Below are 288,358 nucleotides of genomic sequence, written 5' to 3'. Positions count from 1 at the left end.
ACCCAGAAAATGATGAGAGCAGATAAAAACTTTGGAGAGGGGGATTGTGGGGAGGAGCTGGCCTTTAATGCATCCTCTGGTAAGAAACGACCACCTAAAAGCAAGTTCCCACACAAATGTAAATGACTTGAGAACTGTCAGGCACAGATAGAAACCTACTCTGATTCCTGTATAATTTTCTAAGTTTAAGAAACAGAAGTGGTCATTTTGTAAAGGTAGAAACCAACCCTTTTCATTTCCCCAGTTTCCTCAGTCTCTGGGCACTGTGGTATCAGAGTTGGTGCAGGCCTCTGTCACTGGCTAGGATATCAGGTGGCCTTCCTTCAGGAGAGGTGCCAGCACCTCGCAGCAGCCTCCAGGGTGCAACATGTCCCTGGGAAAGGGGCTGATGGACAAGGATCCCTAGAGATGAACAAGTGGCTCAGCCAAGCCCTCGAGCTGTTCAGTCAGGGTGTAAGTGAGATCCTGGTAATATTAACACTCTTCTCTAATGTCTAACCTTTCTGGAATTCCACAGGCTCATCCAGAGTGACTGAATAACAGCCAGGAACTGGGTCAAACTCTGAGAGGAAAATTCCATGCCGGTGCCCACAGAAGTTCCCCTGTGGGTCTGGGCTTGGCTCTGCTCTGCACGGCGGAGGCAGCCAGGGCCCAGCTTGGAGTGTGAGCCTTCTGTCCCACAGCCCCGGGCCCTGCAGGAGCTGTGGGCCACTTCAGACCAGCAGACAGCTCACCCTCCAGCAGCTGTGGCCTGCTCTGCTGCAGAGCCCACAGAAGGCAAACAAAATGCAGACCTGCCAGCTTTTACCCAGAGCTTTCAGAGCATATGACCTCCAGACCGAGTCCCCCCTCACTCCCACCCTACAAAGCCTCAATGTCTCCCTATGGCCTAGGGTCACTCTTTCCTGGCTTGCAATGACCCACATGCTCTCCCTTGCACTTTCTCTGGACGGCCTCTCACAGCTGACACTCTGGGAAGGTTAACAGCCTGTCATTCCCTTAAGGGGCCAGCCTTTTTCCTCCACTGGGCCTCTTCTGGTCCCCTCTGCCTGGAGTGCTTCCCAGGCCTGGCTTGCAGCCTGGCAGTGTCCCCATGGCCACCCCCAGGTGGATGATGGCCCCTCACCTTCTGTGTACTTGGTATCTCCCCATCACAGCACTCCTCACACTGTTCTCCAAGTGTCACTGACTTATCTGTCAGGAAGGACAGACAACAGAGGTGGGGGTGGGATTAGCAATCACAATCAGGGCAGTGAATGCAGGGCTGTGTGGGTGGTTTGCCTCTGAGACCCCAGCACCTGCGAGCGCTTCGCCCAGAGTAGACCTTCCATAAACACATCAATTGAATCAGTGAATGGATGGATGGATGAGTAAATGAATGAATGAATAAATGAATTTTGGACGTGAAAAAGGAAGAGCGTCTGAACTGAAAGAGTCCTGGTGCCTGCAGTTCAGGTTTCCTGGAGTGACAGGAAGGCTCCAGATTCCCCAGGGACAGCAACCCAGGGCAGCTGGCCCTGGTGCCTCCAGAAGCTGTCTACCTACAAATGCCCCCTCTGTCTGCCATTCAGCCTCATCTCACTGCCACAGCCCCTCCACAGCAGCTGCTTCCATGGAGCCAAGATTACCAAGGTGCTCACCAGCCTGGTTATTTCAGATGGCAACTCTCCAAGTCAGAGTTATGGTCCATGTAGCCCAAGACGACCCTAACAGTGGGCAGAGAATGGCTCCAAAACTACCAGACTTTCCTTCTGTTTCTACTTGGGGATGCCTCGACAAGTCCATGGACTTTTGATTTTCCCCACCACAAAGGCTGCACCACTGATCATCCCTAAGTTGGTTACAAAGAGCTACTCAAATTGGTCACCATCGTCATTATTAATGCCTTTCTAATTCTTTCCTGTCACAAACTTCTTCCTCCATAGCAAGGTGAACAGATTGGAATGATGATGGGCTTTGGGCCTTGCACTCTGTCTCTGCGAGCCACAGTCAAGAATGCTTGGGGAGGGGTGCTCCATTCAGCCAGAGCCCAAGCCAGCTGGGAACTGGAGCCACCCCTGGGGCACTGGAGGAATCCTCTCTACCTTCTCCTTCTGCGGCTGCCAGAAAACTGCCTTTGAGACAACCTGATTGTTTTAGATGGTGTGATTATTTTTGTTTATGTTACTATTTATGTTCATAAGTAAACAGTCACATATACAAGCATACATAGATATGTACATACACATATATTCTTTTATACACTGTAAATGTTTTTGAAATGTATCACAAGAAACTTTACGGTAATTGCCTTTGAGCGAGGACAGGGACCACAGGCAGGGCATCGAGACAGTATATCCTCATGTAGTTTTGGAAGCTTCCTATGTTCATACATTACCAATTTTTGACTGATTAATACAAATTTTAAACAATTAACCTTGAACCGTCTGATCATGCAGCGGTTACTCAAGCTGAGTATTATTATCTTGACTTAAAACCTGTCTCTGAACCAACAGTGAGGACCAAACGCTATCGAGATTAAGAAACCAATCGTCTGACCTCAGCTGACTTCCAGGACTTCATTTTTTTAAAAGAGCACAGTAATTTTCAGAGGAAATAATATCAGCAATATATTTTGCCTCTACAGACTTTTTACGAATTATGACACATTAATATTTGGGGAAGTAGACAAAAACATCTCAAATAAAAATGAATCATCCACTTGAAACACTTTTATATCCCTCTATACTCATTGGCTGAATCACAAACTGTATTTCTGCTAAAAAAAAAAAAAAAAAAAAAAAGAAGAAAAAAAAGATACAAAAGACAATTGAGGCCGCACCAGGGCTGGGCTTCACCCTTCTGTCAGAGCAGCTCTTGTTAAAAATTTAAAAAAGGAATTTAAAATAATGAGAATAGGAAAGCTTTGAGTTTATCCATCCTTAAAACATAAAGACAGAACTCAAGTTTCCTCCGTATCACATCTTCTTATACTAACCAGGATCCAGCTTCTCCCCACATGCTATGATATCCTGCTCTTCATTCCCAGGGCACCACTAGGGTCTTGCTTAATGGGTAGTGACCAAAGGTGGATGCAACATTCCAGCTGTAATCTGGTCAGGGCAGAGGCCTCCACCTCCCTTATTCTACCCACTATACTTCTATTAATGCAAACTTCGGACAGGTCTCACTGTTCGCTCACTGCCAACATTAGCTGATCAGAGCATGGGCTTTTTCTCTTTTGTTTACTGCTCTGTCCCCAGCTCCTAGAACTGTGCCTACCACATACTAGGTGCTCTAAAAATAAGCATTTGAAAACTAAAGCCCTTAGGCATTTTTCCCTAGAAGCCTTATCAAATCGGATTGCCCCATCCTCTACAGAGATGATTGATCCATGATTGAATACTAAGGGCTGGACTTCACAGTGACTTCTGGTAGTTCTGTCTTTTAGATGTGGCCCTCTGATCTAGCTTTTGGATCTTGTCCCTCTCATGTGGCATGTTAGTTATTTACCTCAACACTGGGTCATCCAACTCTGGATCTTTCCCAAGTTGGGGGAGAGAGTAAAACAGGACCTCAGAAAACTTGGTGTAAGAGGCAGAGAAGGGGCAGTATAGAAATAGCTGTTGCCCGTGGTGGTGTGTGAGAAGCGCCTTGAGAGAGGTACAGGAGAAGCAAGCCAAGGACATGGATCCTGGGAATGGCAGCGGACTGCACTGGGCCTGGAAGGATGCGGCGGATTCATCTGGCAGGGCCTGGGGTGGGGCAGCCATGTGAGAAAAGACTCAGAGCTCCAAGGTAATACCGGTGCTAAAAAAGTCAACACTGATAATACTAATGCAAATGAGAAATGGTTAACTCTTCCCTATGGGTTACATATTGAATGGAGTGCTTTTTGTATTAACCCACAAATGCCCCGCCCTTCATGGAAGGGATGATCATTCTGGGAGAAACTGAGGCCCTGAGACATGAAGCTGCTTGCTTGGATCCTGCCAGCTCACAGTAGCTACATCTGACTTTGAACCTATGTCTGCTGACTCTAAGAGCCACACCAAGAAAGCAAGGAGCCCATGCAAGCAAGAGCCAGCAGGATAGTTCCTGCTGAGGGTGATGAATCTGTTTATTACCTTGGACATCAGACATGGAAGTCTGGTCTATCCTGGGGCAGCACCTTTTCAGGTGGTGGGAAGGGGTGTGTGTTAGGTTAAGCTCTTGAGCTGTAGGAAGAACAGAGGAGACACAGCCCAGGTAAATGTGTCGGAGGCTGCCTCCTCAGCCGCGACCAGAGGTCTCGGGTCAGGGCTCAGGTGGGAGAGCAGAAGACAGTTCACAGGGCCTGGAGCTGGTGAGATGAGCTGACTGAGGACAGGAAGGAGGCAAGGCAGCTCTGGCACTTCCCACTGGGAGGAGGAGTGGGGAAGGCACTGAGCCATGAGTGAGGAAGGGCTGCCCAACCTATCTTGATGAGAAGGCAAAATGCGGAGACAGACAGACATGGACCAGGCCCAGGCGCCACCATGGACCAGCTGTGTGGCTGCGGCAGCTTACCAGCCCTCTCTGAACCTCTGTCAGGTCACATACCTATCTCCTCCACTGGCCATGTGAAAAGACCACCCAGGTGAAGTGCTTGACAAAGCACCCACTTGTGGCACCTGATACATAATCACCAGCAGCCCCCTGGTCTCCTGATTCCCTTCTCTATAGTCCCACATCCCCCTAAATGTGTGAACCACCTTCCAGGGACTGACACTGACCCCGCAGGCCTGCTGTGGGCTTACTTTAAGACCTTCCTTCTGGTAACTCTGGGAGATACAGTCCAGGACACCTTTATATTTGTTTAAATAAACCCCATCAGCTTGGAGTCGACTTTTCACGACATCCATAGGAGTCGCTGTCCCCCAAGAAATTGCTCCTGCAAAGAGAAAGAAACAGATGTCAGGGGCTAGCTCCTTAGGATCTGGAGGGGCCTGGTTCCTTGCGGATTTCTACCATTTAGAGATTCATTAAGCTGGGAGAAGGGACAGAGCTCAGGCTTAGAACCTGCAAAGTTTGTTTCTGATTCTCCCTCGCCACTTGCTGTGAGACTTGGCAGAAGTTTCCTCCCTTCTCTAAGCCTTGGGCTTCTCATCTGTAAAATGGAGTGGCAGTACCTATCTTTATGGGGCTGTTTTGAGGACCAAATGAATTGATGAACGTGAAGCATTGAGCACAGTGCCAGTCCACAGCCAGTGCTCGAGATGTGGCAGTATTTATTAGCAGTTTTTATTGGAGAAAGAGTAACAGGCTCCACAGGTACTGGGCAGCACCTTCCCAGGGCACCAGAAGAGAGCCCAGGGTGAGGCATGAGGCTGAAGGTTTGCAGCTCACTGAGGGCAGGATTTACTCTAAACACAGAGAAGCTAAACAAACACAGGCAGACAGGCTGCTCACAAAGGAAGGGCCAGCCTGGGGGTTGCAAAAAGAGAGCAGGGACAGCTTTTTGAAAAATCTCTTTTCTTTTTCAAGTATGTGGAATAGAAGCCTTGGGATCACGTGCCACTAGGTCATCCTCATGGGATATGCTCAGGTAAGGAACTCTAGGAAAACAATGCCAGGTTATTATAGAAACACAGAAATTGGTACATTCCTAGATGGGGAGAGAAAAACAAATTGATGTTAAAGTCCAGGGCAACTGGTTTGCATGGTTTTGTAATTGCTGCCCAGTAGCTCTCAAAGGAGACCTTAGACTGCCCTTGGCCCTCGGCCTATCCTGGCCTCTGGTCCCCTCAGCCTCCTGCCCTTGGTCCTCCAGAAGCCTCTCTAAACCTGTGCCTTCTGCCAGGACAATGGGGCCACTTCCCCAGGTGCTGCCCTGGTGCACTCCCTTGTCCCTCAGCCCATGGGTGAGGGCATCACAAAGCGGGATTTGCCTGCCAGGCCATTCACACCTGCTCTCCGCAAAAGTGAGAGCAAATGGGGCCTTGCCGTCCTCTCTGCCAGTCGGTACTGACTGAGCTCTTACTAGGAGCTTGGCATGAGCACAGGCACCTGGGGGCCAGAATGTGAAACTGTAGTTAGGTGGCTAAGCCATGAGCTTCGTTATATGTTTGCTATGAGCTGACAGCATGGCAAACTGTGATGATGAGGAGGAGAAAGAGAGGGAGGAGGAGCAGGAGGAGGAGGAGGATGATTCATGATTTTCTTCTTTCTGTTAGATCTTTCCCATCACATCAAACATGTCATGATGTCAGCCTTCTTAAAAAGTATCCTCTCTTGGCTTCCAAAGGCCCTTCTGGCTATGGCTCTGTTTCTCTGTTCCTCATTACAGCATAGCAGAACCCTCAGAAGACTTGTGTATACTTGGGTGCACCAATATCCTTCATCCCATTCTTTCTTTATCCCACTTCATCAGGTTTTTACACCCTTCTCTCCATCAAATGGCCCTTGCCAAAATCCCCAATGGCCTCCACGTTGTTAAATTCAGGAGGTGGTGAGTAGCAGGTACAAAGGCCCTGTGGTCAGGGAAGGACCAGGCATGGTCAAGTTGCAGCAGAGACCAGTGTGACTGGAGAAAGTGAGGAAGGGGAGAGGAGTAGAAGTGAGGTGGGTGGGGAACAGGGAGCTAGATCACTGAGGGCCTGGAAAACCATTGCAAAGATATCAACTTTTACCTTAAATGAAAGAGGGATGTGGTGCAGGATTCTGAGCAGGGAGGTTAAGCAACAAGTCCATGGTCACAAAATGATGAAGTGTGGATTTGAACTTAAATCTTTCTGGCTGCAGAGTCCCTGCTATACTGTCAGCTCCAGCTGTATGACCTGGGATTGGCTACTTAACATTTCTGGACCTGAGTTTTCTCATCTGTGAAATGGGGAAACCGATTCCTACCTTGTAGAACTAATGGCATCCTTACATTACAAAGATTGCATTTAATAAACTGAACCATGATAATGGATTTCCTTTCCAAAGCTTAGTAATGCCTGACACAGAGTATGTGTTCAAAATATATCTGTTGCCTGAAAGTCAAATGGGAACTGCCATTCTCATAGCTGCACAGGGAAGGGATGAGACTGAGGTGGGAGAGGGCCGGGGACAGAGTAGGTACCTAACAAAGAATTGTTGGGTGAGTACCTAAATGTGTCCTGCCCTCCCCCTGGGCTGAGAAGGGCACGGCAGTTCCCCAGCTGTCCCACTGCTGTGGCCTGCACAGGGGTGCGGCTCCAGCTGCTGCTGCCCTTACCTGCCATGCCGCCCGCCAGCCACACGGCACAGGGGCTGGGGCCTGTGCAGGCCTCAGGTGTGATCCACTCACTCAGGAACACGTAGGGGATGAAGTAGAGGCAATAGCCTGGGACATCCCTCAGCAGCATGGCACTGGCCCCCCGGTACAGCCCCACCAGGCCCTCATTCCTCACAATGGTTGTAATGCAGTGCACTGGCCCCTGGTATGCTGGCTGCTCCGCAGGAGCCACTGCCCTGGACTTCAAACCGAGGTTGGCTGCAAAGACAGGGGAGAGAAGGTGGCAAGTGACCCAGGGTGTAAGAGACTGGACATTCCGTGACACTGGAGCCAGCCCAGCCCTTTGACAGTTCCCTCTCATGTAGCCCATCAGCTTTTACCAAATCTGACCTTCTTGGCAGCTCAAACCAGGATACTGAGGTCCCAACAAGAGCCCCTGCCAATATACACAGCCAGACTGGGGACAATCTCAGCCACGTGATAGAACACCAGTTACTTTACGTCAATACCACTACTTCTTTCGAAGCAAATGTGACTTCAGAATGTCTAGAATCAATTATGACAAGCCACACTAAGCTCTTCTTTGAAGCTAGAAAATCCAACATGCTGTGTGTGTGTGTGTGTGTGTGTGTGTGTGTGTGTGTGTGTGTGTATGTGTCTGTGTACACATTTATTTATGCACAGTGTGGCGGAGCAAAATGTATATGAGATTTGGAGCCAGACTGTCCTGGCTGCAAATCCTAGCTCTACCGCTTATTGAAAATAATTTATAAATTATACATAAAATTTAAAATCTATAATTTAATATTTATAATTTTATAAAAATAAAATAAATAATTTTATTAAAATTATTTGGAAATAATTCGAAATTTACCTTGGCAAGGCAGCATTTTCAGCCCATTTCCTTATGTTAAAAGAGGGGGAGCTTGTCATGAGTGCAAATAAGGTAATACATGTACAGTGTTCAGCATGGTGATTTGAACATTGTAGGGGCTTAAAACGTTATCAACTGAGACCAAGGTTGCTGACATGAATTGGTGGCAGGACCCACAGGTTGGAGAGCTGGGTATATTCTCAGTGACTCACTCCAGCCCTGGCCAGGCTGTGCCCTAAACAGTTGTAGGGCAGCACTGGGGCTCTTGGCCCCTCAAAGTCCTGGGACCCAGGGCTGCTATCTTCTTGTCTAACCTCAGTAGTCTATGCTGGCAGCTCAGGGGTTGTTTGTCTCCAGCTTCTTCTATGTGCTTCCAGCTATGGCTGGTGCACATAGCCAGCTGAGACTCTGCCTCTCTCTCATTTGCTACCCATCTCCCACTCTGATGCTTGTCTTCTCTGCTACAGACCCTTCTCTGCTATGGATCCTTCTCTACTATGAGGCTTTGACTCATGACCAGACAGACCTTCCAGACCCAGTGCAGATAAAGTAGGCTCTTGTTCTTGACTTTCCCTTCTCCAGGAAATAACATAATGTGACATGACCAGGAAAGAAATAGAATAAAGTGTGTCTGCGACCACAAGCCTATTTTGCCACCTGAGTTTAATTCTCTGTACAGTGTTCCAATTTGATTTTACACATGCTGGTAAACAGGCAGACAGCTTTCATCATATAGGTCAATGTCCAAGTCCCCCAAACAGTCCATCTTTATCAGAGGAAAGGTTAGAAGCATTTGGCTTCATGACTCCACAGTCTAGAGATTGGAGAATAAAGTGTAATCTGTACTTTAACTCATCCCAGAAGCAGGTGAGGTTGAGGGGGTGGTTTCTGCGTGCCTGGGAAGTATGCTTGAACAAACCCATGCTGTATTTTCCATCTTCCAGTGGGGAAGGGAGTAAATCCCTGCCATATCCATTAGGCCAACTTCAGTGTGGGCAGGAGATGGAGCCAACTTCTTCCACAGTGGAACCCATAGGAGGTGAGCCGGGGTGGTAGCCACCTTTGGGGGCACAAGACCCCTCTGAGCAAGATCAGACATGATGGACTTTGAAAGCCCACTGAGAGATCACTAGGCACCCCTTCCTCTTCCAGACCCATCGTGCTACTGCCTGGTTCATCTGGAGAAATTCTGCCGTTAGACAGAATAGATGTCATTGTCCCAATGTATAAATTTTGCCTGAACTGCTTTCATCTCCAGGCAAAACTGACTTGACCCAGGAGTCAAGGTTTTCATGAAGCAACTATGGGTAGTGGCTTTCAGGAGTTACTGATTGAGGGAGAGGATCTTGATAACATTCTGCTTGTTTGAAAGTACAGATGGGAAAACACTCACCAAACCTCCAACTGGCCTTGTCAACAAAAATCCTGTACTGTTTTCCTTTTCCCTGCAGAGTAAGCAATAAGGAAATTCTCTCTCATTCTCCCAGGTTTGCCACATAACCAATCTAGATTTTATTGCTTTGGAATTACCCATTTATGGCTGTTAGTGCAATATAATTCTCATGGTGACTCCCATCACCAGGATACTGACACAGCTCCAAACTGACCCAAGTTTATACTGTGAAGCTCTTGGAATTCTTTCTAGCTCCTTCATTCCCAACATTTTTTTTTTGAAAAAACTTTTTATTTGGAAATAATTCCAAATTTGCAAAAGAAGTATAAAAAGCAAAATAGTATAAAGAATGCCCATACATACAATTTACCCAGATTTATCTATTGCTAACAATAAGCAAATAAGCTCATTTGCTTATTGTTTGTGGGTTCTCTCTCCCACTCTCTTCACTTCCCTCCCTTCTCACTCGTGTGTGTTCAATTCAACTGAATCAATGTAATTGTCCCAGTGTCTAAACTTTGCCGAAGCCCCATTCATTTCCAGGTAAGAGTGACCTGACCAGGAGTCAAGGTTTTCATGAATCAGCTATGGGTATGATGTGGCTTTCAGGAGTTATTGATTGAAAGAGGGGATTCTGGTAACATTGTGTCTGCTTGGAGGTGCAGATGTTGCAAAAACACCTGTCAAACCTTGAACTGACTTTGGCAACAAGACCCAAACTTATCCTTTTTCTTCTTTTCTTCCCAAGGTAAGCAATAGGGAATGTGTGTGTGTGTGTATACACATAGATGTATTTTTACACATTCATACATAACTTCATTTTCTAAACTATTTCTGGGTGAGTTACATACTTGAAGAGTCTTTACCCCTAAATATGTTGAAAAATATTTCCTAAGAATGGAGATATTGTCTTACATAACTATAGCACAATTACCAGTTTCATATAGCTACTTTGACAATACTTTAATCTACCATCTATAATCAAATTGTCATTTGATCTTCATGCATGCCCTTTATAGCATTTTCCCCTCCAGGACAGGATCCAGTGCTTCAATCTGGAACATTTCCATAGCCTTTCTTTGTTTCTTGTGACACTGACATTTTTTAAGAGTACACAACCCCTCTGCTTGTTAATAGAGCTTTCCTGATTTGGGGTTTGTCTGACATTTCCTTATTACATTGTGGTCATGCATTCTTGCCTGGACCTCCTCCCCATTCTTAAGTCTCATTCTCAAAAGCCCCTGTTCTCCTCCTCTGGCCTCTTATTTTTGTTTTTTGTCAGTTTGTCTTTTAATTGAGCTATACTTTGTATTCAATAAAAGGTAAAGCTTTCAAGTGCATGATTGATGAGTTTTTACAATTGCATTCACCTATGTCATCACACTCTACAATGGAAGTGACTTCTTATATTTGAAATAAACTGTTTTGTTTACAGCCCAGTTAGGGAGAGCAGTGATTCCACAGCCTAACTATCCTCTCCTGATTTTCAAGGTAAAAGAACTCTGTGATATCATGAGGTGTCACTCATTGAGAAGCAACCTTTCTCTGGGGCAGTGGTTGTAACTTACAAGTCCATCAGCACTAGCACTACCAATAGTGGTATGGATGATTCATATTGGGTCCACAGAGCAGAATGTCATCAAAGGTAGTTATTATAATTCTAAGCATAAATATAACTGAGATAAAAATGCACGGCACCACACCACCACCATTGGTGAGGCCCAAAGTCCGACAAACCTAACATGATGATGCACTTATAGTAATACTGATTTTCAATTCAACAGCAAGAGTAGGAGCCATAGAAAACTATGACCAGTATAAGATAGCCCTGCTGATGAATAAACAGAAGAGCCTTCTTCTGGAAAACAGCAGAAATCTCCGGCAGTGGCCCATGTGGTGCTAAGTGCTCTCTGGCTTGTGGGGGTGGCAGAGCCGGGGGGTTGCCAGGAGCCTCAGCAGATAGCCTCAGGAAAACACTGGATCGGAGTTCTTGGTACTCTGATACCATGGGACCAATTTTAGTTTGTGAAAACCCAATTTTGATGACTCTTAAAAGCTGATTTGAAAAGTTACTGGAAAGTCAGTCTTGGAAATATGCACAACTGAGATCTCTGGACTTGCACGTCCTTTGTCCAAGGAACCTGAGGAAGACTACGAGGTGCCAGATCAGGACACAGCTCACAGGAAACAGCCAACTCCCAGCCCATTGTTTCTGAACCTTCAGGGTGTACATGTATATGAGAAAGGATTGGCATTAGATATATTTCCTTCTCAAGCGAAGTGTACCTAATTTCTCTAATTAGAATTTTTTATTCTATAATGAGGATTAAAACATTAATCAAATTTTGATCTTTTTAAAATCATGAATGCTTTGCATTTGAGACCAACTTTTGCTGCCTCTCTAGATCAAGGGCATACTACCTTTTATTAGGATAGATATGGATTATGTACCTCAAAAACTGCTGCCTCTCTAGATCAAGGGCATACTACCTTTTATTAGGATAGATATAGATTATGTACCTCAAAAACTCAGGATGCATGTGGTTTCCTTCATTTCCCCAACTTCAGTTAGGGCTATCTCAGGCCCCCTGCACCTATGTAACCAAGACTAGCAAGATGTTCAAAGTCAATGAAAATAGCAACCCACTGCCCTAGGAAGTGGAGGAGGGCCCAGGCCTCCTGCCTTGTCCAGCTCAGTCCCGGCCACACCTAAAGCCACAGGCCATGGCTATCTGGCTCTGCAGCTCTCTGTGAAGTGCTAGTGCCTTACTGCTGGCCTCCTGTTTGGCCTGGGAGGTCCCTTAGAGGTAGATGCCTCTTCAGGGAGTTTTATTTTGGGGAGTGGTGGTTGTAGGTCCAGGTTTGGCCAATCCTAACAGGTACCAATACAGCCATCTCTTAGGGGACATCCAACTTCAGAAGGGCTGAGCTGGGCTGGACACAGACTGGAGACACCAGCTCTACCACTATTGCCCCTTTTCCAGAACCCAGGGACCCAGCCACAGAAAGTCACTGTGCCTTCCTCAGACACAAACACAAAGATGTTCCATTTATTTTCCTTTCTCAGTCAATGCTATTCAGTGTCTTCAATGGGCCATGACCTTGGAAACAGTAAGGCCAGCAGAAACACAATGGCTGACCACTGAGGGGAGCAGTGCTGGCCCTCAGGAGCACAAAGGCCTGGCCACTCTCTGGAAGGGAAAGTGCTCCCAGCCTCCTCTGCTGTGTGGGTATGTGGGTATGTGGGTGGTGGGACAGGGAACACAGCATAATTTCTCAAGAGGCCACTTTCTACAGAAAATCCTTGACAAATCAGCCATCCACAAATGAGGCCCTATGGGTCACTAGTCAGGGATGTGCAGGTTTTCATGAGGGTTCTATGTCCAGTAAGGCTCAGCCAGTGGGAGTCATTTCAAGGCACCCCACAATCCATGAGCATTATGCATTGACAGAATTCCTACAATGTCTCACACATACATATGTGCCCATTTTTCTCATATGTGTGGGTACTATCACAGGTAACACAACAAGATTTTACTTAAACATATTAGTAATCCATAGTAGCTTCTTGACATATTTGTTTTCTTAGTCCACGAACTCTTAAAAGTACAGCTGCTGTTCGATGGGTTGGACCACATTTTCCATATTAACAAGGCGCTCTTAGAAAAAGGTCCCCACAGCCCATGCCTGAGGCTGTGCCCCCTAGTATGGCTTGCCTCTCTTGCTACTGTTTTCTGAGTGTGTTGTTTTGCCCTTAGTGTGGCGGTGAGTTTCCTGATGACAGGAATCATACACTATGGCCCGAGTCCCATATATATCTCAGCATCTACTCCATGGACAATGGAGCGCCTGACTTAGGCAGGTCTCAGCACTCCCAAGACTCAGACCCTTGGCATTCATCAAAAGTCTGGCCCTGACTGATCCTTGGGTCAGAGGCTTTAGATATTAAAGGAAATTCCAAAATCAGGGTCCCACCTACAGCACTGCTTAGATTTGATGGAAGCATCAGTAACATGGCTGTACATCCTCCAGCAGACAGGCTGGCTGTAACATCCTCAGTTTGGGTTTGAGCTTGAGCAGGCTGGTGGACCCCTCAGATCACTTCCCAGGATATTACCAGCTGGGAAGCTCCTACCTAGTTCCTGTTTCTAAGAGTCCAGCAGTTTCCTCATGACGTGAGAGGCCCAAGATAGGCAGATGCTTTCATAGAAAGAGCCCTGGATTTGCATTCCTGTTCAGTTGCTACTTAATGTACAACCCCATGCAAGAGATTCAATCTCACTGGGTCTTAGTTTCCTCATGATCTGTGAAAGGCAGAGAATAAGTGGCCTGTCCACCTCATTTGATTTTATGAACATGAAAAGGGAATATTGACAAATGTGCTTTACTGAAATGCATGCCATGAAAATGTCCCTTACTCAAGGCAAATAGTTCTTATTCCTATTTTTATCACCATGTCCTTATATGACTCTGGATTCTGGAAGTGCCGGACCTGCCAACTGCAGGCAGCTGTGACCTGCAGCCAAGTCTACTGTGGGAGATCACTGTTGCCCACATGGGGCCAAGAATGACCAATACTGGTGTTAAGTCCAGAAATCAGGACAATACTTGCTGTTGTCAATTGCTTTAAATAAACCATGTGTCACCAATGTACGTAATTTGTACAATGGTGTATTATGCACTATCATTAATGTCTGGTAACTATGTGGGACAACTGTTTGAAAAGGACAAACTGTTCAGAGGGTTCAAACTAGCCAAACCGTTCAGAACAAGGACTTCTTTGGAACTGCATGGCCATATGCTTGGCCTCTCCACAAACCTCCTCCCTTCACTCCTGGGCTGCCATTGCTCCAGCTCTCACTTGCTATTGGCAACCCACAGCCTACTTGAGAAGGCCCAGGCTATACAGGCCTGGGTTGTCTTCAGGATTTTGGGTCCCTTTTCATGCTCCAAGGGTTCCTGCCTTTCTACATAAGGTTTCATCTTTAAGGGTTGTGTGTCCCTTCAGGGATCTTAACATCAATAACCCCTACCCTGTACTGGGAAAGTCTTGGAAAATCTGCTGTTCCTTCCCAAGGTCAACCTGCCTGGAGAAGAATATTTTCCTTGGTTGCCACACATCTTCAAAGTAGCAATAAAATATTGCTAAAGAGACAAACGGATGCACTCAGGGCCTCAGAGGTACAGCTGATGACCTCCCAGCCAGGCAACTCTGAGGATTCAGGGAAACTAGAGAAATGTTTTTGCCTTATTTTGTCACCATGCAGATTCTTGGGCTCAGATGGCTTTATGGCTGAGACCCACCTCTCGGCTGACCCTCTCTGCTGTTACCATCCAGCCCAGCTTGTCTGCTCTTGGCATGTCCAGAAATTAGAACCTTCTTCACCTCAAATCCTGGCCCCACTCTGATTCCTTTCTATCCAGATGGTCTTCAGTATGATGGAGCCAGGGCTTCTGACATCAATTCCCTCAACTTCCTCCCACTTGCCCTCAAGAATCTCTCTGCATTTTTACTTTCTTTCTTCTTCTCTCCCAACTTGGAAATGAACGCCTTTTCCTTCTCCATTGCCCTCTGTCTCTGTCCCCATCATCACCCCAACTTTAGCATTTTTCCCCTCCACATGCTCCTTCCTCCTACTTCAGTAACACCAGTTTCTCAGGACTCAGTTTCTAGGGGTCATAGAGTTGCACAGCCTGGGGTAATTCCCCACCTCCCCAAGGGATAGCTATGTGAGCATGGACAAATTATGTAATTCAGCCTTGGTTTTCTCACCTGTAAAATAAAGATGATAAGTGGGCCTATTTCATAGGGTTGCTGTGATGATAATGGAATGGGTATTAATGTGGTATAGCTCAATACACGGTATGAGCTCGATAATTTTAACTGCAGTTATTAGTGTTACTGTAACTCTCTGCTTCTTCCCAAATTCCTTCACTAAGTCTTCTCTTTGCTGCCATCCTCTGCCTTATTTGCAGCTCGCTTGGTGTTTGCATCTAATGTTATGACCTCAACTGTCACTTCTATGCCTATTGCACTTGTGCCTCTACCTGCAGCCCTGATGCTTCCAGGTGTAATCTCACAGGCACCTCACACTACACAGACCAGGCAAAACTCATCCTCTTCTCACTCAAGTCTGCCCCTCCAGCAGCAGCCACAGTAAGCATTGATTGATTACCTGCTCCATGCCAAGAACCATCTTAGATGTTTCATTTGCTACTTAATTCCCTGTGTGGGGGGTTCCACTTGTCTCATTGTCATCCAACTTTGGGGTCTTTGGTCATTTTTGACACTTTCCTCTCTCCTGATTATACCTAATGCTCGGCCTGCTGCTTCTATATCATCAGGGCCTCTGCATCTGCCACCTGTCTCTGTTCCCAAGCCCAGGGCCCCAGGTCTGTGGCTACAGCCTTCAAATCAATCTACCCACTTCTACAATTCCCACCACTCTTCTGCCCCTTCCAGAGGCCAGTTTTCTCTTCTCCAACACCACTCTGATTGCATCATTCTGGTGTCCAAAGTGCTTCACTGCCTGCTGAATATAATCTAAGCCTATCCTCAGCGAAGAAATCCAAGCGCTTCCCAACTTACTCTGCATCTTCCAAAACCCCCACCATCCCTGCATTGCTTGTCTGTGCTAACCAAAGGCTCCCTTGTCCCACCATGTGCCTACATTTTCCTGCCACTAAATCTTCCCCTACGTTGTTCCCACAGTATTAAAACACTTCGCCATCCCATGTCCCCATCTCTAAATGCTACGTAGAACTAAAAAACCCGATCAACAGCCTCTTCCTTTCTGGAGGCTTCCTGATCCACCAAGCCAGAGTCAGGGGTTCCAAAGACTTTCATGAGGCCTTTCTCATTGAAGCACACATCTGGCTCCCCACCAGACTGTGGACACCCTGAAGGCTGTGGCTTCCAGCGCTTCTTTACCCACTGTGTCTGCCTCAAAGCAGGGGCTCAGGAAATGCTTGTGAATGAACAATTCACAGTGAATTCAAACAGGTGTAACACTCATCTCCTTGCCTCCAGTTGGGCCTGGTGCAATGATTAGGATAGTCAGCACAGAGTTAATGTTCAGTCCTTCCCTGATCCTCCCAACTCCAACCTCCTGTTATGTGGAGGGCTTTGTGATCTGCACATTAATTAGTCTTTTAATGGAAAAACAGATCTAAACACTCCCAGATGGGGGAGGAGTGAGTGTCATTAGCCATGAACTTCTAGGAAGGCCATAGCTCAGGCAGCAAAGGGACTACTGGTCTGCAGGGTCACAGCCCTGACTTCTAGCTCAGGCTCAACAGGCCACCTAGTTAGGCTCATGCCCAACAGGCCACCTAGTTAGGCTCATGCCCATGCAAAGGGCAGTGTTTTTAAAAGGAAGGGTTTTTTCACAGGTGCCTTACTGTCACAGGCACATCCAACTGAACACAGGCCAATGTCTCCTTGCTTGCCAAGTGGCAGAGGCCCCAGAAGAATACCTCTGTTAATTTGGAAGCATTTACATCGGGCATAACTACTGGCTATTGTGCAATGGTAGTCAGTGTCAAATGGAAATTCCCTTTAAATGTAAGCAACTGCTTATATGATTTGGTAAAGCTCTTCTGGATAACAATTTCACAATATGTACCAAGAATGTTAAAAATGGCCACACCCCTTAACCCACTCATGAATCAAAGAGCCCACACATTTAGGGAAATAGCCCTAAATAAAGAGAACTCTTTATGAATATATTTGCTGATCATACCACTATTTTTAAAAGAGGAAAAACTGTAAACAACCTAAATATTCACCATTAGGAAGATTGTTAAATAATACATTTACTGATAACTAACATTTATTTCACATTTTCTGTATGCCAGACATTGTGCTGAGGTCTTCATGTATAATACATTTCATTGCATCCCAGCTATAAAGTAGCTACTATAGTTATGCCTGCTTTGCAGATGAGTTAACTGAGGCTCGGTGACATTAGGTGAGTTGTCTAATCTTTTTTGGGTTCAGTGGAAGTAGAATTACAAGCAGGTAGTCTAATTCTGGAAGCTTAATTTTTACCATACTACATAGACTCTTTCAGTGTGTGTGTCTGTGTGTGTGCATGCATGTGTATTTGATGGACTAGTGCACATCCATTTTAAATATTGCCCATCTACTTAAAAAAATTTTACATGCTATTTTAATAACATGGTTAGTGTTTCTATTATAATGCTGAGTTAAAAACAGGACATGAAATTGTCCATATAGCATGATCACAGCTTCTTAAAATCTTTAATCTATGTATACAGAATGGAAAAATAAACACATTAATGTGTTACCAGTGGTTGTAATTGCATGAATGGGCACTTTCTACCTCTACTTTCAATGTTCTGTAGCTTGTAGATTTTCAACCATGGATCACCACTAAGAGACAATCAGGAGGGGCTGGCTGAATATACACTGGCTGTATATTTGCCAGTCCCCCAACCACCTGAGCTGGGCTCTCACCTCAATGTGGCCCCCAGTCCACCTGTCATATGTACCAGAGCAAAGAAGCCAGAGGCCTCTTGGCACCTGGCTTCCGTATGTGAGTGCTGTCTCTCATATCACATAGGATCACCCTGGAAGTGGACTGGCAATCCTGAGGCAGAACCACAAAACCCGATCAGTCTCACAAGCCCTGCCCAAGGCTGCCTAGAAATGCCCACATGAGCATAGTCAACACATGGATTGGGCCTGACCCAGGGCGCAGACCACAGGACTGCAGCCAGCTCCAGCCCCATTCTATGCAATTCACACAGCCTTGGGCTCTATGGTGTTCTGTTTGGTTTTCATTGAATTACATGATCATTCCAACCAAAATATCTCACGAAAAAATCTACCTTTTTGCCTTCTCTTAAAAATCGGAGGATCCAAGCACATCAGGTCACAGGGCAACAGTCCGTTAAAGTGGGGTTGTGACCACTCCCTTGGACAGGATGTGGGCCCAGCTTGCCACAGTCCCCACCACTCCCAGCGGCCTCTCAGACACTGAAGCTTACACATTAGGCTTGAACTACTGCTTTTCTAATAGCAGAATGAGGCAGAAGATAAAATATGTTCTGTGTCCAGGTTTCAATCGAAAGAGGAAAAATGAAACATAGATTAGGAGAGCTGTGGTCTCAAGAAAAATGGGAGAGGATTCACTTCCCCAGACAACTCTTCCCACTTATGAAACTACCTTTGCAAAAATTAGATCAGTGAGAAAATTATGGCAGTGGGGGCAACCTAATCCAGCCAATCCCCCTTTTGACTTTATCCTTCAAGCTGCCTTGATTATTTCTTGGCTTAGGCTGAGCTAACTTTGCCAGACATTTAGTTTATACTTTAAATGATAATTGCCCTTCCCTAAAAGTAATGAGAGGTCAACAGGCTAGAGGGAGGAGAGGAGCCTGAATTCTGCTAAGGTATAGACATAAAGGATTGCCAGCCATTATTTAGGAGGTCACAAGATACGCAAACTTCCCCAATTACTCCCGCCGATAACATCACTGCAGGAGTAATCAGTATTGTGAAACCTAAGATTGGCCCTTTGAGGTATCTTTTCAGGCTTTTTGCATGTCTGACACCAGTGGCACCAACTCACCAGCCCTGCTCCTGGACCCACAAACCCTGCTCCTGTGGCCTCACCCAGAAGCAACAATGTGCATAGGAGGATCATTTTCCACACCTCTATGATTGCATGCCAACCAATCAGCAGCAAGCACCCATTGCCTAGCCATCTCCATCCCTTCCCACAAACTGCCTTTGAAAAAGCCCTAACCTATAAGCCTCCTATGAGATTGATTTGAGGAATAACTCTGTCTCCCACGTGGTGTAGCTGGCCTTGTGTCAAATAAACTCTGTATTTACTGCAATGCCAGGGGAGGCGATATGATTTGGCTGTGTCTCTACCCAAATCTCATCTTGAATTGTAGCTCCCATAATCCCCATGTGTCATGGGAGGGATCTGGTAGGAGGTAATTGAATCATGGGGGTGGGGTCTTTCCCATGCTGTTCTCATGATAGTGAGTAAGTCTCATGAGATCTGATGGTTTTATAAATGAGAGTTCTCTGGCACACACTCTCTTGCCTGCTGCCATGTAAGACGTGACTTTGCTCCTCCTTCACCTTCTGCCATGCTTGTGAGGCCTCCCCAGCCATGTGGAACTGTGAGTCAATTAAACCTCTTTTCTTTATGAATTACCCAGTCTCAGGCATGTCTTTATTAGCGGCAAGAGATTGGACTAATATAGGAGGTTACATGTATGTTAGCTCCCTGTCGTGATGAGTCTCTGAGTTTTCTGTCTCTAGCCTAGAGGGTTCCTGAGGAGCAATTGAAAAAAAACCACATTCCTTCTCATTTTCTGGAGGGATTTCTGGCAGAAAACACTGCCTGGTGACTTTTTGTCAGCCTCCCCTCCCTTCCCCAGTAGTTGATCCTGTCTAGCACCTGCTGTCACCAAAGTCCTTCCCCCAAGCAACTGAGGGCAAGGGAGATCAGAGGGGGCAGCCCGATCCCACAGAATTCACACCCAACCCTTGGAACCCACAAGCTGTGCCCATTACTTGGACAACGTCATTTTGGAGACATGCTCCCAGCTCACTTCTCCCTAAAGTTTGAAGCTATTTGTGTGCATGACAATTTTGCGCAAAGGCCCAGGTGGCCCAATGTTATCAACATTGTCATAACCTCAGCTTCTACAAATCCTGGGGCAAAAGCAGAGAAAGCATCAGTGCCTCTGAATCAGACCTCCTCCACCTCCCACTAAGGAAGGGACCTCGGGGTATGAAACCTCTCTGTTCCTCAGTCTCCCCATAGTAAATCCCCAGGAATTGGGTTGTTGTGAAGATTAAACATATGCCAAGCTCCTAGCATAGTGTTTGGCACACAATTAGGGTTCAGTAAACACTGGCCACTCAGCCACTACTGCCAAGACCATTCTTATTCAGTCCAGATCACAGAAACTTGTGGGGGCATGGCAGAGGTGGGTCCTCCAATCTTGGCTTTTACTCTCCCTCCATGCACTTGGTGAACCATCTTTGGCTTTGGCTTTGCTCTTTGTGCTAAGCCGATGAGCCCAGGTTCTAATGGCTCAAAGCTTTGCAGGGTTGAGAAATATTTGCCTGCAGAAACCTCCCATGCCTCTTACTAAGAGCCTTCTTCAAGCTCCCAAAAGGCTGGTCTCCTGGCACACAGGGAAGAACAGAACAAACACATGTTCATTTTCTGTTGCTGCCTCGGGGGTTTATTTAAGAGAACTGGTTTCCTTCTGGCACCACAGACGAATAAACAACCTGAAGGCACAGGCCATGGGCAGATTGCCATACAGGAGGCTCAGGGAATCTTACCTATCCTGAGACATGTCAGCACCTCCCCATGGTGGAAGGACAGGGTCCCTGTGTTCTCACTGCTCAGAGGCTTACCCAAAAGACAGGGCCCTTTAAGGACAGGTGCCAGGTGGTAAAGGGCCCTTTAAGGCCCTTTAAGGATCCCTTTAAGGACTTCCCTGATGGGAGATCTGAAGGTCCCCAGGTAGGCCATATCTCAGGCTCCCATACCTAGGCAAGGCAGACCTGAGTGGCCCTCAGCACTACCTGGGCAGGTGCACAGCCCTGACCTCCAGGCTTTCCTCCCAGCCCTTCTCCCACCCTGCTCCCAAGCCCTCCTTGACTCCAGCCTGACAGCCCATTGTATTTCCCTACCACCATGGTTTGTAGGCACCCAGTTCCTCTCTGGCTCTCAGCTGGATGCCGCACTGTAACAGAGACAGGATGCAGTCTTTTGTTCACCACTGCATTCTCAGCACATAGCCCTGTGCCTGGCATCCAGTAGGTGCATAACTATCATCTTGGAGATACGTGAACAGAGATGGCAATCATATCTGCCTCATGCTGTAATGGTGGATATTAAAGAAGGTGATGGGTGGACAGTACCTTATGTGGTGTCTGGTATAGAGTGAGCATGTCACATTGGCAGCTGCTAATGGTGGCTGCTCAGCTCCCTAACACTGGCCAGGAGCTGTGCACCCTGCTTGGAGGCCATGCTTGGATTCAGCCACTCCCTTGGCTGCCTCCCATTCTTCCTCTAGTCTCCAAATGCTTCTAGCCTAGCTTCAGGATCCCCTATCACTCAGGGCCTGGTATGACACCATTCTAGCATACTGTACAGGGAAAAGCTGGAGTGGAGGTGGGCAGGACAGAGGATAGAACAAAAAGTTGTCAAGAAACCTTCAAATGTCCCAGACCTTCTTAAGGAAAGTATTTATTGGGAAACACCTCCCTTGGTGTCCCAGCTGGGTGAGGGCCCCCAACAGATACTTGCAAACAGATATTCGCAAAGCTACCCCCATTTCCTCCCCTTCCAGGGACAAGGTGCCAGGTGGTAAAGGAGGCGGGGCTGCTTCCAGCAGCCAAAAAGCCTCATTGCTGAGCCTTTTCCAACAACCAAACCCCAAACAGTTTTAAGACGTATGGAGATTTCCTTTCCCCTAAGGCAAGCTTTTCTGAAGCAGTCAGGATAGAGCAAAGAGCCAGCACAGGGGCCTGGATGCCTGGGTTCTCAGCCTGCTCATGACAGCCTTCATTCCTCTACATCTTTGCTTATGCCTCTGGGATGGGACAGATCAGCAAAGTTCAAACATTCCTCAGAGGTGCCACCCTTGAATCAAATTGAATTGTGCCAAGACATGACCCAATATGCTGAAGATGAAGGTGAAGAACTGCCGGCCCTGTATCTCCCTGATGGCCCCATTTGTTTTCCTGCGTCTCCCCACGTGCTGCAGTGGCCATGAGCCTTGGGGCATGTGACACACAGCCTTGGGGCAGCCAGGCCTCAGGCCCCCCATGCACCCCAGCAAGGAGCAGCAGCACCATGCTTAGGGCATGTGCAGACCCTGTCCTGGGCAGCTCCGGGGCTGGGGCAGGAGATGCTAGGCTGGGATGCTCCTGAGTGAGCTGCTGGGGCTCTGACCATGATACATGCTGAAACCCAGCCTCCCTGGGCAGAGGGGTCACACAGGGGCTACTCAGAAGGCTGCCAGGGAGAGGAGTCTTCTCCACAAGGGCCAAGATCAAGCTGGAGACTGTCAGCCCCATCAGATGTCTGAGGTGACAGGAAAGGACTCTGGGTCCATTTCTTCCATTACACAGGAAAGGACTATGGGTCCAGCCTTTCCATTACACAGAAAAGGAGCATGAGCCTCAGGAAGGGCAGTATCTAACCTGAGGAGACAGGGAACTGAGTGGTAGAGCTGAGAATCAAAGTACCTCAAGGTACTGAAATCCGTCTCCTACCACTGCAAGCCTATCCTTCCTCCAAAGCCGGCACTCTCTCTGCTCTGCACAGCAAGTGCCTTCCTGTTTTTTCTAGCCTCCTTTGGGAAAGCCACTGCCAGGAAAGATGCAAAAAACTCTTTCCCAGCAAGGAGGAACGAGAGATGAGGGTTTGTGGTGCAGAAATTGCTACATCGCACAACAAGAAGTGAAGCTCTAACAGGAAAGGCAAGGGCTGAAGGACAGGCAAGGGCGGGTAAGGGCAGGAGACAGGTGGTCAGGAGCAAGGCCTCGCCGGCTGCACTTCCTGGCATGTGGGCCAGGTGAGGTCGGGACTCTGGGCTTTTGGATGAGACATAGATGCGTATGAGTCCCAGCTCAGCTGGGGCTAGCTTCGTGCGGATGAGACCAGTGTGTTCACACAAGCACCATGCTTGGCTTAGTGCTTTGCTGTTGCCATTGTAAAATATGGCATAATTTTTGAACAAGGGTCCTTAGCATTTTGCACTGGGTACTGCAATATTTGCCTGCAGAAACCTCCCATGCCTCACTCTCACTGGTGGCTCTCACTCACCAGTGGCTAATCGTGTGTTCTTGAGTAACTACCTTAACCTCTGGGAGCCTGTTTTCTCATCTGTAAAATGGAGATAGCAGCATCTGCCTCACAGAATTGTTACAAGATGAATTATGAGAACATATGCAAAGGTCCTAGAGAGTACCTGCCACATACCAAATACTTAATCAATGACAGTTACTGCATCAGATTAAATAGTAATAAAACCACACCTTGTTTGATTGTACTTCACTTCATTTCACTTCCCAGATATTTCATTTTTTACAAATTGAAGGTTTGTGGTCAGCTTGAGTCCAGCAAGGCTATCGGCACCATTTGTCTAACAGTATGTGCTCACTTCCTATCTCCATGTCACATTTTCATAATTCTCACAATATTTTCAACCTTGTCATAATCATTATATCTGTTATGATGATCTGTGATCTTTGATGCTACTAATATTATTGTTTGGGGGTACAACAAGCTGTGTCCATATAAGAGAGTCAGCTTAATCATGGTTGCTCTGACTGCTCCACTGACAAGCCAGCCATTCCCTATCTCTCTCCCTCTCCTCAGGCTGCCCTGTTTCCTGAGACACAACAACTTGAAATTAGGCCAGTTTGTAATTCTACAATGACCTCTAAGTGTTCAAGTCAAAGGAAGACTCATAGATGTCTCACTTTAAATCAAAAGCTAGAGATAATTAAACTTAGTGAGGAAGTCATGTTGAAAGTGGAGACAGGTCAAAAGCTAAGCCTCTTTTGCCCAAGAGTTAGCCAGGTTGTGAATGCAAAGGAAAAATGCTTGAAGAAAATTAAAAGCACTACTCCAATGAACACACAAATAATAAGATAGTGAAATATCCTTATTGCTGGTATGAAGAAAGTTTGAGTAGTCTGGATAGAACATTAAATCAGCCACAACTTTCCCTTAAGCCAAAGCCTAACTCAGAGCAAGGACATAACTCTCCTCAATTCTCTGAAGGTGGAGAGAGGTGAGGAAGCTGCAGAAGAAAAGTTTGAAGCTGGCAGTGGTTGGTTCATGAGGTTTGAGGAGAGAAGCCATCTCCACAACATAAAAGTGCAAGGTGAAGCAGCAAGTGCTGATGTAGAGCCTGCAGCAAGTTATCCAGAAGATCTAGCTAAGAGAATTGATGAACATGACTATACCCAACAACAGGTTTTCAATGTAGACAAAACAGCCTTCTATTGGAAAAAGATGACTTCAGAACTTCATAGCTAGAGAGGAGACGTCAATGCCTGGCTTCGAAGTTTCAAAGGACAGGCTGACTCTCTTGTTAGGGACTAATGCAGCTGGTGACTTTAAGTTGAACCCAGTGCTCACTTACCATTCTGAAAATCCTAGGGCCTTTAAGAATGACAATCAATCTGCTCTGTGTGTTCTAGAAAAGGAACAACAAGGCCTGGATGACAGCACATCTGTTTACAGCATGGTTTCCTGAGTATTTTAGGTCCGCTGTTGAGACCTACTGCTCAGAAAAGAATATTCCTTTCAAAATATTACTGCTCATTGACAATGCACCTGGTCACCCAAGAGTTCTGGTGGAGATACACAAGGAGATGAATGTTGTTTCCAGGCCTGCTAACACAGCATCCATTCGGCAGCCCGTGAATCAAGGAGTGATTTTGACTTCCAAGTCTTGTTACTTAAGAAGTATATTTCTTAAGGCTATAGTTGCCATAGATAGTTATTTTTCTGATGTATTTGAACCAAGCAAATTGAAAAACCTTCTGGAAAAAATTCACCATTCTAGATGCTCTTAAGAGCATTTGGGGTTCATGGGAGGAGGTCAAAATAGCAATGTTAACAAGAGTTTGGAAGTAGTTAACCCCAACCCTCACAGATAATTTCAAGAGCTTCAAGGCTTCCATGGAGGAAGGAACTGTAGATGTGATGGAAAAAGCAAGAGAACTAGAATGAGAAGTAGAGGCTGAAGATGGGGCTGAATGGTGCAATCTCATGATAATATTTAACAGATGAAGAGTTACTTCTTATGGATGAGAAAGACAGTTTTTCTTCAGATGAAATCTACTAGTGGTGAAGATTCTGTGAATGTTGTTAAAATGACAGCAAAGGATTTAGAATATCCATAAACTTAGCTGATAAAGCAGCGTCAGGGTTTGAGAGGACTGACTCCAATTTTGAAAGAAGTTCTACTGTGGGTAAAATGCCATCAAACAGCGTCTCATGCTATAGAGAAAACTTTTGTGAAAGGAAGTCAATGGATATGGCAAACTTCATTGTTGTCTTATTTTAAGAAATTGCCACAGCCCACCCAACCTTCATCAACAACAACCCTGATCAGTCAGCAGCCATCAACATCGAGGCAAGACCCTCCTCTGGCAGAAAGATTACGACTCGCTGAAGACTCAGATAATTGTCAATAATTTTTAGTACTAAAGTATTTTTAAATTAAGGTATATATACTTATTTAAAACATAATGCCATTGCACACTTAGACTACAGTATAGTCTAAACATAACTTTAAATGCACTGGGAAACCAAAAAGTTCATGTGACTTTTATTGTGATATTTGCATTATTGCAGTGGTCTGGAACCGAACCCATGTCTCCCAGGTATGCCTGTAATTACGGACTACTAGGTGACAAGGTAGATGCCTTGCTCAATAAAAGGATTTTAACAACCATGTCCCAGATCCCACAAACCAGGAAAGGGACACAAGTCCCAGACACCAGCCTCCGCTCCCCTGGCCTCTTACCGTCCCGAAACGGTTGTGTCTGCATCTGCAACCGGATCTTGATGAGGTCCACGGGCGCTCCCAGCCCGACAGAGACCACGCCGGCCACCATGCTGGCCAGGAGCAGGTCTGACAGCGTGCGGGGAGGACTGGCCTCTGGCTCCCCGCAGCGGTGCTGGCTGAGGAACCGCTGCGTGTTACTGAAGACCCCAAACACCACGGAGTTGTAGACGGCAATGCTGGCGAGGGGGAAGGACATGCCCTTGAAGAAGCCGAACACCTGCAGTGAAAACCAGAAGGAAGAGGCGTGAGGACCCGGGGCTGCCGTCGCAGAGCCTGCAGGCTGACGGGGTACACCACCGGACACATCTGCCCATGTGTCCATGAAGAGAGGGGAAGAGGGTGCTGATGCGACAGGAGGTAGGGGGTGGGGAACCACTCAGGGGCAGGCATTCTTGCTCCGAGGACAGCCCGGCTTCTGCAGGCCGCTTTGTTTCCTGTGGGTTGTGTCCTGGCCTGGAACCCACACATGCCATGCATGCGCCGGGAGGGGCAGTGATCTTGGGCTGGAAAGAAGTCAGGCTGTGGCCAAGGCGGATCCTGAGGAGACCTTAGGAGCAGTGAGCTGGCCAAGCACCACACGCCCCCACCTCATATACCACAACAGAAACATTCTCCAGGCACTGGCCAGGGGCCAGGCCCTGGGGAGCAACCATAAAGAAGAAACGGCCTCCGCCCTCACTGAGCTCATAATCTGGGGAAAGTGAGGTGTGGAACAGACAAATTGACAGGCAGTTACAACATAGGCAGTCTACTAAGCCTGTGGTGTAAGACAGGGGTTCCCTAGACCCCCGAGGGGTGCCTGGGCCAGCCTCTAGATGAGTGCCCATGAGCATGGGTGTCTTCTGACAGAAGTGGCTGAAGGGGCCACATAAGGACACAGGATGCGCACACACAGGCTGCAGGAGGCTGAGGAGGGGGTGCTGCAGGCCAGGTTCGGTCCCTTCCACACGGCATTCTTGATGAACACCACAGATGTGCTGAGGAAAACCGGAAAATTCCACAGGCCCTTGGAGGAGTCAGGGCAGCACATGCGTGCCAAATCAAATGTGAGAAAGTACTGGGAAGCTATTGTGCAGACTCCAGGCTGCGCACAAACCCACTAGTCCTCACTGCGCACACTGTACCCTGGCTGCCAGAGGCAGGATGCCTCACACACACCTGCACACGCACACACACATGCATATATACACATGTATGCACACACACACACGTGAACACACCCTGCTTCATGCTCTTCTTCCATCACAAGATCCTTCAGATAACTTGGGATGTGGCTTAGCCATGGGCTGCTATGTCTCAGAGAAACCGTCTGCAGTCCCCACCAAAACCCCAGAGCTGGGACACAGGCTGGCAGACACTGTCGGGAACATGTGCCAAAAGGAGAATCAACAGCCGCTTTCAGGGGACTGTGGACTCCCACAGCATCACCCGGGAATACCAAGTGCTAGGCTTGCAGCGCTCGCCCCAATTTTAAAGCAGCCGATCAAGGGAGTTACACCACCACCCTGACGCAAGACACACTTCATCCATGGGAAAACTCTAGGTGCCTGCAGGAGGCTTCCGAGCCCCAGGACACTTGTTAGGATGGAGTCCGGTGGAGACAATGGCTACAATGGGACCACATTTCCAGTGACTCAGGGAAAAGTCATAGGGCTGCGACAGGGTTCCACCTGATGGTTTCTTTAAATCAGGTCATTTCATTCAAAATTTTAAAATTTATTCTAAATTCCACAAAGAGGGGCCTCAGAAAGTTTTCCTGAAGCACATGCTGATTCTCAAGAAGGAAGCCTGATACATCTTCTACAAAGCATCATTCGGTTTTCCCTTTGGAAAAGGAATACCTCAGGTCGCATGGTCTAAAGTGACCTGGGCGCAGGTAAACTCTGGTGTCTAGGCTCAGACACATCTGGCTCCGGCCGGGCCAGATAAAGGGAGGTCTATCAGCACACGGTTTGCCAGTCACTCATTCCTTTGTGAAAAACTGAGCCATCACCTTGTTTTTGCAGGAATTTTCCACACTGCAGCTCCAGATTCTTCAGGATTTCTCCACAGAGGTTACACAAAACTGGAGTTTTTCCTCAGTTATGCTGTGGTAGTGGCAGGGGTGAGTTTAGGTAACACATAATATTTGAGGTGTGGTGTGAGATGAAGTAGGGAAAATCAAGCTGAGTGTGAAGAGCAGGATGAGAGGCCCCCACCTGCATGCTGGTGTGGGGCTGTGGCCCTGGTCCCCAGCCTGTGGGGTCCCAGGCAGGCATCACTCCACCCGCCCAAGGGGCACTTACACTCTCCCTCCTGTACACCATGCGGATGCAGCTGAGGGTGTTTCCGTAGCCAATGCCAGCCTGCAGGCGAGTCTATGGAGAGAGGCAAGGGCATGGGTCAGCTCAGAGGTCATTCATAGCCCCACTGCTCCAAAGATGCCCAGAGGGAAAGGCCCTGCTCATAGTGACCCCCGCCAGCAAAGGGTCTGGGTTTCAGTCCTGGCCAGGCTGGTGCCCTGTCTCCAGCTTGCACTGCCTCCCTCTAATGTCCCATTCAGACTCATTCAATGCAGAGAAGCCTGCTTTGCTGAGAGAATGGCAAAGGCCAGCTAGTTGTGCAGAATGATTGTATGATCCCCGCCTCTTGAGTACAAAAACCTAAACTGGGACTCTATCCTATCTGCTGTCTGTCGCTCCACCCTCCAAAATATCTTTGGGGGAGACCTGCTCTTCTTGTCCCTAGAACCACCACCCTAGGCCTCACCCCTCATCCTCACCAGAAACATGGCCTGAAGCCCTCCCTGGTCTCCTGCTTCTCCCTCACTTCCTCCATTTCTCTTTACACAACAGGCAGACTGATCATTTTCAAAGGTCAATGAAGCCTCCAGTGGCCTCCCATCAAATGTAGGATAAATTCCGCACTCTCCCTGAGCCTGGGAGGCACCTGTCTCTCACCCCATGTGCCATCTCCTCTCCCTGAGCCCTGCATGAGTTGCATGTTCCCAGACCCTAGAGCAGCAATTCTTTCCTGCCTCCAGCCAGCTGCCCCTGCTGTTCCCCACTTCTGGAAGGCTCTTCCTCCAGCTCCTGCTCATCTTTTAGGTCTGAGTCGAAATGTCGCAGTGGCCCTATGTGTTTGATTATATAGAGTTTATGTAGGACCGCCCAACTAGGGTAGGACCACCTGTGTTACTTTCCTTCCATCTCCAGAGCTGGGCACAACCCTGGCATAGCAGCCCCTTTGCACTGACTGAACAAGGACTGTATGGCTAATGTGTGGTGGCCTCTGATGGAAGCTGGCTTTGGTGACCAGGGGCAGGAGCTGACAGGCCTAGAGGGTCTGAGTAAGCGCACCGAAGAGTACCCCTGCCCTAGTCTTAGAGGGTTCCACTTCTTTTAAGACATGCAGCCTATAATTCTCCATCAAAACACTTTGTCAGCACACACAGCATGTCATGCCTGTGCATGAAGGAGCCATGAGACCACCAAAGAGGAGATACTGGCCCATCCCCATGGAACCCAGTGTGCAGTGAAGGGCTGAGACCCAGAAAAGCAGGCTAGCTCTTCACATGAACTGCCTGAGATCAGCTCTGTAGACAAGTGGAGGAGGCCCTGGAAAGAGTACATATAGTTAAAATGGTGATCTCAGAGGTGAAGATCACAGGCGATGTTTTCCTGCATGGGACTTTTCTGCATTTTCCAACTTTCCTACGATAAGCAGATGTTACTTTCATTATTTTTAGTTTATGTAGTTTAAAACTAATGTTAAGTACACAACTCATATGGAAATAAATTCTCTCAAAAACAACAACAACAACAAATTAATGTCACACGTAAGGCTAAAGCTTCATTGGACCCACCTTCGCTCTCACCCTACTCCTCTCCTGAGTTTATGACCATGGCTAATAACGTGGCCAAGAGTTTGAGAAGCATCCATTTGAATAGTTTTATAAACATATGTAGCCATAGGAAAAATATAGGAAATAGTATCACCCTGTTCATAATTATTACTTTCATAATCAGAGAAGTGTGTTTATTGACTCACTCAACCAATATTTGTTCGGGGCCTATTTTATTGGAGGCACTATTCCAATCTCAGGGAATTCAGCAGTAAAGAAACCAGAGTCTGCCTTCATGGACCTTACAGCCTAGTGGAGTCAGGAAAGATGGTCAATAAAAAATAATTCCCAAGTAAATATATATTTTAGATGAAGACAAGTACTACGGAGGAAAATAAACCAAGGATAAGAAGAGCTGGGTGATAAGAAGGAAAAGGTAATTTTAAATTCAGTGGGGGAGACTCCCTGGAAGATGCAGCAAGATGAGAACTGGGCCTTCAAGTTCTTCTTGTTAAGCAGAACCACAGAGGCCTACTTCGGAGTGGGATGTCCACAACCAGGACAATGACTTGGGCCAGGTGGTGGAGGGGTGCAGGTCTCTCTCTGTGCCCCATGTAAGGCTGTCATGAGGTCCAACACTCTCCCAGGGCTGTCCCTGGAAAGTGAATCCACAAATGGCTGACTGCCACCCACCCCCTGCAACAAGTAATCAATTCCTGCTAAGAAAATTGAGTGGTTGAGTCACTCAAGCCAATAATACATGAAGTGACTCAACCTGAGAGCCAAACCTGGATCACAGAATAATTTCAAAGCCATGGAGCAAAGGTCTGTCAGGCATGCTGAGCACTCGGGTAGGCTGGCACTGAGGCCAGCAGCAAAGCCCAAGTCTCTAGGGCCCCCAGTGATAGCAGGAGAAGGCATTTATTATGCACCAACTGCATACTGACCATCATATAAAACTGACCTCACTAAATCCCACAGATGCTCTAAGGCACGGATACTGGTCCCATCTTACAGATGAACACAACTGACTACTTATATTAGTTTCCTGTTGCTGCTGTAACAAATTACCCCAAACTTCATGGCTTAAAACAGCATGAATGCATTATCTCACAGTTCTAAGACCAGAAATCTGAAATGAGTCTCAGTAGGGTAAGATCAGAATGCTGGCAAGGCAGCACTCCCTCAGGAGGCTCTTGAGGAGAATCTGTTTCCTTGTCTCCCCCAGCTTTTGGGGTTCACCCTCTTTCCCGGAGCCCCAGCATCACGGCTCCTCTTCTCTCCCTGCTTCTGTTGTCACATTGTTTTCTTCCTCTTCTGTAGGAAGAAATCTAAATCTCTCTCCACCTCCCTCTTATAAGGACACTTGTAATTACATCTAAGAACCTCCCTGATAATCCAGGATCATCCTCCCATCTCAAGATCCTTAACATAATCATACCTGCAAAGTTTTCTTTTGCCGTATAAGATGACATTCACAGGTTCCACAGATGAGGACACAGGCACGTCTGGGGACCATTATTCAGTCAACCACACTGCCTCACATGGTTTCCCCAGGAACCTAGCCCCCTCATTTGGTTCATCCCCAAGGACTTTCCACTCCACAGGACCCCAGAGGCTGCTATTCCCACGAATCTCTAGCCTACTGAGACCAAAACAAGTCCAGTCCAAGCTCTTGACCAGGTGTGACTGCCCTCAGGGTTGGGTTCTGACCTATACATAGTGTTAGGTATATAATAGATACTCAGTGAACACCTATGAAAGGCAAGAGAGAAGAGAGCTTGGTTCCCTAGCCCAGCTTCAGTGCTTTTAGTTATTATGGAAAAATCTCCAAATCTGAGGTGTCCAGAGCACTCATTTTGGGCCTACAGAATTGATGGCCTTGCCATTATCTTTCTCGTCTCTCCTGGTTATGTAGAATCAAGGCCATTTTAAGACTTGCTTAGATTTTGTACTCTCGCTTTTGCAAACCTGCTCATATTGTATCAAGTAAGATAAAATTAAGTATAATTGTATATATTTAATGTACATCCCATATTAATATCATCCACATAGACCTCCATGAAAGCTGAGTTGCATTTGACTATTTAACATGAGGTTATATTTTGTAAATATTTAGTGCAGCATTAATTTTGATTCTGTACTTTTCTTCTTATATACAATACTATTTTCTCAGGTCTCTGACACTTTCTTTGGTCCTTATAGAGAATGGGAGCCCTGGATTCTGTGAATGCAGTGGATACATCTTGAAGATCATGGCCCTTCATGCAATATTTAGCCCAAAACTATGAGCTTCATGTCAGGGGTGCTATGAATCTCATGCTACTCCAGTTCATGGTTTCTCTCCCATTGGAAGCTCTCAGCATCCCAGAGCTGAAAACCCAAGGAGAAGAGGATGAGTGCTCAGTGTCAGAGGTGAGGTGGCTGAAGCCTCAGAGCTCAGAGCTGAGCCACTGCCTGGCCTGCCCCTGACCTGGCAGAGCAAGCCATGCCCTGGCTGTCCTGGGCCAAGATGCATGCCCCAGACTGGACTGGGTAGTGAGGGGGCAGCCTAGAATGGTGGGGAGCATGTTGAAGCAAAACAAGAACCCCCACTGGGATGTTCATGAGAAGGAGGCAGACACCCCCTCCCAAAGCCTGTCCATTGCAGTCCAGTCCCAGTGGTCTACAAGAGTGATCCCCAACATTTTTGGCACCAGGAACCAGTTTTGTGGAAGACAATTTTTCCAAAGACCAGGGTGGGGTGATGGTTTTGAGGTGAAACCATCAGATCATCAGGCATCAGATTCTCATAAACAGCGGGCAACCTAGATCCCTCGCATGCACAGTTCATAATAGGGTTTGTGCTCTTACGAGAATCTAATGCTGCCACTGATCTGAGAGGAAGCAGAGCTCAGGCAGTAATGCTCACTTACCCACTGCTCACCTCCTGCTGTGCAGCCCCGTTCCTAACAGGCCACAGGCTGGTACTGGTACGGTATGGGAGTTGGGGACTCCTGGTCTAGAGGCAGCCAAGCCCTGACTAGAAAACCTAGCCACGCTGCATCAGACATAGGCACCAGCCAGGCCTCCTCAACCTAAGACCACGCAGCCAAGGGCACAGGAATAAGCCTTTCACCTGGGTCAGCAGCACAGGCCCTTGTAGCCGGCTTCTTCCACAGGTGAGTCCCGGGACCCTAGACAAGTGACTGTCTGTCTCCCTGCACCCCAGCCTGTCTATTCTTGATAGTAGCATCATCTCGCTCATTGCTGTATCCTCAGTACCTCCATGAACAATCTTCACGACAGCCCCACCAGGGAGGTGCTACTTGCCCACTTTACAGACAAGGAAATCAAGGCTCAGGAAGGTTAAGTGCTGTGCCCAGGTCACTGGAGAGTAGGTGATAAGGCCAGGACTAGATTTCCAGTTATTCAGACTTGCCTGGCCCTTTCATGGTGGACAGGGTCTGTTGAGAAAACATCAGCCAGAAGGAAGGAAAGAAGGTGTGCTGGAGTGCAACAGGGGCACTCAGGATGAACAAAGACTGGATGTCATGTTTCAGGAGGGCTTCCCTCCAGAGCTTCAGGGCAGAGTGCAGAGAAGGGAGAAAGCCCAGCCTTTTCAGGCAACTGTGGCCAGGGAGCTCCACTCCTGTAAGTTGTGCTAAATCCAATGGCTAGTGTCCTTAGGAAGGATGGGGAGATCTGACACACAGAGACTCAGAGGGGAGGCCATATGAAGACAGGCAGGGCCTGGAGTTACGGAGCCACTGCCCAAGGAATGCCGAGCACTGCAGCAGGCACTGGAAGCTGGTAGAGGACCATGTGGCAGTTTCTCCCTCGGAGCCTCCAGAAGGCATCAACACCTTGGTTTTGGACTTCCTACTTCCTGACTTGTGAGTAAATAAATTTCTATTGTTTTAAGCCACCCAGTTTGTGGTTATTTGTTACAGCAGCCCAAGGAAACTAATCCATACCCTCAAATTTTTACCATTAAATCTCTCACACCCAACAGTGACTTGTTACCAACTCACTTATAGTAAGTCAGCCTGGGTTTTACAGAAACAACAGCCCTTTTCCTTGCCGAGATGCTGGGCCTCTGGTAGGCAGTTCCATGGTCAGTGACTGAGCATGCCACTTGGAGAATGCTTGTTCATCTTTTGAGGTGTCCCACTGACCCCCAAAGAGAAATTTATAAATACCATTTAAATCAGAGAATTGAAACACATTCTCCAATTTTGGTTAAAATCTTGCTGGACATTGTCACATGATGTGGTAACTGAGCAAAACTTAATACATATCGAATGATGTTGATAAAAATAGCAGCTACCGATTTTGAATCCCTACTAGGTACCAGAAACAATGCTTATAATCTTACACTGACCCTGTAAGCCAAGGAGTTGTATCGTGTTTAACAGAAGGCTATGAAATCAGGAAATGGCAAAAACAGGATTCACACCTAGAGCCTGCGTGGTTCCAAAGCCCATGCTTTCTGGCTTGGCCATGCTGCCTCCCCACTAATTCATTCTTGTGAACTGGTTTGTTGAATGAACCCTGGAGAAGACAGACTGGGAATGACTTAGGTGAGTTTGGGAGGGTGAGAATTGCCAGGAACAACCAGCACTCTCATGGAGACATTAGGGAGTGCATCTGAGTCTTCCAAGTCTCCCCAAGGCCCAGCCCTGGAGAGGTATGCAGCAGGCACCTTGAACTTGGCTGAGGTCCCAGATGGCCATTCATTCAGCAGGTACTCACCCAGGGAGGCTGTGCCCAGCTCCGTGCTGAGGTGCACTCTGAACAGGAGAGAGTCAGAGGCCACAGGCTAGGGAAGCCAGGCCTGGGCACGGCAACTAGCCAGCTCTTATGGAGGGTGGAGAGGGCTCAGTGGGCAGCTACCACAGAGGTGGAAAAGTTTCTAAGGACCTGGCTTAGCTCTGGACAGCCCTGGGGAGTGCCAGACATGGGCCCTAACTCTGGGCAGCAATGGCTCAGCCGTGATATGTTAGTAAGTCTACTTCAGACATGAACTTGCTGCACAGCCCTCCTTGGTGGGCTCTGGGACCCAGGGCCTGGGTGTGCAGGGCTGGCAGGAGGCACGCAGCAAGGCCCCTAGCACACTCTGCAATCCCATTCTCCCTGGGCCTCTCCCAGCACCTGCACCACACCACTTGCTCAGCTCACTGTGTGCACCACACACACACTGGCCTTCTTCGTTTTCCTGGAGAATGTACATCGCAGCCTGTTCCCACCCTTGGGGCTTTGCACTAGCTTGTCCCTCTGTGAATAGCACTCTGACCTCAGTTCTGTGTGTCTGGCTCTTTATGTCATCTGAGTCTCAACTTAGCTGCCTCCCTGGCAGAGAGGCCATCCCTGACTCTTCAAAATACAGAAGGCTCTCATCACTGTCTTTGCCATCACCTTGTGTTATTGTCCCCCAGCACCTACCACTGTCCATGACTGCTTTGTGCATCTGTTGTGTTCCCTAATTATTGTCCATCAGTGTCCTAAAAATATCTGTCTCCTTGCCTGCCTCCCTCACTCCTGAGTCCTCAAAGCCTAGGTCAGCCCAGAAGTAAAGTTTACTTTGGAGCTTTGAACCCAGCACTACAATGCCCGGCTCTGAGGTCTGGGGCAGGTTCCTAAACTCTGCACCTTACCCCCCTCCTATATAAAATGGGAAGATTATACCATTTCAGGAGGGTAGACTAAGCCTGCTTCACTTACCACTTTGTGTGCCCATCTCCCAGCACTGGGTCCTGCCTGCCATCCCCGGGTCCTGCCTGCCATCCCCCTGCATTGGGATGTCCCCTGGGGAGCCTAAACGCCCCCCTTTACTACTTAAAGTGTTTCTTCAAATATTTAAAACAGGTAGGCTGATCTTCCCATCAAGAGGGTGAGCATGGGCCCTGACCTAGGAGAGGGTCCATTTTCATACAGGGAGCAAGATGGGGAGAAAGGACATTGCAGCAGCCATTTGAAAACAGTCTGTGAGGCTCCTCTCTGTGCACAATCCAGGCAGAGCTTTAGAAACGGATCTGGAAGCCAGTCAGCAGTGAGGAGGCACAATTTATGGCTCCGTTCCCAGAGCATAGCTCTAAATTCTGCTCACCACTGGGGACGGGTGCAGGGGTGGGGATGGGGTGAAAGACTGCTCCTTTGCAGCATCTCGCACCTCAGTTTTTAACTTGTTGTATGATCTGAGATGAGCCCCTTCCCCTTTCTAGGGAACATCCCAGAACAAGAGGCTTGGATAATCCCAATGCCAGGAAGGTCCCAACAGCTCCAGAGTCCTCACACCCATGTGCATCATCAGGTAATGATAGGTTCCCATCTCCAATCTACTTCTAAAGTTCTACCTGGACCTCTGAGGGTTCTGAGTCTAAACCAGACCTCCTGGCACCCAACACCCCCTGGACTGGCAACAGAGAGTCTGCCCTGGGCAGAAGAGTCTCTGAGAGATTAGAAACAGCAGGCATAGTCCCAGAGGCAGGTCAGCTCCATGCCTCTTTTTAAGAGGTAATGGGAAACATGGCTACTGTACCTTGACCGTGTCCAGAGGGTGGCCAACGATGACACTGGCTGCACCTGTGGATCAAAAAAGAATGCCTGGTAACTCAGCCCTTGGACTCCTGGCTTAACACCAGCCAGCTCTTGGGACAAAACAGGCACTTGTTTAGTCAACGGTCAGTTGCTGGGGTAGGGGGAGTGGGTGGGCTCCAATGTGCTAGGCACTGGCCCACGCACCAAGGAAGGCAGAGAAAATAGAGTAAAACAAGAAATCACTCCATAAAAGGAAGGCAAAGGGACTGGGACAAGTGGATATTCACAGGCAAAAGGGTGAAAGAGTGGAGATAGACCCCCTACCTCATACCATATACAAAATTAAATCAAAATAAATCAAAGACCTAAATGGGAGAGCAAAACTATAAGATTCTTAAACTAAAACATAGAAAAAAAATCTTGACCTGTGATTTGCAATGGACTCTTAGATATGATACCAAGTGTACAACCAACTGAAGGAGTGAAGGACATGCCATACCAAAATATAGCAGATGGGTGCATTGATTATTTCAAGTTGAAAAGATTGAGAAATCATAACTTCTGAAAGGCTGAACTGACCTGCCTCTTCCTGCATGCAGCAAGCAATAAAGATTCCTCTGGGAGGGGTACCCTCTCCATACCAGGGTAAGAAAATAGCCCTTATTAGCTGGGATTCAGAACTGAAGGCTGCAGTGGCCCTGAATTCATACTTAATGAAGTAATCCTTATCTTCCACCTGTTTTATACCCCCCACCCACACATCTCCTAGTGACTCCTCTAGCAAAATTCCACCACCCTAGCCAGATTTTCTTTGTCCTGTCATTTCTTCTCAAATTGATCACTGTTTGTCTAAAAAGTATGAAAAGATCTTGCTTTGGCCACCTCTCCCAACTTCACTCTCTTGTGAAGATCCCTATGTTATGAAAACTAATAAAATCTGTATTATTTTTCTCTTGTTAATCAGTCTGGTGTCAATTTGGTTTTTATATTCAGCTGAAGAGCCCAGTAGGAGCTAAACAGGGGGTTGGAGGTTATCTCTAACTCCCCTACACAACACAAGAAATAATAACATTCATAAAAATTGAAAACTTTTGCACACAAAAGTGAAGACATCCTACAGAATGGAAGAAAATGTGTGGAAATCACGTATTTGATAAGGATTTAGTATTCATATATAGGAAGAACTCTTACAACTGACTAAAATAATTTTAATGGGCAAAGGATTTGCACACACATTTCTCCAAAGATGATATACAGATGACCAACAGACACATGAATAGATGCTCAACATCTGTAGTCATTTGGGAAATGCAAATTGAAAGCACAATGAGATATGTCTTCACATGCACTAGGATAGCTACAATTGAAAAAAAGTGGAAAAGAACTGTTGGCAAGGATGTAGAGAAATTGGAACTCTTGTACATTGCTGGTAGAAATGTAAAATGGTACAGCCGTGGTGGAAACAGTTTGGCAATTCCTCAAAAAAGCTAAACATAGAGTTACAACCTAACCCAACAATTCAATTCCTACATATATACCCAATAACAGAAAACAGATACTAAAACAAGTACAAGTACACACACAACACGGCAACATTGTTCACAATAGCCAAAAATGCCCATCACCTGGTGTATGAATGCCCATCAACTGGTGTATGAATAAACAAAATGTGGGATATTTATACAGAGGAATACTGTTTGGCAATAAAAATAAATGAACTATTGATGCATGCTACAGCATAGATGCACCTCCAAAACATTATGCTAAATTAAAAAGGCCAGACACAAAAGGCAACGTATTGTATGACTCTACCTATATGAATTACCCAGAATAGGCAAATCCATAAAGACAGAAACTAAGTTAGTGGTTGCCAGGACTGGGAAGAGGTGGAAATGGGAGTGACTCTTGAAGTGTACAGCATCTTCTTTGGTCATGAGAAAAATGTTTTGGAACTAGATAGAAGTGATGGTTGCACAGTGTTGTGAATGTAATACATGCCACTGAATTATACACTTTCAAATGGTTTTCTATTATATTAATTTCAGCTCAAAAAGCGGGGTAGGGTATGTGTAAAGAAAAAACCTGAAAACTTTTCAGTTACCTGCAGGTTACTTAACTTCTCTATGTCTCACTTTTAGCATGCATAGAGTGGGAATAATAACAGCACCTACCTCCTGCTTCCATGGTAAGAATGAAATTCAGTAATGCATATAAAATACCTAGCAGAGAGCCTGACACCTATAGGATGCTCAAATGTGAGTGATGTCACCATAGAATTTTTTTAAAAGAAGACCTCTTTGGAAAAGTGATGAATACACTGTACCTTTTCACAGAAAAAAATACCTACACACACACACACTCACAAGAACTGTACAATTTGAAGAGAACCAAGGCTGCCCCAAGGCCACTTAGATTAAGAAGCCCTTTGTATTAGTTTGTTCTCATGCTGCTATCAAAGACATGCCCAAGCCTGGGTAATTTATAAAGGAAAGAAGTTTAATCAACTTACAGTTCCACATAGCTGGGGAGGCCACACAATCATGGTGGAAGGTGAAGGAGGAGCAAGTCATGTCTTACATGGCAGAAGGCAAAAACAGAGCTTGGGGAACACCCCTTTATAAAGCCATCAAGTCTCATAAGACTCATTCACTACCACAAGAACAGCACAGGAAAACTCGCCCCCATGATTCAATTACCTCCCACTGGGTCTTTCCCATGACACATGGGTCTCTCCCATGACACATTATGGGAGCTATAATTCAAGACGAGATTTGGGTGAGGACACAGCCAAACTATATCATTCCACTCCTGGCCCCTCCCAAATCTCATGTCCTCACATTTCAAAACAAATCATGCCTTCCCAACAGCGCCCCAAAGTCTTAACTCATTTCAGCATTAACTCAAAAGTCCACAGTCCAAAGTCTCATCTGAGACAAGGCAAGTCCCTTCCACTTATAAGCCTGTAAAATCAAAAGCAAGTTAGTTACTTCCTAGAAACAATGGGGGTACAAGCATTGGGTAAATACACCTGTTCCAAAAGGGAAAAATTGGCCAAAACAAAGGGGCTACAGGCTCCATGCAAGCCCAAAATCCAGTGGGGCAACCAAATCTTAAAGCTCTGAAATGATCTCCTTTGTTCCATGTTTCATATCCAGGTCACAGTAACGCAAGAGGTGGGTTCTCATGGTCTTGGGCAGCTCCATCCTGTGATTTTGCAGAGTACAGCCTTCCTCCCAGCTGCTGGCATGAGTGTCTCCCAGGAGTTAGCAAATGCTATCAACATAGCTCATCTGCATGCCCCACTGCAAAGGAAAGTGCTCTGAGAGGTCACCATCGGGGAAGGAACTGAGAGAGAAAGGAAATGGGGTTTCTTTTTTTAAAAATAATTTTATAAAAAATTATAATGCCCATGAGGCTGGCAATGAGTGTCTGTGGCTTTTCCAGGTGCATGGTGCAAGCTGTAAGTGGATCTACCATTCTGTGGTCTGGAGGATGGTGGCTGTCTTCTCACAGCTCTACTAGGCATTGCCCCAGTGGGGACTCTGTGTGGGACTCCCACCCTACATTTCCCATCCACACTGCCCTAGCAGAGGTTCTCCATGAGGGCCCCACTCCTGCAGCCAACTGCAGCATACTTCTGCCTGGACATCCAGGCATTTTCATACATCCTCTTAAATCTAGATGGCGGTTCCCAAAGCTCAATTCTTGACTTCTATCCACTCGCAGGCTCAACACCATGTGTAAGCTGCCAAGGCCTGGGGCTTGCACCCTCTGAAGCCACAGCCCAAGCTGTACCTTGGCCCCTTTCAGCCATGGCTGGAGTGGCTAGGACACAGAGCACCAAGTCCCTAGGCTGCACAGAGCAGAGGTCCCTGGGCCCAGCCCAGGAAACCATTTTTTCCTCCTAGGCCTCTGGGTCTGTGATGGGAGGGGCTGTCGCCAAGGTCTCTGACATGCCCTGCAGATATTTACCCCACTGTCTTGGTGATAAACATTTATCTCCTTGTTACTTATGCAAATTTCTGCAGCAGGCTTGAATTTCTCCCCAGATAATGGGTTTTTATTTTCTATTGCATCGTTAGGCTGCAAATTTTCCAAGCTTTTATGATCTGCTTCGCTTTTAAACATAAGTTCCAATTCCAAACCATATCTTTGTGAATACATAAAACTGAATGCTTTTAGCAGCACCAAAATCACATCTTGAATGCTTTGCTGCTTAGTAATTTCTTCCACCAGATACCCTAAAACATCTCTCTCAAGTTCAAAGTTCCACAGATCTCTAAGGCAGGGGCAAAATGTCACCAGTCTCTTTGCTAAAACATAGTAAGAGTCACCTTTATTCCAGTTCCCAACAAGTTCCTCATCTCCATCTGAGACCATCACAACCAGGACTTCATTGTCCATATCACTACCAGCATTTTGGTCAAAACCATTCAACAAGTCTCTAGGAAGTTCCAAACTTTTCCACATTTTTCTGTCTTCTTCTGAGCCCTTCAAACTGTTCCAACATCTGCCTGTTACCCAGTTCCAAAGTTGCTTCCACATTTTCAGGTATCTTTACCATAACATCCCACTCTACTGGTACCAACTTACTGTATTAGTCCATTCTTATTCTGCTAATAAAGACATTACTGAGACTGGGTAATTTACAAAGGAAAGAGGTTTAATTGACTCACTGTTCTACATGGCTGGGGAGGCCACACAATAATGGTAGAATGTTAAAGAGGAGCAAAGTCACATCTTACATGGTGCCAGGGAAAAAGAGAGCTTGTGTAGGGAACTCCCCTTTATAAAGCCATTGGATCTCATGAGACTTATTCACTACCATGAGAACAGCATGGGAAAGCCTGTACCCATGATTCAATTACCTCCCACAGGGGTCCCTCCCATGACACATGGAATTATGGGAGCTACAATTCAAGATGAGATTTGGGTGGGGAAACAGCCAAACCATATTAGCCTTGTTGTAGCAGTTAGTGACTGAAATTGAAAGGGAAACTGTTCTTCAAAGACAAATTCCTGAGAACACTGAGGAGGAAGGAAATATCTGTGTTAGAAGAGGTGATTTAACCAGGTAGCTAAGGGCTCCTGGAATATTAGATATTTATAGGGACAAAGAAACCAGCTAATCCCAGAACAATGATTCCCTGGGTCCAGAACCACCTGTCCCCTCTTATCCCCTCCTACCTACTAAACTGGGCAGAGGCAGAGAGGTGATGGCAGTAATTAACCCTTCCTAGTAGTGGGGGGAGGAGCACTGGTCCTCAGGCTCCATGGCTTCCCCCATAGTGAGTGCACACATCCTTCAGCTCAGGGCAGGCTTAGATCCAGCCTTGGGCCAACATCTCTCTGCCACTTATTAGCCCACCCATCTGAAAGCAGGGGATTTGAGATTTAAAAAATGGGATTATAAGGTCAGTGATTTCCAGACCTTGGCACTTCACAAACCAGTAAAATCTCAAACAAAATGTGTGTGTGTGGGGGGGGGGATAATATCAAAAAAAGGGCAAAATTTTGTTATGCAAGGTTGTTCAGAAAGAGTTAAGATGAAATTAAGATGGCAGATTCTGGTGCCAGGCAGCCTGGGTTGGAATCCTGGTGCCAATGCTAGATGCATGGTCTTAGGCAAGTCAGTGAATTTCTCTGTATCCCAGTTTCCTCATCTGTAAAATAAGGATGCAACGGTACCTACCTCTTTGGGGTTGTTATAATAATTAAAGAACTATACATAAACTGACACAAGAGATCACATATTGAAAGATTCAATTGACATAACATATACAGGAAAGGCAAATTTACAGAAAGGAGATTAAGGAGAGGGAACAGCATTCAACTTCAAATGAGGGATCTTACTGGGGGATGAAAATGTTCTAAAACAAATTTATGGTGATGGTTGCACCTCTTTGTAAAATTACTAAAAGACATTGAATTGTACATTTGAAATGGGTGAATTTTATAATACATAAAATAAACCTTGATAAAACTGTTTTAAAAGAACACATATAGCACTTAAACTATACTTGGCACCTAGTAAGTATTCAAGTGTAGTAAACACTTACCATCATTTCAAGGAAGCCAAAAAAAAAAAAGGCATGTTATTAGTTCGGTGCAAAAGTAATTGCGATTTTTGCCATTACTTTCAATAACATCACCAAAGTAAGGACCAGAATAAAGCACAAAAATCCCCTACTTGCTGTGAGTTGGGGAGGGTTCACATGTTATCACGTTTGGGGATGGGGAGGGGTATCAGAGTCTTGGAACTACTCTGACTCAGCCCTACCTTCCATGGCATTTTTCAAACCAAGCCATTTGCATCCCTACTGAAGGTGGTCTGCTTATTTAAGGGGCAGTCCACGGAAGTGTCTCCTCTCTCTGCCTGCCCCGCTGAATGGTGGAATAATTGTCCAGTCAAAAAGGGCCTGGATATGCCCAGCGGGCCTCAGGCTGCAGCCCCCTAACTGGGAAAGTTAGGAGAGGCGGGTCTCAGCCCCACCCAAGGGCATCTGTACCAACAGACTTACTCAAGGTGAAAGGAGCCACCTCTGCTCAGGAAGGTGTGAAGCAGGGCCCTGCAGCCACCGGTCTCGGGAGAGAGGAGGTCTCCTGCTAGGTAGGAGGGGAGGAGTTGGGATCCAATCTGGTTTGTTGTTCTTTTCATCTTATTTTTCCCCCCCTTTGGTGAGGGGCTACATTTGCCAACATCCTTTTTAGGATAACCCTTTTAGATGGGTCCAAAGAAATACTTTTTTTTTTTTTTACAATTAGCAAAGTCCCTCAAACTTCCCCCTTTCCTAATAGCTGAGAAAAGAGGGATAGACCAATTGGAAAGAAAAATGGAGAAGCAAGGAAATGAATGCAACTCTCGCCCAGGCAACCCATCCCAGGCCCAGTAAAAGAGTGGCTTCGGGAGCTGTGGCGAAGGGATCAGCAGACCCAACAGTGCCCGGAGAAGGGGCCTTGGAGGTAGGCGATGGCCGACGGTTGGCGGCGGCTGAAGGCAGTAAGTGCTCCTCGCAGCCTGGCAATGGGCACCTGCAGCCGGCACTCCGCTCCCTGCTGTGAGAGCTCTGCTCCCTCCAGTCGGGACGCCCCGTTGGGCCGGCCTAATCTCGAAGCCTGGCTCCCCACCACCCTGCGCCCCGGGGTCAGCAGCCAAGCGCTACCCTCATACATAAGTTCCCGTGAGCCACGTCCGCAATTCAGGTGTGCACCAGGTCACTGAAGGGTGTGTGCGCCGCCAGGAGCCTCCATTGGCTGTGGGCTTTGACGAGCTGTTTAATCATTACCTCATCAAGTCCCACGGATCCTAACTTAATGAGCAAATCAGAAGCTCAGCCCGAAACGCTGTGAAGCTCTCAGAATTTAGCCCTGGCAACTGCAAGACCACCAGGGGGATCTCGGTGCCAGGCACTCCCCAAAGCAGGCTGCGCGCACAACGGGGAGCGGGATGGCAGCGCACAGAGGCAAAGTTTCCTCAGAGCATAGAGGCAAACTCCGCCAGGCTCGCTCTCTCTGACCGGGGGTCCCCGGTAAGCACACTCACCTCCGATCCAGCCCGCCGCAAAGTCTTCCAGCTGGAAGCTTCCCATGGCCGGTGCTCGGTCTCGCCCTCCCGGAGCCGGGGCAGTGCCCACTTAGAGTCAGTGGGGCATGGCCCGCGGGCGCGGGCGCGAGCGCGCCGCAAGACCAAAGTCGGAGTCTCGAGCACGCCGCAGGTCCTACTCCAAACCCAGTCCCCCAGTCACCGGCTGCGCGGGCTGCCGCGCTCACCTCTCCAAGTGCCGGAGGGTGGCTGACATCACGCCCCCAGTGGACCTTAAAGGCACAACACTCTGGGTGGATAAGGGTGCGCTCCGCGCGGCTCATCCCCGACACAAAGAGGCAAGGGTCATCAAGTGAAATTCTTTTAGTCCTCCCTTCTCCGGGTTATCCTCTTCCTTGCCAACTTCAGAGCCTCAGCGCCTTTGAACTGAAAGTGCCAGCCGCCCATCCAGAGACGGCAATGCGCATATCTCCCTGTGCTGTGCTGTGCTGTGCTGACAATGCTGATTCCAATCAGCTGTGGACTCTCTCCCATCCCAACTCTGGGCAGTGATGCCTTTTTGTTCATCTCAGCCATGTCCCACTCAGTACCCCGTGCCTAGAGCAAGCACCTGGTGGTTCGGGGTCACGTCTAACTTTCAGCTACAGCTCTCTAGGGGCCCAGCTCCCTGCCTGGCCCTGGCTCAGCCTACACTGTCCGCCCTGGGCCAACAGAAGGCAGAGGTGGTGCTCTGTACCTCAAACTCCCTCTCTGTAGGCAGACCCTACATTCAGCCAGGCCCCAGGCCGGGGGTCCGTGCTCACTGGAGAAGTGGCCTGCTGTGCGGAGAGGCTTTTGATTTCAATGAGAGTGTCTTTCCTCCCTTCCTAAGAAGACTCGAAGCCCCCCAGCGTTCTGCTAGTTTCCAGCAGGGACTCAGCTGTGGGTCTCAGCCAAGACACCCCAAGGTTGACAAGAATGGTGAAGGGTATGGTCAGGAGGAAGGGGCCTCTGCTGGGCCTGCTGTTGTCCCACTGGGCATATTCATGTCACGTCATCCAGGTTAATATGCAGCGACAGCCAGCCAGACCTCCTTCTTCCAAAGCAAGACAGAGCCTGACCACCGAAGCTTGATCCTACAAAGGCCTGTCCACTGAGGAGTGGGGACTTGGAGGTGAAGGGACCTTCCTGCAGCATCACTCCCTCCCCTGCCCCAGCACACAGAGAGTGGACCTGTATCGGGAGAGGACAGCCCAGGATGGAGTCGCCGGCCTGGCTAGGGAAGTATTGCAAAGTTCCAGGGAGGAGTGGAAGCATCACACCCCATCCCGGCACCTCAACTTCCTGCTGCTTATGGTGACCCACTCAGTCTTGAGGCTTCAGAGTTGCCATCAGCATCAACCCCAAGCTGTGCCCTGTCATGCCCGGGATATATGCCTAGGGCTGCTATGAGAAATGCAGGTCTCTGAAGAGTGGCCTTTTAGTGAATTCACCATTGGAATGCATCCACAAGTGGAAAGTCTGACAATTCTCAAAACCCACTCCTCTGGAAGACCACCTAAGGGGTACCAGGCAGATTGTCATCCCCTCAGTCCTGTGTCAGCACCAATTGAGGAGGTCTTAAGTTGGCAGGCAGTGTCCCTGGCAGCCCAGGATGGCCTCCCAGGCCCAGAAAGCTGCTGCTTGAACTACTAACAAGCTGGAGCAGAGCAGGAGTGGGTTGCTTTCCAAAATAAATTACTGTGCTCCATTCCCATATGCATGCTACAAACCTGCCCATGGGGCGCATCACCCAGGAAAGTGAGGGGAGGACCCTAGGTTTACCAGCAACCATGGCCAGGCCTGGAGAATCCCAGACCACAGGGCTATGAGCCCAGGCAGAATGCTGGCTCTGTGGCCAGGATCTAGGGCATCCCTTCTTCCTGGCCTTCGCACTTCAGAGCACCATTTACAGTGTGCTGCCATTCACATTTGCATTCTACACTCGGGAGAGGGCAGGGCAGCTACTGGCCATTACACAGAGAAAGAAACTCCACAGAGATCCACTCCCTGCATGACTAGGGCCAGAAAGCAACCCCATTTTCTTTCTCCCTCAGTTCCTTCCCCAATGATGACCTCTCAGAGCACTTTCCTCAGTAGCAGGACATGCAGATGGGCTATGCTGATAGCATTTGTTAACTAGTGGCCCACTCCCCATTTCTTATTTACCCTTTCAGGCCACAGCAATTTCCTGAGCATCAGTCTGTGCTAGTGCCTTGCTTTGGGGAAAGTCTCTGAGAGGAGACAATCCATCTGAGATGTTACACAGAGGTGGCTGTAAGAGCACTGGAGAGGGAGTCCATCATTCTACAGGAAGCAATCAGGGAAGGCTCTCCAAACTTGGAGTCTCCTGGCTGCACCTTTAGTCTACACAGCCCCACAGCTCCCACCTCCCCAACCACTCTCTCAGGCAAGCCAACAATCCCCTCCCCGTGTCCACCTGCCACACTCGGGCAGCAAAGGCCTGGGTCAGCTGTCCATGCCTGACCTGCTGCAGTGAAGGTGCTGCCCATGCCACCTGCTCCCCTCTGCTTCCAGATTCCTGCCCTCACCCAGCTTTCCTCCTGCTTCTCCAGCTGTTCTCATCTTCTTCCCTGGTGCCATGGCCCCTTCTCATGCTTAGGTGTGAATTCCTCAGGGCCCCATCTGGACCCTCACCCACCCGTACCTCCCATCTCTCAGTGTATAACCCCCACACCTTGCTTCAGAGTCCAGACATCCCTCTACTCAACATCTCCACCTGGGTGGCTCGGGTCATCTTAGCGCATCCCTCGATGAAATCTCTCTTCCTCCTCCAGTGCTTCTTCAACTTAGAGAAACACACCTCCACCCAGTGGCCACCCAAAACAGAACCTTGGATGCCATCCTCCATTTCTCTCTCCCAAGGTCTTATCCCACCAGCCACAAAGTCCTGAGTGTCCATTCCCTCAATGACACCCAGCCCTCATTGCTGTCTCCGAATGTGGCTCAGCCCAGCCCTGTGCCACTGCCCTGCCTGGATCACAGTGGACACGGGTTCCTGGGTCCCTCTGCCCCAGTCCTGCTGCCCCAGTGAGCTTCTGAAACTTTGAATCTGCTCAGTTTAATGAACTTTGATGACTTTCTGTGATCTTGAGCATAAATTCCAATTCCCCAGTGTGTTGTGTGTAGCTCAGTAGGACTGGGTCTGGCTGCTTTTCCACTTTGCACCTCAATGTCTCACATTCTGTGTATGTGTGTGACTGCGCACGTGCGCAGTTCCCCTTGTGGGGAACACCCTCTCCCTCCTCCCCTGGCTAATCCCTGCCCCCTTCTTCTTTAAGACTCAGTTCAGCTGTCACCTCCTGACAGGCCTTTCTTGAAGGCCTTCCTCATCACCCTATGCCACATGGGATCTTCTAGTTCTCATCTGTGTTTCCTGAATATTCTGAGCATATCTGTATCTCTGCTGTCAGACTCAATGGTTGATTGTCTTCCCACCCAGACTGTGAGCCCACTGAGAAGAGGGTACTGCCTCATTCTGCATTGGACCTGCAGAGCCTGGCGCAGGCCTGATGGGCAGTCAGTCACTGCTTAGTCAGCTGGGCCTTAAATGAGGAGACATGGGGAAAAGTCTGAAGGTCCTGCTGGTGGCTGGCAGACAAGGAGGGTGTCTGGATACAAGACAGAGCTGAAGAGGTGGCCACATCACTCCCAGGTGTGAGGACTCCCCCTGGCCTTTCCTGGAGCATCACAGAAGTCCAGCTTCTTTCAGGCCCTCAAAGGTACCAGCCACATTTCCCCCACAGAGCTTTTGCACTAATCACTCCCTCCACCTGCAGCTCCCTCTCCCTGCCCTCCTCATAGCCGACTCCTACCTCCTTCAGATCTATGCCAAAGCATCTTCTGCATGAGGAGGCCTCCCCAGGCCCCTCACGGGAGGTCACGACCTCGTTGCCCTCTCTCAAGGCACCCCTGCTTCTTTTTCCAACTCTCACCATGCCGCTCAGTCCTTGTGCAATGCTTGGTTGCTCCAGGAAGATAGGTAGGACCCGTCTGACCTATCTGCCACCGTGACATTTTCGGGCTCTGCCACAGAGCAGGCAGACATGCCTTTGAACTCAGGACCGAGTTCAAAGGATTAATGAAACCGGACCACGGGCTTGTGCTGTCTTTCTTCTTTGAGTGTTTGCCCCAGCTGCATCATTCCTGCACTGGCCTCTGACAACGGGAGCTCTGAGCTCCCTCCTTGACTCCGATGAGAAGGAAAAGGAGCACATGATTTTCGAGCTTCTCATTGGGAGCAGGATTTCTTCCTTTGTTGATGGCACTTTGGGAAGGTATGTGCAGAGCATGTGCAGACTGAATCTGGCCCATCACCTATTCAGCTTGAGGCTGACAGTCAAGAAACAGAGGTAAGTGGCTGTGAAGTGAGGGGGTGAAGCAGCTGGCGGGAAGGCTGGGCTGCCTGGGCTCTGGTCCTAGTGCTGCTGCTGCCTCTCTGGGCATCTTGGGAAAGTCCAGGCCTTAATTCTTCCTCTATTTTTTGGAAGGTAAGGACGATCTCCTCTTAGGTGGTGTCTGCAGAAGTCTGAAATTCTTGGCCACGGGGATATCAGCTGCGGAGGTCTCATCAAGATGCGCCAGGAGAGGGCGCTGCTGCGCAGCACTTGAGGCTCTCGGGCGGAAAAGACAAGCGTGGCTGCGCATTCTGGATAGTTAGTTTCCTGGCCCGGTTTGCCTGGCACTGGCTGGCAGACAGCCACACTCAGTATATGTGTGGGCCGTGGAGGAGATGCTGGCCCAGGAGGCTCAGAGGGGAGTCTGAGGTGCCAGAGCAAACCTCGGAGAAGCTTGATGAGATCCCATCTGAGGTGTTTGAGTACTGTGTGCTTGGATGGGAGGCGACACCCCAATCTCTGTACCTGTGTAGATCTATCAAAGCCTTGAATGTCCCAGGCTTTCTTCCACCTCAGGGCTCCGAGCTGGCCCAGTGCTGCATGCTCCGTTTACACCGTCTTGTTGAATTCTCTGATGCAAGTCCTCCTTGGGTAGGTGAGAAGAATGAAGTCCAGAGAGGTCAAGCAGTTTCTCTAAAGCCACACAGCAGTCAGTGGAGGATGATGAAGTCACACCTGCTGTTTGACTCCAGGGTCCATGCTATTAAAAAAAGTGCTGCCTCCTAGCCAAGACTCGGGAAGTAGAAGTGACTTTCCCAAAGACCCTTGCCCCCACCCCCAACCCTCTGCATAAATGCCCTAACTTTTCTGCCTCAGTTTCTCCACTATCAGTGTGATGGTACTAACACTGTCCAACTGTGCCATATTCATAGGACTCCTGCAACAGTTTAATCAGGGGGAAAACATCCCTTCCCCAATACCATCCCAGTGCCCTGGGCTGCCCTCTATCCTTTCTTCCCTGACAAGGTCCTGTGGGTCCACAGAAGTCTGAAATTCTGGGCCGCGGTGATATCAGCTTGAAAATCATATGTGCTTCTTTCCATCAGAGTCAACCTGCGGGTTGAGGCTGGCTCTGTGGACATCTGAGAATAGGAAATGCTGCTGTCCGCCTGACTGAAGGCCAGGCAGGTCAGTGGACCAGGCAGCCCAGGTTGGAGAGGTTTGGAATCAAGGGGTTTCTGTAGGAGTGTAGGAGGAGACCCTGCTGCCTGCTGCTGTCAAGGTCCCATCTGAAAGCCTGGCTGAGCACCTGCTATATGCTAAACTCCCTGGGACTCAGAGGAGTTTGAGTGCTGACAGTGACAGAAGAGCCAGTGTTTGGGGACAGCCTACTCCATCTTCTGCCATGTGGCGGTCTCCTCTGTCATGCACTCATCAAACATCAGCTGCTGGGCTGGGGGAGACCCATAAACCTCACATCAGGCCTGACCTCAAATAGAGGCCAAGAAGGACCATAGGAAATTTGGAGGGCAGAACCCAGAAGTCTTGGGAAGGAGCAGCATTTGAGCTGGAACTAAAAAGACAAGCTAAGTTGTGAGCAGTGGAGAAGGGTGCAGAGGCAGAGGGAACTGCCTGAGTAGTGCCAGGTGGGAGAATGCAAGGGGAGTCGGGAAGAGTTTTGCTCACCCAAAGCCCCCATGGCTGTAGGAGGGGCAGCTGGAAGGCTTGGAGTTTGGCTCCTGAGGACCCTGAATGCCAAGGAAAGGGGCTAGGCCATGATTCTGTGGGCAGTGGCGTCTACAGGCTAGAGGCAGTCCTCAGTCCTGCTGCTGCTGCTCTGCGAGTGGATGAAAGGCCCATCTCTGGGGCTAGCTGTATCTCACCTGGATGAACCTCCATAGCCCATGCTGAGGCTGGCTCAGGCTCCTTGCAACCAGCATTTTTCTCTGCAGGGAACTGGTGGGCTTGCCCTTGGGAAGTTGAGGCCTGTGCCTGTCCAGCTCCTCAGAAGGGCTATGATCCTCCTCAGCACCTGAGAGCAGGCAGTTCAGCCTCCCCCAGCAGGAGCTCACTAGGCCATTTAATCCACTGCACCTGGACATCCTCCTCTGTAAGATGGGGGTGATAACTGTACCTCACTCAAGCTGCACTTAACTCACACTCAGTGAGTCAATGCATGTCAAGTGCTCTGCACCATGACTGGCACGCGGTAACACACCCAGCAAGTCAAATCTCTCCATCGTTATGGCCTGTGTGTCCTGAGGGTTCACGTCTGTGTTAGCACATGGACAGCTCCCAGCCAAGGCCGGCAGGTGGGCCAGAAGCAAACTGCCCTTCCAGCTGAGCCAGCCCCTTATCTGGGATCTCTTTTGCACCAAATCTTTCCTGCAAACTACTCCCTTAAGAGAGCTCTGCAGCATGGGAAACCTCTGGCGGGTCTCTTCAGCCCCATGAGCAGGGGAGGTACCTCCAGCTCGCCAAGGGGTTGCTGACAGGCTACTGCAGGGCTCTCGGACTTCCTTGGGTTTTGGATGGCACACACACGGGAAGAGAGGAGGGGACATGGCTCAGACCCTGCTTGGGCTGCACAAGGAGTGGCCCCAGTTTGTACCACAGACATAGATACCTCCCAACCTGTCTGTTCCTTTGGGGGCAGTGAGGGCCCACAGAGGCCAGCTCCTTGATGAGGCCCCAAACTAAAATGACAAGCTAAGTTGTGAGCAGTGGAGAAGGGCACAGAGGCAGAGAGAACCTCCTGAGCAGCACCAGGTGGGAGAATGCAAGGGGAGTCGGGAAGAGTTTTCCAGCCTTATGGAAAATAAAGGGAACAGTCCAATTGCCTCACCCCAAGAACAAAGCCGAGTTTTCCTGGCAAGGGTACCTTTATTTCTTCATACTCCCATCATACTCCAAATCCCAAATCCCCAAACCCAGTGGGAAGTCGTAGGAGTGCCTTGGAAATAGTAAAAAATAGATTTTCTAAAAAGAATTTCTTTGATGTAACTCTAGTGTTACCGATTGATTTCTCTCTTTCTTAAAGTCCTCACCCTCAGGAAGGATGTGAGCAGGCGAGGGCATTCCAGACAAGCAGCCATTGGGTGGAGGAGCAGGGATCCAGTGGTCAGAGGTGTGTGAGTGTCAAAGCAAACAAAGAACCTACACCCGGGGAGGAGACACAAAACCAGCGCCACGGGACAGAGAGGCTGTGAACGTGGGACATGCCAGTGTGGCTGGCACTAAAGGATTTTCAAACAGGAATCAGCATCTAAGTGCCTGGTCCCGGAGTAGGTGGGATGAGCACATACTCTCAAAATCCCAGTGTGCTTCAGCCATGCACCAGGTGAGCCTGGGGTTGGAAGTTGGGCTGGAGCACCAGAAAACAGGTCCACAAGGTCCAAGGAGGTAGGGCCTAGCAGACACATGCAGAGTCACCATCCTTACCTGCTCTACCCAAGGGCAGGGGCAGGGGAAGGAAAGGTGCAGAGGCAATGAGGAAAAAGAGAGAGCGAGATGGGTCTAGGAGAGGCCTGGGTCTAGGGGAGCACATGGCTCATTTCTTGCTATGCATAGACCCACTGAGGAAGAATGTAGTGAGGAGGTGCTTAAATACTTGGCCTGAGGTCAGACAGAGCTGGTGTGAATCCCAGCTCCACTGTTCCCGGCTGTCTGCTAGCTGTGTGAGCTCGGGCACCCTATGTAACATCTCTTAGCCTGTTTACTCAGCTGTAGAATGGAGATGACACCAGTGCCTACAACCAATGATTATGGAGATGATCTCTGTAAAGTGCCTAGTACAAAGTAAATGCTTAATAAATGGAAGCTGCAAGTATTACTCCAAAGCATCCAATTAGTGCACCAGCTCCAAGGTGCACGATTTATTTACAAAACCAGTTTCTGGGTGTCTGCACCCTTCAGTTGTTCAGGTGGCTCCTGCTTCCTCTGTCTGAGCTTGGGTCAGGCTACAAAAGGAATGGTCTGAGGTCAGAGTGCTGGACAAGATGGACACCTCTCTCCAAAGCCACTTTTGGTGTGGCTGTTCAATTCTCATGTGGCAGTTTTTCCAGCTAGGAGAACAGGAAGGTGGCAGCGTGGGGCGGGATGGGTCTCTTCCTGGGGGTGGAGTGGCTGAACATGGGACACAGGCTGAGTTTCTCCCCTCTGCTGCTTGAGGAGAAAGGCAAACCCTAGGCCTGCGGAGTGGGACACCTCATGCTGGCAGGGAGCAGCCTGGTGGGCTGAGAGGGGCTGGGAGAATCTGCCAAGGGTTGGGTTCTTCCTGCTGGCTCTGCTGGGTAAGGGGGGTAGGATACCCCTCATCCATGGTCATGGGCACTGAGACAGAGAGAATACAGGCCTGAGTGCCAGGGTCCCAGGCCAGCTCTGGTCCCAGGGCAAACTGACTGACCTCTGGGAGCCTCCCCCCAATCACCTTCATCCCTCGACAGTCAGTGGGTGCTGGGGGCCTGCTCTCCAGTGGTTTCTGCTGCAGTCAGCTCCGGCTTCCCCGTGGTGTGACTGCACCAGCCCTGGGCAGCACCTGAGGGCCCCTGGCTCCCAGATGGAAAGGCAGGAGGCCCAGGGCTAGTGTGTAACCCCTCCTCAGGGGTTCTGTAGTAATGCACAAATCCTGAGGCATAAAGACCATGGTCCCTGGAGAGAGGGGCATCCCGGTCACTGTCACGGGGGAACCCTGCCGAGACCTGCAGGACGGGGCAGCAGGCCAGTGAGTGTGGGGACCCAGAGATGAGGTCCTAGTGTGCCGAGGCAGCCTGGGTATGAAGGAACAGGAGGGTCAGCCCGATGCAAGCCCACCTCCCAGGTTCAGGCCCAGATACCCAGGACCAGCCTGTGCCTGCAACACCACAGTGGCAGTCCCAGAAGAGGACAGGCCCATGTCTGCTCTACAGCCCAGGAAGCACTCAGCAATGTCACTCACCCATCCAAGGGCACCCTGCTGGGATGGGTGTGTCTGGGATTAAAACCCACCCGCCTTGCCTCCTCTGTCTCTGCAGTCATGGGCCACACTGCCCAGCTGCATGGTGGTGATTAGGAATGTTATAGACCACAAGCTTCGGGTCAAATCCCAGGTTTGCTACTTGCTAGCTATGTGCCCTTGGCCAAGTCACTTAACTTCTCTGAGACTCGTTTTCTCATTCATAAAATGGGAATAATAGTACGGCTTGTTTTATAGGATTACTATTAGGATTAAATGAGATGATGCTAATGAAACATTTGTCTGAGAGCCTAGCAAGTCATAAGGACCAAATAAATGTTTCTGTGAGCTCACCATCCCGCTGAGCACTTTAGGTACGTGGTTGAATGTAATTCTCACAATGGCTCTATTGTTGCAGCTGCTGTTCTCTCTTTTATAAGGAAACCACATTCCCCAGGCCGCTCTCCTAGCAGGTGGTCAAGCTGGGCTTGAACAGGACAGTCTTCCTGCAGTGTCTGTGCTCCCAACCAGTGACACCTTGCTCCAAGGGCCGCAGCAGCCCTGAGAGGGGCCTGTCCAGGGGCCTGTTAGAGTCTGGGCCCCAGGACAGAGAGGTTTGAAGGATGCGGGGGCCTAGTGCTGCTCCCCCCACCTTCTATGGCCTCCTCAACTCACAGAGCGTTCGTCCCTGACTGTTGTCCTGCAGAAGCAGCCAGCCCGTGCCTCCTTCTCAGTGGGCAGATCTTGGGAGCCCCTGTGTGACCAGCCAGGAAGGGCCAGGCTGGGCAAACTCTCCTCCTCAGAGCGGTAGTAAGGGAAGAACCCACTGAGCAGTTCTGAGTCCTCCTGGAGCGGTGTCTCGGGCTGCAGGACCAACCCCTCCTCTTCCAGGAGGCACCCATAGGTGCAGAAGAAAGGCAGGTACTCCAAGGCCACCTGGGCCCTATGTGAAAGGTGGAGGGAGCTTAGGGGCTTCTTGTCCCTTGAACTGGTGGCCTGCTGTTGGGAGGACAAGGGTCCTGGGTCATCCTCCTCCAGGAGGCTAGAAGAGGTTGGGGCTCCGGATTCAGCGTCACAGTTCTGACACATCTGAGAAAAGAAGGACGTTCCATCTGTTACTGCACCCTGAATTCCTAACGACACCAGCTCTGTCCCCAGTCCCTGCCTACATTGGAGGCCAGAGGGGTCTTACAAAGCCCAAACCTGACTGTGGTTCTCCTCTGTGAAAAGCCAGCAATGGGCCTCAACCATGGCTAGATTGCTCAAGCACTCAGGCCTTCTTGCCATTCCTAAGTCACACCAAACTTGTCCTTCCCTTAGAGCCTGTGCCAAGATCTGCTCCTGGACTCTCAGCTCAGAAGAGCCTTCCCAGCCCCAGCCTCCCTGCAGGGTGACTCCAGATCATTTCATCACTGGCATGCTCTTCCTGGGCTGTGTGGTCTGCCTGCTTCATGTGTGGGGTGGTCTTATCTGTCTTATCTGTCTGGTGCCTCTCCTTCACAATAGGAACTCAACTGACACTTTTTCAACTAGTCTGCTGGCTCTCAGTCCAACTTATATTCCCTTCACTCTGTCCAGTCCAGCCACACAGGCCTTCTCTTGATCCATCTCACTTGCCAAGCATCCTCCTGCCACAGGGGCTCTGCATGGGCTAATGCTTCTGCCCAGAGTCTCTTCCTTCTCCTTTCTCCTAGGTGGTGACTTCCTCAGTGCTTGGTTAAGGTCACTTCCCTAATGTCCCTGGCTTAGTGGCATCACCTTCTTCATGACTGCCACCACCCTCATACCCCTCATTCAGAGCACCCGCTCCTCTGCTGTGAAATATTTGACTGTATGGTTTCTTGATTAATATCTCTCATCCTGTTAGTTACAAATTCCACCAAGGCAAGGCCCATCTGTCTAGATCACTTCTGTGTCCCGAAGGCCTAGAAAAACCCTGGCATATGGTAGACACCAAGTATTGGAAGAAAGGAAAGAAGGGTGGGAGGGAAGGAAAGAGGCAGACAAAAAGAGAACACCTTGGCCAGGAACGAAGTCTTTATCAGACTCCATGGTGATAGGACGGAGAAGTCACGTCTTGGGGAGAGGGTGGAGAAGCGGAATGAGGAATTACTTCCCAGGCCCAGAGGGGACACATGGCCCGGAGTGCCAGGTAGTGAAAAGCCAGCTCATTCCCACGTTGACTGTGCCAGACCCAGAGCCCATCAGGAACATGGCAGGGGGCCCCTTTGATCCTGAGCAAGCCCCCAGGCTGTTCCACTTGTGGACTCCTGTCCCATGGAAGAACCAATGGTGGCTTAGCCCCCAGCCTTCCTGACTCCCACCCTGGCCTTCCCAACTCCCACCCTAGCCCCTGGGCCTTGAGTCCCCGCCTCTGACACATGCTCCTGTGGTCCATGCTCTACCCCAACTCCCTGCAGGCAGCCTGACCACTGAGGTCCCTGTCCTAAGCCAGACTCCTTGGTAAGTGGCTACTGGCCCATAGACTGCCAGCTTCTGATGAGCAGGAACCAGGCCCCCTCCTCCAAGTCCCAGAGACCCAGCTAGGGGCCATCTTTGCTGAGTTTCTACCACTCCTAGACACTCCGCAGAGCTCTGTGGTCCTCTCTTTCAGGTAATCCTTAGGAAGCCCACCGGGATAGACTTGCCTTTCCAACCTCACTGTGCCAAGGAGAAGGGACAGGCTAAATGGCAGCGCCCAGGTCTGACCCACTCTGAAGCCTGTGCTCTGTTCGCTGTGAATTATATGTTGTTGTGTGTCCCCCATAGGACATGTTCAAGTCTTAAGCCCTGGCACTTGTGGATATGACCTTATTTGGAAATGGGATCTTTGCAGATGCAATCAAGTTAAGATGAGGTCACACTGGGTCAGGGTGGGCCCTAAATCCAATGGCTTGTCCCTATAAGATGAGGGAAGTTTTGACACAGACACACAGGGAGAATGTCATGTGATGATGGAGGAAGCTATTGGAATGATGCTGCCACAAACCAAGGCACATCAAGAATTTCATCATCACAGGAAGCTAGGAGGGAGGCATGAAGGAACAGATTCCCTGCTGAGCCCCCAAGAAGAAAACAACTCTGCCGACACCTTGAGATTGAAATTTTGGACTTCAGAACTGTGAAAGAATAAACGTGTGTTGTTTTAAGCTACTAAGTTTGTGTTAATTTGTTCTGGCAGCCCTAGGACACTAATTCATGTAGGTTTGCTGGATGGCTTATTTGTCGGGATAAAGGGATTTGGCACAGGCTTGAGGGCTCTCCCAGCACCACCCTGTGAGCAGCTTGGGGAGAGAGGCCCATTGCCATGGCCAAGGTTCACTCTGTGGGCGGGGGCGGGGGGGCTCACCTAAGGCCCTACTCTTCCTGCCATTCAGTGGGCACTGGACAGCACAGACTCCCTGTGGTGGACCAGTGGCCCTCCCACAGCTCATTCTTTCCTGCCAGGGCCCCGGCTCCACTTCAACAGTGAGTCCTGGATTGAAGGAGGCCAGGTGTCCTCTGAGCTCCCCTGGGTGGCCTCAGCAAGATGGCAGGTGCATAATGCCACTCACAGTCTCTAGTGAGCGCCACTTCCGGCATCCTGTTTTGGGATCAGCAGTAGCACCACATCGTGACATGAGGAAGCCTAATTGTCAAACTCTGGCTGAAAAGACAAAGCCTCCCTCGGCAGGCCTCTTCCTCCCAGCCTCCTCTTTACCCTGGCAAACCCCCCTCTGCCTGCTGAGAGAAGATTCCATTATGAAGTCATAAGGCCTGGTGCCAGGCAAGAAAGCCAGATGGCTCTGTTACCATGGAGACTCCACCCAAGCACCCAACACCTGTGATCATCACCTGTCTCTTAATTCAGCTTAATCCACATCTCCCCAGGAGACTCAGGGGAAACAAAGAGAATGCAAACATCTTCTGGAATCTGATCAGTTCTTCATGACTGGGGGCCAGTGAGCTCACCTGGGACTTCTGCCCAGAGACTGTGAGAGTGACTCAGCACCTCCAGTAGATGGTCAGGAAGGGCCCCAAGGATCTGTTCCCCCAAGTCCAGGGAACTGGAGTGAGCTACATGGGCCGCTGCTCTCTGGGGTGCCTCAGTCCGCTCAGGGTGGGGCTGAGACACCAGTCTCTGCCCTTGTCACTTGCTTTCAGCTGCCTCTCCTCTGTGGCTCCTCCCCAGTCACTTGCTGGCAGGACACAAGACAAGTGGAGCAGTCATGGGAGGGCTGATGATGTAGGACATCTGCTTTCTCCCACAGACCCACCGTCCCCAGCTCCTCTCCCAGGCCTGGTGCTCCTAAGTGTTAACTACTGCCCAGGGCAGTTCCCATGTGGTGTGTCATGTAGTCCTCTCCACAAATCTTCAAGTAAGAAAGTGCACCACTGTCATGCCATTTTGCAGATTGGAGAGTTGAGCCTCAGTGCCAGGACAGGAAGGTGAACCAGCCTGAAAAGGGGGCTCTAGTTAGTTTCTAGCCTTAGGGCTTGAGGCAAGAAAGCCTTGGAATGCCATTGATGGTCATAAGGCTGAGACATCTCCAGGACCTCACACTTCCCCAGGGCTGGTGTCCAAGTCAGGAGTGACCCAGCCGGGTTCTCCAGGCTCAGGCATGGCTACCACATCTCTCTACTCTGTGCCCTCAGACCCTGGTCCCCATCTACTGCTGGGCCATTTTCTTTTGTATAGACTTAACTCTTTATGTCAAATTTAGTTGTTGTAAATGGTAATAGATAAGCCTCTTATTTTATGTTTTGAATAGTCACTCGACTCAACGTCACTTAAGAATAAATTATTTTTCCCTAACCTGATGTGAAATACCAAAATAGACGCATTCTAAATTCTTAATTATTGCAAACTTGTCCATTTTTATGATTTTTTATCCATCTCTTTGTCTCTCTTTGTACCAATACCATATTATTTTGATCTCTTTAGTTTTATATAAATTTAATTCATGTTATGTCATCAACTTTTAAAAATTCAATTTCATTGAGGTCTAATTTATACACACCGTAAAGTGTGCTGTTCATGAATTTATACACCAAATAACAACCTCGGAATTAATATATAGAAATGCCTCTTTTCAGGTAATCTGCTCTCTTGCTTCCCAACTCCAAGCAACCACTGATGTGCTTTTTGATACTATAGATTCATTTTACCTATTCTAGAATACACGGAATCACACAGTGCATGTTCTTTTGTGCCTAGTGAGCATCTAATATTCAGCACTATGTTTTTAAGATTCATCTTTTTTGTGGTACAGTTCGCTCCTTTTTATTGAGGAGTAGTATGCTGTTATGTGGCGTAACACAATTTGCTTATCTAGCCTTCTGTGTATACAGTCTAGTTGTTTCCATTGTGAATAGTGCTGCTAAAAATGGTTACGTACAAGTCTTTGAGTGGGTATAGTTTTCATTCCTCTTAGGTAAATAGCTAGGATTTGAGTAGTTTGATCACATGGTAAGTGTATGTTTAACTAATAAGAAACTGCCAAACTGTTTCCATTTTATGGAATATAAAATGATCCATTCATTTTACATTCCCAACAGTAATGTGTAAAAGTTCCAGTTTCTTCACATTCTTACCACCGCTTTTTAACTTCTGCCATTCTCGTGGGTGTATAGATACCACGCTGGTTTTAATTTGCATTTTCTTGATGACTAATGATGTTGAGCATTTCTTTTATGTGCATACTGCCAATTTGTATATTTTCATTTAAGGGTTCACATCTTTTCCCATTTTAATAACTTTATTGTTATAATTAAAGTACAATTAGCTACATAGATTTAAAGTGTACAATTTGATCAATTTTCACATATGTACACACCTCAGAAACTATCACCCTGGTCAGGATAACAAATATTTATATCAACCCCCAAAATTTTCTCATTCAGTTTTATAATCCATTTTCCCTCCATTCCCATCCACAGACAACCATTGATCTGCTCTCTGTCACTCTAGATTATTTTACATTTTCTAGAATTTTATATAAATGGAACCTAAAGTGTATGCTTTTGTATGATTTCTCTTAGCATAATGCTATTGAGATTAATCTATGCTGTTGCACGAATCAATAGTTTGTTCCTGTTTTGTTGAGCACTATTCCACTGCATGGATATATCCCTGTTGTTATTCTACTGTATGTAGTGTGCCATTCTTCTCTAGCTGTTTTGAAGATGTTTTTCTTTAAGCTTTGTACGTGGTGATAGATAAGGTTTTATAATGTGTCTAGGCATGGTTTTCATTGACCTTATCCTTTCTGGGGTTTACAGAGCCTCTTAAGTACATTGATTTACATTTTTCACCACATTTAGGAAGCTTTAGATCTTTATTTTGTCAAATTTTTTTTTTTAGCCTATTTCTTCTCGCCTTCTGGGACTCCAATGTCATGTATGTTAGATTTTTTTTTAATGTTTTTCCATGGATCCCTGAGGCTCTGCTCATTTGTTTCTTAACCTTTTCTCTGTGTCCTTCAGATTGTGTAAATCATATGGAACTATCTTTAAGCTCACAGACTCTTTCCTCTTGACATCACCATTCTGCTGCTGAAATCATCCAGTGAAAATTTTTTTTCAGATTTCGTATTTTTCAGTTCTAACATTTTCATTTGGTTATTTTTTTATAGTTGCTATTTCTCTATTGAGAACTTTTTTATTTGTGCCAAATGTGTTTTTCTTAACCTCACAGAACGTAGTTGTAATAGCATTTTGAAGTCTTTGATGATAATTCCAACACATGGCCCACCTTGGGGTTGACATTAGTTGTCTTTTCCCTTGAGAATTGTTCACATTTTTCTGGTCATTTGTATGCTGGGTAATTTTAGATTGTCCTAGACATTTTGAATATCATTTTGTGTAGACTTTGGGTCAGGTACATAATCCTCTGTAGAGAGCTGATGTTTTAGCTTTATCAGGAAATCAATTTAGTTAGGTTTGAGCTGCAAGTTCTGTCTTGTCTTTTGTCTACAGTGGTGCAAATTTCAGTTCTCTAAGCATTTGCTGTATTCATTTGGGTCTGTTTTTTGCATGCATTATTTAGCAATTAGGATAAAAAGATGTGTGCACACGGTTTAAATCTTAGTTGGGTTCTTTCTGAAGGCTTTTCTATTCTGGTTTAGATCTATCCCACTCATGCATAACTCAGGAGTTAGGCTGAGACTTGTAGGCATTTATTCACAGAATTAGAGGACTGCTTTTCTGGCTACCTTCCCTCCTGAATGTCCTCATGCTTTGTTTCCTTCCAGGGTCTCTGTCCTGGTTCATTTGACCAGAAATACTGGATTTCTTCTAGAGTAGCCATCCTTTTGCCACCACTGCATTGCTGTTGTGTAATTAGAATGTGCCTTCTGGGCAAAGCTGAGAGAGAAAGAAACAGAAACAGAGAGGGGGAGGGGGAGAGAGAGAGAGAGAGAGAGAGAGAGAGAGAGAGAGAGAGAAACAGAGAGAACAAACCTGGGAAACTCTCCCCTGCATGGATCACTGTCTTAAGTCCAAGTAATTTTGCCTCTCCTCCACAATGTTTTTGTTTACTTTTTAGAGTTCTCGGGTAGCTAGTTTTTGCATTTTGTATAGAGTTTTTGGTATAGTAAGTGGGAAGAATGGGCCATAGTGAGCTTAGGCTATCATGCTATGACCTTCATTTTGCCCACTTCTTATAAGATTGTTTGTCTTACTGTTGAGTTGTAAGAGCTTTTTGTGTATGCTGGATACAAGTTCTTTGTCAGAAATAGGTATTGTGAATGTTTTCTCCCAGGTTGTGCCTTGACTTTTTATTTTATTAACAAAGTCTTTCCAGGAAATGGAAATTTTAAATTTTGATGGAATCTAATTTATTATTTTTTATTTGTGTTTTTTGTATGCTATCTAAGAAATCTCTGCCTACCATAAGATTGTGAACATTTCTTCCTGCCTTATTTTTCAAGTTCTATAGCCTCAGCTTTTATATTTAGGCCTGTGATTCCACTTGAGTTCATTGATGCTATTTGAGTTTGGGAGCAAGATTTATCTATATTTTCCATTTGGATAGCTATTGTGCCTCACTGGCTGAAAAGACTTTTCTTTCCCTCATTGACATACATTGGCATATTTGTCAAAAATCAGTAATATACATGTGGATTCATACCTGGATTCTTTGTTCTGTTCCATTGATCTCTACTCACTGCCTTATTGTGGATCACAGTTTCTCAGCCTTGGCACTATTGATACTTTGAGCCAGATAATTCTTTGTTTCGGGCCATTGTCCTGTGCACTGTTGGATGTTTAGCAGCATCTCTGGCCTCTACCCACTAGATGCCAATATCATACTGCTCTCCTCCCTCCAGAGTAATGACAATAAAGAATGTCTCCCAACTTTGCCAAATGTTCCCTGGGGGGAAAATTGGCCCCATTGAGCACTGCTGCTATAAATTTACTATATTCCTTGATAGCTAGGATAGTCTGCCAACTTCGCTCTTTCTAAAATACATTTTTATATTTTTACAATATAAACAAAAATACATTCTAGGTCCTCTGCAGTTTCATATAAATTTATATTAAATTTGTCTCTAAATATTTTGGGGTTTTTATGTCTTTTTTTTTTAGCTGGTTTTATTGAGATCTAATTGTGTACAGTGAAATTGTCAAATACACTGTTACATTCTAAAGAATGCCTTCAGGTTGAAAGCTGAGGTAATTTTAGGGCTCACCTCATTTGTTCTCTTTCTCTTTGGATCATTGTCCTGTGTTTTCTGTTTTCCATCATCTTTAAATAGTGGTTTCTTATTTTATTCAGTTTTCTTGTTGTTTATAGTGGGAGGGCAAATCTAGTATCAGTTACCTCACCATGACTATAAGCAGAAGTCCCTAATAACCAACTTTTAACAGTCTCATTTATTTGAGTGGTTACTCTGTGCCAGAAACTACACTAGTCATTCTTCATTGATTATTTTATTTCTTATGAATAATCTTATCAGGTAGTTACCAATGATCATCCCTATGTAAAGATAAGAAAATGAGGTTTAGAGAGGGTAAGAATTTATTGAGTAATAGACAGTAGCAAATGGCAGGGCTGGAATTCAAATTTTGGTAGTTGGATTCTGAAGCGAAGTGTTTAATCACTTTGCCAGTTGTACAAAAGCACTATATGAAAAATGATTTTAGATGACACACAGGTTAACTGTTTTTATTTTAGTAGCAAATTAATGTAATATATTTTATGTAATATATGTTAGAAAAAATATAGTTACCACATCTGATATGGTTTGGTTCTGTGTCCCCACCCAAATCTAATCTCGAATTGTAATCCCCACATGTTGAGGGAGGAACCTGGTGGGAGGTAATTGGATGATGGGGGTGGTTTCCCCCATGCTGTTCTTGTGATAGTGAGGGAGTTCTTACGAGATCTGATGGTTTTTAAAATAGCAGCTTTCCCTGCACACTCTCTCTCTCCTGCCACCATGTGAAGAAGGTACCTAATTCCCTTCACCTTCCGCCATGACTGTAAGTTTCCTGAGGCCTCCCCAGCCATGTGGAACTGTGAGTCAATTAAACCTCTTTTGTTCATAAATTACCCAGTCGCAGGTAGTATCTTCACAGCAGTGTGAAAATAGACTAATACAACATCTAAGCCATGATTTTTCAGATATTTTTGCTTGGGACAAGAGTGAGTAGATTTTTTTTAAATAAAAAGATGAGTCTGTTTAAATATCTGTATTACAGGTCATAATCAGATATGGCAAGAACATGCAGGTGACAGAGAATATCTGCACTCTGGGAAGGTGCACTGACTATACGTATCCCTTCTGGCTTGGTGAACGTGGCTCCAGGCCTGCCCCTGTGTCCATGTGCATCTGTAGACATGGATGGATAGAACTAATTTTACATAAGGGAAACTCTCACTGCAACTTGCTTTCTTCATTCCACAATATGTGCTAGCCTTTGCCCTTACCCATACATAGAGAGAGTTCAAAGGCAGCCCCTCAGGGCTTTCTGTGGGGTTGATGCTCTTCCTTACCTGCAAGCAGCTTTTGGTGCCTTTATAGCAGGGGTCCCCAACCCCTAGGCCATGGACTGGTACTGATTCGTGGCCTTTTAGGAACCAGGCCACACAGCAGGAGGTGAGCAGCTGGCAAGAGAACATTACCACCTGAGCTCCACCTCCTGTCAGATCAGTGAGGGGCATTAGATTCTCATAGGAGCGCAAACCCTGTTGTGAATTGTGCATGTGAGGGATCTAGGTTTCATGCTCCTTATGAGACTCTAACTAATGCCTGATGATTTGAAGTGGAACTGTTTCATCCCATAACCATGCCTTCCCCCTCTCTGTGGAAAACTGGTCTTCCACCAAACTGGTTGGGGACCGCTGCTTTAGAGTACGTCCACCTCACAGCCGCTGTGAAAGTCAGGGTTCCAGGATCTCCATAGCAGGCCCTCAGTTATCCCAGCCAGCACAGAGCCCAAGAGGAAATGCACATAATTCACTGTGTAAGATGAAACTTAATCAAACTGGGAGGTAACAAAAGGCCCACAGCTCCAGCATCTGGTCTAGCAGAACCCACAGTACTCTGTAGGCCCACACAGTAAGGCCCTGCCAGTTCACAAGGCAGTGGCCTCCCATGGCCTCACTGAATCCTCACTAGGCCTTCATGCCCAGGGACCAGCCTGGATGATCCAGCTGAGACAAACGATGACTTGTCCAGGGCTGTAGAATGATGGAGGTGGGAATCAGCACCAGGAACTGTGCCAAGGAAACAGTTTAAGCATACTCTCACATGTAACTGTCATCACACACCAGGGCTGGGGATTCAGAGCACCATCCTGGAGATGCAGCACTTGAGGTCAGTGTGTCTGGGTGCCTGGTCCCCAGTCCCTCTGACTCCGGAGCCTGTGCTTCTAGCCCCTACTCTGCAGGAAAAGTATGCTTGCTGCCCAGACAGACTACACCATCTAGAAGGAGAGGGACACTAGCCCTTCTGATGACTCATACTTTGTCTGTATAACAGGGACCATCTGACCCATCCTGGAAGAAGCAGGTGAGGACAGCACAGGCAGGATGTTTGACATTCCTACTGTCCTGGGACACATGATCCCAGGAACACATGATGCCCACGCTGCTGCGTGCAGTTGGAGTTCTCAGAAAGCAGAGGTTAGCAAAGGCTGGAGTGATCACAGTAGGCTGTCTGCAAGAGGCAGAAGGGCTGGACTGTGACCAAACTGAGCGAATCTTCAGGGAATGGATCTGAGGGACAAGTGCCCAAGTAGAGGCAGCCAAATGATGGAGCATGGAAAAGGCCCAGGGTGCAGAAGCCCAGTCAGGGACACCCATGGCAATGGTGCTCATGGGCATGGACCCTCAGCTCAGTGAGAAGTCACTCTCAACACCTGGCTCAACTGCAGCGCAGATTCCATTTCATCTGCAACTTCATTTTCCATGATGGGGGGAACATATCCCCAAACCCGCCACATGGGTGCCTCTGATCAAAGCAGCCCTTCATGTTTCCTTTCCTGGAGTGACAGGAATAACACACTCTGTGTCACCTATGTGCTTTTCTTTCTCGGGGATTCACTTCTGACCTTGTCTCCAACCACTCATCACCCAGAACCGGCTTGGGGGTTGGTGCAGTTGCTCTGTGGGGCACATCAAGTGCCTTTGTTCCTGAGTGCCTGCACTCAGCGCAGCACCCTCCTCTTGCCCTCTGGGAAAGTTCTCCTCTCTCCCCTTGTTCCCAACATTGCTCTTCCTCCCGCCCAGGATTTCTGCCTGAAAGGATTGATGTTGTGTTTAATTTTCCCTCTCTGCCTGACTACCAGATGAGCTGGTTGCCAACTCTCTTCTCCAATTCAAATAAGTTTGTCGTCTCCGAAGGACAAACTTTCAGAGTAATGTCCCCTTTTCAACACTGACAAATCAAAGCCATGGCTGTATATAATAGATCCTGGTCATAGTAACAACACCAATGTTACTCAAGGGTCTTATAGCTCTCCTTCCCTCTCCCCCCATCTATGGCCCTGACATCTCTCACCTATCAGACAGTGTCATCTGGATACCCCATGCACAGTCTCTGTGTCACTGTGTGCTATTCCTTCTCTGGGGTCCACTTCTGGCCCTGTCTTCAACCACTCTCATTCCCACCCTCACTCTGACTGTGGACAACTACCGCATTTCTCAGCTGGTCCCAACTTTCAACACTCCCCCAACCCACGCTGCTACCAGGCTTCTTTCTCTAAAATTCTGACTTCATCCCATCACTCCTGAGGCCCCTCTTAGCCTGTGGCTTCCCCATTTGAGTTATGAACCTTGGGAGATGGCAGAGGGTGAGTGGTATTAGGTAGCAAGGCCAGGCGCTGGGCACCTCCAGAAGGGAGCTGGTGGATGCATTGAGCCAGGAGTCTTCAAAATAAATCAGCTTTATGTTCTAACAAGATTAGGTAAGAGGTATCCCAACAACCCCGGGGGCCCCTCTCATAATTAAAGGCAGGCTTGAGTTTTACGGGGCTTGGGGCTCGTAGCTAAGCCCTTGGATCCAGCTCCCCCGGAAGCAGCCGCCTCTTCTCCACCTGCAGCTGGCACTCACCTTTAACTTTTTCACAGCACACTGCTCTCCTGGTTTTATCACTTCATTCACTCTTGACACAGACACAGACAGCAAAGGACAGGCTGGCAGCCTGGCAGTGGCTGTCCCTCCTGCTGCCTGGTGCACATGGGCAGCTGGGGTGAATGCAGAGGGGCCGGACAGCTTCCAAGTCAGCTCTGGGGAGCACACATCTTGGTTTGCTGTGCCCCAGAAGTCATCTCCTCCTCCAGGAGCCCTTGGACCCCGCAAAGGGGTTGGAACTGGATGTTAGGGAGAAAGACATCGCAGATAAGCCACACTTAGAGCAAAAAGCTTGGTCAGGGCCAGACACATTGGAGAGTCCTAGGAAGACATCACAGGTGGAGGTGTGCAGAGAAGATGCAAATATAACAGGAGGGATGATAGCTGAAAGGAGAAAAACAGAGTTGAAATTCAATAATTTGTGTGCCCCTGTCCTAATTTCTCACAATCCCACCTATCACCAGGACTATTGTTGTCTACAGTTTGTCTATAAATTAATTCACTTAAAAAAACCTTAAGCACAGCAGGGTGACTACAGTCAACAATAATTCATTGCACATTTAAAAATAACTAAAAAAGTATAAATGGGAGTGTTTGTAACACAAAGAAATGATAAATGCTGGAGGGGATGGATACCCCAGTTACCCTGATGTGATTGTTACAAATTGCATGCCTGTATCAAAATATCTCATGTACCCCATAAATATATACACCTACTATGTACCCATAGAAGCTTAAAAAATAAAATAAAATAAATAAAAATCAATTCAGTAAATAAAATCCCTTAAATATTCATATTTATTTGTTTATTTATTTATTTTTTTGAGACAGAGTCTCACTCTGCCACCCAGGCTGGAATGCAGTGGTGTGGGCTCAGCTCACTGCAACCTCTGCCTCCCAGATTCATGAAATTCTCCTGCCTCAGCTTCCTGAGTAGCTGGGATTACAGGCCCATGCCACCACACCCAGCTAGTTTTTGTATTTTTAGTAGAGACAAAGTTTCACCATGTTGGCCAGGCTGGTCTCAAACTCCTGACCTCAGGTGATCTGCCCACCTCGGCCTCCCAAAGTGCTGAGCTTATAGGCATGAGCCACTGCACCTAGCCTAAATACTCATATTTAAACAGGCAAATTTTACCAAAGGAAGAATTGGGACAGGACGGTGTCTTTCTTTTATTGCATTTTTCCTGCACTTATTTTTTTTTAATTACTTACTCATTTTTAATTGACAAGAATGGTATATGCTGTATTATGTAAAACCTGATCTTTTGAAATTACGTGTATATTTTAAAACATTGAACTATTAACATTTGTATTTCCTCACATACTTATTTTTTGTGGTGAGAACACTTAAAATCTCAGTGATTTTCAATAACACAATACATTGTTACTAACTATGGTCACCATGTTGTACAACAGATCTCTGGAACTTATTCCTCCTGACGAACTGAAATTTTGTACCCTTCGACCAATATCTCCTCAATCCCCCACCCCCAGCCTCTGGTAACCACCATTCTACTCGGTGCTTTTATGAATTCAATTGTTTTAGATTCCACATATATGTGAGATCATGAGATATTTGTCTTTCTGGGCCTGACTTATTTCACTTTATAAAATGTCCTGTAGGCTCATCCATGTCACAAATGACAGGATTTCCTGCTCTGAGAAGCAGCCCTGCCCATCCTCCTTCCCAGGGAGAATCTAGGGATGGGGATAGGGAAACAGAGGAACCCTCCTTCCGCTCCTTGCATTTCATGGGTTTGGAAATCCCAGAGTGGTGGAAACCTATGCCATGTCTCCCAGGGGGATCCAGAGGCAGGATCCCTCCTACAGAAGCCCCTGTAGCTGCAGAAGGCTTCCAGGCAAGAAGTCCCGAGTTCCCCTACACACTCCAGGGAGCAGCCGATCATCGTCCTGTGTGGCCAAAGTCAGTTCCGGTAGGTGCTGCTGGTTCCTTACCCAGTGTCCACTCAACCCCTCCCATGATTTTCTCCTGGATTCAGTGAGAAACATTCGCTTATCCAGACCCCTTTGCAGCCAGAGAACCCTTGCAAGTGCTGGCAAATGGGCTAAAAATGGAAACACATGATGGGCTTTCTGGAAAAGATGTTCCCTAATAAAAAGCGAAGGCGTTCAGTGATGTGTCTGCTCTTTGTTCTACCCTTGCCTTCCTGCCTCGAATGAGAATATCAAGAGGCCCCTGGCACACAGGAACTTGCAATATAAAATACAAAACCTCCTTGGGAAGAGTAGGACAAAAACCACATGCTGTGCGTGGCAGAGCAGAAAGAGAGGAGCCAGTCATCTCCCTGCTCAGTTAGGATTGCTTTTGGCTGCATGTAATAGATACTTGACAACAGTGGCTTAGCCAAGCAGGAATTTATTTTTCTGTCATAAGGAAAATTCCAGAGGGAGACAGATCAGGCAGCTGCAGCCTCAACTGGTGGCATAAAGCCTGGGGAGAGGGACTTTTAGTGGGGCCTTTGCTCATTTACAGGCCAGCTGGGGCCATATTACCCAAAACAAAAAGACAAAAACAGTAATTGGCAAGTGAATGTGAGTTTCACAATCCACAGATTAGGTTGCAGGAAGTGACATTTTTATCTTCCTATTACAACTAAATTATGTCCCCAGACCTAACTGGGCCCCATGGGAGGAAAACTAATGTAGTTTAGCCAGTGAATTCAATCAGCTCAGGGCCAATTTGGTCAAAGTGAGTTGTTCTCTTTCTTTCTTTGTCCCCAGCATGGCATCAAAGTGGTCCATCTGAGGCAAAGCACAGTGGCTCATGACTGTAATCTCAGCACTTTGGGAGGCTGCGACTCGAGGATCACTCGAGTACAGGAGTTTGAGACTAGCCTGGACAATGTATTGAGACCCCATCTCTACACAAAATTTTAAAACGAGCTGGGCACAGTGGCTTGCGCCTGTGGTCCCAGGTACATAGGAGGCTGAGGCAGGAGGATCGCTTGAGTCCAGGAGGTGGAGGCTGCAGTGAGCTGTGATTGTACCACTGCAACTCCACCCTGGGCAACAGAGCAAGACTCTTTCTCCAAGAAAAAAGAAGGTCCATTGGTACCGTGGAGTACCACTCACCAGTACTACTCAAAACAGCACAAATGAATCTCAAATGTTAAACTATGTGGAAGCAGCTAGGCGCAAAAGATGATATTGTGTATTAGTCCATTTATATGATATTCTGGAAAAGACAAATCCACATGGACAGAGGACAGATCAGTGGTTGCCAGGGGCCAGAGGTTGGGGGAGAGTTGTTGACTCCAAAGGAGCACAAGAAAATTGGGAGGGGAGAGACAGTATGTTCTAGATCTTAATTGTGTTGGTTACACATTTGCCAAAACCCACAGAAGTTTCCACTAAAAAGAGTAAATTTTACTGTACATCAATTATACTTCAATAAACCTGATTTTTAAAAATAGAGGGAGGATCTTGAGCTTCAGAAGGCAGAGATCATGTCTATTTTCCTCACCATTAAATTCCTGGCATCCAGCACACTATTGAATGAATGAATGAATGAATGGATATCTAAAATGAGAGCTTTCTCATTCCAGAAAAGTTATTCAACTCTATATTCTATAACAATTTTTGGTTTTCAGAGAGACAGTCTTGCTCTATTGCCCAGGCTGGAGTGTAGTGGCATGATCATAGCTTCCTGCAGCCTGAAACCCTCGGGCTCAAGTGATCCTCCTGCCTCAGCCTCCCAAGTAGCTGGGACTACAGATGGATGCCATCATGCCTGGCTATCTTTTTTTTTTGTAGAGATGGGTCTCACTATGTTGCCCAGCCTGGTCTTGAACTCCTAGCCTCAAGCGATCCTCCCGTCTTAGCCTCCCAAAGTGCTGGGATGACAGGCATGAGCCCCCCTGACCCAGCCTATAACATTTTAATTATACCAAGAAACTTTCCTCCCTCTTTGGCTGGTGGGAGTAGCAACAAAATGACAAGGTATAGAACAAGGGAAATACTTGATTTGTGGGGCTTCTTCCTGTTGTTGAAACGGGAAAGAGATTAATCTAACTCTCAAATGGTCTTTGTTAGTAGAGTATGATGTTCAATGGCCATTTCCACCCAATCACCTAAAATCAGGAGTGGGTATGAGAGGACCAAGGCAGAGAAAGTAAAGATAAGTAACATTTAGTAAGCACCTTCCATGTTCTTGTGCTTTACGTGTACAAATTTATTTCATTTCCACAGCAAACCTTTAAGGAAGACTTGACACCGACATCTTACAGGACAGGATCAGAAAAGCAAGCGGGCTCTCGTCCTCTCGATGTCCACAACACTTATCCCTCAGGATTTTCTAAGATGGGATGTCACATACAGGAGGGCCTACACGCAGAAGGCAGCCAAGAGATGGATGAAAAAGATTTGGGTATTTTTTTAAGCACTAAATGGTTATGGTAAAGTATTCTTTGGAGGGAGGTGAGGGGGGAGGTGAGGGAAAAAAAGTTTTTTTGTGTAACATCAACAAGTATAAAGTGAAATTTAGGGTTTCTTATCATCCTTGGCTTCTTGTAGCCTCCCCAGATATAATTAATATTATCAGATATCCTTTCCAGAGATAATTCATAGATATATAGCATATATATAGATAATATCATATATAATACACTATGTTAATAAAATATCTAAAATATTTATAATAATATCAAGTGTTAATACAGTGTTACTATGTTAATAAAATATCTATAATATTTATAATATCTAGTGTTAACACAATGTGATATTAATAAAATATCTAAGACATTTAAAATATCTAGTTTTAACACACTGTGATATTAATAAAATATCTATGATATTTATAATATCTAGTGTTAACACACTATGATATTGAGAAAATATCTTTATATTTGTCATAGGTAGTGATAACATACTATGAATATTAAGAAAATATGTATGATATTTACATGACCTTGTGTTAACATACAGTGTAAACACACTATGATATTTAAAAAAAACTAAGATATTTATAATATACAGTGTTAACACACAGGGTTAACACATTATGATACTAAGAAAATATCTATGATATTTATAATATCTGAAGTTAACACACAGTGTTAACACACTATGATATCCATAAAATACCTATGATATTTATAAATGTAAACACACAATGATATTAATAAAATATCTATGATATTTATAATATCTAGTGTTTATACACAGTGTTAACACACAATGATATTAATAAAATTTCCACATTTATAATATCTAGTGTTAACAAACTATGATATTAATAAAATTTCCATATTTATAATATCTAGGGTTAACACACTATGATACTAATAAAATATTCAGTTTTAACACTCTATACTATTAATAAAATATCCATTATATTTATAATATCTTGTGTTAACACCTGTGATACTAATAATAAATCCATAATAATCATATGTAATGTATCACATAGTGTTAACACACTATGACATTAATAAAGTATCCATGATATTTATAATATCAAGTGTTAACACACTAGGATATTAATGAAATATCCATAATATTTTAAATATCTAGTGTTAACACACTAAGATATTAACAAGATATGATGATATTTATATCTAGTGATAACATGCTATGATATTAAGAAAATATACATGATAATTACTATATCCAGAGTTAACACAGAGTGTTAACATACTATGACATTCATGAAATAGCCATGATATTTATAATATCTAGTGGTGACACACTATGATATGAATAAAATATCCATGATATTTAAAATATCTGATGTAAACACACTATGATATTCATAAGATATCTTTGATATTTGTAATATCTAGAGTTAAAACACAGTGTTAAACCCACTATGATATTAATAAAATATTTGATATTTATAATATCTAGTGTTAACACATTATGATACTAACAAAATATCTCTGATATTTATAATATCTAGTGTTAATCCTGTGTTTTAACACAGTTATTATGATATTCAAAATATCTAGTGTTAACACACTACGATATTAATAAAATATCAATGACATTCATAATATCTAGTGTTAACACACTGTGATATTATTGAAATATCCATGATTTTATAATACCTAATGTTAACACACTGAGATATTACTAATAATAATAAAATATAATGATATTTATAATGTCTAGTTTTAACACACTATGATATTAAGAAAATATCTGTGATAATTATATCTAGTATTAACACACAGTGTTAACACAGTATATTAATGAAATATCCATATTTATAATATCTAGTATTAACACACAGTGCTGTTATTTATAAAATATCTGCAATATTTATAATATCTAGTGAAAACACTATGATATTAAAAAATCAATGATATTTATAACATCTAGTGTTAACACACGATATTAATAAAATATCTTGATATTTATGATATCCAGTGTTAAAACACTATGATATTAATAAAATATCTTTGATATTTATAATATGTAGTGTTAACACAGTGTGAACACATTATGGTATTAATAAAATATACATGATATTTATAATAACAAATGTTAATACTCAGTATTAACACACTAAGATATTAATGAAATATCCATGATATTTATAATACCTAGTTTTAACATACTATGATATTAATAAAATATTGATGATATTTTGCATGATATCCATGATATCCGTTATAGCCACATCAGAGTACATACCCACAGGGTGTATATCCACTGGAATATTAGGAATAATATCTTTCTAGATATTATGAATCATATCACGGGTTGTACATCCAGTGTGTACACCCACTGAAATACTAGGAGTGATATCTATTTAAGATGATAAAAATGACAACAAAGGCTGAATGCAAAGGGTGTACAATAACTGAGGTATTAGGGATAATATCTCCCTAAGCTATTACAAATAACATGACAGAGTGTACACACAGGGTGAACACCCACTGGGATATTAGGAGTAATATCTCCCTAAGATATTACAAATAATATCACAGGATGTACACACAGGGTGTGCACCCACTGGAATATTATGAGTAATATCTCCCTAAGATATTACAAATAACATCACAGGGTATACACACAGGGTATACACCCACAGGGATATTAGGAGTAATATCTCCCTAAAATATTACAAATAATAACACACCATGTACACACAGGGTATACACCCACTGGGATATTAAAAGTAATATCTGCCTAAAATATTACAGATATCACAGGGTGTACACCCACTGGGATATTAGAAGTAATATCCCCTTAAGATATTATGAATAATATCACAGGGTGTACATCCACTGTGATATTAGGAGCAATATCTGCTTAACATATTAGAAATATTATCACAGTGTGTACACATACTGCGATATTAAAAGTAATATCTCCCTATGATGTTATAACTAATATCACAGGGTGAACGCATGTCGTGTACACCCACTGTGATATTAGGAGTAATATCTCCTTGGGTTGTTACGAATAATTTTCCAGGGTGTATGCACAGCGTGTATACCCACTGTGATGTTAGGAGTAATATCTTCATATGACATTATAAATAATATTTCAGGGTGTACACAAAGGGTGTATGCCCATGTTGATATTAGGAATTATGTCTTCCTATGACATTACAAATAATATCTCAGGGTGTACACACAATGTGTACATACACTGATATTAAAAATAATATCTGCCTAGGACATTACAAATAATATCCCGGGTGTACACACAGGGTGTACACTGACTGTGATGTTAGGATTAATATCTCCCTAGGAGATTACAAAGAATATCCCAGGGTGCACACACAGGTGTACACCCATTGTGATATTATATTAGGAGTAATATCTCCCTATAATATTATGAATTATTTCACAGGCTGTACACCAATTGTGATATTAGGAGTAATATCTTCCTAGGATACTATGAATAATATTTCAGGGTGCACACTAACTGTGATATTAGGAGTAATATCTACCTAGGATATTACAAATACTATCCCAGGGTGTACACTTACTGTGAAACTAAGAGAAAAATCTCCCTGGGATATTATAGATAATATCCCAGGGTGTACAGTCACATTAACATTAAAAGCAATATCTCACTAGGATATTACAAATAATATGTCAGGGTGTACACCCACTGTGACATTAAAAGTAATATATCTCTAAAATATTATGAATATTTTCACAGGGTGTACACTTATGATGTACACTCACTGTGATATTAAGAGTAATATATTTCTATGATATGAATAATATCACAGACTGTACACACACTGTGATATTAGAAGGAATATCTCCCTATGATATTAAGAATAATATCACAGGGTGTAAACACATGATGTAAACCCACTGTGATATTAAGGGTAATATCTCTACACCCACTGTGATATTAGGAGTAATATCTCTCTAGGATATAACAAATAATATCACAATTGGTGCACACACAGGGTGTACACCCTCTATGATATTAGATGTATTACATCCATAGCATATTATGAATAATATCACAGTGGGTGTACACACACACAGTGAGATCTTACTCCTAATGTCACAGGGGGTGTATATTATGCGTGGAAACCCTGTGACATTATTCATAATATTCTAGGAAGATATTACTCTTAATGTCGCTGGGGGTGTACACCATGTGTGGAAACCCTGTGACATTATTTGTAATATCTTAGGGAGATATTACACTTAATGTCACGGGGGTGATCAATGTTTGTGGACACCTCGTGACATTATTCATAATATCCTAGGGAGATATTACTTCTATGTCACAGAAGGTGTACCCTGTCTGTGGACACCTTCTGTGACATCATTCATAATATCGTAGGGAGATAGTACTCTTAATGTCAAAGGGGGTGTACATCATGTGTGGAGATCATGTGACATTATTTGTAATACTTTAGGGAGATATGATTCCTAATATCACAGAAAATGTACAGCATGTGTAGACATCCTGTGACATCTTCCTAAGAGTAGTATCTTCCTAGAATATTAAGAACACAGTGGGTGTACACACAGCGTGTGCACTCACTGTGATGTTATTCATAATATCCTATGAAGATAATACTCCTAATATCACAGAGGGTGTAGACAGTGAGTGTACAAGGTATACACAAGATGTGCACTCACTGTTATATGAGGAGTAATATCTCCTTAGAATATTACATATAATATCGGAGTGGGTATACACACAGGGCGATATCCTATTACAGTGCCTGTACACCCTTCGATATGATTCATAATATCCTAGGGAGATATTACACTTAATATCACACACACTTTGATATTAGGTGTAATATCTCCCTAGGATATTACAAATAATATCACAGGGTGTACACCCACTGTAATATTAGGAGTAATATCTCCCTAGAATATTACAAATAATATCACAGGGTGTACACTGACTGTGATATTAAAAAATATTATCACTAAAATATTATGAATATTATCACAGGGTGCACACCAACTGTGATATTAGGAGTAATATCTCCTTAGAATATTAAAAATAATATCACAGGGTGTACACCCACAGTGATATTAGGAGTAATATATCCCTAGAATATTACGAATAGTATCATAGAGTGTACACTTACTGTGATATTAGGATTAATATATCCCTGGAATATTACGAATAATATCACAGATTGTACTCACAAGGTGTACACCCACTGTGATATTAGGAATAATATCTGCCAAGAATATTATAAATAACATCTGCCAAGTATATTATAAATAACATCATACAGAGTGCACCCACTGTGATATTACACGTAATATCTCCCTAGAATATTATGAATAACATCAATGGATGTACACACAAGGTGTACACCCACTGTGATATTAAGAGTAATACCTCTGTAGGATATTACTAATTATATAACATTGTATATACCCACTGTGATATTAAGAGTAATAGCTCTCTAGGTTATTATGAATAATATCACAGTAGGTGTACACAATGTTGTACACCTACTGTGATATTAGAAGTAATATCTTTCTAGGATATTATGAATATCACAAGGTGCACACTCACTGTGATATTAGGAGTAATATCTCCCCAGAATATTACAAATAATATCACAGGGTGTACAAACATGGTGTACCCCTACTGTGATACTAGGAGTAATATTTCCCTAGGATATTAGAAATAATATCACAGGGTGTACTTACATTGTGTACCTTCCCTGTGATACTAGGATTAATATCTCCCTGGGATATTATAAATAACTTCACTGAATGTACACAGATTCTGTATTCTCACTGTGATACTAGGAGTAGTATCTCTCTAGGATATTATGAATAATATCACAGGGTGAACACACATGGTGTACCCCTACTGTGATATTCACAATATCTCCCTAGGATATTGTGAATAATATCACTGGGTGTACACACATGGTGTACCCCCCACTGTCATACTAAGAGTGATATCTTCCAAGGATACTAGAAATAATGTCAAAAAGTGTACATATATGGTGTACACCCACTGTGATAGTAGGAGTAATACCTCCCTAGGATATTATAAATAATATCACAAGGTATATGCACATGGTGTACATTCACAGTGTTAATAGGAATAATATTTTTCCAGGATATTACAAATAATATCATAGGGTCTACACACATGGTGTATACCCACTGTGATAGTAGGAGTAATATCTTCCTAGGATATTACAGATAATATCACAGGGTATACATGCATGGTGTACACCCATTGTGATACTAGGAGAAATATCTCCCTATGATATAATGAATAGTATAACAGGGTGTAGTCATATGATGTAAACCCACTGTGATATTAGGAGTAATATCTCCGTAGGATATGAGGGTATTGGGAGTAATATGTTCTCTTCCCCTGGATATTATGAACAGGGGAGTGTACAACCCTTGCAATGTAACAGGGGTTTGTACCTTCCCTGCAATACTGGGAGTAATAGCATCTTATCTCCTTCTGGATATTATGAACAATATAACATTGGGGTGTACACCCACTGCAATATTGGGAGTAATATCATCCCCTCTTTCCCTAAATATTATGAAAAGTATCAGAGAGGGTGTACACTTCCTGCAATATTGCGAGTGATATCATCCCCGCCCCCCCGGATAATACGAACAATATGATAGAGGAATGTACACCCTCTGCAGTATTGGGACTAATATTATTCCCTTTCTCCCTGCATATTACGTACAATATCACTGCGGGGTGCACACACCCTGTGATATTGGATGTAATATCATCCCCTCTCCTTCTAATATTACAAACCATATTATAGGGAGTGTATTCCCACTGTGATATTGAGGGTAATATCATCTGCTCCCCTCCTGGATATTATGAAAAATGTAACAGAGGGTGTACACCTTCTGCGATATTGGAGGTAATATCATCCCTTTGTCTAATAAGAAGAAGTAATATCATCTTCTTCCCCCACTGAATATTATTAACAACATCACAGGGGGTTTACACACCCTGTGATATTGGGAGTAATATCATCCTCTCGCCCCCTAGATATTACCAACAATATCACAAGCAGACGTACACCTCCTATGAACAATATCACAGGAAGGAGTACACCCCCTACGATATTGAGAGTGATATCATCCCCTTTTTTTTCTAGATATTTTGAAGAATATCACAGGGGAGTATACACCCCCTGTGATATTGGAAGTAATATCATCCCCTACCCTTCCGGATATTACAAACAATATCACAGGGGGTGTACACCCCTTGTGATATTGGGAGTAATATCATCCCCTACCACCCTGGATATTACAAACAATATCACAGAGGGTATACACCTTCTGTGATATTGGGAGTAATATCATCGTCTTCCTTCCCTGGATATTACAAACAACATCACAGGGGGGTTTACAACCCCTGAGATATTGGGAGTAATATCGTCCTCTTCCCGCCTAGATATTATGAAAAATATCACAGAAGGGTGTACACACCCTGCGATATTGGGAGTTGTACAACCCCAAAGATATGGGGAGTGTTATAACCCTCTCCTCCCCTGAGTGTTATGAACCATATCACAGGGGGGTGTACATGCCCCTGCGATATGGGGAGTGATATCATCCTCTCCCCCTCTGGATGTTACGAACCATATCACAGGCGAGTGTACACTCCCCAGCGATATGGGGTGTATTATCATCCACTCCCCAACGGATCTTACAAACCATTTCACAGCAGAGTGAACACACCCCGTGATATCAGGAGTAGTATCACCCTCTCCTCTCCTAAATATTACAAACCCTATCCCAGGGGGGTGTACACTCAAGGTGTTTACGATATTGGAAGTAATATATTCTCCCCTCTGGATATTAGAAACAACATCACCCGGGAGGGTGGGTGTACAGCCACTGCGATATTGGGCATAACTTCATCTTCCCTCTTCCTCTGGATATAGGAATTATACTACAGGCGGGGTGTACACCCCCTGCGATGTTGAGACTCACGTCATCCTCTCTTCCCCTGCATATTAGGAACAATATCACAAGGGGGTGTGGACATTTTCTGTGATATTGAAAGTAATATCATCTGCTTAGCTTCTGGATATTAGGAACAATATTACAGAAGTGGTGAACACCCCCTTCGATATTGGGAATATTATCTTCTGCTCCCTAAATATTAAGAACAATACCACAAGCGGGCTGTACACCCTTTGCTATATTTGGACTAACATCAAACTCTCCTTTTCTGGATATTAGGAAGAATATCACTGGACGGGGTGTACTCTCCCAGTGATATTGATAGTAATAGAGTTCTATCCCCCACTGGACATTAAAAGCAATATCACAGGCGGGTTGTACAGCCCCTGGGATATTGGGAGTAATATAATCGTCTTTCCACCTGGGTATTAGAAACAATATCACCAGGGGGGTGTACAGTTCCTGCAATATTGGGAGTAATATCATCCTGTCCCCCCTGGATATCAGGAACTATATTACACTTGGAGTGCACACCTTCTGCGATTTTGGGAGTGATATTCTCTTCTTATCTAGATGTTAGGAACAATATCGCAGAGGCAGTGTAAACTCCCTGAGATATTGGGAGTAATATCATCCTCTTTTCGCCTGGATATTAGGAACAATGTCACAAGAGGGTTGTACACTCTTTGCGATATTGTAAGTAATGCCATCCTCTCCACTACTGAATATTAGGAACAATATTAAAGTGGGGATGAACACTCCCTGCGACATTGAGAGTATATCATCCTCTCTCTGCAGCGGATATTAGGAACAAATTTACAGGAAAGATGTCCACCCTTTGCAATACCGGGAGTAATATTATTTTCCCCTTAGGTATTAGGAACAATATTACATGGTGGGTGACCAGCCCCTGCAATATTTGGAGTAATATTAACATATCCCCACCTGGATATTAGGAATAATACAACAGGGGGGTGTACACATCCTTCGATAATGGGAATAATATGATTCTCTTTCCCCTGGATATTGGGAACAATATCATCGAGAACGTGTACACTTCCTGCAATATTGGGAGTCATATTATCTTCTCCCCCCACCGGGCATTAGAAACAATATCACGGGGGGGGGGGCGGGGGGGGCATTGTGTACACTTTCTGCAATATTGGGAGTAATATCATCTTCTTTTCCCTGGATATAGAGAACAATATCACAGGGAGGGAGTACATCTGCCCTTCAATATTGGTAGTAATATTATCCTCTCCCTCCCTGGATACTGGAAACAATATCACAGCAGGGGTTTACACACCCTGCAATATTGGGAGTAATGGCATTCTCTTTCCTTCTGGATATTAGGAAGAATATCACAGGGTGCTGTACGTCCCCTGCGATATTGGGAGTAAAATCATCCTCTCCCGCCCTGTACATTAGGAAAAATATCACCAAAGTGGTGTACATTCTTTGCGATATTGGGAGTAATATCATCCTCTCTTCTCTTAGATATTAAAAACAATATCACAGGCGAAGTGTACACCCTCTGCGATATTGGAAGTTATATCTTCCTCTCCCCCCCGGATATTAGAAACAGTATCTTATTACAGGTGTACACTCTTTAGGATATTGACAGTAATATCATCGTCATCCCCATGGATATTAGAAACAATATCACAAGCGAAGTGTACAACTCCTACAATATCGGGAGTAGTATCATCCTCTCTCCCACGGGAATTAGAAGCAATATCATGCGTGAGGGATGTACACCTTCTGCGATATTTGGAGTAATAACATCCTCTTTCCCCATAGATATTAGGGACCGTATCACAGGGAGAGTGTACACCCCCTGCGATTTAGGGAGTAATATTATCCTCTCACCTTCTGATATTAGGAAATATATCACAGCAGGGAGTGCAAAATTTTGGGGATATTAATCATAGTACCTTCGTCTGCCCACCTGGATAATAGGAACAATATCACAAGGGGGGTGTACAACCTCCACGATATTGAGAGTAATAGCATCCTCTCCTCCCCGGTTATTAGTAAATATATCACAGGGGGGAATGTACACAACCTGCGATATTGGGAGTAATATCATTTTCTCCCCTTCTGGATATTACAAACAATATCACAAGAGGGTTGTACAATCTCTGTGATATTGGGAGTAAGAACATTCTCTCCCTCTCTGGATATTAGGAACAATATCAGGGGTGCTGTACACCACCTGCGATATTGGGAGTAATATCATCCTCTTTCCCCCTGGATATTAGAAACAATATCACAGGGATGGTGTACACCATCTGAGTAATTAGGAGTAATGTTATCTTCTCCCCACCCTAGATATTAGGAACAATATGACAGGAGAGGTGTACAGCCCCTGTGATATTTGGAATAATTTTATTATCTCCTCCCTGGATATTAGGAACAATATCACAGGGGTGGTGCACACACCCTTTGATATTGGGAGTAATATCATTCTCTTTTCCCTTGATATTAAAAAGAATATCATGGGAGGGCGTACACCCTCTGTAATATTGGGTGTAATATCATCCTTTCTTCCTCTGGATATTAAAAACAATACCATAGAGGGGGTGTACACCCCATGCGGTATTGGGAGTAATATCATCCTCTTTCTCATGGATATTAGGAACCATATCACAGAAGGGGTGTACACCTTTTGCGATATTGGAAGTAATGTCATCCTCCCCCCTGCTTGATTTTAGAAACAATATCACAGGGCTGGTGTACATCCCCTGAGATATTGAGAGTTATATCATCCTCTCTTCCCCTGGAAATTATGAACAATATCACAGGGGGGGTTTACACTTTCTGCAATATTTGTAATAATATCATCTTCTGCCTGCCCTGGATATTGGGAACAATATCACAAGGGGGGTGTACACTCCCTGTGATACTGGAAGTCATATCACCCTCTCTCCCCCTGGATACTGACAGCAATATCACAGAAAATGTGTATACCATCTGCAATATTGAAAGTAATATTATTCTTTTCTAAACTTTAGGAAGTATATCAAAGGGTGAGTGTACACTTCCTGTGATATTGAAATAATATCAGTCTCTAACCCTTTGGATATAAAAGCAATTTCACAGCAAGGGTGTACACCCCCTGAAATACTGGAATTACTAACATCCTCTCTCCCTCACGATATTAGAAACAATATCACAGTGGGTGTGTAAACCCCCTGCAATATCCTTCTGTGGATATTAGAAACAATATAACAGAAACAATATAACAATGTCACAGCCCCTGCGATATTGGGAGTAATATCATGCTCTCCACTTCTGGATATTAGAAACGATATCAAATGGGGGTGTACACCCACTGCGATATTGGGAGTATTATCATCTTCTTCACCCCCGGATATTAGGAAGAATATCACAGAAATGGTGCACACCCCTGTGATTTTGGAAGTAATATCCTTCCCCTTCGCATATTAGGAACAATATCACAGAAGGGATGTAGACCCCTCTCGATATTGGGAGTAATATTAGTCCTTTTCTCCCCTGGATATTAGAAACAATATCATGGGGGGGTGAAAACCACCCTTGAAATTGGGAGAAATATCATTCTTTTCCTCCCCTGGATATTAAAAGCAATATCGCAGGAGGGGTGTACATTCACTGCACTATAGGAAGTCATATCATCCTCTCCTTCCCTAGATATTAGGAACAGTATCACAGCGGTGGCACACACCTGTGCAATATTAGGAGTAATATCATCCTTTTCCCCCCTGGATATTAGGAACAATATCACAAGTGGGTGGTTACACACCCCGCAATACTATGAGTAATATCACGATCTCCACAATGGATATTACAAACCATATCACAGAAAAATGTACACCCCCCGGGATATGGGGAGTAATATCACCATCTCCCCCTCTGGATATTACGAACCATAACACACTTCTTGCAATATGGGGAGTAATATTACCCTCTCCCCCTGTGGATATTATGAACCATATCAAACCCTCAATGATATGGGGAGTAATATCATCCTCTCACCCCCAGGATATTGCAAATGATATCACAAGGGTGTGTACACTCCCCGGGATATGGGGAGTAATATCACCCTCTCCACCCCTGGATATTGTGAACCATATCACAGGGGGCTGTATGCCTCCTGCGATAAAAGGCGTGATATCACACTCTCCCCCACTGGATATTACAAACCATATCACAGGGGGGTGCACACCCCCCGCAATATGGGGAGTTAGATATCACCGTCTCCCCCACTTAATATTGTGAACCACATCGCGGGGCGATGTACTCCCCCGTGATATGGAGAGTAATATTACCTTCTCTTCCATGGATATTGCGAACCATATCACAAGGGGCTGAACACACCACACGATATAAAAAGTAATATCACCCTCTCCCACCATGGATATTGTGAAACATATCAGGGGGGCTGTACACCCCCTGTGATAAGTGGTGTAATATCATCCTCTCCGACACTGGATATTAGGAACAATATCACAAGTGGGCAGTTACACCCACCCCCCCTCGCGATATTGGGAGTAATATTATCCCCTCCACCCCTGAATATTATGAACCATATCACTGTGGGTGTACACCCCCCACGATATGGGGAGTAATATCACCCTCACCCCCACCCCCGCCACGGATATTACGAACCATATCATTGGGGATGTACAACTCCAGCGATATGGGGAGTAATATCACCCTCTCCCCCCGGATATTATGAACCATGTAACAGGGGAGTCTACAACACCAGTGATATGGAGAGCAGTCACACTCTCTCCCCCACCGGATGTTATGAACCATATCACCTGAAAGTGTAGACTTCCCGCATTATGGGGAGTAATATCACCCTCTACCCCCCTGAATATTATGAACCATATCACAGGGAAGTGTACAACCCCTGTGATGTTGGCAGTAATGTAATTCTCTTTCACCCTGGATGTTAGGAACAGTATCACGTGGGAGGGGAGTGTACATGCATGGCAATATTGAGCGTAATATCAATCTCTTTCCTCTAAATATTGGGAACAATATGACAGGAGGGGTGCACACCCCATGGGACATTGAGAGTAATACCATCCCCTCTCTCCCTGGATATTAGGAACAATATCACAGGAAGAGTGTACACCCCCTGCGTTATTGGGATTAATATTATTTTCTCCCCCAATGGATATTAGGAATAATATCATGGGGGGTGTAAACCCTTTGTGATATTGAGAGTAATATCATCCTCTCCCCACTGGATATTAAGAACAATATCACAAGGTGGGGTGTACACCTTCTGCGATATTGGGAGTAATATCTTCCTCTCCCCCATGAAATATGAGAAACAATACCACATGGTGGGTGGACACCCCTTGCGATATTGGGAGTAATAACATCCTCTCCCACCCAGGGTGTTAGGAACAATATCACAGGAGTGGTGTACAGCCCCTGTGATGCTAAGAGTAATATCCTCTTCTCTCCTGGAGATTACAAACAATATCAATGTGGGGGTGTATAACCCCTGGGAAATTGAGTGTAATATCATCCTCTCCTCACCTGGATATTCGGAACCATATCACAGAATGGTGTATGCCCCATGTGAATTTGGTAGTAATACCACTTTCTTTCCCACAGGATATGAGAAACAATATCAAAAGGGTTGTGTTCACCCCCTGATATACTGGGAATGATATTATACTTCCCCCCCGAATATTAGGAACATTATTATGTGGGGAGTGTCTACCCCCTGCAATATTGGGAGTATTTTTATCTCTTCACTTGGATATTTGGAACAATATCACAGGAGGGGTGTATACGCCCTGTGATATTTTAAGAAATATCACCCTCTCCCCCCGGCTATTAGATACAATATCACAGGGGTTGTACACCCCCTGCGATCTTGGGAGTAAATTTATTCTCTCTCCACCTAAATATAAGGAACAATTTCACACGGGGAGTGTACACCTTCTGCAATATTGACAGTAATATCATCTTCTTTTCCCCTGGATATTAGGAACAATATCACAAGGAAGGTGTACACCCACTGCGATGCTGAAAGTAATATTATCCTCTTCCCTCAAAGATATTAGGAACAATATCACAGAAGAGGTGTACACCAACTGCGATATTGGCAGTGATATCATCATCTCCTCTCGTGGATATTAAGAACAATATCACAAAGGGGTGTACAACTCCTGTGATATTGAGAGTAATACTATCCTCTCACCCCCTGGATATTTGGAACAATATCACAAAGGATATCCCCTGCAATATTGGGAGTAACATCATCCACTCCCCCCCAGATATTAAAAACAATATCACAGAAGGGGTGTACACCACCTGCGATAATGAGAGTCATGCCATCCTCTCCTTCATGGATATTAGGAACAATCTCACTGGGGAATGTGCATCCCCTGGGATATCTTGAGTAATATCATTCTCTCTTTCCCTAGATATTTGGAACAATATTACAAGGGAGGTGTACAAATCCTGTGATATTAGGAGTAATATAATTTCCCCCCTGAATATCAGGAACAATATCAAAGAAATAGTATACACCCTCTGCGATACTGGGTGTAATATTACAAACTGTGTTATCTCTCCAGAATATTACGAATAATATCCCAGGTTGTACACACATGGTGTACACTCACTGTGATATTAGGAGAGTAATATCTCCACATGATATTACAAATAATATCCCAGAGTGTACACACATGGTGTAAACCTACTGTGATATTAGGAGAGTAATATCTCCCAAGGATATTACAAATAATATTCCAGGGTATACAAAAATGGTGAACACCTATTGCGATATTAGGAGAGTAATATCTCCCCAGGATATTACAAATAATAAACCCAGGATGTACAAACAAGATGGAAATGCACTGTGACATTAGGAGAGTAATATCTCCCCAAAATGTTATGAATAATATCCAAAAGTATACACACATGGTGTAAACCCAATGTGACATTAGGAGAGAAATATCTCCCAAGGATATGACAAATAATATTCCAGGGTATACAAACATGGTGAACACCTACTGCGATATTAGGACAGTAATATCTCTCAGGATGTTATGGATAATATCCCAGAATGTACAAATATGGTGTAAACGAACTGTAACATTAAGAGAGTAATATCTCCCCAAAATACTATGAATAATATCCCAGGGTGTACACACATGATGTACACCCTCTGTGACATCAGGAGGGTATCATCTCTCAAGGATATTAAGAATAATGTTCCAGGTGGTACACAAATATTGTATACCCACTGTGGTATTAGGAAAGTAATTCCCAAGGATATTATAAATAACATCCAGGGTGTACACACATGGTGTACACCCAGTGTAATATTAGGAGAATAATATCTCCCCCGGATATTACGAGCGATATCCCAGAGTGTACGCACATGGTGTACACTTACTGTGATATTAGGAGACTAATATCTTCCGTGGATAATACGAATAATATCCCAGGGTGTACCCACCTGGTGTACACCCACTGTGATATTAGGAATAATATCTCCCCAGGATATTATGCATAATATCCCAGGGTGTACATACATGGTGTATATCCACTGTGACATAATGAATAATATCTTTCCAGGATATTATGAACCATATCCCAGGGTGTACACCCACTGTGATATTAGAAGTAATATCTCCCCTGGATATTATGAATAATATATTTGAGTGTACACTGACTGTAATATTAGGAATAATATCTTCCCAGTATATTAGGAATAATATCCCAGAGTGTACACACATGGTGTAAACCCACTGTGATATTAGGAGGTAATATCTCGCAAGGATATTACAAATAGTATTCCAGGGAGTACAAATATGGTGAACACTTACTGTGATATTAGCAGAGGAATATCTCCCGGGGTTGTTACGAATAATATCCAAAGATGTACAAACAAGGTGTAAACGCACAGTGACATTAGGAGAGTAATATCTCCAAAACTATTACAAATAATATCCCAGAGAGTGTATACACATAATGGTTACATTAAGATTAACAACCCCCTAAGATATTACAAATAATATAACCGGGATTGTACACATGGTGTACAAGCACTGTGACATTAGTAGCAGCATCCCCTTAGGATAATAGAAATGATATCACCCCCTGTGGTGTACACACATGGCGTACAACCACTGTTTTATAGGAGTAACATCCACCAAAATATTAGAGATAATATCCCCCTAGCTTACTACGAATAATATCACAGGGGTTGTACACACATGCTATAGAACCCGTGAGATATTAAAGTTAAAATCACCAAAGGTTATTACGAATAACATAACGCATTGGTGAACACACATAGTGTACAACCCAAGTTACATTAGGAGTAACATGCTCCTTGGATGTTATGAATAATATTACAGGGTGTGTACACACTTGGCATACACCCACTGTGACATTAGGAGTAATATCCCCTTAGAATATTACGAATGTTAACATAGGAGGTGAACACCCACGGTGATATTAGGAGTTATATCTTCCTAAAGTAATTCAAATAATATCACAGTGTGTACACCATGTGTGTACATGCACTGTGATGTTTGCGGTAATATCTTCTTAGGATATTACATATATTATCACAGAATGTACATACCCTGTGACATTAAAAGTAACAAACCTCTAGAAAATTGTGAATAATATCACAAGGTGCACACCCCCTGTGGCATTATAAGTAATATCATCCTAGGGTATTACAAATAATATCACAGGAAAGACAACCCCTGTGACATTAGAAGTAACATCACCCTAGGATGTTACCAATAATATCACAGTGTGTACCCCCATTATGAATTTAGTAACATCCCCCTATAATATTACCAGTAATATCACAGGATGTACACCCTCTGTGACATTAGGAGTAACAACCACCTAGGATATTAAGAATAATATCACAGTATGTACACCAGTTCTGACATTAGGAGTAACATACCCCTAGGATATTATGAATAATATCACTGGGTGTACACCCCCTGTAACATTAGGAGTAACATCTCCCTAGGACGTAACGCATAATATCACAGGGTGTACACTCCCTGTGAAATCAAAAGTAACATCCCCCAAAGAAATTACGATAAATATCACAGGGTTTACACCCGCTGTGACATTAGGAGTAACATCATCCTAGAATATAACGAATAATATCACAAGTTATAGATCACCTGTGACATCAGAAGTAACATTCGCCTAAGATATTATGAATAATATCACAGAGTGTACACAAACTGTGACATAAGACATAATATCACCTAGGATATTATTGCTAATATCACAGGTTGTACACCCACTGTGATACAGGGTGTACCCTCAGTGTGATATTAGAAGTCATGTCTCCCTAGGATATTACAAGCAGTATCACAGGTTGTACACACAGGCTGTACAACCACTGTGATATTAGAAGTAAAATCTCCCTAAAATATTACAAAGAGTATCACAGGGTGAACACATATGTTGTACACACACTGTGACATTAGAAGTAACACCCCCCGTAATTATACAAATAATATCAAAGGGTATTCACACATAATGTACACTTACTGTGAAATTAGGAGCAACATCCCCCGAACACCAACTGTGACATTAGGAGTAACATCCCCCTAGGATATTATGAATAATATCACACAGTGTATACACATAGTCTACACCCACTGTGACATTAGGAGTAACATCCACCAAGGATTTTACAAATAATATCACAGGGTGTACATACATGGTGTACAGCATTTTCCTAGAATATTATGAATAATATCACACAGTGTATACACATAGTGTACACCCACTGTGGCATTAGGAGTAGCATCACCAGAGGATATTACAAATAATAACACAGGATGTACACCCACTGTGACATTAAATGTAACATCTCGCCAGGATATTACAAATAACATCACATATGGTGTACACCCACTGTGACATTAGGAGAAATATCCCCCTAGGAAATTACAGTTAGTATCACTGGGAGTACCCACACACTATGTACACTCACTGTGACATTAGAAGTAACATCCCCCTATAGTATTATAAATAATAAAACAGGATGTACACAAATCGTGTACACCCACTGTGACATTAAGAGTAACAACTTCTAGGACAATACAGGTAATTTCACAGAATGTACACCCACATATTTCCCTAGGACATTATGAAAAATATAACAGAGTATACACACATGGCGTAACCCACTGTGACATTAGAAGTAATATTTTTCTATGATAGTACGTAAAACCCCACAGGGTGTACACACATGGTGTAAACACACTGTGACATTAGGAAAAACATCCCCCTAGATTATTATGAATAATATCATATTGAGAATTAAAATAACTATTATGAAAAATAATTAATAATTATAATAATAATAGATATAATTCATCATATCCAAGAAAGATGTTACTCCTAATATCACACGTGGTGTACTCCCAGTTATATTATTACTAATATCCTACTGAGATGTTACACTTAATTTCACAGGGAGTGTACACCCAGTGGTATTGTTCATAGTATTATACTGAAATGTTACTCCTAATGTCACAGTGAGTGTACACCTTGAGAAATTATTTGTAATATTGTAGGGAGATCTTACTCCTAATGTCTCAAGAGGTGTACACCCTGTGAAATTATTCCAAATATTCTAGGAAACTGTTATACCTTATTCCAATGTAGATATTACAAAGGATTGTACACCCAGAGATTTTACTCCCCATATCGCAAGGTACAATCGAGAAGTAATATCAGGCTATCCCCCCTTAATATTAAGAACCATATCACAGAAGGGTGTACACACCCCTGCCACATGGGGAGTAATAGTGCTCCCTGTATATTACAAACCATATCGCAAAAGGCTGTACACCCCCCGCCACATGGGGAATAATACCACCCTCTTCCCCACTAGATATTACAAACCATATCGCACGGGGTTGTACACTCCCAGCAACATGGGGAGTAATACCACCCTCTCCCCTCCTGGATATTACAAACCATACCGCAGGCGGGTGTACACCTGGGGAGTAATACCACCTTCTCCCTGGCTAGATATTACAAACCATATTGCAGTGGGGTATACACCCCGGCCACCTGGGGAGTAATAACACCCTCTCTTCACTGGATATTACAAATCATATGGCAGGAAGTTGTACACCCCCCGCCACATGGGGAGTAATACCACCCTTTTCTCCCTTGGATATTACGAAACATATGGCAGGGGGTGTACACCCACCGCAACATGGGGACTAATATCACCCTCCCCACCCTGGATATTACGAACCATATCGCAGGGATGTGTACACCCCCTGCCACATAGGAAGTAATACCTCTCTCTCTCTTCTCGGATATTACGGACCATATGGCATGGGGGTGTACATCCCCCAACACATGGGGAATAATACCACCCTCTCCTACTCATGGATATTACCGACCATATCACAGGGATGTGGACACCCTCCACACATGGGAAGTAATACCACCCTCTCCCCCCCGGATATTACGCACCATATGGCGTGGGGGTGTACACCCCCCGACACATGGGGAGTAATATCACCATCTCTCCCTCCTAGATATTACAGACCATATGGCAGGGAGGGGGGTGTACATCCCCCACCACCACACGGCGAGTAATATTACCTTCTCCCCAACCCCCGGATATTACGGATCATATGGCAGGGGGGTGTACACCTCCCGCCACATGGGGAATAATGTCACCCTCTTCCCCCCCTGGATATTAGAGACCATATGGTGGAGGGGTGTACACTCCCTGCCACATGGGGAGGAATATCACCCTCTCCCTGCCCTGGATATTACGAAGCATAGGGCGGGGGTGTGTACACCACCCTCCACAGGGGAGTAATATCACTCTCTTTCCCACCCTGGATATTACAGACCATATGGCGGGAGGTGTACACCCCCACCCCATGGGAAGTAATATCACCCTCTCCCCCCACGAATATAATGGACCATATGGCGGGAGGGGGTACACCCGCCGCCACATGGGGAGTAATATCACCCTCTCAATTCCCTGGATACTACGGACCATATGGCGGGGGCGTGTACACCCCCCAACCCATGGGGAGTAATATCACCTCCCTCCCCCCGGATATTACGGACCATATGGCAAGGGGCTGTACATCCCCCACCCCATGGTGAATAATATCTCCCTCTCCCCCTTCTGGATATTACTGACCATACAGCAGGGAGGTGCTACGACCCTCGCTACAAGGGAAGTAATAACACCCTTCCCCCCACCCCGGACATTACGGACCACATGCCGGGGGAATGTACACCCCTCGCCACATGGGGAGCAATATCACCGTCTCCCCTCAGATATTACTAACCATATAGCGGGGGTGTGACATTATAAGTAATATCACCCTAAGATATTACAAATAATATACAGAAATTACAACCCCTGTGACATTTGGAGTAACATCACCCTAGAATATTATGAATAATATCACAGGGTATACCACCATTGTGACTTTAGGAGTAACATCCCCCAAGCCTATTAGCAGTAATATCACAAGGTGTACACCCTTTGTGACATTAGGAGTAAAATCCACCTAGGATATTAAGAATAATATCAAAAAATGTACACCAGCTGTGACATTAGGAGTAACATCCCCCTAGTATATTATGAACAATATCACAGCGTGTACACCTCCTGTGACATTAGGAGTAACATATCCCTAAAATGTTACGAATAATATCACAGTGTACACCCCCAGTGACATTAGGAGTAACATCCCCCCTAGGATATTACGAATAATATCACAGAGTATACACTCCCTGTGAAACAGGGATGCCCTCTCTCACCACTCCTATTCAACATAGTGTTGGAAGTTCTGGCCAGGGCAATCAGGCAGGAGAAGGAAATAAAGGGTATTCAATTAGGAAAAGAGGAAGTCAAATTGTCCCTGTTTGCAGATGACATGATTGTTTATCTAGAAAACCCCATTGTCTCAGCCCAAAATCTCGTGAAGCTGATAAGCAACTTCAGCAAAGTCTCAGGATACAAAATCAATGTACAAAAATCACAAGCATTCTTATACACCAACAACAGACAAACAGAGAGCCAAATCATGAGTGAAATCCCATTCACAATTGCTTCAAAGAGAATAAAATACCTAGGAATCCAACTTACAAGGGATGTGAAGGACCTCTTCAAGGAGAACTACAAACCACTGCTCAAGGAAATAAAAGAGGATACAAACAAATGGAAGAACATTCCATGCTCATGGGTAGGAAGAATCAATATCGTGAAAATGGCCATACTGCCCAAGGTAATTTACAGATTCAATGCCATCCCCATCAAGCTACCAATGACTTTCTTCACAGAATTGGAAAAAACTACTTTAAAGTTCATATGGAACCAAAAAAGAGCCCACAACGCCAAGTCAATCCTAAGCCAAAAGAACAAAGCTGGAGGCATCACACTACCTGACTTCAAACTATACTACAAGGCTACAGTAACCAAAACAGCATGGTACTGGTACCAAAACAGAGATATAGATCAATGGAACAGAACAGAGCCCTCAGAAATAACGCCGCTTACCTACAACTATCTGATCTTTGACAAACCTGAGAAAAACAAGCAATGGGGAAAGGATTCCCTATTTAATAAATGGTGCTGGGGAAACTGGCTAGCCATATGTAGAAAGCTGAAACTGGATCCCTTCCTTACACCTTATACAAAAATCAATTCAAGATGGATTAAAGATTTAAACGTTAGACCTAAAACCATAAAAACCCTAGAAGAAAACCTAGGCATTACCATTCAGGACATAGGCGTGGGCAAGGACTTCATGTCCAAAACACCAAAAGCAATGGCAACAAAAGACAAAATTGACAAATGGGATCTAATTAAACTAAAGAGCTTCTGCACAGCAAAAGAAACTACCATCAGAGTGAACAGGCAACCTACAAAATGGGAGAAAATTTTTGCAACCTACTCATCTGACAAAGGGCTAATATCCAGAATCTACAATGAACTCAAACAAATTTACAAGAAAAAAACAAACAACCCCATCAAAAAGTGGGCGAAGGACATGAACAGACACTTCTCAAAAGAAGACATTTATGCAGCCAAAAAACACATGAAAAAATGCTCATCATCACTGGCCATCAGAGAAATGCAAATCAAAACCACTATGAGATATCATCTCACACCAGTTAGAATGGCAATCATTCAAAAGTCAGGAAACAACAGGTGCTGGAGAGGATGTGGAGAAATAGGAACACTTTTACACTGTTGGTGGGACTGTAAACTAGTTCAACCATTGTGGAAGTCAGTGTGGCGATTCCTCAGGGATCTAGAACTAGAAATACCATTTGACCCAGCCATCCCATTACTGGGTATATACCCAAATGACTATAAATCATGCTGCTATAAAGACACATGCACACGTATGTTTATTGCGGCATTATTCACAATAGCAAAGACTTGGAACCAACCCAAATGTCCAACAATGATAGACTGGATTAAGAAAATGTGGCACATATACACCATGGAATACTATGCAGCCATAAAAAATGATGAGTTCATGTCCTTTGTAGAGACATGGATGAAATTGGAAACCATCATTCTCAGTAAACTATCGCAAGAACAAAAAACCAAACACCACATATTCTCACTCATAGGTGGGAATTGAACAATGAGATCACATGGACACAGGAAGGGGAATATCACACTCTGGGGACTGTGGTGGGGAGGGGGGAGGGGGGAGGGATAGCATTGGGAGATATACCTAATGCTAGATGACGAGTTAGTGGGTGCAGCGCACCAGCATGGCACATGTATACATATGTAACTAACCTGCACATTGTGCACATGTACCCTAAAACTTAAAGTATAATTTTAAAAAATAATAATAATAAAAAAAGAAAAAATAAAAAAATAAATAAAAAAGAAAATTACAATTAATATTACAGGGTGTACACCTCCTGTGAAAATAGGAGCAACATCACCCAAGAATATAACAAATAATATAACAGGTTATACATCTCCTGTGATATTAGGAGTAACATTCCTCTAAGATATTATGAATAATAACACAGGGTGTACACACACTGTGATATTAGGTGTAATATCCCCCTAAAATATTACTGCTAATATCACAGGTTGTAAATCGACTGTGATAAAGGGTCTACACCCAGTGAGATATTAGAAGTCGTGTCTCCCTAAAATATTATGAATAATATCACAGATTGTACACACAGGCTGTATAAGCATGGCGATATTAGGAGTAAAATCCCCCTAAAATATTACGAATAGTATCACAGGGTGAACACATTTGTTGTACACCCACTGTGATTTTGGAAGTAACATCCTTCTGTAATTATATGAATAATATCACAGGGTGCACACCCATGGTGTACACTTACTGAGAAATTAGGAGTAACATCCCCCTAGGATTCTACGAATAATACCACAGGGTGAACACACATGGGTTACACCCACTGTCACATTAAAAGTAACATCCCCCTAGGAGAGTACAAATAATATCACAGAGTGTATACACATAGTGTACACACACTGTGACATTAGGAGTAACATCCACCTAGAATTTTACAAATAATATCACAGGGTGTACACACATGGTGTACACCTACTGTGACATTAAGAGTAGCATTTTCTTAGACTATTACCAATAATATCACAGGGCATAAACACATGGTATACACCCACTGTGACATTAGGTATAAAATCCCCAGAGGATATTACAAATAATGGCACAGGGTGTACACCCACTGCGACATTAAATATAACATCTCGCCAGGATATTACAAACAGTGTCACAGAGGGTGTACGCACATGGTGAACACCCACTGTGACATTAGGAGAAATATCCCCCTAAGAAATTACAATTAGTATCACTAGGGGTAACCGTACATTGTGTACAATCACTGTGACATTAGAAGTAACATCCCCCTATAGTATCATAAACAATAAAACAGGATGTAAAAACATCAGGTACAGCCACGGTGACATTAAGACAAACAACCCCTAGAATATTACAGATAATTTCACACAATGTACACCCATGTAATATCCCCTTATGACATTACAAACAATATCACAGAGTATACACACATGGCGTAGACCCACTGTGACATTAGGAGTAACATTTTTCAAAGATACTGCGTAAAACCCCACAAGGTGTACACACATGGTGTACACACACGGAGACATTAGAAAAAACATCACCCTAAAATATTACGAATAGTATCATGTTTAGAATTGGGAGTAATATCACCCTCTCCCCTCTGAATATACGATCCATGGTGCAAGGAGGGTTTTACACCCCTGCCCCATGGGGAGTAATAGTACCGTCTTGGATATGATCCATGGAGCAAGGGGTGTGTTCCACCCTCTGCTCCATGGGGAGTAATATCACCCTCCCCCACCCCCGGATATTAGGATCCATGGGACAAAGAAGGTGTTCCACCCCCAGCCCCACGGGGAGAAATACCACCGTCTCCCCCGCTGGATCCATGGAGCAAGGGGCGTGTTTCAACCCCCACCCCATGGGCTGTAATATCACCCCCTTTCCCCATTGATTTACGATGTATGGGACAAGAAGGATGCTCTACACCCCGCCCCATGGTGAGTAATGTCACCACCTCCCCACCTGGTTATTACAATTTATGAGGCAAAAGAGGTGTTCCACCCCCGCCCTATGGGGAGTAATGTTACCCTCTCGCCCTCTGGATATTACGATCCATGGGGCAAGGGGGATGTTTCACCCCTGCCCCATGGAGAGTAACATCACCCTCTCCCTCTCCCCTCTGGATATTATGATCCACTGGGCAAGGGGTGTTCCACCCCCCTCTCCCCATGGGGAGCATTATCACCCTCTCTTTTCCTGGATATTACAATCCATGGGGCAAGGGGGGTGTTCCACCCCTCGCCCCATGGGGAGCATTATCACCCTCTCCCCCCCTGGATATTATGATCCATGGGGCAAGGGGGTGTTCCACACCCTGCCCCATGGTGAGTAATATCACCCCCTCCCGCCTGGATATTACCATCCATGGGGCAAGGGGGGTGTTCCACCTCCCGCCGCATAGGGAGTAATATCACCCTTTCCCCCACTGGATATTACAATCCATAGGGCAAGCGGCGGGGAGGGTTCCACCTCCCGCCCCCAGGGGAGTAAATCAGCCCCTCCCTCCCTGGAGATTACGATCCATGGAGCAAGGGAGGTGTTCCATCCCCCGTTCCATGGGGAATAATATCACCATCTCCCCACCCGGACATTACGATCTATGGGACAAGGGGGGGTGTACACACAGTGTATTTACTTTTTTGGCAATGATATTATCTCCCTTCCTACATATTACGAACAATCTGATAAGGGGTTGTACACCTTCTATGATATTCGGAGTAATATCTTCCTCTCAATCTCTGTATAACACAAACCTTATTAGAGTGCGTGTGTACATCTCCTATTATATTGGGAGTAATATCATCCTGTCTACCTTATGATATTAAGAAAAATATTTGTATACAACTACTGTTATTTTTGGAGTAATATCCTCTTTCCCCCTGGATTTTGGAAATAATGTCACATGGGGGTGTGTACATTCCTTGTAATATTGCTTGTAATATCATCCTCTTTCTAACTGGATATTACAGTCAATATCACAGGGGAGGTATACATTTCTTACGATATTGGGAGTAATATCATGCTTTCACTTTTATGATGTTAATAACAATATCACAGAGTGGGTGTACACTGGGTCTTCCACTGGGTATTAGGAAAAATACTATGGAGGGAATGTACACTTCCTGCGATATTGGTAGTAACATCATCTTCTCCCATCCTGGATATTAGGGACAATATCACAGGGTGGGTATACCCCCATGCGATATTGAGAGTAATAATAACCTCTCCTTCTCTGGATGTTAGAAACAATATCACGTGGTGGGTGTACACTTTCTGCAATATTGGGGGTAATATCATCAACTCCCTTTTTTGATATTAGGACAATATCACACAGGGAATGTGCACTTTCTGTGATATTGGGAGTAACAGCCTCTCCCACTGTGGATATTAGGAACAATATCACAGGGTGGGTGTATACTTGCTGGGATATTGGGAGTAATATCAACCTCTCTTCTACTGGATATTAAAAACTATATCACGGGGGGGTGGAAACTTCCTGGGGTATCGGGAGTAATATCATTCTCTCATTTCTTTATATTAGGAACATATCACAGGTGGGGTATACACTCTCTGCGCTATTGGGAGTAATATCATCCTCTTTCTCCTCGGATAGAAGAAAACAAAGCAGTGTTAGGGTGTACGCTTATTGCAATATTGAAAGTAATGTCGTCCCCTTTTTCCCTGGATATTGGGAGTAATATCATCCTCTCCCTTTCTTGATATTAGGAACAACATCACAGGTGGGGTGTACACCTCCTGCGATATTGACAGTAATATCACCCTCTCTTTACCTGGATATTAGAAACAATATCACAGGATAAGTGTACACGTCCTGCGATATTGGGAGCAATATCATCCTTTTCCCCCCTGATTATTAGCAACAATATCACATGGGGAGTGTACACTCCTTGCAATATTGGGAATAATATCGTTTTCTCCCCACCTGAATACCAAGAAGAATATTACAGGGAAAGTGTTCGCTCCCAGCGATATTGGAATTAATATATTCTTCTCCTGTATATTAGGAATGATATTACAGGGTGGATGTACACCAGCTGCGATATTGAAAGCAATATTATCCTCCTTCCCTCTGGAAATTAAGAACAGTATCACATGGGGTGGGTACACGCCCTTCGATATTGGGAGTAATATCTGCCTCTCTTTTTAGTGGATATTAGGAACAATATCACTGGGAAGTACAACCCATTTGATATTGGGATTAATATTATCCTCTCCCCCACTGGATATTAGTCACAAAATCACACCGGGGTTGTACACCCCCTGCCATACTGGGAGTAATATCAGCCTCTTCCTTTTTGGATATAAGAAAGAATATCACAGCAGTATGTAAAGCCCCTGCAATAGTGCCAATAATATCATGCTCTTTTCCCCTGGACATCAGAAACAATCACACGGGGGGATGGTGTACACCCCATGCGATACTGAAAGTAATATCATTCTTTCCCCTTCTGGATATTAGAAACAATGTCACAGTGGGGGTTGTACACCCCCTGCAATATTGGGAGTAGTATGATCCTCTGTCTTCCTTGGATATTAGGGACTATACCACAGTGGATATGTATGCCTCATGCGATATTGAGAGTAATATCATCCTTTCCCTCACTAAATATTAGGAACAATATCACAAGGAAAGTGTACGCCCTGTGCGATATTGGGGGTAATATCATCTTCTGACCCCCTGGATTGAGAAACAATATTATATGGGGGTTGTAACTGTGCTGCGGTATTGGAAGTAATATCATCCTCTCCCCACCTTGAAATTAGGAACAATATCACAGTGGGGGTGTAAACACCCTGTGATATTGGAAATAATATCATTCTCCCCCCCCCCGGATGTTAGGAACAATATCACAGTGGGGGTGCACACCCCCTGCGATATTGGGAGTAATATCATCTTCTCACCCCCTGGATTTTGAACCAATGTCACAGGGGGTTGTACAGCTGGTATGATATTGGGAATAATATCATCCTCTTCCCCTCTGGATATTAGGAATAATATCACAGGGGAGGCATACACGCCCAGGGATATTGGGAGTACTATCATCCTCTCTCACCATGGATACTAGAAATAATATCATAGCGGGAGTGTACATCTCCTGCATTATTGGGAGTAATATCCTCTCCCTTCCTGGTTATTAGGAACGATATCACGGGAGGGGTATACAGCCTTTACGATAGTGGGAGTAATATCTTCCCCTCACACCTGGATATTAGGAACACTCTCACAGGGTGGGTTAACCACCCTCTCTACCATATTAAAAGTAATATCATCCTCTCCTTCCCTGGATATTAGGAATAAAATCTCAGGGATGTTGTACACACCCTGCAATATTAGGAGTAATATCACCTTCCCCCTACTCGGATATCTGAAACAATATCACAGAAGCGATGTGCACCTGCTGCGGTATTGGGGGTGATATCATCCTCTCACATCCTGGGTATTAGGAACGAGAAAGGGGGGTGTACACACCCTGCAATATTAAAAGTAATATTATCTTCTCCCCACCTAGATATTGAAAACAACACCATAGTGGGGTGTATACCCTCTGCAATATTGGGAGTAATGTCATCCTCTCCCTCCCTGGATATTAGGAACAATATCACAAGAAGGGTGGAGACTCCCTGCGATATTGGGAATAATATCGTCTCCCCTCCTTGATATTAGGAACAATATCACAGGGGAGATGTTCAACCCCTGTTATATTGGGTCTAGTATCCTAATCTCTGCCCTGGGTATTAAAAACAATATCACAGAAAAGGTGTAGACCCCCTGTGATATTGGGAATAAAAGCATCCTCTTCTTCTCTGGATATTAGAAACAATATCACAGGGAAGTTGTACAACCCCTGTGATATTGGGAGTATTATCATTCTCCTCCACCCCTCCCCCCAACCACTGATTATTAGGAACAATATCACATGGGAAGTGAACACCCCCTGCAATAATAGAATTAGATTATATTCTCCCCCTGTAAATATTGGGAACAATATCACAGAAAGGGTGTACACTTCCTGTGATATTGACAGTAATATCATCCTCTTTCCCATGGATGTTAGGTACTACAACACAAAGGTAGTGTACAGCACCTGCAATATTGAGAGTAATATCATTCTCTTTTCCCCTGGCTATTAGGAACAATATCACAGGGGAGGTGTACACCCACTGCGATATTGAATGTAATATCATCCTCTACCCACGGGGATATTAGGAATAATATATCAGGGAGTTATACACCCACTGCGATATTGGGAATAGTATCATACTTCCGCCTTTTGATATTAGGAACAATATCACAGGGTGGTTGTACCCTTTCTGCAATATTGGGAAAAATATCATCCTCTCCCTTCCTGGATATTACAAACAATATCACAAAAGGGTTGTGCACCTCTTGTGATGTTCGGTGTAATATCATCCTCTACCCCCTGTATATTATGAACCAGATCACAGAGAGGCGTACACATCCGCGATATGGAGAGTAATGTCATCCTTACCCCTTCTGCATATTACGATTTAGATAACAGTGGGGAGTACACTTTCTGCAATATGGGGAGTAATATCACCCACTCCCCCCGCCTGGATATTAGAAACAATATCACAGCGGGGGTGTACATCGCCTGTGATATTGGGAACAATATCATCCTCTTCCCCACTGAATATTAGGAACAATATCACAGGGGGATGTACACCCCCTGCAATGTTGCAAGTATTAACATTCTCTCCATTCCTGAATATTAGGAACAATATCAGAGGTGGTGTACGCCCCCTGCAATATTGGAAGTAGTATCATCCTCTCCCCCCTGGATATTAGGAACAATATATAGGGGTAGTGTACACTCCCTGAGATATTTGGAGTAATATCCGCTCTTACCCTGAATATTAAAAACAATATTACGGGGGGATGTACACTCCCTGGAATATTGGGAGTAATATTATCCTCTCCCCACCTTGGATATTAGAAACAATGTCACAGGGGAGGTCTACACCGCCTGCGATATTGGGAGTAATATCATCCTCTCCCCACCTCCCCGGATATTAGGAAAATATCACAGAGGGTGTATTCACCCCCTGCAATTTTGGGTATAATATCATCCTCTCCCAACCCTGGATATAAGGAAAAATAACACCGAGTGAATATATACCCTTTATGACATTGGGAATAATATCATCTCCTCCCCCCCCAAAATATTAGAAAGAATATCACAGAGGGGTTATATGCCACCTGCGATATTGAGAGTAATATCATCCTCTTCCTTTTGCATACTAGGAACAATATAACAGGGGAGGTGTACACCCCTTGGAACATTGGGAGTGACGTCTTTCTCTCCTCTCCTAAATATTAGGAACAATATCACAGTGTGGGTGTACACCCCCTATGATACTGACAGTAATAACAACCTCTCCCTGCCTGCATATAAGAAACAATATCTGACCAGGCACGGTGGCTCACGCCTGTAATCCCAGCACTTTGGGAGGCCGAGGCGGGCGGATCACGAGGTTAGGAGATCAAGACCATCCTGGCTAACACGGTGAAACCCTGTCTCTACTAAAAATACAAAAAATTAACCGGCCGTGGTGGCGGGCGCCTGTAGTCCCAGCTACTTGAGAGGCTGAGGCAGGAGAATGTCTCAAAAAAAAAAAAACGAAGAAACAATAACACAGGCACGGTTTACACCACCTGCGATATTGGGAATAATATCATCCTTTTTTCCCCTGTATATTAAGAACAATATCACAGGGAGTTTTGTACACCCTATCAGATATTTGGAGCAATATCATTCTCTACCTAACAGGATATTAAAAACAATATTACGGGGTATTGGGTGTATGCCCCTGCGAACTTGGGAGTAATATTATTCTTTACCCCACCTATTGGGATCAATATCTCGTGGGTGTGTACATCCCTGAAATACTAAGAGCAATATCACTCTCTCCTCCCCCTTCCTGGATATTAGGAACAATATCACAGGGAAGGTGTACACCCCTTGCGATATTGAGATCAATATTATCCTCTCCCCAGTTGGATATTAAGACCAGTATTACAAAGGGGGTGTAGAACCCCTGAGATATTGGGATTAATATTACTCTTTCCAGCCCTGAATATTAAAAACAATATTACCGGGTGGTTGTACATCCCCTTCGATATTGGGAGTAATATCATCCTCTCCACTTCTGGATATTAAAAACAATATTATGTAGGGCGTGTACATCCCTTAGATACTTGGAGTTATATCATCCTCTCCCCGCCTGAATGTTAGAAACAATATCACAGGGGGGCATGTACACCCCCTGCAATATTGGGAGTAATATCATCCTCTCTCCCCTTGGATATTAGGAAAAATATCACAGGTGGGGTGTACAGTCCCTGTGATATTGGGAGTAATGTCATCCTGACCTCCCTGAATATTAGGAACAATATCACACTGGGGTATCCACCCCCTGCAATATTGACTGTAACAAAATCCTTCCCCTCCCTGCATATTAGGAGCAATATCTCAGGGGGAGTGTTCACCTCTGCAACATTGGGAGTAATATCAGCCTCTCTCCCCTTAGATATCAGGAACAATATCACAGGGGTGTGCACACCCCATGCAATATTGGGGGTAATATCATCCTCTCATGCTCTGGATATTAGGAACAATATCACAGAGGGGGTGGGTGTACGCTTCCAGCAATGTTGGGATTAATATAATCCTCTTTCTCCTTAAATATTAGAAAAATATCACAGGGGGTTGTACACCTACTGTGATATTGGAAGTAATATCATCTTTTGACTCTCTGGATATTAAGAACTATATCACTGGGGGATGTATATTATGTGATATTTGGGGAAATATTCTCTCCCCCCTTGAGAACTAAAACATATATGAGTGGAGGTGTACACCTCCTGCAATATTGGGAGTAATACCAGCCTGCAACCACCTGGATATAAGGAACAATGTCACGGCGGGGCGGGGGGCAGTGTATGTACACCACTGCCGATGTTGGGTGTGATATTATCCTCTTTACCCCTGAATATTAGGAACAATATCACAGGGTGGATGTATGTTCCATGCGATATTGGGAGTAATAGTCTCTTCCACAGTGAATATTAGGAACAATATCACAGGGTGGGTGTACACCCTGTGCAATAATGAAAGTAATATTATCCTCTTCCCTCTGGAGATTAGGAACAATACTCCCAATATCACAATATCACTGTGGGGGTGTTTCACTTTCTGTGAAATGGGTTGTAATAGCATCTTCTCCCCACCCCGGCGGATATTAGAAACAATATCACAGGGGAGGTGTACACCCCATGCGATATTGGGAGTAATATAACTTTCTTTCCCCCAAGATATTAGGAGAAATACCAAATGGGAGGGGTGTACACTCCCTGATATATTGGGAGTAATATCATCTTCTCTTCCCTGGGATATTAGGAACAATATCACGGGGAGGGGGGTGTCTCCTCAGTGTGATATTGGGAATAATATCATCTTCTCTCAACCTGGATATTAAGAACAATATTACAGGAGGGGTGTACACCACCTGTGATATTTTGAGTAATATCATTCTCTCCCCACCTGAATATTAGAAATAATATTACAGTGGTTATACACCCCCTGTAATATTGGGACTAATATCATCCTCTCCACCCCTGAATATTAGAAAAATATCACAGAGGGGTGCACACCCCCTGCAGTATTGGGAGTAGTATCATCCTCTCCATCTTTGAATATTAAGAAAAATATTACAGAAGGGTGTACAGCCCCTGTGATACTGGGAGCAATGTCACCCTCTCTCACACTGAAAGTTAAGAACAGTATCTTGGAAGGGGTGTACACCGCCTGAAATATTGGGAGTTATATTATCCTGTCTCCTTCTAAATATTAAAAACAATATTACAGGATGGTGTACACCCTCTGCGACATTGGGAGTAATATCATCCTCTTCCTCCCTGGACATTAGGAAACATATCACAGCAGGGGGACGGGGTGGGGTGGCGGTGTACACCACCTGCTGTATAGGGAGTAATATCATCTTCTCATTTCAGAATATTAGGAACGATATCACATCGGGGGTGTACATCTTCTGCGATATTGGGAGTAATATCACCTTCTCCCTTCCTGGATATTAGGAACAATATCACAGAGGGGTGTACACCTCCTGCAACACTGAGAGCAATATCATCCTTTTTCTCCGTGAATATTAGGAAAAACATCACACAGGGGGTGTACACGACCTGTGATATTGGAAGGAATATTATCCTCTCCCCCCCTTAATATTAGAAACAATACCACGGGGCGCATGTACACCCCCTGCTATATTGGGAGTAATATTATCCTCTTTTTTCCTAAATATTAGGAATAATATCACAGGGGTGGTGTACAACTCCTGCAATATTAAGACTTATATCAGCCTCTCCCCGTTTGGATATTAGAAACAATATCACAGGGGACTGTGTACACCATTTGTGATATTGGCAGTAATATCCATCCTGTCCCTCAGCCCAGGATACTAGGAACAATATCACAGGTGGGATGTACACCCCTTGTGATATTGGGAGTAATATTATTTTTCTTCCTTAAGCATTAGGAACAATATCACCGTGTGGGTGTACAGTCCCCGCAATATTTGGAGTAATATTAACATTCCCCCCCCGGATATTAGGAATAATATCACAGGGGGTTGTACACATCATTCGGTATTGGGAGTAATATAATTCTATTTTACCTGGATATTAGGAACAATATTACACAGGTGGTGTACACCTGTGAGATATTGGGAGTAATAATATCCTCTCTCCTCCTCATTATTAGGAACAATATCACAAGGGGGCGGTTACATGCCCTGCAATATTGGGAGTAATATTATCCTCCTTTTTTCTAAATATTAAAAAAAATCACAGGGAGTGTGTATACCTTCTGTGATATTGGAGTAATATTATCCTCTCCCCCCTGGATATTAGAAACAATATCACAGGGGGGATGTACACTTACTGCGATATTGGGAGTAATATCATTCTCTCTCCCTCTGGATATAATAAAAAATCACACTGGGGCTGTACTCCCCCTACAATATTGGGAGTAATATCCTCTCTTTTTGGATATTGGGAACAATACCGGGGGGTGGGGCTGTAAACCTTTTACGATATTGGAAGTTAATATCATCTACTACCCCTCTAGGTATTAGAAACAATATGACAGGAGGAGAGTACACTCCCTGCGATATTGGAGGTAATTTCATTTTCTCCCCGCCTGGATATTATAAACAATATTACGGGGGGTGTGTACAGTTCCTGCGATATTTGAAATAATATCGTCCTCTCCCTGCCTGGATATTAAAAACAATATCACAGGGAGAATGTACAACCCCTGCGATATTGGGAGTAATATAATCCTCTCTTCCCCTGGATATTAGGAAAAACATCATAAAAGGGGGGTACTCTCCCTGCCATATTGGCAGTAATATCATGCTCTTCCTCCTGAATATTAGGAACAATATCACAGGGAGCCTGTGCAGCCCCTGCAATATTTGCAGTAACATTATCATATCTTTTTTTTTTTTCCCAAGTCTATAATTTATTTATTTTTTTTTTGTTTTTATTAATTTATTTATTTTTATTGATCATTCTTGGGTGTTTCTCACAGAGGGGGATTTGGCAGGGTCATAGGACAATAGTGGAGGGAGGGTCAGCAGATAAACAAGTGAACAAAGGTCTCTGGTTTTCCTATGCAGAGGACCCTGCGGCCTTCCGTAGTGTTTGTGTCCCTGGGTATTTGAGATTAGGGAGTGGTGATGACTCTTAACGAGCATGCTGCCTTCAAGCATCTGTATAACAAAGCACATCTTGCACCACCATTAATCCATTTAACCCTGAGTGGACACAGCACATGTTTCAGAGAGCACAGAGTTGGGGGTAAGGTCACCGATCAACAGGATCACAAGGCAGAAGAATTTTTCCTAGTACAGAACAAAATGAAAAGTCTCCCGTGTCTACCTCCCTCTACACAGACATGGCAACCATCCGATCTCTCAATCCCTTCCCCGCCTTTCCCCCGCTTCTATTCCACAAAACCGCCATTGTCATCATGGCCCATTCCCAATGAGCTGCCGGGTACACCTCCCAGACGGGGCGGTGGCCGGGCAGAGGGGCTCCTCACTTCCCAGTAGGGGCGGCCGGGCAGAGGCGCCCCTCATCTCCCGGACCGGGCGGCTGGCCGGGCGGGGGGCTGACCCCCCACCTACCTCCCAGACGGGGTGGCTGGCCAGGCAGAGGGGCTCCTCACTTCCCAGTAGGGGCGGCCGGGCAGAGGCGCCCCTCACCTCCCGGACGGGGCGGCTGGCCGGGCGGGGGGCTGACCCCCCCACCTCCCTCCTGGACCGGGTGGCTGGCCGGGCAGAGGGGCTCCTCACTTCCCAGTAGGGACGGCCGGGCAGAGGCGCCCCTCACCTCCCGGATGGGGTGGCTGGCCGGGCAGGGGGGCTGACCCCCCCACCTCCCTCCCGGATGCGGCGGCTGGCCTGGCGGGGGGCTGAACCCCCCACCTCCTTCCCAGACCGGGCGGCTGGCCGGGCAGAGGGGCTCCTCACTTCCCAGTAGGGGCGGCCAGGCAGAGGCGCCCCTCACCTCCTGGACGGGGCGGCTGGCCGGGAAGGGGGCTGACCCCCCCACCTCCCTCCCAATCGGGGCGGTTGGCCTGGCGGGGGGCTGACGCCCCCACCTCCCTCCCAGACGGGGCGGCTGGCCGGGCAGAGGGGCTCCTCACTTCCCAGTAGGGGCGGCCGGGCAGAGGCGCCCCTCACCTCCCGGACGGGGCGGCCGGCCGGGCGGGGGGCTGACCCCCCCACCTCCCTCCTGGATGGGGCGGCTGGCCGGGCGGGGGGCTGACCCCCCCACCTCCTTCCCGGATGGGGCAGCTGGCCGGGCAGAGGGGCTCCTCACTTCCCAGTAGGGGCGGCCGGGCAGAGGCGCCCCTCACCTCCCGGACGGGGCGGCTGGCCGGGCAGGGGGCTGACCCCCCCACCTCCCTCCCGGATGGGGCGGCTGGCCGGGCAGAGGGGCTCCTCACTTCCCAGTAGGGGCGGCCGGGCAGAGGCGCCCCTCACCTCCCGGACGGGGCGGCTGGCCGGGCGGGGGGCTGACCCCCCCACCTCCCTCCCGGTCGGGGCGGCTGGCCTGGCAGGGGGCTGACCCCCCCACCTCCCTCCCGGATGGGGTGGCTGGCCGGGCGGGGGGCTGAACCCCCCCACCTCCTTCCCGGACGGGGCGGCTGGCTGGGCAGAGGGGCTCCTCACTTCCCAGTAGGGGCGGCCAGGCAGAGGCGCCCCTCACCTCCCAGACGGGGCGGCTGGCCAGGCAGGGGGCTGACCCCCCCCACCTCCCTCCCAGACGGGGTGGCTGGCCAGGCGGGGGGCTGACCCCCCCACCTCCCTCCCGGACGGGGCGGCTGGCCGGGTGGGGGGCTGACCCCCCCACCTCCCTCCCGGACGGGGCGGCTGGCCGGGCGGGGGGCTGACCCCCCACCTCCCTCCCGGACGGGGCGGCTGGCCTGGTGGGGGCTGACCCCCACCTCCCTCCTGGATGGGGTGGCTGCCGGGCAGAGATGCTCCTCACTTCCCAGACGGGGTGGCTGCTGGGCGGAGGGGCTCCTCACTTCTCATATGGGGTGGTTGCCAGGCGGAGGGTCTCCTCACTTCTCAGACGGGGCGGCCGGGCAGAGACGCTCCTCACCTCCCAGACGGGGTCGCGGCCAGGTAGAGGTGCTCCTCACTTCCCAGACGGGGTGGCGGGGCAGAGGCGCTCCCCACATCTCAGACGATGGGCGGCTGGGCAGAGACGCTCCTCACTTCCTAGATGGGATGGTGGCCGGGAAGAGGCGCTCCTCACTTCCTAGATGGGATGGCGGCCGGGCAGAGACGCTCCTCACTTTCCAGACTGGGTAGGCAGGCAGAGGGGCTCCTCACGTCCCAGATGATGGGCGGCCAGGCAGAGACACTCCTCACTTCCCAGACGGGGTGGCGGCCCGGCAGAGGCTGCAATCTCGGCACTTTGGGAGGCCAAGGCAGGCGGCATGCTTCGCTGGGTGGTCAGAGCTATTCGCCCATAGACCGTAGCCCAGAGCCGGGGCTGCTCGGCTCTCCGTCCCGGGGGGCCGGGGCCGGGCTGGAGGCGTGCGAGCCTCTCATCGCCGCCTCCCAGCGCAGCCACCCGAGCCGCCGCCGCCGCCGCCGCCTCCCTCACATTATCATATCTTTATCTGGATATTAGAAACAACATTACAGGGGTTTGTATATACCTTTTGATATTGGGAGTAGTATGATTCTCTTTCCCCTGGACATTAGGAACATTATTGCCAGAAATGTGTACAACCCCTGCAATATTGGGAGTAATATCATTTTCTTTCCCCACCCCCCGGGTTTTAGGAACAATATCACAGGGGGTGTGTACACCCTCTGTGATATTGGGAGAAATATCACTCTCCCTCCCCCTGGATGTAAAAAACAATATCATGGGCTGGTGTATATCCCCTGCGATATTAGGTGTAATATCATCCTCTCCCTCACTGAATATTAAGAACAATATCACAGAAGGGGTGTACATACCTTGCAATATTGAAAGTAATGTTATCTTCTTCCCCCCTGGATATTAGGAAAAATATCACAAAGGGCTGTACACCTCCTGCGGTATTAGAAGTAATGTCATCCTCTCCTACCTTTTATATTTGGAACAATATCACAGAAGGTGTGTACATTCCCCACGATATTGGGAGTAATATTATCTTCTCTTCCCCTTTATATTAAAAACAATATCACAGGTGAGGTGTATACCCCGTGTGATATTGGAAGTAATATTATTCTCTCTGCCCCCCCCCCTCGGATATGAGGAACAATATCCTCTGGTAGGTTTACACCCTTTGGGATATTGACAGTAATATCATCATCACTCGCTTGGATATTACAATCAATATTATAAGTGAGGTGTACAATCCCTACGATATTGGTAGTAGTATCATGGTCTCCTTTCCTGGAATTAGGAACAATATCACAGGGGACGTGTACACCTTCTGCGATATTTGGAGTAATAACCTTCTTTCCTCTTCTTGATATTAGGGACAATATATGGAACCATGTCACAAAGAGGGTGTAAAACCCTGTGATATTGGGAGTAATATCACCCTCTCACCTTCTTATATGAGGAACAATATCACAGTGGGGGTGTACACTTTTGGGGATATTGATCGTAATACCATCATCTCCCCCCCCCCGGTTAATAGAAACAATATCACAAAAGGGGCGTACAACCCCCGCGATATTGGGCATAATAGCATCCTCTCCCTTCCTAAATTTTAGAAAACATATCGCAGGAGGGGTGTACATGCCCTGTGATACTGGGAGAAATATTATCCCTTCCCCCCTGGATATTAAGAACAATATCACAAAGGGTTGTATACCCTCTGTGATGTTGGGAGTAATAGCATCCTCTCCCCTTCTGGATATAAGAAGCAATATCACAGGCATGGGGTACACCTCCTGCGTTATTAAGATTACTATTATTTCCCCCCCACCAGATATTAGGAACAATATCACATGAGGGGTGTACAGTCCCTGCGATATTTGGAGTAATTTTATCATCTTCCTCTCTGGATATAAAAAAACAATAGCACAGGGGGGTGTACATCCTTTTCAATATAGGGAGTCATATTATTCTCTTTCCCCTGAACATTAGAAACAATATAGGGAGTAATATCATCCTCTCCCCCACTTGATATTAGAAACAATATCACAGAAGGGGTGTACCTATTCTACGATATTGGGAGTAATGTCATCTTCTTCCCCCTGTATGTTAGAAAGAATATCACAAGGGGCTGTACACTCCCTGCGATATTGGGAGTAATATCATTCTCTCCCACCCTATATGTTAGAAACAATATCACAAGAGGGTTGTACATTCCTTGTGATATTGGGAGTAATATCATCCTCTTTTCCACTGGATATTAAAAACAATATCACAAATGGGGTGTACACCCCATGCAATTTTGGAAGTAATATCATCTTCTCCTTCACTATATATTGGGAACAGTATCATAGGGTGTGTGTACCTCCTTTGGGATACAGACAGTAATATCATTGTCACCCCCTGGATATTAGGAACAATATCACAAGTGGGGTGTACAACCTCTATGATACTGGGAGTAGTATCATCCTCTTCCCATCTGGAATTAGAAACAATATCACGGGGGTGTGTACACCTTCTGCAATATTGGGAGTAATAATTTCCTCCCCTTACCTCAATATTAGGGACAATATCACAGGGGGGTGTACACCCCTTTCAATATTTAGAGTAATATCATCTTCTTCTCCTCTGGATATTATGATCAATATCACGGGGGGGTGTACACTGGCTGTGGTATTGGGAGTAATATTATCCTCTTACCCCCTTATATTGGGAACAATAGTACAGGATCAATATCCCAAAATACACTTTTTGGGATATTGATCATAATGCCATCATCTTTCCCTCTGGATAATAGGAACAATATCAGAAGAGGGGTGTATAACCGCTGTGATATTCAGAGTAATATCATTCTCTCCCTCCCTGGATATTAGAAAATATATCACAGGGGGCGTGTGCATGCCCTGCAATATGGGGAGTAATATTATCCTCTCCCCTTCTGGATATTAAGAACAATATCACAAGCGGGTTGTACACCCTCTGCGATATTGGGAGTAATAGAATCCTCTCCCACCCTGGATATTAGGAACAGTATCATTGAAGGAGTGTACACCACCCAACATATTGGGAGTAATATTATCCTCTTTCATCCTGGATATTAGGAACAATATCACAGGGGTGGTGTACACCTCTGGCGTTATTAGGACTAATGTTATTTTCTTCCTCCCTGGATATGAGAAACAATATCACAGAAGGGGTGTACAGCCCCTGCGATATTTGGAGTAATTTTATTATCTCCTTCCCTGGATATTAGGAACAATATCACAGGGGGGTGTACACCCCCTTCGATATAGGGAGTAATATCATTCTCATTCCCCTGGATATTTGGAAAAATAACATGGGAGAGTGTATACCCCCTGCTATTTTGGGAGGTGTACACTGCCTGCGATATTGGGAGTAATATCATCCTCTTTCCCCTTGGATATTAGAAACAATATCTCAGGGGAAGTTTACATCCTCTGGGTTATTGGGAGTAATATCTTCTTCTTTCCTTATAGATATTAAGACCAATATCACATTGGTGGTGTACAGTCCCTGCGATATTGGGAGCAATATCCTACCCTCCCCCCTCTGGATATTAGAAACAAAATCACAAGGAGGGTGTACACCCCCTGCGATATTGGGAGTAATATCATACTCTCCCTTCATGGATATTAGAAACAATGTCACAGCAGTGGTGAACAACCCTGCGATATTAGGAGTAATATAATCTTCTCCCTTCCTGGATATTAGAAGCAACATCACAAAGTGGGTGTACACATTCTGGGATATTGGGAGTAATATCAATCTTCTCGCATTATATCTAAAAGGGTGTACTCTTCCCTGATATATGGTTCGTAATACCCAGGGTGGGGGGATCGCACAGTATCATAGGGGAATGTACACCCCCTGTGATGTTGGGAGTAATATAATTTTCTCCCTTTCTGGATATTTTGAACAATATCACAGGAGGGTGTACACCCCCTGCGTTATTGCGAGTAATATCATCCTCTGCCCTCTGGATTTTATGATATTATCACAGGGGGTGTACACCCCGCTATGATATTGTTCATAATATCCAAGGTGTGTACACCCCTTCTATGATATTTTTCTTAATATCCACAGGAAAAGAAGATGATAGTAATACCAACATTCCAGGAAGTGTACACATTCTGAGATATTGGGCGTAATATCATACTCTCCTTCCAATAATATTAAGAACAATATCACAGGGAGGGTGTATACCCCCTGCGATATTCAGAGTAATATTATCCTCTACCACCCTGGATATTACAAAACAATATCACAGGGGATTGTACACCCCCTGCGATTTTGAGAGTAATATTATCCTCTCTTTCCTAAATATTACAAACAATATTACCGGGAAGTGTACACCCCCTACGATATTGGGAGTAATACCATCCTCTTTTCTTCTTGATACTATGAACAATATCACAGAGGGTTGTACACCTTCTGCAATATTGGGAGTAATATCATTGTCTCCTTTTCTGGATATTACAAACAATATCACAAGGGAGTGTACACCCCCTGCAATATTGAAAGTAATATTATCCTCTTTTTTCTTCGTTATTCTGAACAATATCACAGAGGGTTGTACAACCCCTGAGACATTGGGAGTAATATTATCTTCTCCTCTCTTGGATATTACGAAAAATATCACACCATCTGCGATATTGAGAGTAATATTATCCTCTCCTTTCCTGAATATTACAAACAATATTACAGGGAGGTGTACACCCTTGGCGATTTGGGATTAATATCATTTTCTCCCCCCCTCCAGTTATTACCAACAATATCACAGGTTCTGTACACCCCCTGCGATATTGGGAGTAATATTATCATCTCACCCCTTGATGTTGCAAACAATATCATAGGGGGCGTACACTCGCTGCAATATTGGGAGTAGTATTATTCTCTTTCTTCGTGAATATTATAAACAATAACACAGAAGGCTGTGCACCCACAACAATATAGGGAGTAATATCATCCTCTCCCCCTCTGGAAATTATGAAGAATATCATAGGGGACTGTACACACCCTGCATATTGGGAGTAATATGATCATCTCTTTAGGTGGTATTAAGAACAATATTACATTGGGGTGTACATTACCTGTGACAGTGGGAGTAATATCCTCTCTCCCCCCTTGATATTACAAACAATATCTCAGAAAGGTGTACACCTCCCTGCGATATTGGGAGTAAAGTCATCCTCTCACACCCTGGGTATTACGAACAATATCACAAGCGAGTTTACACACCCTGTGATACAGGGAGTAATATTATTTTTTCTCCCTCTGGATATTATGAATAATATCACAGCGTGATGTACACCTTCTGTGATATTGGGAGTAATACCATCCTCTCCCATTATGAATATTATGAACAATATCATAGGGGAGTGTACAGCCCCCATGATATTGGGAGTGATATCACCCTCTTTGCCCCTGTATATTACATACAATATTACAGAATGTTGTACACTACCTGTGGTATTGGAAGTAATAGCATCCTTTCCCACCCTGGATATTACTAATATCACAGGGTTGTGTACAACCCGAGATATTGAGAGTAATATTATGTTCTCCCCACCCTAAATATTACAAACAATATTACAAGAAAATGTACACCCACTGCCATATTGGAAGTAATATCATCCTCTCTCCCCTTGGATATTACAAACAATATCACATGAGGATGTACACCCCCAGCAATATTGGGAGTAATATCACCCTCTTCCTCCTGTAATATTGCAAACAATATCATAGGGAAGTGTACACCCCCTGTGATACAAAGAGTAATATCATTCTCTTCCCCCCTAGATATTAGGAACCATATCACAGGAGGGTGTACACCCCCCACGAAAATGAGAGTAATATCACCGTCTCCCCACTTCCCGGATATTACGAACCATATCACAGGGGAGTGTACATTCCCATGATGTGGAAAATTATATCACCCTGCACCTTCTGAATAATACGAACCATATCACAAGGTGGTGAACACCCCCCGTGATATATGAAGTAATACACTCTATCCCCCACTGGATGTTACAAACCATATCACAGGGGGATGAACAACCTCCGCGATATGGAGAGTGTTATCACCCTCTACCTCCCTGGATATTATGAACCATATCGCGGAGGGGTGTTCAATTCCCGTGATATGGGGAGTAATATCACCTTCTCCCCCCCGGATATTACAAACCTTATCACAGGGGGGTGTACACCACCCGCGATATTGAAATTAATATCATTTTCTTCTCCACTGAATATTAGGAGAAACATCACCGGGGGGGTGTACACCCCCCACGATATTGAAAGTAATATCATTCTCTCCCCTCCCTAAATATTAAGAACAATATCGCAGGGGGTATTTACTCTGTCTGCAATATTAGGAGTAATATCATCTTCTTTTCTTCTAGATATTAGGAACAATATAACAGAGGGTTGAACACCTCTTGAGATATTGGAAGTAATATAATTATCTTTTTCTCTGGATATTAAGAACAATATCAGAGAGGGGGTGTAAACCCCCTTCAATATTGGGAGTAATATACACTCCTTCCCTAGATATTAGGAACAATATCACAGGGAGGGTATACACCCTTTGCGATATTGGGAGTAATATCAACCTCTCACATTATGGATATTAGGAACAATGCCACAGGGGTGGTATACACCTCTTTGATATTTGGAGCAATATTATTCTCTCATTTTCTGGATATTAGAAACAATATCGCCGGGGGGGTGTACACTTTCTGGGATATTGGAAGTAATATCATCCTCTCCCACTGGCATATTAGGAACAATATCACAGGGGTGTGTACACCCCCTGCCATATTGGGGTAACATCATTCTCTCCCCACCTGGATATTACAAACAATATCACAGGTGGTTTGTACAACCTCGGCGATATTGAAAGTAATATCACCCTTCCCGCCTATGGATTTGAGAAACAATATCACAGGAGAGGTGTCCACCCCCTGCGATACTGGGAGTAATATCATCCTCCCCTCCAGAATATTATGAACAATATCACAGGGGGAATGTACTACCTCCGCGATATTGGGAGTAATATTATCCTCTCCCCCTGCATATTAGGAACAATATCATAGAGGGGGTTTACCCCCCTGCAATATTGGGAGTAATATCATCCTCTCCTCCTCTTAAATATTAGGAACAATATCTCAGGGGGAGTGTACACCCCCTGCGATATTGGGAATAATATCATCCACTTCTTTTCTGAATATTAGGAAAATGTTACAGGGTGGGTGAACAATCCCTTGCAATATTGGGAATAATATCGTTGTCTCCCCCCCGGCTATTAGGAAAAATATCACGTGGGGGGTTTTTACACTCCTTTCGATATTGGGAGTAATATCATTCTTTCCCCACCTAGACATTACCAACAATATCACAGGGTGGTTTACACCTCCTGCGAAATTGGGAGTAATACTATACTTTCTCCCCCCTGGATATTACGAACAATATCACAGGGGTGTGTACACCCCCTGCGATATTGGGAGTAATATTATCCTTTCCCCTCATGGATATTACGAACAATATCACAGGGGGTGTAAACTCCCTGCGATGTTGGGAGTAATATCATCCTCTCTTTTTCTGGATCTAACAAAAAGTATCACAGGAGGGTGTACACGTCCTGCGATATTGGGAGTAACATCATCCTCTCCCACGCTGGATATGACAAACAATTATCACATGGGGGTGTACAACCCCTGCGATATTCGGAGTAATAACATCCTCTACCCAACTGGATATTATGAACAATATCACAGGGGGTTGTACATCCCCTGTCATATTCAGAGTAAGATCATTCTCTCCTCACCTGAATATTACAAACAATACCCCAGTAGGGTGTACACCACCTGCAATATTAGGAGTAATACCTTCCTCTTTTTGTCTGAATATTACAAACTGTATCACAGTGGGGTGTACACTCCTGGGAGTAATATCATTCTCTCCCCCACTGGATATTGCAAACAAAATCACTGAGTGGTGTTCACTCCTTGGGATATTTGGAGTAATATCATCCTCTTTCTTTCTGGAAATTACCAACAATACCACAATATCACAAAGGAATGTACACCACCCGTGATGCTGTCAGTAATATCATTCTCCCCCCCCACCCCCAATATTGCAAACAAAATTACAGAGGGCTGCATACCCCCTACAATATTAGGAGTAATATTTTCCTTTCCCCCCATAAATATTATGAACAATATCACAGGGGGGTGTACACCCTTGCGATATTGGTAGTAATAGCATTTTCCCCCTGCCTGAATATTACAAACAATATCTCAGAGGTGTTTACACCCCCTGCAATACTGGGAGTAATATTATCCTCTTCCCCCTGGATATTACAAACAAGATCGCAGAGGTGTGTACACCCCCTGAAATATTGGAATTAGCATCATCCTCTCCCCCTATGAATATTACGAACAATATCAAAGTGGTATCTACAACCCCTGCGATATTGCGAGTAATGTCATCATCACTTTCTCTGGATCTTACAAGCAATATCACAGGAAGGTGTACACAAAGGGTGTTTACAATATTGCGAGTAATATCATCCTCTTTTACCTGGATATTATGAAAAATATCACAAGGGGTTGTACAAGCCCAGCGATATTGAGAGTAATATCATCCTCTCCCTCCCTGGATATTATGAAAAATATAACAAGGGTGTGCACATTCCTGCGATATTCAGAGTAATACCATCCTATTTCCCCCTGGATACTATGAACAATATAACAGGGGGGTCAACAATCCCTGCAACATTGGGAGTATCATCATCCGCTCCTCTTCTGGATATTATGAACTATGTCACAGAGGGGTGTATACCCCCTGCGATATTAACAGTAATATTATCCTCCCCTCCCCCAGACATTATGAAACGTATCACAGAAAGGTGTACACTCCCTGGGATATTAGAAGTAACATCCTTCTCTCACCTACTTAATTTTACGAACAATATCTCAAGGGTGTTTACATTTATATCATTCTCTCTCTCCCTGGATATTGTGAACAGTATCACAAGGGAGTGTGTACACTCGCTGGAAATTGGGAGTAATATCATCCTTCTTTCATTGCATATTACAAACAATATCACAGAGGGATGTACACCGTTTTCAATACTGGGACTAATATCATCCTCTTTCCCGCTGAATATTATGAAAAATATCACAGTGGGGTGTACACTCCACTGCGACATTACTCCCAATATCGCAGTGGGTGTACACCCCACTGTGATATTTGGAGTAATATCATTCTCTCACCACTTGGATATTAAAAACAATATCACAGGGGGGTGTACACCCGCTGCGATATTGGGAGTAATATCATCCTTTCTCCCCCCTTGATATTATGAACATTATCACAAGGGTGTGTACACCCGCTGTGATATTGGGAGTAATATTATCCTCTCCCCCACCCCGGATATTACAAACAATATCACAGGGGTGTGTACACACCAGCGATATTGGAAGTAGTATCCTCTTCTTTGCCCATGGATATTATAAACAACATCACAAGGGGGTGTACAACCTCTGCGATATTGGGAGTAATATCATCTTTCTCTGTGGATATTATGAACAATATCACAGAAGGGAGTACACACAGGGTGTTTACGATATTAGAAGTAATATCATCCACTCCCCCCACTAGATATTATGGACAATATCACAGGTGGGTGTACACCCCCTGCAATAATAGGAGTAATATCATCCTTTTTCCCCCTGGATATTGTGAACAATATTACTGGCGGGTGTACACCCCCTGCGATATTGGGAGTAATCACATCCTCTTCCTCCCCTAAATATTACAAAAAATATCACAGAGGGTGTACACAGAGTGTTTACGATATTGAAAGTAATATCATTTTCTTTCTGGATATTATGAACAATATCACCAGGGGGTGTACACTCCCCACGATATCAGAAGCAATATTACCCTTTTTTCCCAGGATATTATGAACCATATCACAGGGGTGTGTGCACCGCCCGCAATATGGGGAGTAATATTATCCTCTTCTCCCAGATATTCCGAAGCATGTAACAGGCGAGTGTACACCTTCCACGATATGGAAAGTAATATCATCCTCTCGCCCTCTGGACATTACGAACCATATGAAGACCACCCCAATATAGATAGTAATATCACCCTCTCCCACTTTGGATATTACAAACCATATCACGGGGGGGGTGTACCTGTCCTGAAATATTGGGAGCAATATAACCCTCTGCCCCCCTAAATATTACAAAACATGTCACAGGGAATGTACACCCCCAGCGCTATTAGGAGTAACATCACTCTCTTTCCCCTTGGATATTATGAACAATATCACAGGGGGATGCACACACCATGCTATATGGGAAGTAATATCACCCTCTTTTCCCCCGTATATTACGAACCATATCACACTTCCCGTGGTATGAAGAGTAATATCACCCTCTCACCACCTGGATATTATGAACCACATCATAGGAGAGTGTACACACCCCCTGATATTGGGAACAATATTACCCTCTCCTTCCTTAGATATTACAAAATATATCGCAAGATGGTGTACACTTTCGGCAGTATGGGAAGTAATATCACCCTCTCCCACCCCGTATATTATGAACCATATCACAGGGGTGTATACACTCCTGGGGATATGAGGAGTAATAGCACCCACTCTCCCCCAGGATATTACAAACCATATCACATCACTCGTGATATGGGGAATAATATCACCCTCTCCCCCATGGATATTATGAACCATATCACAGAGAGGTGTACCACCTTCCGTGGGATGGGAAGTAATATCACCCTTTCCTTCTTTAAATATTATGAACCATATAACAGGGGTGTGTACACCCCCCACGATATGAGTAGTAATGTTACCCTCTCCCCCCTGGATATTATGAACCATATCACACCACTTGTGATATGAGGAGTAATATCACCCTCTCCCTCCCTGGATATTATGAACCATATCACAGGAGGGTGTACAATACACTGACATGGGGAGTAATATCATTCTTCCTCCCCCTTGATATTACAAACCATATTACAGGGGGGCGTACACCACCGCAATATGAAGATTAATATCATCCTTTCACCCACTCCCCAGATATTACAAACCATATCACAGGAGGATGTACACCCACTGCGATATGGGGAGTAATATCACCCTCTTCCCCCTGAATATTACAAACCATACTACACCAACCGCGTTATTGGGAGTATCACCCTCTCCCCTTCTAGATATTATGAATCATATCACAGGGGGCTGTACATCCCCCGCGATATGGGGAGAAATATTACTCTCTCCCGCTGGATACTATAAACCATATCCTTGGGGGAGGTGCACACCCCCTGTGATATGGAGAGTAATATCACCCTCTCCCGCCTTGGATACTAGAAACCATATCACAGGGGGATGTATGCAATCCACGATATGAAAAGTAATATGACCCTCTCACCCCTGGGATATTTTGAACCATAACACAGGGGGGTGTATGCCCCCTGCAATGTGGGGAATAGTATCCCCCTCTCCTTTCTGGGATATTATGAACCATATCACAGGAAGGTGTATGCCCCCTGCAATATGGGGAGTAATATCCTCCTCTCCCACCCAAGATATTACAAACCATATCACAGGTGGGTGTACACCCTCTGTGATATAGAAACTAATATCACCCTCTTCCCCTTAAGATATTACAGGGTGGTGTACGCCCCCAGAGACATGGGGAGAAATATCATTTTTTCCCACCGAGATATTATGAATCACATCACAGGGGGGTGTATAGTCCTTGTGATACAGGAAGTAATATCACCCTTTTCCCCCTGGATATTAAAAATTATATTACACCCCAGCAATATGGGGTGTAATATCACCCCCTCACCCTCTGGATATTACCAACAATTTCACAAGGGGGTGTACACGCCCTGCGATATGGTGAGTAATATCACCCCCCTCGATATTACAAACCATATCACAAGTGGGTGTACACCACCAGCGATATGAAGAGTAGTATCACCCTTTTTTCCCCTGGATATTACGAACCATATCACACCCCCCACGATATGGAAAGTAACATTACCCTCTTACCCCTGAATATCACAAATCATATCACAGGGGGGTGTACACACCCTGCGATATGGGGAGTAATATCACCATCTCTCATCCTGGATATTACAAACCATAAAACAGAGGGGTGTACACCCCGCGATATGGGGATTAATATCACCATCTCCCCTTTGGATATTAGGAACCATATCACAAAGGGGTGTATGCCCCTCTGTGATATAGGGAGTAATATCACCCTCTCTCCCCCTGGATATTACCAACCATATCATGGGTGGGTGTACACTACCCCCATATGAGGAGTAATGTCACCCTCTTTCTTCTGGATATTATGAACCATATCACAGGGAGATGTACACATCCCGTGATATGGGGAGTACTATCATTCTCTCTTCTCCTAGATATTAGGAAACACATCACAGTGTGATATACACCCCCTGCGATATGGGAAGTAATATTACCCTCTCCCTCCCTGGATATTGCGAACCATCTCACACCCCCCGTGATATGGGGAGGAATATCACCCTCTCTCGCCCTTGATATTATGAACCATATCACAGGTGGGGTGTGCACCCCCCGTGATATGGAGACAAAAATCACTCTCCCCCCCCCCAGATATTATGAATTGTATCACAGGGTGGTGTACACCCTCTGCGATATGGGAAGTAATATCACCCTCTCCCCCCCTGGATATTACGAACCACATCACAGGGGAGTGTACACTCCCCGAGATATGGGGATTAATATCATCCTCTTTCTCCCTGGATATTACGAACAATATCACACTCCCCGTGATATTAGGAGTAATATCACCCTCTCACTTGCTGGAGAATCATGAACCATATCACAGTGGGGTGTACAACCCCCACGATATGGAAGTTATATCACCCTCCTGGATATTACGAACCATATCACAGGAGGCTGTACACCCTTTGCAATATGGGGAGTAATACGACCCTATCCTGCCCTGGATATTATGAACCATATCACAGGGGGTGTACACCCTCCACGATATTGGGAGTAATATTACTATGTTTTTCTGTGGTTAATACGAACCATGTTAAATCCCCACGATATGGGGAGTAACATCACCCTCTTCTGCTCTGGATATTAGGAACCATATCACTGGGGGATGTACACCCCCTGCCACATGGAAAGAAATATCATCCTCTACCTCCCTGGATATTACAAACCATATCACAGAGGGGTGTACACCCCTTGCGATATGGGGAGTAATATCACGCTCTTTCTTCCTGGATATTATGAACCATATCACATCCCCCAAAATATGGGGAGTAATATCACCCTGTCCCCCGCACTCGGGAGGCTGAGGCAGGAGAATTGCTTGAACCCGGCAGACGGAAGTTGCAGTGAACTGAGATCGCGCCACTGCACTCAGCCTGGGCGGCAGAGCGAGAATCTGTCTCAAAAAAATAAATAAGTAAATAGAATTGAGTGACACAAATTGAGACGGATGCTGAATTGTAAGCAGAGCAGGTTCTTTCTGGGTTTTCTCTGTCTCTCTCTCGTGTGTGTGTGTGTGTGTGTATGTGTGTGTGTTCCTATTTCTCCGGTTTCCTAAGCACTGCTTGGAGCCACCTCCAGTCACAAATTTTGGCTTTGAGAAAGACAAAGTTTAGACAAGTTTCCTGCCTGCCATAAGGTGGGCCAGTGGAACACCTGTTGGCTTGAGTGGTGCTGAGGGCTCATTTGATCTGAGGGATTCCCTCTTTCTTCCCCTCCTCGAGGGATTCCCTCTTTCTTCCCCTCCTCCTCCTCCATAGAATATCACGTTGCCTCCAGCGCTTGCGGGATCTGGGGCTGGGTAAACAGGGACAAGTGAGGCTGTGTAGCTGCTCCTGGGCTGGCTGGAGGGTGCTGGGTGCCCACTACGGGCAGGTCCTGAGCTGGGGCTGTGGGTAGACATGGCAGGGGGATGACACCATGAAGTTCTCAACTCAGGAGGCTCTGCCATGGCAGGGGCTCAAAACCTAACAGATGCCATTGCTGCTGCTACCACCTTGTATGCCAGGCCCTTAGGAAGCATTTCTCCAAGGACAGCCAGCCCCCTGAGTCAAATGCCAGCAAATTAAATTTCCACCATCCTATTGTGTGGTTCTCACTGAGGGATTTCCCGTCCTCCTCCCATGCCAGGCTGTGAGCTCTCCACGGTCAGGGTTTGTGTTTCAACTGTCTTTTTCTTCCTGGATGACTCCCATGCCTGATCTCACACACAATGCACACACATATTCACCCACACTGACACACAGCCTCACGCCCCTCCAGGTTCACTCTCTCACACACAGAACTCAAACTCTCTCACGTTCACATATACACATGCACACACATACTCTTACACTGTCACACACACACACTTACCCCTACTCACACCCATACTCAGCCACACACACATTCACACACTCACATTTGCTGTTTCTCACACTCACACACTGCAGTTCTCCCACTGATTCTTTTACAAACTCACACATCCACACTCACATTTATACACATTCACACTATGCTCTCACACACCCATCCTCTAACCTACACACATGCTCAATTTGTATTTGCATATGCACACACTCATATTCAACTTACACACGCACACACTCCTTCTCACTCCCGTTCTTATATACTCAACACTCCTGCACTCACATTCACACTCCCATTCTTTCATAGTTACCCGCACACTCACTGTGGACACATCCCCTGACCCAAGACACATATTATATACTATAATATACCCATATAGCATATAATATACCCATATGCTATAATAATACCCAGCAATGTTCTGCTCCTCCCCTGCAGCCATTTAGCAATATCTTTCAATAGATCAATATTTGGAATTAGTAATACATTAGCGTGGTTCAAAATACAAAATGTACACAAGAGCACACCTGGAAAATCTCCCTCTTGCCCTCTGCCAGCTCCTCTCCCGTCCTCAGTCCTTCCAGCGTGATGTGTGCCTCTGCAAACACCACCCTTCACCCCCATTTTCAGCAAATAACAGCAGATTGGGCCCTTGCCTCTCCCTGCACCTCATGCATCCATCTGCATGGTTATTCCACATTAGCACACATAGATTTCCTAGCCCTGTGCTGTTCAACACGATAGCCACTGGCCACGTGCAGCCATTTAAATTTCAATTAAGAGTTGGCTAACCACATTTCAAGTGCTCAGTAGCCACATGTGGCTGCACAGAACAGTACATTTCTACAGAACAGCACATTTCTACAGAAACTTCTGTCGGACAGTGCTGTGCCAGCTGTCACCTAAGACGGTCTCCAATGCGTTCCTTCGGCAGACAGATGGGTTTCATATCAGGTTCACAGATGCAGCACGGTCCCTTTCCAGCCCACGGAGCTCAAGCAGCTGTCTTAAAACAATCTGGGCAGGTTCCAGGCAGTGATGGCAGGAAAATGGCCCAGCAACCTTGGCCTGGAGCATCCAAAGTGTGGGAGGCCAAGTGGGGGGCGCAGGATCTGGAATCCTGCTCCTGGGGACAGTGAGGTCTCACCTCTTCCATCTCACCAACCCTCCTCCTCCACTGCCCACACAGGGTAGGATTCTGCCAGCCATCTGGCATTTCAGAAAGAGAATGTGTTTCCCATGAATACGGTTTAAGAGAGATTGAAAACAATCTTCTGGTGATGGACGAGAGGCCTCTAAGCAGTGGTGTGGTGGAGCCAGGGTATTTGCATTGGAGTAGATCATTTTTTTAAACACTTTCCTCTACTGTACAACATTTTCAGTAACAGTTACATTTTTGGTTAGTTTTATGGTTTTGTAACAATTAACAAATAAAAGGAGAATAGAATTCAGTTTTCTTTTTCTTTCTTTATATATATATATATATTTAATTATACTTTAAGTTCTAGGGTACATGTGCACAACATGCAGGTTTGTTACATATGTATACATGTGCCATGTTGGTGTGCTGCACCCATTAACTCGTGCTTTACATTAGGTATATCTCCTAATGCTATCCCTCCCTCATCCTGTTGGGTCTTGGTCTGTCATCCAGGCTGGGGTTCAGTGGTGAGATAATGGCTCATTGCAGCCTCAACCTCCTGGGCTCAAGTGATCCTCTCACCTCAGCCTCCTGAATATCTGGGACTACAGGCGCACCACCATGCCCGGCTAATTAACTTTTATTTTTATTTTTAGAGATGGGGGGTCTCACCATGTTGCTCAGGCTGGTCTGGAACTCCTGGGCTCAAGCGATCCTCCACTCCTTGGTCTCCCAAAGTGTTGGAATTACAGGAATGAGCCACCATACCTGGTCAATGTTAAATACATTATTTGGAATCAGTAAAAGATTTCATGGAGGAACTAAAAATGTCACTTTCCAAACAAAAATACTACACCTTGCAGACTGCACTCTGCTTTACTGTTGTACTCTTGACATAGGTTCTTATTTTTCTTTACACCAGGGAAAAATGCACATGGGTTATACACACGTACACACATGGAAGTAGAGATCATATTTTATCTACATATGTTAAATATCCAAAGTCAAATATCAGAAATTCGAGATTAATTCTTTCCTTCAAGAAGCCCCACCTTGCTTAGGAAAATCAGGCAAAAGCCCCAAGTGGCCGACAATCGGCTCAATTTCCCAGGTGACTTAGTTTCGCTCTGTGGATGGCAGACTTTCATGGCATCTATCCTCACTCAACTCGCCAAATCACTCCAGCAGCTGACCTGGAGCCCAGCTGAGCGAGGTCCCAGACACTTCCAGCCTGCAGAGAGCAGTCCACTCTGAAAATCACCAAGGGGCATTTTTTTGGCCTCTTGCTGTGTTTTGCTAAGGCTCTGCCTTCCCCTCCACAGCAGCCCTGTAACTGGCATCAATTTGGGGGAATCTTGGGGAGCCCCTTTCTGGCCTTGGTGTTCACGCCTGAGCTCCCCAACACCCAGACCACCGGGATCCCAACGAAGTCAAACAGGCAGAAGCTGCCACACCTGAGTGGGATCTGTTGGCATCTGAGCCAGGGCTCAAGGAAAACCCTGTGTGCTCCCCACAGAGACCCTTAGAACAGGAATATATGCACTATGTAACTATAACAGGAATATATGCACTATGTAAAAAGTACATAGTAATAAAGTGTATAACAAGAGGTCTGTAGGAGTGAGAAATCATCAAGATGATATAATAACAGGGGCCGGGCGCGGTGGCTCACAGCTGTAATCCCAGCACTTTGGAAGCCTGAGGGTGGTGGATCACTTGAGGCCAAGATTTTGACACAAGCCTGGCCAACGTGGTGATATCCCCATCTCTACAAAAAATACAAAAATTAGCTGGACGTGGTGGTGTATGCCTATAGTCCCAGCTACTCAGGAGGCTGAGGCAGGAGAATCACTTGAACCTGGGAGGCGGAGGTTGCAGTGAGCCGAGATCGTGCCATTGCACTCCAGCCTGGGTGACAGAGTGAGACTCTGTCTCAAAAAAAAAAAAAAAAAAAAAGATGATATATAACAAGTAAAAAATACACATGCTCTTCAATCCCACAGCTTCTTCTGAAGTTCTCACATATGCCCAGATGCGTATATGGAAGGATATTTGCTTTTAGCATTATGCTAAGTGAGAGTACTAGATTCAAAGGACTGCATCTTATATGATTCCTTTTATGTGGCATTTGTGAGGACCAAGGGCCCTATTGGTGGCAACGGGAAGGGACAAGAAGACTCCCTGGGGTGATGGAAATGCTCTAATCTTGGCTGTGAGTAGGGGCATGCCTGTATGACTTATTCAGGACTCAGTAACTGTGTGCTGAAGAAGAATTTCACTGCATGAACATTGTACCTCAATAAACTTGACTTAAAGAAATTGCACGAGAAAAGATATTTATTGCACCAATGCTTGTAGTAGAAGTCAGGGAACAACTCAAATGTTCAGCCATAGAGAATGGTCAAATAAATAATGGTACATCCGTACCATGGAGTACTACACAGCTACCAAAAAGGAAGAGATGTTTATAACTCGAAGTGGTATGGTCTCCAAGAGCATTTGTTATGTGGAAAATGGTTTGTATGGTATTAATGATTTATTTCATATATATATACATACATAGATATCATAAATGATATTCTTCATATCATAGTGTGTTAACACTAGATGATATGTTCATATCATAGATGATATATTCATATCATGGATGTGTTAACACAAAATGATATTATCCATATCATAGATGATATTTTATTAATATTATTGTGTGTTAACACTAGATATTATTCATAGCATAGATGATATTCTATTAATATTATAGTGTGTCAACACTTGATATTATTCATACCATAGATGATATTCTATTAATATCACAATGCATTAATGCTTGATATTATTTATAGCATAAATATTCTATTAATATCATAATGTGTTAACACTTAATATTATTTATAGCATAGATAATATTCTATTAATATCATAATGTGTTAACACTAGACATTATTCATAGCACAGATGATATATTAACGTCAATGTGTTAACGCTTGGTATTATTTATAGCATAGAAAATATTCTATTAATATCATAGTGTGTTAACACTAGATATTATTCATAGCATAGATGATATTCTATTAATATCATAGTGTGTTAACACTACATATTATTCATAGCATAGATGATATCATATTAATATAATAGTGTGTTAACACTAGATATTATTCAAATACATGATATTCTATTAATATAGTGTGTTAACACTAGAGGTATTATAGATATCACAAAGATCATATTCTATTAATATCATAGTGTGTTAACACTAGAGATAATAAAGATATCATAGAGATCATATTCTATTAATATCTCAGTATATTAAAACTAGAGATGTTATAGATGTCATAGATAATATTCTATTAATATCACAGTATGTTAACACTAGAGATATTGTAGATATCATAGAGATGATATTCTATTAATACCACAGTGTGTTAACACTGGAGATATTACAGGTATCATAGAGATGATATCCTATTAATATCATAATGTGTTAAAAACACTAGGGATATTATAAATATCATAGAGATATTCTATTAATATCATTATTGTGTATTAACAACTCTAGTGATATTATAAATATCATAGAGATGATATTCTACTAATATCATCATTGTGTGCTAACAACACTGGAAATATTACAAATATTATAGAGATGATATTCTATTAATATCATCATGTGTTAACAATACCAGAGATTTTCTAAATACACAGATGATATTCTATTAATATCATCGTGTGTTAACACTAGAGATATTATAAATATCATAGAGATGATATTCTATAAATATCATTGTGTTACACTAGACAGTATAAGCATTATCTAGATGATATTCTATTAATATCATAGTGTGTTAAAACTAGACAGTATAAATATCATGTAGATATTTTATTAATATAGTGTAACACTGTGTAACCCTACACATTATAAATATCATCTAGATAATATTTTATTAATAGCATAGTGAGTTAACACTAGATATTATAAATTTCATACAGATATTTTATTGATAGCTTACTGTGTTAATACTGTGTAATAACACATTATAAATATAATCTAGATATACTTTATTAATATTGTAGTGAATTAACACTAGACAGTATAAATATCATCTAGATGATATTTTATTAATATCATAGTGTGATAACACTAGACATTATAAATATCATCTAGATGATTTTATTAATATCTAGATATTTTATTAATATCATCTAGATGATATTTTATTAATATAGTAATAACACTGTGTGTTAACACTAGACATTATAAATATATAGATATTTTATCAATATCATAGTGTGTTAACAGTAGACATTATAAATATCATATAGATGATATTTTATTAATATTGTGTGTTAACACTAGACATTATAAATACCATAAAGATGATATTTTATTAATATCATAGTGTGTTAACACTAGACATTATAAATATCATATAGGTGATATTTTATTAATATTATAGTGTGTTAACACAAGACATTTTGAATATAATATAGATGACATTAATATAATGTGTTAACACTAGACATAAATTCTATAAAGATATTTTATTCATATCATTCATATCATGGTGTGTTAACACTGTGTTAAAATTAGATATTATAAATATCTCATGATATTTTATAAATATCATAGTGTTAACACTAGATATCATAAATATCATATAGATATTTTATTAATATTATAGTGTTAATACTAGATATTGTAAATATTATATAGATGATATTTTATTAACATCATAGTGTGTTAACACTAGATATTATAAATATCATCTACATGATATTTTATTACTATCACAGTGTGTTAACACTACATATTATAAATATCATTTAGATATTTTATTAATATAGTGTGCTAACAATGTGTTACCACTAGATATTATAAATATCATCTAGATGATATTTTATTAATGTCATAGTGTGTTAACACTAGATATTATAAATAATCATCTAGATGATATTCTATTAATATTATGGTGTGTTAACACTACATATTATAGGTATCATACAGATAATTTTTTGTTTTGAGACGGAGTTTCACTCTTTTTGCCCAGGCTGGAGTGCAATGGCATAATCTCAGCTCACTGCAACCTTCACCTCCTGGGTTCAAGTGATTCTCATGCCTCAGCCTCCCGAGTAGCTGGGATTACAGGCACGCACCACCACGCCCAGATAATTGTTGTATTTTTAGTAGAGATGGGGTTTCACCATGTTGGCCAGGCTGGTCTCAAATTCCTGACCCCAGGTGATCCACCCACCTTGGCCTGGGATCACAGGCATGAGCCACCACACCAGGTCGATATTTTGCTAATATTATAGTGTGTTATCACTAGGTATTGTAAATATCATATAGATGATATTTTATTAATATCATAGTGTGTCAACACTAGATATTATAAATATCACAAAGATGATATTTTTCTTAATATCATAGTGTTAACACTAGATGTTATAAATACCATGTAGACTTTATTTTATAGATATCATTTTGTGTTAACACTAGATATTATAAATATCTAGATGATATTTTATTAATATCAGTGTGTTGACACTAGATATGATAAATATCACAGCAATATTTCATTAATACCATAGTGTGTTGACATTAGATATGACAAATATCACAGCGACATTTCATTAATACCATAATGTATTGACACTAGATATTATATGATAAATATCATAGTGAAATTTCATGTCCGTTGACAATAGATATGATATATAGCACAGTGATATTTCATTAGTATAGTGCGTTGACACTACATATGATAAGTGCCACAGAGATATTTTATTACTATCATAGTGCGTTGACACTAAATATGATATGATAAATATCACAGCGATATTTCATTAATATCACACTGCATTGACATTAGATATGAGATAAATGTCGCAGCGATATTTCATTCATACCATAGTGCATTGACACTACGTATGACCATATATATATATCGCAGCGATATTTCCTTAATAAGATAGTGCGTTGACACTAGATATAAGAAATACCACAGCAATATTTAATACTATAGTTCGTTGTCATTAGATATAATATCACAGCGATATTTCATTAATACCATAGTGCGTTGACGCTACATATGGTAAATATCACAGCGATATTTCATTAACACCATAGTGTGTTGACATTAGATATGATAAATACCACAGTGATATTTCATTAATACCATAGCGCATCAACACTAGATATGATATAAGTATCACAGCAATATTTACTTAATACCACAGTGCATTGACACTAGATATGATGACTATCACAGTGATGTTTCATTAATACCATACTGTTTTGACATTAGATATGATGAATACCACAGTGATATTTCATTAATACCATAGTGCATTGACACTAAATATGATAACTATTACAGCGACATTTCATTAATATCACAAGGTGTAAACACTGTGCGTGAACACTGGCTATTATAAGTATCAGAGTGATATTTCATTAATATCACAGTGTGTAACTGGATATTATCAATATCAGAGCGATATTTCATTAATATCACAGTGTGTAAACACTGGGTATCATAAATAACGCTGCAATATTTCATTAATATCACAGTGTGTAAGCACTGTGTATAAACACTGGATATTATAAATATCACTGCAATATTTCCTTAATATCACAGTGTGTAAACACTGGATATTATCAATATCAGAGCAATATTTCATTAATATCACAGTGTGTAAACACTGGATATTATAAATAGAAGAGGGATATTTCATTAATATCTTGGTATGTAAGCACTGGATATTATAAATGTCAGACCAATATTTCAATATTATCACAGTGTATAAACACTGGACACTATAAATGTCAGAGCAATATTTTATTAATATCACAGTGTGTAAACACTGGATCTTATAAATGCCAGAGTGATATTTCACTAATATCACAGTGTATAAACACTCGATATTATAAATGCCAGAGTGATATTTCATTAATATCACAGTGTGTAAACAATGAATATTATAAATATCAGGGCAATGTTTCATTAATATCATGCTGTATAAACACTGGATATTATAAATATCAGAGTGATATTTCATTGAAATCACAGTGTGTACACACTGTGATATTAACATCATAGTGATATTTCATTCATATCATAGTGTGTAATCATTGGATATTATATCAGAATGATATTTTATTAATATCAGAGTGATATTTTATTAATATCACAGTGTGTAAGCACTGTGATATAATAAACATCAGAGTGATATTTCATTAATATCACAGCATAAACACTCCGTGTCAACACTGTAATATGATAAATATCAGAGGGATATTTCAGTAATATCACAGTAATTTCACACAGTAATATCACAATAATAACCCTGTGTGTAGACAGGCAAATGGCATTTATCATATCATATGTAGTGTCAACGCACTATGATATCCTGCATAATAATACCCTTGAGAAATGACTGCTGCTATCACAGTACACACTGTACACACAGTGTACACCCTGTGATATCCTGCATAATATAATTGAGATATGACTGCTACTGTCACAGTAAGGGTACACCCTGTGCGTACACCCTGTGCTGTCCTGCATAATATCCTTGAGACATGACTGCCACTGTCACAGTGGGTGTACACCCTGTGATATCCCGATTAATAATATCCTCAAAATATGGCTGCTGGTGTAACAGTGGGTGTACAGCCTGTGCGTACACCCTGTGATATCATGCATAAAAATATCCTCGAAATATGATGGGTATACAACTGGCATGTACACCCTGAGATATCATGCATAAGAATATCACTGACATAAGACTGCTAATATCACAGTGGGTGTACACGTGATGCCATGCATAATAATGTCCTCGAGATATGACTGCTAATATCACAGTGTGGTATCACACTGCTAATATTACAGGGTGTACACACAGGGTGTACAACCACTGTGATATTGTGCATAATATTCTCACTGCTAATATCATAGTGGATGTACATCCTGTGTGTACACCCTGTAATATTAGGCATAATATCCTCGAGATATGACTGCGAATATCACCGTGGGTGTGCACCCTGTGTGTACACCCTGTTATATCAGGCATAATATTCTTGAGATATTACTGCTCATGTCACCAAAGATGCACACCTTGTCAGTACACCCCACGATATTAGGCTTAATGTCCTCTAGATATTACTGCTAATATCACCCTAAGTGTGCAACCTGTGTGTATACCCCATGATATTAGGAATAATTTCCTTGAGATATTACAGCTAATAACACCATGGGTTTGCGCTCTGTGTGTACAGCCCGTGATACTAAGCATAACGTCCTCGAGATATTACTGCTACTATCATAGTGCGGGTAACTCTCTGTTATTATGCATAATTTCTCAAGATATTACTGTTAGAATCACCGTGGGTGTACACCCTGTGATATTATGCATAATATACCCTCAAGACATTACTGGTAATATCACAGTGGGTATACACATATTATGCATAAAATATCCTCAAGACATTACTGCTAATATCACAGAAGGAGTATACCTGTTTCTGTACACCCCCTGTGATATTATGCATAATATATCCTTGAGCAATTATTGCTAATATCATAGCAGGTGTACACCATATGTATGTACACCCCCAGTGATATTATGCATAATATATCCTCAAGACATTACTGGTAATATCATAGGGGTGTGTACACCATGTGTGTGTAAACCCCTGTGATATTATGCATAATATATCCTCGAGAAATTACTCCTAATATCACAGGGGGTGTACACCATGTAATATTATCCATATCATAGAAGATTACTCATAATATCACAGAGGGTGTACACCATGTAATATTATCCATATCATAGAAGATTACTCATAATATCACAGAGGGTTTACACCATGTGTTTACATCCAGTGACATTATTCATAATATCATAGAGATATGACTCCTAACATCACTGTGATATTAATCTTAATATCATAGGGAGATATTACTCCTGAAATCACTTTGGGTGTACACCCTGTGTTATTTTTCATATCATAGAGATATTACTCTTAATATCACACTGTGTGTACAAAATGTGTGTATACCTTGTGATATTATTTGTGATACTGTAGGAAGATACTACTCCTAATATAACAGTGGGAAACCACCCTGTGATATTACTTGTAATATCATGGGAAGATATTAATCCAGATATTACAGTGGATGTACACCATGTGTGGACACGTTGTGATACTATTTGTAATATCGTAGAAAGATATTACTCCTAATTTTTGTATTTTTAGTAGAGATAGGGGTTTCACTATGTTGGCCAGGCTGGTCTCGAACTCCTGACCTCAGGTGATCTGCCTGCCTTGGCCTCCCAAAGTGCTGGGATTTCAGGGGTGAACCACTGCACCCGGCTGGAAGTCTTTTATCAATTATGTGTTTGACAAATGTTTTTTCCTAGACTGTAGCTTGTCCTTTTATTCTCTTAAAAGTGTCTTTTGAAGAGCCATTCTTAATTTTGATGAGATTTTATTTGTTCTTTTTTTATGTATTGTGTTTTTGATATTATATCTAAGAAAGATTTACTGGATACAACAACACAAAGATTTTCTCCTATTTTTCCTTCTGGACATGTTATAGTTTTAGACTCGACATTTAGGTCTCTGATCCATTTGGAGTAAATTTTTGTAGGTAAATTTTGTATGTGGTGTGAAATATAGTTGAAGTTCATTTTTTTCTGTTTGGATATCCAGTTGTTCCAATACCATTGGTTGAAAAAGCTAGCCTTTCTCCAAAAAATAACCTTGAACCTTCATTGAAAATCAGTGAACCATTTCTGGACTCTATTTTTAAATATATATAATTTTTTTATGAGACAAGGTCTCAGTATGCTGCCCATGCTGGAGTGCAGTAGTGTGATAATAGCTCATCGCTCATTGCAGCCTCCAACTCCAGCAATCCTCCTGCCTTAGCCTCCCAAGTAGCTGGGACTACAGGCACGCACCACCATGCCCAGTTAATTTTTACATTTTTTGTAGAGACAGTGTCTCACTATGTTTCCCAGGCTGTTCTCCAACTCCTGGCCTCGAGCAATCCTCCTGCCTTGGCCTCCTAAAGTGCTGGGATTACAGGTGTGAGCCACTGCACCTGACCTGTGTGACTAATTATAGCCAATGAAAAGTTGGCAGATAGGTGTCATTTCTAGTGGAAACATTTCAAAACCAGTGTAAAACCCCTGGCTTGTGTCCTCTGTGTTCAAAAGGGGCCACAGGACACAGTGGAGTTTCAGTCTGTGTCCCTGAGGAACCACAGGGAGCAGGGGCCTCTGTCCATGAAGTGACATATGGAGCAAGTGCCAAAATAAACTTGGTTGCCTTGAGTCACTTCAGTTTGGGGATGTCTGTTTTAGCAGCATAGACTAGCGTATCCCAGCTGAAACAAACACTGTTGCAGGCCCAGGAGAAGGAGGAGGGCCTGAGCTGAGGCAGGAGGGATGCTGGAAGGCACGGAGTGTCAGTTGTCTATAGCCACCCCAAATTCAGCAGTGTCAAACAATCAGCATTTAGCTAGTTCACCAGCCAGTGCACGGGCTGGGTGGTTCTCCCAGACTCGTGCATCTACAGCCAGCTGTGGATCTGGATGGCTGGATCTGCAGCTATTGGCTGGACTCTTCTCATGTGTCTCAGGGCCGCTGGTTTAAGACGGCCTTGGCTGAGAGCACTGAGGTGGCTCAGCTCAGTTCCACATGTTTTACCTCCCGTGGGTCAACCCAGACCTTCTCCTAGTGATTGCAGGAGAGCCAGAGAGAGAGTGAAACAGGCAAAAGCCCTATTATAAGTTTTTGCTTGTGTCACATTTGCTAAAATAAGTCACATGCCTGAGCCCAGAGTTAAGGGGTAGAATAGAACCCCCTCCCCACACGTAGGAGGGCAAAGTTAGACAGCCAAGGGCACAGATCCAGATGGGGGAAAGAATTGGGGTCGTGTGTGCTACCAGTCTACCACCTGGGGGCGCAGCTGCTGGCCTGATGTCCGATTGGATACAGGGGGTGCTGTGGGCATCTCTATGGACAACATTGCCCCCCATCCCTGTATAGGTATGCCACCCCACTCATCAAGAGGTGGAGTCTGTGTCTGCAGCCCTTGAACTTGGGCTGCCCCCGTGATGCTTTGATGGAGAGAATATGGTGAAAGTGACTGCCACTTCCCAGCTTTGTCATTCCCAGCTGCCATTTAAAGGTACTCAGGCTAGACCACTGAATACTGAGAGAGGTAGGCCACTAGGAGGGAATCAAGGCCAGTGTGAGAGTGAGGCCATTTGGGACCTTCCAGCCAACTCCCAGTCAAATGAAGCCACATTAAGGGAGCCCAGGTGAAACCAGAAGAGTCACAGGAAGCAATAAACCATGGTGGGTTTAAACCATTACATATTGGGGTGACTTGTTACACAGCACTTGATAACTGATTTATGGAGAAAACTAAGCAAGGCTGATGCTCAGATTTATGGCTTGAGTTCTTAGCCCAGGGGTCATGCCCTTTCCAGGGATAAGAAACCCAGAGGCAGGAACTGGCTTGAGAAAAAGTTGCAGACATTTATTTGTTATGCTTGTGGGACATTCATGCAATAAAATCCAATAGGCACAAGGTAGGATACACAGATCTGAACTTACAGAGAAAGAGGTGCTGGAGCTAGAGACAGACAATGGACGGTGTCAGGGCTATCAGCTGCTTGCCCAGGAGGAAGTGGGAAGTGGGACTGGAAGTGTCCCAAGAACAGAGTCTTGGGGAGCACTCACCTTAAGAAGCAGTCCTGGCCGGCGAGGTGGCTCACACCTGTAATCCCAGCACTTTGGGATTCCGAGGCAGGCGGATCACCTGAGGTCAGGAGTTTGAGACCAACCTGGCCAATATAGTGAAACCCCATCTCTACTAAATATACAAAAATTAGCCCAGCGTGGTGGTGTGCGCCTCTAATCGCGGCTACTCAGGAAGCTGAGACAGGAGAATCGCTTGAACCCGGGAGGCGGAGGTTGCAGTGAGCCAAGATCATGCCATTGTACTCCAGCCTGGGCAACAAGAGTGAAACTCCATCGCACCCCCACCACCCCACCCCAAAAAAATAAAAATAAAAAAAGAAGTGGTCCTCAGGTGTTAGTGGATGTGATCACCATCTGCTGAGACCATCAAGTGCAGATCAGATTCCTGCCCAGCTCTGAGTTTCTGATTCAGGAGGCCAGGGATGGGGCCTGGGAATCTGCTTTGCAATCTAGGCTCTGTCCTTCTGCTCCCACTACTAGGGATGGAAAATTCCATCCCAGGTGAGATGGGGGTTTGGCTGGGGGAGGGGGACAGTGGGAGAAACCTGGAGCAAGGTTGAGAGAAGGTTTACTTCATTTTCTTGGGTTTTTTTTTTTGTATGGAACACTTGATCATTTTAATAGCCTTGTTGTGGGGAGGGGTGAGAAGCAAGGGAAAGGTACAAAAAACAGTAGGTATTTCTTCCCTGCCACTGTGCAAAGACTCACTGAGTGCAGAGTGGGAGAACCCTGTGTGACTAGAGACAAAAGACAGATCTAAAGTGATGTCACTGCTGGAAACAGCTAGGAGGAGCCCGCCAGGAAATGTCTTAAGGGACATCAGGAAGGAAGAACAAAATGGACCTGTCTCAGCCAGGCACCACAGTACCTGAGATGGGCTCACATCTGTAATCCCAGCACTGTGGGAGGCCCAGGTGGGTGGATCACCTGAGGTCAGGAGTTCAAAACCAGCCTAACCAACATGGCGAAACCCCGTCTCTACTAAAAACACAAAAATTAGCCAGGCATGGTGATGTGTGCCTATAATCCCAACTACTCAGGAAGCTGAGGCAGGGGAATCGCTTGAACCTGGGAGGCGGAGGTTGCAGTGAGCCAATATTGTGCCATTGCACTCCAGCCTGGGCAACAGAGACTCCATCTCAAAAAAAAAAAAAAAAAATTTACCTGTCTCAAGCCTCTGAAGTGTGACAGAGGAAAAAGATCCTGTGGTCAGAAGAGTTCCAGTGGAGCCTGCTGGCTGTGAGAACTTGAGCAAGTCACTTCACCTCTCTGACCCTCAGTTTCCTCAGCGAAAGGAGAATAACTTGCAGCAGGGCACGGTGGCTCATGCCTATAATCCCAGCACTTTGGGAGGCCAAGGCAGGCGGATCAACTGAGGTCAGGAGTTCAAGACCAGCCGGTCCAACATGGCAAAACCCTGTCTCTACCAAAAATACAAAAAATTAGCTAGGCGTGGTGGCAGGCACCTGAGTCCCAGCTACTTGGGAGGCCAAGGCAGGAGACTCGCTTGCACCCAGGAGGTGGAGGTTGCAGTGAGCAACTGTGACAGAGTGAGATTCCATCTCAAAAGAGAATAAAAATAAAAAGAATAACTTGCATCCTGCCCTCCAATGTATAGTATAGTGATTAAGAGCCAAGGCCCTGTATCAGACCTTGTTAAAAACCCAGTTCTGCTCTTTACTGCCTCTCAGATTGTGGGCAAGTAAATCTTGGCAGCCGTCTTATCACCTGTAAGATGGAAATGACAACAGTCCCTACCTGATAGGTGACTTCCTCTCTGCTCTCCAGGCCTTTGCTGATGGCCCATCACTCTGTTCTTCTTCTCCTGACCAGATTGGGCTCCAGATGGCAGGGGGCAGGTCAGTCTGGAATCTAACTCAGTACTGGCTGGGACCATGTGTTACTAAGTGCAGGCTCTGCAGCCGGACAGACCAGTTTTATCACCATGGTTCCCCTGCCACCAGTCGTGTGACCTTAGGAAAGTAGTTTAACTACTTTAAGCCTCAGTTTCCTCATCCAAAATGGAGACAGTAGGACTATAAAAGGACATAAATTAGGTAATTCACACGAAAGCACGAAGATGGTAGATGGCAAATAGTAAGTATTCTACAAAATGCTGGCTATAATTAGTAGTACTGACAGGCAACTGATACATTGCAGTTTAATAAATGTTTCTATATTCTTAGTGTCTGGGGCCAGGTAAAGTTTGTTCACTCATTAATATTCCAGGTGCCAAACCTGTGATCAATGACATTCCAGTAGCAATGAGTAGTTGTGGCATCCAGATCTTGGTTTCTGAACTGTTGTCTGCTAAAAGTAACCAAGGCTCCCCGAAGAAATGACTGCAGCAGTGAGAAGGGATGACTGAAATATCTTATTGTATCAGAAAGCAAGAAAATGCTCAAAGAAGTTGTATTAGTGCCCAAAGAACATAAGAACTGTCTTGAAGCGGCTTCACTGACCACATTTGGGGGGAAAAATTGACCAGAAAGCATAATAATAATTTATTATAAAAGACAAATTAAAAAAAAATCCAGGAATCCATAGTGAGACTCCAAAAAAAAAAGGAAAGAAAAAAAAGAGAGGGTATATAACTGATATATAGATATATATATAGATATCATATATGAAACTGTATCTATAGTTATATATATTACATCAATGCTGCTAAAATCACTCAGTGAAAGGCTGATAGGGAAGAAGATGGTCACATGGTCTTTCAGTGCATCACCCCAGAGAATACTTGTTAATTACAAATGGCAGAGGGTACCATTCACTGGAAAAATGGGGCAGACACCACCTTTACCAAGCCATCAAGCTTCACATTACCAAAAACGGGACAAATTGACATTATCCAAGTGTGTTCTGCAGGGAAAAAAAAAACAACAAAAAACACTTAACCTGAATCTAATGACGGGGCAAGAGTGAGGAGAGGATCAGACAAATCAAGATTATGGGATATTCTATAAGACAACGGGTCTGGAGCTGTCAAAATTATCAATGTGATGAGACTCCCCCTAAAAAAAGGAAGGACTGATCTGAATTAAAGGAGACCAAAGAGACGTAACTCCAGGCAATGAGTGAATCTAGGGTGGGAGGGGTCTTATTTGGAACAATTAAAATTGGAATATAAACTGTCTATTGGCTAATAGTACTGCATCGATATTAAATCTCTTGGGTATGAAAATGGCACTGAGGTCATGAAGAATGCCTGTGTTCTTAGGAGATGCACTGCCGAATTATGTATGATAGGAAATCCCTGAAAAGGAACAGAAGTGAGTCCCAGTCGCTCCGCCCAAGGTTCACGTGTGCCCACAGCCCTCTCTTTTGGAGACTTATTTTGCACCGGAGAATCGGATTGTACCTGCAAGGCGGAAATGCACGACAGCAGTTCCGGTGACCACAAAGGCAGCAAAGGCGACAGAATGGAGAAGGTGCCTCACGTGAGTTCCTGGAGGAGGCGTGGGTGGCAGGGCAAAACTGTAGCGAGCTGCTGTAACTGTGGTCTTGTCTCTGCGCAGACTTTCCAGGGGCCCTCAGTGCCCAGGAGGCCAAGGTGCTTCATGTCAGGGATGCCCCAACCAGCGGCTGTGCACTTCTGGAGTGGGGGCTACCCCAGACCCGGGTAAGAAAAAGGCAAGGCCTCAACAGGAAGTGAGAGGCGCAGGCCTGGAAAAGGCTGCACATGGGAGGGAGGGAGCGGGATCTGCGGAATGAGTGATGGGTACGGGCTAGAAGGTATTGTATACGGAGAGGAGTGGGGCCTAGAGGGCGCTGAGCATGAAAAGTAGGCAGCGTGAGGGCGGAGCTTGAAATGAGTGACAGGGAGGAGGACTGTAGAAGGCGAGAGCAAAGGATGTGGCACGGATGGAGGCCAAGACTAACCTGTGCAGCATCAGAAGGGACATTAATTAAGAGGATCCGGGACAGAAGTTTGAGTGACAATAACTGACCACAGAGAAAATGGGATACGCTTCAAAGTCAGGGAGTCCTCAGACTTAAATCCTGGCTCTGCCAGCTACTTTCTTGACATAATTTTCTTCCTTTTGAGGAGTGATTCTTCCGTTCATTCAACAGAAATGTGTTGATCACCTCGTAGGTACTGTGCTGTGCTGGGGACACAGCTGGGGATCAGGCATGGTCACTGCCCTAGTGGAGTTTAGCTTAACAGGGGAAACATAAACACGTGAGCTAGCAACTAAACCACCACAGCTTTAAGTGCTGTGAAGCACAGATTCAAGGATGGGAGGACCTTAGGAGCCTGCTCAGAAGGACCTTAAAAAGCAGGAGGCAGGGGGAGAATCTTTTTTTTTCTTCCCACCACCCCCGCTGGCCTTTTTTCCAGAGGGAATCTTGCTGTGTTGCTGGGAACAGGCCCCCCACATCTGGCCATAAACAGGCCATGAGAAACTGGTCATAAACAAAATCTCTGCAGCACAGTGACATGCTTGTGATGGCTATGACACCCACGCTGGAGGTTGTTGGTTTACCAGAATGAGGGCAAGGAACACGTGGCCCACCCTGGGTGGAAAACCGCTCAAGGTGTTCCTAAACCACAAACAATAGCATGAGCGATCTGTGCCTTAAGGACATGTTCCTGCTGCAGATAACAAGCCAGAGCCTGTCCCTTTGTTTCCCAGAAGGAATGCTTTCAGCTAATCTATGATCTATAGAAATAATGCTTATCACTGGCTTGCTATCAATAAGTATGTGGGTCAAACTCTGTTCGGGGCTCTCAGGTCTGAAGGCTGTCAGCCCCCTGATTCCCACTCTGCACTCTATTTCTGTGTCTTTGTCTTAATTCCTCTAGCACTGCTGGGTTAGGGTCTCCACAACCGAGCTGGTCTCGGCACTGTGTAGCCCAGGCTGGAGTGCAGTGGTATGATCTCAGCTCACTGCAACCTCCGCCTCCCGGTTTCAAGTGATTCTCATGCCTCAGCCTCCCCAGTAGCAGGGACTACAGATGCCCACCACCTCTCCTGGCTAATTTTTGTAGTTTTAGTAGAGACAGGGTTTCATTATGCTGGCCAGGCTGGTCTTGAACTCCTGACCTTAGGTGATCTGCCTGCCTCAGCCTCCCAAAGCTGGGATTACAGGTGTTAGCCACCACACCCAGCCAAGGGGGAGAATCTTGAAGGAGTTCAAAGAGAGAGTTGGGTTTGATTCTTGGGTCCATGCGGTGTGACCATCAGCAATAGTCATAACCTCTCTGAGCTTCTGGTTCCTCATCAAAAATGGAGACAGGCCAAGTGCAGTGGCTCACGCCTGTAATCCCAGCACTTTAGGAGGCCGAGGCAGGTGGATCACCTGAGGTCAGGAGTTCAAGAAGAGCCTGGCCAACATGGTGAAACCTGTCTCTACTAAAAACACAAAAATTAGCTGGCATGGTGGTGCGTGCCTACTCTCGAGGCTGAGGTGGGAGGATCACTTGAACTGGGGAGGTGGAGGTTGCAGTGAGCTGAGATCATGCCACTGCCCCCCAGCCTGGGTGACAGAGTGAGACCCTGTCTCAAAAGAAAAAAAAAATGGAGAGAAAAATAGTTACCTTGTCAATCCAATGGAGAGACTGAACCATCTCTACCAGTGGAGGTTTATTGAGCCAGAGCTTGAGGGCATGCTCTGGAAAACACAGAAATGTCTGTGGCCTGTGCTCCCTGGAGAGGTTCCAGGAGGCTCGTGTTTATATATTTCTTTAAAAGGGGAAAAAGCATGCAGGAAAAAGTGCAGTAGGCCTTGAGGCAGTTAGTTAAATTCCTGTGAGGTTTAAATTAGAGCCCAGTATATCTATGCTATACAGAAGATAAGGTAAACATTCAAAAGAGGGAGTAAAGGAAGAATTAATTAGATGTCTCAGGGTAGGAGAGGAAGGATTAATCTTATCCTGTCTTTGTTTGGCATGTGAGAAGATAAGCTTGTAATGGATGGACATCATCAATGTGACATTTAACAGACATCAGTAGCAGACAAGGAGTTAGACTGAGGTTACAGTCCTAAAGTTACAGTTAACATGTCCTTGTTTATGGGAGGATATTCATCTTCAAAGGTTTAGGGGCCATCAAAGAAGCTCCTTAGGAGCAATTTGTGAGGGCAGTCATCCCACGATGGAGATGCATGAGGCCTTTGGCCTTTTGCAGGGGTCTAGTTAATGTAGAATGCTTTGATCCAAGGTTGGGAAGTAACAGCTGTCTGTTGATGGGGAGGAGGACATCAGTGTTGGGAGGTTTCCAGGCTTAACTTTCACTTGAATTTGAGCAGTAATGAGACATTTTATTTTCCATTATACCTCGTGTGTTAAGGATTTGAAATGAGATAGTTTCATTGACAGATACTTAGTACGTGCCTGCTATCTATCAGGGTTTCTCAGCCTCCACATTGTTGACATTTGGAGCAGGATTACTCTTTGTTGTGGGGGGCTGTCCTTTGCATCATAGGACAATTAGCACAATCCCTGGCCTCTACCCATCAGATGCCAGCAGTACCTCTCCTGTCACAATGAAAAGTGTCTCCAGGCTGAGCGTAGTGGCTCATGCCTTTAATTCCAACACTTTGGGAGGCCGAGGCGGGTGGATCACTTGAGGTAGGGAGTTCCAGACTAGCCTGTCCAACATAAAGAAACACCGTCTCTACTGAAAATACAAAAATTAGCCAGGCGTGATGGCAGCCACCTGTAATCCCAGCTACTTAGGAGGCTGAGGCAGGAGAATCACTTGAACCCAGGAGGCGGGTTGCAGTGAGCTGAGATCATGCCACTGTACTCCAGCCTGGATGACAGAGTGAGACTCTGTCAAAAAAAAAAAAAATGAAGGGAAGGGAAGGGAGGGGAGGGGAAGGAAAGGGAAGGGAGGGGAGGGGAGGGAAGGGGAAGGGAGGGGAGAGGAAGGGAGGGGAGGGGGAGGGAGGGGAGGGGGAGGGGGAGGTCTCCAGACATTTCTAAATGTCCCTGGGGGATTTTGTCCCCTAGTTGGAGACCATTACTATACGCAAAGTTCTCTTCTGGAGCTGGGAATACATCACTGAAAGCTTCAGACAGTCCCTACCCTTGTGGAGAGTAAGTTCTAGTTGGGGGAGACAAATGTGTAAACCAATAAATGAGGCACTTTCAAGTGTGATAATAGCCTTATTTTCTTCCTAGCACTTACTTCTACTGTTGACTAAGAGGTATTTCAGAGGATACTTTTAAACAGCCCCAGGACTAGGACTTAGCTCTTCCTAGCTTACTGAAAGAGTGACACTCGAGGTTCGGTCAGAAACCTCATCCCCTAAACTTTGGCTTTCTTTGCAGCTATAGAGGAAATCAAAGAGAAAATGAAAACCATAAAACACAAAATCTTGGTATTGTTTGGGAAAGGCAGTGTTGGGAAAAGCACATTCAGTGCCCACCTTGCCCATGGCCTAGCAGAGGATGAAAACACACAGGTGAGACCTCAGGAACCACTGGGAGATGCTCATTCTATCTGAGGGTCGTGATGGCTATTAAATAACGGATTCCTAGGCCAGGTGTGGTGATTCATGCTTGTAATCCCAGCACTGTGGGAGGCCAAGGCTGGCAGATCACTTGAGGCCAGGAGTTTGAGATCAGCCTGGCCAACATGGCAAAATCCTGTCTCTACTAAAAATACAAAATATTAGCTGGGTGTGGTAGCACAGGTCTGTAATCCCAGCTATTCAGGAGGATGAGCCACGAGAATCACTGGAGCCCGGGAGGTAGAGGTTACAGTGAGTCGAAATTGTGCCACTGTACTCCAGCCTGGATGACAGAATGAGACTCTCAAATACAAAATAAATAAATAAACAAAAATAATTTTAAAAACTGATTCCTTAGACTAAGTTGAATTGGCCTCTTTGGAATCTCAATCCCTGCAGAGAACAAAGAAATGCCCAGTAGTCAAATGAAGCATTTCATTGGATTCTGTAGCCAAGAAAATGGCTAGCAGATGTACATCTCTCCTTGCACATGGATAGTTTATTACATTACATTCACGCTTCTTTTTCCTCCTTATTAACCCCTTTTTGCTTTTCTTGAAGCCAGGGACGTGCAAACTATAGCCAGTGGGCCAAATCCAGCCCATCTCCTGATTTTATGGCCTGTGAACTAAGAAGGGCATTCACATTTTTGAAATGTTTTTTGTTTGAGAGAGGATCTCACTCTGTCACCCAGGCTGAAGTACAGTGCTATGATCAGGACTCACTGCAACCTCTATCTCCCCGGCTCATCAATCTGTCCTCCCACCTCAGCCTCCCAAGTAGCTGGGACTGCGGGTGTTTGCCACCATGCCCGGCTAATCTTTGTGTTTTTTGTAGAGATGGGGTTTTGCCATATTGCCCAGGCTAGTCTTGAACTTCTGAACTCAAAGCATCCCCCTGCCTTGGCCTCCCAAAGTGCTGAGATTACAGGCATGAGCCACTGCACCTGGCCTAAAATTGCAATTTTTAAATTAGTACCTAAGTACCAACATATGATCCTTGATTTTGCCCACAAAGCCTAATTACATATTTTCTATTGGCCCTTGCGGAAAATGTTTGCTGGGCCTTACATGAGTTTATTCATTTCCACCCAAGTATACAGATGAGCATGAAAATTCAAATTACCCTGTGCTGCCCTCTGGATGTCAACTTTAATAAAAGGGGTTGTGGGTAGCTAAGAACACATACTTTGGAGTCAGACACCCCAAACTCAGGTCCCAGCTCCATCCACACCACTGCTGTGACCTTGGGCAAGTTACCAGGCTTACTCTGCCTCCGTTTTCTCATCTATAAAATGGGACTCCGAAGACTGAGTGAGATGACACATGTAAAGCACTTAGCATAGGGCCTGACAAATAGTAAATGTTCAGTAAATATCTGTGATGGCCATTTTTATTACTTTATTTCACTAACTGGATATGAAGGGATGATGATTTTATCTGCCTTAGAGATGAGTTTGTAGCCCACCCAAAGTACAGTATTGAGTAGATTCAAAATATACTTGGGCTGGGTGTGGTGGCTCATGCCTGTAATCCCAGCACTTTGAGAGGCAAGGCATGCAGAGTTTACAGCTTGCAGTGAATGCCAAGAATGAGTTCTTAGACAATTCCAGCTGAGCAGGGCTGGGGGGCAGCTTTTCTGAGAGAGTCCACCCCAGCGTCTGTCCACCAAGTATTTATTGAAAGAGCTTGTTAAACCACAAACACCCACTAGATGGCTTTTTTGAGGCTGGGTTGTGAGACACCTGTGGCCTTGTAAAAGCACTCAAACGGCATTCTCAGGAGGCTGTTTTCAGTGTTCGTTATCACACCACACACTCCACTCCCTGTCCTGTTTTCAGGGTCAAAGAGTTTCATTCTCATGCACAAATAACAAGCACACAGTGCCTCAGTATTTTTCCATGCCCTGACCTCAAATGCCTTGTACATAAGCTTGAATATGTTGCCATGCACCCCCCGCCCAAGGCAGGTGGATCACTTGAGGTCAGGAGTTCAAGACCAGCCTGACCAACATGGTGAAACCCTGTCTCCACTAAAAAACACAAAAATTAATTGGGCGTAGTGGTATGTACCTGTAATCTTAGCTACTTGGGAGGCTGAGGCACGAGAATCCCTTGAACCCAGGAGGCAGAGGTTGCAGTGAGCCGAGATCACCCCACTGCACTCCAGCCTGGGTGACAGACCGAGACACCATCTGAAAAGAATGCATATATATATACATACACACACACACACACGCACACACACATATATACTTGTTGATTCATTCTTCTGTTAGCAATCTCTTTCCATTTGAGGGTCAAATTTATATTGACCTGGTGGGCTCACTAAGAAATCTGCTTTCTCAGATTGTCTATATAGTTTAGAATAATCTTTGCTTTTTGAAGCTGTCAGGAATATTCTTAAACAGCTCACTGGAGATGGGCTTTCATCTGGCCACTTGCAAGTAACCACTTGTGAGTAGACAACTGTTTATATCATTCACTTTCACGTAATTATGTTCTGATGTCTTTGCTGCATGCCTGTCTAGACTTTGCAATATACAGAAGGAAAACACACCATTCAGTGTGGAAATATGGCTAGATCAGCTGTTTTTCTTTATGCAGTGGTAGTTTAAAAAAAAAAAAGAAGTCAGCATTTAAGAATGTGTGTTTTCCCCAGGCAGAACTGCTCATGACAGTGATATCACTATTTGCAAAGTGTCAACACATGGAAAATGCTGAATATGTCTTGATTAAAGTCAAGCAGCACAGATTTCTCCCTGCCCTAAATCCAGCAGGATGATGGGACACACCCTGACCCTTTTCTGCCTGCCATCTTGTGAAAGCTTGGCTCTAACTCTATGCAAGGCCATTCCCTGTTAGTGCTTGAGGCAGGCAGGTGTCTGTCATCTCATTGCCAAAGGGCCTTGGGTCAAGAGAGAGAAGAATTAGAAAACACCCCTGACGAATCACAGGCTGGCCAGGGAGTGTGTAAGTTGTGGTGAAGGCAGGAGGAGCCTCTGTAGCATAAGTCTGAGCCATGAGACAGCAAAGAGTAACACACCATCTTCCACTGCAAAAGTCACCGACTCCCAGCCTGGGGTACAAAGTGAGACCCCTATCTCTACAAAAAATAAAAAAATTAGCCAGGCATGATGGTGAGCACTTGTAGTCCCAGCTATGCAGGAGACTGAGGTAGGAGGATCACTTGAGCCTGGGAAGTCAAGGCTGCAGTGAGCCATGATCACGTCACTGCACTCCAGCCTGGGCAACAGAGTGAGACCCTACCTCAAAAACAATGAATAACAAGTCCATAAATTAAACTTATTTGTTTGTTTGTTTTTTGAGATGGAGTATCGCTGTGTTGCCCAGGCTGGAGTGCAGTGGTATGATCTCGGCTCACTGCAACCTCTGCCTCTGGGGTTTAAGTGATTCCTCTTCCTCAACCTCCCAAGTAGCCAGGATTACAGGCGTGTGCCACCATGCCTGGCTAATTTTTGTATTTTTAGTAGAGACAGAGTTTTGCCATGTTGGCAAGGCTGGTCTCGAACTCCTGACCTCAGATCATCTGCCTGCCTCGGCCTCCCAAAATGCTGGGATTACAAATATGAGCCACTGCACCTGGCCACCATAAATTAAACATTTATGATTTTGTGATCTGAAAGGCAAACTATCATTACAAAGTCAGCACTGGGTGTTTCAGGACTGAGTGTGCGAGGCCCTCCTGTGGGGCTTGGGACTGCAGAGCTGGAAGGGGCCTTGATGATCCCGGAGCACTCGTCTCACAGATCAGAAGCCCAGACAGCCAAGGCTTAGAGAGCAGAAGCAACTTGTGCAAGGACTAAAAGTTGGGACTAAACCAGTCTTCACCTATCCTCATCAGGGGCAGTTTGAGAGTAAAAGGAGTAAAGGAGATGCTTTGGGTCCTGATAGCCCTGTAGCATCCCCATCCCTCCACCTTCTGCAGCAAATGTCACCTCTTCCCATCAGCTGTAAACATGGGCCCAGGGGTCCTGGTGTGGAGGAATGCAGGCCATTCCTCTCAGCTGTGCTTCTCTGGCCTAACCTAAGCAGAATTAATTGGACGGATTTTGGGGTAGTAATAGGATCAACAGGAAGTCTGAATAGACAGGACACAGAGCCACCCTGGCCATCTGGGTAGCAGGAGCATGTCAACAGCCTCTTGGGCCCGCCACGGGAATGAGTGCACTTGATCTGCTTTTCACATCCTTACATCATTTTGCTCAAGATTCACTCCCCAAGGGAGTGAAATTCCTCTAAAGGGAACTGATTGAAGTGTTCCCTGAAGGAAGGGCATGGAGACAGAGTAGCTAGAAACCTGAGAGTATCGAGGAAAGTCTCTATCACAGTCATAGTGATGGTGTCATTTCCCCGTGGATCATTGACACATCAATCCCAAGTATCAAGGTCCTGAGAGAACAAGTCAGGTTTTCCAATGATGTCGCTCTGCTGAGCTCCTCGGATGGTCCTGTAGAAGGTGCCCGAGGCCAGCCCTGGTCTGTGGATGGCATTTTCCCATGCACAGGTTTGAGACATTACTGGGTGCTGATGAAGTAGGAGGCTGGGTTTGTTGAGAGGATTGAAGAGGAAGGCAAGAAACTAATTCAGGGCAAGTTAAAAAGTGACCCGGAGGTGCAGCACTTTGGATCCGAGTCATTGCAGCTTTCAAGATGAATACTAGCCCTGTTCTCAAAATGTTCCGGAAGGCTGTCTCAGACCTCCTGTACCAGAGGGGAAGGTTTGGGATGGAAGGAGTCACCTGAAGCTGCACCTGAGTCACAAACAAAGAGCTTTTCCAGGTTTCCATCTTTAAGTTTCTGTTTTGAAAGTTTAGTCTAAACCATCATTCATCTTCAGGATCAAAGGAAAATAGGGCTTGGTCAGGGTTCAGCTAGAGGTTCTACTCTTGCCCTCCATGTCAGGCCTCTGAGCCCAAGCTAAGCCATCATATCCCCTGTGACCTGCACATATACATCCAGATGGCCTGAAGTAACTGAAGAATCACAAAAGAAGTGAAAATGGCCTGTTCCTGCCTTAACTGATGACACTACCTTGTGAAATTCCTTCTCCTGGCTCAAAGCCTCCCCCACTGAGCACCTTGTGACCCCCACCCCTGCCAGCCAGAGAACAACCCCCTTTGACAGTAATTTTCCACTACCCACCCAAATCCTATAAAACGGCCCCACCCCATCTCCCTTCGCTGACTCTCTTTTCGGATCAGCCTGCCTGCACCAAGGTGAAATAAACAGCCTTGTTGCTCACACAAAGCCTGTTTGGTGGTCTCTTCACACAGACGTGAGTGAAATTTGGTGCTGTGACTCGGATCAGGGGACCTCCCTCGGGAGATCAATCCTCTGTCCTCCTGCTCTTTACTCCATGAGAGAGATCCATCTACGACCTCGGGTCCTCAGACCAACCAGCCCAAGGAACATCTCACCAATTTTAAATCGGGGAAGCGGCCTCTTTTTACTCTCTTCTCCTCCCTCTCTCACTATCCCTCAACCTCTTTCTCCTTTCAGTCTTGGTGCCATCTTTCAATCTCTCCCTTCTCTTAATTTCAGTTCCTTTCCTTTTCTGGTACAGACAGGAGATGCGTTTTATCTGGGAACCCAAAACTCCGGCACCGGTCACAGACATGGGAAGACAGTCTTCCCTTGGTGTTTAATCATGCAGGGATGCCTGCTTTATTATTCACCCATGTTTCAGAGGTGTCTGATCACACGGGGATGCCTGCCTTGGTCCTTCACCCATAGCGGCAAGCACCACTTTTCTGGGGGCAAGCACCCCCTACCCCTTCTCTCTGTGTCTCTACCCCTTTTCCGCTTTTCTTAGGGGCAAGCACTCCCCAATCCTTCTCTCCATGTCTCCACTCTCTCTTTTCTCTGGGCTTGCCTCCTTCACTACGGGCAACCTACCACCCTCCATTCCTCCCTCTTCTCCCTTAGCCTGTGTTCTCAAAAACTTAAAACCTCCTCAACTCACACCTGACCTAAAACCTAAATGCCTTATTTTCTTCTGCAACACCGCTTGGCCCCAATACAAACTTGACAATGGCTCTAAATGGCCAGAAAACAACACTTTCAATTTCACCATCCTACAAGACCTAGATAATTTTTGTCGAAAAATGGGCAAATGGTCTGAGATGCCTTACATCCAGGCATTTTTCACACTTCATTCCCTCCCTAGTCTCTGTACCCAATGCGATTCCTCCCAAATCTTCCTTCTTTCCCTCCTGCCTGTCCCCTCAGTCCCAACGCCAAGTGTCGCTGAGTCTTTCCAATCTTCCTTTTCTACAGATCATCCGACCTCTCCCCTCCTCCCCAGGCTGCTCATCGCCAGGCTGAGCCAGGTCCCAATTCTTCCTCAGCCTCCGCTCCTCCACCCTATAATCCTTCGATCACCTCCCATCCTCACACCCAGTCTGTCTTACAGTTTGGATCCAAGACTAGCTCTTCTCCAGCTGCCCAACAATTTCCTCTTAGAGAGGTGGCTGGAGCTGAAGGCATAGTCAGGGTACATGTGCCTTTTTCTCTATCAGACATCTCTCAGATCAGTCAGCACTTAGACCCTACTGAATATATACAGGAATTCCAATATCTAACTCTGTCCTACAGTTTAACCTGGAGTGACTTAAATGTCATCCTAACTTCTACCCTCTCCCCAGATGCACAGGAAAGAGTTTTTTCTCTGGCCCAATCTCACACTGACAACCGCTGGCTCCATGAACCAGACCTCCAGGAAGGCATTAGCGCAGTTCCCCGAGAGGGTCCCCAATGGAACTATCAGGCAGATTCCCCAAGTATAGCTAGGTGAGATTACATGGTTTCCTGCCTAGTTGAAGGATTTAAAAAGGCAGCTTACAAAGCTGTTAATTATGACAAGCTTAAAGAAACTACCCAAGGTAAAGATGAAAACTCAGCCCAGTTCATGGCTTATTTGGCAGCAACCCTGAGATGCTTTACAGCCCTAGACCTTGAAGGCCTAGGCTTTCTGACCGTCTAATTCTAAATATGCATTTTATCACCCAGTCAGCTCCTGACATTAGAAAAAAACCTTCAAAAATTAGAATCCGGCCCTCAAACCCCACAACAGGAATTAATCAACCTCACCTTCAAGTTGTACAATAATAGGGAAAAGTTACAGTTACTTGCCTCCACCGTGAGACAAAATCCCAGCTACGTCTCCAGCACACAAGAACTTCCAAACACCTAAACCGCAGCGGCCAGGCATTGCTCCAGGACCCCCTCCCCAAGGAACTTGCTTCAAGTGCTGGAAATCTGGCCACTGGGCCAAGGAATGCCCGCAGCCTGGGATTCCTCCTAAGCCGTGTCCCATCTGTGCGGGACCCCACTGGAAATCGGACTTTCTAACTCGCCTGGCAGCCACTCCCAGAGCCCCTGGAACTCTGGCCCAAGGCTCTCTGACTGACTCCTTCCCAGATCTTCTCGGCTTAGCGGCTGAAGACTGACGCTGCCCAATTGCCTCAGAAGCTTCCTGGACCATCACAGATGCTTTGGGTAACTCTTACAGTGGAGGTTAAGTCTGTCCCCTTCTTCTTCTTTTTTTTTTTTTTTTTTTGTTTTGAGATGCAGTCTTGCTCTGTCGCCCAGACTGGAGTGCAGTGGCACGATCTCGGCTCACTGCAAGCTCCGCCTCCCAGGTTCACGCCATTCTCCTGCCTCAGCCTCCTGAGTAGCTGGGACTACAGGCACCTGCCTCCGCGCCCGGCTAATATTTTTTTGTACTTTTAGTAGAGACGGGGTTTCACCGCGGTCTCGATCTCCTGACCTCGTGATCCACCCGCCTCAGCCTCCCAAAGTGCTGGGATTATAGGCATGAGCCACCACACCCGGCCCCTTCCCCTTCTTAATAAATAAGGAGGCTACCAACTCCACATTACCTTCTTTTCAAAGGCCTGTTTCCTTTGCCTCCATAACTGTTGCGGGTATTGACAGCCAAGCTTCAAAACCCCTTAAAACTCCCCCACTCTGGTGCCAACTTGGACAACATTCTTTTATACAGTCTTTTTTAGTTATCCCCACCTGCCCAGTTCCCTTATTAGGCCAAGACATTTTAACTAAATTATCTGCTTCCCTGATTATTCCTAGGCTATAGCCACACCTCATTGCCACCCTTCTTCCCAACCCGAAGCCTCCTTTGCATCTTCCTCTCGTATCCCCCCACCTTAACCCACAAGTATGGGACACCTCCACTCCCTCCCTGGCAACCGATCACATGCCCATTACTATCCCATTAAAACCTAATCACCCTTACCCCCCTCAATGCCAGTATCCCATCCCACAATAGGCTTTAAAGGGATTGAAGCCTGTTATCATTCGCCTGTTACACCATGGCCTTTTAAAGCCTAAAAACTCTCCTTACAATTCCCCCATTTTACCTGTCCTAAAACCAGAAAAGCCTTACCGGTTAGTTCAGGATCTGCGCCTTATCAACCAAATTGTTTTACCTATCCACCCCAGGGTGCCAAACCCATATACTCTCCTATCCTCAATACCTCCCTCCACAACCCATTCTGTCCTAGATAAACCTAGCTGACCCCATAAATCCTAAATCCTTTCCCCACTCCCCTTGCCATTCCTTAAAAAACAGCCCTAAAAGCTGCTCCCACACTAGCTCTCCCTAACTCATCCCAAACTTTTCATTACACACAGCCGAAGTGCAGGGCTGTGTGGTCAGAGTTCTTAGACAAGAGCTGGGACCGCACCCTGTAGCCTTTTTATCCAAACAACTTGACCTTACTGTTTTAGCCTAGCCCTCATGTCTGCATGTGGCGGCTGCCGCTGCCTTAATACTTTTAGAGGCCCTCAAAATCACAAACTATGCTCAACTCACTCTCTACAGTTCTCATAACTTCCAAAATCTATTTTCTTCCTCCCACCTGATGCATATACTTTCTACTCCCCAGCTTCTTCAGCTATACTCACTCTTTGTTGAATCTCCCACAATTACCATTGTTCCAGGCCCGGACTTCAATCCGACCTCCCACATTATTCCGGATACCACACCTGACCCCCATGACTATATCTCTCTGGTCCACCTGACATTCACCCCATTTCCCCACATTTCCTTCTTTACTGTTTCTCACCCTGATCACATTTGGTTTATTGATGGCAGCTCCACCAGGCCTAATCGCCACTCACCAGCAAAGGCAGGCTATGCTATAGTATCTTCCACACCTATCATTGAGGCTACCGCTCTGCCCCCCTCCATTACCTCTCAACAAGCCAAACTCATTGCCTTAACTCGAGCCCTCGCTCTTGCAAAAGGACTATGTGTCAATATTTATACTGACTCTAAATATGCCTTCCATATTCTGCACCACCATGCTGTTATATGAGCAGAAAGAAATTTCCTCACTATGCATGGGTCCTCCATCATTAATGCCTCTTTAATAAAGACTCTCCTCGAAGCCGCTTTACTTCAAAAGGAAGCTGGAGTCATTCACTGCAAGGGCCATCAAAAGGCATCAGATCCCATCGCTCGGACAATGTTTATGCTGATAAGGTAGCTAAAAAAGCAGCTAGCTTTCCAACTTCTATCCCTCACGGCAGTTTTTCTCCTTCTCATCTGGCCACTCCCACCTACTCCCCCACTGAAACTTCCACCTATCAATCTCTTCCCACATAAGGCAAATGGTTCTTGCACCAAGGAAAATATCTCCTCGCAGCCTCACATGCCCATTCTATTCTGTCATCATTTCATAACCTCTTCCATGTAGGTTACAAGCTGCTAGCCCACCTCTTAGAACCTCTCATTTCCTTTCCATCGTGGAAATCTATCCTTAAGGAAATCACTTCTCAGTGTTCCATCTGCTATTCTACTACTCCTCAGGGATTTTTCAGGCCTCCCTCCATTCCCTACACATCAAGCTCGGGGATTTGCCCCTGCCCAGGACTGGCAAATTGACTTTACTCACTTGCCTTGGGTCAGGAAACTAAAATACCTCTGGTCTGGGTAGACACTATCACTGGATAGGTAGAGGCCTTTCCCACAGGGCCTCAGAAGGCCACCATGGTCATTTCTTCCCTTTTGTCAGACATAATTCCTCGGTTTGGCCTTCCCACCTCTATACAGTCCAATAATGGGCTGGCCTTTATTAGTCAAATCACCCAAGCAGTTTCTCAGGCTCTTGGTATTCAGTGAAACCTTCATACCCCTTACGGTCCTCAATCTTCAGGAAAGGTAGAATGGAGTAATGGTCTTTTAAAAACACACCTCACCAAGCTCAGCCACCAACTTAAAAAGGACTGGACAATACTTTTACCACTTGCCCTTCTCAGAATTCGGTCCTGTCCTTGGAATGCTACAGGGTACAGCCCATTTTAGCTCCTGTATGGACACTCCTTTTTATTAGGCCCCAGTCTTATTCCAGACACCAGCCCAACTTGGACTGCACCCCAAAAACTTGTCATCCCTACTATCTTCTGTCTAGTCATACTCCTATTCACCGTACTCAACTACTCATAAATGCCCTACTCTTGTTTACACTGCTATTTTACACTGTTTCTCCAGGCCATCACAGCTGATATCTCCTGGTGCTATCCCCAAACAGCCACTCTTAACTCCCTCTTAAAGTAAATAAATAATCTTTGCTGGCAGGGCCATGCTGAACCTCCTTGGGCACTCTCTAATTGGATGGCCTGGGCCCTCCCAATTCTTAATCCTTTAATATCTGTTTTTCTCCTTCTCTTATTTGGACCTTGTGTCTTCCATTTAGTCTCTCAATTCATACAAAACAGCATCCAGGCCATCACCAATCATTCTATATGACAAATGCTCCTTTTAACAACCCCACAATATTGCCCTTACCACAAAATCTTCCTTCAGCTTAATCTCTCCCACTCTGGGTTCCCACATCACCCCTAATACTGCTTGAAGCAGCCCCAAGAAACATCGCCCATTATCTCTCCATAGCACCCCCAAAAATTTTCGCTGCCCGAACACTTTACCACTATTTTGTTTTATTTTTCTTATTAATATAAGAAGACAGGAATGTCAGGCCTCTGAGCCCAAGCTAAGCCATCATATCCCCTGTGACCTGCACGTATACATTCAGATGGCCTGAAGTAACTGAAGAATCACAAAAGAAGTGAGAATGGCCTGTTCCTGCCTTAACTGATGACATTACCTTGTGAAATTCCTTCTGGCTCAAAATCTCCCCCACTGAGCACCTTATGACCCCCACCCCTGCCAGCCAGAGAACAACCCCCTTTGACTGTAATTTTCCATTACCTACCCAAATCCTATAAAATGGCCCCACCCCATCTCCCTTCACTGACTCTCTTCGGACTCAGCCCACCTGTACCCAGGTGAAATAAACAGCCTTGTTGCTCACACAAAGCCTGTTTTGTGGTCTCTTCACATGGACGTGAGTGAAACTCCACAGCAGGCCCTGTGGCATACTGGAAAGAGCCCTGGTTGGGGCCGGAAGATCTCAGTTTATGTCCCAGCTCTATTCCCCACTTATTGAACGGGTCCCCTCTGAACCCCAGTTTCCTCCTCTGTAAACCAGAGATAATGATACTCACCTTCTAGGCACATGTCACCTTTGCTCCAGTACCCAACAAGCTCCTCATCTCCATCTAAGACCACCTCAGCCTGGATTTCTTGTCCATATCATTATCAGCATTTTGGTTAAGGCCATTCAACAAGTCTCTAGGAAGTTTCAAACTTTCCCACATTTTCCTGTCTTCTTCTGAGCTCTCCAAACTATTCCAACCTCTGCCTGTTACCCAGTTCCAAAGTTGCTTCCACATTTTCAGGTATCTTTTCAGCAGCACTCCACTCTACTAGTACCAAAATCTGTATTAGTTCGTTTTCATGGTGCTGATTAAGACATACCCAAGACTGAGCAATTTACAAAAGAAAGAGGTTTAATTGGACTTACAGGTCTGTGTGGCTGGGGAATCCTCACAATCATGGCAGAAGGCAAAGAGGAACAAGTCACATCTTAAGTGGATGGCGGCAGGCAAAAAATGAGAGAGCTTGTGCAGGGGAATGCCTCTTTTTAAAACCATCAGATCTTGTGAGACTTATTCACTATCATGAGAACAGCATGGGAAAGACTTGGGCCCCATAAGTCAATTACCTTCCACCAAGTCCCTCCCATAACATGTGGGAATTCAAGATGATATTTGGGTGGAGACACAGCCAAACCATATCAAATTGGAACAGTAACAGCAGAGGTTTGTTATGGGAATTAATTTAGAGAATAGTCATAAAGAAAAAGAATAGCACTTGGACTCTAGTAATCTCCCCCAAAATCATGGTGATTTTTATTTATCACCTCTTCTGTCTGAGCCCCAAAGCTTCTTGCCTGCAACCTCTTTATATACCTTACACCTGTCAGTTTATGAGCTCTGGGCAGGGACATGAAGAGTGATTTACCTGATGAAGTTGCCCATTGCTCTGAGCACGTGAGACAGGAACCACTACATAATATATATTACATATAATGAATGTATAGCATCACTCCTTTTATTTATTTTTACTGTGTTATTTAAAAATACCAGTCACAAGGCCAATTAGCTATTACAAAGATATGTCTAGTTACTTTAACACAAATTTTATATAAAATGTACTTCCTATTACTTTTAGATGAGAAGGAAACTCATATAGCCTGTGGTTCCCTCAGAACTCTCACAAGTAACTTTTAGTGAGGAAAATGAGGAACTTTCCGAGCTATCCACAAGGGGGTAGACTGATTCCATTTCTTCTGGAAGGTATCCATGGGGTCATCATTAATGATCATTTAAAACTGATATTTCTCATTTTAAGCAACTGTCTCCTTCCAAGAAATAAAATTTACCTATGCAAGCAAGATGCCACTTTTTTAGGCTGACAACTTACAGATGACCCTTGGTTTAAAAATGTATTGCAAAATCATTTACACACATTTTCCCTGCAATCAATCATGGAGGATTCTAACAAATGCCACATTCAGAATGTAAGAACACTGCGGTCTTTCCACTAGAAAGTCAAGCAAATTATTTAAATTCCCAGGGACAAAAAAAAAAAAATCTTTCCTCAACATCAAACAAAACATTCTCTCTTTGAAAATGTAAATCCCTTAAACATATTCAAGAATTTTAACAAGCTTCCCAGAAAACTATCCTATTACTCTTTGAAGCCCTTAAGGAATTTTCTTAAAATAGTCACATGCTACTTAGGGTGTGGAGAGGGCCTAAGTGACAATGGGAGTCAAAGCTCTACAGTAGGGCCCCAGAAGTCCCCATGTACCTCCTTTCAGAAAGGAAGAGCGGCCCCCAGAGAATTACTAGGCACATGGAAGGGGTGTGGGGAAATCTTCTAAAAGGAATAAAGCACAGGACCCATTTCGCATCTGTTTTGCATCTGGGGTTAGCAGTAGGACACAGAGCTCTGAACTACAGGAAGAGCCTCAAAGAAGATGTTAAGAACAGAGAGTTTAGAGAATGTGGAGCTCTCATCTGTTCTAACTCCTCTATCCAAGCCTTGGGGTGTGTGTGTGTGTGTGTGTGTGTGTGTGTGTGTGTGTGTGTGTGTGTGTATTTGTGTATGTGTTCAGGGGAAATTCCAAGAGGATGAAACCGAGGTGAAAGGCAAGTCAGAGGTAGAAAGTGGCCTGAGCTGATAACTAAATGCTAGTTTCACTTCAAAGAACTGGATCTTCATCTGACATCAGAAAAACAGAAGAATCAAGAAGGCACCAGCAATTTCACTCAAAGAAGTTTTTCCTGAGGAAATAATTGAGTATGTTTTCAGAGACATAGTTTTAAGATATTTATCACAGCTTGTCTATGACACGAAAAATTAAATACACAAACAAGAAATTTAAAAAAGAAACACCCTTAAGTATGCAACAGTGAGGGATTAGCCATATAAATGATGCTGTATCCACACAAGAGAATAGTATGAAATGATTTAAAATTACAACTATCACCACGGAAAAAGGGTCATCATATTCACTTATATTGTTGGGTGAAAGATGATTATAAAGCAGTCTATATAGGTTGTATACACTGTGATAGATTTACAGATGTTTTTAGTTCTTTTTTGCTATTTTAAATGTTCAACCTATTAAAAATACAAAATACATGCTAACTATAGAAAGCCACATTCTTTTTTTTTTTTTTTTTTGAGACAGAGTCTCGATCTGTCACCCACACTGGAGTGCAGTGGTGCGATCTCAGCCCACTGCAACCTCCGCCTCCTGGGTTCAACTTATTCTCATGCCTCAGCCTCCTGAGTAGCTAGGACTACAGGCGCCCACCACCATGCCCAGCTAATTGTTGTATTTTAGTAGAGATGGGGTTTCACCAGGTTGGCCAGGCTGGTCTCAAAACTCCTGACCTCAGGTGATCCACCTGCCTCGGCCTCCCAAAGTGCTGGGTTTACAGGTGTGAGCCACCGTGCACAGCCAGCCACATTCCCTTAAAAGACAGAACACAAAATTTCTATCAAAATCCCAGCAAATTATTTTGTAGATATAGGCAAGATTATTCTAAAATTTGGAAAGGCAAAGAAACAAGAAACTGGAATTGCTAAAATAAAATGGAAAGAATCACTCTCCCTGATTTCAAGACTTACTTTTATAGCTACAGCAATCAAGACTGTGGTATTGGCCGAGAGACACACAATGAAATAGAAAAGGGAACCCAAAAATGGGACTCACACAAATATGTCCAACTGATTTTTGATAAAAGTGCAAACACAGATCAACAGAGAGAAGATAGTCTTTTCAATAAATGATGTTGGAACAATTGACAATATATGAGCCAAAAAAACCCTTGACCCAAATCTCACTCTTTATATGTAAATTAACTAAAAATGGCTCATAAACCTAAGTGTAAAACGAAACACTATAAAACTTTTAGAAAAAAAATAGGAGAAAATCTTTCCTAGGGTTAGGCAGAGTCCTTCAACTTGACATCACAAGCACGATCATTAAAAGGAAAAACTGATAAATTGGACTTCATCAAAATTAAAAACTTTTGCTCCGAAAAAGACCCTGCTAGGAGGATTAAAAAGCAAGCTATAGAGCAGGAGAAAATATTTGCAAACCACATATCTGACAAAAGACTAGAATTTAGACTCTGTGTGTGTGTGTACATACATATATATGTATTTTAGAGTGTTTTTTTTACTATCACACATACATATATATCTATATTATTTTTACTATACACACATATATATATATATAGCCTGTGGCTATATATGTAAAAAACAGTAAAAAAAATCCAATTTAAAAATGGACAAAAGACAAGAAGACCCATTTCTCCAAAGAGGATATACAGATGACCAATACACACATGAAAAGATGTTCAACGTCTTTAGCCATTGGGGAAATGCAAATTAAAATCACAAAGAGATATCACTACACACCTGTCAGAAAGGCTAAAACTGAAAATAGTGACACCAAATGCTGCCGAGGATCTATAGAAACTGGATCACTCATACATTGCTGGTGAAAATATAAAATAGGACAACCACTCTGGGAAACAGTTTCTCAAAAAACCAAACATGCAACTACCAGAGAACCCAGCAACTGCACTTCTGGGCATTTATTCTAGAGAAATGAAGATGTTCACACCAAAATATGTACATGAATATTTATAGCAACTTTATTCATAGTAGTCAAAAACTGGACATAACCCAGATGTCCTTCAGTGGGTGAATGGTTAAATAGACTGTGGTACACACACACCATGGAGTGCTACTCAGCAATAAAAAGGAACTCACTATTGACACATGCAACAACCTGGATGGAGTTCCAGAGCATTATGCTGAGTAAGAAAAGCCAATCCAAAGAGTTACATACCACAGGATTCCATTTATGCAACATTCGTGAAATGACAAAATTACAGACATGGAGAACAGTTTCATGGCTGCAAATGGTTAAGAAGGAATGGAGGCAAGAGGGAGGTGGGTGAGGCCAAAAAGGGCAACATGAGGGATCCTTGTGATTATGGAAATGGAAATGTCTCTATTTGACTGTATGGAGGTCAATATTCTGATTGTGATATTGTACTATACTTTTGCAAGATGTTACCATTGGAAGAAACTGGGTAAAGGGTACGTAGATTCTGTATTACTTCTTACAACTGCATGTGAACCTACAATGATCTCAAAATTAAAAGCTTAATTAAAATAAAAAGGACATAGCATGAGACTGTCCCCAGAAAACTGGCAGACATAGCCCTGCTGCTACACTGCTGGGGCTTCATCAGAGGCCTCCAGTGTGCACTCAGGCACTGCTGGCCTGGTAGGGCCAGACTCTGGCTATAGTCGTAAGCGTGGTGCACACCTGGATCAATCCCGCAACAGTTACACTGTCTCTTCACGGGGAGATCCTCGAGTCAGTCAGTGTCCATCAGCAACCAGCCAATGAGTAGGCGCAGTTTGTCAGTGCTATCTCCCCTGGCACTAATGGTGTGTTTAACTAAGAGCCATTAACAAGGGTAGCTTTCTCCAATTAAATAACCACAGTGGAGTTTTTTTTTTTTGCAAACCCTAGCGTTCCTAAGGTAAACATAACATGATTTGTCACTTTGCAAGGTCCAAGGAATGCTATTTTGATCTGTTAACTGCCTCTGATGAGGACACAGCTATCTGAGATGTAAACATGCCATCAGACAGAGAGGTCTGAAAGTTTGGAGGGAGCATGACATTTAGAACAGCTACTGCTTGCCCTAGAGCTACAGCTAACACCTCTGACTGCTGTGTGCCAACACAGGAGCCCACGAGAGGGAAACAGTAATGACTATAGAGGCAAAGGAGGAATACAGCCCAAACAGGTAACTTGAGGAAGGAGAGGGAGGCCATTTGAGAGATGCAGGTTAGGAATCCTCTTACTCTAAATGGCACTAATGCTGAACCTAGAATAAAATCTGTCCCTTCAGCCTCCTTTCTGTTCCTGAAACTTGCCTAGCTGTTTCCCACCTCAGGGCCTTTGCATGTGCTGTTTCCCCTGCCTGAGTGCTCTGCCCCAGATCTGCACTTCCTCAGAAGGGCCATCCCTGACCACTCCACCAGCCCCCACTCCAGTCACAGTCTCTGCCACACCTCCTAGACTGTCTCGTTCACATCACTTGTCTTCAGGAAGTATCTTGCTTGTTGACTAGTTTATTATCCCTGCTAAGATAGATGTTTCATAAAGATAGAAAGCGTGTCTGTCTTATTCCCTCAGTTAACCCCATTATCTGACACAGAAAGCTTCAATAAATACCTGTTGAAAGAATCAGTAGCAAAAGCTGTCTCTGTTCCTGTAGCAGTCTCTGCTTCTGCCCAGGAAAGGTATGGTCATCACGAAGGTCCCTCTCAGGATTTTTACTACTTGTGGAAGACTCAAAAGAGCAAAAAGCCTTTTCCTTTTAGGAAATCCCTTTGGCAGGAGCTCTTGTGATAAGCCTGACCAGGCAGGCCAGTAGCCAAGGCTGGGCTGGGCCCTGTTCTGTGTTCCTCACACACCCGAGTCTGTGCTGTTTCTCCACCTCTGTTCACCACACTGGGCACCAGTCACTGCCTTCTTTCCAGTTTCTGCCATGGGCTGTCTGGTTACATGATGGCACCAGCCTGTTCCAAGGGTAGAGCTATTGGCCAACTCTAAAGCCTCTCCTTCCATTTCAGATGCAGTCTGTTGAAATCATCTCCCAACGAGGAGAACAGAACCCTGGTCATAGGTCAAGAGACCAAGGTTATAGCCTATCAGGGCCAATGACTCACCCTGTGACCTTAGGCAAGGCTTTTCCTGTCTCTGGGCCCCAACTTCTGCCAGACACAGGCCTCTAAGTCCCCATGTCAGCCAGGCATACACTGTCCTGTCCAGGGTTCCTGTGGGGTGGAGGAAGGCTGGCTTTTCTACCCAAAGAGAGATGCACTGTGGGGAAGGCACCTTGGGCTTAGCAGCCCATCTTGGGAGCTTTAGACCACACTCTACCCTGCAGGAAAGGCCCTCACTCAAGGAGCTGGGTGGCGCAGGGGCTCACACCTACCTGAGGGGGCTCCAAGGAGGTATGGGATGGGATGAGGCAGGCAGCCTCTGACATTTAAGAGCATTAGACTTTGAACAAGCCACTTCAACATCTTGAGCCTCAGTTTCCTCATTTGTAACTGAGGACAATAACAGTGGCAACTAATGGCATTAAACAAAATAATGATGCAAAAATAATATTTAGAGTGCCTGGCACAGGGAAAACACTCAATAATGGCAGCTCTTAGAAAAATGATCATGATGATGGTGGTGATGATAATGGAGAACAAATTGAATTCCCGTTGAGAAAAGCCATTGAAAAGGACAGTCTCTGGTTGTGCTGCTGAAAAAGACAAAACCATGTGTGCAAGGGATCTGGGCTTGAGCCTCCTTAGAAAACAAAGACACTTATTTAAATAAGTAGAGAAGAGCTCCAGTCTTGGGTCAATAATGTATCTTTCCCAAGGAAGCTTTTTAAGGCCAGGTATTTCTAGAGCTCAATAGCATTGAGAAATTATAGAAATCACCTAGATGTTTGTTTCTCAGCTAATTTGGGCTCTTTCAGGAAATGATGTAATAGTCAGTTAGGCGGCTGATAAGTAAATTCCAGAAGCCCCACTTGATGGAATTGAGTGAGGCATTAAAAACGATGCCTATGAAGACTGCAGGGCAAGGGTTAAGATATAAGGGAGAAACAGAATGCAAAACTGTGTTATGATTACAGTTGTTTAGAAACATGTCTGCTTACAGGCAGGCCCTGGAAGGGAAGATTAAAAACAGTTGATTTGCTTCAGTGATGGGATTAGGAGTGATTAAAGCAACATTTCTGTTATGGTTTTACAGTATGGTTTTGTGTCTTTTTTTTTTTTTAGTGAAAAAAAAAGAGGACTGCAGTTGTCATACTATGGTTTGTGCCTTTTTTAAATAAAAAAAGAGAAAAGGATTGCAGGGGAATGCATGTACCTCAGACGTCCCTAGAGCTGTCCCCCTCCCCATTGTGTGTGTGTGTGTGTGTGTGTGTGAGAGAGAGTGAGAGACAGACTCCCTTCCACTCGATACCATTCAGAATAGTTTCAGCTCCCATTGAATGGGGATTTTTGCAAATTTCTAGTAGCTGAAAGAATAGTGAATTGATTCGCCAGTGAAAACCCATTGTTGGGCTTTGTCTTCAAGCTTGTCAGTGCACTGGGGAGTTAAAAAGACTTAAGAGCAAATACATAGTCTGGGGCGCCAGACTTTGGAATTGAGCTTGCTAGAAGCCTCTTGTGTCAGGAAGCTTTGAGCCCTCAGGTATGGGTGCACAGGGGCTGGCTCCTTCCTCAGCAAGAAGATACCTAGCCATGCGGGCCTCTCCAAAGAGGGGCAGGGGCTCTGTGGTGAGCAAAGCGGTCATGCAGGAACATCAGGCCATGTAGTCTGGCCCTATCTGGGGGTGACCCCCTCATGGGCAGCCAGCATGGAGCGCTTCATTCCCTCTAGATGGCCTATGGACTCTGCCTGGGAAAAGCTAAATGAGATGAAAAGCCTGAGCCCATCACAGCTGAGCTGAGGTCAACCTGACCGGACACCAGGGACAAGGAGGACAAGGCTGGCATTCCAGAGCACCCTCTAAGATCCCCTAACTGTCCAGACAATGATGAGGTCATTGCTGCTGTTGTTTCAATCATGAGACCTCACTACAGGCCTGACACTGTTCTGAAAGCTTTACATGCGTTATTCAATTCAACCCTCATAATACTGTAAAGAAAGCACCATTAGTAATTCCCTTTCAGCAGTGAGGAAACAGTCTCCGAAGAGACTAGTAACTTGCCTAAGATTCAAGGCCACACATCACAGTAGATGACAGAATGAGATTCCACACCATGTTCCTGCCTGTTCACCATAATAAAAAATGTAAACACGTGGCAAGGTGTCTGAAAAGAGAAAGAAAATAAAAATCACAGGCAAATACCTTTTGCTACAAACACACAAATTCACAGGTCCCTCAGCCAGTCAGGTTACACAATCAAACTGCCTAGAAGTTTGCCCAAAGTGCTGCTAATAGTGTAAGAAGCTTGGGGCAGGTAGTATGGAACCTCCGATAGTTGAACCATCAGAGAGACAAACACCCAAACAGCCTGGCAAAGTGCTGCTTTCAGACAGAGCAAGCACAAGTAAATGTGAGAGATTTCGAAGAAAGAGAAGAGAACAGATTCCTGACCCATGGCTGCTCAGTTAGCATGTTTCTACATAGATTCAGAAGATACTTCATTTTAAATTATTTCTGTCCTAAGCCTGCTGATATTGTTGACAACAACGGCAAAACCACAGTATACAATTTCACAACAACATGGAGTCCAGAGAGCCCTTTAGACTAAACTCTGAGGATTGCTTTGGAACAGCCTTGGGGAAGCAGAGAGGGGGCCCCAGGCCCCACATACCTGGGCTCAGTGGCCTCTCTGAGGATCATTTCTGGTTTTCAGCAACATGTTTGTCACCAAAGCACATCTTATAATAAAGAAGAATTCCAGGGCATCACAACCCCATCCTTCTTGGGCTGTGGCCAGGTTCATCTTCCCAGAGCTCTGGCACCCTCCCAGTCAGTGAGCAGGGCTGTCAGCAGCCTGCTGTGCACACACAGTTCTTCTCTGCTGCCCTCTTCCTCCCCTTCACCTGCACCCCTTGAGAAGTCTCCTCCTCCTGCAGGAACTGTCCCCCTCTAGCCCTCCCAGCTCTTACGCTTGCTTTTGGAGAGCAGGGATCCATTTCAATTATGCAGTGCTCACACCATCCAGCTGGTAGCTTTTACACAGCTTCAGCTGTGGAATCCTTTGGAAATGAATCTTACATGGGTCCCAAAGTGTAATGAGACACAAGTGGAACAACTCCAGTTAAAATGTGAGTGGGAGGCTGGGTGCGGTGGTTCACACCTGTAATCCCAGCACTTTGGGAGACCTAGGCGGACAGATCATTTGAGGTCAGGATTTCGAGACCAGCCTGGCCAACATGGGGAAACCCCATCTCTACTAAAAATACAAAAAATTAGCCAGGCGTGGTGGCAGCCACCTGTAATCTCAGCTATTTGGGAGGCTGAGGCAGGAGAATTGCTTGAACCCAGGAGGTGGAGGTTTCAGTGAGCCAAGATCACGCCATTGTACTCCAGCCTGGGCGACAGAGCAAGACTCTGTCAAAAAAAAAAAAAAGGCCAGGCATGGTGTCCCAGCTACTCTGGAGGCTGAGGCAGGAGAATCGCTTGAACCCAGGAGGCAGAGGTTGCAGTGAGCTGAAATCGGGCTACTACACTCCAGCCTGGGCGACAGAGAGAGACTCCGCCTCAAATAAATAAAAATAAAAATAAAAAAGGGAATGGGAGCTCAGAGCCCTCTAGCCAGGTCTCCCTCTGCTACCTACCCTAAGAGCACCCCATTCTTTAAGCATCATTTGTGTTCCTGATATACTCAGAAATGCTAGGATTTCACATGCCAGTGTCAGAGGGAGGGCCAGAACCCAGGGTCACCAGGTCCAGCCAGAGACTTCCACCACATCCATCCCCGTCCACCACCAGGAGAACTCCAAAGTGCACGCTTCTCCCTTCCCTACACCACCCTGCTCCACTCCCCATTTTTGTTCAGTGGTTTCCAGGCCTGGCTTATGTTCCTCTCTTCCCTTTTTTTTCACCCTGGTATCTCCGTGCAATGGATTGGGGGAGATAATCATGTGACCAGGATCCACCACGATTTTGCAGGGCTGGGCTATGCATGGGGCAGATGGATATCGGGAGCCACAGCATCAACCCATTCTGGGGAACCCATGGTTCTTTAGTATCAGTGACAGTGAACATTGGATTCACAGGGTCATTGATTATCGTGAAAAGTCGCTTTACTCCTGACTCCTATGTGTGTCCTGAGTCACACAGGCTGGCTGGGTCACCAAAGGGGTGGCACAGTTTAGGTGGAAGGACACCTAAGTAGAGGCAGCTGCACATGTCACATGGCCTGGTGCCCACCACCAACTCCACATCCTCCTTTCACAAAGGGCCTGGGCCCAGCCAGTGCTTCTGTGCCAACTGGGGCTTCCACATTTGCTTCAAAAGCACCCTTCCGGGCCCTGGCAACACAGACCCCTCCTGTGGGTCCCAGCAGCTGTCTTACCTCAGCTGCCCTGGACCCAAGAATGGGTCTCAGTCAACTGAATCACTCAGGATGGAAGAGAACCCTTGGAGGGAAATCCCACCCCATAGTCAAGAGCTCCACTGCTACAATGAGCAGGAGCTGGAGTGACTTTGAGCTACTGCATTTTTCAGCCTTTAGCTGACTAAATGAAAAAATGGAATACTGAAAGGCTTATACTTGGCTTACAAAATAAATGGTTTTGGGGAGACTACTGATCTAGCTCATCTACAAGCCCCTTCAGAACTTGCTTCAAAGAAAGCCTTGCTGGGTGGACTGCAGCCATGCCCTGCCCGCAGGTAGACAGTGCCTCTGCACCGTGACCTCCCACCAAGTCAGTGTGGAAGGTGGTGTTATCTCTACTGCAGGAGATGGCAGCGAGGGGCAGGTTGGTGCCACCTCCAGGGCTGGACTGCAGGAGGGCACTGGGTCAATGCAGATGCAATCCACAGGGACGCTGATCCGAGCCCCTTCTCAGCCCACCTCAGGGAGAGAGGCCATACCCTCAGCTGGCAATCAGGACCAGCCATAAACAGCACTGCACTCTCCTCCTTACTCCCAGTCCTCCCTCTCCTGTCCCACACTCCAGGACACATTCCTGAGCAGGGCTGGGCTTAGATCCCCTGGGTGAAGGTTCTTCAGGCTCTCTCTTCATGTAGCAGCATGAGGGTGCCTTCCCTCCCTGGCGTAGGGAGTATCTCTCCTGGTGTCCCCCCACTACCTCTCCGCATCCCTTCCCTTGGGCTCCATGGGGAGGGGTGGAAGCCAGGATTCCACTCTTTGTGCTTCTCCCCAACTTCTGCTTCTCCGGCATGCCTGCTCAGCATCCCCAGCCCACTCCTGAGACACTGACATACCCATACACACCTACTGCTTCTGGTACACTAGTGGGCCCAAACATACAACTTTCAAGTCAGTTTGACTGAATGCAATGAGAGAGTGGGTTCTAGGAAAATCTCAAAGGGAAAAATAAATCCCGGATTTGTAAAATGTAAACGCAGGCTCTTCAACTTACTGTGTTTACATTTCTACTTTTAGAGTTAGCCCTTCTTTTAAATTAAATGTTTGATTTTGAGATAATTGCAGATTCACATGCACTTGTAAGGAATAACACAGAGAAATCCTGTGTACCCTTTACCCAGTTTTCCTCAGTGATAACATCTTGTAAAACTATGGTATAAAATCACAACCAGGATAATCTTGTTCATGCAATCCACTGATCTTCAAACCTCCCCAGTTGTACTCATTTATGTGTGTGTTCAATAGTTCTATCACACATATAGGTTTGTGTACTCACAACTACAGTCAAGACACAGGGCAGCTCCAAAGCCACAGGGCCCCCCTTGCCCTTTGATAACCACATCCACTTCCCTCCCACCCCTCACCTCTGGCAACTACTCATCTGTGCTCTAAGATTTCATCACTTGAAAAACATTACATAAATGGAATCATACAGTAAGTAACCCTTGGGGATTGGTTTTTCTTCAGGCAGCATAATTCTCTGGAGGTTCATTCAAGTTGTTGGATGTATGAAGAGTTTGTTCTTTTAATTGCTGGGTACTATTCCAAGGCTGTTCTTTTTAATAAAGGGATTTCTCTTTTTACAATTAGAATCATCATAATAATAAAAAACACGTTTATATTCATTATTACTGTGTGCCAGTCATGGTGCTAAATTCTTCTATAATTCTCATTTCAGCATAGAGATCCATATTACTGTTATTCCCATTTTACAGAAGAAACAGATGAGGTGCAAAGAGATTAACAAAGTGATCCTCAAAGAGAGAGATTCTTCCCAGATTGTTGCAACCTACGTGGTTTGAGATGAGCTATGTCACATCTTTACCACAGTCCTCACCAGTGACTCACAGGCCTGATGCAAGGAAAAGGCTTTGTCATGTGAGCCTAGTGCCCGGCTATTACTTTTCATTAAGGATAGAGGCAGCAAAGTTTCCACAGGGTTCCATGAAGTAAAGCCTGCTGGGGAGCCAAGGGGACTCAGCTTCCCTCACCCCTCACCAAAGCCTGAGGTCACTCCTTGTAATTAGCCAGTCGTGGTGGTGCGCACCTGTAGTCCCAGCTACCCAGGAGGCTGAGGCAGGAGAATCGCTTGAACCCAGGAGGCGGAGGTTGCAGTGAGCAGAGATCATGCCACTACACCCCAGCCTGGGCGACAGAGCAAGACTCCCTCTCAACAACAACAACAAAAAAGGAGTCTCAAGCCCACAATTAATTTCCAGAAAATTGACTTTTTAAATTTGACTTACGTGGCCATATGCTGAGAGACAAGCAAAGAGGAGAGACGCCCTTTACCTGACGTTCCTTTTACCTGTTCATATTCATTTCTTAGATCTGCTGCAGCAAAGGACCAGAACTGACAATATTCAAAGAACAGAACTGTATTCTCTCAGTTCTGAAGGCAAGAAGTCCGAAATCGAATCGTGGTATCAGCAGGGCTGTGCTCCCTCTCAAGGTCCTGGGAAGAGCCCTCCCTTTTCTCATCCCACTTCTGACGGCTCCCAGCAGCCTTGGAGTTCTTGGCTTGTATCTACACCAACCTGTGCATCCCTCATCATGCGACACTTTTCCCTGTGCGTTGTGTAGCCATGTTTGAGTCTCCCTCTCCTTTCTCTAATAAAAGGACACCAGTTATTGGAGTTAGAATCCACCCTGATCCAATGTAACCAATTTTAACTAATTACATCTGCAAAGATCTTATTTCCAAACAAAGTTCCATTCACAGGTACTGGGGTTAGGATTCCATATCTTTTGGGGGCAAATTCAGCCCACCACATTGCCCACAAAGATCTCAGCATCTGCTCTCGGGTGGACGGGCCCTGGTACAAGACAGCCTGGAGTGACACCTTCAAGCAGGGCACAGATGTGGCCTGTGGCGATTTCTCACAATCTGCTCATGGGTTGACAGGGCAGAGGGAGTAGGCAATGTGCTCTCTGTGACCGCAAGAAGCAGAAAGAGGACCAGTGGGCAGGACCTGCAGGAGATGAGTTTCTTGCCAGAGCTGGCCACCTGTGAATGGACCTGGCTGCCCTGAGGAAGAGCAGGTAGTAAGCTCCCTGATGCTAGTGACATCTGCCCGAAGGTGGACAGCTACTGATCAGGGATATGCTAGCAGGCACACTTTCTCAAGGAGGGTGAGATTAGCCCCAACAGAACAAAACATCATGCTTGGGGGTTGCAAAAAAATCTTAGCTATTATAATGGTTATGCCCTCCAAAGGCCCATAGTACATAAACAGGTATACAATGTTGTTGTTGTATTAAAATTTTATGGGAAGGAATGATTAGGGGAAACATTTCTAAATAGGCTCCTTCAGGAGCAATAAAGAAAAAAGGCTGAGAGATGCTGCTATGGAGGGAAGGCTATGCTGGCCGGAGCTGGGGATGAGTGGTCTCAAAGGCCATCCTTCCTAGTCCAGAGCTTTCCACAACCCAAATCCTATGTTTGTAATTTAAGGCTTCAGACCCAACGCCTTGCCCTAATCGACCTTTTACATAGATAGAATCAGGGACTGCCTTTTTATTTGGAAGACTCCTTGTTGGACAAGAGTCCTTTCTTTACCTGATACTGGCTGACAGATGCCTGAAACCTCTTGAAGAGGAAACAAGGCCAGACATCTACTAAGGGAGGTGGAGAAGAGGCAAACTCATTCACACTAAGGTGCAGGAAATGATCCGAAGTGAGAGCAGAGAATGTCTGGTCCCTCTGAGGAGATTTATCTACCCCAATCTCTTGGGGAGCCCAAGAGATTCTCAGAGAGCATAAGTCAGCAATAGGCTCACCCTCTTCTTGAAACCCAGATTACCATGCACCTGCTGGCCCATATAAATGTGTTGATAAAAAACCCAACTGTCTAAGCCAATGCAGCAGCCATGTGCACAGTGGAGCGGGTGGTGGAGTGGAGCAGTTCTCTCCCAGTTTTCTCAGTAATTGTGCTAAGTTTTGCGTCTCTTCCCTGATGGTGATCCTGCTGGCTGTCCCAGACCAGGTAAGCATGAGGTTCACTTTTTCCTGTAGGAAGCAGCCTCCATCTTGAGGAAAGGAGGATAGTTCGGCCAAAATGCTTTGTCAACAGTAAGAATTTTTCACAATGTAGGAATACACCACCAGGTGACATGGGGTCCAAGCTGCAGGTACCACAAAGCCTTGAAACCCTTGGAAACTGCACTTCTGGATAACTGGCAGTTATTAGTGCTAGGAATTAAACAATCAAATCTCACAGGAACCTACTTATTCCAAGTAAAAGCCAGGAAATACAAAGTGGAGCCCCACAGCCCAGAGAAACAGGATTACATCACAGCACAGGCATGTCAAGCTGATTTTAGCCTCAGAAAGCCACACCTTGGTCAAGCCAGGTCTTCAGTTTTATAATTCAGGAAATGGCTTTAATGAGGCACTGCTGCCTAATTATAGGCACAAGTGGTTCTAAGAGAGAAAAGGCAGCGTTATCCAAGTTGAAGATTTTCTTTCAGGAGGCATTAGCATAGAGCTGACGGACTAGTAATTTAAGAAATTTGTTTTCTCCTACAAATGCCCTTTGGCATGCCAACACTCTAGTGCCCAAACATCCCATTCATTTCTTGGGGCTTTGGAGCGGCCAGTAAGGTGAAGTCACCTCTGACCAGTCACAGCCTCCCAACCCGCTCCTGGGCAGCATTTCACCCAGCAGCTACAAGTGTCTGTAATAGCCCACAAAGGGGCAATGCTGGGAAAGGGGTGGGGTGGGAAAGGCCACTAAAGTCAACAGAAGCCAACCCAAGGCACAAGGCACACCCACTGTGTCATCAGGCTTGCTGGGGAGAGCTGTACCACCCTGACTAGGACTGGGGCCACTGGGTCAAACCCCAGAAACCTGAATGAAGTCCCCACTCACTTCATCCCCTGCTATAGTGACTCACAGCTTATGCAGGGAAGAGACAGAAATGTGCCCCTTCTGCACCAGAAACCCCAGCCTAGACAAGGAACCCATTGTAAATATCAAATCAGCAGCCAAATTCTATCCATCGCACCTCTGCTGTTTTTTTCGAAGTGGCTCATCAGCCTCACTATCTCTGCCCCAGTTCAGCCCTCACCTCCTCATATTTGCCCTGCTGCAATAGCCTTCTTGGGGCCTCCAGGCCTCCTGTCTCCTGCCTCTCCAATGCGGCCCCAGAAATGCTTACCTGAACCATGGGGCAGATTCTTTCCTCCCCTCCAGAGACTCCCCTTTGTTACAGGGTGAAGCTCCGACTCAGCAGTCTGCCCTCAGCATCCTTTCTCCATGTCATTGCCCACAGACCCCAGGCCTGAGCCCAGGGCACTGAACAGAATGGTCTGTGTGTCACCTTTGCACAGGTCTTCTTACTGCTCTGCACAGGGCCATAGGGCTCTTCCACTCACCAGTGACTTTGGGCAAGTACTTGGCCATTTTGTGCTTCCTTTGCTCCATCTATAGAATAGGATAATAATGGCCTTCCTGTCTCCCAGGGTCGGGCTGGAGGTCGAATGATGTAATGCCTGTAAAGCATTTAGAAGAGTGCCTGGAATAGGAAATGCTCAGTGTTAAGTAGCACTAACAATTATGAACTTTGTCCACCTGCTTTTTGCAGCCAGGGCACCTAAGTTAAAGTGCGGGTGAAGGTTCAAGGGAAGGTAATACACCCTGGACCCCATACCCACCAAACTGCACATGCCCTGAGCAGCCTCACTGCTGTTGGCTTCCACTGCAAGCCCGATATGGTGGGTGGAGCTTCCAGTGGGCGCCACACTGAACAGATTGCAGGACATCTCTGGAGGATGGGCCAGGACTGTGGAACAGGGCAGAGAGGGCACTGCATGGGGAGAGACATCTGGAGCACGTCTTTTCCAAGTCGAGGGCTGGGGCTGGAGGAATTTGTGGACCACAAAGCCCTCATCTGCTTCTGTCTGGTCCCCAGGGAGGCTAGGCGCATTCCTGTGGTCCAGGGTTTCCGCACTCAGACCTCCCTGCCCTTCCTTTACACTGCCCATCCATTGGCCTTCCAACAGGGGCATGCCAACCCCTCAGCCGATGCGCCTCTCTGCACTCTGGCCACACCTCACCAGCTCCAGGTGGATAGCTGGAGCCCAGCGCCCCCAGGGAATGGTAGGGGTGGGGTGGGCAGGCATAGATGGTTCTAACTTCATCAGTCTCACAACCGGGAGACCATTATCAATAAGCCCTGCCTTGCATCTCGCCCACACTCCTGCTCCAGCCTTTGGGGCTGCTTCCTTTCACTCGCAGGGGATGAGAAGCAAGTGTTTCCATCTCCTGGAACAGCTCCCTGCATGGTTTCCCACACGACCAACCCAACGGAGGCTCCTCAAGGGGAAGACGTCCTGTGGACAGAGGGCCTGCAGCCAGTGCAGGAGGGAGGCTCCCGGTGAGGCTGTGTAAAGTGCATGGGATTCTCTGCCCCACCAGAGCAGGAGGGTCATTCCACACAAATTCAAACCTCGTTGTAGAATTTGAAATATGATGGGGGAGGGAGGAACGCTCAAATCTGTCTGCTACAGAGCTTCAAAACGCCTCCTCACCCTAAGAACTAACTTCAGTCACTTGGAGATGCAAAGTTGGAAGCCTGGGGTTGGAGCATCAGTACTGCTACTTATAAGCTATAAAGAGCCAGTCTTGACCTATTTGAGCCTTAGTTTCTTCACTTGCAAAATATATAATGTCCCGTGTCCTGTCTCTTTTGGAGGTTCTACGTTTATTCATTTGTTCAGCTACTAAACAATTTTCCAATGACAAGCCTCACCAGGGCTGCTGGGAGGCCTCAGAAGGGCCCCTGGTGCCTCTGAGAACTCAGTCTAGCTGCTCTGATAACCGCACAAGTTCATAGTTGTGAAAAAGTTTCGTAAAAGTATGAAATACCAAACTACTAGCATCATTAACACGAAATGCCTAGCGTTGAAAGCCATTATACTGCTGAAAAGAGCAAAATATATATTAGGTGAGTGCTTCTCAGAATTTAATGTGCATTTGAATCTCCTGGGGATCTTGTTAAAATGCAGGTTGCAATTCAGAAGGTCTGGGCTGGGCCTGAGATTCTGCATTTCCAACAAGCTCTCAGGTGATGGCACTGCTACTGGCCTAGGGAACATATATTGCATAGCAAGTTCTTAGGTTAATGCTGAGCGATCACTGTTCGTTAAACCCAAAATATAAGTTGGTTTATCAGATCAGCTGATTGCAGAATTTGGCAGAAGGGGAACATAGGATGGATAAGTTTTGATGGGGGGAGTGCCTGAGACTGGGCAAGTTCTGGCATACAGGGCCTCCCTGAATGGTGGCTATGGAGGATGGTCTATGCATGCATAGTTGCTTTGCAGAGTGAGACACAGGGGCACTGGAGGGAAACGGAGTCTGAAGAAGGGAACAGGTAAACATACTTCATGTGCTCCTCAGTCATGTCTAGAATGCTTTGTGGAAAGGCAGGTTTGCCCCGAGTGCAAGGGGCAGATGCGGTCTGAGCACAAAGCTTGAGTACTTCTTTTGGAGTACCCTCTCCTCCCCACAAGCATTCAAGGGAAGGAAGCTGATCTTTTGGTGAGCCTCAGTTGAAACTGTTTGGGTTGAGGGAATAACCAGGCATAAGCCAGAAGTATCCTCATGATGAGGTATCAACTTTTGGAGCCTAAGGAAGTGAACACATTCAGGTCTCAGGGGAAGCCTGCTGGAGACTGATCTCTTCCTTAAGCCCTCTCTCTTGTCTCTTGTATTTGTTTCTCATTGTGTATTCTCCAAAGTGTCTACTGTAAGGCTGCAGAAAGGGCCCAAGGAAGTCACCAGAAAGAGAGAGTTAATAAGTATTAGGGTCATAAATTTGACCTTGAAAGACACAGACAACTCAGAGACATACTCCCGCTTTATGATAGGAGTAGAGGTGGAGCACCTGGAAGATTCTATTCTTCACTTGATGAATTCTTTGCTCCAAAAATAAAGCCCATAAACTTGTTCAACAGCTGGAATTTTCCATGTGAAGAATGTACCTCGTCTGGCAGTTTACTTAAGCAGTTATTTGCAGCCTATAATTTTCAAAAAAACAGTAGGGTGTGCCTGGCGGGAGATACAATCCCACTGAAAGAAAACAATGAGAAAACTTTGGAACAAAAGATGCTCTGATTCCATTAGAAAATCATCGACAATTCAGGGTCAAGGCCAATAAAGACGTGGCAAGTTTTCAAGCAGACTTGCGAGAAGTTGGGAGAACTGTGCTTCAGAGGGACTGAAGAATGCAGCCTGCAGGATGCCTGGGTGGGAGGGGGACGCTAGAGGCAGGGGGGCCAGTGAAGGGGTGGGTACAGAAGTCCAGGTGAAAAAGTTCTGAGGTCTATGGAAGTGGCAGCTGTGGCCCTTAGGAAGAGGGATGGGGTAATCAATAAACGGAGCAGAATGAGGGTGCAGGAGACATCAGCAATCATGGGGTGCCAAACCCAGTAACTGAAGAATACAGTCCAGGCACTGAGGAGAGGGCACAAAAGGATGGACAGATTTTAATGCGCTGGAAAGACTTTGGGATCAGTAGCAACTTGAAAGTAGTCTTCCATTTTTTATGCACAAGCAGGTTCTATATGTTCCTGGGAGAAAGATGAAGTAAATTAAAAGAGTATTGTCTAATGGTCTTGGCACTGAAGCGTTCCTTGCCTCCAAATAACATGAATCTAGCAGATCACATGGCACTCCTGAGAACCCACCAGCATACCCATGAGGCCAAAAGCAACTTATGAAGCAGCCCCTGGAGAGGCTTGTAATTCTTCTCCCACAGGCTGGGGTTCATATTTGAAGCTACGAATGGTTTCCCCCGTCTTCTCGATGCTGCTTGTATGCCTAAGACAAGTGCAGTAACTTGGGGACACCTCTTGTGCCTTGGTTGAGCTGCTCTGGAATATGACTGACTATCTCTTTGACTGGCTCCCAAGCTTCCCAAAGTGCATGTTGCTTGTGTGATGCATTAATCAAGGTTGCCTAATGTTAGCTCATGCAACAGAAATATCTCAAATCTCAATGGCTTCATGCAGAAGAGGTTTATTTCTCTCTCACAGAAAGTCCACAGTGAATATTTCTGGTCAGGCAACTCTTGCACTGCTCTCCTCAAATGGGAACTTGGGCATTTCCCTCAAATGGGAACTTGGCCATTTTTGTGGCTCTGCCATCTTGCAGCTTTTCCTATTTTATGGCCAGGCTTCTAAGTGCCATGTAACCATTCAACTTATATTTCAAATCAAAGCTTCGCAAATATATCCTCCAAATTTGGTTTAAAAAATCCACATGATGGATTTTTAGGAAAGAACTTAATATTTCTTTATGCAGAAAAAAAAATACTTCGAGGAGGAAATAAACTTTTGAAACTTGGTATTATGAAACTGTCCACTCTTCTCTCCTGTACAAATGAGGCTAGGTTATCAGTGAGCATCTAAATACCTGGATAAAAGGCTTCAGAGAAGCCATTTGGCCAGTGCCTTCTTCCCAGGAAGTCACAGGTTGAGATTACATTCACTGAGCTTCTTTTCTCTTCCAGGTCCTTTCCTATGCACATAACCTATGTTATGTCTAATTTCAAAATACTGCAATGCATTCATTAATATGCCCATTTGCACAGAGGAGCAAACTGTGCTCCAGAGAGGTAAGGCAACTTGCTCAAAGTCACAAAGATCTTGTTATATAGCAGTGCTGGGATTTGATCCCAGACAGTCTGGCTCCAAGACCCACACTCGTTTCATGACATAAGCCTGCCTTTGTCAGTGATCAAAACAAGACGGAACAAAACCAGAACCAGCAAAAGAGACGGCAATGGCTTCAGAGGCATCACACCCTTTCATGCAATCCATGGCAAATGGTAAATATTAGTGAGCTGGAGCCGTCTCACCCCTTTGATAATAATTTCTGCTCTAGGTTCCCAATGACAGTAATTGAGGCTATAATTCCCATTTCCTGCATCAGCTATGAGTACATACAGACTGCAAAGCTGTGCGAAAACCAGCTGCCCTTTGCAGCAGGAGGTAGAGTTACATCAGACTCTCTGCTCGCAGCCCTCTCTGCATTTACCAGCTCCAACCAAAGCAACAGTGACACACTTGGGGCCTCACAGTGAAAGGGGACTTCCTGTTGGTGTGCCAGAGCCAGCTTTTACCAGCTTATATTGGCCAACTGTGCACATCTCTTCCCAACTTGGTGTTCAATGTCATCATGTTGTGAGCTTTACAATGACCACGGTGGGAGAATTTACCCCACAGGAATTGGTAAATGTCGTTTATCTGAGCCTTTTTAAAAACCCAACGACCTAGGCGATAATATTCTTGAGAAAGGTGGGAGTAGGGGACAGATGTGCAGTTGAGGAATGATGGAAAATAATAGTAATAAAGCAGTCAACATGAACCAAGTACTTACAATGTTCCTGGCACTGTGCTGAACTCATAAGGCATTATCTTATACAAACCATAGGAATCATATAATGTAGATATCATTATTATATACATTTAAAAGGAGAAAACTAGAGTTCAGAAAGGTTAAGTCACATAGTCAGCAAGCCAAGATTCAAACACAGGATTTAAAACTCCAATAACCCTGCCCTTTAGACACCACGCTGTGCTTCTTGTCGTAGCAGTGCCTCTGGGATGTGGTCCACGGTGCCCTGCTTCAAAAGCACCAGAGTTAGCTTACTAAAATGCAGATTCCAGGGCCTTGCCCTTTCTGTACTGAGTCCGAACCTTTGGGGTGGGGTGTAAGAATTTAGATTTGTATCAGGCTCTCTGGCTGATTCTGCTCCCTAATGGTTGCAAGCCAGGACCTGTGGGTTAAGAACTGGCCTCCAACAGGGCTCTTCCCACAGCTTCCCACAAAATTCAGGGGGAATCTGGCCAGAGAGTCAGTCTAGGACTTGGGTGGGGTTGGAGGAATTGGCCCAAGAGCCCAAGGCTAGGGAGTCCAGGCCAATTCCAGTTCCTTCCCAGAAGCAGGCCAGTTCTCAGGTTCTGCCACTCAGTGGACAGCAGGACAATGCAGTGCAGGGAGCTGGTGTGGGCTCAGGGGCTGGATATCTTGGGAGCTGTCAGGGGTCTTTGTTTTACTGTCATGAATAGTTGTGGGTTGAGATCTCAATTTTCCAATGAATTTTAGTATGTGAACCAAAATCTGTTTTGTATTATTTTCTTCTTTGAATGGAGTTTTCCACATTTTATAATAATAAAATCACCTTGGCGGGACAGTCAAGGAACCTAAATAAAAAAACTACCAATAAAATGGCATTTTACTAACTTTAAGCAAAGCAAATGTCATATTCTACAAGGAAAGGGAGCCCATCTAGCCATGATTGTGATGAGAGCCAGCCCGCTTCTCAAAAGCAGTGCCTGCTCTGCCCTGCCCCACTAGGATTCACGGTACTCACTCACTCGCTCTCTCTCAAATGTGTTCTTCCACCAGAAGTCATGAAGAATGATTCTGAAGACACCTGGGCTCTCCCCAAACCAGGCCCAGCTCAGGTCTTGACTGGCTCACAGCAACCACTTCTTCCATTGCCCTTACCCCAGTCTCTGCAGGGCACCACAGCAGCGATGTTGTAGACTCGAACCCAGCTGTGGTCCAGGGTTGCCCTGGGATAGCTGGGTCATCTCTGCCTGACCGGGGTGGGGCCTGACACTCCACCATTAACATAGAGAATTTGGATGAATGCACCATCACAGTGACCATGCAAATCTCAGACATTTATAGCTTAATGGGAATATATTTAGCAGATCTCTTATTGAGAGCTAGTTTAACTCAGGGAGAAGACAAAGCACCTGAGGACTCAGGATACATGGGGAAGAGAGAGATACTGGGAGCCTGCAGAAAAAACTTGCTGGGAAGTATTTCTGAGCTCTCTACATGAAAGATGTGCTCATAGATTTGCTTTGGAATAACTTTTGCAAGGTGAAGTGGGGCGTAGAATAGATGAACAAGATTTTCCAGGAGCTGCTCATTGTTGAAGCTGAGTGATGGGTACATAGGTGTGGTTTATGCTATTCTATTTTTGCAGGTGTTTAAAAGTTTCTATAATAAAAAGTTAGGAAACAAAAAGGGGCTCATGGATAGAATCTATATCCCTATCCCAGGCCCCTGCTTCCTGGAAGGCTAGAGGGTGCATGTCACAGTGCCATAGAGCCAACAGGGAAATGATGTCCCAGCCCCAGGCACCCAGCTGCCCAGGCCACTTCATCTTCTGTCACACTCAGCTCCAGGCACTGAGGCCTCAACTAGCCAATCCATCCATCCATCCATCGATCCATCCATCCATCCCTCAACTCATAAATATGTATTTACTGTTCTCCTACCTCAAAGCCTACTCCATGCCAGGCACCAGAGTCCAGCAATCAACAAGACAGTCATGCTCCCTGGCTACATGCCCTCGCAGACAAGCTGAGGGAAAGAGACAATCAACACATGAACAAAAGAACACATGAACAAATACTTGAAGTCATTTCAGACTGATGAGGGGCATAAGGAAATAAACAGGAGGGTAGGAAAGGAGGGGGCTGCTTCTGCTAAGGGAGTCACAGGTGGCCTCTCTGAAGAGTGATGTTGGAGCAAGGACCTGAGCAAAGGGAGTCTGTGACAAAGTAGCTGGGAAAGTGTTCCAGGCAGAGGGAACAGCAGGTGCAAAGGCTCCAGGGCAGCAGTGTGCTTGGTAGGCTGCGGGGACCCAGGGGCGGGGGCGGCGGGAGTCTGAAAAGAACAGCAAGGAAGCCAAAGTGGCTGAAATGCATTAAGAAGGAGGGAGTAGGAACTAACTCAGGGAGGGATCTGGGCAGGGCAGATCACAAAGGCGCTTGCAGACTCAGTGGGAGTTTGGATTTTACTCTGAGTGGAGCAGAAGAAATGCCACAGACACTCTGGTTTTCAGTGAAGAGAGGAGACATTCAGGAGCAAGAGTGCACAAGGCCTCCTTTTTGGGCTGCAAAGCTGGCTTATCAGATGGGGTCAGGCTCTAGGGACATGCCCTCCTTCAGTAGTCCACAGGCCGTGAGTTCAGTCTCCAAACACAGGTCCATGCCCAACAGAAGTGAATAAAGGACCCTAGGAGCTTCCCTGGACAGCTTCCACCCTACCCCACTTCTCCTGCAGCACATGGGGGCCCCTGCCACCCACACCCCCAGCCCTGGCTTCGTCATGCCTCACTGGAAGGGCCCCCTCTCAAAGCCCACTCATCCACTCACTGCACACCCATGGCCTCACCTCCTGCATTTTCCATGTCTTCTTTGTGCTTTCCTCTACCTGGCCTATTTGGTCAACAAGTAGCTGTTCTTAGACTCCGTCATGAATTCCGTTTGTCCCATGAAGTTCTTCTCAATTATTGAAGTGAAGAGGGGCTGCTACCCTCACCCACCACTGCCTGACAGTGCTCCTCATCTCTTTCGTGACATGTGTCATGACCTGCCTGTCATGCAGACCCAATCGGGGAGATGAGACCTGTCTGCACATCAGTGGCTTGAGGGAGGGGACTGTGCCCCTTACCCCTCTTGTCCTCCAAGGGGGCTCCCTCTTCACACTGCATCTTGGTGGTAGCTTCTGGGCATCCAGGCAGCTCTAGGTGCCCTTTCTCCATGCGCACACCACATCCAGTACTTGCCACGCTAGAGCACTGGTCTCATGCCTCCATAACAACTGGGAGCTTCTCAAGAAAGAATGGCAACGCGCTGATGATGGTTGATAAATATTGAGTATTTCTTATGTGTTAGGCCCTGTACTAAGTGCATCTTATCCCATCAATCCTTTGAGGTGGGTAATATTGTTAACCAGCTTAAAGATGGGGGACCTGAGGCTAAAAGTGTTTTACCAAAACAAACAGCAATGACCAGCAGAGCCAGAATTTGATTCAAAGCTTGCCTGAGCACTGAGATCCTGCTCTTGCTGTATGGTACCTCCTACACCCAACTCAAGGGCAGAGAAGGTGTAAATCACTTTTGTAACCCAGGGCCTGCCACAAGTCACCAGGAGTCCTGGAGGCTCATGACAAACATCTCCCTCCTGGCTGCCCAGCCCAGTCAGGCCCTGTTCGGAGGAAGTGGCCAGGAGAAAGGCCATGTTTACCCAGGTGCCAGGTGTAAAGGGCGCGGTGGGGCGGCCTCAAAGGCTGGGCACCTTCTCACAGAGAAGAGGCTTTCTTTGAAAAGAAAGGGTTGGGCCGATGACCAGAAGGGCAGCCAGGAAGAGACAGCCCAGTTCAAAGAAAGCAGTTACAGGTGAGAGACTCTTGAGAACAAAGGTGGGACATCTGCTGTACGAACCAGCCTGCGTTCCAGCCAGGCCAGCTCACCCTCAAGAACAGCCTCTGCCACCCTGCCAGTGTGGCCAGGTGGGAGACTTTGCCATGGGGACCAGCCACCCCTCAGGAGCAGGACATCCCCGATACCCTGGGAAGGCTTAGTTCCATCTCCTGGGAACAAAGGCCCAGTCCTCATGCTGCAGGTGAAATTTCTTCTGAGTGGATGGGCTCAGAGAGGCTGAGTGACTTGTTCAAACTTGCACTGTTTTTAAGAGCCAGAGCCCAGATATAACAAACCATAAGGTTGACTCCAGCCAACTATATACAGGTACTTTTATGTTGTCATCTGTTCTTCCAAGCAAGGTTACCACTTATGTAGGCACTAAATAATGTCAGTGCATGGTCTAGCTTGAATTGAAACTTGCTGGAAACATACCTCATGCTTTGTCATCATCATTGCTGCCATCATTTAATACTTACGGAATATTTACGGTGTGCTAATCACCTTGCATATATTATTTCACTGCCACCTCACAATGACTCATGAGACAAATGTTACTATCCCCACTTTAATAGATGAAGAAATCAAAGCTCTGATAAGCTCCAGAACATGCCCAAAGCCTCACATGACTAGGTGGCAGAGCCAGCCTTCCCATTTATCAACAGTGACAGCATCACTGGGACTGCCATGACAGCAGCTGCTTGCTCTGCGCTGAGCTAGAGAGGCCACAAGGGCCACTGCTCTCTGTGAGTCAATCTCAAAAATGCAGGCCTGAATGGAGCTCTGAATCAAGGGGTCCAGGACTGAGAGCTCTGAGCACAGGCCTGCAGGGAGGACAGGGGTTATGTCAACAGGGGATTTTAGAGCCTAGCAAGCAAGAGTCAGGACCCAAGAGACAGTGACCAATCCCTCCCTGTCCCAGGTCATCTTTGCTCGGCCAAGAGGTCTCCTGGAACCCCATTTAGCCATCCTGACCATGCCCACCTATATCACAGGCTATCCTCAGCAGTCCTCTCAGCCCCAACACCTGAATGGCAGTCAGAGACACTGCTGGATTTGTACCATCAACCCAGACCACACACTGCAGTCTGCCTAATGCCAGGAAGCTACCTAGACATTTGTAGAAGCGTCCAGAAAAGTCAGTTAAGAACACAGCTTTATCACTGGCCATCAGCCAGTACAGGATTTGAATCCCGGCTCCGTGACTTATTAACGTGTTATGCTGGCCAAGTTATTTAACCTCTCTGTCCCTCAGTTTCCTTTTCTGTAAAATGGGAATAATAATAATATCTACCCCCAAGACTTACTAGAGAGATTAAATGAGATCACACATGTAAGGTTCTTAACATACTTCCTGGAACACAGTAAATATTAAACAAACAAATAATAAAGCTAGTTAATTTTGGTCCTATCTGACCCTTACATGTGTCCCATAAAGTAACTGGCCAAATAGCACTGATCTGGAAGTCAGAAATCTCAAGTCTGAGTTTAGCCAAAAGACCACACATCTCTGGGCCTCAGCTTTCTCTCCTTTAAGATGGAGATGTTGTCACCATCCCTAGTCAATATTTAACAAAAGTATCTATGCTGCTGATGCATAAGAAAGATCTTTGAAAAGTCTGAAGCCTTGAAGCCTGGGTTAAAGACAGGCCCGGGGCTGGGGCATCTGATATAACTGAGAAGCCAAACTGGTGAAGAAAACAGCCTTGTTTTTAGTCTGATTTGCCACCAGTATGCACATTCAGGGAATTTGCTCCATAGCAAAGGACTTCCTCCTGGTCCCGACATCCTCCAGCTAGAGGCTCCTCTCTCCCGCTGAGCCTCTGCCGCCCAGAACAGTGTGTGAACCCATCACTGAAACCTTTGCCTTCTTCATAACTTCAAGCCAGGTCCAAAATGGAATGTGACAGCCAGAACACTAACTGAATGGTCCAAATTGACACAGATATTTGCTGCACCTCAGGGTGGAAATCTTTGCAAGAATGTGAGGCTGCTGTAAACACCAAACACTGAGTCTGGCATTGTGCAAGGAGAACCAAGAGGGTGCTCATGACTCTGTGGTCCTTTCCCCCCAGATCTTAAGGGCACAGTACATAGAAAAAGGATGCTAATGGGTGAGGCAGTGGAGATTGAGTGGGCCCTGGAGAAGAGGGCAGATGTGTATTCATGCTGAGTGCTGGGCACACAGTGGTGAACGTGACCATCCAGTCCTCACAGAGCCCACGGTCTGGCAGGGCCAGTCACTGAACAAGTTACTGTGTGGTGCCAGTCAGTGCCTCAAAGGAGGAGGCACTCACAGGGTTCCTGGGGAGAAAGTAAAGCAGGAGAATGGAGTAGACTGGAGCGTCAAGGAAGGCTTCCTGGAGGAAGTGATATTTTTGCTGAGAGGTTAACCAGGCAGAGACGGGTTGTGGGGAAAACTGTGGGTGGTAGGATGCCAGGCATGTTACCAGAGCTTGTTTTAAAATGCCCACCCTGTTAGAACACGGCAGGGCCAGGTGCGGAAACAGCTCCTTGCAAACTAAGCAAGTGTATGGCCTTGGTATCTGCAACCTCAGAAGGTAAGAAAAGGCAGCTTCTCACCTTTTGTCTGCAAACAAAAGGGAGGCCTCACTGGGTTGCCTTGTGGGGTTGTCTCTGAGGCATTCTTGGCTCAGAGATGGAGGCATGCTGAAGCATCCCTGAGTAGTGATTGAACATTTCAGGTTTGCCTTTGGGGCAATTCCTCTGCAGAAGCTAATGTGGAGTTCTCACAGATCAGCTCCACATTTCAGACTTCTGTCTTTCACACTTTAGACAAAACGACACAAGCCTGTGCATCTGCCTCTGCTATTTGCCCGTGGGCCCCTGTCCGGTATTACATATTACCATCTTGTTTACTGCTCACAGTGAATGGCATTTTCATAGCCATTTCTATAATTATTAAATTTCTTGAGGCCTTTTATTTTCCAGTGCTGATGAGAGTGCGAAGGGGCTGTCAGAGATGATGAATAAGCTCAAGTACATTCACTCAAAAAGAAGGTGTTTTCCCAAAGAGGGTCCTGTGTGTGACTCCATTCTGGCCCTGTGTGAGCCACGAAGGAGGCTGGTTTGGTGTTGAATAGCCTTTCTCAAAGGGTGCTCCTGGAAGCCCCAGCTACACGCCACGCTAACACGTGTTTTGTGAGAATAGGATCCCAAGGTCAAATTTGTTTGGGAAACGCATGATTTAACAATATTGTACAGGCTTCCTGGCTTTGGTACTTCTCAGAGCCTTTCCAATGTGGCTGGGCATTGAAAATCTCCAGGAGGAGGACACAGCACCAGGTATGGTCCAGACTCTCCTGACTGTAAGAATAAAATGGTCCATTGCTTTTCTACAGATGTCATTACAAAGTACCACAAACTTTGCCTGTGGCTTAAAAGAATAGAAATTTGTTATCTCATAGTTCGGAGGCCAGGAATCCAAAATCAAGGGATTGGCAGGGCCATGTTCACGCTGAAGGTCCCAGGGAAGAATCCACTCTTGCCTCTTCCCACCTTCTGGTGGGTGCTGGCAATCCTCAGCCTTCCTTGGCTTATAGACGCATCGCTCCCATCCCTGCCTCTGTCATCACATGGCATCCTCCCTGTGTCTCTGTGTCTTCACATGGCCTGCTGATAAGGACACTGGTCATTGGATATAGGGCCTACCCTAACCCAGCATGACCTCGTCTTAACTTGGTTACACCTGCAAAGACCCATTTGCAAATAAGGTCACATTTAGAGGTACCAGGCATTAGGACATGGACATATCTTTTGGGAGGATATTATGGAACCCACTAGAGATAAGTTAGAGAAAAATGAAAAAGCAGGAAGCAGTTCATGAAGTGGCTCAATGTATAGACTTTGCAGCCAAATTCCCACCCCTGCAATTGCTATGATTTCCAGCAAGTTAGTAAATGCAGTATCTCCAGGCTCATCTTTCTCATCCGTATGTAAACATCCTAACACCTACCTCTTAGAATTGTTGCAAGATTAAAGATATAAATATATAAAGCATGGAGCCCAGTGCCTGGGCACACAATAAGGATGTTAAGCAAAAGAGTGACATGGTCAGATTAATTTTTTAGAACGAAATAATCACTCTTGTTTCCATGTGGAGGACAGGTTGGCAGGGGCAAGATAGCTTCTCTTTTGATCTTGCTGGGTTCCATCACGAGTTCACCCAAGGATATACTCCATATAGCCCATTCAGCCGCATATGAGGAATGCCCAGATCTGGACCACATGAGGACCTGCCGAGGGAACATGGAGCATGGGCTGCCTATTAGTCTGCTGGCTAAGACACTACCAAAGGCCATGGCTTATGCTACCAAGAGTTTTGGGGCCTGTCTCTTTTAAAAGTGGGAGGGACAGTCCTTTATTGTGTACCTTAAAGGATGACATTGGGAATGAATGAGAAAATGCACAGCAAAAGCTTTGCAATATGCAATTCAGTGTTCAGGGTGTATATGTGGTGGGGGCCGGTGGGTGGGGGGGAGTTATGTTCCTCAAAATACTGTTCCCAATAGGTCACCAGGACCCCACTTAGGCATAGACAGTTTGGCTAACTTTGGTAACAAGGAGGATGAGAACAGGGTAGAGGTGATTATCAGAAAAAAACTCCCAAGATGTGAAGTTGTTGAACCTCAGGATGTGACCTAGATAGAGCCATCACCAGCCATGTCACTGAAGCTTTGGTTTCCAGTAATCAGAGATGATGAGGGGAGAGCAGGGTGGTACACAGCCTGGGCCAAGTGGACCAGGGCAGGCAGGCTGAGCATCAGTCCCTGGGGATTCTTGACTGGAGGACTGATGGCCCACACTCTGAGGAAGATGGGTGCTACTCGGCCCATTACTACTGGAACTGGTGGCTGACAATACTCTAGGAGTGGGGAGAGCTGCAGGTCCCCAGGTCACTCTGTGCAGTGGAGGATGGCCCATTGCCAGATCTATAGGCAGGATGGAGCCCAGCAGAGCTGCCTCCTGATTCCAAGGCAGGAAAGTGAGCTCCCCCAGGTCCCAGGCCCTCTGCGATTTATGAGACCCTGTCATGCCTCAACCTGCACTAAATCTGCCTTAGCAGCTGGGAGCAGAGGCAGGCCTGGCAGGCCTCAGAGCACGTGCACAAGTGGCATCCACTGTGTTGTTACTGGCAGGTGCACCCCTGCTAGAGCTGCAGACATGGGGAGCCATGCAGAGGCCCAGGTAGGCACGCAGAGCCTGAGGGGACTGCAGAACTCTCCCTCAGACAGGGTGCCTATGAAGAGAGGAGGGTGCCTGCACCATTGAGAACAGTATTTACAACCTGGGCCACAAAATATAAAACCTAAGCCTGGGCCTTAGGGCTGGAGACAGCCAGGGAGGAACACAAGGAACAGCAAACACACAGGGGCCACCAGACATCTGCCCATGGGGGCCTCTCCCAGAGGTGGGCTCTAGAGGCTGGGCACCCTCCTTCATTGCTGTCCTCGGCCCCTAGCATAGCGTTTGATGTTTAGCAGGCATTCACTCAATATTTGGCTGACTAAAATTCACATTTTCAGTCCAATACCATCTTCTTTTCTTTCTTTTCTTTTCTTTTTTTTTTTTTTTTTTTTTTTGAGACAGAGTCTTGCTCTGTCACCCAGGCTAGAGTGCAGTGGCATGATCTCGGTTCACTGCAACCTCCCCCTCCTGGGTTCAAGCAATTCTCCTGTCTCAGCCTCCCAAGTAGCTGGGATTAGAGGCACACGCCACCAGGCCCGGCTGATTTTTGTATTTTCAGTAGAGACGGGGTTTTGCTACGTTGGCCAGGCTGATCTCGAACTCCTGACCTCAGGAGTTGGCCTCCCAAAGTGCTGGGATTACAGGCATGAGCCACAGTGCTCAGCCCAATACCATTTTCTAAGTGCAGGACTGCAAGGCCATGTGTCAAATGCTGGTGGGGACTCAGAGATAACAAAATGAGAGGCAGACAGAATTAAAGGGAATAAGGCTTCAGGCCACGGAGTTGAGATTCTGTCTCCACCATTCAGTGGCTTTGTAACCCCTCAGAGACTCCATCTCCTCATTGGGTTAAAACAGGGTGTCAGGATAGCTTTTGGTACAAGCTTTCAGGGAGCACTGGAAAGTGTAATAAGAGACTGGATATTAAAGAACCAGATAATAATGCATGCTGCATGACTAAGAAGCTCCTCTCTCAACACCTACCGAGCAGGTGGCTGTGAGCATTGCTGAGACCCTCACTAGGCAGTCTATCACTGTGCTGCACAGAGGGAGTCTTCAGTCCATGCTGGCTATTACCATTGTTTTTAAAATCAAGTTATGAAATATAGAACATGTTACACATAATAAAATGCACAGATCTCACGTGTTCCCGTTGATGAGTGCTGATAATTGTACAGACCCGATTTCCAGTCACCCTGGAAGTTCCCTCGTGCCCTTTTTCAATCACGCTCTGCCTCCTTGCTCCCAGAGGCAACTTTTCCATCATCGTAGACAAGTTGTGCTTATTCCAGTACTTCATGTAAATGGAATCATGTCATGTATCTCTTGGCCTCATTCTTCCATGTCTGGCTTTTTTTTTTTTCCCAGCATGATGTTTTTGGGGGATTCATCCTTATTGTTGCAGGTGTTAGTAGTTTGTTCTTTCTCCTTGATGCATAATATCCCATTGTAATGTATACATCACATTTAAAAATCTATTCTCCTGTTGATGAACACTTGGTTTGTTTCCAGCTTCCGGCTATTATAAGTAAGTTTGCTATAAACATTCCTGTATAAGTCTCTGTACAGACATATGTTTTTACTTCTCTATGGTAAATAACTAGAAATCAAATCACTGGGTCGTATTACAGATATACTGCCAAACCGTTTTCCAAAGTGGTTTTATCATTTATGTTCTTACCAGTATTGTATGAGAGTTCCATTCATTCCATATCCTCACCAGCATTTGGTGTTACCTGTCCTTTTTATTTTCATCATTCTATTGGGTGTGAATTAATATTTTAGGATGGGTTTGATTTGCATTTCCCTGATGACTAATGATCTGGAGCATCTTTTCATGTGTGCATTGGCCATTCACATATCTTCCTTTGTGAGATCTCCATTCTCATTTTATAAATTAACTTGTTTGTCCTTTTTTCTGATCCATAGAAGTTTTAAAATATATATTCTGGATATAATTCCTTGATCAGATGTATGTATTTCAAATATATGTATTTCAAATGACTTATTCATTTCTTTATTGGTATCTTCTGAGGATGAAAACCAGAAACTTTTACTGTTGATGACCAGTTTATTCTTGTTTCTTTTTACGGCTAGTGCCCTTTGTATTCTATCTAAGAAATCTTTGCTTACCCCAAGATTATAAAGATATTCTTTCCAATATCTTTTTTTCAAGAAGCTTTTTGATTCCAGGTTTTACATTTAGGCTTATGATCCATCTCAAATTATTATTATTTTTAAAAACTGTAGTGGTTGCTCAGAGCCATAAGGAAACACTCAAGAACTTTATAGGATCAGACTTTTCTTAAGCTTCAGGCTGAAGATAGTATCAGTTCTAAGAAAGGACTTTTCTTAGAGTCATGGCTTTGATCCAGCCACATAGTTCTGCTGACTGACAACAGGCCACAGAGAGCTGGCTTAAGAATCACCAGCCAAAGAAAAAGCTAAGTTGATTTCCCTTTGTCCAACCATGGGGCACTAAGCTGATCGTTACTAACTCAAATCACCACAATGTGACCTTACAGTGACCATGAGAACCATAGCAAGTCCCAGCCTAGGGCCTTATGGTGACCATTAGGAGACTGCACTGAGGGTGTCAGGTGACCCTCACCCCCTTGAAGCCCAGCTGGTTGTTAGAGGCCTCCCTGCACTGACAACTTGGTAGATAATGTGATTTAGGCAGCTCCTCATAGGTAGATGCAGACCTAAAGGTGGCGAGGCCTGATTGCTGTGAACGTCAGAGTCCCTGGCATGGCCCAGTGACAATCTGGACAGTTGGGGTGGCAGGTCCAGGGCAAGGTGAGGTGGGAGCCTGGGTCAGAGGCAATGGGAAGCCGTGAGGGGATGGGTTTCTCATGAGGCCAGGAAGAGAGGCCTTTGGAAGTTGTGATCTTGAGAACAAATGCCTGCAGCCCAGTTTTTGAGAGCCTAACCCTGGCAGCTCACCTGGCAGCCAGGAGCCTGCTGATGTATTCCTATCACTCTGGAGATACACCAGGAACAGCTCTCTTTCAGGCCCTGGGAGAAGGCTGCTGGCACGTCCTGTGTCTCCAGGAAGCACTTGCCTGCAACCTCAATGCCACTGGCTCTGCTGGCACATCTGACATACAACTTGTCTACCTTCCCGTTATGTAGGACCTGGTACTCTTATCATGGCACTGGCACAGGGGATGAGAGGGTGCAGTTGGGGCTCACAGAAGGACAGGGTCCAGTATCTGGCAAAGGAGGTTTTCCAGCTGGGCACACTCCCACTGGTCTAACTCCTCAAAAAGGGAAAAGATGTGCCAAGGTCATGAGCCAGCAAAACACGCAGCCAGCATGGCTCTCAGACAGCCCTTGACTCAAGGAGCTGTGACCACCCTGTGTAGGCAGCACCAGAAAATCACCACCTACCAAGCCCAACAACCCTTGCAGAGCTGAGCAGAGCTGAGCTGAGCCAAGCCGAGCTAGCACTGTGGAGGGGCAGCCTCTGTGTTTCCTCTCTCCTTTGGAGGGAACCATTACCTAAGGTGACCTGTGACACTCAGGGTTAATCTGGAACTTAGAGTTTTAAAAAGCAAAGTTCCTTCCTCTGAGTCTCTTAAAAGAGACACATTCCAGCATCATTTCTAACTCAAATAATTTTGGATGTCAATTGTATGTCTTTAATGAGCCCAGAAATTTTCATAATTATCCTTTTTTTCAAAACCATAATTATAGGTTAGAGTACATGCTACAGACAAGAAATTTAAATAGAGCTTTTTAAACACTTAGGCATTCTGCTTCTTTCTCTTCTTAAAAAATTCAATTATCCTACTGTTACCTTTCTTTTCTCCTTGAGGTAAACACTGGGAGATGAAATTTTAATTGTCCAATGCCTCATCCCCAGGGGCCCTTTCCCAGCCCCACCTCCCTGCTCCTTCAGTTCATACCCAGCTCCCCTGTGGCTGCACTGGGCATAGTGATTGGCAGGAGGTGGAAAGGCTTGGCTGGAGCTGCTTCCCAGTGTGGAAGACCCAGGCTAGCCCTGCGCTTACCTGGAGGCCTCCCGCAGGTGTACAGGGAATGAGTGAATGAAGCCTCAATAGGAACTGGGACAATGTGGCAGTTTCCCAGTTGAGTCTCCTCCAAGGTTAGAACCTGCCTCCAGTGACAATCCAGGACCTGTCCTAGTTCCATTGTGTGGATTTGCTTTGGCAGGTAGGGAATGGCCCAGCAGAGACAGCACAGGGACCCAAGGAGACCATGATTCTAGATTTAATCATTCATTCATTCATTCACTCACCCAGCATTCACTGAGCATCCCTGCCCTTCTGGAATTCACTGCCAGGACTGTCTCTCTCTTCCTTCACACCTACTGTGTATCTGGCACAGAATTTGGCACAGGTGATCCAAGATAAGTGATCTTTCTCACTCAGAGCACCTAATATCCTGACAGTACTATCAAGTTTTGCATTAAAGTGGTCCCTAGATGACCCGTGTCCCCAGCTTGCCCTCAACTGGCAGCGGAAGGGAGGGCTCTGCCTCACCCCTCTTTGGCTCATCCCCTGTGCACCAAGTCAATCTGGTCCCTACCTGGTGGTCTTGCTGCAATGCATTCTGCTGACACTTCCTGACATTCCCAGATATTTGATACTGAGCTTGAGCCAGGCACTTTCTGTGCATGTGTTGCACTGTTTACTTTCCACAGTCCCCCTTGGGCTTTAATGCTATTGCCATGCCCATTTGTGGGTGATGACACTGAGGCTCAGAGAGGTCAGTGTGCAGCAGGATTTGCCCTATGTCATGGCAGATGGTAAAGACTGCAGACTTGGGTCCTCTTGGGTTAGGATGGGCTGTCTCAGCTGTGAAGGGGCAAACATCCTGCTTTTGGAGAGACTTTTGCATTTTCTCTCTTGCCAAGTGACTAAGATTAAGAGCTGACCTCCCTCCCATCCCAGAGCTGCTGGGAATTTGTTTACTTCTGAACCCAAGGGCCCATATCCTGGAGAGAAGGTCGGGGCAGGAGCAAAAACATGTGGCCAGCATCAGAGGAGAGACTCCCAGGAGCCTCTGTCCTCCAGCTGGGGTCCAAGAAGAAACACAGCCGCCTCCAGCACAGGAGATGGGAGGAAAGTGCCAGCACAGCTGCCCGAGGTGGGGGCTGGCCAGAGAGAGACCCCTGTGGGTGGGAGGCAGTGCATTCTCAGTGTTGAGCAGGGGCTGAAGGGAGAAGGGCCACCGAGGCCTGTGCATGCATCATTTTGGCATACCAGGGGCAGGAGGACTGGGGCTGTGCCCATTGCAACCCGCCACCTGCAAAGCATGCTGGGAAAATACAGGGAAAGAAAACAATTATCTGATCCCAGGGAACCCAGCAAATTTTTCTGTTGTCAAATTCTTATTGAGAACAGACTCTGTGCCAGGCACCAGATTTGCTCTCATAGATCTTATATTCTTGTAGAGGAGACTGACAATAAGCAAGAAAAACATAAAAAGCACAAGAATTTCAGATGGCTGCAAAGACAGAGCAGGGCAATAGCTCAGAAGGGCTTTGGAGGAAGGGAAGGACACTACCTCAGACTGGATGGACAGGGACAGTCTCTGCAGAGGGGACTTGGAGTTGACTCATGAATGACAAGGAGCAGCCACCCCACAAGTATCCAGGGAAGAGAGGTACAGGCAGAGGGACCAGCTAGCGCAGCTGCCCGTGGTGAGGCAGGAACAAGGTTGGTGCTTTGAGGAGCAGGAAGATGCAAATGCAAAGCCGAGGGCTGCCAGGAGGAGAGGCGGGTGATGGGCCCGAGCGGCTGGCTCATGCCCAGCCTGTATGTTTTCTCAGTGAGGAGCTGGGATTTCACACTCAGTGGCTTGGGAAGCCTTTGAAGAATTAAATTCTAAAATCATCCCTCTGGGCTGGGTGTGGTGGCTCACGCCTGTAATCTCAGCACTTTGGGAGGGCAAGGTGGGTGGATCACCTGAGGTCAGGAGTTCAAGACCAGCCTAGTCAATATGGCGAAACCTCATCTCTACTAAAAATACAAAAATTAGCCAGGCATGGTGGCATATGCCCGTAGTCCCAGCTACTCGGGAGGCTGAGCAGGAGAATTGCTTGAACCTGGGAACTGGAGGTTGCGGTGAGCCAAGATCATGCCACCGCTCTCCAGCCTGAGTGACAGGCAAGATTCTGTCTCAAAAAAAAAATAAAAATAAAAGTAAATAAATAAATAAAATCATCAATGTGGCTTCCACGTGGCTAATGAATTTCCAGGGAGCAAAAGGCAAAGCAGAGTAATGGGAGCTGACAGAGTTCTTATTTTAACATTATTGTTTGCAGCCGCTTCTGGGGAGCCATTTTACATCCCTAAATATGTAAATATATAAAGGATGCTTAGATATTTCGAACGGGGAGCTGGTTTCATCTTCAGGTACCTCAAGATGGAAACTGTTCAAATGGCTTTAACCTCCGCAGCCCTCCCTCCACAGAGGCTGTGGCTAGGATGGGGCCTCTGGAAGCCTGTGTGGGTGGGACACATCTGTGTACTCAGCGGTTCAATAAAAATAGTTAATACAGCACACCAGGCTGCCCAGGAGACCTGTGGTGTTTCATCCAGAAGCCAAGAGTCTTCTTTAAAGTCCCTCCCAGTCTCTGTGCAGGCCCAGCCATTCATTCCTGCCCACCGTGTGGCTGTTTGGCTTCCTGTGAGACATTCTGTCTAGGAAGACACCCCTGGCAGGGTGGAAAAGGTGGGCACGGCGCCTGGAGCTCACCAGGCACACCCTCATCGCAGCCTTTCAAGTGGATCTCCTAAACCACTTGGTAAGGAAATGCTTTTTTTTCTCCAGAATGTTTCATTCTGCCGACCCCAGAAACCTGCAGGACAAAGGGTCTGAGAGACTTATGGCTTGTCTGGGAGGCTAGGGAGGCCCATCGCCCCACACGCCTTTGCACTGTGAGGGACAGGGACCCAGCAGGCCTCATTCAGGTTGTGGACAGTTGCTCCCTGACAGCCCTTCCTCCTCTATTCCCTCAGACCCCCTCCTTTTTCCCATGGCAGATGCCCAGACAGGTTGCTGTAAAGCCAGGAGGGCAGCTATGTTTCACTCTGGTGTCAATTCCATTCAGTTGGTAGTGGCTGCTTGGCACGGGTGGTGTCAGGTGGTAACAGGGCTTCAGAGCCTGTCTTGCCTCAACAGGAAAGAGTGAAGTGATGGATTAGTGATATCTGCCCTGAGCACAGGAGAAGATTGTGGAGGTACACATGTCAATCCTACCCAAGGCTGGCAAGTCTGGACACATTAGAGAGACCTGGCATACCACCACATCTTCCTCTTCTTTATAGCTGAGCCTCTCAGGCTACTGAGTCACTAGGCAGAACCAGTCCCCATATTCCAATCAGTTCCCCTCAGTGTGGGGCTCACAGGGCAGCCCCTACCAAGGAGAACTGCTCAGCCTACTCAGGCCTGACCCATTCCTTTCTTTGACCTCATGCAAAATTCACTAACTGTACAGCAACTGAAACAGGTTTCCAACCCAGAGTCCTCTTGTCAACATTTACCACAGTAGACTATGCAGCCTTTAGATCCCTGCTAATATACCAAGCCAAATGTAGAAGTTTTAATTAAATATAAATATGAAGACAGTTTAAATTTTTAAAAAACCATGAACATCTTAAGTTATTAAAATTCCACTCACAAATAGAATCAAACAAGGAAAAAGTACACTGAATGATGGAACCAATGAAAATGCATCCCAAACACAAACACTTTTGAAATTTAAGATAATTTGTTTTGAGCATTTAATTTGATCTTAACTGGTATTAAGGTTTCATCTTCAAAGGAGGAAAATTTAAAGCACTTACAGGACCTTTACTCATTGGACCTTATATTCTAATCCAAATCTCAGTCTTCAGCTCAGTGGAAGGCAGGCAGGATCAAATCCAGCTCCATTGGAAAACAAATATTCATCTCTTAGTTGAGTGGCAGGTTTAATTAGCAGCCACATTCTATTTTAATTGCTAGATTATTAGCAGAAACAGCATCACCATGGATGACTGCATTGCATGTAAATTTGGAGTGAGATACTCTGCTATGTAACTTTTTCCAAAGGGATTAAGACATGCAAGAAGACAGCTCCTCTAAGCTCTCAAAGACGGCATTTCCTACCTTCCCCGTGACTTCTCCTCTGTCTGGGGCACTTTTTAATAGCAAATAACCCTCTGAGAGGACAAAGTGAGATCAAATTCTTGAACACTAAAAGAGCCTCCTTAAATCTATAACCCATCTTGATTGTCTATTTTTCCACCTGCATGATTCAGATTTTTCAAAATATGTTTAATCAGAAAACTGATTAAGCCGTTCTCAGGGCAGCACATTTGATTCTCTGTGAAACACTGGCCCTCCTTGTTGGCTCCTCCGAAAAGAATCCCACTGCCAGACAAAGAACTAGCACGAGCTACTGCCTACCTTTTTTTTTTTTTTTTTCTTTTTTTTGAGACGGGGTCTTGCTCTGTCACTCAGGCTGGAGTGCAGTGATGTGATCTCGGCTCACTGCAACCCCCTGCCTCCTGGGTTCAAGCAATTCTCCTGCCTCAGCCTCCCAAGTAGGTGGGACTACAGGCGCATGCCACCACACCCAGCTGATTTTTCTGTATTTTTAGTAGAGACGGGGTTTCACCGTGTTAGCCAGAATGGTCTCGATCTCCTGACCTCAGGATCCGCCTGCCTCGGCCTCCCAAAGTGCTGGGATTACAGGCGTGAGCCACCGCGCCCGGACTGCCTACCTCTTTTTTAAAGATTTGTTAGCTTGAAGAACACAACTCACGTAGCTCTTGGGCAGGACTCTGGACTTCTCTGAGCCATGTTTCTGGGCTGCTGCAGGGTTGAGAGGAAGGCTCCTGACACCAACTACACTTGAGCAAGGGCCAGATGATACATGGACTCTGCAGCTGTTCAGCAACTGTGTCAGAGTCTGTGCCCTGTGCTCAGCACTCATCTACCTAATCTCACTTAAGCCTTACACAACCCCAGGTGGAATATGTGATTTCCACTTTACAGCTCTAGAGGTGTGGGCACGAAGTCTAAATCCAGCATCTTTGGTTTTAGACATCTTGCAAGATTTGAGGGCAGGTAATAAGGAATCTTGCAAAAAGAGCAAGGTCATTTATAGAGTAACCAACTTGTCCCAGTTTGCCTGGGACTCTTCTAGTTATAGTATGGAAAGCCCTTCATCCAGGATACTCCTCAGTCCTGGGCAAGTGGGGATGGTGTCTCAGACTATTTCTAAATGCCCAAGAAGAGGCACACAGAAGATGCCCCATGCAGTGCCTGGCTCTTCCAGGGAAGCATGTAGAGCAACACCAAGCTGCCCTGGAGACCCTGACTCTTTCCCACCTTCCCTCCTCCTGCTGAAGCAGGGCAGAGCACGGGACTGGGTTCCCAGGAAGGACTCCCACACAACCCGTGCTTTTTATCACCCAGCTCTGAGCAAGAAGCCCTCCTCCTTATATGTGTCTGTGTTTGAAAGCCACAGCCTCTGAATAGCAGGTCTATCTGTGAGTAAAATTTATGACTCTTGTTTCCACTGGATCCAATCTTTTAACCCTGGGAGTGCTTAATTGCCTTTTCCAGGTTTTGCTTTAATAACCAGCTTGACTCTTGCCAATTTGGGCTGAATCGAGAAGCACTGAATGTGTGACGGGAAACGGAAAGCTCATTACTTGATACTTGATACAGCTTGTGCCAAATCCTTAATTCATTGATTTCACTCGTGGCATCTTTTCTTAAACGACAAGTCAGAAATTCATATGTAAAACTTCCAAACTCAGTGGGGGATCCTCAAAGCTGATTTTTATTAAAAAAAAAAAAAAAAGCCTTCCCTGAAGACACACTTTGGGAGAAATTCTGACCATGAATTACAGGACAGCTTTGGAATTCTTGGTCTCTCCCAGAGGAGCTCACCCTTTCTGTTGGGGCCTCTTGGGCCCCACACTCCGCCTTCCAAAGCCAGCACAGAGTAAGGTGTGGACATCTGGTTCCTGTTTCTGGATCCAAAATTGATCTGCTGGGTGATTCTTGGCAAGTCACTCAACCTCTCTGAGCTTAAGTTTCCCTAATCCTGGCTCACCAGACACCTCTCATGGGGAGGGGGCGGGTGGCCTGTTAATGAGCAGGTGTTTTGGGAAGGGAGGGCTCAGCTGATGGCACAGCATAAGAGAATCCCAAGGAAAAGCAGGGACAGGTGGGGGCTGCAAATCACAGCAGAGCAGTAGCTAAACCCTGCAAAACACAAGTGGCTTGTAGCAGGGAAGAAGTTATTTCTAGAATCACTCATGTTTTATTCCAAGATAATCAAATCTCCTCATACAATCTCAGACCCAGCCTTGTTAGTTCTTCAAGGCCCCTCTGGAGCACGCTTACCTTCATGCAGCCTTCCCCAATTCTCTTTGGCTTATGCTGGCTTTGTCCTTTCCTGAACATTCCACTGCTCTATGTGATTTTCATCCCTCCATAATATATTAAAGGATTCCTACACCAATGCTCCCAATGCCACGTGCATTATGAGTCTTCCCACATTCACTTCTCCCATACATGAACTTGAAGAATTTGTTATCTCCATTTTGCAGATAAGAAGATGGAGGCACAGGGAGGTTTACTAATTTTTGGGGTGACCAACTTGTCTTGGTTTGTCTGGAACCATCCTGGTTTTAGCACTGAAAGTCTTGCATCCTAGGAAACCCCCCAGCCCCAAGCAAACCAAGGCAGTGGGTCACCCTAGTTCGAATGCACATGTCTGGCTGACCCAAATAAGTGCTCTTTCCTCAGCGCCCCTTGCTCCTCTCCTTACCCAGTCCTCGTCCCCAAGTCCCCAGGCAGACACAAACTCCTCAAGGACAACAACTATGTCTTAAAGCATTTTTCTATAAAATAACCTGGAATAGAATGGGAGTGGGTTCATATTGGCCAATTTGAATAAAATCGTATCTTCATTTCCATGATGGGAAGATCACTTTTCCTCTAATAGCATAGCTGGGTTGCTCTTGTAAGCTATTTTCGGGAAATGTCTTGCACAATTCAGCGTTACAGAGACAGGCACTTTCAAGCTCATCTCTCCTCTTTTACCAACAAGGAAATGAGTCGGCACAATGGAGTTTTAGGACCTTCAGGTTTCTAAGCAAGAACCACCTGCAATCCTCAATCTGTGTAGATCCAAATGCATGAATGCACAAAATAGATCTTTGAAAAGGCACCTCTATTACTGTAGGACTCTGTGATATAGCATTTGAACTTGCACATCCAGCTCTTCAGCTCTCAAGGCCCTTTCTTTTACTTTAGACACTTATTCAACAATGTATGTATGCTGTCACCAGGTGCCGGTGCTGCCTCACTTGGGATGATCCATATTGAACACAAACCTCAATTGACCAATTATCTGATTCCTTCCCCAAAACCATGGGCTGTAGAAGGAGGGTCTATTGTATGGAGAATCACAACAGGTGCTCCAGTTCTCAGGGATTATAGTTAAGAGAGTGCCTGTGCCTGTAGATTCCCTCTTAAGACTTGGATGAGGCCTCCCTATGAAACAGAAGGGACTGATAGGTCCAAGAGGGTCTGAGGCACCCAGTTCCTTGCTGCCAAAGGCCATCAGGAGAGTATTTGGCTCATCTCATTGATTTCATGCAAACCAATGATCAGAAGCAGCAAAGCATAGTGGTTAGGCTCACAGATTTGGAAGCTGGACAAACTTACTAGCTATGTAGCCTTGATCTTATTAGTTAATCTATCTAAGTCTTAGTTTCCTCATCTGTAAGGCAGAAATAATAATATTGTCTTATAAGACTGTTGTGAGGATGCACTCAGAAACATGAAAAGAGTTGAAACAGTAAGCATTCAAAGAATGATAGCCATTATTATTATTATTTGATTATATGGTTGGACATGGTCCCATTGGCTCCCATTGACATTGACTCCCAGTGAGGGTTCAGCCAGGCTGGAGTGAGGGCAGCTGCTGGTGAAAGCATCTCTCCGTTGTACCATTTACCACTCTCCTCTGCACCAGTGGCAGCTAGAATTGCATCTCGATGAACTCATGCCCAACCCAGCCTTCAGGGCCTGCTTTTCCACTGAATCCCATTGCATGGGATGAATGTTGGCTTTTCACAGAGTGTTGGCGTTTTAGCCTTTGTTTTTTCAGCATGTTTACAGGGAATGTGAATGCTCAAATCAATATTCCCTGGATAGCAATGTTCCCTCATGGAATAAGTTATTTTGCAATTTCTTTCCATGGTGTGTGTGTGTGTGTGTGTGTGTGTGTGTGTGTGTGTGTGTGTGTGTTTAAGCTGCAATAAATCATTCTATGACTTCTTCAGTGTTGCTGAACTTCTTCATAGACATTCATGCAGTGAAACACAAGGAGCACTTTGGATCCTAAGTCAAAATCTCTTACAGGAATATCTGGATTATCTAGAGATCAGAACACCAATAAAGTCAACTATTCAACTGTATCCACAGAGGCTGTTAAAAAAAAAAGCCTGAGAGAAACATGGAAGCAATCCAAATATCCATTGGTGGATGAATGGATAAGCAAAATGTGATATAGACATATGACGGAATATTATTCAGCCTTAAAAAGGGAAGAACTCCTGACAGGCTATGACTTGGATGAATCTTATGGGCATAATACCAAGTGAAATAAGCCTTTCACAAAAAGACAAATACGGTATGATTGCACTTGTGTGAGGTACTTAGAGTAGTGAAAATCACACAGACAGAAACTAGACTTGGCGGTTGCTGGGGCTAGGGGAGGGGTGAATGGGGAGCTATTGTTTAATGGGTACAGAGCTTCAGTTTTACAAGATGAATGAGTTCTGAAGATGGATGGGGGAGATGGCTGTACAACATTAATGAGTGTCAAGTATTTAATACCACTGAGCTGTACACTTAAAATGGTTAATATGGTTTTATATTATGTGCATTTTACCACGATTTAAAAATAATTGGGAAAAAAGACCCCAGAAAAGTAAGTAGTTATCAGAAAGCCCATATGCAATAAGCCACACTCAGGACAAAAACAGACAAAAGTAAAGCCATGCAATAAACATGGAGAGGAGAAGAATTGTTAGTAAAAACAGAACAGTCAGCATCCATTTCACTCTGCAAGAGCCCTGAGAACATTACCAAATACAAGAATCCAGGAAAACAATGTCTGTTTACAATGATAACTCTAAGTCTTGATGAAATTGTGACTTGTGTCTAAGGTGCTATTTACTAAGGAGGAAAGGGAAGATATCTTTATTAAAACAGCAACATTAAAAAAAGACTTGACCTGAATTGACATAAAGGAAATTATAAAAGATTTCAAAAATGCTTTGAGTCATAACAATAGTGTTAGAAAAATAAAATGAATATTTAAATATCAAGCCTCAGTTACACAGAAATCTCAGTTACACAGAAATCTGATTTGTCTGGATCACCATGTTTCTTGGCAGATAAATGGAGCATTTTGCATGTATAAATACTGCAATTCTAAGTGCCATTGTAAAATCATAGAGGATTAAGCTTCTGATACATTATGATTGACTTTTCCAAAAATTACCTAATGATTTTCCAAATATATAGGTGGTAAAGTGCTCACCTTCTCACCCAATCTGTAGGTAACCTTTTTGAAGAGTAAATAAGATTCTTTAATGTCAGAGTAAATAAGATTCCTTAATGTCAGAATTCTTTCAGTCTCCCTGGTTCCCACTCAGAGTGAAGACATCAAGACACAGAAGAGCACACAACTTCATGATCTTTGGGCATGAAAATCCTGGACGAGTCAAGCCAATAAGCCACTTAATGGATTGTTTTAAAAATTGTCATGGTCTGGGTTGTGCTGAGAGGGCATGAGGTTGTTCATATCAGGATTCTGCTTCTCTGTGGAAAAAAAAAAAAACAACCCTTTCCCTTTCTTTGAAGTTAGCAAGTCATAGCCTTCAGAAATAAATGAAGCTCTTCCCAGAATGTCAGATGATAACCTAAACACCTTGTCTATCCATCAGTTCATCTATTCATCCTTCCATCCACCCATACTTCCATACTTATATCCGTCTATCCTTTCATTCCCTCTATCTATCCATCCCTTCCCATCCTTCCTTCCCTTTTCCCATTCATTCATTCTTCTATCTAGCTGTCCATCCAACCATCCATCTGTCGTCCAGTAAAACTTCACTGGTGCCTGCTAAATATATGCGAGGTTCTGGACTGAGCCCAGGGGAGAGACGCAGTGCCCCTGCCCTCATGGCATGTTCGGTCTGCGGAGACAGGTTCACAGCAAATGAGAAGCATGAAGTACTATAGTGTGCCAGGGTGTAGCATGGAAAGCTCCACCATACGGGGAGCAGCGGAGTCAGAGAAGGCTTCACTGAGGAGACTACCCTGAGACATGCGAGATAAATGGGCATTAGCCCAAGTACAGTTATCCAAGGAACTGGAAGAGACTTAGTGTGGCTGGAGTGCAAACAACAAGGTAGGGGTCAGAGAGCTGAGGGACAAAGAGGAGCTCACTTCTGAGGGCCTTGTGAGCCACGCCTAGCAGTTTGGACATAATTTAATCCTCTCTACAACCCACAGAAATACGTGTTTAATTAAATTTAATCCATTTAATCCTCTCTACAACCCACAGAAACACCTGCTAATTTTCCCATTATAGAGATGAGGAATTGCACCTCAGAGAGATTAACTGATGTGTCCAAGATGAGATGGTTAAGTGGTGATGAGAAGATTTGAACCCAGGGCTGCCCAATTGCAATACCATGATAATAGAGAGGACACTCTCTGACAAGCTGCATTCAAGTTCAGCTTGCTCCGGTCTCATATGAACCAAGTCACAGAATGTGTGACAGCTCCAGCAGCAGTCACCTTGAGAGACAGAAGATGGGAGATGGGAGGGGCTGTTGTGCCTGGAACACCAAGTCTACTGAACAGGAACTCCAGGTCAAAAATCCCCAGGGAATCTGCAGGACTTGCTGGGCTGCTAAAGTAGGGGACACACCACTGAAGGCAGAACAGCTGCAACTGGCTTCAATCCCAGCATGTGGATTCAGTGGTGGATGGAAGAACACAGGTCATGTATAGGAATCAGAAATGCTGCAGAACCTATTCTTTAAAAGGTCCTTACATAGGCTGGGTGCGGTGGCTCACGCCTGTAATCCCAGCACTTTGGGAGGCCAAGGTGGGTGGATCACCTGAGGTCAGGAGTTAGAAACCAACATGGTGAAGCCCCGTCTCTACTAAAAATACAAAAATTAGCTGGGTGTGGTGGCACGTGCCTGTAATCCCAGCTACTCAGGAGGCTGAGGTATGAGAATTGCTTGAACCCGGAAGGCAGAGGTTGCAGTGAGCCAAGATTGCACCATTGCACTACAGCCTGGGCAACAAGAGCAAAAGTCTGTCTCAAAAAAAAAAAAAAAAAAAAGTCCTTACGTCTAAAACAGCTTCTTCTCCCTACCTAAGATAAAGAGCTAACTTGTCAATTTCTATTACAAGAGTCGAATTTTCTTAATATATAACATTTTTCAAAATATATAAAATTTCATAATATATAAAATAATATATAAAGAGTTTCTACAAAATCCACAAGAGAATGGCCAAAAACGTAAAAGATAAGTGGACAAAGGCTATAATCAAAAAGTTTGCAGAAAAAAAAGAGATGCAAATTGCTTTAGACATAACAAAAAGATCCTCAATCTCACGCATAAAAAAGAGAAATTCAAACTGAAACTACCACAAGATACCATTTTTAACCTTTCAGATTGGGAAAAATTAAAATTTTTGATAATATAATGCAGGCAAAGGTCAGGAAAACAGACAAGCTCATACACTGCTCGTGAGAGTGTAAACTGATACAGCCTCAGTGGATGGATTGGATAATAGCTTCCAAATGAAAAGTGTACCTAGTTTTTGGTCCTGTAAGTTGACTACTTGCATGTCTATGAAGAGATAAATCTACACTGCAGAACAGGATATAATTGCAAAAGAGTGGTAATAAACCAAATGTCTATCAATGGGAAACTGACTATGTAAAGTATGCTATACCCACACAATGGAACACTCTGCAGCCATTAGAAATGGAATAAGGAAGTTTATGCAGTTATGTGAAATAAATTTCAACATCTACCGTAAAGTGAAAAAAGCAACACACATGTGCTGCTGGAGGGGATGCTGTGCTGGGCCCAACCAGATCCCCCAGCTGCTGTGAGTGTTGGTGGCTGACAGTTAAGTCCTTCTCCAGGAGTTACCCATGGCTGAAGAGAGTAGCCTTTGGAAAATTATGCTCACATTCAATGGCCTGCTCCCCTCCAACCCAAATTGGGACAACTCTGAAGGCTATCCTAGCTCCCCACAGAGCTGGTGGAGGCCTCTGTCGAGACTGCAATACAGTTTACTCCCTCCCTATGCTCAATCCTGCTTCCTTCTCTTCCTTGCAGATGTTGATCCCAAAGGCACTCCCCAGGAAAATTCCTGTCCTGCAAATCTCAATCTCCGAGTCTAGGTCCCTAGAACTAACCTGCTATCTCTACCATTTGTGGAGGAAAAAAAAGGGGGAGAGTAAAAATTAAAGAATTGCACACTGACATACCTGTCAGTTGTGTAAAGAATACACCTAGAAAGACATGCAAGAATCTGGAATATTGATTAATTCTGAGAACCGAGTTGTTGGGGATCAGGAGAAGGAGGAAAACTCCTCATGGATTTTTCATTTTGTGTTTTTGAAATTTATATCATGAACATATGTTACCTATTAAAAATACATTTAAATAGTAACAATGCCTTTAAAAAGTGAAGGTGGAAGATGTTCAAGAAAACCGAATGGGTCTCTTCTGGCCCTTAGATATCACCAGCATTCAGCATGAAGTCTCTGCCAGGCTGAAATCCTAAAATCACAGCAATGAAACCAGAGCTCATGTTTACCACACGGCCTGCTGACACTGCAGGGAGAATGCTACTTCTTGTCCATTTCAAAACTCACAGGGACATTCTAGATCCAAGCTAAGCTGGGAATGGGGAATGATTCCCGCAGGGCATCCACTCCTGAGTGCTCCATGGGGTTGTTCCCAAAGTCCGGGAACCTCAGGTGCTCAGTGTTAACCCACATTCCATTAGAAGGACTAGAAACTGTAAGGTATATTTGTCCTCTTGTCATGGGCAGTTTGATGATGGTGGGATGACCCTCCTATCAGGTCCATTCCTAGGAAGCTGTCCAAAAGCCTGGCCTTGAGTGCCTTGGTGCTGCTGACCACCCAGCTAGTCAGCACATACTTAGGGGTGTGCTTTTCTAGATGCTCCCTCCAAATCAGAATTCCTGCCACCCCAACTAGCCAAGATCTTACTTTAAGAAATGTATTCCTTATCCCACTTGTAAATACAGAACTGCAACATGCCAAGAGGGATCAGGGTGATTTCTCAAGAATTGCTAAGTCAGCAAGAATGCCAGTTAGCAAAAGATGAGATTGGGATTGGGACTTTCCAGCGAGAGCAGATCCTGGGGGCCCAATAAACATGTGATGCAACAATTTTGGTCCCTGCCACACTGTAAAATGCCTTTATAAGGTCTGACTCTTTTCCATATATTAGAGTTCTCCTCATTCCCAGAACTCTCTGCCCGCCCCCTGCCCTCCTCCCACCCCATTCCTTGGTCAATACTGATTAAACCAATAGTAGTTTATCCATTTTCATTCTGTCATGTATGTTATCTGCAGGTGCAGTCAGGTCAATGGAGGGTTGAGATTGACGCCACAAATGGAAGCAGTGTTAACAGTGGAGACAGTGGAGAGTTATTCTGGTCCACCCTCCAGAGGCTTCTCCAGTGGGATTCAGATCATAGAAACAGCCGCAGCCATCCAGTGACATTAATCCCTTCTACCCTCTCTCATTCAGCCATAAAATGAGTTCTCATAAGCAGACCTGATAAATGATGATTAGTAATAATCATAACAACAATAAAGATATGTTGTGCCTCCCAGTAAGACCATGGATAGAATTACATTTTAAAAACTATAAAACACTGTGCCAGTATAAGGTATCATTTTGACATACCCTCCCCCAGATTGAATTATTACCTGCTGTTCATTTTTAGAAAGAATATTTGTCTGGCCATTCTGGGGACTTGAATTATAATTTCAGTTGGTTGTACCTCTTATCTCTCAAGGATTGATAGCTCAGAGCCCCACCCAGCAGCCCTTTTTTCTCTTCCTCTTCTCCCCCATAAAGAAATGTGATTGGCATACAACCTGCAAGAATGCCTTGCACATAGCCAAAGTATTGTGGTGATTAGTTAATTCTCTTTACATCCTTCAAGGAAAGGCACATATGTATGCAAGCATATGACATACATGTGCTCACACATAGGTATGCACACACATATATATTTATCACACATACACATATAAATTTAAACACATGCATGCACACTTATACCAATCTTACCTAATCCTTGGCCAGGTTGAAAAGTACCAAGAAATTGCCTTGATGAAGAGTGACACTAGGAATGATGAGTAAGAGGAATTAGATTGACCCTCCTACCCTAAGCAACACAACAAAAAATCCTACAAAATATATAAAACCACAGTTTTCAGACATCAGACTGCAGGGCTCAGAGCAGTGGTCCCCAAGAGAAGGGAAACTAACAAGGTGAGCCCTACTTGTTACCCCAAATTACTGCCTGCCTATAGTTTCCAGGCCATAGCAGAGAGGGGGAATCCAAACAGAGCCTATAAATTCTCCTAAGTTAAGAATTTTGGGAGGCAAAGGCAGCTAGGATTTATGGGGCAGAGTACCAGAGAGGAGAGAATTGCACAGAGAGAGCTCCAGATATTTGCAGACTCTCAAGTCTTTAGGTGAGTATTGATCATCACATCCATGGAAAGAAACTACCTGAGTCCAGGAAAAATTCACCCAAAAGGAACACATAAAACAATCATCAATCATCATGTAGAGCCAGGAATAGTTTATGTTCCTATGCGAGAGTGGAAGAACCTCATTTTACACATGCTTAGGGGCATCAGATAGTACATTCAGAGGGCATTGCCTCATTAACGAAAAAAATTAGTCTTAGACTAGAGGCTGTTCTGGCCTTGAATAACAAAGCTTAAAAAGTAAGCTGCAAAAGGATTAAATTGTTTCTAAGTAGCTTAAATGAATCTCAGAGCAAAGCTTAAGAATATTTAAAAGAATACAAAAATATCCAGCATACAACACAGTAAAATCAACAATGTCTGGCATGCAATTAAAAATTACCATATTGCAAAGAAGCAGGATAATACTACACATATCAGGAGAAAAATCAATCAAAAGAAACACACAGAAATAATACAGATGATAGAATTAATAAACAAGAACATTTAAAAGGTTATTACCATTACATTCTCTGTGTTCTAGAAGATAGAGGAAAGTAAAATGTCAAGGAGAGACATGTAAGATAAAAGACCCAACTGAACTTGTAGATGTAAAAAATACAATATCTGAAATGAAAAATACATTGGATGAAGTTAACAGAAAATTAGACACTGCTGAAGAAAAGAAAATAGTGAACTTGAAGACAGAAATAGAAACTATTGTAAATGAAACACAGCTGGGCACAGTGGCTCACGCCTGCAATCCCAGCACTTTGGGAGGCCGAGGTGGGCAGATCACCTGAGGTCAGAGTTTGAGACCAGCCTGACCAACATGGAGAAACCCCATCTCTACTAAAGATACAAAATTAGCCGGGCATGCCTGTAATCCCGGCCACTCAGGAGGCTGAGGCAGGAGAATCACTTGAACATGGGAGGCAGAGGTTGCAGTGAGCCACTATCATGCAATTGCACTCTATCCTTGCCAACTAGAGCGAAACTCCATCTCAAAAAAAAAGAAAGAAAAAACGAAAAAGAAAATGAAACACAGAGAGGAAAAAGAGAGAAAAACTATAGGGAAAATCAATGGGCTGTGAGACAACTTCAAATGGCCTAGGATACATATAATTGGAGTTTCAGAAGAAGAGAGAGAGGATGGACAAAAAATTGCTTAAAGAAATAATGACTTGATATGGTTTGGCTGTGTCCCCACCCAAATCACATCATGAAACGTAGTTCCCATAATCTCCACGTGTCATGGGAGGGACCTGGTGGGAGATAATTGAATCATGGGGGTGGGTTTTTCCCATGCTGTTCTTGTGATTGTGAATAAGTCTCATGAGATCTGATGGTTTTATAAAAGGCAGTTCCCCTTCACACACTCTCTTGCCTGCCACTATGTAAGATGTGCCTTTGCTCTTCCTTTGCCTTCCACCATGATTGTGAGGTCTTCCCAGCCATGTGGAACTGTGAGTCCATTAAACCACTTTTTCTTTATAAATTACCCAGTCTCAGGTATTTTTTCAAAGCAGTATGAAAACAGACTAAAACATGACTGAAAATTATCTAAATTTTATCACAAATTCATCCATAAATTCATTGTAATCCTAATCAAAATGTCAACAGGATTTTGGGGGTGGAAATTAGCAAGTCAAATTTGCATGAAAATGCAAAGGATCTGTGCTAGCTAAAACAACATTGAAAAAGAATATCAGAGAACATATACCATCTGATTTCAAGATGTAGTGTAAGGTAACAGTAATCGGGGAGGGGCTTCAAAATGGCTGACTAGAGGCATCTGGTACTCACCTCCTTCATAAAGAACCAAGATAGTTAGTAGATAATCACACTTCAAATGGACCATCTAAGAAAGAACACTTGAATTCAAAAGAGTAGTGACTACAGACACCTAAAGCAAGAAGGAAAGGTAAGCGAGGCAGCCTGCTTGGTTGGGATTGGCTAGGAGCTTGGAGAGGCAACCCAGTGCAAAAAAGGGTAAGTGAGTGGCTCCCAGAGGTCCACGTTCCCACTGTAGATGCCTGCATCCTAGCCATGGGAAGGCTCCAAGACTTTCATGAGCCCCTAGACTAACCTAGGGGGTGTGCCTGGAGACCATGTGAAGGCATTGCTCTGGAGAGAAAGCTCGCACTGGATCCCAAACACACTCCCAACACCTAAGCAGCTACAGCAAGGCACTATACTGACAGCCCAGCTCCAGCAGACTGCATCTGGCCTGGAGACCCAAGAGCCTCTATAGCTCCATATTTCTTGAACCCCATTGACCTTCCGAGCCCACAGCCACCACCTCAGCCAGGTGCATGGCCTGAAGCCCTGGGCCAGAGCTGAAGCACAAGCCATTGGCAAATACCTCACTGGCCCCAGCAGCAAAGTCACTGTGCATTTTTATGTTGCCCTGAGGAAAAAATCCCCTTCCTGCAGCAGATGCCAATGCAGGCTGACACAGCCAGGTCTGAAGTGTAAGCAAAGTGCATGCTCATCAGCCACCTGCATATGGTTACTGCCACCAAAGTAACCTTGCTCTCCCCAGTAGCAGGGCTGAAGTACAGCTGCTACCACCACCACCCAAGCATTCCACACTGGTCCTGGGGATCACCCTACCACCTGGGAGCCTGAGGACAGATCCACCTGGCCCAGCTCGGCCCTCGCAGTGCCCAGACATGCTGTCCAGGGGCCTGAGGACTGCCCGGCCCAGTTTACCTCTGTTGTAAGCCTCCTACTGGGGGCCTGCAGTCAGGCCTACCCAACCTGCCACTACCACCATAGTAGGCACCCACCCACATGTCCCACCTGCAAGTCTGGGGACTGACCTGCCCAGCTCATCACAGCCACCATGAAAACCAAAATGGACCACTTGGGACCCAGAGGTTAGTCTCACTGCTACTGCCATTGCCTATGCCACAACTGCTGCCCAGGGGCCCAAGACCCACCCGCCTACCCAGCCCACTACTGCTACTACCAGCACCCAAGCAAGCTGCCTGCAGACCTAAGAACTAACCCACCTGGACTTATGGACACCGGTGCTAGTGTACACTGTCCTGGAGCCCAAGGACAGACATGTTCAGCCTGTGACTGTAACTACTAGGGCCCAGGAATGGACCCACCCTATGTCCTTGTCCCCAGAAAAACTTTACCACAGCCTCCACTAACAACCACACCCTAAGCTACTGAGGAAATCACAGACATGACTAATGCTGTTTACAGCTGAAAAAAATCATACCAAAGACTATGCTACTACATATGTCTAGAATCAAAGCCAAAGAACCCTTCCAACCAGCACCATGGATACTACTTCAGGAAAAATTACCCCCGTCCCTCAAAAGCAAATTTGAAAAATTGGAAAAAGTGACTGTGACACCAGATGTGCAGATATCAATGTAAGGACACAGGCAACATGAAAAAAAGGAAATATTATACCTCCAAAGAACACAGTAATTCTTTGGCAACAGATCTCAATCAAAAATAAATTTATGAAATGCCATACAAATAGTTAAAAATAATGATATTTAAAAAGCCCAGTGAGATACAAGAGAATTTTAAAAAATACAAATAAATCAGAAAAAGAACTCAAGATGTGAATGAGAAATTTACCAGAGAGATAGATATTATTAAAAAGAACCAAACACAAATTCTGGAACTAATGAAATCATTAAACAAAATGTAAAATACATTGGAAAGCTTCAACAATAGACTAGATTAATCAGAATAAAAACATTTCAGAACTTGAAGACAGATCTTTTGAAATAACCCAGTCAGGCAAAACTAAAGAAAAAAAAACGAATTAAAAAGAATGAACAAAGCTTATGTGGTATATGTGACACCATAACATGAAAAAATATTTGAATTTTTGATGTCCCAAAAGGTGAAGAAAAAACAAAAGGGATAGAAAACCTATTTAACAAGGTAATGATGAAAACTCTCCAAGTCTAGCAAGAAATTTAGACATCCAGATACAGGAGGCCTGGTGACCCCTAAATAGATACAATGCAAAAAGGTCTTCTTCATGACACATTATAGTCAAATTGTCTAAAGTCAACGACAAAGAGAAAATTCTAAAAACAGCAAGAGAAAAGGGTCTAGTCACTAATAAAGGAGCTTTCATCAAACTAACAGCAGACTTCTCAGGAGAAACCTTATAGGTGAGGAAAGAATGGGATGACATAGTCAAAGTGCTGAAAGAAAAACACTGCCACACAACAATATTGTAGCAGTACAATTATCCTTCACAAATGAAGGACAAATAAAAATTTTCCCAGATAAGCAAATGCTGAGGGAATTCACCACCACTAGTCCAGCCTTATAAGAAATGCTCAAGGGAGTCCTAAACCTGGAAGTGAAGGGTGACATATACCATCTTGAAAACACATAAAAATATAACATTCACTGGTAAAGCAAATACACAAATGAGGAAGAGAAAAGACTCAAATGGTACCACCACAGAAAATCAGCAAACCACAAAGATAATCAATAAGAGAAAAAGAAAGGAATAAAAATACACAAAAAAGAAAGGAATAAAAATACAAAAAAAAAACCAGACAACAATTAACAATATGATAGGAACAAAACCTCACATATCAACAATAACCCTTAGTGTAAATGGATGAAATTCTCCAATTAAAAGACATAAACTGGCTGAATGGATTTAAAATACATGATCCAAGTGTATGCTACCTACAAAAAACATGGACTTTACCTAAACAGTCACATATAGACCAAAAGTAAAGGGATAGAAACATATTTCATGCAAACAGAAACCAAAAGTGAGGAGTAGCTTTAGTTATGTCTGATAAAACAGGTTTAAGTCAAAAGAATAGAAAAAGTTCATGATAAAGGAACCAATCCAGCAAGAGAATATGACAATCCTAAATATTTATGTACCCAACACTAGAGCATTCCGATTCATAAAGAAAATATTACTAGATCTAAAGAAAGAGATAGACTCTAAAACAAAAATAGTGGAGGAGTTCAGCCCTCTACTATTAGCATTAGACAGATAAGCTAGACAGAAAGTCAACAAAGAAATATTGAATTGAAACTGCATATTAGACCAAATGGATGTAACAGATATTTACAGAACATTTCATCCACGAGCTACAGAGTACACATTCTTCTCATTAGCACACGGAACATTCTCAAAGATGAACCATGTGTTAAGAAACAAAACAAATCTCAACAAATTTTTAAAAATCAAAATCATATCAAGTATTGTCTCAGACTATAGTGACCTAGAAATCAATAATAAGAGGAAATTTGGAGACTGTACAAATACATAGAAATTAAACAACATGCTCCTGAATAACCCCTTTTTCAAGGAGGAATAAAGAAGAAAGTCAAATAATTTCTTGAAACAAATGACAATTGAAACACAACATACCAAAACCTATGGGATACTGCAAAAGCAGTGTTGAGAAGGAAGATTATAGCAATAAACATGCACATCAGAAAAGAAGAAAGATTCCAAATAAACAGTCTAATGATGCCCCTCTAGGAACCTAAAAAGCAAGAAGAAGCCAAACCTAAAATTAGTAGAAGAGGAGATATAATAAAGATCAGAACAGAACTAAATGAAAGGGAGACCAAAAAGGGTCAATGAAAAGTTGGTTTTTTGAAAAGACAAAATTGATAAACCAATAGTTAGAGTGACCAATAAAAAAACAGAGAAGACTCAAGTAAATAAAATCGGAAAATAAAAAGGAGACATTACAACTGAACCACAGAAATACAAAAGATCATCAGAGACTATTAAAGCAACTATACACTGATAAACTAGAAAACCTAGAGGAAACAGACAATGTCTGGACACATACAACATACTAAGATTGGATCAAGAAGAAATATTAATAGAAAACCTGAACAGACCAATAACAAGAGATATCCCCTTTACAGATGATATGATCCTATAACTAGAAATACCTAAAGAGTCCACCAAAAAACTCTTAGATGTAATAAATTCAGTAATGTTGCAGGATATAAAATCAACATACAAAAATCAGTAGCATTCTTGTTCACCAAAAATAAACTAGCTAAGAAAGAAATCAATAAGGCAATCCAATTTATAATAGCTACAAAAAATAAAATAAAATGCCTAGGAATAAATTTAACCAAGGAAGTGAAAGATCACTACAAGGAAAACTACAAAACACTGATTTAAAAAATTGAAGAGGACACAAACAAATGGAAACACATTCCATGCTCATGGATCAGAAGAATTAATATCATTAAAATGACCATATTGCCCAAAGCAATCTACAGATTTAATGCAATCCCTATCAAAATACAAATGTCACTTTGGGCAGAATTCTAAAACGTAACCCTAAAATTCATATGGAACCGATAAAAGCTCAAATAGCCAAAGCAATCTTGAGCAAAAGAAACAAAGCTGGAGGCATCACATCACCTGACTTTAAAATATATTACAAGATTATAGTAACCAAAACAGCATGGTATTAGTATAAAAACAGACATGTAGACCAATGGGACAGAATTGAGAATCCAGGAATAAGTCCACGTATTTACAGCAACTGATTTTCAATAAAGGTGCCAAGAACATACACTGGTGAAAGGACACCCTCTTTAGTAAATGATGCTAGGAAGATTGGATATCCATATGCAGGCCAAGGTTTTATGGCTAAGACCTCAAAAGCATAGGCAACAAAAACAGAAACAGATAAATGGGACTATAGTAAACTAAAAAGCTTCTGCACAGCAAACAATCAACAGAGTAAAGAGACAACTTGTCAAAATGGGAGAAAATATTTTCAAACTATTCATCTAACAATGGATTAATGTCTAGCATATACAAGGAGCTCAACTCAGCAACAAACAATTCCATTAAAAAGTGGCAAAGGACATGAATAGATATTTCTCAAAAGAAGACATACAATGAACAACAGGTATATGAATAAATGTTCAACATCACTAATCATCAGGGAAATACAAATTAAAGCCACAATGAGGTATCATCTTTCCCCAGTTAGAATAGCTATTATTAAAAAGACAAAAAGTAACAGATGCTGGCGAGGATGCAGAGAAAAGGGACTCTTATACACTGTTTGTGGGAATGTAAATTACTACAACCACTATGGAAAATGAATATATTTCTCAAAAAAAAAAACCCCACTAAAAATAGAATGACCATAAGATCCAGCAATCCCATTACTGGGTATTTATCCAAAAGAAAAGGAAACAGTATATCAAAGGGAGGTATGCACATGCATGTTTATTGTAGCCCTATTCACAATTCACAATAGCCAAGATATGGAATCAACCTAAATGTCCATCAACAGACAAATGGATAAAGAAAATGTGGTATACATACATACTTAAATACTATTCAGCCATAAAGAAAGAATAAAATCATGTCATTCACAGCAACATGGTCAGAACTGGAGGTCATCATGTTAAGTGAAAAAAAGACACAGAAAGGCACAGAAAGACAAAAGGCACAGAAAGAAAAAAAGACACAGAAAAAAAAGGCACAGAAAGACAATCATCACATGTTCTTACTCATATGTGAGAGCTAAAATAGTTGATTTCATGGAGGTAGAGAACAGAGTGATAGATACCAGAGTCTGAGAAGGGCTTGTGGGTAAGAGGTAATAAGGAGAGATTGGTTAATGGGTACAGACATACCATTAGTTAGTTAGATAGAAGAAGTAAATTCTAATGTTTAATAGCAGAGTAGGGTAACTATAGTTAACAAAATATTGTATATTTCAAAATAGCTAGAAGAGAGGACTAGAAAAATTCCAAACACATAGAAATGATAAATACTCGAAGTGATGGACACTCCAAATACCCTGACTTGATTATTATACAGTCTGTGCACGTAACACAATATCACATGTACCTTGTAAGTATATACAAATATTATAAATCAATTAAAATGTTTTTAAAATTAAAAATAAAGCTACAGTAAGCAAGGCAGTGTGGGTCACACAAAAATATATATATTAACAAATGAAACATAAAAGAAAGTCTAGATATAGACCAACCACACATGTGGTTGATGGATTTTTGACAAAGGTACCAAGGCAATTCAATGGAGAAAGGAGAGCCTTAGAACAACTTGTATAAGAACAATCAAATACCATGGGGGGGAAAAAAAAGCCTTGACCCTTACCTCATCTTACCTCATATCATATATAAAAATTAACTTGAAACAGATAATAGACCCAAATGTAAGAAGAGCGAAAACTATGGAACTTGTAGAAGAAAACCTTAAAGAAAAATCTAAATGACTGGACTTGGCAAGGATTTCTTAAATATAATACAAAAAACACAAACAAAAAAGCACAATAAATTGGACTTCATCAAAATTTAAAATATTTGTTCATTAAAAGACACCCGTGGAAATATAAAGGCATGCCACAGACTCAGAAAATAATTGCAAAACATCTGACAAAGAACTTGTACCAAAAATATGTAAAGAACTCTTACAACTCGTAATAGGAAGACAAAAAATTCAGTTTAAAAAATAAGAAAGTGTTTGAGCAGATATATCAAAGAAGATATCCAAATGTCAAGTGAATGAAAATATATTCAATAATATTAGTTGTTAGAGAAATACAAATGAAAATTACAATGAGAAACCACTACACTTTCACAAGAATGGCTAAAATTAAAGTGCCCATATCAAGTGTTAGCATGGGCAGGAACTGAAACTCTCAGAGGCATTTCTGGAGAGAATACAATAAGGCATAGTCACTTTGGACAACAGTTTGGCATATATTTGGAAAGTTAAGCATACATCTACCATACAACTTAGCTATTCTACTCCTAGGCATTTACGCAAAGAGGAATTAAAATACATTTTCACACAAAGATTTATGCATAAATGTGCATAACAGCTTTATTTGTCATAGCCCCAAATTGGAAATAACCCAAATGCCCATAAACAGATAAATTAAAAAACACATTGTGATATATCCATACAGTGGAATACCACTCAAAAGGGAATAACTATTGATATGTGCAATAGCATGGAGGAATATTAATATCAAAATAATTATGCTGAAAGAAGCCAAATAAATAAATATATATACTGTATGATCTCATTTATTAAAAATTCTAGAAAATGCAAATTAATCTATATTGACAGAAACCAAATCACTGTATGCTTGGGGGTGGAGCATAGGGGTAAAGATGGAGGGAGGAAGGGATTTACAAGGGCCTGAGCAATCTGTTAGGAGTGATGGATACATTTATAATCTTGATTGTAGTTGTGGTTCCATTGGCATATACATTTGTCTAAACTCATCAAATTGCACACTTTAAATATGTACAACTTCTTGTATACCAATTCCACCCCAATAAAACTGTAAATAATAAATAACTTTTGCAAAAACTACGAAAAAAACAGGGGATGTTACGTGTTCATTTCCAGAACACCTGACCAGGATCTGGCTGCCCAACCACACTTTCCTGTGAACCTCCACTCCATCTTGGCCATGGCTGGTCTTACTGATTAGCAGCTAGAGCTGTGACCTTGACTGTTGAAGACTGGACACCTGAGACGAGACCATGGGTTTGAGCAGCAGTCACAGTCTCACACTCTTGTGGGGACACTCTCTTCCTGCCATTTAACCTGTTTGGTGATGGACTAATGGTAAGAAATAAATAAAAGGAAAGGCTCATGGGGTGTCTCAGGCACTGATGACAGCTGCACAAAAACCTGCTGTGGTTATGAAATGTTCAACATGATCAGCTTCTTCCTTGCTCATTTCAGGCCCAAAGCCCACATTACCTCCTTTCATAACCTTTAATATCCCTCGGAAACCCTCTCCCTTTACATTCTCCATCTCTTCCCTGGAACATCTCCAGAAGGGTTCGTGATTGGGTTACATACAAGTTTCCGAGGCTGTAACTTCCTTTCAGTCATAAATCACCTCTTACACACTCACTTTTTCCTTCTCATTGTTCTTCTGTATTAATAGCCCCAAATCCTGGGAGCATTTGAGAACGGTTCCAATTTTGGTTTGAAAATCAATTTGGAAGCTAATGGTTGGCTTTGCTTAGACCTCCAATCCCTCTGGGAAGGCCAGTTCCTACAAATTGGCCAAGCCAGGGATGGGGGGCTTCTCTTAAATGCCGGATACTTTGGTCTCAGTGTTTTTCTTCTACTCTGTCCCTAAAATTAAAAAGTTAATTCTGGGTGGGGGTGGGGGAGTAGAGGGAACTTAATGCCTTCTGTTGTATGAGTTGGTAGACAATTTTTAAAATGGTTCATTTCATGGTCAAATTCTATTATGAAAGAAATATAAAAATGAAATTACCTTGTGTTTGTTAAAAGGCTCTGATGTTCTTCTCATTTTTTTGGAAACATCTTTCTCCTAAATAAGTTCTGCTTCCTCCATAGGCTGCTGACCTCCCTCAGGGAAAGTGAGAAAGTGTCAGATTCATCAAATGTTAATGGGGCGGGGCTCCCCACCAGATGGGAGCAGCGACCCTCTGCTGGTTGACAGGCCTGCCCTCAACATCAGCCAGCTGGGATATGCATTCAGGGATAAAGGAAACAGACTCTTGGGTGGGTTTCTTCAGGAAGACAAAAGAGGAACCTCTCACATACAGCATATTGATTTATCTGGTCTGTACCCCAAACCAGAGCAAGAAATGGAACTGATATTGTGCAAACCTAGAGGCTAACACCAGGCCAGAAAAGATTCAGCCAAGGGCACCATGGCCAGCCTTCTAGAGAGCCTGCTACATAAAGGAAAAAAGGCTAGCACAGTGTCCACCAGCTTATCAGTGACAAACTTCCCAGCTCCAGGTCTGGGCTTGTATGGGCACACCTGTGAATTGCAAGCTTGAGCCCAAGATTAAAAGGCATTCCTTTTCCTTCCTCTAGCTCCTTCGGCCCTTATTCCACTCTCTGATGTTAGAGTTAGGTTTTTCATCTTTCCCCACACAGCTGGCTAGGAGCCAGCTAGCTCCTGGGCACCCACTTCATGTATCCCAACACTGACCCCCAAGCCATTCGTCCGTGCCATGACAGCAGGCCCCAACCTCTCAGACAAGGCTAAGTCTCAGGTATACCAGGGATTAATCATTTATTTAGGCATCGCTTCATAAAACTCCCTTTCTGAGATATCATCCACATTTCGAGAGGCTGATAAAGTCTCTTGCATATGGGGAGGGAGGCTATTAATCTATTCATTAGTATGAGACAATGTCCCTTTTGAATCTGATATGTCTAATTGTGGAAGAGAACAAAGACTGACAATTACAGACAGAGACAGGCAAAGAGCGTCTGCTTCCATGACGTCAGTACTTCTTCCAGGAGACTCGCAAAACGTTGAATGCTTCCTCCCAGCTCTACCGAGTGAGACCCCTTTCAGGACAAAGCTATGATAACAAGAGGCTAATATTTACTGCACACCATGCAAAGCACTGAACATGCACTATCTGATTTAATCCTCACCATACTAAGAAGAATTGAGTTGAATATCTTCATACTGCAACTGAGGGAACTGAGGTTCAAAATGGTTAAGTGGTTTGCCTAGAGTGATACTGCCAGTGAGCAGCAGAACCAGGACTCTACCAGAGCCTGCTGGTTGCAAAGCCCATGCTCCAACCCTCCACTCTGTGTCCGTGCCTGGAAAAGACTACAGCAGGGAGCCCTAGAACGAGATCTGGGAGGCCTCTAGCCTGCAGCTCTATTTAAAAACTGAAAAGAGCTTGCACAATGGATCATTTGTCTATGTTCTGCAGAAAGCCCCCTAGCTCTATGCTGGGTGAGACAGCTTGACCTGCTAGCTGGTCAAGAAACCAGAAAGGCTGGCCTGCTTGATACTCCCTTTTCACACCTGAGACTCAGAAAAGTTAAGGGACTCTCCAAAGCCACAGAGCTTTATAAGTGGCAAAGCTAAGACTCAAATTCAGGTCTACTGCCCTGAAATCTGGGATGACTTGAAAAACTTATCTACAAAGGCTTCTACAACGATTTACTAAGAAACTCCCAGTTAATTGATCTCTAAATTGCAGGGACATCATTCCAGTCATCAAGGGAAGGTCTGCAAAGTACCTATGCGTGTTTATGGGTAAGAAATTGCTCTCTGCTAGGCTTGAACTCACCATCATGGAGAATAGAGACCTCTAATTCTGGAAAGAAGTTAATGACTGGGGCTTCAACCTCAAGCACAGCATGCTGCCTCCTCAGCATAGGAGGGGAGCAGGGACTTGCATTGCCATCTCATCCCTCAGCCTTGGGCACCATTGCCCAGGGAACACAGACTCTGAGACATACCCAGAACAGTGCACTCACCTCTGTGCATGAGGCTGTTCATTGAGAACTCAGAGTCTCCCTGCGGGGTGGCTTTTTGCTAGCTGTGAGGCACATTCTTGGACAGCACACAGGCAAGCCAGAGTTCCTGAGAGTTAAGGCTCTTAGAAGCAGCCCTCAACTAATGACAGATGGTGGGCATGGTGATAAAATCCCCAGCTGCTTCACCACTCAGTTAGGATAACTCTGAGCCGTGGTCTATGTTGTCACACTGAGCTCCCCAGTGGAAGTGACATCCCGTTGCCCACAGAGGTAGTTTGCTAGATTATGTATTTCTGCTTGAGTTCCATCCCTTCCCTTCTGTTTCACATCCCTCCCCCCAGATCGGTGCTTCCTGGCATCACTTCCCAATAAGCAACTTGCACTCAAATCCTTCTCTCAGAGTCTGCTGGTGGGAGAACCCAAGAAGGCAGCCCCTATCCAGAAGTGTCCTTTCCCACCTCCAGGCCCCAGAGCATCTCCTGTAAGCCTCTCTTCCCAGGATGCATGACAGAGGCTGAATGCTCAGGCTGGGGAGAAGACAGGTCTGGATTTAGATATCAGATAGGTTCTTTGAAGGCCATGTTATCCTAGGCACATCAACTGGCCTCTCATGGCCTGTTTCTTAAAAGGTAAAACATGAAAAGTGCATTGACCTCACAGAACAGGTGTGGTGTGTGTGTGTATGACAGAAACTTAGCACTGTGCCTAGCATATCCTGAGTGCTCACTGAAGGATAGCTGTCATTATTATTATTACTGACATTCTCTTTTATTAGAATAACCCAAACACTTGTCCTCCCTCCCTCACTGAGCTATGACATCTTTGAAGTCACACACCATGGATATTTTATCTTTGCCTTTCCCAGAAAGCCCCTCCCAGAGCTGATGCTCATTATATACCTATTGTGTTAAATTGCTTTGTTTAATCTTTGCATTATCTATTTCTGGATGAAAGCAAGGAAGACATGCTAATTATCCTATGTTGCTGGCTTAGGGAACAGAGCCCCTAAAGAACTTTCTCCCTCTTTTAATTCTTCATCCCCTGTTTGCTGCTTTGTGCAAGTCCATAGGTCAAAGGTGGCAGCTGTGATTGATGTTCTGGGTTATGATGTTGCTTTTCATACATTTGTTTGTCTCACACTAAACAGTGAGTCCTTCAAGGAAAACATCAGTGCTTATACATGTCTATGTTCCACTATGTCAGGCTCATGTAGGTGTTCGATAAATGTCCTCTAATTGACTTAAATTATTTGATATGAGTATATCAAATAGCACCAGGTAGCTGCTAATAACCTCAAGTCACTGACAACTGGATGTAGCCAGAGCCTGACTAGACTGATGCTTGCAAGAAGATGTTTCAGAAATTAGAAGGTGGCAGGTTGTCACTACTATTTCAACTTCACTCTTCTAGGTATATTTTATGGATATAAGGTTACATTTAACTTTGCTGCGTATATAAATAGCTCATATTCATTTTTGATCCATAAGTCTTAAACTTCTCAGCTTATAGGATCCTGAGTTTTGATCATTTGGTCATTATGATGAAATCTCTGGCCTCTTGTTAGTGCCAATATTTATTAGTTGAGATTTTAAACACCAGATTAGGAATTAACCCAACCACCATTCATGATTGCTTATTAGGTATTATGACATCTTGGAGTGAGAATGAAGCCCTTTCTTGGCCCTGGAAAGCTCTTCCACTGGACTCTTGCACTGGCTGCTACAACTTTCAGAGAGGCCAGGACTATGTCTTCACACCCCAGAAATTTCTAAATAGATTTTATACTCAGGAAAGAGCAGTCACAAAGCCCATGCACTTAGCTCCACAGGTGAGACTAAGGCATTGTGCCTGGGTCAAAGCAGGAAGTGATGCAATGTTTATAGAGTGAGTGAACAATCTTTTTCCCTCCTGAATGCCTGTGAAAACATTACTATTTGAAAGAAACAATGAAGGTGTTTCACCAAGTGGACAGAACTTTTAAATGACAGGATTTTTTATGGCTTTACGTCATTCATTCAAAGGTATTTATTTGGCACCAACTGTGTGTGCTAAATGCTGTCAATCAAGAAGAGGCAAAAGACCAGAGAGCAAAGCAGTAAGACAAGATATTTATTGGAGTCTTAGGAATCACAATTTGGGAGATACAGACTCAGCTCGAAGCCAAATTATATTCCAAAGAGAGGGAAGGGAGTAGGGGGTTTTTAAGAGAAAATAACAAGAAAGCTAAGGGTGGTTACACAAGCTGTTTTGAAAGGATTATTATTGGTGGACGCAGCTGGCTTAGCACATGAGCCCATAGCTCATTGGTTGTTACTGTTCGGGAGTTGCAGCACTGGTGAAATTCATTTGTTTTCCAGGATGTTGTGGTCATTGTACTTTGGCATACTTCAAAGGTTCAAAGCAAGTTTCTGTTTTGTTTTGCCAGTTTGCAGGACACGCAGGCAATCCTTTTTAGAATGGCCTAACTCCAACTCCATTTTAGAGCTCTGAACCAGAGTGGTACCATTTTGTATATCCCATTTCACAATGCCAAGCAGAGTGCTTTTAGAATACAGAGTGGAAGATGCATAGGTACAGGCACACAGAGGCAAGGGCAGCACAGGCTCAGAGATGGAAAAGTATGGGCATGTTCCAGAACATGAAATAGGAGATTGGCTAGAGCTCAGGGCAAAGTGAATAAAGCTGAGATATGGAAAAAGCCAAATACCATTCCATGTACTCCTTTTAAAAAGCCAGAAAAGATCCCACACCCATTAGAAAGATTCCATTCCCAAATGATTATACTCTTTCAAAATCTCCTCATTGGACCAATATTCTGTATTCTGGGAAATCTGTTCATGGTAAACCTTATTCCTGTAATTCTGGAACAGTGAGGCATTGTTCCCATTGAATCTCCTCCCGCCTTTCCCCATAGTCACCACCCTACACCCTTGGCCCTCCAAAATGAGCAAGGTAGGGATAGGAAAATAGCTTTCCTTTTCTAAATAAGCAGCAACTATGATCCCCAGATTCCTTACAACTCTCAATTGGGTTCCTAAAATACAAGGTTTCCTTCCCCTAAACTAACTCTCTCTCTCTCTCTCTCTCTCTCTCTCTCTGATGCCCTGAACCAGAGGCTTCTATTAGAAATCAAAGCTTTTCCAAATCTTCCTAGGGCCTTCATGTCCCAGAGTGAGGGCCCTAGTTTTCAGCTGTGACTATAAGTTGGTCCCTGTTTCTAGAAGTTCCCCCCAAGACTACAGGTAAACATCGAGGAGCAGAAGGATGTAGGCCAGGAGTGATTAGAATTGGGTTTCAATCCTTACCCTAGCCTGCTGAGTTCTTCCTGAACATAAGCTCTTTATGTGAAAGATATCTGAAGACAGCAGATCCCCGGGGTATTTTACTGAAAAACTGCATCACTATTTCCTGGTCTAAAATATACAGATTGCTAAAATTAGCCCTCTAATAAATGGAGAAGTTCTCCTCTAGTGGTTCAGTGCACTTAAATACATAGTCTCACCAGATCTCTGGGGTAGGGGCTGTTTCCCCCACTTTGTGGATGGGACACTGAGACGTGAAGTTATGAGAGCTGGCCAGGGTCTTAGTGAATGGTGGCAGAGCTGGTCAGGATCCTCGTGTCCTGGATGGTCCACAGAAGGACCTTGTGTTACAGACAGTTCACCTCTGTCACTGGTTCATGGCACAGGATGACCGCTATATGCTCAAGGAGTCAAATCACACATTGGAGTTTCACCTAACAGTGATGGTGCTCACAGTGGGTTTAAGGCAAGTCTTCAAGGACAGTCCACATTAGAGAGAGAGAGGAAAAAAGTACCCAGATAAGTATTCTACAGAGCAGAGCTATGAAAGGTCCCATGAGAAGGCCAAAGTGTGGGACCTGGAAGGAGAGAAAGAGCCCACATTTCATCATATTGGGAGCAAAGAGGCCTCACGGAAGCTCAGAAATCTTGGAGGCAGGACTCAAGGATGAATCTGATTTTTTTTTTTCAAAAAGAATAACAAGAGTGTTTAAGAAAATTTAGTATCAAAAAGTCATTTATCAAAGCATACAAAAACATAAACTGGGGAAAGGACACCTTATTTAATAAATGGTGCTGGGAAAACTTGCTAGCCACATGTAAAACGCGATCCCTATCTCTCACCTTATACAAAAATCAACTCAAGATAGATCAGAGGCTTAAATCTAAGACCTGAAACCATAACAATTCTAGAAGATAATCTAGGAAAAACTATTCTGGACATTGGCAAAGAATTCATGACTAAGACCCCAAAGCAAATGCAAAAAATAAAATAAAATAAACAAAAATAAATAAATGAAACCTAATTAAACTAAAAAGCTTTTGTACAGCAAAAGAAATAATCGTCAGAGTAAACAGACAATCCACAGAATGAGAGAAAATATTTGCCAACTACGCATCCAACAAAGGACTAGTATCCAGAATCTACAAGGAACTCAAATCAGCAAGAAAAAAAACAACTAATAATCCCATCAAAAAGTGGGCAGATGACAAGAACAGACATTTCTCAAAAGAGGATATACAAATAGCCAACAAACATGAAAAAAATGCTCAAAATCACTAATCATCAGGAAAATGCAAATTAAAACTACAATGACATACCACCTTACTTTTACAAGAATGGCCATTAATAAAATGTCAAGAAACAATAGATGTTGGCATGGATGTGGTAAAAAGGAAATGATTATACACTGCTGGTGGGAATGTAAATTAGTACAACCTCTATGGAAAACAGTATGGAGATTGGTTAAAGAATTTAAAGTAGATCTACCATTCAATCCAGCAATCCCACTGCTGGGTATCTACCCAAAGGAAAAGAAGTCAGTATATCAAAAAGACACTTGCATGTGTGTGTTTAATGCAGCACAATTCACAATTGCAAAGATATGGAACCAACCTAAGCACCCATCGACCAATGAGTGGATTAAAAAAATGTGGTTTATATACAACATGTAATACTACTCAGCCACAAAAAAAATAATGCCTTTTGCAGCAACTTAGATGGAGCTGGAGGCCCTTATGTTAAGTGAAATCACTCAGGAATGGAAAATTAAATACTGTGTGTCTTCATTTATAAGTGAGAACTAAGCTATGGGTATGCAAAGGCAAACAGAGTGATATAATGGACTACGGAGACTTAGGGGGAAGTTGGGGGTGAGGAATAAAAAACTGTATATTGGGTACAATGTAAACTGCTTGGGTGAAGGGTGCACCAAAATCTGATTTCACTGCTAAACAATTCATTTATGTAACCAAAAACCACTTGTACCCTAAAAGTTATTGAAATAAAAGAAATTCATAATCCTGCTTCCCATTACAACAGAAGGTCCATTCTAGATCGGTCCATGCTCACCACTGGAATGCAGACATGTTTGGGCTAGAGAGCTGGAGGTAGGTCACCAGGGTCCATTTGCCCAAGAGATATGGGAACTTGCTGGGACAGCATCAGGCACAATGTGCTGGATCAGTGACAAAGCCAAGGTGGTCAGAATGATGAGTCTGTCGCCATATCTGTCTCTTGGATTTGAAGCCCAGCCCAGCCTTCCATGGGTTCCTATCTAAGTGGCAAAGAGTAACTTTACTAAAATCACATGTCCATGGTTCTGCAGAGAACTGAAGAACCTGAATTTTATTCAGTGGGCAATGGGATGTCATGGAAAAATTCCTAGCAACAGAGAGGGAGGACCCAAGGGCTGACTCTTGACTGCAGAGAATACAAAGAGATTGTGACACCCTGAGGCTTCCCACAGATGCAGTGGCACATCAAGACCCCAAGGACCCATGTGCGTGGTGGAGGACATCAGTGCCTGGCAGGTGGCTCATGTACGGGCATCACCCAGCCTGACAGGTGCCTGAGGCCAGTGCAGATTCCATGGGAGGGGAACTTGTCTGTCATGAGATTTTTTTTTTGTGAGGCCAAAAGGACTCCCAGGAATTTCTGGGGCCAGAATCTTGTGATAACAGGTGGAGGTGAGAGATAACCAAATGCAGTCTGGTCCTGTAAAAAGTGGCCACGTTTTAAACTCCACACAAGAGTAGCCCACAGAAACGCAGCTTACATAGCTGTGTTCATTTTTGTGTACCTGTTCCAGTCTTCATTCACTTGCACACATAACAATCATGGTGTATACTTTTCTGTAATTTGCTTTTTAAATGTATCACTATATTACAAATCAGGGATGAAGAGACATGGGAGAAGGATTTCCATGCAGATGAAATGATATTACTTTAGAGCACTGGTTCTTACCAGAGTATGATTTTTGTCCCCCAGGGGTTGGACCTTTGGTAATGTCTACAGATATTTTTAGTTGTTATGACTGGGGACAGGGTGATACTACTGGAGAGAAGTCGAGATGCTACTAAACATCCTGCAATACACAAAACGGTGCCCTCAACAAAAAAGTATCTGGCTCAACATGTCAATCATGCCAAGGCTGAGAAACTCTGTTCTAAGTACAGAGATCAGAAAGTATGATTACAGGAGTAATTATAAGTAGCCTGATTTGACTTGAATGTAAGATACATGTAGGGAACTCAGAGAAGGAAAACCAGGAAATTCATCTGGGGCAAAATCCAAAGAACCTGAATTTTATTCAGTGAGCAATGATATGTCATGGAAAAATTCCTAGCAACAGAGAGGGAGAACCCAAAGGCTGACTCTTGAGGTCTTTGGCTTGAGTGACTGACTAATTCACAGCACAAAGGATCAGCTTTAGGGAGAAACACATTGGAAAGTGAACATTGTGAGCATTCCTGGGCACAGGGCACCAGGCAGAATTGCTCCGAAGGCAGTGGAGAATGTGAGCTGGAACCCAGGAGAGAGCTCCTGCCTGGTGCAGGAGATGACACTGAAGCCGCCCTAGTGGATATTATTGGGATGCACCTGGAATGTATAGAGGGGGAATTGGAGGACACTGAGAGAAGGACCCTTCGAAGGCAGGAGGGAAAGAGTGGTGACAGAACAGAGAAAGAAGCTGGCAACAGTAGTGTCACAGAAGCAAGAGCTCACCCCTTGCTCCCAAGGGAACTGAGGAGGGGGAGAGGCAGGTCAAAAGCTGCAAGACGGCAAAGAGAATGAGGAGGAGGTAAGCTGGGGGAAGCTCACCCCTGCCTTCAACAGGAAGAGCCAGGATTTGAACTCAGGTCTGCTGGCCCCAGGCCCAGGGGTCTCCCCATTGGCTGCCTCTCTCTGTATTAGGACCATGCAGACCCACAGATGAGCCTCTTATTTGGACACAGGGGCTAGCAGGAGTTGCACCATCACAGACACAGAATGACGACTAACAGTTACCAGAACAGAAAGAGTTTAGGGTCACATGGAAGCTTTCTTCTTTCTTCCAACATGAGCTGCAGGCCCTCTGGGGACTGCAGTGACTGCTTCTGCAGCAAAGTCTTTAAGTTAAACAAATAAATACTGCTTACCTCCTCCCGTGAAGCTCTCAGTGGTGAGCTGAGCCAGGCAGGCAGCGTATCCTGGCCAGGGGATTACTAGGATCCTGATTTCATGAGATGCAGATGGCAAATAAACCTCAGAAGAGATGCTCCACCATTCTAATAATTAGAGAAATGCAACTTGAAACAAGCACAAGATGTTATCTTTCCCTAGCAGTCTGACAAAAATCAAACAGCTTGTCCATAGCTTGCCACAGCAGGGGTGGGTGTGTGGAAGGGATTTGTATGCATTGCCAGTGGAAGGTTAATAGTGGGGGGTATGATCTTTTCGTAGGGCACCACCTATCAAAAATGAATATGCATTTTGCTCTGATGATGCCACTCTCAGGCACCTATTCTTGAGAATGTTTACTGCAACTTGTAAAGGCAAAAACTTGGACACAAACTGAACGTTCATCTGTGAAGCATGAGTAAACTATACTGTGGTATATCCACACTGTAGGGTGTAGCTGTTAAGAGTAATGAGGCAGATCCCCAGGTTAATACGGTCAAAAAATTTAAAAGTCCAGGATTTATTCTGAAGTGAGAAAAGCAAGTTGAAGTAGTGAGGCAATGTGCATAGTATGATTCATTATTGTTTATATATGAATGTATAATATGCACCCCTAGAGAGAGTAGCAGAAAGACACACACCAGTCAGTTGATAGTGGTTACTCCTTGAGAAAAGGACCGGGGAGGGAAGAAAAGGAGTGAGGCTTTTAGCTTTATACAGTGATGTGCCAGGTGTATTTTCACAAGGAGGCCATGTTTTTTGTGGGATTTAATGCCTGGAAGGTGGCTTTGCAACTGTCAGAAAAATCCCAGTTTGCTCATCTTACCCAAGGCTGCTGGCTCAGGTCTGGGAACCATGGCAACCTAGGGCACAAAGACTCCATAAAGGAGCATTGTAGAACTGCTCCCTGGGCACAGTTGTCAACCCCATTACTGTCACTGATGTAATAAGAGCAGGCCAACCTTTGGCAATTTAGAGCTGTTCCCAGCTACCTGGGCACAGGTGTTCTTGCTTCTCTCATCTGTCTGAAACTGCTGTCTCTCCCCGCATCTGCCTATCCGGTGAAGGAAGAGAGGCAGCTGCAGGAGCTGCTGTTCTGGAGGCAGACAGGAAGCTGGTGAGGGAGCTAGGGAACTCCTGAGGCCTGCCTCTTCCTGTAGGAAGCAGCACTAAGATAGAGATTTGGGACCAAGGGCACCATCTGCACTCTCACCCATTTCCTTTAGGGCTGTCTGCCTCATTCTCAGAGGTCCAGTCTGGCCCTGGGACTGACAAAGTCAGGGGCATTCCAGAGTCTGAGCCTTGAAACTAAGGTTCACTGCTTTGGGTTCCGTCCAGCATAGCTTCAGACTCATGCTGAGAAAACATAACCAACAATTACTGACTGCTTACTCTGGCCTGGCACTGTTCTGAGTTCCTGCTGCTCAGAGTGTGGGCTGTGGACCAGCAGCAGCAGCACCCGGGGACTTGTTAGACATGCAGCATCTCAGACCCCAACTGCTGAATCAGAAGCTGCATTTTAACAAGACCCAGGTAATTTGTATGACACGAAAGCTTGAGAAGCACTGTTCTTCATACTTAGATCTATTAACTCAGTTAATCCTTTAACAATCTTCTCAGCTGAGTCCTTTTATTATCATCCGCACTTCCTATACAAAAAAAACCTGAGTCATAGAGAAGTCAGGTAACTTGTCTTAGGCCACACAGCTAGTAATTTTGATAGGTAGAATTCAAACCTAAAAAAACTGCCTCTGGAGCCTGCATAGTTAGCCACTATGATGCTGACCTTGTAAACAGCATGGAGAACAGCTTCTTTATCCATCCAAATGGCAGAGGGCTTAGGACACTAGTGAGGAATAAAGTCAACTTCACCAAGATTGACCTGATGAATACCATGTCTTTCAAAAGCATAGAAATGGAGACCATAGTAGTGGTTGTCAGGGACTAGGGACAGAGTTGGGTGGGGTTGGATTATGGTGGTGATCAAACTCACTGCATCTTGATTGTATCATCATTGATATTCTGGTTGTGATATTTCACTATGGTTTTGCAAGATGTTATCATGGGGGAAGCTAGGTAAAGTGTGTAGAGGATATCTCTGTATTATTTTTTACAACTGCATGTGAATCTCAAAAAGAGTTTAATTTGAAAAACAAAAGCCTCCACAGCTGAAAATTCCAGCTTAGAACCCCACTAGATGAGCCAATTTTTATGTATGCACAATTAAAGGCCCAAGGAATGAGTGGAGGCATCCAATATCAAGTGCAGCTATATAGCAAAACCATTTGTGCTTCAACACTGTTATGGTTTGCCTCTGTGTCCCCACCCAAATCACATGTTGAACTGTAATTCCCGAAGGTGGGTGAGACACCTGGTGGGAGGTGATTGAATCATGGGGGCAGATTTCCCTCTTGCTGTTCTTGTGATAATGAGTGAGTTCTTATGCTATCTGGCTGTTTAAAAGCATGTAGCACTTCCCCTTTACTTTCTCTCTCTCCTGCTGCTATGTGAAGATGTGCTTGCTTCCTCTTCACCTTCCACCATGATTGTAAGTTTCCTGAGGCTTCCCCAGGCATGCTTCCTGTACAACCTGCAGAACTGTGAGCCAATTAAACCTCTTTTCTTTATAAATCACCCAGTCTCAGGTAGTTATTTACAGCAGTGTGAGAACAGACTACTACAAGAAAATTGGTACCAGAAAGGGGGCATTGCTATAAAGATACCTGAAAATGTCAAAGCAACTTTGGAACTGGATAATGAGCAAAGGTTGGAAGACTTTGGAGGGCTCAGAAGAAGACAGGAAGATGAGGAAAGGTTCGGAATTTCCTAGAGACTTGTTGAATGGTTTTGACCAAAATGCTGATAGTGATATGGACAAAGATGGCCAGGCTGATTAGATCTCAGATGAAGATGAGGAACTTATTAGGAACTGGAGTAAAGGTCCCTCTTGCTATGCTTTAGCAAAGAGATTGGCAGCATTGTGCCCCTGCTTTAGAGATCTGTGAAACTTTGAACTTTGAGAGATGATTTATGGTATCTGGTGGAAGAAATTTCTAAGCAGAAAAGCATTCAAGATGTGGCCTGACTGCTTCTAAAAGCCTACACTCATTTTCATAACAAAGAAATGACCTAAAACTAGAATTTATATTTAAAAGGGAAGCAGAGCATAAAAGTTTGGAAAATTCGCAGACCGACCATGTTGTAGAAAAGAAAAACCCATTTTATGGGAGAAAAACTCAAGGGAGCAGAATGTTAATAGCCAAGACAATAGGGAAAATGCCTTCAGGGCATTTCAGAGACCTTAGCAGCAGCCCCTCCCATCACGGGCCTAGAGGCATAAGAGGGAAAAAATGGTTTTGTGGGCCAGACCCAGGGCCCCACTGCTCTGTGCAGCCTCAAGACATGGTGCCCTGTGTCCCAGACACTCCAGCTCCAGCCATGACTAAAAGAGGCCAAGTATAACTCAGACTGTTGCTTGAGAGGGTGTAAGCCCCAAGCCTTGGCAGTTTCTATGGAGTATTGGTCCTGCAGGTATGCAGAAGGCAAGAGCTGAGGTTTGAAATCTAGCCTCCACCTAGACTTCAAAGGATTTATGGGAATACCTGATGTCTAGGCAGAAGTCTGCTGCAGGGTAGAGCCCTCATGGAGAACCTCTGCTGGGGCAGTGCAGAGGAGACATGTGGGGTTGGAGCCCCCACAGACAATCCCCACTAGGGCACTGCATAGTGGAGCTGTGAGAAGAGGGCCATAATCCTCCAGACCCCAGAATGGTAGACCCACCAATAGCTTGCACCATGAGCCTGGAAAGGCTGCAGGCACTCAATGCCAGCACATGAAAGCAATTGAGAGGGCTATACCCTGCAGTGCCATAGGGATGGAGATGCCCAAGGCCTTGGGAGCCCACCCTTAGCATCAGTGTGCCCTGGATGTGAGACACGAAGTCAAAGGAGATTTTTCTGGGGCTTTAAAATTTAATGACTGCCTTGCTGGGTTTCAGACTTGCACAGAGCCTGTAGCTCCTTTGTTTTGACTAATTTCTCCCTTTTGGAATGGGAGCATTAACCCTATGCCTATACCTCCATTGTATCTTGGAAGTAATTAACTTGTTTTTCATTTTACAGGCTTATAGGCAGAAGGGACTTGCCTTGTCTCAGATTAAACTTTGGACCTGAACTTTTGAGTTAATGAGTTAAGACTTTGTGGGATTGCTGGGAAGGCATGACTGTTTTGAAATGTGAGAAGGACATGAGATTTTGGAGTGGCCAGGAGCACAATGATATGGTTTGGCTCTGTGTCCCCACCTAAATCTCATGTCTAATTATAATTCCCAATGTTGGGGGAGGGACCTGGTGGGAGTGGATTAGATTATAGGGGCAGATTTCCCCTTTGCTATTCTCATGATAGTGAGTGAGTTCTCCATTTAAATTACGAGTTTTTGTAAAAGATCAGAAGGGTCTACAGTAAAGAGAGGAAGTCCCTGGAGGTCAGTTCATCGGGCTAATGCATTTCTTCCAGTTGGCTGTCACCCACAGCAACCTGCTCATGGCAAATGCAGGCTGGCAAGTGCTGCTGACACTCCTGCCCAGGGAATTTAGACTAGATACACACAGTCAGCAGCTCTTTATTCAGAGCCCAGTAGGGCCTGTCATGCTAGAGGGAACTCTGCAAAATGAGGATCAAGAGAACTTACTTGGGACTCCCATCTCCCAGTCACTTTGAACAGCAGTCTGTAACCGACAGTTCCCCTTCTGATCACTGCCAAAAGCAACGTTACTCTCTGTATACACAAAGAGCAAGGGATAACTGTTGGTTTCCTTTATTCCATAGCTCATGTCCTGGTTATGACTGCCATGTGCCATAAAAATATGCAAGAGTTTGCATTTCACAAACATTTGACTTTCATAAGTCTTCATTTCCCACAGAAAGCCCTGTTCTACAGCATTCTGAGAAACATCTTTCACCAAACCAGGGTCTCACCTTTGTCTCTGCAGTAGAAGAGTAAACTGAGAAGAAAACTTTGTGTATTTGGATGTTGGCTCTAAACTCTATCTGGCCCTGGTCTCCTGCTATGTATGATTTAGTTCTGCTTGGAACTGAATCATGGTAGAACTAAATTACAGGGTTGGTCAATAGAAGAAAAGTGGCTGGTCTCAGCATCACCTTTGCAACACTCACCCTCTGAGAAGAGTACCCAATATTGTGAGTGCCCATTCAGATGCCCATTGAGGAGAGGTTATGCTGGGTGCTCCCAGAGGGTGGAGGGGCAGGCAAGCTGCTCACCCTGAGATGGAGGATATACTTGTTTCCTAGGGCTGCCATAACAAAGTATCACTAACTGGGTGGCTTCAGACAGCATATTATTGTTTCACTATTTAAAAGGCAAGAAGTTCAAGATCAAGGTGTCTGCAGGGCCTTGGTCCCTCAGAAACATGTGGGGCATTCTTCCTGGCCTCCTCCCAGCTTCCAGTGGTTTGCTGGCAGTGGCAGTCCCAGGCGTTCCTTGGCTTGCAGATGGATACCTCCCGTCTCTGCCTTTATTATCACATGGCCTTCTCCCTGCATATCTCTTCTACTCTTCTGATAAGGAAACCAGAATTGGGGGCCTACCATACTCCAGGATGACCTCATCTTAATTTAACTAATTACATTTGCAATTACCCCATTTCCAAATAAGGTCACATTCTGAGGTACTAGGAGTTAGAATTTCAACATGTCTATTTTGGAGGGGATACAATACCACCCATAACAGAGAGGGGGACAGTCCCCAGAACAGGGAGAAGATGGTGTCTCAGGGGTTCCATAATCAGCAAGGTCCAGTGTCCTGGGAGGATGGCAGAAAGTTAGCAGACCTCCAAAGCAGGAACCAGGACCCAGGACCCAGGGATCTCAGCTCTTGCAATAGTCTGGTGCCCAATCTGGGTGTAAAAATAGCAAAGCTGCCCTAGCCAGACTGTGTCAGATTGGACAAGTAGCACATCAGGATGGCCAGTGTGAGGTGGGGACCAGAACACCTTCCCCAGTGTGCTGGCCAATGTGGTCCTGAGAACTTTCACAATCCAGGATAGCGGGGGATCGGAGAAGGAGTCCCAAGAGGGACAAAAATCAAACCCCTAGTCTTGAAGCCGAGCTTATTTTAAAAATTAATGTAAACAGAGAGTTCTTAAACCCAACTAATGTGATGACTGCAAATTTATAGCTATTCTAAACATATTCCTTCACCTATAGTCACACTCCTTTCCCATGCACTGCACAAGGACCAGCCCTCAGGATAAGAAAGACATGAGTCAACGTGGCAAACGGGGTCAAAATTGACAGAAAGAGGGCAATCATGCATGTCAGCGGGGAATAATGATGAACCTGGAGAAACCAGTATTGCTCCAGACCCCCCTCCCAAATCCTTGCAGAAAAGAATATTAATAAAATAAAATTCCAAAATCTGATCCCAGAGCAATAATAGAACACCCATGCCAAACTTCACAGCCGTGGGGAGGATGCATGTAGCTGAGCAATCTGTGGATAGCATTTCTCGGCTGAAATTCTTGAAAGCTTGTAGTGCTCAGGCCAAAAGGCTCTGGAAACCAAGTCCTGTGGAAAATGCAAACTTTATGAATCACACATGTGGCCACAAAGCCAGCCCTGCAGCTCTGAGTGAAAAGATTTGCACAGAAATCTGTCCCCACACTGAAGACCACCAGGGCTGATGTAGAGCGTACTATGGGCCCTGAGAGGATAGGAAACTCACTCAGCCCTTTGGGGACTTTCTTGGCAAACTCTGGAAGATACAATCCAGTGGAGCTCTGGGCTGGAATTAGACGCGATAGACAAAAGGACCACTTCTCACTGTCTGAGTGGTCTGCCTGGAGAAGAAGCCTCCAGGGGGAGAAATGAATCCTTTTCTAGCTACTTAACTTTTTGTTCCTCCATTTTCTCATCCTTGAGACAGGGAGCACAGAAGAGCACTTATCTCATGGGGTCCTTGTGAGAGTGAAATGAGTTAATACACAGGAAGCACTTAGAAAGCGCCTGGCCCCTCAGAACAGCCAATGTAAGTTCTCACCTGCAGCAAGCACTCTTAGCAAAGCCGGAGTTTTGGAATCTTCCCCTGAAGTTGCATCTCTTCCAGCACTCCCCCTCAATTTTCATTTTTGCTTTATAGATCTCGGATTCCCTTCCCGCTTTGTCTCCCAACAACCTATTCACAATCTGGAGTGCTTCCCGCTTAATGTCATAGGACCTAAGGACAGGAAAGGCCCTGCTAGGTCCCCCAGCTTCCGCCTCTGCCCCAAGGCACAGCTCTGTTCACACTGACTCCGACAGATGGATGTCGTTTCAATACAGGAAATATTTATTGAGCATCCACTCTGGGCCAAGCCTTATGCTCAGCACTGCTAGGAATACACACAGGAGTGGGGCAGGCCGAGTTCTCGCAGTCTATGTGGAAGAACTGGAAACTCCAGCAGCAGCTGATGCTGCAGGCCACAGGCAGACTTTCTTCTTCTCTGGGAAACCCCAGTTTCTGCTCTTACGGCCTCTGACTGATTGGACAAGGCCCACCCAGATCATGAAAGGTAATCTCCTTTATGTAAAGTCAACTGACTGCAGATGTTAATCACATCTAGATTTGTGTTTGATTAAATAACTGGGTAGTGTAGCACAGCCAAGTTGATACATAAAATCAACCATCACCACAGACTCGTTTGTCCTTGCCCTGCCCACTTTATGTCCAGTGTTTCTTCCTGAGCTGTAGGTCTGTAACCTATAACAACTTTAGGCCCACCATGAGATGCAGAGAAAACAGCTTTCTGTGGAATTCTTCACCAGCTCCCCCACTTACATAAGTTTGAATCCCCTAAAGAAATCTTTCATTCCATTTCACTCATAATGGTTCTCCTTCCCTGACTGAACCCCAACTGATACAAACCCTATGTCCCAGAATCGTCTGGCCTTATAGAATATTGGAATCGACTCCTGAGCCCTTAGCTACGGCTGGTTGCGAGACCATACCTTGCAAGACTGGGGGCTCTCCAACAGGCTACAGTTGCAATTTTAAACCAGCAACCAATACATGATGCCATTTTTTCCATTGCCGTAATACATGGGCCCAGAAATCCAGGCTTCTTGCACTATTGTACCTAGTAACCCGTACTCACAATTTTGGGTACTCCTTTTCCCTAGACGGTTGCCCATGTTTGTCTCTCCTGCTGAAAATGTCACAATTGGGTCCCACTGGTGGCTGTTACATAAGCAGGCTGTGGCTCTCTGGCTGCCACTGCCACTAAGAAACAGGGGCTCTATATGGCAGGTCCCAGGTTAGCCCTGCCGCTACCCTCACCACCATCCAAAGCTTCCCAGCCCCAGAGAGAACAACATTCCCTATGAGAACCCTGAGTATATGCTTGCCCTGTGGCTGTGTCTGGCTATACAATTCCTGGAACAACTCAGTCCTGGAGGTTGGATCCCATAAGGAAATACCCGCTGTCAATGAGATATTCCTTCTCTGGCCACCCATCATGGACATGGCCTACTGATTTTGCTCTCACTGCTTTCAGCTCCTTTATCTTCCAAAGGAAGCTTATGGGGAGTGGAGATTGGTCTGTCTTATGGGAAAGTCTTCTCCCTCCCTCTGACTCTTTGTACCTCAACTAGCCTGCAGTCTCCTCCTCCTCTAGAGAAAATATGCAGAACTGGTACACTCCTCATCTCTATCACTGTCTTGAGGTTATAATTGATATCTATGGCTTCCTTCTTCTACTAACCAATCTGTGCTTCCCCATGCTTAGTCAGGACTTCAGCAGACTGGGGTCTTTACCTGGTAGAGTGACCAAAACCTTAATTCCTGAAGGCTCTGAGTCCTCAATTACCCTGCCTATATTTTGGTTACTGTAGTTTTCCATTAACTTTTACTAGTGGGTATGGAAGTGACCTACAGAATCTCCTTGGTTCCAGAAATAGTCTCTCTTGCCCCATTATATAGCTGCAATCCAATCACCCCATGGTAATCAGGATCAATCACTCCAGCCAGTAGAGTAACTTCTTAATCTGCCTTTTGATTCAGTGGCCTTGTCCTGGTCTGTTTATGCAGTTATAACAAGATACCTGAAACTGAGTAATTTATAAAGAACAGAAATTTATTTCTCACAGTTCTGGAGGCTGGAAAGTCCAAGATCAGGGTGCCAGCATCTTGTGTGGGCCTTCTTGCTATGTCTTCCCATGGAAGGTGGAAGGGCAAGAGAGGATGAACGCTGTGTTCTCACATGGCAGAAGAGTAGAAGAGCGTGAACCCACCACAAAAGCCCTTTTATGATGGTGTTAATCTACTCATTAAGGTGGAGGCCTCATGACCTAAACACCTTGCATTAGGCCCTACTTCCCAACACTGTTGCATTGGAGATGAAATTTCTGATACATGAATTTTGAAGACACATTCAGACTATCACAGTCCTTAAGCCCAAAATGACCAGATCCTTCTTTCAGTTTAATGAAATCATAGTTGTAGCTCCTGTGTAAAGCTAAAATTCTGTGCATAGATTACTAGACATAATAGTAAGAGATGTAACTCTATTTATATCCCTTGATTCCCAGACCCTTGTATTCTGGCTATGGGGAAATAACGCCATATTATGGTCTCTGACTCAAAGCATATACTATGTCCTTTAAGACAGAACCCAATCCTTTCAGGGTGTTTAATCCCAAATGGTGCTCCAACTGAGTCTTCTGTAAGTGACTGCACCTTTCATTTAGCCCAGCCACTTCCAGTTAATGGGGTATATAGTGAGACCTGTTAATTCCATGGGAATTAATCCATTGCACCACTTTCTTTGCTGAGAAGTGGGTTCTTGAATCAGAAGCAACACTATGGAGAATGTCATAATGGTGGATAGGCATTTTGTGAATCCATGGATGGTGGTGCTGGCAGAAGCACTATGTGCAAAGAAGGTAAGTCGATTTCTAGAATACATATCTATTCTCACGGTGACAAATCTCTGCCTCCTTCATAATAGAAAAGGTCCATTGTAATCAATCTGCCACCAGGTGACTGTCTACTCACCCCCAGGGAATGGTGTCATATCAGGGGCTCAGTGTTTAGTCTCTGCTGTAGATAGGTTAGGCACGCAGCTATAGTATTCGTACAGCCTTTATAAGGGGAAGTCCACCCTGTTAAGCCCCTGCATAGCCTCCATCCCTGCCAACTTGGCTTCTTTGTTCATGGTCCCATTGAGCAAGCACTAGGGTGGCTGAGGGAAGAGGCTGACAGCTTCTGAGCATGTTATTTTGTCTGATTATTAATCTCTTCTACAGTAATGATGCCCTTTGGGCATTCACACAGGACTCAAATATCTTCACCGTTTGTGCCCATTATGAGAGAGATCCATCCATATATATCTTCCCCAGACTTTATTATCACTAATCTTCCAATCCTGCGCCTTCCAAGTTCCTGTCTATCCAGCCAAACCATTAGCAACTACCTATAAATCTATGTAGATCCATACTTCTATCTTTCATTTCACACTAGTGGACAAGCAAATGCACTCCTCAAAGTTCTGCCCATAGGGTCCAATGAGGACAAAGAAACCACACAGCAATTTTCAAACAGAAAAAAAGTTTAATATGAAGAATTATTAATAAAAGAGCAGAATTAACTCTGGTAAGAGTTAAAGAATATAAGAACAGCAGATATAGGTAGCAGCCACTACCCCTAGGGCTGAGATTGATGCCCAGAGAAGAGCCTCTTCCTCCCACTAGGGCTGGGATTAAGATCTTGGAGAGGGGATAGCCATGGCCTACTGGATGAGAAAAAACTAATGAAGGCAGATGACTTGCTGGTAGGACTTGCTGGGAATCTGCCTACTAGGGTGTCAGGGGAAGGTGTCCACACATGCCATGCCTAGGAACTCACTGTACAGTCACCTGAGGGAGTCCTGGGGGAAACCACTCACAAGGATGAGTGTGGCATTCCACTGGAAGGTTGCCAGAGGACATGGTTGAGAGGGAGGGGGCTGTGAGTCACTGGGCACTATAGGAGCTCAAAAAGCCCCATCTGCAGGAGCAAGGCATTGGGAAAAGGAGTTCACTGCATGAGCCTAGCACAGCAGAAACTACATGCTCTCAGGACCTAAGCCTGGAGAAAGCATGCTCTGTAGGAGCCTGGTGGACCAGGCTCATGGGAACCAGGAAGGGGAAACCCCTTCTCTCTCTAGTGTCCCTCCAATGCTCTTTGTCAATAAGGGAAAAATATTTACAAAGCCCACCTCCATTATCAACAAGCAGGAAAATAAGGGTAGATTTGGAGCTGAAAGGCAATATATTGATAACTGGCATGGATGTAGGGGTGTCTGGAAGTGGCGCCAGAGAGGAAGGCAGGGAGTAGGCCAACATATGTATATTATTCTGTGAATAAACTGAGCAAACAAAGCTCTTGATCAATAAATAGGCCTAAAGCAATCAGGAAGCAAAAAATGAGCTCCTCTGCCTATGCCCCCCATTCCACCCACCACACACACACATACACACGCACAAAGATGACAGGCTCAATCCAAAGATGGGGACTGGATGTTCTCAGTTCTGTTTGACTCTAAGCAAACCACCGTTAAAAAACAAACCTTGTGGTCCTGACATTGAAATGAGCACCTTCTCCCATTTCCCTGGAACCTGGCCAGGGCTGAGCTAACAGTAGGTGCTTAATAACAGTCAGTTGCTTTGAAAGAAAGAGGTTTTTTTGGTGTTTTTTTTTTAGTTCCACTCCATCAGTGACTGCACTTTTTGTTCAGGGTCATCCCTTGTCCTGGAGTCATCCTTCTCCAAGGCAGCACCCTCCTGATGAACCCGGCTGGTTCCTGGGAACTCACTGTGTCTGGAGGCTCTCTCCCACCCCATGTGAAGGAAGCATCATCTTCAATCAATGTTGCCACACTTCTGACCTCTTGAATGCTGGCAATGTCCATCCATTCTCATGACTAAGTGAGCTTGGAGTGTACCAGTCAAGGAAAGGGGAGGAGAAAAGAGAAACTACACTTTGAGTAGCAATTGTCTACAATGTGTGGCTTAGAGAATCAAGCTGACACAGGCCAGAGAATACAGGCCTCAGCAAGGACTATGAGGTTGGACAAGGCTTCACAGAATTTCTGGCACTGGAGCTGGGCCTCCTGACAGCTTTCTCTCCAAGCAATTATGGGCCACCTAAAGAAATGAGACTGCAGGAAATATAAGAATATTTTTGAAAAATATGAATGATCATAAGAAAAGGGCGAACTATGAGAATGGCCTCTGACGATGGCTGGCAGGAGAAGCGGGTGGATGTAGGAAAGGCTGCATTAATTCACTGTCTTTCTACAAGTGCTTAGGGAGCCATGGTTTTCAGCTTCTTAGCCAAGAGCCTGGCATTTTGCTGCATGGGTGCTGTGCTTAATCCAGGGTATGTCCATTCCAAGGTCTCTGATGGGTACACACATAGTCCTCTTTGCATCCTGTATACCCATGATCATCCTAACCCCAAAGCCACCCCCTACTACCCAGGACACATAGTCAAAGAAACCCTGCATGTGCATCTTCAATGCCTGTATTCCCTCACTCATTCAAACCACTCTGTGCAGCCCGAGCCCAGCCCTTCCTGGCTTTAGAGCCTTAGCCTGTGCTGTTGTGTTGCCTGGGATTCCTTTCCCTCCACCCTTTGTACACTGGCTCCTCCTAACCCTTCTGGTCTAAGTGTAAAGGCACTACCCCAGAGAAGTCTTCCCTGACTACCCCATCTGAGTCACTGGCCACTCTCACCAAAGCACCCTGTCTGCCATTTGTTACTCCTTCTTCAACTGTGGTTCACCTGTTCGTATTCCTTCTCCCCAGCCGGCATACAGTCACCACCAAGTCAGGTACCCAAAATAGTACCTGAGATGGATTAGACACTCAGTCAACCCTTGATGAAGAAAACAATAAAGCCTTATAGACTCATGTCCCCCTCATGAGGGGTGCCCTAGCCAACTGACACCAAGTCGATCATTTACACCATTTTTTTTCAATTTGTGTTATTAACCACAGAACTCTTTTCCACCCTAAAATAATCTTATCCCACAAGACCCCATACCTAGTGATTTCTGTGGATGCTGTTGCCAAACACCTCAGGGCAAGGGCCAGGCACAGGACAGGGTTCCCGCTATTGTCTCTACTCCATCTTCCCATAAATTGGTTAGCTGGGACCTCCTCACTGAGTCGCATGGCTCCAACAAGAATCCAAAGCTGGCAACAGGAAGTCTGCAGGGCCCTCCCAGAGGGAAGCTGGGAAGTTAAGGCTGCAGGCTCCAAGCCCTTGATCCTGGGAGAGAACTAAGGAACTGGTACCATAACCGGTGTCCAGGCTGCTGGTTTGCCCCAGTTCTGGGCAGCCACAGGCCCCCAGGGGCATAATGACCAGCTAGTGCCTTGTCTTCTCCTGCCTCTTCCATGCTTTTACTGTGATTCTTATCCACAGGCACCAGAAGAAGGGGCCTTTCTAAGCACTGTTTACATTCTTGTCATTTTGCCTGTGTTTAGACTTACAAAAAAAATGCATCTTAATCATTTACAAGCAATCATAGGCCCTCATGGATTTCAAGTAAACTTTCCTATAAACCAGTCAACTTCAGAGTCTCTGTTCCCTCTAGGATCATAAACCCTCAGAGCTGGTAGGCCCTTAAGCTAGAGAAACTGAGGCCTTGGGGTTAGGGACCTGCCCAGGCTCACATGGCACTTAGTGCTACAGCTGGGCTGGAGCGCAGGTCTCCTGCTTCCACAGCTTGTGATTTCCATTTCATGAAAAGAAAAATCAGAGCCCATCAGCACAATGTTTCTGAGGGCATGTGGTTCCAGTTTTTAAGAGAACAAACTGATCTGAGGTTTCAAAATATTAATGTACTTAAGGTTTGGAGTAGGAATGTACATTAAGTGCACATTCTTGGTAGTCAGCCAGGCTCCATCGTCAGGCAGGCTGGCTGCCTGATAGGAGTGCCCGGGGACTTGGGGTGCTGAAAGCATCTGCTGCACAACTCCAAGGCCCAGGACCCGAAACTGTCAAGACTTCAGCATGGCTCCAGGTAAAAGTGCCAGACCCCAGAGGCAGCCCAAGAGCAGGTCCTGGGAGAGAATGACAAAGACCTGCCCTCTCCAGCCAGTGCTGAGGATTTTCATTCAAACTCTGCACTAATTTGGGGGTTGAGGCTACCTACACTTCATAAGACTCTCAGTGGACCCCAGAATGAATCTCCCTGTTGAGGCCTCTCATCGCAGGCCACACAGGCCTGAGCTCAGAGAGGAAGAGTCTAGTGCAAAGCCAGAAGACATCAGGAGGCCCTATGCCCCTAGGACCACCACCTTCCTCTCTCTACCACCACAGGCCCCAAGCAGGAAATGAAACAAAGATCCTTCTAAAGCTCAGTGGTGGAATTTCCAAGCAGTGCTCCCAGAGAAGAGGCCTAAACTCCAAGGAGTCATACTACAAAGAAAGCTAGGGCCCCAGGGATTCCCGCCGCAGGGCCTGTTCTGCAGAGAGCATTGGACTGGCACTGGCTTGGGATGGTGTGGAAGGCCCAAAGGCTGGCTTAAGAGCCTCAGGAAAACAGAAAGTGACCCCTTCCCTGCCATGAGCACAATGCAAAGACTTCATGTGTCCCTGTGTCCCAGAACCCAGGAGGCCTCCTCTGCACATGCCCTGGCTCTGTCCTCCCGGAGGCTGGGGGCTGAGGGTGGGTAGAGCACTGAGGACTGCTCTACCCTAATGAGGACTGCTCATTAGGACCCTAGGCCCTAATGATCTCCCCAGATTACAGAGATTTGGGGACAAGATGTTTTTAGAGCAAAGTCACTGATAACATCCCCAAGCTCTGGTTGTGCCATGGCCCCATGCATGACTGTGCTGTGCTTGAGGGAAGGGAGGACACAGCTCCTGTCCCTGGGATTCTTACAGAACAAATGGAGAAGGATAATAAAAATAAGTCTAAATATAATGTGGTGCCCTGGATTGGATCAAGGAACAGAACAGGACACTAGTAGAAAAACCTAGTAAAATCCAAATAAAATCTAGAATTTAGTTAATATAAAGTACCAGTGTTGGCTTCTGAGATTTTTTAAGTTTCCTTGAAACTCATTTATTTGTTTATTTCTAGTTTTATTGAGGTACAGTATAATTGACAAATAAAAACCATATGTATTTTTGGTGCAGAACATGACGTGTTGATATAAGTACACATTGCGAAATGATTACCACAATTGACCTAATTAACATATCCATCATCTCATATAATTACCTTTTTGTGTGATGAGAACATTTTTCACTCTCTAAGCAAAGAGCGTACAATATAGTATACAATATATTGTATATCATATAATATTTCAAGTATACAATATAGTATTATCAGCTATAGTTACCATGATCTCTAGAACCTATTCATCCTGTATAATTGAAACTTTATGCCCTTAGATCAACATCTTCCCATTTCCCCTACTCCCTAGTCACGGGCAAACACCATTCTACTGCTGATTCTATGAGTTCAACTTTTTTAGATTCCACTTTTCAGTGAGATGATGTAGTGTTTGTCTTTCTGTGCCTGGCATATTTCACTTAGCATTATGTCCTTCCCATTATATATATATATATATAATGGGAAATTATATTATAAATGTGTATATATATACATAAATGGGAAATTATATATATATAATGAGTATATACATATAATCAGTACTTTACATGAATTAGATCATTAAATCCTTCCAAAAACTTTATGGAGACTACAATTATAATCTTCATCTTACAGCTAAGGAAACTGAGGCCAAAGCTGTAGACATCCTGAGTCTAGGTGGCCAGGAGGTGGTGGCTCAGAAGTCACCAGAACTTGAAGGAACAGAGATAAGGCAGCCACCTATACAAACTCATGTATAGAGGGACTATTGGATCAACTTGCTAAATGGAAATCCAAGTCTAAATAAAAATGAGTGATCTGCCATAAGGCTCCTGAAACACATGCTGGGTCTCCTGAACTCCCTCCCGAGCCAAGGCCGGCCGGAGAGGGATCTTCCTCCGTGTGCAGCGTCCTCAGTGAGAATGCCACCAACACCCCTGCCTGCAGTGTGCAAATCCTTCCAGCGGGAAATTAAATTCTTTCCTATTTCCTCCCCTAGGGCCTTGGAACGTAATCCTCAGAAGCTTACTAAGGGAAAATTCTTTCTTCCTTCTATTTATAAGATTTTTTTTCAAGAATCAAAACACTTCCTAAGGCTCTTTTTCACACAAACAGAAAACTTGCAGCTATTCCCAAGTCTCTTATTAAGCATGAATTCCTGTGGCCATCTCATTGCCTGGTCATGCCCATCAATGCAATCCCTTGGCCCTACTCTCTTTACTCCTCCCTTGGCCCTGAACTTCACTGCCAGCAATTGTAGTTCAAGTTACGAGATAAAGGGAGAAGTTCCACATTCTCTCCAAACAGCACATGAGCCTACACAGGCAGAGAGCAGATTAAAGTCTCTGAGTTTTCTCTTTTGGGTATCTATGCTTTCCTGAGTGCTGGAACTATGAAGCAGCTGCTAGTAAAACATGAGCCACTGAAGAACAGACAAGCCCCAGGCAGGAAGGAAGAGGTTTCATGTGGGGTCCAATAGTCTCTGCCCTCAATTTCAATCATGAGCAGCAGAGACCAGGCTGACCTGTCTTCCCTAAAAACACTTTTCTAAGAAGGGTTATGATCACAGACTTGGCAGAACTCAGGGCACTTGGGCAACCATGTCACAGCAACTCAGAGTGAATTCGAACTCAACGCATGTGTCAGGCTTTGCTCTTAGTGGCTGAATCAATCTTATTAGAAAAAAATCCCCATTTCGTCCTCAAGGTTTTAACCACTTTCTAGTGGTGACGCCAGCTAGCAAGGCCACAGCTGAGACGCTGATGGTTGTTCGGGGGTATTTCATGCTCAGTGAATAATTATGTGAACAAAATAACACAAAGTGGTTGCCAACAGCTATTAGACCTGTGAAAAATAACAATGGAAAACTCAGTTGACTGGCTATCAAAGGGCCCTCACAGAAGGGAGGAAACCAGCTGTGGCTTCACATCTGTACACTCAAACACAATGCAAAAGAAGCGAACAACCAAAGGGAAAACTGTCCACAAGTCCTTACTCTCGGAATTATATCAACGCTCCCGTACGCCATTTAATTGGCTGAGAGTTGGTTTCATTCCAAACTGGCGTGCACCTGAGCAGTGCAGGAAGCCTTGCGGAGCCTTTGGCTATTTTAGAATGGGGACAGATGGAGCAGGAGACAGGAAAGTGGATCCCCCTTGCCTTCAAATACAAGAGATTCTCCTGGAGTTCTCTCTTCAGAGACTGCACTGCCTTCCACTGTACGTAAGCCCAGCTCAGAAGTCAACAGTGATGGCAATGGAAGGCCTTGGTGGAAAGTCCCTCCCTGCAGGTAAAATCAGTGCTAGGTGGCAGCCTCACTGTCAACTTACACTTGGGAAAGTGACCTCCTGGGCATAAGGATGAGCAGAAAAATGGTCTTCATTTCATTTCTAATCTCTGGGGAAAAGTTCCATGTGTTGTGCAAAGAGCATGGCTTTGGAACCACACAAATCTGGGTCTGACTCCTACCTCCATCATTCATTAGTTGGGTGGCCTCAGGGAGGTGACTTAACCTCTCCGAGCTTCAGTTTTCTTATCTGCTTTGCAGGGCTATGATGAAGACTAATGATAATGAATATAAAGCCTCTGGAATGATGGCAGTGATGCAGACACTTAGAGCAAATGCTGGCTATTTTCATTAATATTAGCAGGTGGCACTGCCCCAGACAGCCTAGAGACATGTGCACCTGGGGTTCATCAGATGTCACCATCAATCACAAATCTGCACTCGGATCAGAAACATTACTGCCCCAAACCCTCATGGCTTTTACCGTCTGTGTCAGACGGTAAAAGTCGGACTCCAGAATTTTAGCTGTCCTGTGTCATCTTCCACCACCTGTTCTCACAAGTCTCAGGTTCCCACCATATTAGGCTTCTCAGTCCGAATATGCCCTGCTCAGTTCTGACACTTTTGCAAAGGCTGGCCCTCCTACTGGGTTTTTTTTTCTCCCCATCCGCAACTTGCTGAAATTCCATTTGTCTTTCAAAGTCTGTCTCATGAATCATCTTCTCCAAAGAGCCTTCTCTAATCTCTTTATTTGAATAACCTCCTTGGCCCCTCCATAGCACAGTGTGTAACATCAAATGCTTATCATAAGAACTAGATTAAAGTATCTCTTTTCTCTGAGATCAGTCCTCTGGCTCTAATAAAGAGTGTGGGCTCTGGAGTTTAAACCCTGGCTCTTCCTTTTACTAGCGGCAGCCTTGGTCAAGTTACTTAGCTCTCTAAGCCTTAATCTCCTCATCTACAAAATGAGATGATAATCATAGCGCTAAACACATGGCATTGTTGGGAGGATTAAATGTGATGATGCTGGTGAAAATGTCTGCCACATATTAGTGCAGTAAATGTTGGTAGCTGCTGCTCTGAGAACTTGTGTGAGTTAATGGGGTCGCTGCTCACTAACCTGGGAGCTCCCCAAGGCCAAGAACAAGATTGTCCCACAGAAAAAACATGGTTTCTGGCATGAAGAGATGCCCATAAATGTTGGCTGAAAGGACCGGACTTTCCATTGGGAGAGTTGACTCTGCGAAGGCTGAGATGGTGTCTGTCCTGACCTCTCCGAGTGGGGCAGAGGGCAAGTCACCCCTTCATTAGCATTGCAGGAGAGCAAGGCCCATGAGAGACAGGCTAGATGGGAGATGCTCTTCTGTGCAGTGATGGGGCCATCTTGGCACCAAGAACCAATTCTTGTTCCACCCTTACTTCCAGCCCAGAGGCTCTTCCTGCAAGTGTGGCTGACTGACATTCTGAATTGGTCACCATAGAAGGGCCTAGAAACTCAGCTCAGCCTTCTCTTCACAGAGTCTTGTGTGTTTAGCCCCAAACTGAGAAGGGCTGAAAACACACAAGGACTCTGGCCTCATTCTCACTGAGGCTGCAGCTGTTCTCAGCTTTTTCCCCACCGCCCGTCAGGAAGCAACTCAAAAACATAATCAAGCAGCTGTGTCTGTAAAAAGAACCTGCTTCAGAACAATACATCGTGTCCACCAAGGATGTGTCGCAGTCCGGGTGACGGGACGGCTGACATACATGTTGGGGGCTGAGTCTATTCAGCGCACCCCAGACTGCTGACTGTTCTCTGCCCACTTCCCTTCCTGTGTGCTGGGGGTTTAGGACTTGCGTTGCTGCCGCCCTGGCTCCCACTGGCCTGGGTCCTCTCCCTCAGAGCCTATGTGTGAGATAGTCTCTCAATTTCTTTGCAGAAGCCATAAGTGATGTGCTTAGTCCTGTGGATACCATCTGAGCCTGTGCCCTTTTCTCTCTACTCTTGAGCAAGTGCCCATCAGGAGCCACATTTGAGTCAGGACCTGCCAAGAGAATTTTCATCTCATCCTCAGTTCCCCTTTTGTCTGGATCCACTCGCTATGAGTTTCTATGAGATCGTAGCCAGGTTTGACCAAACCACTCCTGCACACATGTTGTTTTGAAAGATTAGCACAGAATCCAACACAACATTTCCCTTGGATTCATCTTTCAAGCCAACAGAGAAAGAGCTATTTCCAAAAAAATAACACATTATTAACCAATGAATAAGAGCCAAGAAAACAATGTAGCCAGCATATTTATTCCAAACAGCTTGTTTAGAATGCAAATTGCAAATACATCTATTTCCACCTGGCTCTTTGGGGAACCATGCTGTAGACCTCTTTGAGCCAGCAGAGCCAAGCAAGCTACCCTAAGGGGTTTTGGTCCTGCCCACCAGGCAGGGGCTGTCCATGACAGGGCAGTCCTGGGTTCTCCCAGGTAAGAACTTGCTCCATGCCAAAGGGCTCCTTCCCAGAGCCCTGCTACCTCTCACACCTCCCACTTGAGAGCAACACTCCTTCATCCCAAGCTCTACCTTTGCCTTAAAAGCAGCCATCTGGCCCTAGTAATCAGCACCATCCAAGAAGCCTCCCTCTAAACAAAGGTAATTTCCCTGTGAGAAGAGAAAACCAAACACCACTATGACAGCCACCATCAGTAGATGTCAGAACTGGCCCCCAAGTGTGCGAAGGTCCAAACCAATTTGATTTATGAAAGCTAAACAAACTTCCCAGTAGGTTTGACATATCCATAGCATTGGAGAAAGGCCTTAATTATACTACCACTGCTCATTAAAGAGATAAGATCTTAGAAAAGACAAGCTATGTTCTGCCTTCAGAAAAATATGTAAAGCCATCTGGCTCTATATATTACACTAGTTGTCAATAGCCTGAGGCTATAGGAAATGCCCAGCATTTTCATCTTCCAGGTTCTGGGGGTGGAAGAGGAGTGACACGTCCAAGTGAGCACTCTGCGACTAGCAGCATGGTGATGATGGGGATGATGGTGATGTATTGGAGCATTCCTGTTTCCACAGAGCCCCAGAGACAGATACTGCACATGGCCTAGATGAGATGCCAAAGCATAATAAAAAAGCCAAAGAAAGAAACAGCGCTGGAGTTTATCACAGAAATGCCTCCTGTTGGGTAAGCAAGGGAATAAGATTCATATGACCCCTTTCCCAAGCCAGAAGGGACAAATTCTGCCCTACAGCTACCCAAAGAGGTCATCACTAATGCTGATTGGAGAGCATCAGTTAGTATTAATGAGAACTGACTATGTAAGCAAGAGTTCCAGTACCCTCTGGGAGCCTATTGTTGTTCTTCAAATGAGAGTCCCTTGGAGCAAATATTGATTTATACTGACTCTACACCACAGCACAAGCCCCACAAGTCCCTCTTCTCACAATCAGGACCCAGAGAAAGAGCCAACTGTGTGAAACTTAAAAGACTTTCTGCACCAAAGGACTCTCAGTCCTTGGGCCTCTCTTCTTTCCTCTCCATCCTTATTCCTTAGAGGATTTCATTCATCCAAAGGTCACAAATATCTTCTAAAATCTATTTCTACATTTATTTCTCCATGACAGGCCTCTTCCTCAAACCCTATATTTCAAATCCAACTGCCAACCTGACATTTCAGACTTAACATGTCCCAAGCCAAGCTTCTGATTAATCGTGTATGTTGACCTGCAATGATATTCATTTTATTAATTCCAGTATTTTTTTCTGTAGATTCTTCAAGATTTTCTACATACAAGATGACATTGCTTGTGAATAAAGATAGTTCTATTTCTTTCCAATTTATATGTCTTTAATTTCTTCTTGCTCCATTTCAGTGCATATGACTTCCAACGAAATGTTGAATAGAAATGATGAGTACAGACATCCTTGTCTTATTCCTGATCTTAGGGGGAAAATGTTCAGTCTTGAATGATTAAGTATGATGTTTGCTGTAGATTTTTCATAGATGCATTTTATCAAATTGAGAGAGTTCCCTTCTATTCCTAGTTTTCTGAGAATTTTGATCATGAATGGGTGTTGAATTTTTGTCAAGTGCTTTTCCTGTATTTATTAAGATGATCATATGGTTTTTCTTTTTTGTTCTTTTAATCATAGTGAGTTATGATTATTAATTTTTAAATGGTAAACCAAGCTTCTATTTCTGAGATAAATTTCAATTGGTCATAACTAGTATAATACTTTTTATATATTTCTGGGTTCAATTTCCTTATAATGTGTTAAGGATTTTTTATGTTTGTCTGTGTTCAGAGGGATATTGGTCTTTAGTTTCCTCTTGTATAATATTTTGTCAGGTATTATATCATGTGGAAGGTTTTATTCTTTTTTATTTGTTTTCAGCCAGTGACTATAATGTCCCTTGGTATGGGTTCTTTTAAATGAATCCTACTTGGGGTTTGCTGATCTTCTGAAGTTGATGTTTTCCAAAAAATTTGGGAAATTTTGAGCCAATTATTTCTTAAAGTATTTTTCTGCCCCATTCTCTCTCTTATCTTTGAAGCCCTCCAATTACCCATATGTTAGATTGCTTGCTATTTTCCCATAGGAGATGAGTCTCTGTTCAATTTTTAACTCTTTCTTTTCTCAATTCTTCAGATTGAAACATTTCCATTGTTCTCTCTTCCAATTCACTGGCCCTTTCGTCCACAGTCTGCAATCTCCTGTTAATCCAATTCAAGGAATTTTTCATTTTAGATATTGTGCTTTTCAATTTAAAATTTCCATTTGGTTTGTTTTTACAGTTTTCATCTGTTTCCCCATTAAGTCCATCTTTTCCTTTAAGTTCTTAGACATATTTATAGTAAGGTTTTTAATTCCTTGTCTGCTAATTACAACATCTGGGTTGCCTTATGGTTTTTATTTTTTCTTGACTAGCAATCACATTTTACTGCTTCTTGGTATGTCTAGTAATTTTTGTTGTATTCCTCACACTGTTCCCACTGTTTGGGAATCTGAATAATGTTCTCATCCTTTAAAAGCTATTGCTGTTTGTTCTAGAAGATACTTGTCATTGGTGGGTCCTCTTGATATCGCTGAGTTTAATTTTATTCTTTGTTAGAACAGATCTAGTTTGGGTTTTGTTTCTTTTTCCTTAGTCTCAGGGTATGAACCTTACTCTAGAGCATGGTCCTTATTCCTAATACATGACCTTTCCAAGATAATAACTGAATGTTTGAGATGCTTATTGAGTTCTCTCCATTCTGGCTTGATCATAATTCATCTTTGAGCTCTTTGAGACCTCTTATATTTATATTAAGCTCCCAGGCCCTGAGCAGCCACTCTCCGCCTATACACAAACACTGCAGCCCTCAGCCAAGAATCCAAGGACTCCTATTTAAATTTCCGAAAAATTCTTGTCCTCTACAATATCCTACCCCATTGCATGCCCAAACTCTGATTTCTGCCTCATCTGTCAATTTTGATTTGCTATATTTTATTTTTTCAAAAAAGCTGGTGATGGGTGTTCGTGGAATATAAAGCTTTCTGAACAACACATAAGAGCTGTGAGACTGAAAGTTTTCATTGTCTGGCATCTCCCTAGCTGAACTATAGCCCTTTAGGCACAAAAGTAACTTCTGATGATCTTAGAACCATTATAAAGACAAAGTTGGTAGTTAACAGCCCCAGCTGTGCCAAGTAACTGTTGCCTGAAGGAACATATTGAATGCACTTTTCATATCTGTTGGTATCTGAACATCATTTTTTGGGCCACGTATTTTTCCTATTTTAGCTTCTTGGTTAATCAGACAGCGTGGCTATGAGACTAATACTACTTAAGTTCTTTGAAAATTCAATTTAAAATGTAGTATCTAATCCATTTAGTTAGAAGAAGAAGGTGAGAGCAAAAATTTGAAAGAAATGAAAGTCATTTATATTTAAGATTGTGTTTTGTCTTGCTGGGTTTTTTTGAGAACATAATACCTTGTCATTGGCTTTCTTGACAAGATGCAGAGGAAAGGTTCATATGGTGCTTATATAGAGTTGAAACATGGTGTATCATGATTTATATAAAGACAATGATGTATGCAGATTATGGTTTTCATTAAATCTGAGGCCAATTGATCGTAAGACATTATATTTGGTACCTAAATTAAACTGTGACATGATACCTTATCAATAGCCATGTGAGACACATGAAATCAATCACACCATTATTGCTTCAAAATTTCTTTCATCCTATCCCTGGGGATTTCGTATTTCTCTTTCCTTTAGTAGCATGACTTAAGTGATACACAATCTACTGCACACAACTCAGAAACAAAATGAGCACAGTTTTATCTACTTGTGGCTAACTTATTTGTTTAGGTCTTGTAAAGCCTTGTTACTCAAACTGTGTTCTGGACCAGAAGCATTGATATCACCAGGGTGTTGGCTACAAATGAAGAACTGCTGCCTCCCCTCCCCCCACCTACCAAATATTTTTAACAATATTCCCAGGTGATTTGATTTGTTGGCACATTAAAGTGTAAGCCATATTTTCACACAGTATTTGGTGTTCTGCAAGAAAATACAGAATTTTGGTTATTTCTCCAGTGACAAATATTAATATTTGTTTCACTAATATCAGTTTTACATCTACTCTTTTTTTGTTTTATTTCAATACCAAAGCATAGTATAATTTATTTTAAAACATTACAAATTTCAATTAAACTTAACATATGTAGAATCAAAATGCATACAGCTTCAAAACACAATTGCAGCGAATACGTTAATAGCTAAGACCAGGTCTTCACATGCATAGATGATGACAACTATGTCACAACTGTTCCCTGGCTGACAGTAACTGCACAATGCCCTTAATTTTATAGATGTTAAAATGTGGAAAATAAGGAGAAAAGTATATCTTAAAATTGGTGAAATAGAATAAGTGATGAAAAATATACTCATTCTTGATCTAGATTTGGGCTTTTCTGATGCCAGGAATCAAAGTACTTGAGCTACAACAACAACAACAACAAATACAGCCCAAACATCCAGTACAGGCCTTGTCTATGTGGCCTGCCTAGTCAGTAGAGTCTCCAATTAGTTTCCCGAAAAATGACAGGAGGCTGAGGATGCCACCTTAATAAAGAACAGGGGTTGAGCCCCCTAACCCACCTTGTAACCAGTCAAAGTCTCTGCTACTTGTGAAAGGGATTTTCTGTGCTTTGCTATCTACCAGAGTTTTCAGCACTCTTGCATTTCTCTCCCGTTGGAAAAACACATTGGCCAAAGAAGACCTACTGGGTTAAATAAAATTGCTGTACTCCTCATCTTGATCTTTAGCATGAAAACACTAAGGAGTTAGGGGCCATGAATAAATGAACCCCGCAACAATCTTTCATCCAGTTTTCCCTGATTGCCTTCAGAGACTGAAGCTCTTGAAGTTGGTAACATCTTTCTCTTTTTTGTGTTCCTTCATGCTTGCTCGAACTTTCCTTTCCAAGAAGTGGGAGGCATGGGGGTCGGGGGGAAGAAGAAGAGGAGAGAGAAAGAGAATTAATTAATTAGTTGATTTAATCTGGAAATCCTGGGAATTCTGCAGCAGCCACCTCTTTACGAAGATTTCCTCCTCTGGTTCAACTCCAGCAGGAAGGTATGGTTTCACTGTGTAGGTTGTTTCACCATTTTCAGAACCAGCATGTGATAGAAATTTTACTTGTTGGTGATTTGTGTTGACCACATTGGTGATAAATTATAAACTCTGAAGGTCAGAGACAGGGTCAGTTTAACTCACTGTGCATATAAACTCCAAATCTAAATGGCTATTAAACAAATGCCATTTACTGCTGTGAGTAGCTGTGTTTGTTCACAGCAGCTGGCTTTTAAAGGTCATCTTTTATATTTCCACCCTACTCGTAACGGATACCCACTCTTCCTCTCTATCCCTCTGCACCAAGGCAGCATAGAAGTTGGGGAGTTCTTCCTGAGTCCCGTGGGAAGCAGACCCCACTTCAGCAGAGATGCAGAACGTGGCCTGGCTTGGCTATCAATAGCCCACATGTTTTCTGGCGTGTGAATATAATGTTACTCAACCTCGAGGTAATGGAAGTTGAAAATTGGCACCAGAGTCCAATATCTAAAGACTTTGGCTACTGTGCATGCAGTTGCTACAGATGATGTTTCTAATACAAGAACTATGGGCTTATTCCATTCCACATGCTGAGCTATTGATCAGGCCTAATGATGGTGCTGTTAAATCCCCTGCCTGTCACTGCAACGTGAGCAGATTCCTGCAGCCATATGTGTGACAGAAGCTACCCAGAGCTTCATGGGGAAGGTGTTCTCTGCTCTTAGAAGTCAGACACAGAAACTGGTCCCTTCCCATAGCAGGGACACCAAAGATAGCAAACCACAAACATTGTAGCAATTTACATATGACTACCATTGAGGCTTAAAATTTCACATCCTCTTCTTTGACCATCCAGTCAGAAGTGACCTTTCTACAACTGGAGACCTCCAAGCACATTCTCTGCCCCTCTCTCATGGAACAAAATACTTGAGAGTCTTGGCTGACTTGTCTCTCGCTCATTAAACAGTGAGCCACCAAGAGCTGAGACCATGCCTCACCCACTGTTTCCCCACAGTGTCCAGCACACGGCCTGCACAAAGTAGATGCTTTATTGTGATTGTCGAATGAAATTAACTGGAAATGTAATGAGCTAGATCTGGAGTAACCTATATGTGGGCAATCTCGGGGTCAGTACAAGATTATTATCCAAGACCAGTACATAATCATTACTCTTTTTTCATGAGAATCATTCACCTCTAATCTTAACTCCCTTCTTCTTTAAATATCTGTAGAAATAGGAACCAGAAATGGGAATGGGGAGTCGGGGGACTACTCATTAATAGGAAAGAATGACAGACTCTGGCTGGGTATAATTTTCTGACATTTGCTTAGGTCCTCAAAAAGGTCCTCAAAAAGGTATCAAATCTGACAGACCTCAGACAGAAGGAACGATGACTGGAATGGGCTGTACCAAGAGGTAGTGGGTTTCCTGTCACTTAGCGGTATCCCATTAAAGCAGTGGTATGCAGGATCTGGCTCATACTTTCTCGTGAGAGCTAGCTGTCAGTATCTCTTCCCAATTCTGCGTTCATGGATGTTTTGTTGGTAAATTGAAACCAGCCATGGTGGGACTATTTATACCATGGAAACTGACAACCGCAAATCAAGACTGTTTTACTTTCTCCAGAGAGCCACTTGTTAAACATTTACCAGCATACCACTGATTCATTCAAGGCTAAATGACCAGTATTAAGAAAATCTGTAGATGAAATCCTGCACTAAAGCATTGGCTGGTAAGATAACCTCTAAGGCTCCTCTAGCGCCAAGGTTTCAAAACATCTCTTATCCCAGCTGGAGACAGAGGTCCCATGCCTGGGATTGTTGCTGTTGTTGGTGTTATCATTACCAGCTTCCCAGGTCTGTCCACTCTACCTGTTTAATTATGGACTTAGCAGAGGTCTGAATCCAACACTACCATTACAACCAGACCCCAGCTCAATAAACGCAGTTTCAGCATCTGGCAAGCAATCCCTCTCAGAGCCCTGAGTTGGCAGATGTCTTGAGATGATTTCCTGATCTGTGGCATGAGAATGTTCCACCAGCCCCACTGTAGTTGTGGAATAGCCCTGGATTCCACACGCTGGTACACCCACAGAGGCCAGAGGGCAGAGTCACAATCACTAGAGTTTCCCTGCAGACAGAGGACACCTTCAGAGGCCAGCCCCAGGAATCCTGTTCCCATGTGGAACAGAGACACGGGGGGCCACCGGGAAGAAGGACGGGTATGTGGAGTCAGAGGAGACACAGATGGAGGCAATTAGCCATTGTCATAAAACAAAGCTGCAGCAACAGCAGTACTCGCTGCCTGGGTGACACTTGTCTTCCTCCCATGAATAAGGAATTCATCTGGCTCCAGAGTTCTTGGTCTTTAGAGCCCCATCTGCCCTGGAGAGATGACTCTCCCCGATGTGGCTATGGCTACTTGGTTTCTTCTTAACACGGTGGCACAGCGCAGGCCTGGCATGCAGCAGATTCTTAAAAAGTATTTGCCTAGTGAGCAAACAAATGAGGAAGCCATTGTAGCTCTGTCTTGGGACTCCCAGACTTCATCCCCTTTTGAGGGTCCAAACAAGCTCCTCTCCTCCAGAAGGCCTTTCTAAACACAGGTGTCAACTATGTCATCCACCCAGGACAACACTGAACCCCAAATCACTGCTTTCCCTTCTCAAAAGTCTTCCAATGCAAGTCAGTCTTTTATGACCTTCTCTTTGGGTTTGTCTTGTTTCCCTAGGGAAATCATGAGCTCCTGGAAGGTAGGGCCCAAGCCTTCTCTTTCTCTAGTGTCCTTCCATGGTGTTGAGCTCAACATAAGCTGGACATATCTTAGGAGTCCCATGGCCCCATGATGATTGGCCATTGGCCAGGACTTCCACTCCCTGGGTCACAGCTGAGCTCTAGAAGGTATTTCGCCCTTCCCTCCTGAATGGCTTGTCCTAGATGATTTTGGAAGAGATGCCTGTTATTTGCATTTGGTACACTGGGTTGCAGGATGGACCCCGTGCCAGCATTGTCTCCTTGGCCGTTAACAGAAGTGTCCACCACATCCCTCTTGAGGAGGCAGCATAGCCCACAGGCCAAGCACACACAGCACCCCCACACCACCTAGGCAAGGCTAGAATTGGCCCTGCCTTCTTACCTTGTTTTTGGAGAGCAAATAGGACTGGTGAGAGATAGAGCCATGGGCAAGGTACCCCCACAGCACAGCAACAGAAGTAGAAGAATGCACTTGGCCTTGCCCAATTCTAATTTAGTCTCTGAAAATAGCTCCAGCTCTGGGAGAAATGCATCTACCCTCCCTGATACTGAGAGAATTCAGAAGTTATGTGAGGAATATGTTAGCCATTTGCCAATATAAGATTTAAATTAAGTTAAAAAAAATTTAAAGATCACAATATTTATGCAGATTTTAAAATTGAGCAAACAAGATATTTGCCACATCACTGATGCAAGAAGAGGAAAGGAAAATCAGCCTCCCTCTCCATTAGATTAAAAATCTAAATCCAGAAGAATTAGTTTTCATTGCCAGTTCTCAACTTGGTACCATGAGAGTGGACTTGTTTTGTTCAAATGAGACACTATTAGATCATCCTCACATCTACATGTCTACCTCAGTCTGCTTGGGCTGCCACAAGAAAGCGTGTGGCTTAAACAACAGAAATGTATTTTCTCATAGTTATGGAGCCTTGAAATCCAAAATCAAGAGACAGCATGGTTCTGGAGGGGGCTCTCTTCCTGGCTTGCAGGTGGCTGCCTTCTTGCTGTGCGCTCACATGGCCTTTCCTAGCATGTGCACTGAAAGTCAGGGGAGAGGGAGATCTTCCTCTTTTTATAAGACCACCAACCCTATTGAATTAGGACGCCACCCTTATGACCTCAGTTACCTTAGTTACCTCCTGAAAGCCCTATCTCCAAATACAGTTACATTTGGGATTAGAGCTTCAACATATGAGTGGGGCAGGGGGACACAATTCAGTCCCTAGCAATGTCTGTGATGAGTTTCACTATGCCTCAAGCACACAGTTCTTCCAGCCCAGGCACCTTTCTCATGGGCATTGTGTCTGTGAATAAACTGTACAGCCCACTTTCTTTCAAGAAACCTATAAAAATAATATCCATCCACAGTCTGTCATCTTCCCCTTGTACAGATTAGCTGCCCTCCCCCACTTGAAATCACTATTAAACTACAGAGATAATTGCCCGTCTTAGGGCTGCAGTCCTCCCACATAACCTGAAGCCATTGCCATTTGTCACAACAGATCATTTCTTGAACTCTGACAGCCAGCCTTGGAAGCAGGAAACATGCTCGTTTTCCTCACCCTGCCGGAGCTTCAGAAAGAACTCAGCTCAAAATAGACGCTATTGAAGCAGGAGACACATGAGGAGGTACACAGCCTATCAATACCTCAACACCGGCCTCTCCTCGCCCTCCAATCCTATTGACTGCATGAGAGCCACTGCTGAAGGCTTTGTAATCCAAAACCATTAAGTATTCATGGGGCTGGCAACCACAAATAGAAAATGAATTGGATTGCTCCCTTTCGAATTAGTATAATGACATTATCTGGGAAATGATGATTTAAAAAATAGTTCAAAACATGGGTTTGAATGTTCTTCCTACTGTTCTGCCCAGGCTCCTCTCTGTTTTTTACAATAGAGAAGAGCCCTCCTGGTGCTGTGGAGACATTCCCAAGAATGAGAGAGGCCAGAATCAACCTTGACTTTGTACACCCATTCTGTTTTCTGGCCAGAAACTAGACTTCTCCTTCCTCTGTACTTCATAATCAATCCCTGAGCATGCTAAAGTTTACCTCCTAGGTATTTCTTGACTGTGCCTCTCTTTGGCATTCCATCTAACCCTTCTTGAGTCCAGGCTACCACTCCTTCTCCCACCTGGGTAAACATATCTGCCTCCTAATAGGTCGCTGTGCCTCCAGGTTCCCTTCTCTAATCCATCCTCCACATGGAAGCCTGAGTCAGTCTTCTAAGACAGCAAACTTCCTTGCCGCTTTCCTGCATGAAACCTTTTAGTGGCTCCCCATGGCCCTCAAGACAAAGCCTACGCACTGTAGTACAGAAGACAAAACCTTCTATGACCCAGTCATCTTGCTAACTCATGATGTCACCATGGATCGGGCCTCCAAAGGATGCTGCAAAAGACAATAAGGCCACATGCGTTGTCACACTGAAGTTAGCCTTACACACCTCTTTCATCCTCATCCTCAGGAGGCCAAGAACCACATAGGTAGAGGGGCTCTGAAGAAAAACAACATGGAGGCACTTGTGGGCTGACATCGTCTCAAAGACCTCCCCCTCCCCTGGGTTGGACTTCAAAAGCAGTCCTCTGCTTAACAGTGTTTTAGATAAAGAGCAAAAATATTCCACAGGAAGTTACACCCATTTAAATTTATACTAAAGATGGGATTGAGAAACTCTTTAAATCATGTGGCAGTCCTCCGTATAGGGATAAATTGCAAAGCAACGTCTTAGAACAACATTTTAAATGAATCATCCTCAAAACAAATTCTCCCCTCTGGGGTAGCCCTGTTCCACTCTTCTGCGATTACAGTTGTCATTTTGCACAACATGAGAATGACTTTGACAGTTATGCTTATCTGGGGAGAGGAAAGGGGACAAGTTGAGCAGGACAGATTAGTTCTGGAAAATTAGGCATTTGTTGGGTCACCCTGGAGCTTTCAGCTTTGAATTTGGCCTCCCAGAGCATTAAGTAGGCCTGAAACCTTTCTAAAATGAGAACTATTATAGTGCCAGTTGCACAGAGCAATTCTTGAGCTGCCAAACAGATGGGAGCCCTGTGAAGATAAAAGGCTGCCAATATCCCAAAGGCACAAGCCATGGCTCCGCCTCCATATCTTGGACACAAAAGTTAGAGCATAACCTGCGCACTCTGAGCCCACTTCCCAGGAAACACATCAGTCCATTAAAGGAATCCCACCATGAGGAATGCAGAGCCAATCAATACTTTGAATGAAGAAGCCCCTCTTACAGACTATTTCCTTTTCTCATTTTCCATTCTCTATTCTCCTAACCAAACCATGTCCAAAATGCTACCTGGAGAACCCCACGCTCAGCCCAGCTGACCTTTGATCATCATAAAGCTAGCCACAAAACTGTCTATTTCTCCAAAGGAAAAATGTACATGCATCTAACTCGAGGCTTTCTGCTGGAAGTTCAGGGTCGATGCAGGAAGACAAGGACTCAAAGGCTTTGGCATATTCCATGTCTTCTATCTGGTCCAACAGTGTAGAGATGATGCTGCCAGCTTCAAACAAGGCCCAGGTCCAGGAGCGTTATTGTTAAGTACCTGGGATGTGCTCATTAGAATACTGCTCAGCCTAAGGCCAGGCGCGGTGGCTCATGCCTGTAATCCCAGACCTTTGGGAGGCCAAGGCAGGCAGATCACTTGAGGTCACAAGTTCAAGACCAGCCTGGCCAACATGGTGAAACCCCATCTCTGCTAATAATACAAAAATTAGCCAGGCTTGGTGGCAGGCACCTGTAATCCCAGCTACTCAGGAGACTGAGGCAGAAGAATCACTTGAACCTGGGAGGCAAATGTTGCAGTGAGCCAAGATCACTCCACTGCACTCCAGCCTGGGAGACAGAGCATGACTCTCTCAAAAAAAAAAAAAAAAGGTGCCCAGCCTAACCATCTTCCCCTGCTTTCATCTCTTGTCCTTCCACCCTGACCACCAGAAGAAAGAGGAATGTTTAGTTTCTAAATTTCCATCCATTGGCTTTATCCTGAAGTCCCCATCCCTGGATGCTCAAGTCAAGGATCTGCCTATTTTTGCTGGAGTATTGGTTTCCTCATCCCCATGAGAATGAGCTTAGCTATGGCAGTTTTCTCCAAACTACCCTCATGGGGCTGAGTGTTCAAGTCTCAAAGCTAAGGAAAAGATTTTTCTTAGAAAGAGCAGCAGAAGAAACATTTCAAGGAGGCCTCCTGGGATTACAGCAGAGGCAGGAGGAAGCCAGCCAAGCCCATGCGTCTAAGGGAGTTTGCTGAGCCCAGGGGTACCCTCCAGTCCAGACAGGCTCCACATCAGCAGAAAGGTGACTATGGCCTGCCTCCCCAGAACTCTCAGTGACCTCCCATATTCTAGCTGAGCCATTCATTCCTTGGCATATGCATGATCCCTTCCTAAGCTGTGGGTAAGAACAAATCCTCCTGGTGGAGGTGAAGAGGATCATCCACTGGGTTCCCAGCAGGTGCACACGGATGGACTGATCAGATCATGAGTCTCTGGGGTCTTGTGGCAGGTACCTGTGGCAGTCACTGCTGGTGCCTTGCCCATTTCTCCTCCTCATTCTCATGTCATGCCTGTGACTTCCAACTACTTTCGGCAAGTTCTTGATAGTTTCTGCCCTAGGGTTTTCTCTGGCCAATGGGCCCACTCAGCCCATGTGCAGAGCAGGCCAGAAGTGCTGGAGAGTTAACACGCCCTACCACTGAGAGCAACCCTCCACCCATGATGGATGGGGAATTGAAGGATCAATGCCCCAGCTCCCTTGCTCCTTGGTTGTGATAACAGATCACATTTCACACAGTCTTCCAGAGCTGTTGAGCCTGATGCATCCTCAGGTGTCCACAGAGTCAGCCTGCTGGCTAACACACCTTTTATCGGCTTCTTTCTCTTCCATCTCTTACTTCCTCACTCCACATTCCACCCCCACCTCCCAGGGTCTCTTGGGATTAGAGGCCAAGTCTATGTGGTTCCAAAGCCCAAGATCGTTTATAACACCAGGTTGACAACCACCCCCAACCCCTGTGTACCCAACTGCCTCTCAGAGGGAGCCAGCAAAGTGAGGTACTGTGGGGTCCTGTGCTCAGGGCCCACACTGACCTGTGAGACCACAACTTAGCCACAGGTGCTGCATTCCTGGCATTCCATGCCTGTTTTCTGCATTCAGATCCCAACCCAGGTGTTTGGCTGTACATCCAACGTCCAGCAGGGTTTTTTTCCTCCTTTCTTTCTTTAAGCTGGGCTGCTAAAAAAGAAAAAGAAAAAAGAAAAAGGCTATAATGGTGGAGATTCTGGCACTGGATGACACTTCAGGGCCATTCTAGCCCTGAATTTCTGTGAAATGATCCACAGCAGCCCAAGGCAAAATTGGATCTATAATGAAATTTCTCCCCCTTAAAAAGTCACAGTTTAATGGCTGTTCTAATTGCTGGGGAATTTATGAAAAGGGACTGTAGCCTAATTCTGGAAATTAACCTAGCACCAGCTGCAGCTTCCTGGCCCCAGTGCTGTGGACATATATCCTTGTCTTCACACATATGCTCATCTGGACATGGGGTGGCCTCAGGGGCCTGAGACATGCAAGATGAAATCCCACAAATCTCCATTATTAAATCCATGATGTATTTCAAATCCCGCCCTCCATCTTGGTAATGACACCTCTGACATCCCTCCAAAATAGGAGGGAGGGAGGACAGATGGGAATGAAAGAGGGAGAGAGGCTCCTCTTGTATTTGTCCTATATCTACCATCTCTGTTCTGCCATATTCCTGGGTGTGGTGAAGGCGTTTCCATCCTCTAAGACAGGTCTCCTCATGCAGAGACAGAGACTGCTGAAGACACTGCCATCCATTGACTGATGTAAATCTGCCCAACGTCACCTCCCTTTGGACCCACATCCTCAGGCTGCCTTACACTAATCCAGATCTACTGGGATGATCTCTCCAGAAGACCTCTGGAACCCAAACTTGATGTCACCCCTCTTCTGTTCTTCTCTCCTCCAACAACTTACCTTTTCCCTTCGCCATGAGCAGATATATGGAAAGCCCCCTAAATCCCAAGCAGAGTCCATCAGAGGATAACCCAGCCTTAGACAGGGACCTTCAAGATATTCTGCATTTGCCTAAAACCTCCGAGGGATTCTCCCCAGGTTCCTCGGGGTGTAAATTGACCCCCTTCTGTAGTTGTAGCACCTCCACGAAAAGGTTTTTGGAGTCTTTACTAAGGCATAGATGGGCAATTGGGAAATTTGCAGTTATTCAGAGAAATTGGGAGTCTTAGACTCCACATCTAATCCCAGAATGTCTTTTATGAGTATCACCCCTACAAGCACCTCCCCAGATTCTACCCATCCTTCAAACCCAGCCAAATGTCACCTTCTCTAGAAGAGAAGCCAAATTCCTTGTGTCAAAGGAGGCTTCCCTCTCCAACTTCCCTGAGCCACCCTCCTCAGGCGGTGCCTCACATCACCCTCACCTGTGTGCATGCCTCAGCATTCTCAGTGTGCAGGGGGTCATGGTGGGCAGGGCCTGTATCCTTCATCTCAGACCCCAGTCCCCACCCCCAACCGTGCATAGAGTCTTTTTGCTGAGAAGAGTTGCTCCACAAATGTTAAAGGAGGGAGGTGGGTAAAGAAATAACTTTCAGGTCCCACCATGACAGGAGTGACCATGGGAGGGCATTCAATGATGCCCTCCTCTCCTAACATGAACACTAAAATACACTGTATATGCACAATGTAGTAATAATAGGACTGGGTGACTATACCACCAGTGGCTCACTGCAGCAAATGCTGACTCCTCAGCAAAATGGAGATGGGAGAGAAATAAAGGAGGAGAGATGAGGAAGAGGGAAGGAGAGTCCTTGTACCAGTCAGGGTCCAGTCAAAAAACCATGAAGTACTTTAATGAAGGGTTTTAAGATAAGAAACAAGTTCCAGAGTATTGGAAGAGCAGAAAGACCACACGGGGAAAGAGGGGGCAACCCAGAGCTTAGCACTAGCAGGAATCCGCCACCACTTCTAGGCTCGAAGGTCAAAGGAAAGAGGTAGCATTACTAGAGCCCAGGAGTCAGAATCATAGTCATGACCTGGGCCCACAGATTGAGAGAGAGGGGCTGGCCATGGATAATGGAACCACAGTGGGGATGCAGCCATTGTCCTAGACACTGCCCCAAACAGACATGAGGAGAAATACCCTGCTTCTTCCTTCCTCCCACCCTCCAGTCTCCCATTGGTGCCTCCTATTGGCCCAACATAGACAGAAATCAGAGGCAAGGGGGCCTGAGAAATGTTAGCTCGAGCAGTCAGCCACCCCATGGGGCAGAGAGAGCAGGGCCTGACATGGATCTGAGCAGCAGCAGTCCAAGGACCAATACTCTTCTTTCATTTCTCCCACAATAAGCACCTCCCTCCCTCTGCGTGATCCTGGGCTTTCCTTTTTTCACAGATGGGCTCCTTTCTCCCCAGGCTCCCACCTCCTATGCCGAGCCAGGCCATAAGTGGGGCTACTTCTATGGGTCTGTTGCAAGAAGGCAACCAGCAGGCCAAGGTGGGTGGCTGGCTGGACCCTGGATGGTCAGTCACTGATCAAGCAGCATCGGAAGGTCTGGCCTGGACAATCTGGGACTGAGGGCAGTGCAGGCAAAAATCACCCAAACTTGGCAATATGTCCAGGGGAATTTGGAACTCCCAGCTCTCACACCCCACCCCCTACATTCCAATGGGCCCATAAAGCCAGCTCTCTCAGGATGATATAGTTGACCTGAACTTTCAGAACTTGCTAGGATGCATAGATTGGGGCATTACCCTCTAATTCATTCTGAAGAGAAGCACCGAAGTGGTTTGTCCACATTAAAGAGGAATTAGGAAGCCTGCTTTGCAGAAACATACATGTATGCAAGCACACACACACACAGACACACACTTATGCACACACATATATGCTGGAATTCTCTGGATATTTCCCCAAAGTTCTCCTTAAAATGGATTCTTCTTTTTCCCTGGATAAGCCAAGGCTTTGGCTTGAGGGCTCAATGTTCTAACATTAAAAAGCCTCTGTTCACCAGAAACACACATTAAAACCTGGGAGCCAGTAATGCTGGAAACAACTGACTCTGACATTTAAGCAGAGGTCACGCACCCATGGATGTTTATAGAAAAAAATGGAAGAAATCCCACTTTGCAGAAAAACGCTGGGTGTGGAAAAACATTGTTTATACTTGAGCATCTGCCTCAGGAATTTGTCACTTTAAATAAGCTCATTGCCACCCACCTTGTCCAAACTTTCATCAGAGAATGGAAAAGGGGAGTGAAGGCAGGCAGGACTGACCATGCAGACTCAGGCCCTTGGCGTCCCAGCCTCGCCATGCTGAGTTGGCCTACCCTGACCCCTGTCCTACCCCATTGCCCTGAGGTTTATTTCATCAGGTTTAGCCTGGGTTTTAGGGCCTGCTGTTGACTTTTGGAGAGCACAGCGGGTGCCCAAACACAGGAGATGGGGCAGTGGTGGCCACTTAGCTCATCTAGAGGAAGTCATTCTTGGGGTCTGGAGATACCTACAGGAGAGATTTACTGAACTGGCTGCATTCCCAGAATGTGTCCACTCCTGCCCCTTACCAGGATGTGAAGGCTGACCCAGTGGGATTCTGAGGGTCTCCTTTCTGGTTGTTGTCATAGCCAGCACTATAGGAGAGAGTCTAGGGTGGTTTGTCTCCTGCATTCTTGCTTCTCCTATCAATGACCTTCTTCCCCCTGTTCTACCTGGAGGCACCTCAGAAGGCCTTAAAAACACCCAAAAATCCCAGATACCATCAAGCCTGCCACAAGGAATCTTGGGAGCAGATGCATACCAATAGGAGACTAAACCTTAAGCCCCAGAGCTAACTCCCGAGTGAGACTGCAGAGGTGGACAGTCCATGTTGGGCTCTGGCAGTCCTCCTCTTCTACCCAGAGGGCCACATCATGTCCCACAGAGTCTGTGGGAGTGCAGCCATCTAGGTGTGGATGAGAAGGACCCTGACCAAGATCTCTAGAAACAAGTTCACCTCTCAGTGAGGAACTGTGACCTCCTCCAGTCCCAAGGAGGGACTGCCCATCTTGCTAGTCACGTCTCTTCTGTCCCCACTCCTCCACTTCATGCCCCTCATCTGTTCTCAGGGCCCCTCCATCTTCACAGCACACAGTGGAGGCTCTCTGGTGCTGTGCAGCCTCTGTGCCTGTGCCCATGCCTTTTGTCCTCCTGCAGGACTCTTCCCCACCCAGAAAACCCTTCCCTTCAGGGACCAGGTTAACCGTCACTTCTTCTGGGAGGTCTTTCCTCATCTCACCCTCACCTATCAGGGCTGCACCCTTCCCCAAATCAGGGAAACCACTCCTTCTTCTGATTGCCATGGCTGCTATGGCCCTTGTCTTGAATAAAAGACAGTGAGGACCTCTGAGCACATGGCTCATCCCTCTCCCCTGTGGACAGAGAGCCCCACAAGGACAGGGATCAGAATATGTTGCCAGCCCCAGGCCTGGCACAGCGATATTCCACAACTCAGTTCTCATACAGAGAAGGAAACCACATCACTTCATTGTATTAGCAATGCTTTGTCACCAGATTGGGATCGACAGTGTTCCACAAATCTGATCTGTTGGCCATAGACATAAAAGCAAACTTCTCCATCGTCTGATCCAGCCAAGAAAATGCCAAGCCAGCCACACCAGCCAAAAACAATCACTGTCTTTTCTATGTATCTACAGACTCAAACACGCTTCAAACAAGCACCAACTTTTGATAAAGTTCCTCTGGGTTTGGACTAATTTAAGGGGTTCCCCACCTTGCCAGTACTCATTTAAGAAGACCCATAAAAACAGACAAATCAGGAAGGCATATTCACTTTACAAGAGGCAGGCATAGAATCCCAGTTCCCTTGGAACAGCATTTGCCAAACAGTCATTCTCACACCATTGTTGCAATTTTTCTGCCATCATCTATTTACCATCTACACTATTATTTATTTTATGTTTATTTTCCATATTAACATGAAAATGACTCTCTTTTACTTAGTTTTATTCATTCAATGCATTTTACTTTTCTTAACATCCACTAACCCAAACACAAAACAATTGACATTTCTAAGTTTGTATAGAACCTAAAATATTTTTGCCTCTCCATTACGTCCTGCATGTCCCACTTGCGGGTAGCCCCGGTTTGCTCTGCCTGCCTCTAGATGCTCTGGGACGGAAATGTCAACACTGTGCCCCACCCCATCACTGCGCTATGGTTCCTAGGTTCTCAGGATGCCTCATCCACCCTGCCCAGCAACTCTCAAGCACCCAGCTAAGGAGGTAACGGTGAGCAGAAGCTGCAAACACTAGAAGGCTGAAGACAGAAAGGCAAACCAGGCTTTGTGCTCATTTCACGGAACAACCACACCAACCCCCCGCTCCCACCCGTGCTTTCCATCCCCAGAGCCTCTCCTACTGACAAGAGAAGCAGCACAGGGAGCCCTTTCTTACAGAGATCCAAGAGCTGTAAGCTCTGTGAAGGTGAGGCTGGAGAGCCTTGCCATTCCTCATGAGGTACCCCGGGGGGACAGAGGCCATAGCAACAGCAGCAGCAGTAATAATGATGACAACCTGTGTTCTCAGAAGTCTTGCTGCACAGGTCAGGCACATTTTGTACAGCACCTGGCACCACACACTGTTGAGTAATAGCTAAATTTCTGCAAGGTTAGGGAGAACAGAAAGGCCACAATCATGATAAACGTGATTTCCTGGGTGTCTCCTCTGTGTAAGGCTGGGATAAACACTTGCATACATTTGCTTGTTTAAGCCTCACATGGCCCTTTAAGGTACTATTACCAATGGGGAACGTGTTTATAGAAGGGCAGCCTGAGGCTCAGACTACTGAAGTGAAGGGACAAGCCTGAGGTCAGGTGGAGCCTTCATGTTTGAACAACAAGAGGAGTCCATACCCAGTTTATATGGCTCCAACACCCCTGAGCCTTCCACTGCTTTCCCAAACCTGACTGAGACCAACCTTCCCCAGACATGTTGGTATCCTCAGGCAGACGCTATTATCCATTTGGAATGGCCAAGAGCCTTGAGCACCATGCCAATGGGGAAACACCTGTCTTCAGAATTCCCCACCAGCTGTCTTGGCCAGTGAGCAACCAGGATCCTGGAGCTAGGTAAGGCACTAAAATGAGGAGTTAAGAGGAGACAAAGCTTAGCCAGGGAATTGTATCAGCAACCTCAGGGCTTCCCAAGAGCAAACTCTTTATGCTAAAAGTCTCATACTATAGTCTTTATACTAAAATTCTTCCTTTCAAAGCAACAAACGAAGGGATGTCCATGCACCATCCCCCTTTGCTGGAGCAGCATGTTTATAGGTAGCTAACAGGATGGAGAGGTGCCTTAGCATACAGATTTCATTTGCGCCCAGTGGAGGGGAGTCTGCAGTGCAGGTTGACTCAGAAGGGGTTTCAGCTGCTCTGAGAAGCTCTGGTGCCCTCCAAGCCCCCGCATATTCAGCCCTCATCCTGCCCATCCATCTTCATGGCCCCTGCTCCTCACATAATCAGATTCTAACGTAGCCATTCAGCTTCACTGATCTATTAAATCCAGAAACACAGTCTTTTTATTATTACCATTTTAAAGTAACATTTATTTCAGAATCTCTTGGCCAGTCTCATCTGTTTTATTATCTTTTAATTAACATGCTATCATTACAAATGTAATACATGTACATCGCACAAAATTGGAAAATAAAAAATGTGTAAAGAATATAAAATTGCTCAAATCTAATCATCCTGATGTAAACACCATTAACATATGATATACATTTTTTCTTCTTCCCATCTTTTCTCTATGTCTCTGATTATTTTTAATTAAAAAAAGGAATCATGCTATATATAGCTTATATCCTGGTGTTTTCACTTAATACATTATGAGCATTTTCTCATGTCATTTAATGACAGGATTCTTCAAAAACATGATTTCTAATGACCACAGAGTATTCATCATATGGATGGGCCATGATTTAGTTAACTATTACCATATTGTTGGACATTTCAGCTGTTTCCAATTTTTTCTATTAAAATAATGCTACAACAAATATCTGCACATGTCTATATGTGAATCTCTGATTCTTCTTCAGGATAAATTTAGAGAAGACGAATGGACTGGTCCATAAGTATAAATATTTTTCAGGCTCTTGATATAAGCATTTCAGAAAGCTTGTTCAAAGTACCCACCCATCCCCTGAATATCAAAGTGCCCACTTCACTCTGTCCTCAGTATCACTGAATCTTCTAATTCTTCAAGTACTTTTCCTCTGGAAATATGATAAATGATATATTGTTTTATTGTGCATTTTTTGACTGTCAGTGAAGTCTGGCATTTTTCCATATGCTTCTTGGCCTTCTCCGTTCTTCCTTTATGGTTTGGTTATTTAAGTCCTTTGCCCTTTTTTCTATCATGCTTTTATATTTTTCTTATTGAACTATATAAGATCTTATATAAACATGAAAGATAATGTAAATATTCCTTTATATTGTCTTCTGGCTTTAACATGGTAATTTTGACATTTATTCCTTAATTCACCTGGAATGTATTTTAATATATGGTATATGACAGCAGTTCTCACACTTTAATGAGAACTGGATTCCCTACTCTGCACTCTGGGGTGGAGCTTGGGAACCTAAATTTTAATAAGTGCTCCCAGGAATTTTGATGCCTGTAAACACCTTTGAAAAACACCGATATAGTGAAAGAACCTAATTTTTTTTAGTAGTGAATGAATTGCCTTAGTATATTTATCAAATAACCCTTCCTTACCAATTGCTGTAAAATGCTGAATAATAAACTACATTCCTATATCCCACTTGGGTCTGTTCTTAAGCTTTATTCTATTCCATTGATTTGTCTTTCAATTTTTGTGTCAGAACTATTATTTTATTATTATTAAGGCCTTGGAATACACATATCTGGACATAGAAATACTCCTACAACTCTTATTTTTCAAAATTTTCTTGACCATTCTTACCAATTTGTTAATTACTAGATAACCTTTGTAACATTTCTCCCAAAAATCCTTTTAGAATTTTGCTTGGTATTCCCATAAACTGAAAACATAATTTAGAAAAATTAGTATCAAAATGACAGCTACTATCTACTGAGCCATTTCCATGTAGCAGGTACTGCTCTAGGCCCTTCACACATATTAACTCACAGAAACCTTGTAGATGGGAAAGTTGAGGCCCAGAGATATTTAGCAATTTAACCAAGATTACACATCCAGTAAGTAGTAAAGCTGGCACTTGGATCCAGTTAACTATAGCACTTTTCCTCTTGGCAGCATGCAGCCCTGTTTGTCACATACATTCAAAATACTCAGTCCTAGAAGGGGCTTCAAGATGGCTGACTAGATGCATCTTACACAAAGAGGAACCAAAATAGCATGTAGATAATCAAACTTTGAGTAGATCATCTGGAAGGAGAAGGAAGGGAGGTAGCCTGCTTAGCTGGGATTGGCCATGAGTCTGGAGAGGCTCCCTAACGTGGGGAAAGGGTAAGAGAGAGATCTCCAGTAGTCCAGATTAACAACTACACATCTACAATCCTAGCCATGGGAGAGCCCCTCAACTCTCGCAGCCCCAAGTATGACATTTGGAGCACCCTGGAGACTGCACTGCTCTAGAGAGGGAGCTCACACTGATTTTCACACACCTTGGAGTCTGAAGCAGCTGCAGCACAATGCCATTTTAAAAGCCTAGCTCCCACTAGACTGTGTCCTGTCCTGCCACTGGGCTGAGGTGAGAGTCAGGAGCAACAACCCCACTCCCCAAGCAGAGGAGTGGCCATGCATTTTCTCATGTCCCAAGGACAAATTCCCCTGCCTGCAATTACCACCTGCAGTCTGCTGTGGGGCTGAAGTATGAGTAAAGATTGCAACCCCCTATGAAAGCTTCCTATCTTGAGTGCTTCCAGAAAAAGCAACCCTGCTCTCCCCAGTAGCAGGACTAGGACTACAACACAGACACTGCTGCCCTACCTGTGCATGCTTACAGCCTGGGGATCACCCTGCCCCTGACTACTGAAGTCAGCACCCATATATACCACTGGGTGGCCCGAAGAAAGGTCTGCCCAGCTCAGCTCCATCCCCATGACACCCAAGCATACCATCCAGGGGTCTGGGGATTGCCCAGCCTAGCCCACCACCAGTGACATCTGAGGACTTCTCCTGGGGTCTGAAGTCAGGTCCACTCAACCTACTGCCACCAACATAGTGGGCAGCCACCCACATGCATCACCTGTGGCTCTGGGGACCTACCTGTCCAAGCTGTCAGAACCATGCCAATATAAACACGGACTGCTGGGGTCCCAGAAGGTTGTCTGACCACTGCTATTGCCATTGCTCATGCCATTCCTGCTGCCCAGGGGCACAAGAGCCCACCTACCTGCCCAACCTACTTCTGTTGCCATTTCTGGCACCCAAGCAAGCCACCTGGAGGCCCAAGAATGGGCCTGCCTGGACTAACATCAAATCCAGTGAACATCATTGTGGGACCCAAGAACAGGCATACTCAGCCAAATGATACCACCTCAGGTCCCCAAAGTATGGCCCACTTGGCATCCCAGTCCCTCAAAAAATCTTCACCATAGCCTCCCCTAACAACCATACCCCAAGCCACCAAGAAAATCATAGACACCACTGACACTGTTTACAGCTAATAAATCATATACAGACTACACTACTGAACACAGCCAGAATCAAAGCCAAAGTACCCTACCCAATGAACAGTATAGATGCATCTTCAGGAAACAGTTGTCCCCTATGAAAGCAAATTCAAAACATTGGAAGAAGTGACTGTGACACCATGACACCATATCTGCAGATATCAACATAAGGACACAAGAAACATGGAAAAGAAAGGAAACACAATACTGCCAAAAGAACCACCATAACTCTCCACCAACAGATTCCAATCAAAAAGAAATTTATGAAATCCCAGCTAAAGAATTCAAAATAATGTTACTAAAGAAGTTCAGTGAGATACAAGATAATTCAGAAAAATAAGGTATGAATGAGAAATTTACCAAAAAGCTAGATATCACAAAAAAAGAACCAAATAGAAATTCTGGAACTGAAGGATTCACTAAACGAAATACAAAATACATTTGAAAGCTTTGATAATAGATTAGATCAAACAGAGGAAAGAATCTTAGAACATGAAGACAGGTGTTTTAAAATAATCCAGTCAAACAAAAATTTTAAAAGAAAAAGAATTTTAAAAGAATGAGGAACAAAGTGTTTGTGACACATAAAACATCATAAAGTGACCAAATATTCACATTTTTGGTGTCCCAGAAGGTGAAAAGAAAACAAAAGAGTTAGAAAACTTGTTAAATAAAGCAAAAGATGAAAATATCTCAAGTCTAGCCAGAGATTTAGTCATCCAGATACAGGAAGTTCAGATTTCCCTAAAATAAACAAAATTCAAAAAGGTTTTTACCATGGCATATTTTAGTGAAACTGTTGAAAATCAAAGACAGAGAAATTCTAAAAAAAAAGAGAAAGGCATCTAGTCATCTATAAATGAACCCCTATCAGACTAACAGAAGATTTCTCAGAAGAAACCTTACAGGCCAGGAGAGAATGATATAATATATTCAAAGTGCTAAAAGAAAGAAACTACCACTCAAGTATACTATACCCAGAAAAATTTTCCTTCATAAATGAAGGAGAAATTAAGTCTTTCCCAGACAAGCAAATGCTGAGGAAATTCATCACCACTGGACCAGCTCTACAAGAAATGCTTGAAAGAGTCCTACACCCAGAGGAGAAAGAACAATAACTACCATCATGAAAACATAAAAACCACTGGTAGAGCAAATACAACATACAAACAAAGAAAAGAAAAAACTTAAATGTAACCACTACAGAACACCATCAAACCACAATGATAAACAATAAGAGAGAAAGAAAGGAACAAAGGACATACAAAACAACCAGAAATCAACTTTTTAAATAACAGGAATAAGCCCTCACATATCAAAAATAACCTTGAATGTAAGCAGATTAGCTTTACACTTAAAAGATAGAGATTGGCTGAAATAGAAAAAAAAATGATCCAACTATTTTCTGCCTGCTAAAAACTCTTCTCACCTATAAGGACACAGATAGACTGAAAATAAGGGAATGGAATAAGATATTCAATGCAAATAGAAACCAAAAGTAAGTAGGAATAGCTATACTTATATCAGATAAAACAGACTTTAAGTCAAAAACAGTAAAAATAGACAAAGAAGGTCATTGTATGATAAAGGGATAAATTCAGTAAGAGGATATAGCAATTCTAAATATATATCCACTCAACACTGGGGCACACCGATATTTGAAGCAAAAATTATGAGATATAAAGGGAGATACAGACTTCAATACAATAATACTTGGGCGACAAATCCCACTCTAAGTATTAAACACATCATCTAGACAGAAAACTAGCAAGAAACATCTAACTTAAACTGCATATTAGACCAAATGGAGCCAAGAGAAATTTAAAGAACATTCTCCTCATGAGCACACAGAACATTCTAGATAATAAATCATATGTTAGGGCACAAAACAAGTCTCAAAAAACTTTTTTTAAAACCAAAATCAATCAAGTATCTTTTCAGACCGCAGTGGAAATCAGTGACAAGAGGAACTTTGGAAACTGTACAAATACATTAAAATTAAACAGCATGCCCCTGAATGACCACTGGGTCAAGGAAGAAATTAAAGAGAAAATTTAAAAAAAAACTGTTGAAACAAATGAAAGTCAAAATACAACATACTAAAACCTGCAGGATATAGCAAAAGCAGTGCTAACAGGGAAGTTTACAGCAATAAATGAGTACCTCAAAAAAGTAGAAAGATTTCAAATAATCTAATGGTAAACCTCAACTAACCAAAAATGGAAGATAAAACCAAACCCAGAATTAGTAGAAGAAAAGAAATAATAAAGATAAGAGCAGAACTGAACAAAATAGAGACTAAAAAATACAAAGAATAAATGAAATAAAAAGTCATTTTCTTAAAAACAAATAAACAAAATTGATATATCACTTGCTACAGTAACCTAGAAGAAAAGAGAAGACCCCAATATACAAAATCTGAAATAGAAAGGAGACATTACAACTCATACCACATAAATACAAAAGATCATCAGAGAATATTATGAACAACTATATATTGACAAACTAGAATACCTAGAGGAAATGGATAAATTCCTTGACACACACTGCCTACCAAGATTGAATCTGAAAGAAATAGAAAACCTGAACAGACCAGTAATGAATAATGAGATTCAATCAGTAATAAAATGTCTCCCAACAAAGAATAGTTTAGGATTGGATGCCTTTATTGATTAATTCTACCAAATTTTCAAAGAAGAAATAACACCAATTATCCTCTATTCCAAAAAATTAAAAAAGAAGAAATTCTTCCTAACTCATTCTATGAGGCCAACATTACCCTGATACCAAAACCAGATAAGGACACAACAAAAAAGTAAACTACAGGTCATATCCCTGATGAACATAGAAATAAAACTTCTTAACAAAATACTAGCACACCAAATCCAACAGCACATCAAAAAAGTAATATACTATTGTATTAGTTCGTTCTCCCACAAATCCAAACCATATCATTCCACTCTGACCCCTCCCAAATCTCATGTTCTCCTCACATTGCAAAATACAATAATCCCTTTTCAACAGTTCTCCAAGTCTTGAATCATTTCAGCATTAACTCAAAATTCCACAGTCCAAAGTCTCATCTGAGACAAGGCAAGTCCCTTCTGCCTATGAGCCTGTAAAATCAAAAACAAGTTAGTTACTTCCAAGATACAATGGTGGTACAAGCATTGGGTAAGTGCTCCCATTCCAAAAGGGAGAAATCAGCCCAAAGAAAGGGGATACAGGCCCCATGCAAGTTTGAAACACACCAGGGCAGTCATTAAATCTTAAAGCTCCAAAATAATCTCCTTTGACTCCATGTCTCACATCCAGGCTACATTGATGCAAGGAGTATTTTCCCAAGGCCTTGGGCAGCTCTGTTCCTGTGGCTCTGCAGGGCTCAGTGCCCATGGCTGCTCTCAAGAGCTGGCACTGAGTGTCTGCAGCTTTTCCAGGTGCACGGTATAAGCTGTCAGTGTGGCTTCCATTCTGGGGTCTGGAGGGTGGTGAAACTCCTTTCACAGCCCCACTAGGTAGTCCCCCAATGGAGACTCCATGTGGGAGCTCCAACCCCATATTTCCCCTCTGCATTGCCTTAGTAGAGGTACTCCATGAGGGCTCTGCCCCTGCGACAGTCTTCTGCCTGGACATTTAGGCTTTTCCATACATCTTCAGAAATCTAGGCAGAGGCTCCCAAGTCTCAACTCTTGCACTGTGCACCCACAGGCTTAGCACCAAGCTGAAGCCTCCAAGGCTTATGGTTTGCACCTTCTGAAGCAGCAGCCCATGTACCTGGGACCCTTTGAGCCATGGCTGAAGCTGGAGCAGCTGAGATGCAGGCAGCAGTGCCCCAAGGCTGCATATGGCAGCAGGGCCCTGTGGCTGGCCCATAAAACCACTCTTCCCTCCTAAGCTTCCTGGCCTGAGATGAGAGGGGCTGCCTCAAAGGTCTCTGAAATGCCTTCAGGGACTTTTTCCCATTGTCTTGGCTGTTAATACTTGCTTTCCTTTCAGTTATGCAAACTTCAGTTATGCAAACTATGCAGCTGGCTTGAATTCCTCCCCAGAAAATGGGTTTTCCTTCTCTACCATATGGCCGGGCTGCAAATTTTCCAAAACTTTTACCCTCTGCTTCCCTTTTAAATATGTAAGTTCTGGTTTCAGGTCATTTCTTTGCTCATTTATGTGAGCATATGGTATTAGAAGTAGCCAGGCCATATCTTGAATGCTTTGCTGCTTACAAATTTCTTCTACCAGATACCCTAAATCATCATTCTCAAGTTAAAAGTTACACAGATTCTTAGAGGAGGAGCACAATGCCACCAACCTCTTTGTTAACACATAACAAAAGTGACCTTTGCTCCAGTTCCCATTAAGTTCCTCACCTGTATCTGAGACCTAATCAGCCTGGTGTTCACCATCCATATCACTATCAGCATTTTGTTCACAACCATTTAACAAGTCTCTGGGAGGTTCCAAAATTTCCCTCATCTTCCTATTTTCTTCTGAGCCCTCCAAAGTGTTCCAACCATTACCCAGTTCCAAAGTTGCTTCCACATTTTCAGGTATCTTTATAGCAATGCCCTACTCCTCAGTACCAATTTTCTATATTAGTTCGTTCTAATACTGCTATAAAGAAATAACTGAGACTGGGTAATTTATAAAGAAAAGAGGTTTAGTTGGCTCACAGTTCTTCAGGCTGCACAGGAAGCATGGCTTGGGAGGTCTCAGGAAACTTACAATCATGGCAGAGGGTGAAGAGAAAGCAGGCACATCTTACGTGGCTGAAGCAGGAGGAAGAGACAAAAGGGGGAGGTGCTACACACTTTTAAACAACCAGATCTCATGAGAACTCACTATCACGAGAACAGAAAGGGTGAAATCTGCTCCCATGTTCCAATCATCTCACACCAGGGCCCTCCTACAACACTAAGGATTACAATTTGACATGAGATTTCGGCAAGGGCACGAATCCAAACCATATCAACCGTGATCAAGTGGGATTTATCCCAGGGATTCAAGGATAATTCAATATACAAAATCAAACATGTGGTAAATCACATGAACAGAATAAAAGGGAAAAAAACATACGATCATTTCAATAGGTGAAGGAAAATAATTTAATAAAATTCAACATCCCTTCATGGATAAAACTATCAACAAATTAAGCATTTGAAGGAACATAACTCAACATAATAAAGGTCATATATGACAAACCCACAGCTAAGAGCATACTGAATTGGGGGAAGGACAAGGATGCCCATTTTTGCCACTCCTATTCAACACAGTACTGGTAGTCCTAGCTAGAGCAACCAGGCAAGAGAAAGAAATAAAAGACATCCAAACTGGAAAGGAGAAAGTCAAATTGTCCTTGTTTGCATATAATATGATATTATATCTAGAAAAGACTCACCAAAAACTCTTAAGTCTGATAAATTCAGTAATGTTGTAGAGTAACAAATCAATATACAAAAATCAGTAGTGTTTCAAGGAACTAGCTAAGAAAGAAATCAAGAAGACAATCCTATTTTAATAGCTACAAAAAATAAAATACCTACAAATAAAATTAACCAAAGAGGTAAAAGATCTCCACAAGGAAAACTACAAAACACTGGTGAAAGAAATTGAAGAGGACACAACAAATGGAAAGACATCCCAGGCTCATGAATTAGAAGAATTAATATTATTAATATGACCATTCTGCCGAAAGCAATCTACAGATTCAATGCAATCACCATCAAAATAACAATGTCATTTTTCACATAAATAGAAAAAACAATCCTAAAATTCATATGGAATCATAAAAGAGCCTGAATAGCCAAAGAATTCTGGAACAATAAAAACAAATCTGGAGGCATCACACCACCTAACTTCAAAATATATTACAAGCCTACAGTAACCAAAATAGCATGGGGTTGGTGTAAAAATAGACACATAGACCAATGGAACAGAATTGAGAATCCAAAAATAAACCCATGTATTTACAGTCAACTGATTTTCAACAAAGGTGCCAAGGGCATACACTGGGGAAAGGATACCCTCCTTAGTAAATGGTGCTGAGAAGAGTGGATATCCATAGATCCATAGACTGGATATCCAGAAGAATGAAAGTGGACCCCTCTCTCACCATGTACAAAAATCAACTCAAGATTAAGTAAAGACTTAAATATAGACCCGAAACTATAATACCACTGGAAGAAAACATAGGGAAAACACTTCAGGACTTTGGTCCTAGGCAAAGATTTTATAGCTAAGACTGCAAAAGCACAGGCAACAAAAACAAAAATAGACAAATGAAATTATAATAAACTTAAAAGCTTCTGCACAGTAAACAACCAACAGAGTGAAGAGGCACTCTGTTAAAATGGGATAAAATATTTGCAAAGTATTCATCCAATAAAGGACTAATGTCTACAATATACAAGAAACTCAAACAACTCAGCATTAAAAAACAAGCAAACAAAAAATATTTTCATTAAAAAGTGGGCAAAGGACTTAAATAGACATTTCTCAAAAAAATACAAATAGACAACAGGTATATGAAAAAATGATCAGCATCACTAATCACCAGGGAAATGCAAGTCAAACCACAATGAGATATGATCTTAGACCAGTTAGAATGGCTATCATTAAGAAGACAAAAAATAACAGATGCTGGTGAGGATATGGAGAAAAGGGTACTCATACACTGTTGGTAGGAACAAAAATTAGTTAGTACGGGCACTATAGAAAGCAGTATGAAGATTTCTCAAAAAACTAAAAATAAAACTTCCATATAATTCAGCAATCCAACTACTGGATATTCATACAAAGGAAAAGAAATCAGTATATCAAAGGGATATATGTGCTCATGTGTTTATTGCAGCAGTATTCACAAATACCAAATATAGAATCAATCTAAGGTCCATCAATGGGCAAATGCATAAAGAAAACGTGGTATACTAAACCACATATGCATAAACCACAAATGCATGAAGAAGATGGAATACTATTCAGCTATACAAAAGAATGAAATCCTCCTATAAGTTGCAGCAACATGGGTGGAACTGGGGGTCATCATGTTAAGTGAAATAAGGCAGACACAGAAAGACAAATTTCACATTGTTCTTACTCATATGTGGGAGCTAAATATGTTGATCTCCTGGAGATAGAGAGTAGGATGATAGATACCAGAGGCTGGGAAGGGTGTGTACGTGGCAGGGCAGGGGTGGAGAGATGAAAAGAGGTGGGTCAATGGGGACAGACGATACAGATAGATAGAAGTTATAAGTTCTAATGTTCAGTAGCAAAGTTAAGAACAATAAATTGTATGGTTCAAAATAACTAGAAAAGAGAACTTGAAATGTTCCCAACACACAGAAATGATAAATCCTCAAGACGATAGATACCCCAACAACACTGATTTGATCATTATACATTCTATGCATTCAGGAAAGTATCACATGTACCCCATAAATATGTAAAATAGTAGGCATCAATTAGAAAATATGCAGTCTTCCAATTCATAAACATGGTATTCTTTTCCACCAATTCAAATAATCTTTAATGACCTTCAGCAATGTTTTGTAATTTTTAAAATTTGTCCAACTTATTTTTTATTCTGCTTATTTTAGGTATTTTATGTGTTAGACAATTAAAATGAAATATTTTGTATTACAGCATTTTCAAGTGGCTAATATTGATACATAGGAAAGCCACAGCATATAAAGCGTTCATGTTGCCTGGGCACCTTGATGAACTCTCTTATTAATGCTAATAACATTTCTATCAGTGTTCTTAAGTTTTCTTGGAAGGCAACTACATAATTTTTAAATAATGACAATTTAGTTTCTTTTCAACAGCTGTGTCTTTTATTGGGTTCCATGCCTTATTGCATGAAATCATATTAAGTAGTAGAGGTTGGAATAAGGGGGAACATTCTTATCACATTGTTGCTTTTAATAGGAATATCTCTACTCTTTCCCTATTTTCTATAATGTTGGTTGTTAGTATAGACAAGTGAGGATGTTTGTTTGTGTTTTTTTGAGACAGAGTCTCACACTGTCACCCAGGTGGGAGTGCAGAGGTGCAGTCTCAGCTCACTGCAACCTCCACCTCCCAGGTGCAAACGATTCTCATGCCTCAGTCTCCCTAGTAGCTGGGATTACTGGTGCATGCCACCATACCCAGCTTATTTTTTTTCTTTTTTTTCTTTTCTTTTCTTTTTCTTTTTTTTTTTTTTTTTTTTTTTTTTTTTTTTTTTTTTTTTTTTTTTTTTTTTGAGATGGAGTCTCGCTCTGTCACCGAGTCTGGAGTGCGGTGGCACAATCTCAGCTCGCTGCAAGCTCCATTCTCCCGCCTCAGCCTCCTGAGTAGCTGGGACTACAAGCGCACACCACCAAGACCAGCTAATTTTGTTTTTGTATTTTTAGTAGAAACAAGGTTTCGCCATGTTGGCCAGGCTGGTCTTGAACTCCTGGCCTCAAGTGGTCTGCCCACCTCAGTCTCCCGAAGTGCTGGGATTACAGGCACAAGCCACCGCACCCCGGCCTGACAAGTGTTAAGAAAACATTCTTTGCACCATAGCATTTACAATTTTTAACCATTTCTAATTTTAAAACATCTTTCTAAAATTTGTTGCTTGGCTTCTGTCTTCTTTAAACAGATTTAGAACATAATTTACATTGAAGATTCAGAATCATTGATTGTACAACTATTACTGTAATGTTTCCAGACACATGGAACACTCCCACCTTTATTAATCCATCCCTCAACACTATGTTTTTTGAAATTGAGTTTCTGCACTTTGTAAGTCTTTTCTATGTTATTAGGCTGTCATGTCTTGCTAATGTCAAAGTATCTGCTTATTCCTCTACCCTCCTAAATTTTTGTAGACATACAAATTAGAAAATTCTACTCATTAAAATTATGTATAAAGTGAGAATAAGCTCTGAGAAAGCATTTTCTATATGAGTAAGATTAAAGTCTTATTATATGGTAAACTTTGGATGATTTTACCTGCTCACTAAACTTTTCCTTTTATTCAGTGGTTGTCAGCTCTGTTCTGGAAAGGAGAGGATTCCAAGTACTGAAGTTTTAGGCAGGAAAGTAAACATAATCATGCTTTTGGAAGTTCAACAACAGAAAGGGAGTAAACCAGACAGTAAAATTGAAGATTAAATTAACCTCAACACCTCATTCCACAATAATTCAACTGGCTTTCTATAAACTTACTAGAAGTTTTCATGCTAATATCTGATGAAATTATTGCTGTCAATGTCTTCACTACCCTGGAAAGGACATGGAAAGGGAAAAATAAATAACCTATCAGGGCAAGTAAATATTTGTTATATATGTTCCACATATTAAATACTACATGAGGCATGAGGCTCTGTGGCAGGAGCCCTAGGGGTTAATCCTGCAAAAAAAATTGAATGTGCACATAAATAATTATATTAAAAGTCAGCACATATGTGAGGGTTGAGGCTGTGATTTTTCAAGCCCAAATAAACACACTTATTGAGTTTAAGCAGAAGTACAAGAGAGGGGAGATGGGCACCCCTGTCAGGTGTAGTGAGAAGAAAGGCCACAGAAATATGTCTGTGCATGTGTGGATGGATGCCTGGGGTCACCGTGCCCCCCTTTCCTGGGCTCTCCATGCTGGAGCTGGCCCCAGGCACTGCTCAGTTCCAGACCTGGCTTGTTTTCCTGGCACCTGGGAAATTCCACACACACCCATGCTCCCATATACCTGTCTTGCTTTTGCTACCAAATGGCCTACAAACATTTACTTTAAATAAGTATACATATTTTTATAAAAGTGAGCTTATTCTAAAGTAGCATATGCACGTGGTTTAAAAAATCAAACAGTAAAAATAGATATGCAATTAAAAGTGAGTCTCTTTTTCACCATAGGCCCCAAGACTCCCTTTTTACCTATAACCACTAATTTCTGGTATATCCTTCTAGAGATATCTGCAAATATACAAGCATATATGAATGTACACGTATTCTCTTTTTATATAGATGATAATAAGTTATGCAGCTTGTTCTGCGCTTTGCTTTTTCCACTTACCTATCTTAGACATGGGTTAATCTGTAACCCAGTGGTCTCAGGTTACTTCCCATGATCCTTGTAAGGAAGATTTGTAAACCACCTGCCAGAGATGTCAATGGAACTCATTCTGCGTCCTTCTGTCTGGAATATGGTTCTGCAACTCTACACAGCTGTCTGGTCATGTTCAGGTCTCTGTATAAAAGTCACCCTCGGAGATGAGGCTTCTCCAATCACCTCGTCTGAACAGTACCCCTTCCCTCACTCAGGCACCTGTATGTATCTCAGAACTTGTATGTTTTCTTCATACTATTTAAAGTGGGATCTATTTTATTTGCCAGTTTATTTAGTCATTCACCATTAATCTCTTCTCATGAAACAGCAGCTCCATGAGGGCCAAGGCTATGATTGTCTCAGTCAGTTGTATTCCTGGCACCCTCCACATGCTGCCACATGACAGGTGCTCAGTGTATACTCAGTGAGTAAATAAAGTAACCTTGTGAGTTCACAAAGCTCCTTAACCTCCTAAGTGAGGGATAGATGAGGTGGTATGAGATCACTGGGGTAAAAATTAATCCCAAGTTAGAGATGGAAAAACAAGTTTGGGGAAGAAGCACAACTAGCCCAAAGCCACAGAGTGGGTCAGTGGTGAGCCAAACTTGTAACTCAGACATTAGGACTTTAAGACCCATGCCCCTTCCACCTCCAGGAAATATCAGGTCATGCCAATTGAAGCTCAGCGTCCAAAGTGCCAGCTGTTGTTTCCAAATAGGAGCCCAACATGGCAGATATCCATAGATAAAGGGCCAAGACAAGACACCTTCATGCTCTTTCCTCCAATTAAGATCTAAAGTCATGTCCCAGGTCACCCCAAGAAGCAGCAAGTCCAGCAAAGGACACACACTATCCCTCTCACATTTGACAGATGTCAGGGGCCTCAGGCACCAGTGACAATTCACTAATTTCCTCTCACTCTAGCTTGGCCAGCCTTGGGAGAAGAGGGAGGGTGGAGACAGAAGAAGGCACCCTCCATTTCCTGCTCAGCCTAGCCACTTCTATCAGTCATTGTCTTGGCCACGGTGCAGCAACCTCATCAAGTTACTGCACCTCCAGGCACGACTGACCTGCATGCTCCAGCATGTGCCCTGTAACTGCAGAGCCATGGCTGGAAGGGGGAGAAGACAGGTGCAGCCCCACATAGAAATCTGCCCTTCCTCCAATGGACCCAGCTTTCTGGGACCACCTCATTGGCTGGCTCATCTGGAGACACTCTAGGTTAACTGCAGAGTCATCGCTCATGGAGAGAAAAGAACAGCAGCTGCTCACTTCTAACTTGAGCTATACATACTCAAGCACTGATCTCAGGCTGGTGCTGGTCCCATTCTGACCACCATCATTTGATGAACCTAAAACATGACAGAACTCGTGCCACTGAGACAGAGGTTAGTCTTCTGCTTAGTTCATGTCCTCTATAGGAAGAAAACCATATGATTTCTCCTCCCAATCAAGGTAGTCTTGAGCATATAAAGGATCAGTCTTAATACTTTTGCCAGGAGTTTGGGCATGAATCAGGACTGTCTGGGCAAACCAGGTGTATGTCACTCTAACTAAGGCAACAAGTGTGCTGGTCCTAACAGCTGTGAACACATCTCTGAGCTTGGACCATTTATCAAAAGACTCACTCAAGTACATTTCTTCCACCGCTTTGCATTTATTTAAAAATTCACACACATGTTCACATCTGTATAATATTCTTAAGAACTATGAAAACAAGTATAGTCTCCACTTTAAGAATGAAGACACAGAGGCAGAATAATGTAAGGAGACTTGCCTCAGATCCCACAGAAGTTAGTGGCAGAAGTGGAACTACAACTCAAATCTCCTGACATCAGCCCCATAAATAAGCCAGTTCTGCCTCCTACTTCAACTGTTGGTAAGTGCTGATTTACATACCTACCAAAGTAAAAATGGGCCCCTGTTGAAGTCACCAAGATGAACTTCCACTAGGAACTAACAAATCACTATTTGCTAAGAAATCCTGAGCTAAAGAAATTTCTCTCTTTTTCCCTAATACAATTTCCAGCTGGCTTAACTTATTTCATATAGAAGCAGGAAAACATATACACTCAGAGATGCATGCATGCTCTTCTTCTAAAGGCAATCACCAACAGAACATGCACCCTACACTTTTCTGATTGAAGCACATCTCATTCTAGAGTAAAGTTTGGGAGGATCTCTCCTCCTAGAGGTAAGAATCAGGACGGTCTTCCTCGCTGTTATACCTCACCTCTTAACACAGCATCTGGCACAAGCAGGTGCTGAAATTCCATGAGTAGGAAGATGAAGGATGAATGCGTGCACACATGGATAGATGTATGCATGGGCACATGCATGCACGCATGGAAATGAGTTGGTCTCCTTGATTGGAGATCAGCTGTATTTACAGATCTATTTGGAACTTGATAAGTAGGTCATCATTAAATTCAACCTTTGATGTCCACTATTTTCGCTATTGATAATTCAAGGGCAGCAGTGTAAGAATGTAGGGGAAGGAAAGGGGCTGGAGAACCTTCTAAACCAAACCAGTGAATACAGTGAATTCAGAAACCTGTGCTTCTCAGAGGCAGCGCCTTTGGAAGGGCAGCCATGGGGCATGAGAAGAAGGAGGAAATATGTTAACTCAGTGGACACTGAGAGGTCCTGAGGTCTAGCCCAAGTCCCCTGGGTAAGAGTTCTTGAGGGTCAGATGAGTCCAGAAGCAGTCAAGGCAGGACACACGGTAAAGAAGGGGAGTATGCAGGGAACAGAAGAGAATTATGGGTTTCGTCAGCAAGGAATTCTAATTCATTGTCACAGTGGTAATTTTAGCCATTTTATTGCTCCTCTGAACTATAAAAGCAAATCAAATACACGTTCAAAGCAGATTCGCTGGGCCTGGAAAACCTCTTATTTATGGTTGGGGAGATTTGTTCAGAGGCCACAGATACAAAGACACCTCTAGTAGTGATGCTGTTTTTCCAGGGAACTCCCTTGCTGGCAAGTTTCACTGACCCTGAAAGAAAGCACACCCTGTGTGCCAGGGATGACAATGATCCTGGGTATTTCAGAGACAAAGGAGCTGGGGGCTTGTTCAGGGTCTGCCACTCATTAGACAGGGACCTGTAGCCAAGCCACTTAACCTTCTCCAGTCTTGGTTTCTCACCTGTGAAACAGACCCGACAATGCTGCTGGCTCACAGGGCTGCAGCAAGAATGAAAAGAGCCTGCCATAGATACAGCACAGTCACTTTGTGACCTGGTGGTGCTCTGCAGATGTATAGTGGAGTTATTTGTCCACTTAGAGGATTAAAAATGTGATATAATTTATCAGCAGATCAATGCTTCTCAACTATTTAAAATAAAATGTTGAAAAATCAGATCCTAGTAAACTATTATCATTTCTGGGGTCTCAAATTAACTTCAGGTTTGACTCAAGTTAACATACTCCCCTATCTTGTCAAGATAGCCTTGCAACCCAGACCACCTCCCTGACAATGCAGACATTTTATGTGGAAGAAAAAGGTAAGCCTGGTAGAGCAGGAGCCAGTCCAAATAACTGGGTCTCTGTCCAGAAGCAGGCCCAGCCCTGACTTAGTTTCATGTCAATGCAAATCCAGTCTCAGGATTTTTTAGCCAGTTCACCTTTGCTGAAAGGCCAGATTTTTTTTTTTCTTTCCCCTAGGGCTGAAATTGTTCTCCCAGTCCTCTGCAGTGGCATTGCTTAGGAAAGAATCTGGCCCATTTGGGGTATTCAAATATGCATTGCTTGAGCTGAATCTTAAATTGGAAAATAATAGGTAACATGTAAAATGCTGGCTTCAACCAGCAAACTTCTCTTTGACAATACCTTCCCAAGCCAGAAGTCCATCTCCCTAAAACTTGTAATTTCTGTGACACCACAGATATTTCTCTGCTCATATCTGGTACTGTAATAAATAAACATTTTCCCGGGATCCAAGACAGTGCAGAAATATCTCACCCAGTCAGAGACTTTACAATGGTACCAAACTTAGGACAATTTCCAAGTTCACTACCACTTCCAAAGATATGTGTTTCAGAATGGCCAAATTCCCAGCAAGAAAGTCAGGCAGTGGTAGAGGTAGTGAAGAAGATGTTAAATGTTCTCATTTCTGAAAAGCAAGTACCTAAGGTAAGCTAAATCAAGAGGGTCCATTGTTTCTATGGATACCTGCAGCATTTCTGCAGGAGCTGGAGACAACCCAGGAGAAATGAGACCCTGGAAAAGGCAGACCACACCCAGAGGTTCTCCCCAAGCATCCTCACTGTGGACAAGGCAGTCAAACAGGCATGACGCAAACACTCCCGGCCACATCCTCACACTCAGAAGATGCAAATCCTTTGGATGTTTCCAGACGAGACCTCCCAGCCTTTCAGACGAATACAGTACTCATCATTTAGAACCAATCTCATAATGGGAATAGGGGCTGGAGGCCGGCATGAAAGACAAGTCTTTGTTTTGTATTTTTAAAATTATAAAGTAATTCTTGCTCCTTGTAGAAAATAGAGAATGTTATAAATAAATAAAAATTATCCAAAATTCCATAACATATATAGCCATTATTACAAATTATATAAGTGCATACATATAAAGAAAATTAGAAGCATAATGTATATAGTTTTGCAGCTCACAGTTTATACCCAAAATTACTTAAAAGCATTTTTCAATGACATTCAATGTTTATATTTCAAGAACACCTACATAGCACTTACTCTGCACCAGAAACTGTTTTAAGTGCTTCATAAGCACACAACTCCCCACAGCAGGCCTATGAGATGAGTGTTACTATTACCCACTTACAGGTGGAAACGCTGAGGGACCACAGAGCAGGCAAGTGGCAGAGCTGGAGTTCACGCCTGGCAGTCTGACTCCAAAGACCATGCTCTTGACCACCACGCTGGGCTGCTGCTGTGGACTTTGGACACCTGACCTTTTATGACTCCGTAATATTCTAGTTTGGTCTCCTGTGATTGAGGCAATGCTGAATTTAAGACCTCAAAGTCCCCTCTAGTCAAAGTCCCTCCAGCTCTCTGAGTTACTCTTATATCAATTGTAGGAAAAAGCTTCTTCCCAAACATCAGTTATCTCAACTGTTAACTACAAGGTTGGGGCGGGACCCACTGAAACAGACTATTCATAGGGAACCAGAGGCAAAAACTGCCAAAGAAATAACCATCAAAAGAGCAAGGAGCCGTTGGCTACAGGTGTTCTGAGCCCTGGCCTCCCCATCCCTCAGTGCCCCAGGACTGGCCGGTTCTCCACTCATTCTTTCAGGAAAGGCTCGATTTATCTGCACTTAATTTCTCATTAATAAAATGGGGCACTTATACCTGCCCGACAGGATGTCTGTGAGGATTAAGGAGACAGAGAGATGCCTATCAAGCACCTGGCCCAGGCTGGCCCTGGGCTGGGTAAAGTACAGACTGCTTTTCGTTGGTTTTTGTTTTTCATTTACTTGTTCATGCAGTTAATTATCTACCTGTGCCTCATCCACAAGGATGGAAAGGACAGATTCTGGACTCAGACGGGCTGGGGTTGACTCTGAGGTTTCTTAAAGCTTGCTAAACCTCTGTTTTCTCATCTGCACAGAGGGCATAATAACAGAACCCACCACGCAGAGTTACTGTGAGGATTAAATGAGACAATTCATGTCAAAGAATTTAGCACCCAGCAAGGGCTCAATAAGTCAAGGCTGTTTGTTTTATTTCTTTCTTCATTTTCCACACCGTCTGCTTTCCCCTGTACTCATTTCACTGGCCAGGGAAGGGGGCAGGGGAAACACCAACAAGGCCTGATCCCGGTAGAGGTTAGAGACCTCACCACCCTCCACCTCCCACCTCCCACTTCACAGTGGAGGTGACAGAAGGTGCCCGATCATGGTCACAGAGCCTTGTAGGGACAGTGAGGCCTCTTCCAGCACTCCAGAGAACCATGAGCATCTCATTGCTAAAGGAACGCCTTCTCCTTTCAACAAATAAGTCTGGGGAGCTGTGTCCTTCCCCCAAGGCTGAAACACCCTGTTTCTGAACCCCACTTCCTTGGGCCCTAAGTGAGGCAGGCAGGAAGCTGGCTGTCACCATCAAGCCTGCACTTGAGGAGGTCAGGCTCCCCAGGGCTCTGAGCTGGCTCGCACCCCCCCACCACCAGACACAGGGAGGGGCCGTCAGAGGGATGAGGCCAGAGGCAGGGCCAGGCCTGCTGGGAGGCCTGTCCTGCCTCATCAGGATTCTACTCAGCCCTCAGGCTGAATGGGAGGAATGAGACACTCCTCAAAGCCAGCATGGTAATTGCAGGAGGCATTAAGCTTAATTAGGCTAATCATCTGCCTGAAGTCATTTACCTTCAACCTCATGAAAGCGTCTTCAGAAAGCAATCCCACTGCAGCTGTGAGGCTGCAGGGTGCAGGTGCAGGGTTTGGGAGCTGGTGTCTGGAATTCCTAAGAGGATTCCAGCATGGCCTCAGGAGCCTAGAGGGACAGAAGGAACCAGATGAATGTATGACTGAGACAGGCAAAAAGGGGAACTTCTGGAACATTAGTCTCAAGCCAGGATATGGGCCTGGGCTGGAGGCTTGGGAGTGACTTTTCTGTTTTCCCTCTGAGCCTATTTGATTTGGTCAGGGGAGACCCCACCAAAGGAACCGACGTGCGCACAGGTTCCTCCAGGTTTCTTCAGGTTTCCACAGGTGTGCACTTTTCAGCTGTTTCAGTCTCTATAGCAATGGCCTGCTGGTGTGAGAGCTGAATGGACTGACAGTGAGGTGCAAGTTTGTGTAACTGGGACCAGCAGAGAAACAGACATATATCCATCTGGTGAAATGCCTCTTTACTCAGAAAACTACATGCAAGGTGTTCTCACTCATAGGTGGGAATTGAACAATGAGAACGCTTGGACACAGGAAGGGGAACATCACACACCAGGGCCTGTCGTGGGGTGGGGGGAGAGGGAAGGGATAGAATTAGGAGATATACCTAATGTAAATGACGAGTTGATGGGTGCAGCAAACCAACATGGCACATGTATACATATGTAACAAACCTGCACGTTGTGCACATGTACCCTAAGACTTAAAGTATAATAAAAAAAAAAAAAAGAAAGAAAAAAAAAGAAAACTCCATGCAAGGACTGATGGCTACAAAGCCCCCGGTGGAAATGCTTTGCAATAAGAAAATAAACACACAAATATTCTACTTAGTAACTAAACCTACTTAGTTAGTAGAACCCCTAACCCCATAACTCAAAATCTTCAGGGAGTAGAGATGACCAAACCATTGTACATAAGCCCATTTATGGGGACTAGGGCAGGGGAGGCAGCCTCCTGGAAGCCAGGTCCATCCCAGGTCTGCAGAAGTCCACTCACCTGTGGCAAAGTCTCACTGAACTGATGTGGAATCTCTTGGGGCAGGGGGTTGTAAATGATTTGGGGAAAGTACATTGGTGAACACATTTGTGAGGGAAATGTTTGGCCTCACTGAGTGTTCTCAATTCCTTTAGCAGCACATACAAGCGTATAGGAATCCAAACACAAGTTATCCTCTTTTGTTCATCAGAGCTGATTCTCTCCATGTTATAGGCTCACTGTATTTGCTGTGGGCCCTGGCTCTGTACACATTATTTACAAAAAATTAAGAGATAGGAATTTTCTGGATAAATGTCTAGCATGTGCCAGAGACAGGTGCACTAATCCTCTTTGAGCTCCTACTAAGTGGCAGGCACTGTACAAGTGATTAACATTGAAGTTATTCCTCACTATAAACCTGTGCAGTAGACATTGTTAACCATGTTTTATAAAAAGAAGAAACCAATGCCCAGAAACATTAAGTGACCACCCGGGGTCACTGAGCAAGGGAGCACACTGCTGGATTCAAACTCTAGTCTTTGGACATCAAAGCTTGCACATGTGACCTCCCCAGGAATTCAAGAATACAGTTTCTTTTGGCTCAGCCAGGCCTTCGCTTTGGCAGCTGTTGGGAGATGAATAGATCAGAGAGGGCAAGAAGTCCAGATGAGCAGCTCACTGTCCCTGCAGTCTGGCAGGAGATGGCCAGGGAAGCAACGGAGTGGGACCCACCAGAGAAAGCTGTAAGGAAGTTCAAAGCTTGGGGAGGAAAGGGAGTTTCTTCAAAACTGTGTGACCCATGGGTTCCAGTCAAGATGGAGAGAGGGGAGAGTGACACTTTCTCCTAGGAGTTGTAGACAAGGTGAAGACGAATTCTTCAAGTACACATGAGCTGCTCAAGGATACAAGAATATTTCCCTGGAAGGTTCCCAGAGATGTCTAGGAAGGTGAGAATTAAGGAAAGGCCAGATTCCCCAGGATGGCAGCAAGAGGTACCTGTGGGAAGAGCCAGCCCTCAGCAGTGGCAACCTCTCACATGTGCACAAAACAGTATGCAAAGTGTTCTTACATGACCCCCACCATAGAGCTTCAAGGACAGGAGGCAGGCAGCGGTTATTATCACAAATGAACACCTTGGTGTCAAGAGCCATTAAATGACTTACTTGTCCCATGGATGGAGTGGCCTCACGGATGGGGTGACCTCAGCAGTCGGAACTTCCCTAGTCACTTCCTCCCCACAGTGGTCAGCCCTTCACTCTTCAGTGTCTTCTATGGTTGGTTTTTTGACTTCCCACTTATGTGACCAACTCTGTGAAGCTGGGGAAGGATTAACTTGTTCATTCATCCATTTAGTCAGTCAGTTAGTCAAAAAACACTTGCCGGGCACGGTGTCTCACACCTGTAATCCCAGCACTTTGGGAGGCCGAGGCGGGCAGATCACGAGATCAGGAGTTCAAGACCAGCCTGGCAAACATGGTGAAACCCTGTCTCTACTAAAAATACAAAAAAAAAAATACCCAGGCATGGTGGCACATACCTGTAGTCCCAGCTGCTCAGGAGGTTGAGGCAGGAGAATTGCTTGAACCCAGCAGATGGAGGTTGCAGTGAGCCGAGATTGCACCACTGCACTCCAGCCTGGGCAACAGAGTGAGACTCCATCTCAAAAAAAATAAATAAATAAAAAAGAAAAAGAAAGAAAAACACTTGAGCACCTATGTGCCAGGCACTGTGTTTGGTTCTGAGGACACAACAGTGAAAAATAAATGCAGTCCCTGAAGGAGGAGGCATTCCAAGCAGGAGGAACAAAGATACAGAAGTGAACACTACAAAAGGGTAGGAGCCCGAGGAAGGTTAGTCAGGGAGACAGCATGGGCACAATTCTGAGCAGGAGAAGAGAAGATGTGTTCCCTGTCAACCCAGCCATTCGGTGGAAAAGTCCAGCTGGGTCCCAGGGTACACCCCCTCAAAGGACTCCAGCACTTCAGTCCCTGACTTGTGGATCCTCAAAATCCACAAACTTATAGCCTTGGGGCTTGGGCAGTGAGCAGCTGAGAATGTAGGGATGAGGGCCCGCCCACAGGGAGCAGGAGAACCACATTATTCATCTGCTCTCCAAGCTGTTCCTTTGAAATGTCTCATCCATCAGCATCAGAGCCGTGAAGGCCCTTAGAAGCGCCTCCATCTACCTCATTACTTTAACCTACTTTTAATCAATCAAAAACCACACCCAAAGACACAGTTCCCAGCATGAAAAGCTGTAATGAGGCCAGAAGAAGTATCCTTGACAACTCAAACACAGCAAAAGTGATGAGTGAGATATTGAGCCCCAAGGGGGTTGGCCAAGGGAGGGGGAGTATGTAGAAATACAAATGTTTTTTTTTTTTCTTAGATATGTTATGGCAGGGACAGACAGGAATAGACTCCTCTTCCCAAGGTCATTGCTATGTGCTGACGTCCCCCATATTTTTAAAGTTCTACAAGGCTTCTGGGGAGGCAGTCCCATCCTGGGCAAGCCTGGGAGTGCTGAAGGCCAGAACTGAGGCTGCTCCTCCTGCATGCCAGCTCCTTATACAGGATCAGGCCAAAGGTGGCACCAAGAAACACTGGCTGGATAAAATGAACAAGAGAAGGAAGGAAGGAAGGAAATAAGGAAGGGAGGAAGGAAGAACAAGCAGCTTCTTGTGCTGGTCTGTGGTCAGGAGTGCATGCGGAAGAAACATGCAGCTGGAGTGGCCATTCACACAGCCAGTGCTGCCTAGGCCTCACAACTCCCAGCCTCGGTTTCCCCAGCAGCCCACTCCTGCTTCCAGTTGTTCTAGAAGTGCCCCAGCGATTGATAAAGGGCTGGACTACCTGCAGATCCCAACACGACATAGTAGCCTCCAACTTATGCATGGTCAAGGAAGAAGAGAAAGGGGAACAATGGGTGACCTGATTACAGCAAACCCCCAAAGACTGCCTATCAGAATCTGACAGGAGCGGGGCACTCCAATATCCATGAGCTCTAAGGATGCCAACTCAGACAGCCTGGAAGGGATGTGTACAGCCACAGACTCAGACAGCAGTTCCCAAAATGAGAAGCAAGCATGACTATCTGGGTGAGAATAAGCTTGGAAGCTGGGAGGCCAGGGAGAAGGCAGCCACACTGTCCATCTCCAAGAGTGTGATGAAGACTTGACAGGGCTGTGGCAATGGGCTGAGGGATGAGTTGGTATTCAGAAGTAAAGACAAAATCCTAAGCCCCCGAACCAACTGAATGAGTCACACTCTTGGCCAAGACGACCCCAGAGAAGCCTTAAAATAGTGAGTTCCTGGCCATGACGAGAAGGGAGGTCAGACACACCTCGTTATATCCCCTCCTTCACTCACTGCCATTAGACTTTCTTTCCTAAGAGTTAAATAGAATCCAGCCCAGCTGCACACCCCTCTACTTTTGCTGTTTTGACACAGCAACTCAGCAGCATTCCTTCCTGATAAGAGACCACCGACCACAGACTGGTTCTGCTGGTTTACGGACGCTGCGCACAGGATGCCTCTGTGTCCTCCATTTCACTTTATGATGTACAGAGCCTAATTTTAATGCATTTAAATGTTAATACTCCACCCCAAAGTGAAAATGGGATGTATATAACATGCATGTTTGCTTACTACACATGTGTGTGTGTGTCCCTCTTTATGAATATTCATAGTTCCTCCTATAACCTATTGAATATATTTATATACTTAGCCGACCTGTTCAGCATAAATTCCTACCTCACTCTTTTCTTCTTTGAAGTGCCTGCTTTCAGCTTCTGCCACAGGCTATGCTTCCCAGTCTGCAGGGTAGCCAGCCTGCAGGCTGCAACCCTTTATAAGAAATGAAGCTTTCCTTTTCATATTGATGAACCTCATGATTCTTCAGTTAACAGTATGCCATTGTAGAAGCTATACAAAGCTTGGTGAGTGGTTAGGTGAACATGTTAGTGATGAAGGAAAACAAGTCAGAGTGGTCCAAGTTCCTGGCACAGGCAATATGGTGGAGGGAGAAATGATGATGCTGTTAAATGAGATAATGCAATAGGAAGAACCACTGGGTAAGGGAAGCCCCTAAAGCAGAAGGAAATCCTTAAAATTGTTTTATAGGGGACAATCAAATTTGTGAGTCCTCCTGAAGCCAGGCTGCCCAGGAAAGCCAACATAACTACAATAATAATAATAATTATGTCACTTTTTTTGATCACTTGCAGTCATCCTAATGGGTAACACTTTGCATTGAGTTCTTTTGGACTGGTTCTTTCCATCTCCATTCTACTCTCCTAGTTGGGGATGTTGCTTTTGTTTGTTTGTTTGTTTTTTGGGGTTTTTTGGTTTGATTTTTTTTTAAGACAGAGTCTCGCTCTGTCGCCCAGGCTGAAGTGCAGTGGCACAGTCTCAGCTCACTGCAACTTCCGGCTCCTGAGTTCAAGTGATTCTCCTGCCTCAGCCTCCCGAGTAGCTGGGACTACAGGCGTGCAGCACCATGCCCGGCTAATTTTTGTATTTTTAGTAGAGGCAAGGTTTCACCGTGTTGGTCAGGCTAGTCTCAAATTCCTGACCTCAGGTGATCCGCCCACCTCTGCCTCCTAAAGTACTAGTATTATAGGCGTGAGCCACTGCACCCAGCTAGGTGGGGACTTTGGAAAGCTCAACACATTTGCCAGACTCCTAGACTCTTTTGTAGCTAAAGCTTAGGATGTGAACTATGTGCCACCAATTGGATGCACTCACACCAGATTTGAGAAGTAGAAGTGAGGTGGAGGCCATCCTCGCATCTCCTTTGATTGTTTCTATCGGCAAGCAGGGTCCTTTGCAGCTGGTTCCAGTGTCCATTCTGCAGTGTCCTGGTGGAACTGCAAGAGCAAGTGCAGTCTTGATTCCAGTTTTCTGGTACCTGGATCCCAACTGTAAGAATGAGTCCTGAGCTCTTAATTCCAGTGTCAGAGGCAGGTCGGAGGCAGGTAGCCCTAACCTGGAGGGTGACTTCTGAATTGTCCTGGGAACCTTCCCAGAGGCCCATCAGTTGCCACCCTGTCAGCCCTTCCCATGATTTTGTAGTACTTCATTCCCTGTATCCAATCCCTTCTTGCTCAGATCTGCAACTTGGTTTCAATTTCCTGCATTGAATCCAGTCTGAGATAGAGATAGAGATATGTGCCTGGCACTACTCTATGAGCTGTAAATATTAATACATTAACTCATTTAATCCTCAAATCAACCTTATAAGTTTAAGTATGACCTTGAGCAAGTCACTGACTCTCTGTCTGGGGTTAAGAGCCCTGTCTGATGTGCTAGGCACTATGCTGGGGCTTTTACATGCATTATCTCCTCACAACCTACTATTGGCTCTTTTTTCAAAAGACGACTGAGTCATAGACATGCTTACTTAGCATCTCTCCCCCAAGGTCACACAGCTAGTCAGTGGCAGAGCTGGGTTTCAGCCCTCGGCCAAGTGCACCCCCAATCATTACGCTACACCACATTAAAGCAGAACTGTCTCCCAAAGGCTGTCCTGTGGTCATTTGGAGGCTACCAAAATGATAGTGCAATCAGTATGGAGGGAGCACTCAGGAAGGTCAATCTAATGAAAAGTGGGGCATGAAGCTCCACTTGCTTAGCAGTTTACACAGGACAAGAAAATTCCCCTTGTCCAAATTCAAGAATGGAGGAGGTGGCAAATGGAGACTGCAGGCAAGAAGGGGCTGACAACCACTCGCTCCTCAGCAGCCCCACGGACAACTGAGCACCTCTGTTCATTTCAGTGCCTACACCCTCCGGCTCAGTGAGTCAGGAAAGAGATCATTCAGACAATGGAAGTGAAGAGAAGAGAGTCAAGATACATCTGACTTTGAGGACTACGGAGGCTAAACCCTCGGTCTTGACAGGTATGGGGACATGGTGTTGCTGTTAAGTCCTTGCTAATCCTTTTCCTTCCCCAGAGATTTTTCCTTGGCCCATGAGTGAAGTCACATGTCTCTGTGCATAAGTTCAACAACTATAATTTGCAGGGAGTTAATTACCTTCATACTTTGATCTGGTGGAGTTTCATCTCTATGGTTACCAATTGAGTATAAACAATTATCACTTGTCTCTTTTACATAAAATATTCTGAAAAAACACCCCTAGGGCTCCAATCATGGAAATCAAATACACAGAATGTTCACAGAATCTTTTAAAATTTTTGTATGAAATGTCTATACACACAAAAATAGATAAAGTTGGGTAACTATTTGGCTATCAATAATAATTCACAAATTGTGCAGACTTGCTTTTTCAGCCCTAGCCTCAGATCTCCTAAGTGAGGCAGTTCTGGCAAGGGTAAGGGGTTGGCCGAGTGACAGGTGGAGATGCCCAGAAAACAGAAAGCACCTGATGATGTCCACTCTGGGAGGGCTGGTGCCCAAAAGGACCAAGAGGATCATTTAGTCATCGTGCTTGTGATTGTGCCTGCTAGGGGCCTTATACTGATGCGTGTGTGAATAGATGCAACCTGGGTTGAATGAGTGAATTATGATAATGACAGTTAACAGGTATGGAGCATGTACTATGTGCCAGTCACTGTCATGGGCTTTACAAGTATTTCTTCATGTAATCTTCACAATATCACTATGAGATGCATATAATAATAATTACACTTAATTTACAAATGAAGAAATGGAGTCTCAGAGCAGTCACACATCTAAGAAAAAGAGCTAGCATGTATGCGCAAGCCCATCTCAATTCAAAGCCCCTGCTCTCTTCACCCCCTCCTTTCTGCCACCACACAACAGTCCCACAAACATGAATGTTATGTCTACCC

At 44.5% G+C, this 288,358-nt stretch overlaps 2 protein-coding genes and 2 long non-coding RNA genes across 20 annotated transcripts in view; 1 reads left to right on the top strand and 3 right to left on the bottom strand.

The window, feature by feature from the left end:
- The window catches only part of SLC25A48 (solute carrier family 25 member 48), a 53,982-nt gene extending 9,677 nt beyond the window's left edge, over positions 1–44,305 (bottom strand). For 5 of the 13 annotated variants that reach the window (XM_034960540.3, XM_008954629.6, XM_034960539.3 and 2 more), the window contains exons 1-5: positions 43,950–44,138; positions 36,408–36,451; positions 28,350–28,421; positions 26,023–26,281; positions 7,199–7,456 (exon numbers count right to left, since the gene is read on the bottom strand). In XM_034960540.3, coding sequence (XP_034816431.1) covers positions 7,199–7,456; positions 26,023–26,281; positions 28,350–28,421; positions 36,408–36,451; positions 43,950–43,995 — 679 coding nt within the window. In that variant the 5' untranslated portion in view covers positions 43,996–44,138. Of the gene's footprint in view, positions 1–4,757; positions 4,892–7,198; positions 7,457–26,022; positions 26,282–28,349; positions 28,422–36,407; positions 36,452–43,577; positions 43,695–43,949 lie in introns of those variants that run through there. The other 8 variants (XM_034960541.3, XM_034960542.3, XM_055112707.2 and 5 more) reach the window with 5 other exon arrangements.
- A 6,765-nt stretch (positions 44,306–51,070) lies between these two features.
- LOC103783398 (uncharacterized) lies at positions 51,071–63,644 on the bottom strand. Of its 5 annotated transcripts, XM_057302349.2 has the most exons (4): positions 56,813–56,976; positions 53,934–54,347; positions 52,755–53,025; positions 51,071–52,284 (listed from the first exon to the last, which is right to left on the bottom strand). In XM_057302349.2, exons 1-3 carry the CDS (start codon positions 56,876–56,878, stop codon positions 52,771–52,773), a joined length of 735 nt encoding a protein of 244 aa, XP_057158332.1. In that variant the 5' UTR covers positions 56,879–56,976; the 3' UTR covers positions 51,071–52,284; positions 52,755–52,770. The 5 variants fall into 5 exon arrangements, 1 of the variants encoding a protein (XP_057158332.1); XR_008955615.2 differs by lacking the exons at positions 52,755–53,025; positions 56,813–56,976 and adding an exon at positions 57,093–63,644 and having other exon boundaries at positions 53,613–54,347; XR_008625439.2 differs by lacking the exon at positions 52,755–53,025 and having other exon boundaries at positions 53,613–54,347; positions 56,608–56,976.
- Positions 63,645–65,348: 1,704 nt separating this feature from the next.
- On the bottom strand, positions 65,349–255,293 carry LOC117980384 (uncharacterized). Its single transcript, XR_008625436.2, has 3 exons — positions 254,509–255,293; positions 122,889–122,984; positions 65,349–66,202 (listed from the first exon to the last, which is right to left on the bottom strand). It is a non-coding gene; the product is annotated as an uncharacterized LOC117980384 (long non-coding RNA).
- Positions 229,977–235,230, top strand: LOC130541545 (uncharacterized). Its single transcript, XR_008955613.1, has 3 exons — positions 229,977–230,070; positions 231,450–231,556; positions 233,389–235,230. It is a non-coding gene; the product is annotated as an uncharacterized LOC130541545 (long non-coding RNA).
- Positions 255,294–288,358: the final 33,065 nt, after the last annotated feature.

The sequence above is a fragment of the Pan paniscus genome, chromosome 4, assembly GCF_029289425.2.
Source record: "Pan paniscus chromosome 4, NHGRI_mPanPan1-v2.0_pri, whole genome shotgun sequence".
Lineage (NCBI taxonomy): Eukaryota > Metazoa > Chordata > Mammalia > Primates > Hominidae > Pan > Pan paniscus.
The sequence above is the reverse complement of the archived record's forward strand: the minus strand, read 5'-3'. Positions and strand labels throughout refer to the sequence as shown.

Bases quoted from the DNA above. Each gene is read 5' to 3' on its own strand.
- LOC103783398 (XM_057302349.2), bottom strand. From the start codon at position 56,878: ATGTCACGATGTGGTGCTACTGCTGATCCCAAAACAGGATGCCGGAAG. The intron at 54,348-56,812 runs GTGAGTGGCATT...TTCTTTTCTCAG, and splicing joins AGTGGCGCTCACTAGAGACT to ATGTGTCAGAACTGTGACGC. The intron at 53,026-53,933 runs GTGAGTTGAGGA...CCCGTCCTGCAG, and splicing joins CAGTCAGGGACGAACGCTCT to GTCTCGGCAGGGTTCCCCCG.